Source organism: Gymnoscopelus microlampas (assembly GCF_963454915.1).
Source record: "Gymnoscopelus microlampas genome assembly, chromosome: 1".
Classification (NCBI taxonomy): Eukaryota; Metazoa; Chordata; class Actinopteri; order Myctophiformes; family Myctophidae; genus Gymnoscopelus; species Gymnoscopelus microlampas.
This window is the reverse complement of record NC_139962.1, coordinates 57953620-58229957: the sequence shown is the minus strand read 5'-3', so window position 1 is coordinate 58229957 and position 276338 is coordinate 57953620. Positions and strand designations below refer to the sequence as shown.

The 276338-nt window shown below is 41.0% G+C and overlaps 6 protein-coding genes across 9 annotated transcripts in view; 2 read left to right on the top strand and 4 right to left on the bottom strand.

Annotated features, from left to right (window-relative positions):
• aldh1a2 (aldehyde dehydrogenase 1 family, member A2) overlaps nt 1–26166 on the bottom strand; it is a 52455-nt gene extending 26289 nt beyond the window's left edge. The window contains exons 1-4 of one of the 2 annotated variants that reach the window (XM_084065074.1): nt 25967–26166; nt 4799–4903; nt 2045–2185; nt 445–574 (exon numbers count right to left, since the gene is read on the bottom strand). In XM_084065074.1, the coding sequence (XP_083921200.1) occupies nt 445–574; nt 2045–2185; nt 4799–4903; nt 25967–26083 (493 nt within the window). In that variant the 5' untranslated portion in view covers nt 26084–26166. The remainder of the gene's footprint in view (nt 1–444; nt 575–2044; nt 2186–4798; nt 4904–25966) is intronic. The other variant, XM_084065073.1, reaches the window with a different exon arrangement.
• Nucleotides 26167–52282: 26116 nt separating this feature from the next.
• On the top strand, nt 52283–82211 carry aqp9b (aquaporin 9b). The gene is made up of 6 exons (XM_084053098.1): nt 52283–52388; nt 57126–57252; nt 67570–67707; nt 68093–68205; nt 71935–72152; nt 81756–82211. The coding sequence occupies exons 1-6, from the start codon at nt 52287–52289 to the stop codon at nt 81916–81918; spliced, it is 861 nt and encodes a 286-aa protein (XP_083909224.1). The 5' UTR covers nt 52283–52286; the 3' UTR covers nt 81919–82211.
• Nucleotides 82212–91662: 9451 nt separating this feature from the next.
• Nucleotides 91663–106787, top strand: lipca (lipase, hepatic a; the record flags this gene model as incomplete). Its single annotated transcript, XM_084055733.1, has 10 exons — nt 91663–91750; nt 93169–93338; nt 94255–94434; nt 94857–94974; nt 96992–97225; nt 99603–99851; nt 100861–100975; nt 104791–105009; nt 106516–106620; nt 106661–106787. The coding sequence occupies 10 exons, from the start codon at nt 91663–91665 to the stop codon at nt 106785–106787; spliced, it is 1605 nt and encodes a 534-aa protein (XP_083911859.1).
• A 3055-nt stretch (nt 106788–109842) lies between these two features.
• On the bottom strand, nt 109843–271866 carry LOC311050845 (disintegrin and metalloproteinase domain-containing protein 10-like). Of its 3 annotated transcripts, none has more exons than XM_084065015.1 (16): nt 271736–271866; nt 245494–245644; nt 198373–198491; nt 182466–182624; nt 157369–157484; nt 151809–151976; nt 147660–147752; nt 143938–144121; nt 128768–128931; nt 127738–127921; nt 126804–126954; nt 125529–125712; nt 124216–124327; nt 120987–121207; nt 118593–118719; nt 109843–115175 (listed from the first exon to the last, which is right to left on the bottom strand). In XM_084065015.1, the coding sequence occupies exons 1-16, from the start codon at nt 271803–271805 to the stop codon at nt 115048–115050; spliced, it is 2331 nt and encodes a 776-aa protein (XP_083921141.1). In that variant the 5' UTR covers nt 271806–271866; the 3' UTR covers nt 109843–115047. The 3 variants fall into 3 exon arrangements, with proteins under 3 accessions (XP_083921141.1, XP_083921142.1, XP_083921143.1); XM_084065016.1 differs by having other exon boundaries at nt 151809–151973; XM_084065017.1 differs by having other exon boundaries at nt 151809–151973; nt 157375–157484.
• Nucleotides 177149–177685, bottom strand: LOC311050937 (large ribosomal subunit protein uL5-like; the record flags this gene model as incomplete). The annotated part of the gene is made up of 1 exon (XM_084065212.1): nt 177149–177685. The coding sequence occupies one exon, from the start codon at nt 177683–177685 to the stop codon at nt 177149–177151; it is 537 nt and encodes a 178-aa protein (XP_083921338.1).
• Nucleotides 178723–179670, bottom strand: LOC311050932 (large ribosomal subunit protein uL10-like; the record flags this gene model as incomplete). Its single annotated transcript, XM_084065201.1, has 1 exon — nt 178723–179670. The coding sequence occupies one exon, from the start codon at nt 179668–179670 to the stop codon at nt 178723–178725; it is 948 nt and encodes a 315-aa protein (XP_083921327.1).
• Nucleotides 271867–276338: the final 4472 nt, after the last annotated feature.

The window sequence follows — 276338 nt, the reverse complement described above, 5'->3', positions numbered from 1 at the left end:
GCTGAGCACTGATTTAGCACTGTATATTTTCTTGAAGGCCTACTATTGTCTGTTTTCGTTGTTTACCAGCACTGCAGGGTAGCCTAGTATATCGTCTCTGTCGCGGTGGAAACCTCATATTGTCCAAAACTGTTACATTTCAGGATTCCAAATTCAAAAGCAGAAAAGGTAGCAGGTCTACAAGCTCGAAACATACTTTTGATGCTTTGGTGTGACGCTGTAGAATGAGCAAGTAGGGCATTCATTTACGAAATAACACAAAAAGCAAAAATATGGAGATAAGCGGTTTCTGCCCGATAGCAACGATTTTGTCCATCGTAAATAGTGCATTCTCTAACCGGTTAACGGTTATTTAACCGTCAACCAGTTTCTATCAAACAATCACGAAGGGACAAAATAAAAAAATCCCTCAAAAAGACGTGTGCAGTCAGTGTGTGAGCTTACCCATTGGAATGGACGTGCCGTGGATCTTGTCGGCGTATCCAGCAAAGTATCTGAGAGTCTTTATGGTTCCCTGGAGGTCGACAAACAGGGTGGGCAGGAACGGTTTCCCACTGTCCAATGACTCTATCGTCTGAAGGGAGTGGAGGGGAAAGGGAGACATGGTTGGGAAAACATCGTAACAGAACGAATCCTAATATAATTTCGACTCCCGCGCTCCGAGTGTTTCCCTCGTCTCGAGAGTGAAACACCATCCTAAGATAACATCAACCTACGCACAAGCCCTTAAGTTATGGCACTTGCGTTCCTTTTAACTAACACAATAAAGTGGTTGAGATGATTTAATACCGTCGTAAACACATGAAAAAAAAAAGATCTTAGCCGGGCCCCCACACGAAAAAAAAAGGGGGCAATATTTTCTTTCATAGTCCATTACTTAAGAGTACAGATGTGGTCAGTGTTGCTGCTAGTAGTTAAGGCTGTGTTCAGACTGGCAGCCCCCCGTATCCCAAATGGCTGGCCCTATCCATAGGAATCACACTGGCTTTTATCAAGTCCGAACGGCTAAAAACACACAAACACATTTTTTTGCTGCACAGGTTTGAACCACATTCCTACAGTAGACGTGGTTTGAAATCGTCTCTGTCGGGGCGGGAAACCTCACATGTCCGAAACCGTTACTTTTCAGGATTCCGCGTTTCGAGCTTGTAGATCTGCTACTTTTGTGTAGCCTCGATCTCCAGTCTTTTATTTTTTAGTTTTGCTCAAAAATAAGAGCCTGAACCAGCGTGTTGACTTTCCTGGAATAGGAAGTGTTTCATTTCATGTCTTTATGTCGTTACCGCAGCAGCAACTAGCACGATTTGTCGACAATGTATGAATACACACATCTGATCTGATCACTGCGCAACTAACAGCAGTGTGGACAGCAGTGGTGAAAAGTAACTAAGTATATTTACTCAAGCACTGTATTTAAGTACAGTTTTGAGGTATTTTTTACTTTACTGCAGTATTTCCAATTTCCAATACTTTTTACTTCGGCTCCACTACTTCTCAGAGGAAAATATTGTACATTTACTCCATTACAATTATGTGAATACTTAGTTACTAGTTACTTTGCAGATTTGTATTATTATTACAAAACCTACATTAACCTCTTCAGCCCTATATATATATATACATACGTCGGCTATTTTCCAAGGATTTCTATACGTCCATTGAAATGGTTTATTTCTGCGTAAATGAGTAGGCTACTTTTCTTTTGTACTTTAAGTACATATTGATTGGTGTGTGTGTGTGTGTGTGTGCGTGTGCGTGTGCGTGCGCGTGCGTGTGTGTGTGCGTGCGCGTGTGCGCGCGCGCATGTACTCACTGCTAGATAGACACTGTCTCTTGTGTGTGTGTGCGCGTGTACTCACTGCTAGATAGACACTGTCTCTTGTGTGTGTGTGCGCGTGTACTCACTGCTAGATAGACACTGTCTCTTGTGTGTGTGTGCGCGTGTACTCACTGCTAGATAGACACTGTCTCTTGTGTGTGTGTGCGCGTGTACTCACTGCTAGATAGACACTGTCTCTGTGTGTGTGTGTGCGCGTGTACTCACTGCTAGATAGACACTGTCCCTCTCCACCAGGTCGGCCAGTTTGTGCAGCAGTCTCCCGCGCTCCGAGGCGTCCATCCTCCTCCACACGGACCCCATGGAGAACGCCTGACGGGCCGCCTGCACCGCCTTGTCTACGTCCGCCTATAAGGAGACGTTTTCAATGACATAAGTCGTTGTTATTCACGAACATTTTCATGTCAACGACCCCCCCACGTTGTTATCGTTGCTGTCGGGGGCAGAAACCACTTATCTCCATATTCTAACATCACAAAATAGCAGATCTACAAGCTCATAGCGCGGCACCGAGTGCCGCGCTATGAACATTCGTGCAAATCTTTGAATGTATGTTTTTTTAAAGCGAACGTTTGTAACTCAAATCTTTTGGTATTTTTGGGTAAATTAACGCCCTACTTGATCATACTACAGCGTCACACACAAAAGAAAGTATCCAAAGTAGCAGGTCTACAAGCTCGAAACGTGGTTTTTGAGCTTGTAGATCTGCTACTTTGGCTGTTTTTGAATTTGAATGCTGAAAAGTACAGTTTTGGACATAACGAGGTTTCCACCCGACAAAGACGATATGTATAAGGCCATGCCCCCCCCCCCCCCCCCCCCCCCCCCCATTGAAAAGATTATGTGCCAGGGGACCGTCATAAGAGAAGATTGGTCAGCAATTTTTTCTAACGTTCTTCCAAATTAGCCGATCTACAAGCTCACAACACAATCGGCTATATTTGAATAGCCGGGGGGGGGGGGGGGGGGGGGGGATGGCACTTAGAGAACCAGTGCCATAGACCAATAATCACACAACGGCCATGCTCTTCTTTCACACCTGGGGGCGTCATATACTGGGGTGGGTGGGAACTAGCACCCACCCCCACCCCAAGTGTGGAAAAAACACCAAAATGGCCGCCGTGTGAAGAGGGCTAATAAACAGGTGTTTCTCCGTACCCCTCGGACTAGAATGAACCCCCCACACACACACACACACACACACACACACACACACACACACACTACACTTGTGAAGACGTCAACGTTTTTAGGACGGTGGTTTCGTGAATGCTATTTATGTTTTAAGATGTTGCCATTTCTAACCGTAAAGGTTGTTACACACCGGCGAATATAAGCAAAATTCGGACTCGTTCCGAATAATTAAAAGACGCTTTTTCGCTTCGCTTTTTCGCTCCATGTACGGAGCCATTGACTTTATAAGGTTTTTAAAAAAAACGCATTATTCGCACGAAAAGATCGCCCCGGTGTGTAAGGACCTTAACCCTAAAGCATAGCATAGCAGATCTACAAGCTCGCGCTTGCGACGTGTTGTGTGAGCTTGTAGATCTGCTATTCTCTGCTTATTTTTTGTAGATCCGCTATTTTTCAATGCATGACACCGGCGTACTATGAAAACATTAGATTCATAACCTAGTATGAATCTTTTTTCTTTTCTTTTCTTTTTTTACCATAATAGAACCACAATGTCTATTTCTCATATTCCACAGTGCATGCAATGGGGACACTTGGCTCTCACAAGTACATAGTAATACAAGTACACACACACACACAACGCCCCCCCAACCTCCCCTTTCTGCCTGTTCCCCCCTTTATTCCACCCAGAGGTGCTGATTTAGGGAAAGACCAGAGACACTGCCAGGGTAACCAAACCACATTAGACTAAACTCATCCATTCCCGCCGTTTGCTTTTCTTAACCCATTAAGACCGGGAACGCATCTGTGTGTCATTTTAAGATGTCTTTGGCTATTCAAAAACAGCAGATCTACAAACTCAGAGCGCGGCACCGAGTGCCGCGCTATGAGCGTGTAGATCTGCTATTTTTGGAAAAATCTTTGAATATGTATATATTTTTAAAGTGAATATTTTTAACTCAAATCTTTGCTTCTGGGGGATTCTACAAATGTCTTCTAAATCCTAACAGTTTTTTTGAAGAGACTTGTGTTGCTATATCAGTGGTTCTCAAACTTTTTCACGTCAAGGACCTCCAAAATGTGTATGTATTTGGCCAAGGACCCCCATCTCAAAACGCTTTGTTCCAGGGACCCCCAGAAGCAAAGATTTGAGTTACAAATGTTCGCTATAAAAAAAAATATATATATATATTCAAAGATTTGCACAAATGTTCTCGATTTTTCAAAAATAGCAGATCTACAAGCTCATAGCGCGGCACTCGGTGCCGCGCTATGAGCTTGTAGATCTGCTATTTTTGAATAGCCAAAAGTGTAAAATAATGGTTTAACTGGTTACACAGATGCGTACCCGGCCTTAACGGGTTAATTTCTGGGACACAAACAGTTCACACGTGCAAACGGCGCACCGAATGAAAGGGGGAAAGCGGTGCCAGAGGCCGGGGTACGGCGGATTACTTAGAGAATGTGGAAAACAAGGGAGCGGTTTTTACCTTTTTTAGAGAACGTGATCCGATTCTCATAATGTAATCGTCTCTGTCTGGGTGGAAACCTCGTATGTACACATGTCCAAAACTGTTACTTTTCAAATTAAAAAAAAGCATCCAAAAGTAGCAGATCTACAAGCGTTTCGAGCTTGCGGATCTGCTACTTTTGATGCTTTTGAGTGACGCTGCGATATGATCGACTAGGGCGTTCATTTACGGGAAAAAAATCATGGGAGATAGGAGGTTTCTGCCCGGAGACACCGACGATAGGGAGGGGAAAAATAACTGTGTTTTTCATTTAAATAGTTTATGCTAAAAAAGCGAATGAAAATAAACAGAATACCTTGTCTGCTTCCTGGACTTCACAGATCTGCTCTCCGGTGGCGGGGTTCTGGACGGAGAAGACCTTCCCACTGACGGAGTCGTGCCATTCGTTGTTGATGAACATCTGCAGGGAGAAGAGATAGAGCTCTCTGTAAACATAATGTCCTGGACACGACACGTGGAAGTTAACCCCAGAAAGGTTTTGTACCACGTTATTGCAAAATCCGGACAAATTGCCACCATTTGTTTCAGAAGCTTTATACCGAGCTACACTTGACTACATGTGTAGGAAATTGACAATTTAACCCGTTAAGACCTGAGGCCGATTCTACAAACGCCTTCTAAATCAGTAGTTCTCAAACGTTGGCCGTGGACCAATACAGCTCCATTGAATTGTGATAAAGTCGATTTCTGCTGATTCTACAATATCCAGATCTGTCTCTCTCTCCAGTGGTAAAGGCATGAGCAACCGTTGGGGGGTTTCTGGAACCAAACGGGAAGTATAGCTCATTGAAGACTTCAAAATGACATAACTGCTCTGACGGCAGAGATGAAACGCAGAATCGTCGTCTTTTTTTTCTTTTTCTTTTTTTATCCCACGATTTTGTTACCCACTTTTTCACCCCGTGCCAATTACCTAATGTAATCCTGGGCGCTACTCTCCCTCTGCCAGCCTAGGGAGAGCCTAGAACTGAGCTCAACACAGAATTCCATCTTGATTATTTCATCCGCTCTGGGTGACATAATGACATCACCTAATACGCTGCAAGGAAAAACTATGCACGCAACGCAAATCTTTGAATATATATATGTATTTTTTTTTAAAGTCAAATCTTTGCTTCTGGAGGTCCCTGGCACAACATATTCTTCAGATGGGGGGGGTCCGTGGCCAAATACCTTATCAATTATGAAAACCTTTGAGAACCACTGAAGTAAGGTGATTGCGCTTGGAGGCGATTATAAAATAACCACCAACCAACAGGCTTTGTTTGGGGGCCTCCCTGCCCACAGTACCTCTCTGAGTCTTGTGTAAGAGAGGGATATGAGGAGGGGGAATCTGTGGAAATCTGGACGGAGATTCCTGCCTGTCCAGCATGGCTCTCTGGGGAGTGCTCCACCATCCAGACAAAAAAGGGGGGGGGGGGGGGGGGGGGGGGGCAGATAAATCCCTATCAGACACCAGACACCCCCCGCCACCCCCCCCCCCCCCCTCTCTCTCCTCTCCCCCCCCCCCCTCTCTCTCCTCTCCCCTTCCCCTCAAGCACAGACACACGTTTCACAACATCTCTGCTCGTTTACGAGATCATAAAACACGTGCTGCACTTGGTCTCTGTGATGCGTTAAAGCAAGCCTTCCGTTAAACAACCGCCCAGGATTTTCCCAAAAAAAAACAAGGGAACATATTCAAAAGATCTAATAAAGCAACAAAAGAAAAATAAATGTTTAGACAAATAACACAAGAACCCGCGGGGCGGGAGTTGCGGCGGAGAGGCTGTTTACAGAGAGACGCTTTCCAACAATGAGTCCATCACTAAGGTTTTTTTTTTTCTTTTTTGCTGCAGAAAGGGCCCACGCAGATCAACATGACCACAAGGTGTGGCTTTGGAAATCGAGAGGATAACTTACGTAAGAAGTGAGTAAATTATAAACAGTGCTGGAGAAGGAGTGCTCTGAATTTTCTTTACTTGAGCAAAAGTAGCAATACCTCGACGTATAGCGATACTCTGTTACAAGTTTAAAAAAAGTCCTGTATTCAAAGTTTAACTTGAGGAAAAGTACAATCAAAATACTTTAAAGTACCAACGGTAAAAGTATACTTTTTACTAAAGTTTAAAAAAAAAACGTTCGAAAATAGCCGATCTACAAGCTCGCAACGCATCGCAATGCCACTCCTCATGAGCTTGTATTGGCATAAGGCTTAATTGGGCTTAATTGTTTCATTTCGGTTTCGTAGTAATAATCAAAATCTACAAAGTAACTCGTAACTAAAGTTTTCAAATAACTGTAGTGGTGTAAAACAAAAAGTACAATATTCGCCTCTTAGATCATGTAGTGGAGTAAAAGGACGTATATACTCGAGTAAAGTAAAAGCACCTCAAAATTGTACTGAAGTACACAGTGCTTGAGTAAATGTACTTGGTCACTTTCCAGCGCTGGTTATAAAACATGTTTAGATCCATTAGTGGGGGGGGGGCTACTCACACACTGTTGTTAATGGCTGTCGGTCTGCGTGATACATGGAGTGCAAGGAGAACATCCACTGGCACAAATCCTCTTTGTGTATACATACGCTCTTATGTGCGTCCTTTTCTCCTGGAGAGGAGCTCCCATACGTACCCAGGCACAAACCTTTTGAGAGACAGGGTTCAAGTGCTCCACCGCTCCTAGGCCTCACTAAACTCCGCCAGCATGTTTACCTACATAAACTTACAGGGCTTAAGTACTATTTAATTGGCTGTAAACTGTTAGGAGTGTTTACTTTGAACCACTTGAAACCCAGTGTCTCTGTAGTGGGGAGGGGGGGACGAACATTCTGCGAAAGTTGTCGATCTACGAGGTGGCAAAGCGATCGGCTATTTTCGCAGGAAAGATTCGGTGCAGAGGGGAATACGGACCATGTAGATTGTAGAGACTCTTGGGGGGGGGGGGGGACCGGGCAACTAAGTACATCGTTGCTGTCGGGCAGAAACCTCTTATCTCCGTATTCTAACTTTTTGTGCGTCGCGCGAAAGCAGTAAAAGTAGCAGATCTACAAGCTCGAAACGCGTCGTGAAGCGACGCGTTTTGAGCTTGTAGATCTGCTATTTTTGCTACTTTTGAAAAAAATGTTTTAATTAAGTAACAGTTTTGGACATATATGAGACGATATAGGGTTGAAGTGGTTTTTAATGAAGGCATGAAATAGGAGTGAATCTTCAACTCACAGCACACACACACACACACACACACACACACACCATCTTCGTTCTCATGGCTTTCCGAGGTTTATAAAGAAGAGCGCTGAACAACATGAATAACTCACACGCAAGAAGACATCTCGGGGCGTTTGGTATCTGCACGTACCACTCAAAAAAAAAAAAGAAAAAAGAAGCGCACACACACACACACACACACACACACACACACACACACACACACACACACACACACACACACACACACACACACACACACTTATACTAGACTCATTCCTCTCTCTATTCATCTGCCCTCCCTCCCCCCTCCCCCCCTCCCCTATCTGGCCTGACAAGATAGACACAGAACCACAGTGGGTTCTCCACTTCTCTCACCCGGGGGCCATAGTGTTCTCAGGCGCCAGTTCCTTCCACCAGAGGCCCTATATATACCTTTAATCTGCCTCTCATTAAGGGCCACTTCATAAAATTGTCAGTAACGATAAGGAGCAAAGAGGGCTCCCGCTAACGAAAACAGAAAGCCCTGTAGAGCGCAGAATTAGTTTTTTTTGAATTTATAGAGGGCCACTGTTATAGTTGGACGGCCCTAAATCAAGAGGGGTAGACCTCTGACAGGCTCAAACCAGGGCCCGAGCGAAGAATGCGGGGACCGTGGGTTCTGCTTTATGCACGCCGCATAACCCCTCTTCTCCCTCCACACAACAAGGCCCTCTCTGCTAAAAGGAGCAGTGACGTGAAGTAACTAAGTACATCTACTCAAGTACTGTGCTTAATTACAATTTTGAGGTATTTTTTACTTTACTGGAGTATTTCAATTTTTCCCTCTCTACTCCACTACATCTCAGAGGCAAATATTGCACTTTTACTCCACTACTATTATTAGAAAGCTTTAGTTACTAGTTACTTTGCAATTGTCAATTATTATATTATAAAACATACATTAACCACGTTAGCCCTGTTTTATACATAGGGTATTTGAAAATAGCCGATCTACAAGCTCACAACGCGTCGCATCGCGACGCGTTGTGAGCTGGTAGATCTGCTATTTTCAAACATTTTTGAACTTTTACTTGTGGTACCAATACTTTTGTACTTTTACTCGGGCACATTTTTAATTCCGGACTTTTACTTGTAACGGAGTATTTCTACATTGCAGTATCGATACTTTTACTTGAGTAAAATATCTTGAGTACTGAAAAGAGAGACGGGGCAGAAGAAGAAGCACTAGAGGAGAACACTGGAGGACCCAGGGCCGCCACCTAAATCATGGCCAGAAAAAGGACAACCGTCAGGGCGCTAAAGCCGTTTGTTGCTCCACCCCTCTCATGGTGCTTCGGGGGGGCGCTGTTCGGACTTTTGTCTCGTTCCATTGAGGCAACTTGATTAAGATGACACGGCCGCGTGATAAATCAACACTCTCCAGGTTTCTTAAAATTGCTTTTAGGTTCATTTGGGAGAGAGGTGGGAGGGAGGGGGGACGGACAGGGATGAAAAAACTAAGTGCAAAAGTGCACATTTTCAGATGATAAATGGTGGGGTTTTTTTTTTCCTTCCTTCGCCCGTTCCCACCACCTCACATGTTGGGGTTCATGTTGGTTTGATAAAAATCATTATCGTGTTAACGGTTCTAACGAGAAACGTTGGTGGTACCCCCCCCTCCCCCACTCCCCATGAGTAGACAATAACATCTGATGAATCAACAAGCCGTTTCCTTAGGTTCAAGGCCTTATAAAAATCATTTTTTTTATCCATTATTATTATCAACCACACGTTTAGATTTTCAGAGACACTTAACCAATTCAAACCGGGAACGCATCTCTGTCATTTTTACATTTTTTGGGGCTATTAAAAAATAGCAGATATACAAGCTCATTGCGCGGCTTGTAGCTCTGCTATTTTTTAATCGTGAACATGCGTGCAAATCTTTGAATATATCTTTTTTAAAGCTAACATTTGTAATCTCTAATCTTTGCTTCTGGGGGATTCTACAAATGTCTTTTAAATCCCAACAGTTGTTTTTTTTTAAATACATTTGGCCGTGAAACCCCCCCATCTCAAAATATTTTGTTCCAGGGACCCCCAGAAGTTGTAACAGAGTTAAAAATGTTTGCTTTAGAAAATATATATAGTATAGTGCATATATATAGTATATAGTATATTCAAAGATTTGCTCAAATTGTCACTATTTTTGAATAGCCAAAGAGATCTTAAAATGACACAGATGCGTTCCCGGTCTTGAAGGGTTCAAAACATTATGAACTGTCAACTTGCAACATGTTTTTGAAAGCCATTAAAAAGGGATCCGTGACACAAATTGAGGATGCCTGATGTGAAAATAACAGTGAGCAGATAGCTCAATACGTCATGTATGTGGCACAGAGAGCAGCTGCAAATATTTAGCAACCCCCCCCCATTTTTGTCTGTTAAAGCTTAAAGCTGTCAATCACATCATGGCAGAGAGAGCCTGTTTTGGCAGATGAGACGTGTGTGTGTGTGTGTGTGTGTGTGTGTGTGTGTGTGTGTGTGTGTGTGTGTGTGTGTGTGTGTGTGTGTGTGTGTGTGTGTGTGTGTGTGTGTGTGTGTGTGTGTGTGTGTGTGTGTGTGTGTGTGTGTGTGTGTGTGTGTGTGTGTGTGTGTGTGTGTGTGTGTGGGGACATGATTACAGGTGGTGGAGGTAAACGTGTATACCACTCTTAGACAGTGGTGGAAGAAGTACTCACATTTTTTCCTTGAGTAACCAAAAGGAAAAGTACTCATTATGCAGAATGTCCCATTTCGCAAGTCGCCAAGTGTATAAAATCCTTTGAAAATAGCCGATCTACAAGCTCACAACGCGTCGCAAAACGACGCGTTGTCAACTTGTAGATCGGCTATTTTCAAATAGCCAAAGTATATATATATAGGGCTGAAGTGGTCAATGTATGTTTTGTAATAATAGTCTAAATCTACAAGGTAACTAGTAATTAACATTTCAAATAATTGTAGTGGAGTAAAAGTGCAATATTTGCCTCTGAGATGTAACGGAGTAGAAGTAAAAGTATTGAAAATTGGAAATACTCTAGTAAAGTAAAAATACATCAAAACACTTTCCGCCACTGGTTCTTGGTCCTTTATTATTCAGTTGTTATTTAATTAGGTTGGAGTTGTAGTGAGTTGTGCCCACTGTGTTATGTTTGTTGTTCATTCAGCGGTTTATTGTAACCTTAGATTGCAATTATAACTTGTCTATAATGACAGATAATTAAAAAAAAACATTGACCGTAGCACATTACTATAGTAATACAGGCTGTAGTGAAATGAGCATAGAAATGTGCATTTCCCATCTTAAGCGAATTAGTTGTGACAAGTTTGTTCAGTGATTTTTCACAGCAAAAGGCACATGGAAGTAATGGCTGGTCGGGTATGCCAAAAATACTGCAGCAAAACATCTGTTTGGCTGCTAACATCTTCTCACGGCTCACATGCTAAAGGCTTAAGGAATATATAATGGTACTCAGCTCTTGGCTTCTTTGGAATGGGGTGCATTATACTATACTATGGAAAACTATGCTATTTTCTCTCTCTCTCATATTTTTACAGCGTATTTTCACACAGAAGTAGCAGGTCTACAAGCTCGAAACGGAACTTTAGCTATTTTTGAATTTGAATCCTGAAAATATATATATATATTTTTTTTTACTTTACTAGAATATTTCCAGTTTTCAGTACTTTTACTTCTACTCCACTACATCTCAGAGGCAAATATTGTACTTTTACTCCAATTATTTGAAAACTTTAGTTACTTTGCAGATATAAATGATTATATCATAAAACATACATTAACCACTTCAGCCCTATTTTATACATAGGCTATTAGAAAATAGCCGATCTACAAGCTCACAACGCGTCGCAACGCGTTGTGAGCTGGTAGAGCTGCTATTTTCAAACATCTTAGCACTATTACTTCTGGCACTTTAAGTATATTTTGCTGCCAATATTTTTGTACTTTTACTCGAGTAACATTTTGAACACGGGCCTATTACTTGTAACAGCGTATGTTTATATTATGGTATTGCTACTTCTACTTAAGTAAAACATCCGAGCATACTTCTTCCACCACCTGCATATGAGGTTTCCACCCGAACATAGACGATATACGCACACACATATAGATAGAATGCGTGCATATATAACAGTGTGTGCGTGTGAGAGCGTGCGTATGTGGGATGTTACACAACACAACACAGATTCCACACAAGTCAGACAGAATCCTGAACACAGGGCACCTGCAGCCTTTGACAGCAGTACTGTCTGTCCAGGAAGTTTCATATCCTCCTGTCACAATGGCCATCTATTTCCTCTGTGTGTTTCATTTATATCATTACTACTGTTACTCAGAGAGCATGTGAAACTGGAGACCAGCTGCTGGGGTCTCCCCCCCCCCCATAGACCCCCCCATACCCCCCCCCCCCATGTCTGACACCACAGTGCCTTTATCGCCGCATGTCGGGCGGTAACCTTGTACGTCCAAAACCTGTTACTTTGCCAGGGAAATGGAAAGAGATAAACCTGTGTTCACCAATGGTGTAGTTGTTATATTTAGTCACGCACGCTCTTGTTGATACTTAAATATTTGTAAAAACCTGCACATACTCGTAAAGCTGCACTATGTAACGTTTCCTCTTCTTCCCCCGGATTTGAACCCGGTTTCCTGGTCAAGTGCTGATATTATTATTTTTTTTACCATTGAGTTAATAGAGCCTACCTGCTTGCTGCAGGGGATTAACTTGAATCTTGACCTTCAGGTCAAAAGTTGTGTCAGATCCTCCTGTGTCTAGGTGAGACATGACCTTTGACACCATCTAAATGTCTCAAAAAATGTTATATTGTATTAACATACTCTACCATACAGATTGTATAAGTTATATTGAATTAACATACTCTACCATACAGATTGTATAAGTTATATTGAATTAACATACTCTACCATACAGATTGTATAAGTGATATTGAATTAACATACTCTACCATACAGATTGTATAAGTGATATTGAATTAACATACTCTACCATACAGATTGTATAAGTTATATTGAATTAACATACTCTACCATACAGATTGTATAAGTGATATTGAATTAACATACTCTACCATACAGATTGTATAAGTTATATTGTATTAACATACTCTACCATACAGATTGTATAAGTTATATTGCATTAACATACTCTACCATGCAGATTGGAGTGACATAGTGCTGCTTTAAACCACTTCAAATCTAAATAAACAAATAGCTAAAATATCAGATCTACAAACTCTTGCATGTTATGAGGTTGAACTTGTAGATCGGCTATTTTTGCTACTTTCGTGTGATGCTGTTAGTGTGACAAAGCACAGCATTCATGTATGAAAAAAAGCCTAAAAAGTTTAAATGTGGAGATATGAGGTTTCGTTTCTGGCCCCCGGGACAGGCAGCGGCGTTATGTTTTTCATTCACACACCCAGAGACAATGCCACCCTGCGCTCCTGGCACTTGGCAAGGGGCTGACCTCGGGCTGTCACCCGGTGGAAAACGTCTTTGTCGCGTCCGTGTGTGGGCAAATGGTGAGAGAGTTGTTCCCCCTTGTTCCGGAGTGATGTGGAAACAAAACTTTGATGCAAAAAGGGTGATCAGAAATAACCTCTCTCCACTGTGGATGGAGAAGGCAGGCTGTGCATGTCATTAGAGTGCCAGTCGAGATGCCTTTTTGGAAAAACAGTAGCCCCGTCTTATGTGATGCTAATGTGTCAATGGCGTTTCAGTCAAACAACGTGGTATTACTGCTCTGCGGTGAGTTTTTTTTTCTTTTCTTTCTTTTTTTTCCAGCTGAGCAGCCAGTATTTTATATGCCTAGAAAGAAGTGGGAACTATGTCACTTTTTCTTAATGAATAAAATGTAATTTTGTCCAATCTGTATGGTAGAGTATGTTAATACAATATAACTTATACAATTGGGGTGGTTGTATTTTGTCTCCCTGCTCTTCTATTGAGACATTTAGATCGTGTCAAAGGTCATGTCTCACCGAGACACAGGACCTGACACGGATTTTGATCTAATGGTCAGGATTCAATTCATCCCCTGAGCAAGCAGACCCTAACCCTAACCCTATTATCTCAATGGTAAAAAAAAATGTCAGCACTTGCGCAGGAAACCGGGTTCAAATCCCGGGTAGAAGAGGAAAGTTATCATAGGTGAACATCCTGCGATAGTAATAGGCAAACATTAGGCAGAAATAGTCACCTTTCGATGTGTTGTGAGCTTGTAGATCGGCTGTTTGGTTGTGGAGGGGGAAAAAAGCAGGGGACCAAGTATAGACCCCTATATAACTTATATAGGGTTAAAGTGTTACATTTGACTTAGATCCTCAACTGTTAAGAACGTGAACAATCAGCAAGAAGACACAATTCCGCATAGCACCCTCTCTTCTCACTCCCACCCACATCCCATCTACTCTTATTATTTTGATTTTTTTCCCCCAGTCATTCTGAATCAGATAAACCCGCCCCCATTTTTGCATACTGGGCCCCTGATTGGTCCCTCACAACTTCGGAGGGAGAGAAATCCAATCTCTATTGAGAGGGGCCAGACCTAATCTGCCATGGGCAGTTTTTTTGTTTTGTTGCAATGGCAGATTCGTCTGGAACCAGGCTAAAACTTCGCCACAAGACAAACTACAGTTAAACGTGTCGACATGCATGCAAATAGGTGAAAATGGCGTACGTTTGTGCTGTGTTGGATTTAATGTTTAGGCTGTGGTACTGTTTGCATGTCATTCTGTGCTACAGCAATTTTTCATTTACTTTTTCAACTCAAGGAATGCACTTATTGTGAGTCCTTATTTTGGTGAGTGCAAATCTACACAGCAAAATATTTCATGTATCCATTTGTAACTCTGAGAGTGTGCAGAAGGAACCAAATGGACCCTCACGGGTCCATTTGGTTCCTTTTGCACACTCTCAGAGTTGTACTGTGTATTGCTGTGTGTACGCAGACAAAGAAACAATAAATCCTATAAGACCCAAACACGCACCTCCAAAAAAGAGTTAGGTGCCGATAAGCAAACGCCTAAAAGAGCTTCTGCCTGTGCCTGCTGTGTTTCGGGGGTCTCGCAGGGGGGGACGGGCCCTTTTTTTCAGACGGATTTATGGAGCCAAGTGTTTTTTCATAACGTCACCATAAGGATTTACACGTTTCTCGTCAAAGCGGGGGCCGAGAAAGACCCCGAAGGTATGGAGAGTTAACAGGGGCAACCTCCCCTGTCACCTCCCTGTCACCGCTCCTCCCCGCACAGTGATTAAGAGACAGGGGACAACGATGCGGACACAACGTCTTACAAGGAACGATAATTTACACTTGACCCCGCACCAAACTGCCTTTTCACACCGGCCGACATGTTCATGGCCGGCGCACACTTCTTCTTCTTAGGCCTAAAATTTACACTCCGGCCGTCGTCGCGTACGTGCCGCCGCCGGACCATTATGGCTGTTATTCAAAGCTTTAATGACGTGTCGTTTAAGCTTGAAGATCTGTTGTTGTTTTTTTAAAGGGCAATCGACACCGCCCCGCCGTTGGCGCACGAATGGAGCTCTTTTGCTCTGTCACGATCACAGAGATGTGTGTTTTTTACAGAAGATATGTGAGAGTAGGGAGATTGTGTAAGTGAAGGCAAGCTGAGAGAGGAGAGTGGGGGATTGGAGAGGGAGAGAGAGAGAGAAGGGGGTGGGAGAGAGAGGGATAGAGAGAGAGAGAGGGGGGGGACAGAAGGAGGGAGACAGGAGGAGGAAAATGAAGCGAGGGGAAAGCGGGTGAGAAAAAGAAGAAGGGAACACTAGCTGTGCTTGTTGTGATAAATCATTTGGGGGTAGCGCAGTATCCCCTAACTTTGGCTCCGTTTGATGTTGATCGCAGTAAGATGGTGGGGTTTTGAAGTGAAAAACTCCAGAACTGCAGGTCAATCTCTGGCAAGGCTAGGGCCACTGACCCACACAGCGAGACGGGGCCATAATTTACACCCCGGCGGACAGCAGCCCCACCACCCCCACCCCCCCCAAACCCTCCCCATCTGTACTATCTCAATCAGTGACAGATTGATGGGGCCCCTTATTCATCCAAACTGACTGGGGGCTTCTCTTCATAGATTACTTTACAAAAACGTCTTGTCTTCAATGGACAGGTCTCCACATAGGCGCCTATGGTGCAAAATGCACTATAACGCCAACACGTGCAAACCCCACACAAAGACAATTTACAACTGTTGATTAGATTAAACCACATGAGCCCTATATAGCGCTAGGCCCTATTCAGGGGCCAGTGGTGGAAAAAGTACTCACTTACCCTTTAAGACCTGAGGCCGCTTCTAAACATTTTCAAAATCCTAAAAATGATTCGGAAAAAAATATTTAAAAAATGATTTTCACGATTTTACAAAAATAGCAGATCTACAAGCTCGTAGCGCGGCACTCGGTGCCACGCTACGAGCTTGTAGATCTGCTATTTTTGAATAGCCAAAGAAATCTAAAGTGACACAGAGGCGTTCCAGGTCTTAATGGGTTAAAAGTATCAATACTGCAATATAGAAACACTCTGTTACAGGTAAATGTCCGAAATTTCAAATTTGCTTGAGTAAAATTACAAAAGTATTGCCATCAAAATGTACTTAAAGCACCAAAAGTAAAAGTACTCATTATGCAGAATGTTCCATTTCTCAAGTTTTCAAATGTCTAAAATGCATAAAAAATATTTTGAAAATAGCCGATCTACAAGCTCATAATTGTGAGCTTGTAGATCGGCTATTTTCAAATGGCCGAAATGTATATAGGGCTGAAGTGGTTAATGTATGTTTTGTAATAATAATCAAAGGTAACAAGTAACTCAAGTTTTCAAATAATTGTGGTGGAGTCAAAGTATAGTATTTGCCTCTGAGATGTAGTGGAGTATAAGTGAAAGTACAGAAAATTGGAAATACTCCAGTAAAGTAAGAATACAATTTTTTTTAATACTTAAGTACAGTACTTGAGTACTTAGTTACACTGTCTGGGGCAAACATTCTGCAAAGAGAACAGCATATTTACAAGCAGATCTTACGTCGCAAACGAGGCACCTTGCTTGTAGATCGGATATTTTCGGGTAAGAGATTTGGCGTACAGGAGGGCGGGGGCCTGCTAGATTTTAACTGGTTAAGAAATGTAATGCCCAATCCATTACATAGTTGAATATTATTGAATTACAAACTAAATGCTACACAAGTAAGCAAACACATGCTTATCAGTGAACCAAACTACCGCCATGCCACAGTGAGTGGGTCCAGTTTAACATTAACTTGTAACTTTATAAGAATGTTGCTTCTGTTCTCGTCCTTTAGTGAGTGATTGACAAAAAAAAAATGCTACCGTATTATATAAAATACGCCGGTTACAAACCTATAGTCGACAACTCGGGATAGGCCTGCCTTTGTTTGCACAACACGACATGGGCTTTTATAGACTAGTTTCTTTTTTTTACAGACAGTCTTTCAAAGCTAAAGTAAACGATCCGGAGGTGTGCTTTTCTCCGATTCCTGTGAGATTTATCCCTCTGGGTGTTAGGTTTAACAAGTCCTCATGTAACGGTGTGACAAAACGCCACCAGGGCCATGAGCAGCCATCGTGCCACCAGAGTAAAAAAAGCTTTCCTCTGTTTGCGTTAACGCATTCAATCCGGGAACTTATCTGTGTCATTTTTAGATTTCTTTGGGCTATTCAAAAATAGCAGATCTACAAGCTCATAGCGCGGCACCGAGTGCCGCGATATGAGCTTGTAGATCTGCTATTTTTGAAAAATCGTGAAAATGGGTGCAAATCTTTGAATATATATAATACAAATGTCTTCCAAATTCTAACAGTTTTTTTTTTTTTTAAACGTATGTTGCTATAATCAGTGGTGCTCCAACTTTTCCATGTCAAGGACCACCCAAAATTATATATGTTTGGCCTCGGACCCCCCATGTTGTTCCAGGGACCCCCGGAAGCACAGATCAGAGTTAAAAAAATGTTCGCATATACATTCAAAAGATTTGCACACATTTTCAAGATTTAAAAAAAAATAGCAGATTCACAAGCTCATAGCACTCGGTGCCGCGCTATGAGCTTTGTAGATCTGCTATTTTTGAATAGCCAACAGAAATCTTCAAAATGACACAGATGCGTTCTCGGTCTTAAAGGGTTAATTACCCATAAAGCATAGTTACTCTTTAGCCTTTCTCTACTTCATCACAAGTTGAAAAACATCAATAAATAGCCACCAGGGTTCTCTAATTTATGGCTTCCTTAGTGGTACTATCAGCCCAGCGGACAGATAGCTCACACGGGCCGACTCCTTTCACCTGTAGCCACTCAGGCGCAGTTTAACCACTTACACCCCATATGGTTGAGTGGAGTCCCTCAGGGCCCAATGTTAGTCTTGTCTTCTCTGCTTGTCGATCGGCTTTTTTCAGCGAAAAGCTGGGGTTAGAGCCTGAGTTCTATACTTAGTTGCTGGTGGGTGCTACGCACTTACAGATTGCAGATCCACAAGCTCACAACGCATCACAGCATGACACGTCGTGAGCTTGTAGATCTGCTGTTTTTTTGGTATGCGCGACACCTAACGGCAACTGTAAGTATAAACCAAACTTACGCCTAGCCTAGCTATAATAACAACACACGGATAAGAAGACAGTCTTGGCTACGAGAGCCACGTGATTGTGTGGCTTTTTTTTCCAATTCTAAAGCACCCGGTGATAATGAATGACATTACACAGTCAAATATCATGTGTGTTCATTTCATTTTTTTGTGCAAAAACAATGGACCAATGTACCCAGGTCACGGGTCCATTTCTTACACTAGTGAAATTAGTACTAATTTCACTAGTGTAAATTAGTACCCCCCCCCCCCCCCCCCCCCCCCCCCCCAACCCGCCACAAAAAAAGGCCCACAACCCCATTCTGCACGGCCACGATCGCACCGCAAAAGAAGGTGGCTTTAAACCGACAATCGCACCAAATTGTTTCGATAAGACAAGTTCACAGCCGGGGGAACAGTTCACCGCACGGTGAGAGGGACAAGGGGCATTTTACACTACTGCAATAACACCGCTTTATCTCGCCCTGCATCTGTTACCGAGGGAACGATCGCGGCCCGTATCTATATCTGAGTTGATATTTTCAGGGCCACTCGAGTCGTATAACATTTGTGTGTGCAAAAAAATACAGAAACGGTGACATAGTGACTGAATGCTGCACTTTAGCAAGACTTATACTTGCATAACTGATAGATAATAGATATAGGCATAGATAAAAATGTGTTATAACGTCTTTGTCGGGTGGAAACCTCACATGTCCAAAACTGTTACTTTTCAGGTTTGAAATTCAAAAGTAGCAAAGGTAGCAGATCTACAAGCTCCAAACGCAAGCTTGCAGATCTGCTACTTTTGATGCTTTTGTGTGACGCTGTCAGTGGTGGAAAAAGTACTCCAATTCTTTACTTAAGTAAAAGTACAAATACTGAAATATAAAAATACTTTTGTTACAAGTAAAAGTTCACAATTAAAAGGTTACTTGAGTGAGTACAAAAGTATTGGTATCAAAATGTACTTAAAGTACCAAAAGTAAAAGTACTAAATATTTGAAAATAGCCGATCTACAAGCTCACAACGCGTCGCGATGCGACGCGTTGTGAGCTTGTAGATCTGCTATTTTCAAATAGCCTATGTATAAAACAGGGCTAAAGTGGTTAATGTGTGTTTCATAATATCATAATTTATATCTGAGAAGTAACTAGTAACTTAAGTTTTCAAATAATTGTAGTGGAGTAAAAGTACAATATTTGCCTCTGAGATGTAGTGGAGTAGAAGTAAACGTATTGGAAACTGGAAATACTCAAGTAAAGTACAAATACCTCAAAATTGTACTTAAGTACAGCACTTAAGTAAATGTACTTAAGTTACTTTCCACCACTGGACGCTGTAGTATGATCAAGAAGGGCGTTCATTTACGAAAGAACACAGAGAGAGAGAGAGAGAGAGAGAGAGAGAGAGAGAGAGAGAGAGAGAGAGAGAGAGAGAGAGAGGGGTAAAAAGTGCTCCATGTTTCCCTAAAGCAGGCAGTGGGGTGGAGAGAACAGGAACAGGGTGTGTGAGGAGGGGAGCCCGCGCTAGGGGGTTCCCATAAATCAGGGCCCTCCTGCCCCCTACGTCCACCAAACCTACTGGGACTGCATGATCCAAATTCCTGGGGGTTAATTCACCAAGTCGCACTCTAAAATACCCCCCCCCCCCCCCCCCATACACCTTTTGGGTCTAATCCTTTAAACAACATTTTTTTTTAACATTATGAAAGCAAAGCGGAACTTCTTTGAGAGGTATTAACATACACAACCCTTAAAGGGATAGTTCACCAAAAACAAAAACTTTTTTCCCTATCGATTAGTCACCCCATGGAGACTTGAATTCATGGATTTTTTGTTTTGTTTCTGCCAATACTTTGATGACCAGCGGACCGGTAGGCAGCGGTTCCGGTAGGAGACACAAAGGAGACTCTTCGAACCGCTGCCGGTCATCAAATGATTGGCTTAGGAATGCGACAAAAACAATATCCATGAATTCAAGTCTCCATGGGGCGACTAATCGATAGCAAAAAAAAGTCATTTTGGGGGGTGAACTATCCCTTTAACAAAATCCACTGTATTCCCCGTTACCCTTTACAGCGCTGCAGCAATGTTGCCCTTTGCTCTTTAAAACGCCGCGATTTGTGAATGAAGTTATGCTACGCTAACGCTATCATGATTTAAGTGTCCTCTAAAACTGCCCTTTACTCTTCACAATCATAAAAGCATTTGTTCTGCGGCGAGAGATCAAGTCTCTGTTGGTCCAGGACGCCGTTCTATATCTCCACTGTTTAGGATGATTAGAACCCTTCCCCGGCCAACTTCAACTTTGGTAACTGTAACAACACTGCCAGAATCCAAGCAGTGCAGTCATCTAATAGTGATACACAGTGATGTAAAGTAACTAAGTACATTTACTCAAGTACTGTACATAAGTACAGTTTTGAGGTACTTTTAATGTACTAGAGTATTTCCAATTGTCCATGAAAAACTTTGGTTACTAGTTACTTTGCAGATATAAATTATTACATTATAAAAAAACATACATTAACCCCTTTAGCCCTATTTTATACCTATAGGCTCTTTGAAAAAAATAGCAGATCTACAACCTCACAAGGCTCTATTGAAAAAAATAGCAGATCTACAAACTCACAACGCGTTGCGATGCGACACTTTGTGAGTTTGTAGATCTGCTATTTTCAAACATTGTAGTACTTTTGGTACTTTAAGTACATTTTGATACCAATACTTTTGTACTTTCACTCAAGTAAAATTTGAATTCCGGACTTTTACTTGCAACTAGTACTTCTACATTGCAGTAATGATATTTTACTTAAGTCAAACATTTGAGTACTGTTTTCCACCCCTGCTAATCAGCATGCTCTCAAGTCATAGCCCAAGTGTTCTGTAATTTACAGAGTTGGCTTAACCATACACAAAGGCCCAAAGAGTCTGTTAAAAACGCAAAACAAATCTATCAAGAGATTTCACAGAGATGTTTTTACGGGTGATAAAGGAACTGCAAAATCTAACTTTCAACAAGTCTCCACGTACTGCATATATATGTTTTGGCCGGTTCATAAGTTAGGGGTCATATGAAACACACAAAGGCTCTTTTGGTTCTACAGTAAATTGTTAACGAGATAAGTTCATTAAGCGCTTTAAATTACACTAGAGTACAGTGAGAGGAATTGAATCATTGGGACCGTGTCTCATATATGAGATATGTTGGTCTGCAATATGGAAACGCTATTATTTTCCTGACCCTGTTGTAGAACTCAAAGTGTTGAAACGCGTTGGTCATTCTCGGTGGTGGAAAAAGTACTCAAACGTTTTACTTAAGTAAAAGTACCAATACTGCAATGTAGAAGTACTCTGTTACAAGTAAAAGTCCAGGATTCAAAATTGACTTTAGTAAAAGTACAAAAGGTATTGGTGTCCAAATGTACTTTAAGTACCACTTAGAAGTGCTAAAATGTTTGAAAATAGCAGATCTACAAGCTCGCAACGCGTCGCGATGCGACGCGTTGTGAGCTTGTAGATCGTCTATTTTCAAATAGTATGTATACAATAGGGCTAAAGTGGTTAATGTATGTTTTATAATGTAATAATGTATATCTGCAAAGTAAATAGTAGTGACTAAAGTTTTCAAAGAAATGCAGTGGAGTAAAAGTACAATATTTGCCTCTGAGATGTAGTGGTGTAGAAGTAAAAGTATAGACAATTGGAAATACTCCAGTTAAGTAAAAGTAGCTCACAATTGTAACTAAGTACAGTACTTGATTAAATGTACATAGTTACTTTACCGTGGTAACTGTTATTCTATGTCTGCCTTGCTCAACAATACATTTATTATTTTTTTGTTTTGTTTTACCTGCCTTGCTTTTCTCCCTAACATAGTCTTGCATCACCACAAGCAGAACTATTATTTTGCCTTTTCCACTTTGAAAGAAACATTAGAAAGACGAATTATCTGCGAAGGAGAAAACATATGTACGTGCACACAGTAAAATCATGTGTTCCTTTTGTCCATTTGTAACTCTGAGCGCGTACGAACGTAACGTTTGTGCGCGCTCAGAGTTAAATTAGCACAGAGGCTTTGACAGTGTAATATTTGCTTTACTCAAGCCCTCATCCAGCTGTTTCTGAATCCCCTCTCTCTCTCTCTCTCTCTCTCTCTCTCTCTGTCTGTCTCTCTGACTCCCACCCACACACATCCGAGGAGCTAGAGTAGACTGATCCAAAAATCACTCTGATAGTGGATTTCCTTCAACAACATGAACATTTAAACTTAAAGGGATAGTTCACCCAAAAACATACTTTTTGTCCTTATCGATTAGTCGCCCCATGGAGACTTGAATTGATGACCAGTGGACCGGTAGGCAGCGGTTCCGGTAGGAGACGCGAAGGAGACTCTTTGTGTCCCCTTCCGGAACCGCTGCCGGTCATCAAATTATTGGCTTAGGAATGAGACAAAAACTGAACAATATCCATGAATTCAAGTCTCCATGGGGTGACTATCCATAGAAGAAAAGTCATTTTGGGGGTGAACTACCCCTTTAACATCTGTGATATGGGACCATGTTTCTAATAAGGCTACACCTTGGCTATAATAGATTGCATTTTGTAACATGCTATGATTTGATATTCTGATCTTATAACGACATGGGGGCAACTGGTGAAACCACATGCAGGAGAGTCCATAGATTAGAAAAACATCCTGAATGCAGACACTGTGTTTACGTAATATTATTGTTTCTTTTTAAAAATATATATTTTATTGACATCTAAAAAATATAGCAGTCCAAATGCTGCTGTATACTTTAGAGATGTAAAGAAGACAACGTTTAGTCCACCTTTCCCCATATATAATCCCAATTGTAAATGTAAATGTAAACATTAAGCTTGCACTAAATATTGTACTCTACAGTAAAAGCAAAGTAAGAGCAGTTTCAAGAGTGATGTTCACCGTAATGCTGCAGTGGTTAGACTAACATCACTTTGTTTGTAAAGAATTGTGATTTACAGTCCAAATTCTGGACTACGACAGAACATTTCTCTTTCATTTGCCTCAAACAGTCTATTTTTTATTTTTTTCTAAACTTTAAGTGAATATCTGATTACTGCCCCTGGATCCTCTTATAATCTCTGAGATATGGAGCCAATGTTTTCATTGTCAACAGAGTGGAAAACTTGGTGAAAACGACACTACTCATTATATCACCAAGAAATTGCTTTGTGATTAAAACCATATTTCTCTTAGTCATGACACACAATCAAGCTATGACACACCCTATGAATAGAAAATTAAGCTAAAAATAAATAAATAAAATAGGCCTATGCATAGCCTGGGACAAACAGCTATGTTGTAAGTTAAATCAATGTACAAAGTCTTAAACAGTGAGTCTTAAACACTGTCAACCTGGCGTCCCTATTTTGGGCATGTCATTTATAACTGTTTTTTCTTTTATAGCGAAAAAAGAAGAGCTACAAAGCTTACAAATCTGCTATTTTGACTTTTCTTTTTTGATAGGGCTTTAAGTGGCTAATGGCAATGGACTCTTTTTCAAACCGCCAATAGAGAGAATATTCATTCCAACGGCTTAAAAACGATATAGCCTAATATGTAGGGGGAAAATGTAGTCTTTAGTTGACACTGTAACTTGATAGACTTCCATCTATTTCTAAGTCATATAAGCACAACTTGTGCTTACATGAGGCATTCAAAGACAGATACGCAGATGGAAAATAAATATCTGAGATATAAGTTTCTAGACTAGGCTCATTAAGCTACAGCTGTGGCTGGGTGGCTCCCCAAACTTTTTATCTCGAGACACAAAACAGAAATATATTTGCCCAGGACCTCAAACCAGTGAAAATAGCCAATTAAGCTCACATTGTGAGCTTGTAGATTGGCTATTTTCACTACTTCTTTAACACTTGTTTTCAAATGTATGGAATTTCTTCGATTTTTGGTATTTATTTATGTTTTATTATGTTTTGAATTCATGAAAAGTTTAGATTTATTTTATTTATTTATTTTGGGGGGGGGGGGTATTTTTTCGATTGAAAATCTGTTGAAATAATTAAAATGATTATTAATAATTATTTCAAAAGATTTTCAATGGACAAAATAAAGGGGACATTTACTCGCGACCAATAAAAATGGACCCGCGGCCCCCAAATGGGTACCGACCCACTGATTGGTAAACAGTGTGCTACAGGTAGCCTACGTGCTGCTAAACCAACACATTACTAAAGCTTGATCGCCTGCGCTTAATGGCTTGCTTTACGCACAGTCTCAACATCCACTAACACAGATATGATCACACTGTTTTGTAACGAGTTACAAATCTGTCCATCGACACACATGGAAAGTTGGAAACATGTTTCATGGATTCAAATCAAATATATAAGTGTTGCCAGATTTTGTGAGAGAAATAAGCAACCAGGTCCAGGACAACGAGCCCAAAAGAAGCAACTACAGGGCACTTATAGGCCATTATGAGCACTTTAAACCTATATACTGTATATGTTGAAAATAGCAGTTGTGAGCTTGTAGATCTGCTATTTAAAAAAAACTCTTGAAATAAAATGTGCAATATTTTAAACATTCTAACAACACAAATCTGGTACTGTGCTCCCTGGCACAAAACATTTTCAGATGTGGGTTTAAGGACAATACATATTAATTTGGGGGTCAATCAATGACATGAAAATAGTTGAGAAACACTTTAAAATCAATTACAAATTGTGAAACAAGCCCTAATAAGTACCTACACTTCAGAAACAAGCCCAAATAAGCAACTACACTTAAGAAACAAGACCAAATAAGCAACTACACTTCAGAAACACGCCCAAATAAGCAACCACACTTTAGAAACAAGCCCAAATAAGCAACTACACTTTAGAAACAAGCCCAAATAAACAACTACACTTTGGAAACAAGCCTCAAAAACCGCAACTACCAATATTTACACGCGACTTCTTCACAGAAAATAAGCCCAAAGTCGCTTATAATAAGCGGACATGGCAACACCGAAATAGATCAGTATAGGTTCCCAAAGAAAGTGGGGTCCATCCAGGGACCCTCGGGGTTCACTGAGTGGGACTCCAAATGGATCAGCAGATCTGTAACTCTGAAAGGCTCGTAGGCTAAGGCTACAAATGGAACCAAATGGACTTTGACATTTTTAAATGAACGCATTAAAGACCTGCAAAGCATCATTATAGATGTTAACCACTTTAACCATTATCTTATACTTTGGCCTATTCAAAAAATAGCAGATCTATATGCGGCACCGAGTGGCGCACTATGAGCTCGTAGATCTGCTATTTTTGAAAAATCTAGAAAATGTGTGCAAATCTTTGAATATATAGGCCTATATATTTTTCAAAGTGAACATTTTTAACTCTTATATGTATTTGGCCGCGGACCCCCATCTCAAAGTATGTTGTTCCAGGGACCCCCAGAAGCAAAGATTTGAGTGGGGGGGGGGAATCAAATTTACACACATTTTCACGATTTTTCAAAAAATAGCCAAAAAGTATAAAATAATGGTTAAAGTGCTTATACAAGATGCGATCCCCGGTTTGAACGGGTTAAAAAAAAACAATCCACACACACATTACCTTGGTGTACTTGATCTCGGCGTTGGCCACCGGCTGGGGCATGAGATGGAGCTGAGCCATGAGAGCAGCGGGGTCGCTCTTCACTGCAGAGGGGGTCTCTACCTTACTGGAAGTCATAGTAATGCTGGGGTCTGATCTCTCTAATATCGTCTCTCCGTTTCGTGCGTCTTTTTTTGCAGTGTGTGTGTGCGTCTCTCTTGATGTTTTTTTTCCTCCTTAACAATGTCTGTGATCAGGACTTTGGAACATCTTCATGGAGCTTTATAACCCAGGTGTCAACTGACTGCGGTGCATTTTTATTGGGTAAAGAAAGAAAAGAGGACGGCCCTGATCTGGGAAATTAAATCACCGCATTTACATAAAGTGACTCTTCTCTCTCGCTCTCTTTCTCTGTCTCTCTCTCATTGAGGAGGAGAGATACATACAGCCCACCCCCCTCCAGACAGGAGAATGCTTTCACTTAGAGAGCTACTAAAAGGGACATTTTATAGATAGCAGTGATTGAAAGAAGTATAGGCCTACTCACATGTTTTACTGATAAGTAAAAGTATCAATACTAGGCTACGATATAGAAATGTAAGTAAGTAAAAGTGTAGGCCTACTTAAAAGTACCAAAAGTAAAAGTACTCATTATGCAGAATGTCCCATTTCACAAATGTTCAAATGTATAAAATGTATAAAAAATATTTTTGAAAATAGCAGATCTACAAGCTCACAATGCCTCCCACCGTGACACATTGTGAGCTTGTAGATCGGCTATTTTCAAATGGCCGAAATGAGCTGAAGTGGGTAATGTATTTGTGTAATAATAATCAAAATCTACAAAGTAAAGTTTTCAAATAATTGTAGTGGAGTAAATTTATAATATTTGCCTCTGATATGTAGTGGAGTAGTAAAAGTATAGCCTACTGAAAATTGGAAATACTCCAGTAAAGTAACATATATACCTCAAAATCGTACTTAAGTACAGTACTTGAGTAAATGTACTTAGTTACTTCACATCACTGAGTACCATAGCCCTATTAAATGCTAAATTAATCATGGTAACAGTGATTTATCTATATACTATAGGCCTATCTAAACATATAGTTGCTGACATTAATTTAGCAATCAAAATGTGTTTGTCCTTGAAGATGATGTGATCTATCTAGTTTGCAGAATAGTTTGGGATTAGAATAACCTTGTCAGTGACAGTCTATAAACGTGAAAGTGAGAATTAAACTGTAGACTAATAGTCCTATAAACATCATTAGACTGTTTGGGTGAAATAGCACTTTTTGTGAGTGAAGCAGATGAATTATGATGTATGATCTTCACACTGGTGTAATAATCACACTATAATCGCACTCTCAGGATCTTAAATGAACATTATTGCTGGATGCTTTATTCTTTGAATGACATGATTGTGCTAAACTGCTTTGGTCAGCTTGACACTGCTATGATTTAGCATAATGACACGCCTCACATGTATAGGCTGCCTATGTGTGAGGATTAACAGTGTTGGTAGAAGTACTCACATTTCTTACTTAAGTAAAAGTATCAATTCTGCAATGTAGAAATGCAATGTAAAAAAAGTACAAAAGTATTGGCATCAAAATGTACTTAAAGTACCAAAAGTAGAAAGTACTCATAATGCAGAATGTCCCATTTCAAGTTTTCAAATGCATAGTTTTTTTGTTGAAACTAGCAGATCTACAAGCTCACAATGCATCACATTACGATGCATTGTGAGCTTGTAGATCTGCTAATTTCAAATGGCCAAAATGTATATTGGGCTGAAGTGGTTAATGTATGTTTTGTAATAATAATCAAAAACTGCAAATAATTGTAGTGGAGTAAAAGTATAATATTTGATAGTGGAGTAGAAGTAAAAGTTTTGAAATTTGGAAATACTCCAGTAAAGTAAAAGTACCTCGAGTACAGTACTTGAGTAAATATACTTAGTTTACTTTACACCACTGACAGTCTGATCTCTCCCAGCCAGGTGATAATTCCCACTATAGCACGTCTACCTCTAACTTCTCAATAAACATTCCTCTAATTAACTGCTGAATGGGTGTCTGTGCAAACAAGAGGCCATTAACATAGGCTAACACATGTATTAACACATTGAAAACACGCTCATATCCTCAAACACTTAGCATAAGTGTTTGAGGATAGATACACTTTGATAAAACGGCCAGGTAAATATTTAAACATGTCAAACTGACACGAAAGTGTTGTTTTTTTACGACTATTTCTGTGTGCCCAGTAGCCTATAGCCTATAGTCCATTCAGGCACAGCAAGTCGACACACACACACACACACACACACACACACACACACACACACACACACACACACACACACACACACACACACACACACACACACACACACACACACACACACACACACACACACACACACACACACACACACACACATACTCAAGTACTGTAATTTTGAGGTACTTTTACTTTAATGGAGTATTTCCAATTGTCTGTACTTTTACTTCTACTCCACTATACATCTCAGAGGCAAATATTGTACTTCATTTTTTTACTCCACTACAATTATTTGACAACTTTAGTTAGTTACTTTGTAGATTTTGATTATTATTACAAAACATAACCACTCCAGCTGCAGGCTATATAGCCTATATATTTTGCCCGTTTGAAAATAGCAAAATCTACAACCCACAATGCGTCATGATGCGATGCATTGTGAGCTTGTAGATCTGCTATTTCAAACTATTTAATACATTTTTGAAATGGGACATTCTGCACAGCGAGTAGCCTACTTTTACTTTTGTAAAGTATATTTTGTTTCCAATGTTGTACTTTTAAATCAAGTACATTTTGAATACAGGACTTCTACTTGTAACAGAGTATCACCTGCATCGCAGTATTGATACTTTTACTCAAGTAAAACATGTGATTTACCTCTTCCACCACTGCCTGTTAAGGCCTCATTTGCAAATCCCCAGGGAGGAGGAGGATGATGTCTTTCCTCCATCATCACCCATCTCCCTTTTTTCACAGCATGGGCGACACTCATGGATGTGTCTGCTTCACATCAAAGACTGTGACATGCCTGGAGAGAAAAAGAGAAGTGACATTGATTAATGTTATTCAAAACATGTCATCCTCCTCATGCCTGTCACCTTCACCTCTTCACAAAGCACAGTGATGAACAGGAGGATGAGACACTACAGTGACAAACTGGACCAGCACTTCAAATGTATTCATAGAGCGCCCTCTGTTGGAGGCAGTGGTGGGAAAAAAAAGTATACTCATATGCTTTTTCCAAGTAAAAGTATCAATACCGCAATGCAGAAATACTCTGTTACAAGTAAAAGTCAAGGAATTAAAAAATGTACTTGAGTAAAAGTACAAAAGTATTGGTATCAAAATGTACTTAAAGTACCAAAAGTAAAAGTACTCATTGTGCAGAATGTCCCATTTCACAAGTTCAATGTATTCAAATGATTTGAAAACAGTATAGATCTACAAGCTCACAATGCCTCATGTGTGAGCTTGTAGATCTGCTATTTTCAAATGGGCGAAATCTAGGGCTGAAGTGGTTAACGTATGTTTTTGTAATAATAATCCAAATCTACAAAGTAACTAGTAACTAAAGTCTGTGTATAATTGAAGTGGAGTAAAAGTACAATATTTGTCTCTGAGATGCCTACTTTACGCCACTGAATTTAATGACATGTGTGGCTATATAAAACTATTAACAGGTTCATGATAAATCATATACAAGATTATGTGATGGAGCCATATCTACAACACAGACCCAATTTAGACATTAATTAGGCCTAATGCTGGAACATTCCTTAAAAATATTGCTATATGTGTGGGGGCTTTTATAACTGTAAGAGACTTCGAGTTAAATTGCAGAAGTGCCAAGAAACAAAAAATACAATTCCCAGAGTCGTTGTGTCTTTAACTCACAAGTCAATTTTACAAAATGACTTGCTTTTATTCATGTAAAAAAAAGAAGAAGATAATTCTGTTGTGTTTTTTTGTGTTTCAGTATTGGGTGGTATTGAATGTTAAATGTCACAATGAGGTTCTGTGTGAGCAGAATTGATCTTGATATAAATATAGGCCTAACCTTGTGTACTGTGGCTTAAACCTAATAAACTGAATTAAAAAAAGAAGAAGTTATAGAACATATAATTACATATTAATTCTGTAGCATTAGGCTATATTCGTCGGTGTCCAGCCGGGACCAGCTAACTCCATTTTCAGTTTTTTTTGTTTTTTTTTCCATAAATCAACGCTATTGAACCCCCTTTACGTCTGTGTAAAAGGAAAAGAAAAAAAACAAAAACAAAAAAAAAACAATGAAAAGTATTAAAAAGCGCCTCTGACGAAAACTCCCAACTCCATTGGATCCTCAAACTGTCCGTCAAAAACAAACAACTCCCCCTCCTTTCATGCTCTCCACTGCTGCATGACGCAGCTAGCCAGAGAAGATCAAGCCAATGAAATATAAACATCTCCAAGAGCTCAAGGAGATCATGCCAAAGGACTTTCACAGCTTTTATGACAATCTAAAGCACTAACACCCACACACATTGAAAAGTGTACTATAGTACTATAGTCATAAAACTTCATTCTATTGCAGTAAGTTGTAGCATAAACCCAATTTCCATACATTCCAATTTCTGACTTTTTGCCAATTGTCAGATCAATACCATAGTCTAAAAACTTCAGGGTTTTTGCCAATTGTATAAATACTACAGATTAAAAAAAAAAAACGTAATTCAGACTTTTTTTGGCCAATTGTCAGATATACATTTGGACAGTTTTCACTGTGTACTTTCAGCGTTAAACCAATATGCAGGATGTGACTGAATATCACTCATATCAGACTGCATTCATGCTTTACCCTCCACCTTTAGCAGAGACTTTAAGTGAACAGTCATTTGCTCTCGGCTCTGGTCACCGTTTTGCGGGGTGGCAGAATTGTTTGTTGCATGATCCATGGATGTTTCCAATGCATGTGAAAATAAAAGTTGTTTAAGTACAGCATTCAGCTTGATCTATACTTAGTATATGAGGATGGCGCACACCATAAATAGCTGATCTCCAAGCTCACAATGCGTTGTGATGTGTTGTGAGCTTTGAGATTCATTGTCAGCTGTTCTTATCAATGATGGACAAAACCTCCTAACTCCACTCAATGATGGACAAAACCTCCTAACTCCACTTGAGCTGGATTTGGGTAAAGTGGTGATAATATAATGACACATGCAAGTATCTGATAATATATAAAGTCACAATACCAAGTTTGATGAGGCAGTATTGCTTTGTTTTAAAAATATAAGGTTTTCTTCATTTTCTGAAAATTTTATATTTTGTTTTTAATTTCCTGAACAATTACCATTTTGGAGTTAGCTGGTTCCGGCCGGACAGCAGAGATATACTCTTATCAGTCTAAAATAATGTTATTCATAATATTAGGATGTCAACAAATGAACAAACAGTGGCCTATAGTTAACTTGAAGGACTTATTTTAGGACATAACATTTTTTAAAGCACTATATTTTTTATAGTAATCATTGCTATAGAGTTTGTTCAGTAGCAGGGTCTCCCTGTCTCTCAGCCTTTAATAAACAGAAAATACATGTTCAGGTAGGTGACAACATTTCAGCCAAATGAAGAGAGCTGTATATCAGCTTATTTTTTTTTAATAGTGTTCCAGTTCCAAATTGTGTCATTTCTTTGTGTCATCACTTCCAACTTCACTTGTTCAATCTGTATCCTGTCTGCGTTCTCTACCCTGATTGGATAAAATTGGTATCCTGACCTGAAAATGTATTTTCTGTTTAATAAAGAGCTGGAGAGACATGGAGACTCCTGTTACTGAACAAACACTCTCTATAGCATTGGTTCTCAAGGTGGGGTCCGGGGACCCCCAGGGGTACTTGAGGGGGTTCCAGAGGGTCCCCAGCTAAATGATGGATAGGAACCAAATGGACCCTTATGGGCCTGTAACTCTGAGAGTGTACATTTGTACACTCTCAGAGTTGAATTAACATTGATTTTATTATATAAATTGGGGTCCCAAAGATAAAAATGCCATTAAATGGGGGTCCGTAGCCTAATGCATGTCAAACTGGGGGTCCTTGAAATTAAAATGGTTGAGAATCACTGCTAGAGACGTAAAAGTCTTCTCTTATGGGGGTCCCTGGCTTATCTTTTTAAATGGGGGTTATCAGCAGTGGTGGAAAAGGTACTAAATTCTTTACTTAAGTAAAAGTACCAATACTGCAATATAAAAATACTCTGTTACAAGTAAAAGTCCAAAATTCAAAATTTACTTGAGTAAAAGTACAAAAGTATTGGCATCAAAATGTACTTAAAGTACCAAAAGTAAAAGTACTAAATATTTGAAAATAGCAGATCTACAACTTGTAAATCGGCTATTTTCAAATAGCCTATGTATAAAATAGGGCTAAAGTGGTTAATGTATGTTTCATAATATCATGATTTATATCTGAAAAGTAACTAGTAACTAAAGTTCTCAAATAATTGTAGTGGAATAAAAGTACAATATTTGCCTCTGTGATGTAGTGGAGTAGAAGTAAAAGTATTGGAAATTGGAAATACTCAAGTAAAGTACAAATACCTCAAAATTGTACTTAAGTACAGTACTTAAGTAAATGCACTTAGTTACTTTCCACCACTGCTCTATAGCAACCAAAATATAGACTAGTTAACACTTAGCCTATTTTAGCCAGTGTTAAAGAGTTATAGAGTTAACATGGGAGATTCTGGAATTGCATTCACTTTAGTCCTTTCCATCATTTACTACATTCTATATATGACATTTTGAATCATTACAGTCAGTTCGGTCAGGGGATCTTAGAATAATCTCACATTCTATTCCAATTCACTTTTTAAACAATTATTTTACTGATTTTCCTTTCAGACCCCAAATTAGATATTGCTCAATTTTTCAAATATTCACTTCCAATTTGAAGCTCAGATTATACTAAGATCCCCCGGGCCCTGTGAAGGTATCTTAGTATAATCTGAGATTCAATTCGAATTCACTTCTCAAGTCTATCTTACTGATTTTCGTTTCAGAACCTAAATAAAACATTGCTTGTTTCTGTCTGCTTCTGTGATGTATGTCCTGTAATGTACTTTGTGTAATGTATTTTGTATGTCCTGCCTGTATCTTGAACAGTGACGTCATGGACACAAAGCAAATTTCGGTGAAAGCTGACAATAAAGTTGTATCGTATCGTATCGTATCGTATTGCTTCATTTTTTCAATTTTCCATCCTGTTTTGACCCTAGGGTCATATTATGTATTTTCCTGTGTGTTTTCCCCTCATTGGTGTGTTTGTGAATGATTGGTGAGGAGTGAGTGATTTGTATACAGCTGGAGTGAATGGTGACTGAGTGAGTGGTGGCTGAGTGTCTGGCTGATTAATAGGTGGAGCCTGCTGATGATTGGCTCATGTGACTAGGCTGGGGACTATAAAGATGGCTGTCCCCAGTCACCCAGATGTCTTCCTTCGAACCAGCCTTCAACCACACCAGTCAGGTGTTTGATAGTGATTTTAGCTCTGTTAAGTGTGTTTTAGAGTTGCTAGTTTTAACATGGGTTAGTTTACAGCTTTTAGGTATGGTAGGGGTGGGTGGCCTTTCTTTTGTTTATGTTTGTGTGAATTTAGGTAAGAACTATGTATTTCTGTTTGGTACAGGTAAGCATAGGTTTTTTGATCTGAGTTTGATTTGATGTACAAGGGCCCACCCTGAGGTAATTTATCCATGTTTTAATTGTCATTTAATAAATCACTGTCCTTTGGACATTTAAACTTGTGTTGACTGGTTGTGTTTGGAGACTGGGAAGGAGGGAGTCCATTATGTGTTGCGACCATAGGCTCCCCTAGGCCGGGTCGTAACAATCCCACCAAAAAATCAGGAAAATGCTCCATTTTTCTGATATTCTGCTTAGTATTTTGGCTTCTTTTGATTTGGGACTGACACTGAGAAAAGCTCAAAATATATATATTTTTTTTTCAAATCTTTCATCCCAGAATAAAAATCAAAGAATGTCTTTGCCATTTTTCCAATTTTCTAGCCTACCCAAAAAAATCAGGAAAATGTTTCGTTTCGGTAAAATTTATTTTACCGAAACGAAAGTTAAATCCGAAAAAATCACTAAGTGTGGAGGCCAAAATCGTCCCCCAAAAAACCTGTTAGGAGTACGTTTCAGGCAATTTAGAGTTGATTGGTAATTTTCGTTTCGGTAAAATTTATTTTACCCAAACGAAAGTTAAATCCGAAAAAATCACTAATTGTGGAGGCCAAAATAATTTCGGTAAAAATTATTTTACCGAAACGAAAGTTAAATCCGAAAAAATCACTAAGTGTGGAGGCCAAAATCGTCCCCCCAAAAACTTGTTAGGAGTACGTTTTAGGCAATTTAGAGTTGATTGGTAGTACTTTGTAGTGACTTTTTTTGGTCCCTAACAGTCATCGAGCTCTGGACTTAGTACATTTATTTTTTCACCATTGTGTCTGTAGGGCCAATATGCCTATCTTCGCCAGAATACGTCTAAAACGCGCTCAACACTTTGACTTGGGCTGTCTCTTGTTACTCACTGTTTGATGTTGTTGATTCTTGTGTCTTCATGGATTCGAACAGGTTGATTTCAATGATTTGTGGAATGAGTAGTGTAAAAGTTTCAAATAATATGGGGGGCGGGGTGCAAACAACGAAAACAAGAAACAGGCTCCAGACTTTAACTAAAGGGTTTCAAAACAAACAGGCGCAGCATAAAGGTTCAAAATAAACTCAAAGTGATTCAATTCAAAGTCTTTCTTTCATGATTTGCGCTGTGTGTGTATGGTGCGAGCGAGCGAGCGAGCGGTTGAAAATCTGTTTCTCCTCTGGCGTCCTGCTACACACAGCTGTAGCCTGATTAATAGGGAACCATGGTGCCATTTTACGAGGCGACCAGTGGGGGCGCCATTCAGTCAAAAAATATGAAATCAAATGAAATGGCTCCTACATAACCGGCCCCTATTGTTATGGGCAGGCTCTAAATAACAATACAAAATCGAAACTGGAGCCATACAAAAATGTTCAAAACAAAATCAAATAAATACTTGTGAGGTGGGAAACAGGCATGGTGTATAGGCCTGTCTGAATCTTCAGTTCTTAATTTGAGTTTGGCACCAGCAGGCAAATCTTGCTGATGGGCCTTTCAAGTACGCTGGTTTTTGTCTGAAGACGCACACTTCTCACAAGTCCTCTTGAGTCTGGCATTGTTTCCAGGACTCTAGCCAGCATCCAGGATCCTCTTGGTGCATTCGTGTCAGCTATGATCACGATGTCTTCCTTTTCAAAGTTCCTGCGGATGCGGTTCCATTTTTGACGTACATTCATAAGAGGTAGGTATTCTTTTATCCATCTAGTCCAAAATAGATCTGACAGGTACTGTACTTGTCTCCAACGGCGCTTTGCATATACATCAGTGGCCTGGAACACTCCTGGTGGAAGGATCGACTGTTTCTTAAGCAATAACAGGTGATTCGGTGTTAATGCTTCCAGGTCGTTGGGGTCACTTGAAACTGTAGTGAGTGGGCGGCTGTTGAGCATGGCTTCCACTTCACACATAACTGTATGGAGACTTTCATCATCCAGCGTTTGTTGTTTGGTGACTGATAGCAAGATCTTTTTGAGCAAACGGATTAATCGTTCCCATACTCCACCATGATGGGCACCAGCGGGTGGATTGAATATCCATTTGACTTCTTTCTGCTGTAGAGCTCTTTCTATTTTGTCCAAATTCCATTCCTTCAAAGATTCTTTCAGTTCCCTTTCCGTAGATATGAAGTTAGTCCCATTGTCTGACCGTATTTCCATCACTTGGCCTCTTCGAGCAATAAAACGCCTGAGCGCATTAATGCACGAGTCTGTATCTAACGAATGGGCCACTTCTAGGTGTACTGCTCTACTGATTAAGCAGGTGAAAATGACTCCATATCTTTTGACTGTGGTACGGCCTCTTTTCACCTCAATAGGTCCGAAATAGTCTACTCCTACTTGTGTGAAAGGTGGTAGGTCAGGTGTTATTCTATCTCTTGGCAGGTCTGCCATCTTCTGTTCTCCAACAGATACATTGAGACGTCGACATGTCACACATTCAGAAAGAATCTTTCTTGCCAATGAGTTGGCACATGGAATCCAATACTTTTGTCTCAGTAAGGCGAGCATGTGGTTTCTCCCACTGTGTCCTACTTCCTGATGGATCTTTCTAAGAATGAGCTTTGACACATGATGGTCTTTTGGAAGAATGGCAGGGTGCTTTGCATCTTCCGGCATGGCTGCTCTGCTTAATCTCCCACCCACTCTTAATACCTCGTTTTCAAGTTTGGGATCAAGTTTGTAGATTGAACTGTGTTTCTGCACGTTCAAACTTCCTTTCTGTAATGTTTCAACTTCCTCTTGAAATCCTTGTTTTTGACAGAATTGTACAACGGCTATCTCTGCTATGTCCAGTTCATCTAGAGAGAGGTTGTGCACCTTTACAGTGTCTTTGAATTTTGTCATCTCTACTTCAATTGACTGTTTTTGTTTGTCTGTGTCTGATTGTTGAATTCGCATCAGATCCTTTCTTTTTCTACTCAACTGTAAAAGGTGAGTTCTCAAATACAGCATCCATGCCACAGCTCTTTTCAATCTGTAGAAACTTGAGTAGTGGTGTATGAGTGTGCTAGTAGGATCTTGATCTGTCATCTGGATGGTATTGACTGTAACTTTCTCTTTTTTGACTTCAGGATCGTCGGCTGCTATGGGGGTGAGATCAGCAGGTAAGTTAGGCCATGTCTCTTCCTTTTCCTGTAGGAAGTCCGGTCCCTTCTTCCAGTTTTCACACTTTAAAAATGCATCAGCTGTAAGACCTCGGGACACATGGTCTGCAGGGTTGATCTTGGTGTTCAAGTATCTCCACTGCTCAACAGAAGAGTGTTCTCTGATAGCGCTGACTCTGTTAGCCACGAAAGTCTGAAAGCGCTTGGTGTTGTTTCTGACGTATTTCAAGACTGATGTACTGTCTGTCCAAAACACTGCTTTTCTGAGTGGAAGGTGTAGCTCAGTCTCCAGCATCCGGTTTACTTTCACTGCTAGTACTGCAGCTGTAAGTTCCATTCTAGGTATCGTAACCTGTTTCAAGGGGGCGACTCTTGCTTTTGCCATGATTAAAGATGTGTGAATTTGGTTTTCAGTATTGGTCATTTTAAGGTAAGTCACAGTACCATATCCTGTCTCACTTGCATCACAGAAGTGATGAAGTTGGGCTGACTTGATTTTGCCAAATTCTTTAGATCTAATACATCTTGGAATGTTGAAGTTTTCCATTTGCTGTAGTCCAGTGAGCCATTTATGCCATGATTGACAGAAAGCCTCTGGAATCCTGTCGTCCCATCCATAATTCAGCTGACATAACTGTTGCAAGATGTGCTTTGCAGAGAATATGAACGGAGCTAAGAACCCCAGAGGGTCGTACACTGAACTTACAGTGGATAGGATTCCTCTTCTTGTGTAAGGTTGATTTTTCATGTTTACTTGGATTCTAAATGTATCTTCCTCCACATTCCACTGCACTCCAAGGGCCCGTTCTATCGGTAGGTGCTTCTGATCCAAGTCAATATCTTTTACCTCTGTGGCTCGCTCTTCCTCTGGAATAGAGGCCAGCACTGTGCGGCTGTTGCTTACCCATTTGGTTAGGCGGAAACCTCCTTGAGCACACAGGGTTCTTAATTCTTTAGATAGTGCTATGCAGTCCTTCTCACTTGGCACAGACTTAAGACAATCATCGACATAGAAGTTTTCTTTAACAGTGTTAACTGCCACTGCTGAGAACTTATCCTTATTATCTTCAGCAGTCCTTCTCACGGCATAACTAGCAACACTGGATGAAGATGTTGCTCCAAATAAATGCACTGTCATTCTGTACTCTACTAGGCTGTGACTGATGTCACCATTTGGCCACCATAAGAATCTAAGAAAGTTTTTGTCAGCTGGTGTGACTTTCACTTGATGGAACATGCCTTCTACGTCTGCCATCATTGCTACTGGTTCTTGTCTAAACCGGATCAAGACGCCCAGCAGTGTGTTAGTTAAGTTTGGGCCTTGAATAAGCTCATCATTTAATGAAGTTCCTTGGAATGATGCAGAACAGTCAAAGACTACACGCAGTTTGCGTTTCTTTGGGTGGCGTACTCCATGGTGAGGTAAGTACCAGGTCCTTCCTTCCTCTGGATTTAACTGCTCTCGTGGTACAGCTTCAGCGTGTCCCTTTTGAATGACACTTTCAAGAAAGTCAGTGTACTCTTTGTGAAACTCCGGATCCTTCTTGAATTTCCTTTTTAGTGACATTACACGCTGCTCTGCCAGATGGCGGTTGTTAGGCATCGCTATATCAGTCTGCTTGAATGGAAGGTTTATTTGGTAGTGACCATCTTTAATTTTAGTAGAGTCAGACATGATTTGCATGAATCTCTTATCTTCCATAGACATTTCTGCCTTCTCTTCATAACCCTTTTCTGGGAAATCATAATTGAATTGTTGGATCATGAGGTCATTCAAATTTATTATCGATATGCGATTGCTGAAAATATGGGTTGGCTGCTTATGGCTTATTGTGGGTTCGTGTAGAAGCCCATTAACCACCCATCCAAGTCTTGTCTTTACAGCGTAGGGCCCATTACCCTTGCTATTAATTACTGCCCAAGGTTCCATAAACTTAGCTGCATCATTACCAATCAGGAGTCCAATATCTGCATCAATATATGGCAACCTAACCTCTTTTAGGTAGTTCCATTCTTGCACATCAACCTGAGTGGGAATTTGCTCCTTGGTTACAGGAATTTCTGTTTGAGTATAGAGTGGTGGCAGTTTTAGGAAAACATCTCCTTCAAGACTTGACACTTCCAGCCCATTAATTCTGTTAATACTTATGACCTTTTCTTGTCCAAGAGTACGAAGTAGGATTCGAGTTGGTGTTGCTTTGGCATTCAGTTGCTTCCTTAAAGCTTCAGTACAGAAGGTTCCAGTGCTTCCTGGATCAAGGAAAGCGTACGTTTGAAGTACTTGATTGGAATTTGACAACTTAACTTGCACAGGAACAATTGACAGTTTTTGTTGGTCACCGGCCCCAGTATGGATAGGCCTTTTCATGGTGACTAATGCACTGCCCACTGACATGCTATCGGTGTTTGGACTCGTTTGACTTGCATCTTTTTTAAATTCAATGTGCAACACAGTAGGATGCTTCTTTGTACATATTTTACAAGTCATACGTCTTTTACAGTCCTTACTCATGTGACCCTGAGTCACACAACCGAAACATAAACCATTTACTTTAAAGAATTCAACTTTGTCTTTGTGCATTTTCTTATCCAATTCCTTGCACATATCTGTGCTGTGGTTCTCTTTGCAAAAGGAACATGTTTTCTGCTGCACGGCTGTAGAGCTGCTTGTGCTTGGCTGTGACTTTGGTTCTGAGGATTCTGTTACTGTGGCAAAACTGCTTTTATAGTTGCTTTTAGTGTATGATGAAACTGGTGCTGATTTCAAATTACTATTTCGGGGAGAAGGGAATGTCCTCTTGTCCTTCGGTTTTGCGTCTTGTATTTCTCCAAAGAGGGGATCAACGGCAATGTTTGCTTGCCTTTCAATGAAATTTACAAGTTGTGGGAACTTGGCTCTTCTGTGTGTACGCTCATAGTAATCATAAGATACAGTCCTCCACCTCTCTCTGTGCTTGAAAGGCAGTTTTGATAAGACAGATTTTAAGTGTGTAGGATTGTTCATGTCTTGCAGAATTTCATTATTGCTCATGGCATTGCAGCATGTTCTCAAGAAGAGTGCGTATTTATGTAGGGCTTTGCCATCTTCTGATCGGATTAAATCCCAATTCAGAATTTTTTCCTGATAGGTAGCAGCAATGAGAACCTCATTTCCAAAATGTTTGCGTAGCAGCCGTTTTGCTTTCACATAGCCTTTTTGGGAATCCATGTGAAGGCAGCTTCTCACAAGTGTCTTTGGTTGTCCATCTGTAAACTGTTCTAGAAAGAGCAGTCGATCTCTGCTGTCACTTGTCTTGCTTTCTACACAATGTTCAAATGTACTAATGAAAGAGACATAACTTAATGGATCACCTTTAAAAACAGGAATCTCTCTAGAAGGCAAGAGTGAGAACCTCTGTTCTTGAATTAACATTTCTGTGATTTCATTTTGTTTTCTCAAAATGTCCATCATGGCTCCGCCTGATTGAACATTAACCTGAGCACCATCTTGCAAGCTAAGGTTTGGGTTAGGCTGTTCGGGTTGTTGGTGAGCAACAGGCATCCGTGACCGTGACCTTATTTGTCTATGTGGCTGCCGTGATTGGCCACTAGGGGCATGCTGAGACCTTTGCCTCAGTGGTGGCTGTGAAGCTGCTCCTTCAACTTCATCATCTTCCTCTCCGTCGTCATCATCATCATCCTCATCATCATCCTGTAAATATTCATCATCCTCCTCTTCATCATCCAATCCATAATTATCAACCTGCTGGCTGTCCACTGGTAAGGATTGCATTGAGGCAAAATATTCATTGATGTGGATTAAGGGGTTAATATCAGACTTAGTGTCTACATGTTTAGTGACATCTAATACTTTTAACTTGGCATCAGCAGCTGCAATTTCTACTTCCAATTCAAATGCTTCTTTTTTTGCTTTGAGCTGTGCCTCCTCTAATTCAAATGCTTGCCTTTGCTTAAGAGCAGCAGCACGAGCAAGTAGGGCTGCCCTTTCGGCCTCTGCCTGCCTTAATGCTGAAGTGCTTGTAGTGGTTTTCATTTGCTTTCTACTTATCATTCCAACTGAAACATTGCCAAATGATTTGACACTAAGTGCTTGTGTCACTTGCGTCACTTCTGGTGCCACTTCTGCTGGCTTTTGTGCCATGGCTGCAGGGGCATTATTTATCCATTCTATAACTTTGTCATGAAATTCACATATGCTTTTGAACTTAGGCCTGTACCACTGCTCGTGGTCATCTGAAGCTTCCTCTTCTGACAATAGCTGCTGTACTGATTTGTGAAGTAATTTGAAGTCATTTGTTTTAGAATTAAATTCATTGTATTCTTGTTTAACAATTTCAACATTTCTGTAATCAACCATAAGTGCTTGTAACACATTTCTTTTGCTTGTGAGTTGTCCAAGTTTAGCTTTTCTTGCATTACATTGCTTTGCATAATTAGCTTCAAGTGCCCTTTGAGTGGGCCTCACTTGTCTTTTCCCTTCAACCACAGGCAATTGATCAGTTTTATCAGAAGTGTGAACGGTGGTAACTTCAGGCACTTCAATAACAGTTTCAGGTTGGCCTAATTCCTCCTTATCATGTGCAGTCTCAGACATCGTTAAGCAGCATTTATTTTCCAAATCCAAACTTATAACAATGCACAGGGTTTATTTAATGGCGACATATATTCATCCAAATCCTCCTTAAATGCGCGATTTTTGCGTTCATTTATCCATGTGACGTCGCTCATTCCATTAACTTCAATAGCGTGACACATCCATAAGATCCTTTAGATCCATCCAATTCCATTCATTGTGTCCGTATCAGAGAGATTTTCAACTTGACTGTAGGGCCAATATGCCTATCTTCGCCTGAATACGTCTAAAACGCGCTCAACACTTTGACTTGGGCTGTCTCTTGTTACTCACTGTTTGATGTTGTTGATTCTTGTGTCTTCATGGATTCGAACAGGTTGATTTCAATGATTTGTGGAATGAGTAGTGTAAAAGTTTCAAATAATATGGGGGGCGGGGTGCAAACAACGAAAACAAGAAACAGGCTCCAGACTTTAACTAAAGGGTTTCAAAACAAACAGGCGCAGCATAAAGGTTCAAAATAAACTCAAAGTGATTCAATTCAAAGTCTTTCTTTCATGATTTGCGCTGTGTGTGTATGGTGCGAGCGAGCGAGCGAGCGGTTGAAAATCTGTTTCTCCTCTGGCGTCCTGCTACACACAGCTGTAGCCTGATTAATAGGGAACCATGGTGCCATTTTACGAGGCGACCAGTGGGGGCGCCATTCAGTCAAAAAATATGAAATCAAATGAAATGGCTCCTACAGTGTCACTACCGAAACGAAAGTTTGTCACTACCGAAAAATAAAAATGTATTTTACCGAAACGAAAATTACCAATCAACTCTAAATTGTCTGAAACGTACTCCTAACAGGTTTTTAGGGGGACGATTTTGGCCTCCACACTTAGTGATTTTTTCGGATTTAACTTTCGTTTCGGTAGTGACAAACTTTCGTTTCGGTAGTGACACAATGGTGAAAAAATAAATGTATTTGTCTTGTTTGTTGTTCAAGTCAAAGCACCAGGAAGGCTGTATTTCTTGGCCAACAGTTAGCTCAATGGGTTGAGACGCAGTATTCATGATCCAGAGGCCATGAGTTCAAATCCCACTGGTGTCTTTACTGTGATGCTTCCCTTTGCAGACTAACTTCTAGAAAAACAAGTTAAAACCACCAGGAAACCTGTAACTCTCAGCCAACAGCTTAGCTCAACTGGTAGAGCGTCTGTCCAATGACATGACTTGCGTGGGTTCGATTCCCACTCGAGTCAAGTGTCCCCGGTAACTTGGGGCAACGGATAAATTGACTGATATCTTTAGTGATGCTTCCCTTTGCAGACTAACTTCTAGAAAAACAAGTTAAAACCACCAGGAAACCTGTAACTCAGCCAACAGCATAGCTCAACTGGTAGAGCGTCTGTCCAATAACATGACTTGACTTGGGTTCGATTCCGGGGACACTTGACTCGAGTGGGAATCGAACCCAGTCAAGTCAAGTCAAGTCATGTTATTGGACAGACGCTCTACCAGTTGAGCTATGCTGTTGGCTGAGAGTTACAGGTTTCCTGGTGTTTTTAACTTGTTTTTCTAGAATTAACTTGTTTTTCTAGAAATTAGTCTGCAAAGGGAAGCATCACTAAGGATATCAGTCAATTTATCCGTTGCCCCAAGTTACCGGAGACACTTGACTCGAGTGGGAATCGAACCCAGTCAAGTCAAGTCAAGTCATGTTATTGGACAGACGCTCTACCAGTTGAGCTATGCTGTTGGCTGAGAGTTACAGGTTTCCTGGTGGTTTTAACTTGTTTTTTTTATAATTAACTTGTTTTTCTAGAAGTTAGTCTGCAAAGGGAAGCATCACTAAGGATATCAGTCAATGTATCCGTTGCCCCAAGTTACCGGGGACACTTGACTCGAGTAGGAATTGAACCCACTCAAGTCAAGTCAAGTCATGTTATTGGAGAGACGCTCTACCAGTTGAGCTATGCTGTTGGCTGAGAGTTACAGGTTTCCTGGTGGTTTTAACTTGTTTTTCTAGAAGTTAGTCTGCAAAGGGAAGCATCACTAAGGATATCAGTCAATTTATCCGTTAGCTCAAGTTACCGGGGACACTTGACTCGAGTGGTAATCGAACCCACTCAGGCCAAGTCAAGTCATGTTATTGGACAGACGCTCTACCAGTTGAGCTATGCTGTTGGCTGAGTTACAGGTTTCCTGGTGGTTTTAACTTGTTTTTCTAGAAGTTAGTCTGCAAAGGGAAGCATCACTAAGGATATCAGTCAATTTATCCGTTGCCCCAAGTTACCGGGGACACTTGACTCGAGTGGTAATCGAACCCACTCAGGCCAAGTCAAGTCATGTTATTGGACAGACGCTCTACCAGTTGAGCTATGCTGTTGGCTGAGTTACAGGTTTCCTGGTGGTTTTAACTTGTTTTTCTAGAAGTTAGTCTGCAAAGGGAAGCATCACTAAGGATATCAGTCAATTTATCCGTTGCCCCAAGTTACCGGGGACACTTGACTCGAGTGGTAATCGAACCCACTCAGGCCAAGTCAAGTCATGTTATTGGACAGACGCTCTACCAGTTGAGCTATGCTGTTGGCTGAGTTACAGGTTTCCTGGTGGTTTTAACTTGTTTTTCTAGAAGTTAGTCTGCAAAGGGAAGCATCACTAAGGATATCAGTCAATTTATCCGTTGCCCCAAGTTACCGGGGACACTTGACTCGAGTGGGAATCGAACCCACGCAAGTCAAGTCATGTTATTGGACAGACGCTCTACCAGTTGAGCTAAGCTGTTGGCTGAGAGTTACAGGTTTCCTGGTGGTTTTAACTTGTTTTTCTAGAAGTTAGTCTGCAAAGGGAAGCATCACAGTAAAGACACCAGTGGGATTTGAACTCATGGCCTCTGGATCATGAATACTGCGTCTCAACCCATTGAGCTAACTGTTGGCCAAGAAATACAGCCTTCCTGGTGCTTTGACTTGAACAACAAACAAGACAAATACATTTATTTTTTCACCATTGTGTCACTACCGAAAAGAAAGTTTGTCACTACCGAAACAAAAGTTAAATCCGAAAAAATCACTAAGTGTGGAGGCCAAAATCGTCCCCCTAAAAACCTGTTAGGAGTACGTTTCAGACAATTTAGAGTTGATTGGTAATTTTCGTTTCGGTAAAATACATTTTTATTTTTCGGTAGTGACAAACTTTCGTTTCGGTAGTGACACAATGGTGAAAAAATAAATTTACTAAGTCCAGAGCTCGATGACTGTTAGGGACCAAAAAAAGTCACTACAAAGTACTACCAATCAACTCTAAATTGCCTAAAACGTACTCCTAACAGGTTTTTGGGGGGACGATTTTGGCCTGCACACTTAGTGATTTTTTTCTTATTTAACTTTCGTTTCGGTAAAATAAATTTTACCGAAACGAAAATTACCAATCAACTCTAAATTGCCTGAAACGTACTCCTAACAGGTTTTTGGGGGGACGATTTTGGCCTCCACACTTAGTGATTTTTTCGGATTTAACTTTCGTTTCGGTAGTGACAAACTTTCGTTTCGGTAGTGACACAATGGTGAAAAAATAAATTTACTAAGTCCAGAGCTCGATGAATTTTAGGGACCAAAAAAAGTCACTACAAAGTACTACCAATCAACTCTAAATTGCCTGAAACGTACTCCTAACAGGTTTTTGGGGGGACGATTTTGGCCTCCACACTTAGTGATTTTTTCGGATTTAACTTTCGTTTCGGTAAAATAAATTTTACCGAAACGAAAATTACCAATCAACTCTAAATTGCCTGAAACGTACTCCTAACAGGTTTTTGGGGGGACGATTTTGGCCTCCACACTTTGTGATTTTTTCGCATTTAACTTTCGTTTTGGTAAAATAAATCTTACCGAAACGAAAATTACCAAGCAACTCTAAATTGCCTGAAACGTACTCCTAACAGGTTTTTGGGGGGACGATTTTGGCCTCCACACTTAGTGATTTTTTTGGATTTAACTTTCGTTTCGGTAGTGACACAATGGTGAAAAAATAAATGTACTAAGTCCAGAGCTCGATGAATGTTAGGGACCAAAAAAAGTCACTACAAAGTACTACCAATCAACTCTAAATTGCCTGAAACGTACTCCTAACAGGTTTTTGGGGGGACGATTTTGGCTTCCACACTTAGTGATTTTTTCGGATTTAACTTTCGTTTCGGTAGTGACAAACTTTCGTTTCGGTAGTGACACAATGGTGAAAAAATAAATTTACTAAGTCCAGAGCTCGATGACTGTTAGGGACCAAAAAAAGTCACTACAAAGTACTGCCAATCAACTCTAAATTGCCTAAAACGTACTCCTAACAGGTTTTTGGGGGGACGATTTTGGCCTCCACACTTAGTGATTTTTTCAGATTTAACTTTCGTTTCGGTAAAATAAATTTTACCGAAACGAAAATTACCAATCAACTCTAAATTGCCTGAAACGTACTCCTAACAGGTTTTTGGGGGGACGATTTTGGCCTCCACACTTTGTGATTTTTTCGCATTTAACTTTCGTTTTGGTAAAATAAATCTTACCGAAACGAAAATTACCAAGCAACTCTAAATTGCCTGAAACGTACTCCTAACAGGTTTTTGGGGGGGACGATTTTGGCCTCCACACTTAGTGATTTTTTCGGATTTAACTTTCGTTTCGGTAGTGACACAATGGTGAAAAAATAAATGTACTAAGTCCAGAGCTCGATGAATGTTAGGGACCAAAAAAAGTCACTACAAAGTACTACCAATCAACTCTAAATTGCCTGAAACGTACTCCTAACAGGTTTTTGGGGGGACGATTTTGGCTTCCACACTTAGTGATTTTTTCGGATTTAACTTTCGTTTCGGTAGTGACAAACTTTCGTTTCGGTAGTGACACAATGGTGAAAAAATAAATTTACTAAGTCCAGAGCTCGATGACTGTTAGGGACCAAAAAAAGTCACTACAAAGTACTGCCAATCAACTCTAAATTGCCTAAAACGTACTCCTAACAGGTTTTTGGGGGGACGATTTTGGCCTCCACACTTAGTGATTTTTTCAGATTTAACTTTGGTTTCGGTAAAATAAATTTTACCGAAACGAAAATTACCAATCAACTCTAAATTGCCTGAAAAAAAAAAATGCCTGAAAAAAAAGAAAAGTACATAGGTCCAGAGCTCGATGAATGTTAGGGACCAAAAAAAGTCACTACAAAGTACTTTAGTGTAAAATTTGGAAAAATGTCCTAGTTGGCTTTGAACTGTGAACCTTCTGGTTACAAGCCCTGTATCTAAACCACTGCACCACAGTTGTTCTTACTCGATCTGTTCACTTGCGTGGTCTTCAATGAAAGATTAGATCAAGGTAAAAGCCAAAGTTTTTACTTTACCCCCTTTAAATGTCCATTGCCATTGACAATGCATTGGACGCTTAAAGTTAAATATTTCAAAAACTACAAATCATTTCAAAGTAAAACATCTCAAGGATGCATGCCCACAGTAAGGTGGAATTTTTGAACTGTGAATGGAGTTTCTAGGTGAAAGTATCTTTTTGAGGTCCCAAAATCTTCCATCGACCTCCATTATAAATCTCTGAACTTTTAAAGGGTTACTATTCTAAAACAATGAAACATTTCAAAGATCCCTTTTCAGGCAAACATGTCCATATTCGGATGAACATTTTAACGTTTGAATGGGGTTTCTATTCTATATATGACACTTTGAATCATTACAGTCAGTTCACCTTCTTTTGGGTCTTGAGTCGAACCAATTACTCCCGCGGAGACATCAAATTTTTCTTTTGGGCCTTGAGTCTTGGGACTCAAGGCCCAAAAGAGAAATTTGATGTCTCCGCGGGAGTAATTGGTTCGACTCAAGGCTCTTTTGGGTCATGAGTCTTGGGACTCAAGACTCAAATCCTGGAAATCAAATCCTGGAAATGGCAAATCAGCATGTGTGGGATTTGAAGGTGCAAGAGTCAGGTAAAAGTTGGAAAAATGTCCAAGTTGGATTTGAACTGGGGACCTTCCGGTTGTAAGCCCTATATCTTAACCACTGCACCACAGGGATTCTTACTGACTTTGTTCACTTGCGTGTTGTTCACTGAAAGATTAGATAAAGGTGCAGGAGTCAGGTAAAAAAATGTCCTTGTTGGATTTGAACCAGCAACCTTCTGGTTATAAGCCCTGTATCTCAATCACTGCACCACTGTAATTCATCCTAATTCTGTTCACTTGCATGTTCTTCAGCCACGTAAAAGTTAAAGACGTAAAAGAAACAGCCAAGAAACAGTTGGAAAATATTCCTTTTTTTTTAACTCAGAACCTTCTGTGTGCAAGGCCTGTATCCTATCCACTGCTCCACCATGGTTCATAGTTTCTCTGGTCTCTTGCAGGCTGTTCACTGAAAGATTACATACAGACCACAAGAGTCAGATAAAAGTTGGGAAAATGTCCTAGTTGAATTGAACCGGGAACCTTCTGGTTGCAAGCCCTGTATCTAAATCACTGCATCACAGAGGTTCTTTATTATTCTGTTAACTTGCGTGGTGTTCAATGAAAGATTAGATAAAGGTAAAAGCCAAAGTTTGAAGCATCCCTAATCCGAGGAAAAAGACAGCAGACCAAGTCAAAAAAAAAAATCTGAAACACAATTTTATAAAATATAGAGGGGGTCCCTGCTTCATCGCTCTCTCAGCTGTAAGGGGTCCTGTCATATTGTACGTTTCCTTGAACCCAGGTGCAAACACGGAGACAGACAGGTTGGAGTTGCAGTTATAGAATATAGATTTATTCAGATACTGTTTGAGTGGAGCTGAATGCAGCAATGGTGGATACCAGCAGTATAGGCAGAGGCAGACGTCCAGGTTCAGATACAGGAGTGGAGCCGAGTGGAGCAGTGGGGGATACAGGGTCACAGCAGAGCAGAGCAGAGCAGAGGCAGACTTCCAGGGTTCAGGTGGTCACTACAAGCACAGGAGAGAAAGGTCTAAGTATTCAGGATACACACTGAGAATATTGCTAGCCCAGGTGGAAAGCGGGACTGACTAGGTCGAACAGAGACTGATGATCTGGCAGAGCATGAAGCGTTGAGCCTGGCTTTATAGACTTCCTGATTGGTCGTCCCCGCCTCCTGTCTTGCACCCCTGTCTCCACTCCTATAATCAGATGAGAGCACTAGAAAGAGGGGGAGAAAGGTAGAGTGGGTGTGGCAGTCGTGACAGGTCCTTGGCCTGAAAAACGGTGAAGACCCCTGCTTGGGCTATAGTGTAGCCAGTGGTGGAAAGTAACTAAGTACATTTACTTAAGTACAATTTTGAGGTATTTGTACTTTACTTGAGTATTTCCAATTTCCAATACTTTTACTTCTAGCCTACTCCACTACATCTCAGAGGCAAATATTGTACTTTTAACTCCACTACAATTATTTAGTGACTAGTTACTTTTCAGATATACATTATGATATTATGAAACATACATTAACCACTTTAACCCTATTTTATAACTAGGCTATTTGAAAATAGCCGATCTACAAGCTCACAACGGCGTTGTGAGCTTGTAGATCTGCTATTTTCAAACATTTAGTATACTTTTACTTTTGGTACTTTAAGTACATTTTGATGCCAATACTTTCGTACTTTTGCTTTTTTTAAATTTTGAATTCTGGACTTTTACTTGTAACAGAGTATTTTTATATTGCAGTATTGGTACTTTTACTTAAGTAAAGAATTTGAGTACTTTTTCCACCACTGAGTATAGCCTATATGTCACCATGCAGCGGTCCATACACTTCTTGTCGGGTTAGGCCAAAGCTAGCCTCGGAAACCCATGCTTCTTTTTTTTTGTTACAAAAAGGCCAAAGCAGACTGGACATCTGTTTGAGTGACCCAATAGAGTTATATATGATATATAATATATCAGACCCAACAAAAAACCTGCCTTTATTTGAAAACTCTCTAAACTGCACTCAGCGCCCTCTCCGGGCCGCGCCTCTAGAGGGCGCTGAGACACCCTCACAATAAATGCAGGTGAAGAATACCTGCATTTATAATACTGAAGGATCTTTATCTTTATAACGACCATCACAACAATCATTAACGATTGGTCATGAAATGAAACCCATTAAAGAAAACAAAAGTATATCGATCTATATACACAGACCTGTAACACACAAACTAAATGACAGCCTTAACTGTAAACTACAACAGATGTAGGCTATTTATTTATTTTAACTTTTGAGATAGACACATTCCATTGATATTAGCCCAGGGGTCTTCAACGTTTTCAGGCCAAGGACCCCCTAGCTGAGAGAGCGATGAAGCGGGGACCCCCTCTATATTGTATAAAATTGTGTTTCAGATCAACTTTTGCTGCTCTTTTTTTTTACCTCTACACCTATAACTCTTTGCCAAAAATAGCCGATCTACAAGCTCACAACGTACGCCTCCCGAGGCAATGTGAGCTTGTAGATCTACAAGCTCCAAGATCTATAAGCCAATCTACAAGCTCACAACGCCTCGGGAGGCGTTGTGAGCTTGTAGATTGGCTATTTTTGGCAAAGAGTTATAGGTGTAGAGGGATGCTAGGGTTCAAGTCTCATTGGCCCAGGAGTTACCCAACTCTGTGAACATACAGTATGGGTTATTATAACATGTTCTCATTGGCCCCCCCGCGAGAGCTGGCGAGAACTTCTGGGAACTCAGATTAGGGTTCAAGTGGTTAATGTAAAAAGAAAAAACATATCACACAAAGATTTGGCGGACCCCCTGTAGTAACTCTGAGAACCCCCTAGGGGTCCCGGACCCCCTGTTGAAGACGCGAACAGCGTATTACTCTAATGTCGAAGCAAGGGGGCGGGAGCCTCGCCCCGAAGGGGCGAGGCGCCCCCGCCCTCTTTCTTCTACAATAGAAGAGTTAGGACGTCACATTCTAATACAACCAAAATACCCAATTTCAGCACCGGCCTCAGTGGCGCACCTCGCTAATCACTAGACTCCCAACCCACTACTACTGGTAGGCTGGGTTCGACTCCCGCTTGGGGTGAAACTTTTTCAGTCATCCGCGGACTTCTTTTTTTCGCCGATAAAGTATATTTTTGGACCATGACGGAGGCGCGCCGACTCAGCAGACCTTGAGGCCGAGGAGTTGCGCCCGAGCGCCTCCAGGCGCGAGTGCCCGCAACGACCGGCCGAAGGTCTGCTAGTCGACTCAGCGCCGTCCGAGTTATGTACCGATAGGGACAGAATCGTAAATATTTTTGGTGGGGACTGTGTTTGACCCACTGACTGCGTTTGCCCCAACTGCCACTCAAAGTGACTACTGGCCAATCACAGTGCGTCTCAACTTCCGGGTACACCCGCACCCCCCGCCCCCTTGCTTCGACATTAGAGTAATAGACCGTTCGCGTTGAAGACCCCTGTATTAGCCTATTGCCTAAACGTCTAATATAGGCTGCCTATGAGCAAGACAAACGCATGTCAGTTATGATATTGTGGGGCAATATCATAGAGCGCTTGGAAGCACTCAACCCAGTTTGAGCACAATAATAATTGTGCACAAACTGGGTTGGAGTGCTTCCAAGCCAGTTTCGTTATTTTCACACTGACTTTACATACAAGCTATTATAGCCTTGAGCACTGGTTTTCAACCTTTTTCATAACCCCTAAATTGATATACATTTGGCCGCGGACCCCCATTTGAAAATGTTTTCTGCCAGGGACCCCCCAGAAGCAAAGATATCAGTTAATTTTCACTTTAAAAAAATATAAATATCCAAAGATACGCACACTTTTTTCAAGGTTTTTCAAAAATAGCAGATCTACAAGCTCATAGCGCGGCACCGAGTGCCGCGCTATGAGCTTGTATATCTGCTATTTTTTAATAACCAAAGCTAAGTGGTTAAAAATGATTGTGACGCTATTTTAACTAATTTTGCTGGGGACCCCCTGGTAGGCTACTCCCTCAAGGACCACTGGTGGTCCCCGGACCACTGGTTGAAAACCCCTGGCCTAGAGCTATTGTGGTGTGAGAATGATATTTGTTATCATCATGTTAATAGCCTATAGTAGCCTATAACAGATCTTGGATCGCTCTCATAAAGGAGCGTCTGATCTGCACCGTTATCTCAGCGCTGAGTGGGAGGAGACTATATATCCTACACTGTAAAATACAGAGTACACATGGAACCACCTCCCGGGTCCCGTTTGGTCTCTCACAGTGTTGCCATGTCCGCTTATTATAAGCGACTTTGGGCGTGCTTTTTTTATGTAAAGTTGCTTGTAATAAATATTGGTAGTTGGTGGTTGCGATTCTTTTGGGCTTAATTGTTTCTAAAGTGTAGTTGCTTATTTGGGCTTGTTTCCTTATGCTGTTTAAACCAGTGGGTTCTTAAACATTTTCATGTCAAGGACCCTTGAATTGATATAATTGCCCCCTTAACCCCCATCTGAAAATATTTTGTGCCAGGGACCCCCATACCAGATTTGTGTTGTTAAATCGTTTTACAAATATTTCAATTTCTTTCACTTTTTATCGATATTTATTTTGAAAATAGCCAATTGAAAAGTTTTGGGCTTGTTTGCTTCTTGATGAATTGTAGGCCTACCCAGCACCACAATGGAAACAAGATACAAATAGGAAATAGGGCTTTTTGTGTTATCCTTTTAACAATCAACAATACAAACTGTTAATAAAGTAGGCCTTATTATTCAATCAATCAAAATTGTTTTCATTGGTTGCTTATTTCTCTCGCACAATCTGGCAACACTGGGTCACTCTGCAGTGTTAAATGATCACCCAGGATTTCAGGGTGTTGTAGAGCCTATATTCTGAGCTGCCAGCAGACAGATCTGTGAGACTCAACTCCACTTGCCTCCAACTGTCTGTTGACCTGGAGTATATAGAGATATCAGAGCAATAATCTGCACAATTATGGATCATGACAGCAAGAGAAAATTAAAGGAGAAATGTGCTCTGAGGAAGGATATCATCAAAGAGTTCTTGGCTGAATGTCTGGGGATATTCATCCTAATTGTGAGTATATCTCCCTCCCTCTGCACCTGCCACCCAGCTTTACCTATAGAATGGATGCTTGAATGGTAATAACTTATTACCATCTTATTATTAAGAAGATGTCAAAACCCAAGTCTCAAGGGACACAGAACTGCTTTGGTAAAGACATCTGATAGATAATGGTAATAGATTCAGACAATAATTCAGCATTCTCTTTGATGTGCTCATCTATAATGCCCAGTGGTGGAAAAGGTACTCATATTTTTTACTTTAAGTAAAAGTATCAATACTATTACAAGTAAAAGTCAGGAATTCAAAATTTACAAAAGTATTGGTATCAAAATGTACTTAAAGTACCAGAAGTAGAAAGTATCTCATTATGCAGAATGTACTGTTTCGCAAGTTTTCAAATAAAATGTATAAAAATCTTTCAAAATAGCAGAGCTTGTAGATCTGCTATTTTTAAATAGCCAAAGTCTGAAGTGGTTTTGTAATAATATTTTAAATCTACAAAGTAACTAGCAACTACAGTTTTCAAATAATTGTAGTGGAGTAAAACAACAATATTTGCCTCTGAGATGTAGTGGAGTTCAAGTAAAAGTACTGAAAATTGGAAATACTCCAGTAAAGTAAAAAAAAAATCCTCTAATTTGTACTATAGTACTTGAGTAAATGTACTTAGTTACTTTCCACCACTGATCCAGCCTATACTGGCTGCTTGAATCGTAATAAGATGTCAAAACCCAAGTCTCAAGGGACACAGATCTGCTTTGGTAAAGAGTCTGATAGATAATAGTAATGGAGTCAGACAATATTTCATATTCTCTTTGATGTTGCTCATCTATAATGCCTCTCATTTTAAGACTTGTGGGTTGCACCTTTGACAGGACATTGTGGACATAAGGTTGTTATTAAAGAAAACTGATTGGTATAGCTGCAAGATTTACTTACAATATGGATTTCAAATTCAAGTAGCGTAACATATTGTTTCTGACTAAAATTGGTAACCTTCTATTTATTTAAATACAGTGAAACTATTTGTGTAGAATTCCTTACATCATTATTCTTAAACACTACCATCTCTGTCACGAACAGGTGTTTCCTATTAAGGAAATAGGTGTTTAACTTCTCTTTCTTATTTTTTTACTGAATTCAAATGTCCTGTGAAAACATGTTTAATTTGCTTAATGTAATGTTAAAATAACCACTATCCATTTGTACGTTGGCTATTCAGAAATAGCAGACATACAAGCTCAAGCTTTTAAATCTGCTATTTTTGAAATATTTTGAAAAATGTTAATCTTTTTTGGAAAAGATAATTTTGCATTTTTTTAAAAACACAAATCTGTTCATCTGGGGGTCCCTGGCACAAAACCTTTTCAGATGGGGCGTCCGCGGCCAAAGTTCAATTTGGGGGTCCTTGACACGAAAAAGTTTGTGAACCACTGCTCTTTAAAATCACCACAAAATCCTCTGTTTTCATTTCACTTTAAACCAGCTCTCATCAACGTGTACACATGGGTCCATTTGGTTTTCCTTTGCACACTGTCGAGAGTTGAATAAACCCATTGGAGTGACCTGGATGTTTTTCCGTCATTAAAAGGTTTCTGGTCTAGACTGTCATTTGACCCTACACCTGTCACCCCTGTGCCCCAACCTGCCACCTCCTCAAAGCAGCACTCTTGCTCAGTAGTTAACAAGGAGCTGGCTCTCAGCAGGGCTTAACAGGGCCATGTTTCAGTCGCACCGCCTCAGTGGAGTAATGCAGCCTCCAGGGGTGCATGGAAGAAAGTACTCACATTTGTGTTTGCTTTTAAGTAAAAGTAGCAAAGCGCTGTCATGCAACGTATTCTAACTGTTTGTGTTTGGTAAATTAACGCCCTACTTGATCACACTACAGCCTCACACAAAAGCATCAAAAGATCTACAAGCTCGAAACATGGCATGAAGCGACACGCTTCGAGCTCGTAGATCTGCTACTTTTGCTGTTTTTGAATTTGAATCCTGAAAAGTAACAGTTTAGGAGATATGGGGGTTTCCACCAACAGAGACGAATGCTGCAATAGGCCTAATAGGCTAAAGATACTCTGTTATGCAAGTAAAAAGTCTTGTATTCAAAATTTGACTTGAGTAAAAGTACAAAAGTGTTGGTACTGTATCAAAATATGCTTAAAGTAGCCCACTAAAGAAAAAGCACAAAACATTTATATCTGATCCAAGCTGACAACGCGTCACAATCTTGCAGATCAGCTATTTTTGAACAGCCTAACTAAAATAGGGCTTAATTCGTTGATGTATGTGTTTTGAATTGATAAGCTAAATCTACAAAGTAACTAGTAACTAACGCTGTCAAATATAGTGGGGTAAAAAGTACAGTATTTGCCTGCAAAACTGAAATACTCAAGTAAGTAAACGCACCTCAAAACTGTACCTAAGTGGAGTACATATTTAAATGTACTTAGTTACTTTCCACCACTTCCAGTCCCCACCACAGACAGTTATTTTTGGATGGCTGCCCTTCTCGCAGCTCTATTTTCTTTCAATTACTTCCCCACGTTTTACCAAATAGATGGGAGATTAATTATTGTTCTGTCGGGGGCCACTGGGACAAATGGTGTGTGGCAGCTTGAAGGCTAGTGAAATGGAACAAGGAGGCGGCCCTCCATGGTGGCTATAATTGGAAGGAATTAAACAATGAGTCTCTCTTCTTCGGCAAGCCAATGCTTATTTTCCCCTCCTGTCCTACCTTCTTGTTTCTGTCTGCTTGTGTGTGTGTGTATATATTGTTCACCACCGTTGATATTATAGTCGTGGTGTGTGAACTCTGCCAGCCACTTGACTTTGAGAAAGATTTTTCAAACTATATATTTACAGTTATAGTTACAGTGCTTGGAGTGGGCGGCACCCTTTATAATAACTAACTTTGGGTACAGGTGTAGACTCCGCATCCTCATATTTGGAAGCCTGGGCCAGGTATTTGTGTACATTTTCCACGAGTGCTGTTGAACATTGCAGGCATGACCAAGAACAAAGCCAGACAACAAGCCAAATACTACTCTGTTTCAGCTGGAATAGGCAGCCTGGCTGTGTGGAGGAGAAGGTGCTATGTGTACCCTAAAGCAGTGCTTTTCAACCTTTTTCATGCCACGGACACCTAAATTGATATACATTTGGCCGCGGACCCCCATCTGAAAACGTTTTGTTCCAGGGACCCCCAGAAGCAAAGATTTGAGTTAAAAATGTTCACTAATTTTCAAGATGAAGCTCATAGTGCGGCACAAAGTGAGCTTGTAGATCTGCTATTTTTCGTATAAAAGGTTAAAGTGGTTAAAATGATTGTGACGCTATATTAACTACTTTTCCTGGGGACCGCCTGGTTAGTATGTCTATAGATCAGGCTTCATGTGTTCATGAATTGTCTAACGCCTTTACAGTATAATGGTCTGTCGGGTGGAAACCTCATTATGTCCAAAACTGTTACTTTTCAGGATTCAAATAGATCCCCGAAAAAACACAAAAAGTTTGAATATGGCAATGACATTTGCTTCCCTGTAGGTCTGGTCTCGCGTATAGCCAGACGACTATTCCACAATCTCCGAATGCTATATAGCAGGGGTCTTCAACAGGGGGTCCGGGACCCCTAGGGGGGTCCTCAGAGTTACTACAGGGGGTCCGCCAAATCTTTGTGTGATATATATATATTTTTACCTTAACCACTTGAACCCTAGCATCCCTTTTCTGAGGGGAACTTTAGCCAAAAATAGCAGATCTACAAGCTCACAACGCCTCGCGCTGCGGGTGTAGAGGGAAAGAAGAGCAGACTAAGTAAGAAAAAAAACTTTCATCTGAAACACAATTTTATACAATATAGAGTAGGGGGTCCCTGCTTTATCTCTCTCTCAGCTAGGGGGTCCTTGGCCTGAAAACGTTGAAGACCCCTGCGTATATAGAGTCTGGAACTACAACTCCCAAAATGCAAGAGAGGAAACTGGCACTTCCGTTCGCGAAAATATACTAAAAAATATCTTTACATTTTATTTTTTCATTTCGATTTCTGCTAAGCAGCAAGCTATATATGCTTAGATGATTTAGATTTAGATTAGGATACATTTGCGCAACTGTGAAGACGAAACGGAAGTGGGGAGGAGGCCTCACATCCGGTTTGTATTCTAATCATGATCAGAGCTTCCAGAGTCCCAGACTGTATGACCGGAAACATGTGTGTATTACTATACTTGTGAGGACCAAACGTTCTCACAAGTATAGTAGAATTTGAGGAATAGACGTTGTGAGGACCATTTTCCTGGTCCTCGCAAGAAAAATTGATGTTTTATGGTTGAATTGTTGTTTTTTTAGATAAGTTTACAATTAGAAAAGGTTGGGGTTAGGATTAGACATTTAGAGGTTAGGTTTAGGGGTCGGGTTGTAGATTTTTCTCATTTTATACTTAGTTGTGCGGCGATGGCACACACCGTAAAATGGCCGATCTACAAGCTCACAACGTGTCGCAGCGCGACACGTTGTGAGCTTGTAGATCTGCTATTTTTCGGCTTTAGACTTAGAAATCATAAATCAATCATAAAACCGGCTTCCTAAAATGTTGACGTCCTCACAAGTATAGTAACACAAAAGTGTGTGTGTGTGTGTGTGTGTGTGTGTGTGTGTGTGTGTGTGTGTGTGTGTGTGTGTGTGTGTGTGTGTGTGTGTGTGTGTGTGTGTGTGTGTGTGTGTGTGTGTGTGTGTGTGTGTGTGTTCCAGCTCTTCGGATGTGGCTCTGTGGCCCAGAAGGTTCTGAGCGGGGGTAAAGCGGGGGAGGACCTGACCATCCACATTGGTTTCACTCTGGGGGTCATGATGGCCGTCTACATCGCAGGGGGCGTGTCAGGTAAGAGCCACACACACACACACGCACACACACCATGTGCACCTATATACTGTAGTGACACTTCAGTGGTTCTTTGGGGTGGTTAAGGTGCTGTTGTACAAAGACATATACAGCCCTGGTATGGTTCTTTAGCATAGTTCAGTTTATATCACACCAAAATAGGTTTCCCCGCTATGATTAGGGGCCAAAGAACCGCTTTTAGTGCTATTTGGAATCATCTATTGGTGTGTGTGCCAGCTCACACAAACTCTGTGACTCTTCTCAACTGAATGTCACCACTTTCAAATAGAATATTGTGTTGCAGAGCTTTCTTCTCGGTTAAAAAACCCAGTTGAACGAGTTTCCCCGACGAGGTTTTGGTACCTTGTCTTTTCAACCTGTAAACAACTTTATTTGGGTTCAAAAACGTGAGCGCGTAACCAAAGGTCATCGCTGTTTGTGATCTGGATGTTTTGACTTTATCATGACCTTTGAACAGTCAGTCTAATCTAAACCATAAAATTTCCCTTGGCCCCGATATCCTTTAAAGGGACATGAAACCATGAGCAGTATCAGCTGTAACTAATAAAATGATTAACGGGTGTGTTAGATTTAGATGTGCCAGTGTGCAAGCATTGACAATAGGCTACTGTTGACTGATGTCTACACTTGCACACTGGCTGGCTCCAGGCGCACTTAAATCTAACACACTTATTAGCTGTGGCTGCATTGCTTTCTAGTCTGCCACGTTATTAGTCTTACGTCTGCATTTTATAACCTATAGAAGAAAACAAACTATAGGTAGGTCAGAGAGACTTATTGTCGGTATCAGCCAATAACGCAGGAGTCTATCCCTGTTACAATGAGCTCAATCTGGGAACCCATCGGCAAAAAGAAGAATAAAGAATCCTTTGAATTTGCCTCTGGAGGTATTCCATTCCCTGTGTAGAGACCGTCCGGATGTCGGACCGTTTACTCTACTTCAGCCCTCTTCTTCCTGTGGTGCTCCTTTGTTTTCATTCCTAATAACAACAACTCTACCAGTGGCGTAGCCAGAACGCTAGCGTAGGCTGGGCCTAGGCAGGAGTAGGTGGGCACGCATGCACACGCGGGCGAAAATGTGCAGTTTTCCGCGGGTTTTTGGTACTTTTTTTGCGGGTTTGTGACGGATACACTGTTATCAAAATGGCTGAATATGATATCAAAAAAAGAAAAAAGAAATTATATATATATTTTTAAAAAATACAATTTTGGGGTGGGCAGAAAAAACAAATGGGTGGTCCCAGGCCTACCTATGCCCACCTGTGGCTACGCCCCTGAGCGCTACACGTTGTAATGGGAGTTGCCGACAGATTCATGACCATGACCTTCTATAGTCCAAAGACGAGAGCTCTATCAACCGAGCTAACCAGACCCTATACTAGGGTTTTCATACTCCTTTAACCACTTAAACCAAAGGTCTATACTTAGTGCCCCCCTTTTCCCTCTATACCAAACCTCTGCCGAAAATAGCCAATCTACAAGCTAACAACGCGTCATATTGCGACACGTGAGCATATAGATCAGCTATTTTCACATGGGCAAAAAATGGACGGAAAATTGGTGCGAAATGGGTGAAAAAATGCCCAAAATGTCCTGATCAGTGAGTCCCCGGTTCAATTCCCCACTGGCTGGACCATTTGCTGTCTCTCTCCACTACCACTTTCAAATATAGACTTAAAAATGCCCCAAAAAATAACATAACGGTCATCTTTGTCTCCGTGTGCAGACACCCTGCCTCCTGCCTGTAAATGTTCAGGAAGTTTATGGGTATGAAGCTGCAAACAATAGCACTTCTACATGCCCAGAATAGGGACGGTATGGTTCATGTGGTTAAAGGATCACTGACCCTAAAGCCTAATTTATACCGTATGAGCCAAGCTGTGGCTCATCATGGCTCATAGCTCCGACAGTATCAGGTACAGAGCCTCGATGAGCCATGAGCCACGAGCTTGGCTCACTCAGTATACATCAGGCCTCAAGATCCACAAATGTAACACGACTTAACCCAATAAGGCCGGGAACTCATTCCGTGTCATTTTTAGATTTCTTTGGCTATTCAAAAATAGCAGATCTGCAAGCTCGTAGTGTGGCACCGAGTGCTTGTAGATCTGCTGTTTTTGAAAAATCGTGAAAATGTGTGCAAATCTTTGAATATAGGTATATATATAACCATTTTTTTTACTCAAATCTTTCCTACTCGGGGGTCCCTGGAACAACATTTTGAGATGGGGGTCCGCGGCCAAATACATATCATTTTGACATGAAAAAAGTTTGAGGACCATTGATATTATAGCAACATAATAATAATGTAATTTTATTATTATTATTTTTCATAATAATATATTTTTTCAAAAAACTGTTGAATCCCCCAGAAGCAAAGATGTGAGTTTCAAATGTTCGCTTTAAAAAAAATACATATTCAAAGATTTGAACACATTTTCACGATTTTTCCAAAAATAGCAGATCTACCAATGCTTTCCCGGTCTAAATGGATTAAGGTGCATGCATCACTGAGCCGTCATAGAGATACCACACTGACTTAGCGCTGTGATCACATATGAGTTACCTCCCTCCATTCAGTCACTGTAAACCTGGACCCTGATGCCCGAAAGCAGGTCTTTGTTAGCGGTCTACAATATGGCATGAAACGTCACAGCGTGCTCTGGTAACTGGTGTTCAGTGGTGTAAAGTAGCTAAGTACATTTGCTCAAGTACTGGTGTTAACTCAATCAGTGCCAAACTTATTTCTGGCTTTATCATCCCTATGCCAAGGCCACAAATACATTGTAAAAAACAAAGTGCTCAGGAGCCGAGATACAGCCTTTTTCAGTAAGAAGTTAAACAAGAAGTGAATGGAGCAGCAAATCTTCAAATCATGATATCTTGGGTTCTGAAATTATTTTTTTTTGGCACTCTGGGCTTATGAAAAACGTCACGTCGGCGACGTCAATGGCACTGAATGAGGTACAATTTTGAGGTATTTTTTACTTTACCGGAGTACTTCCAATTTGCAATCATTTTACTTCTACTCCACTACATCTCAAAAGCAAATATTGTACTTTTACTCCACTACAATTTGTAATTATTTATACGTTACTTTGTAGATTTTGATTTATTATTACAACACCACTTCAGACCTATACTTTGGCAATTTGAATAGCAGCTCTACAAGCTCACAACGCGTCACCTTGCGTCGTGAGCTTGTAGATCTGCTATTTTCAAAGGATGTTCAAAATTCTGTGAAATGGGACCTTATGCACAATGAGTACTTTTGGTTCTTTAAGTGCATTTTGATGCCAATACGTTCGTACTTTTACTCAAGTAAATTCTGAACACCCAACTTGTACTTGTAACCGACTATTTCTACAATAGGGTATTGATACTTATACTTGAGTACAAAATGTGAGTACTTCTTCCATCACTGCTGGTTACTGGTGTTAAATATGAGAATGACTGAGGAAACATTAGAGGCCGCGGGCACATAGGGAAGTATACGCTGTTGTTTAACCCATTAAGACTGGGAAAGAATCCGTGTCATTTATAGACTTCTTTGGCAATTCAAAAATAGCAGATCTACAAGCTCGTTGCGTGGCACCGAGTGCCGCGCTACGAGCTTGTAGATCTGCTATTTTTGAAAAATCGTGAAAACGTGTGCAAATCTTTGAATTTAAATATATATTCTTTAAGCAAACATTTGTAACTCAAATCTTTGCTTCTGGGGGATTCTATAAATGTCTTCTAAATCGTTTTTTTTTTTTTTTTTTTTAATGATGTTGCTATAATCAGTGGTTCTCAAACCTTTTCATGTCAAGGACCACCCAAAGTGATATGAATTTTGGCCATGGACCCCCCCATCTCAAAATATGTTGTTCCAGGGACCCCCAGAAGTTGTAACAGAGTTAAAAATGTTTGCTTTAGAAAAATATATATTCAAAGATTTGCACAACATTTTCACGATTTAAAAAAAAAATAGCAGATCTACAAGCTCGTAGCGCGGCACTCGGTGCCGCGCTACGAGCTTGCAGATCTGCTATTTTTCAATAGCCCAAAGAAATCTTAAAATGACACAGATGCGTTCCCGGTCTTAAAAGGTTAATTATGCCGTCCTATAGGACAGGCAGCTTTTTCAAGTGTCAGAGGCTTAAGTGTGGTTTACAAGGCTGGAAGTGTTTTCCTATAGACGTCCCAAAGAGGGGGACTTTATTGGGTGCATTCTTCGGGGATTACTGCAAGAGGACCCCACTGTTCCTTTACCAGCAATGACAGGGATAGGAGGAGGAATCACTTCCTAAATGTCATGGGCGTCGTGAAGGGGACTGCTGAGCCATGGTGCCTGTTTATGAGCAATCAAGGGTTTCATTATGCAAAGGACTTCAGCATATACAGTACGTACAGGAGTTGGGTAGAGCAGTGGGATTGGATTCCAGGCCGGGAATCCAATCCCAGTTCAAATAATCATATTTGAACTGGGGACCCCCCACCCTCACAAGCATGTGGAATTGTTGGAGTTGAGGCATAACATTTAGTTTGACTCGGCTCCCACAGATAAATATTGTGAAAATAGCGGATCTACAAGCTGCGAGGTGTTGTGAGCTTGTAGATCAGCTATTTTCACAATCTTAGCCTCTTTATTATTATTTGACATTTTGGCCAATGTTTGACCCTGAGCAAGACTCTTAACCCCTAATTGCTCACAGGTTCTCATTGGAAACAAGACCGCAAGGACTTTCATGAACGACCTGTTAAAAGGAATTATCCTTATCCTTGACCAGTTTTCATAGTATAGTTTGTTGATTACTTTTGATGCAGTAATGCTCTTTTTTAGGTATTAAAATGTTCTTAAAAGGTCCTTAAATTGTCACTTCACTGTCATTACATTATTACATATTTTATTACATCATTTATTAGTCGTTTAGGGCGGATTCAGACTATGGTCCCGGGTGCGCACCCCGGACCACATGGCAGATGTTGTGGTAGTGTGAACGTAGCGTACCGTTCCCCGTAACGCATCACCGTACCGTACCCGAAACCACCTGGGGAGGTCTTGGGTCCGATTGCTGCGGACTTGGGAACGCAACGTTGCAGTGTGAATCGATCCGTACCAAGAGAAGGAAGTGGACTGCTAATCATATATCCTTTATATATTTTTCATAACTACACATTATTTTAGCTGGGTTATACCTTCTGATAGTTCTACTTGAATGTTGACATGAAATAATAATCCCGCTAGTGTTTGAGTAGCGCGAGCCGTGGAAAAACATAAACAAAAAACAAAAAATGTGTAGTGAACGTGTAGGCTGTATAAGGGTCACGATCATATTGATAATAACAGAGACGCGAGAGACGACGTTACATTTTGAGGTTTCAAAGACCAACGCACACACTGCTTTGGTTGTGTATTGTTTTTCAGTTATTATTATAACTCAAGACAACGTCAGGAACACAGTCAAACTTTATTATTCACTCTAAACTCCGGCAAGTGACTCTTCTTCTGTGAATGACATTCTCTATCTCCCAAAGCCCCATAGTCAACAGCGCCCCCATGAGGCACATATTTACCATTACTGCTAAATTTAATGTACTCGAGTACGGAAGAATTTTGGCCAGTGTGAATGCTGGCAGTGGCGTCGTTGTGGGGGGGGGCTTCGGTGGCTATAGCCACCAATGTTTTACCCAAAGCCACCAATAATTTTAATTTTTTTAATGATATATCTATCACCCTAACCTAACCCTACCCCTAACCCTAAAACCGAAATAAAGTAACAAAAAACGGGGGGGAAAGTACCCAAATCCGCGAAATCTGCGGAAAAAAAACGCTTGTGCGCGCATGTGCCCGTTGCCTGCGGGGCTAAGCCCCCGATCTAGTAGAGACCTAGTGACGCGTCTGAATGCTGGCCAGCTGGGAGAAGCCAATCGTACTCGGGAACGGTTTGAATCAATCGGACCCAGTCTGAATCCACCCTTAGCAGACGCTTTTATCCAAAGCGACTTACAATAAGTTCATTCAACATAGGTAGGGAACGAAACTACTAATCACCAGTCTTTTTTTTCTTTTCTAAATTCACCAGAAGTCTTAAGTGCATTCTCTTCTAAAACAAGCAGTAAGAGTATACTTAGCGCTAAGGTAAAAGTGCAATATATCAGCTACCTACTTTTCATAAACAGATGAGACAAATAGGAAATTCAAATGAGCAAGAGCTAAAACAAACAAGTGTATCAACTAAACAAGATCCTGTCAGCTGTCATCTGGGGACCCCCCCCAAAATCCTGTTGGGACCCCCCTGGGGATCCCGACCCACAGTTTGAGAACCACTGGGGTATAGAGGAGGGGATGAGTCGGTAATCTCCGTCACTGTTGGGAAGTGAAAGAGCATCTCCAGAGGTGAGCTTTTAAACCTGGCCCCCTGGGAGAGAGAGCGTCAACATTGTGCCATACGAGCTAAAAAACGTGAGCCAAATTGAATGTTCCTTCAACCTTTAAATCTACCATGTTGGCAGAGGGTGAGCCCAGACTCTGTGTCTACTAACAAACACACAAGCTTCTCATTCTTTACTGTATGTCGTCGCTGTCCAGCAGAAACCCTGTATCTCCATTTCTCACACATGAATTCCCGCTATTTCATGTGCAAAAAGAAGCAACAAATTGCCCGTTCGACAAGCTCACAATGCATTTTGATGCAATGCTTTGTGAGCTTGCAGATATTTTAGAGCATATTTCTTATAAATATTGAACCAATCAAATGTATTAACAAGAGTGACTAAATAATTGGCTCCACCGGAATAAAGGTTATTATTATTTTTTTCCATTTGCTGAAAAGAAACAGTTTTGGACATACAAGGTTTTCACCCATAACAGCGACGATAACACGTTACATCTCAGAGTCAGGACACATTTACATTTATATTCAAATAATTCCTCAAGAAACATATTTCCCGTATCTATTGTGACTCATGCAGCTTTTGCCACATCCCTGCCTGCCTGTGCTTAGTGATGGAGAGAGAGAGAGAGAGAGAGAGAGAGAGAGAGAGAGAGAGAGAGAGAGAGAGAGAGTTATGTAAAACTAGATCTACGAGGAAGAAGAATGAGGTTAACCTATTAAGACCTGGAACTGTGTCATTTTTAGATTTGAGCTAAAAAGCATTATTTTACACTTTGGGCTATTCAAAAATAGCAGATATACAAGCTCGTAGCGTGGCACCGAGTGCCGCGCTACGAGCTTGTAGATTTGCTATTTTTGAAAAATCGTGAAATTGTGTGCAAATCTTTGAATATATATATTTTTAAAGCGAACATTTTTAACTCAAATCTTTGCTTCTGGGGGGTCCCTGGAACAAAATATTTTGATGGGGATCCGCGGCCAAATACATATCATTTTGGGGGTCCTTGACATGAAAAAGATTGAGCACCACTGATATAGAAACATACGTTTTTCAGAAAACTGTTGAGATTTAGGAGACATTATAGAATCGGCTTCAGGTCTCAATGGGTTAATAGTATATGAACAAGACTTCCTTTGCTGCATGACTGGCTCGTTCAGACCCTGGGGTTTTCCACAGAGAGCAGTGGGGGGACGCCTCTACTATGTTCAGTGACATCTCATGAAGATGATCATCCAGTATTGGAGTAATGAGCGTTACTGGGCCATGATGATGTGGGTCTCTCTGGGGAGAGAAAGAGGGGGGGTCAGGTGTGAGAAGAAGAAGCCCCTCCTCGCGTTCTTAAGGTTTTTGCCTGGCAGGCCCCCCGAACGTTTGTTTTCACCACCGGTGACCTCAAATCTCAAGATTTTAATTGACAGCGTACCGTTAAGTGTGACGCGTCACGGTCACACTAATGACCTGTTATACGCGTGGCTTAACCCTTCAAAACCGGGAACGCATCTCTGTGCCATATTTAAGATGTCTTTGGGCTAGTCAAAAAAAAAATAGCAGATCTACAAGCTCATAGCGCGGCACTTGTGGATCTGCTATTTTTGTAACTCAAATCACAACATTTGTAACTCAAATCTTTGCTTCTGGTTCGTCCCTGGAACAGCATATTTTGAGATGGGGGTCCGCGGCCGTATGCATATCATTTTGGGGGGTCCTTGACATGAAAAAGTTTGTGAACCACTTATATTATAGCAACATACGTTAAAAAACGAAAAAAGAAACTGTTAGGATTTAGAAGCCTTTTTTTTCTCTCAAATTTTCACGGTTTTCCCAAAAATAGCAGCTCTACAAGCTCGTAGCGCGGCACTCGGTGCCGCGCTACGAGCTTGTAGATCTGCTATTTTTGAATAGCCCAAATAAAAATAAAAAAATGACTTTCCCGGTCTTTAATGGGTTAAGCAGATCCAGGCAGATTATGTCAGGTGCAATTCAGACAGGCGGTCCTCACGGCTGGCTGTGGCGTTTTGGGAGAACAGGATGGTGAGATTAGAGAGCCAGAGCCTCCCCACCCACAGTGGTGTCGTTACTGTGTGTGTCAGTCCCGCAACCACCAAACGTTTTGGGGTGGATGATGTGTTCCAGGGTTATATTAGCGCCATGTCATTAATATGAATAACGCACTAGTTCAAAACCTATTTTTATCCGTTTGTGCCAGTGAAGGTAATCACTTGAACGGACCCCAGCGTCCATAATGCTGTCGGGGAACGTTAGCCAAAAAAATATCAGATCTACAAACTCACAACTGTGAGGCTAGAGGGGTAACAAGTTAACAACCTGTATTATTGTACATCGTTGCTGTCGGGCAGAAACCTATCATCTCCATATTGTAACTTTGTGTGTTTTCTTGCCGTAAATTAACGGCCTACTCGATCATACTACAGCGTCACACAAAGGCACCGAAAGATCCACAAGCTCGAAACGAGGTGCAAAGAAGTGGCGCGTTTCGGCTTGTAGATCTGCTACAAGAAAAGCGATTTCAGGATATGTAAAAGTTTTGGACATATGAGGTCTCCACTCGACAGAGACGACATGTATGTGAGCTATTTGAACGAATACCAAAACGCTCGCCCCAAAACACAGTCGCCCCCCAGGGCAAATCCGGTGACTTCGGAGCGGTCCCCACCTGGTATTCCTAAGCGTAACCTCAGTAAACTATGCCTAATCTAACCTTATTCCTAAACGTAACCTCAGTAAAACAGTGCCAAACCCTAACCTTATTCCTTAGCTTAACCTCAGTAAAACAAATACAAGACTCTTACAAGAATGTTTTTTTTTAGCAAAAAAAAAAACAATGGGGGCGAGCGTGTTTCGGGGCGAGTCTTCCTGTTACCGTGTGAACTTGTAAGATGTGTGTCATTGATTGGTTCCCCAAAAAAAGGAACAAAGTGTGTCCCTTATCAGTTCAATAAGGTACACGTCTTTTAGTTTCCAAATAAAAAAATCTGTATTTCAAGGGAACGGTCGGGAACCCTATAGTTCTAACATAGCACTGTGCCATTATGAATAACAAACTATAGTTCAAGACTCAACAACCTATATTTATCAGATTGCCAGTGAACTTATATTAGCATTAAATGGGCCAGATGTCAGGGATCTTGCATGATCCACTGAAACCTAGCTAAGCTTACCACCAACTAGATCTTTCCGGACATGATTTAATTAATGCTCATAGTGACCCATTTGGCTTAAGGCTTCCGGCGTAGTTCTATTTTTATCTCATTTCATTTCATCCCGTCTTGTCTTTTTTTCCCACCCTATGCTACAGAGCATGTTGTCATATTAAACGCACTTTAATCACTTAAGTCGTGAAAATGTGTTCAAACCTTTGAATACATATTCTTATAAAGCCAACATTTGTAACTCAAATCTTTGCTTCTGGGGGTCCCTGGAACAAAATATTTTGAGATGGGGGTCGGCAGCCAAATACATGGCATTTTGGGTGGTCCTTGACATTAAAAAGTTTGAGAACCACTGCAGTAAGAGGTTTCTGGCCAACAGCAGTATTTTTATGTTGATTTTTGAACTGTTTGGTTGCTATATATGTCTATGAAATTAATTCAAGGACCTCAACGGAAACAAGTCCGCAAGGACTTTTTTAGCCGGACCTTTTAGACAAAAGTATTATAAATGTAACTGTGTTGTTTTACATTCTTTTGCCTAATAAAAATTTCAATCAATCAATCAATCAATCAATCAATCAATCAAAGCAACGATATATTGTACTTCAGCTGAAAACAGCCGCTCTACGGGCTCTCAATTATGAAAAAAATCGAATAGAAATGTTTTGACGATTTGAAACATTTTTGCATAATAATGACATTCTGAAAGTGGTTCAAATAAATGAATTTCTCCACTCTGTTCCAGGAGCCCACGTGAACCCTGCGGTCTCGCTGGCCATGGCGGTCTTGGGTAAACTACCTCTGAAGAAGTTTCCTGTTTACGTGGCGGCACAGTTCCTGGGCGCCTTCGCTGGGTCATGTGTCGTCTATGGATTGTATTACGGTGGGTACATATAGCAGCGTTCATTTTGACAGCACATTTTTATTTAGTTTTAGTCATAGTCTTTTCAATAAAATTGTATTTAGTTTTAGTCATATTTTAGTCAACTGAAAAGTTGTTTTAGTCTAGTTTAAGTTGACTAAATATCATAAGATTTTAGTCGAAAAAAAAGTGTCAAATTTAGTGAAAATAGCCAAGCTTGTAGATCTGCAATTTTCACTATTACTCTGTAATTCGTACTTTTGAATACTTGAGTATTTACTTTTGTCCACCGCTGAACATATGCAGATGGTAGGATTACATAAAGACGGTATCGTAAATCATGCTCGCATCGACGTACTGTATAATGTTACATGGCAAATCCTATAATCTGTGTCTTTTCCCACAGATGCTTTGATGGAGTTCACCGGTGGACAGTTTAATGTCACTGGTGGCACAGCCGGCATATTTGCGTCGTATCCTGCCAAACATCTGTCGGTCATAAACGGATTTGTAGATCAGGTAAGGTGGACGTTGTCACATTTGTGGTGCTTTATATTGTCACTCTCGGGTGGAGATCTTGAACGTCCAAAAATGTTCCTTTCCAGCCAAAGGGGAAAAAAAAATTTCTGTGTTCCAATAGATTATATTTAGCCTGAGTTATTGTTAAAACTTTTCATAGGTTCAATATTTATAAAACCCACAGACAGACTAAACCACTTTCAACCTGGTGTTCACGTTTTGGGCATTTTGTCATAGGCATAAAAATATTTTCATAAAAAGCAAAAATAGCACATAATCGTCTCTGTTGGGTGGAAACCTCATGTGTCCGATTCAAATTTATAAATAGCAAAAGTAGCAGATCTACAAGCTCGAAACGCGTCGCTTCGCGCCGCGTTTCGAGCTTGTAGATCTGCTACTTTTGATGCTTTTGTGTGACGCTGTAGTATGATCAAGTAGGGCGTTCATTTACGAAAACGAAAAAAAGACGAAAAAAGATGAAAAATGGAATTACAACTTTCTGCCTGACAGCAACGATATCCTAATAGACACTGCTACTGTGTGTCATGTTCCCCTGAAATGAAACATCAGTATGTGAGTGGACAATATAATCCATTAAAACCGGGAAAGCATCTGTGTCATTTTAGATTTTAGCATTGGCTAAATGCTGCGAGCTTGTAAATCTGGTATTCTTTTTTACATTTTTGAAAAATCTTGAAAGTGAAGTGAACTGATTTAGAAGGATTTTTTTTTAATCAACCTCAGGTCTTAATGGGTTAATCCCAAAACAAGATGCTGCCATGAGTCCATCATGGACTCATGTACATGAAAGTGAAACAAGCCCAGAATCAGACTCAAACTTTATTCATGTCACATGATCACATTACATCACAGTAACATGGGTGACACTCTTAATTGCCGCTGGATATGATTAAAGCAAACTATTACAAAGCAATTCATTATTTTAACCCATTAAGACCTAAGGCCGAATCTAAAAATGTTTTCTAAATCCTTTTTTTTTAAACATAAAAAATATGAAAAATCTTAAAAATATATATTTTTTAAAATATAAAAAACAAAAATATCTCAAAATATGTTGTTCCAGAGATCCCCAGAAGCAAAGATTTGAGTTACAAATGATCGCTTTAAATATATATACATTAAAAGATTTGCCAAAAAAAAAATCATGATTTTTCAAAAATAGCCAAATAGATCTTAAAATGCCACAGTTGCGTTCCCGGTCTAAATGGATTAATAATGAGGAATATGCTTCCAAGAGAGTAATGGTGATTCTCCTGCACCTTTTGTGAAATATTGATCGATGACATTCAGCCATGTGCGTCAGAGATGCGCTTTTGTGTTTGTGTTCATGATGACGCGTGTCGATCAGTGGTTCTCAAAGTGGGGTCCGGGGACCTCCAGGGGGTCCTTGAGGGGATTCCAGGCGGTCCCCGGCAAAACATCAGGAGCAGTTGAACAATATTAACCTTATTTCTTATACAGTACATCAGCTATTCAAAAGCAGCCATTATACAAGCTCATAATGCGCTTGAGCTTGTAGAGCTTTAGAAGTGCTGTTTTTTTTACATACATTTTTAAAAATTATAAAATGTTGAAAAATGTGGAATAATTTTGAAGCATTTTAAGACCTGAAGCCGATTCTACAAAATGTTTGTTTTTAGAATGTCTTCTAAAAACAGTTTTTTGAAAAAACTTATGTTACTATGTCAGTGGTTCTCAAACCTTTTCATGTCAAGAACCCCCAAAATGTATATGTACTTGGCCAAGGACCCCCATCTCAAAATATTTTGTTCCAGGGACCCCCAGAAACAAAGATTTGAGTTACAAATGTTTGCTTTAAAACAATATATATTAAAAGATTGTGCACACATTTTCACGATTTTTCAAAAATAGCAGATCTACAAGTTCATAGCGCGGCACTCGGTGCCGCGCTATGAGCTTGTATATCTGCTATTTTTGAATAGCCAAAGTGTAAAATAATGCTTTTTAGCTCAAATCAAGAAGTGACACAGATGCGTCCCATGGTCTTAAAGGGTTAACAACACAAATCTTCTCTTTTGGGGGGGCCCTGGCATGGAATATTTTCAGATGGGGTTCCGTAGCCAAATACGTTCCCATTTGGGTGTCCTTGTCTGACTGGAACATGTTTGAGAAGCACTGTGGTGTAGATGCATAATAATGTGAGAAAGCAGCTTAAAGCCGTCATGTGTGTGTGAATGTGAGCGTAAATGGAGCATAAAGTGCGTTAGGTGCTGCGGTACGAACGACAACAACAACCATCTGTGATGAATATACCCAGGAGCCACGCATGCACGTGTTAGAGCGCGCGCGTGTGTGTGTGTGTGTGTGTGTGTGTGTGTGTGTGTGTGTGTGTGTGTCTGTATTTGCAGAGGGGAGGAGGGGCACGCAGGGCCAAAGCAGAGCTCACAATGTAATTATTAACCAACAACTTATTGTTTAATCTAGCTGCTTATTTGTAATTGACTTATAGGTGAATTATATGCTTCCATTTCCCGAAATGCATGCTTTTAATGACATGCAATGGTGGAAAAAGCACCACGTTTTTTTTACTTAAGTAAAAGTATACAGTAGCCACAAAAAATAATAATTCTAAAATCTGTTTGTGAGCTTGTAGATCGGCTATTTTCGAATAGCCGAAATATTAAATAGGGGTTAATTGGTTAATATACGTTTTGTAATAATCTAAATCTAGAAAGTAACTGGTTTAGTTTTCAAACAATCATAGTTAGATACGATATTTGCCGTTAGTAGACGTTTAAAGTATCACAGCATTTAAATACTCAAGTAAAGACAATGTACCTCAAAATTGCACTTCGGCACAGTACTTGAGTAAATGTACTTAGTTACTTTGCACATGCAGCTGATGACCGGCCGTGGGGTTTCCATAACAGAGGACCATATGGGAGACGTACCTTAAAGCTGCTATTGTAGCCGTCAGCCAGGGGAAAGGGGAAGCCCCCTTAATAAGCTTAAGCACTAGAGTAGAGGAGAGGTCACCACAACAAAAACATCCTCTCAAAACAACAACAATAACAACATTGACCATGGAAACAGCAGTTCCACCTTCATCATCGTTTTTGTATGGTAAATGTGTGAATTGCATGAACTCAGGACTCCAGCATGCTGGCTTCTTCCCTTGCAATTAAAAAAAATGTATTTATTGGGGATAGGAAGAAGATTTGGGTACACAGACCATCAGAACCTGATTAGGGGGTCCACACATGATTTATTTTTTTTGGGGGGGGGGTCCCCATGATGACTGTGAAGTGACCATTTAAGGACTTTTAAGACCTTTTTAATACCTAAAAGAAAAAGACCACTACTGCATCAAAAGTAATCAACAAACTATACTATAAAAAAGAGGCAAACATTTCGAAAACAGCCGATCTAGAAGAGCTTGTATATCGGCCATTTTCGAAATATTCATCTGTGGAACTGTGGAGTCAAATTAAATGCATGCTAATTTCTCAATTCCTACACAATTCCAAGTGCTTGTCAGGGTGGGGGTCCCCAGTTCAAATGTGATAATTTTGGGGGGTCCGCAGTTGAAATTTGATTGTCTTGGGGGGTCCGCAGTTCAAATATGATTATTTTGGGGGGTCGCGTCCTGAAAAGGTTGAGAACCACTGATCTAACTCATCTGTCAGGAGTGCAGAAGTCCTGCTCTTTTACGCTGAACTCACCAATGCGGTTTTCCCCTATACGCAGGTAATAGGAACCGGTGCCCTGGTCCTGTGCATCCTGGCCATCACCGACGGGAAGAACATAGGAGCTCCGAGGGGCATGGAGCCTCTGTGCATCGGTCTGATCATCATGGCCATCGGAGTGTCCATGGGCCTGAACTGTGGCTACCCCATCAACCCCGCACGAGACCTGGGGCCGAGGCTGTTCACTTTCGTGGCTGGATGGGGAACGGAAGTATTCACGTAATGCCATTTATTTGTCTTTTTTTTTTACCTCCTTTTCTCCCCGTCATTAGTATCAAAAGTATCACTACTGCAATGTAGAAGTACTGTTACAAGTAAAAGTCTGGAATTCAAAATGTGCTTGAGTAAAAGTACGAAAGTATTGGTATCAAAATGTACTTAAAGTACCAAAGAGCCTTCCTGGGCACTGCACTGCAAAAATGTCCCAAAGCTTCTTATATATACTTTTTTTTTTTATATAAACCTTTTATATATATTTTTCACATTTTCATAATCTTCAAAAATCAAGTGGTTAAAATCATGGCATTGTACACATTTTGAATGTATTTTTGCCTTTCGTACTTTGTGACCGTTTCTTTTGAGGCTCCACAGTCACCAACACCCTAAACTAAACTAGCATTAAGGTCTGAATTATTCATGAAATGGCCTGGTATGAGACTCAATTCATACGCCGTGGGCACAACACAGTGTCACACGCCAACAACGAATCGTCTTCAAGCTAGAACGATAAATTAGACATGAGAGCTTGGGATGAAATGTGGAACAAGCATGCTATTCCATGAGCGTGCCAAAGTGCCTGGTAGCTCCATGCAGAGGCACGTTCTGCTCTGCACGTTCCCAGCAAGACGCCTGGGACTTCCAGTTAGACGTGCAAATGTGAGAACCCAGGGACTTGATCACAGTGGCTGCGTGCAGTGTTTTACTTAAGTAAAAGTATCAATACTGCAATATAGAAATACTCTGTTACAAGTAAAAGTCCGGAATTCAAAATGTACTTGAGTAAAAGTACAAAAGTATTGGCATCAAAATGTACTTGAAGTACGAAAAGTAAAAGTACTCATTGTGCAGAATGTCCCATTTCACGTTTTCAAATGTGTAAAAATCATTTGAAATTGCAACGCATTGTGAGCTTGTAGATCGGCTATTTTCAAATGGCCGAAATGTAGGGCTGAAGTGGTTAATGTGTGTTTTGTAATAATAATCTAAATCTACAAAGTAACTAAAGTTTTCAAATAACTGTAGTGGAGTAAAAGTGCAATATTTGCCTCTGAGATGTAATGAAGTAAAAGTAAAAGTACTGAAAATTGGAAATACTCCAGTAAAGTAAAAACAAATAAAAACTCAAAATTGTACTTAAGTACAGTACTTGAGTAAATGTACTTAGTTACTTTACACCACTGGCTGCGTGGCCTCTTTCTAAATGGGGGGGGGGGGGGTATGCTTAGTTGCATGCCAGTGTTGTGCACCGAAAATCTACAAGTTGGTTATCAGCTTGTAGATAGTGATGCATGTAGCATTATTTTTGATGTGTAAAACCGCAGTTCAACTATATAACCCATTAAAACCTGCGGCCGGTTCTACAAAGCCTTCTAAATTAGTAGTTCTCAAACTTTTTGCAAGGATCCCCAAATTGATATATATTTGGTCGCAGACCCCCCATCTGAAAAGGTTTTGTTCCAGGGACCCCCAGAAGAGAAGATTTGTGTTAAACAATTTGAAATTATTCAAATTTCTAAATTATTCAAAGATTATCAAACCCTTTTGATCTTTTTTTTTTCAAATATTTTTCAAAAACGTTCAAAAATAGCAGATGTACAACCTCGCAGCGTGGCACGAAGTGACGCGCTGCGAGCTTGTACATCTGCTATTTTTGAATAGCCAACGCTAAAATCTAAAATGACACAGATTCTTTCCCGGTTTCAATGGGATAAATCAGGCACTATCCCTCCAGGATCGGAGCAGGCTCCATTCTCTGCTGCTCTCCTCACTAGAACTCAATCAATTTTTCAATAACCACGTGTTTCTCTTCTGCATTTTGGGGAGAAGAAAAAGACAAGCTCTGGGGATGCGTGAAAGTGAACGGAGTGGGATTCTATGTACATGGAAATTAAATAATGCAATAGCTTCCAACTGAAATGGCACACGTGTGTGTGTGGATTCCCTCACTCGAGGCGGTCTCTTTTTTTCTCTCTGTCTTCCCGGCCCTCCACTCAACCAGGGTTGCCAGATCTGCTTATTATAATTTCCCCACATGATTTTAGTTGAAAATAGCCGATCTACAAGCTTACAACGCGTCGCGATGCGACGCGTTGTAAGCTTGTAGATCTGCTATTTTCAAATAGCTGATGTTTATGTTAAAGTGCTCATGTGGCCCATAGGCGCTTCTTTTGGGCTGGTTTTCCTAGACCTGGTTGCTTGTTTCTCTCACAGAATCTGGCAACACTGCACTCAACACAGATGCCCCCTGGTCGCCCCTAGACATGTACGAGTCAATTGAGTCAGTTCTGCCATTACGTAGCAATGCAAGTTGCCCTGAAACGATACAAACGGATTATTCACAAATTCTCATACGCCTTTGTGAAAAAGCCAATTGCAAAAAAATCTGATGGTTGACTTGAACTGAGAATATTGTGCTGTGATTTGCAGTGGTGTAAAGTAACGAAGTACATTTACTCAAGTACTGTACTTATTTTGAGGTGTTTTCACTTTACTGGAGTATTTCTAATTTTCAGTACTTTTACTTCTACTCCACTACATCTCAGAGGCAAATATTATACTTTTACTCCACTACAATAATTTGAAAACTTTAGTTACTACAATGTAGATTTTGATTATTACAATACACACATTACCCACTTCAGCCCTATATACATTTCGCCATTTGAAAATAGCCGATCTACAAGCTCACAATGCGTCGCCATGCGACACATTGTGAGCTTGTAGATCTGCTATTTTCAAATGATGTTTATACATTTAAAAACGTGTGAAATGGGACATTGTGCATAATGAGTACTTTTACTTTCGTACTTTAAGTATACAGATACCAATACGTTTGCTCTTTTACTCAAGTAAACTTTGAATTCCGGACTTTTACTTGGAACAGCGTATTTCTGCATTGCAGTATTGATACTTTTACTTAAGTAAAAGATGAGTACTTTTTCCACCACTGGGGATTTGATACATAAAGGAAAATGAATCACAGTGGTTGGCTGAGTAATTAGTGCATGGTACTGTACACGCAATATCGCAGGTTAAGTCCAGCTGCGTTGCACGTCACCTCTCTTTCTGCCTTTTGTTCTCCTGTCTCTCTACACGTTATGAATTATGGGTTTGAACAGGATTATAAAGGTAAACCGAGTAGAATTCTGTCTATATACGGCAGGGGTCTTCAACAGGGGGTCCGAGACCCGTAGCGGGTCCTCAGAGTTATTGCAGGGGGGCCGCCAAATCTTTGTGTGATAGGGACTTTATTATTATTATTTTTTACATTAACCACTTGAACCCTCGCAACCCTATCCTGGGGGAAACATTAGGCGAAAATAGCAGATCTACAAGCTCGTAGATCGGCTATTATTGAGCCGCAGGTTTGGTGTACAGGGAAAAAAGAGAAGACCAAGTACCGAGCCAAAGGTCAAGTTTTCAAAGTATTGAGAAAACACACATTTAACATCCATCATGTAGTGGGGGGGGGGGGGGTGTCCCTGTCCCTGCGTCAGCTCTCTCTCAGTAGGGGTCCTTGGCCTGAAAAACATTGAAGACCCCTGAGATTACACGGTGACCCAGACATCCCGGTTTGACTGGGATCGCCCTGCTTTCAAGTTGGGTGTCCTGAGTGCCGACAAATGTCTCTAAAACACTCAGATATCCTGGTTTTCAATATTCACTATACCAAAGGGTCCCGGTTTTCACCACGATTGAAATGCGCATACATGTGCACGTGCATGAACGTGTGCTTAGATTTGAGTACATTATCATGCGCACGTATGGACAAATTGGACATGCACGTTCATTTAAGGGTCCCGGTTTGGGTGTTTGAATTACGGTCGGCCTAATTGTGCTGCTTGTTGCTCTCAGACACAACTCACAAAGTTGACCTGCTTTCCCAAGAAAACAGCCCAACTCTGCACCATTCCTCATTCCGACCTCTCCTTCAATTCTCGCCAACGGGGGAAAGCCGACCCCAGATTTATTCTCCTTTTGGAGCGAGCCGTGTCTTCTTGGCATTGGGCATCGCTCTACTTTGGTTTTATTGACACCGTGTCCACCATTATCGTTCCTTATACTCTTGGTTGTCACCAAATGATCTGACGCTCTAAAAGCTGCCGTTTCAAATAATCACACCCACACATGTTGCAGGCAGTGGTATTGTTTGCAGGCTAGTGGCTATGTTTTATATACTTTTGAATAATTGGTCCGACATACTGTATAGAGGGGTATAAAATGATATAAATATCAAGAAACAATAATATTAATAAGAAAAAAAATGAAAACACAAATAATAAGTGTGAAATGCATTGACCCTCTCAAGCTTCCATACCATCACCACAAACCTCACCAGATGTCTGCTCTAATGTACATGTAAGCCTTTGCTTCTCTCAGGTTGACATCATACACTATTATGCCACATCAGACATAATCTGAGCTTTTACATTCATGATGAACATGTCACGCCCATACAGTTTAAAAAAACATGACGCTGGGAATGGTGTTGAGAGTGATGCATGCAGTGTTGCTGGGAGTAATGCATGATGCAGTGGTGTATGCGGTGATGCTGGGAGTGGGATGGGGACCCCAAAGCCTCAAAGTCCAAAAGGGAAAGAGCGATGCATTGCATGAAAAGAAAAAAAGATATTCCTCTCACCCACCGGCCGCTTCACTTACATAAAGGGTCTCCCCTTGGTTCTCCCCTCTCCCCTTGTTGGGCAGGCGGTTGCCTGCCCAACAAAGATCTCGCCTCCCCTAGGAAACCCAAATAACCCGAAAAGGTGTCATTGCGTGCTTAATGTCCTCAAAGTCACGCATCCAACAAGCTTTGAACTGAGCAGATTGGACCTTCCGTTCCAGAGACAATGGCCAAAACATCTTGAAAACGGCCACAAAACGGCGGCGCAAGAAAAAATCTCGCCTGCCCTAAATGTAATTCCAGGGGACGCTACTGGAGCAGACACACCCTATTATTACATGGGCACATTTCCTAATAGTGAAACTAAGGCTTTCCGGTACACTTCCCCTTCTCCTCCCTTTAATGTGGAAGTTCTTGACCTCCTACTTGCCAGTAACGGCTGTCACTTGAGTCAACTGTCCTCATGACCATGTCCATCTCTTATTTGCTATAGTGGAGTCTCATGGCTCGAACCTTGCCCTGTACATATTCTTCAGCTATGCCAGCATGAAAATTCTACTGTCACAGAGATACGTAGTTACAGTATAAGAGGTAAAATACATTTAGCTTTTACTGTAAGCTCTGGGAATTCTGCCTGACAACTCATCCAGAACTTCACAAGGGACTGTGAAGTTCTTCACTTTCATACACATTACTGAATGCATGATCAGGGACCACATGCAATACCTCCACGGACCAACAGTGGTCCACGGACCACCATTTGAAAACCCCTGGTCTAAAAGAAGGGGGCTCTAGGGGGTCCCCAGCTAAATGTGTTGATAAACAACAAAATCACTTTTAACCCTACACTGACACTCTGCAATTTGAAAATAGCCGATCTACTCACAACGTGTTGCGATTGTGAGCTTGTATATCTGCTTTTCCCCAAAAAGTATTGAAAAAGAATCCTGAAAAAAAAACAAATGTCAACCCAAATTAATGTATTTTTCCGCAGATCCCCATTTGAATTAGAAATGGTACTTTTTTTCTTTTCAAGATCTTTTTTGAAAACAGCAGATCTACAAGCTCATTGTGAGCTTGTTGCATATAGGTTTTAAAGTGCTCATGTTGGCCTATAGTCGCTTCTTTTGGGCTTGTTTTCATAGACCTGGCTGCTTATTTCTCTCACAAAATCTGGCAACAGCAGTGGATAGGTGGAAACATTTGAGAGTGTGACCTGATCCATCTCAAGCCGTGGCTGCAGATTAACGTGTCTAATCCGCCAGCCCTCCTGTGGTCTACATCCACTTCCTGGATGCTTAAGAAGGAGATAAACATGACCTACTCAGAGCCACTCGCTTTACTTTCCCACGTGCATCAGGCGTGCGTCAGCTCCTGTCCACTCGGGCACCTTTCACCGCCCGTTAAAAGATCATGGCCGACTCGCCACCGTGACCGGCAGGCCTCTCTCTAATCCCTGCCTGCTGTGTGGCATAGACTCCTTCCTAATGACAGGAATATATCCCCATCATTAGCACTATAGTCAAATGGCTCAAATGACTCAGGCAGACCATTCAGTATGAACATGTAAATAGATTGAACGAGAACAATACGTATCACTCAAAAATAAAATATATAAATATGTACAGTATATCATTGCTGGAACATTGTATGTATGTATGTAAAAAAAAATCACACCCTGTGTGAAGAGAGTGGTGCCTTTGATATATACATATTTGATGTATATATATGTATATATATGTGCATATATTCACTTGTGATATTATTATTGAGTATTATATTATTATTATTATTATTATTATTATTATTATTATTACCCTTATTATTATTATTATTATTATTATTATTATTATTACCCTTATTATTATTATTATTATTATATTATTTCTGGACATAATGTACTGCTCTACCCATTTTTTTTCCTGATTTAATCTAGTTCATGTTAAATAGTCATTCTCTTGGTTATTGTCTCCGCCAGGCCGGAAGGCATGGCGAGAGAGTATGTTTTGCACCCCGTCCGTCCGTCCGTCCTTCTGTCTGCGAGCAGCTAATCTCCAGCACCGTTGGCCCGGTTGTTGCGAAACTGTGCACACACACTCCCTGGATGCCAATTCAGAACCTCTGCCCCAAATGTTTCAGATTGGCTTGTTGTAGCGCCACCAGGAGGCCAATTTTTGCAAAACCCATTTTTTGAGTGGTGCCGAAGGCAACCACTCCTATACGTGGCTTTGTCTGTGTGTCCGTATGTCTGTATGTCCGTGTGTCCACCAAGCTAACATTGGTCAAGCATCACGTGACACGTGACAATATGTTGAAAGGGTGTGCTTTGCTTGGCTAGCGAGACGCATGACGAAATGGAGCCCTATAAATAGGTGTGTCACTTTGAAACATTGTTTACATGTTTCAAAGTGACATCAGTGCCATCAGCCAAGCTAACATTGGACATGTTAGCTTGGCTGATTGAACATGTTAGCCAAGCTAAGCAAGGCACCACTCACTTCACACAGGGTGTGATTTTTAGCGGCGCTAGCCGCTCTATACCTTTAGGTATAGAGCGGATCCTGCTCTATACCTGACTTTGTCCGTGTGCGTCAACGTTCTGATTGGTCAAGCTTCACGTGACACGTGGCTATAGACACATTATAAACACATATCGATGACAAAATGTATCAAAGGCGCCGCTACCTTCACACAGGGTGTGATTTTTTATATTACTCCTACAGATTTTCATCACGCAAATCGGTACACAGTATCTATATAGTCATGTGATCAACACGGATCTGTCCGATTTCCCATATTCCATCCTGATTGCCTGCCCTATTGACTTCCAAAGTTTGCAGGATTGGTCCATTTTGAACAAAATGCCTCAAATCATGAATGCAGCGTGCAATTTCCGTGAAATTTTGCACGCACATTCCCACTAGGCCGAGGAAGAAATGCCACCCTTTTCACATTGGCCTATTATAGCGCCACCAGGAGGCCACAACAACCTACCTGACCTGGCGGAGACCTGTGCTCCGAGGAGCACTTTTTCTTTGTTTTATCTATTTTTGTTGGTATTTCATGACTCCGAGTTCCCACCTGATGTTGTGTGGGAGTTCAGACTGTTCCAGATTGTACTGAATAACTGCTAGCTTGCATAATGTCTTCATACTAGGACTAAAGTCTAAGATGTACAGCTCATCAGGTATGTAGCATCCTCCAAATATCATGACACGATCTCCCACCATGCAACAACCCATTCTACACATCCTTGAACAGGGGCCTTTCCCCTTGGGCTCAATCTTCGTCCAGGAGAAGGTTTCTGAATTGAATCTCCACATAGCACTGAAGTCTTGGTTTGTGCCAAAGCCACCAAATATGTACAGCTCTCCCTTGTAGGCAAACGCTGAATGACCCCAGCGTCCTTCTGGAAGTGCAGAAGGTGTGCTCATCCAGCGGTTGGTCTCGGTTTCAAACACTCTGATGTTGTTGTACTCGTGTTGCCCTCCAATGCCCCCAAATACAAACATCTTTGTCCCGATGATGGTGGCAGAGTGACTTGATGAAGCAGGTGGTGAAGTGCCTCTGGTGTTAATTAAAGACCAGACCATTGTGGTGGTGTCCAATTTATAGATGTCATTAGTGTGTCCAGTCAGCTGGGTTTGTCCTCCATAGATAAAAATGACCTTCCCCAAGACACAGGCTGAGTGGCACTCCCTCGCCTCTGGAACAGTTCCAGAAACCTTGGGATTGAACCATCTGTTGGTGTCGACATCAAATGTATAAATAGTGTTGCAGTAAGGACGACCTCCCCAGATATACAACAAATCTTCTATAAGAACAGCTGTGTGGTTGTAGCACATGTTAGGAACCTCAACAGGACGTTCTCCTCTTCCATTTGTCACTACGGGCAACTTCATCCAGCACAAAGACACAGTGTTGAAGACGTGGACTTCAATCTGATCACTGTCGTTTAGGTCACTGTATCCTCCAAATATGTACAGCTTGTGTCCGACTACCACAGCCGCGTGGTAGGAATTCCTATGTCCTCCTTTCAGATGTACTGTCCAGTGAAACATTTCACACGACGTGGATCAGACAAACTAATTTACAGAGGAAGCTTTCCGAAGGCAGGTCAACGTGTTGGTCCAAGTAGCAAGATTATATTTAGTTTAACGGACAATTCATTTTAAAGGGAAATTTGTTGTGATGACAATTTTGTGATGTCATTGCATGACGATGTCATTAGATCATCCATATACAGTATATTTGTTGTGAGCTTGCAGATCTGCTATTTTCAAACATTTTTGTACTTTTACTTTTGGTACTTTAAGTACATTTTGATACCAATACTTTTGTACTTTTACTCAACTAAATTTTTAACACAATGGCTGCCAATGACGTATATATACGTCTTTTAATTATCAGCTGTTGTCCCCCAAAGACGTATATATACGTCATTTTTTTTTTTTTTTTGAATTTTTTTATAATTTCAACCCTTGTCGAATTACGAACAGATTAGGAGCTAAAAATGTTCGAAGATTTGCTGCTCCATTCACTTCAATGTTAAAATTCAAACGGACAAACAATTCACTTTGTTTTTTGGTTTAAAACTACTGGTTTTGAGCTATATTGAAACATCAAACAACACATGTCAACGAGGTCAAAATGACCTCGTTGACATTTGTGAAACCACACCTGAATCTCATCTGTGATTAGAAACCATCTGGGGATCAATCATACTGGAGGAAAAAAATCTGTGGCTACGCGAACAGGTACCAAAATCATGGCAAAACCCTGGCAGACAACAGCAAAAAATCTGAAAAAACTCTGGCAGGCAATGTGTTAATTCCGGACTTTTACTAATAACAGAGTACTTCTACATTGCAGTATTGATACGTTTACTTAAGTAAAACATTTGAGTACGTTTTCCACCACTGATAAGCATTAAGTAACTGAATCAACGTATACGTATGTGTGTGCTCTTGTGTCTCCAGGGCCGGACAGTGCTGGTGGTGGATCCCTGTAGCAGGTCCCATGGTGGGAGGAGTGGTGGGGGCCGCTATCTACTATCTCTTCATTGAGCTGCACCACGCGGAGCCTGAGAAACAGGAGGAGAACAACGTCAAGGATAAATACGAAATGGTTACGATGAGTTAAAGAACAAAGGGCTGCCAGAGCAATAAAGCCTGATTTAAGCCCCTGATTTATGCTCCGTCGCACGACGGTGTCTGTCTGTCGCGCACCCGAGAGCGGCCGAGAACAGCAGACGTAAGCTCACAATCAAGGTCATTAAAAAGAAGGTACAGTCATCTAGGTCATTTTCGCTATCCAGCAATTCCAGCCGGCAGATTCGTTGCCCTGGGAGGCAAACCGCTGCCGTGGAATACATTGAGTCAATGAGGGCCAGGTGGGCCAGCTCACGAACAAACACTATCTCTGAACGACTGAGACCTTTTGTAAAATACTCAGTCCAGGAAAATAAAAGAAGAAATATCACACATTGTTTTCTGCTGTGTTGCTTTTCGATGTGTACACTGTATACTGGACATTTATTGAGCTATCTAAAGAGCACAAAGTATGTTTCTGATCGTGCCAAAATATCGCGAAGCTGTCATCATTGACCAAATCCCGCGATGCTGCCGAGCCAGAAACGATACATGGCGCAGTTTAGATGCTTCGATAAAATTATACACACAAACTGCACATCAAAAAACGAGTGATTGGAAAACAACCTGTGATATGTCTTCTTTTATATTCCTGAACCGATTAACTGACAAAGGTCCCAATCGTTCAGAAATAGCGTTTGTTCACAAGCTGGTCCAACCGGCTCTCATTGACTGTGATGTATTTCACAGAACTTCCGGATCCAGTTTTGCCTCCCAATGCACGTCAATGGCGCCTGGACTGACCCTACCTTCTTCTATCATAGCCTTGCTCACAACGCGGAAGTTGTAAGGTCGGCTATTCCCGTCGCGCGACTAAGTATGAATCAGGCTTAGGTACTTACTTACTTACGTACTTCAACACACAGTGGTGTCGCTCACTGAAAAAAAGACGATTTTCGTTGCACAGCAGCCATATTGGAAATAAATCGGGCCTCTTCTTACTGCCTTAACAGGTGTTACCAATAATACTAATGAAGGCTCTGTTCCATTCTCATGGTTCCTTGAGGGGGTTCCAAATGGCCGCTTACGGGTGTGTAACTCTGAGAGTGTACAAATGGAACCAAATGGACCCGTAAGGTATGTTTGTACACTCCATTTGTACACTCTCAGAGTTATGGGGGTCCTTGAAATTAAAAAGTTTGAGAACCACTGTGCTACACTAAATGGAACAGAGCCTTCATTAGTATCATTGGTAACACCTGTGAAGGAAGTAAGGAAGAGGCCCAATTTCCTTACAATATGGCTGCTGTGCATAGAGCCTATCGTGACACCGTCCTACAACGGAGTATAGATTACGCATAAGAGCATGGCAGCTTTCTCTTTTTTACCTTCGACAGGCACAACATTTCACATAAAAGGTTTCGTAATTTACATTTAATATTAGCTTTATTACAAGATGTATATCACTGAAGGTATTCTAATGGTGAAACGTATTGACGTAAATAGATGTACACTTTAATTTTGTAGTCATTTCTAAAAGCGGCACAAAATGCTTTTGTAACACAATGTCAAAGGTGGTTTTTTTTCAACTTTTCGGTTTTTGGACTTGTACACCAGACACCCTCAAGTATCACACTATAAAGCCTGTTTATAGACTATTTTAACTGTGCAAGAGAACTCAGGCACTTTCTATAATTCCATCAAAGCAAAAACAGAGAGAAGTATTTTTGTAGTATCCTATTTCCTGAGTGGAGTATTTTGCTGTTGTTGCTAGACATACTGTATTTGCCAAGTTTGAATTATTTTTCTTCTTCTTCTGTCTCTGTCAAAATCACTGACATAAAAACAGCTGCTGACAATCTTGAGAATGTAGGAATTTAGCACGAGCATTACGCTTTCATTTACTATCCACAAGTTTCCTAGGGCGCTGTGGGCATCACTTCCTGTCGATTTGATATTGGAATCAGGGATCAAATCGACAGGAAGTGATGCCCACAACGCCCTAGGAAACTTCTGGATAGTATCTTCAGTGCATTTCCTCTTCGGTTTTTAATTTGTTGATTATAACAGTCACAAATGTGTGACGTGCTTCCCCCGCAGAGCAATTCATCAGCATACCTGATGCTCTGAAATGCAAACTTTCTCTTGCTTTTATATTTTAATACAATCAGGCCAAATGTTGGCCTTAAAGGACCCTACAGGTTATTTTATATGCTTATTATTTCAGATCAATCTGCTGTTCAGTACACATACATGGCACTGTGACATGGAAAGTAACTTACTTTATGCAAATTCATCAGGGAAATTAATCATCTAAATAAAGGTGACTTTTCACGCATCAATTTTATAACTGGTAGTAGTAGTTAATACCTATAATAATGGAGGTATATGGAGGCAAAAGGGCTATAATATAAATATCCCAATAAAAGGGACTTTTAGTGACATCATTGGGAAAAAGAATCACGAAATATGGCATTAAATGTCCGCAGGGCCCTATGCTTCTGATTTGATAGAATTCAATTGATAGTTGCACATGTGTGTTTCAATGGGGAGTCAGTCAGTCAGTCAGTCAGTCAGTCAGTCACATTGGTCACCGGTCCACCCTCCGGCTATACGTCCAGGATGTACGGCCATCAGCTGAGTGAAGCTCAGCTGAATATACCCCGGCAGCTGGTTCAATAAAGGTCTACTTTTTTATCGTATTTGATTTGGCTATCGACTTACATCATCATTGAATGACCTAATGGCAGCCTTACCACAGGCACAGCCAATGGAAATGGTGTATGAAAAAAAAAACAATTTAGAGCTATGATTAATGATGGTTTGAGCCTCATGCCATGTGTGCAGTCTGAACATATAGAACTTTAAACAAGTACAGAGATGAAATATCTTCTTTTTTTTTTTTAAGCGTGTGTTTCTGTATTATCATATTTTCACAATGGCATGAGTGTGAAAGTCTGTAACTGTATAACATGTAATTACTCAGCATGGAGTAATGGCTAAAGAGATGTAGTATATATATCTATTGTATACCACTGAGAAAGGCAGTATTTCACCCCACTGTTCAATTTGTTTACTGCTGTTGTCAATTTACATACTAGACACTTATAAATGTATACATTGTGAAATGACACGGTCCTACACTCAATGTATGTTTACAACGCCAGGTCATTGATAAGGCATCCCTCTACCGCCTAATTTATTGTTGCTGTCGGGCAGAAATCTCTTATATCCATATTTCAACTTTCTGTGTTTTTTTTTTGTAAATTCATGCCCGACTTCATCATACGCTAGTGTCACACTAAAGTATCCAAAATAGCAGATCTACAAGCGCAAGCTTGTTGATCTGCTATTTTTGCTATTTTTGAAAAGTAACAGTTTTTCAGATCTACAAGCGCACAGCTCCACTATTTCCGGAGTGTGCCACCGTCATCCAAGTACAAGTATAGATCAGGATTAACAAGATATGAACCAGTGTTTTACTTTGACTATTTTTACCTATGTGCCATTTTCAGGCATAAAGACAGCGATATTCATGTGTTGTGATCTAAAGCCTCATTTACAGTATACTTATACTTGTATTTGGAAATAAATGAAAGTATAAATGGGGCCTAAGTGGTCATTCAGCTGCAGTTTATTCAGCACTAAACAGCAGCATGGGAAATCAATTATGAGAATATCCTGTTGCCAACAGCTTCCACTAGAACAATCTTAATACATTAATCTAGTGCATTCTAAACCCTGTATGTGGCTTATAGTCTGAACCCGCATAAGCATGTATTATTTTATACATTAGAATCTTGTGTTCACCATAAACAATGTTTTGCTACTTATCCAGTGTTTTTATCCTTATATTCCCTGTCCTTTGCTAGAGTTACTATCCTCAGTTTCAACTTGTTATAGGGTACGATTAAAAAAACAAAAAACTAAACAAAAATACAGATTTTTGCTGTTTTATGTTGCTTTTTATTCAACAGTTTTCTGTAAACGTTATTTTTTTCGGTTTTCTTTTTTTATTTAATTTTGTCTTTTTGTGAAGTCCATGCAATTCATTTTTATGTTCACATCTGTTATGTAACCTTTTGCTAAATAAATGTGATGTTCATTCACTTGATGTCTTTTCTGGTGTCGAAACGCACACACACACACACGCACGCACGCACGCACGCGCTTAACTATCACTATAGGCCGTAGCATTTACTAACAAGGATTTTCAAATGAATGCTCGGACAGTCATATCATTGCCCAGAGCAGCGTTGCCAGTCTGTGGATGGAATATAGAACATTTTAAAGGAAGCCAATTGGAAAAAGCTTACATAAGATGATAGAGAATAGATGAGGCATGATTGTTCAGGCACAGTGGTTTGAACGGGCGCGTCCCCCGAGTGCATCTGCCCCTCTTTTCACGTGAATAACTCCACCGTAGAGTCATGTTATAGTTACTGGAACACAGCAGAGGAAAACAAATGAGTTCTTTGCTCAAAATAAAACATAGCTGTCAGAGCTATAGCACTTTTTTGTCATCTCTCATAACAACAAAGGAAAACATTTAATTGAATCCCTATTTCTTTGTTCAGAGTTAACCACAGCAACCTTTAAATGTTTTTTTTTGTCTACAAAAATAGTGAAACTAGCCTATCTACAAGCTCACAACGACTTGTGAGCTTGTAGACTGGCTAGTTTAGCTAATTGTCATACAACAAACGAACAAAGTAGCCTATATAGGGCTTGAATAATTGTGGTTGTTTAAATCATATTATTTCATGTAGTTTCTATACTTAAGGGATATGGGGGACATGTTTGTTCCCTCAGCTTAGGGCTTAATGTTTAGGTCGTTGTATGTCCTTTTTTTGTATTTGTTATATTTGTATTTTATTTTTTTGTGTGTGAGGACCGCAGATGGAAATTAGCTCCAAGCTACATCCGGCATGTTCACATGAGATCATGTTCATAGGTTCATAGCGTGGGTATTTGTAGTGCCCCCCGTCCCCGTCCACTTATTACACTAGCCCTGGGCGCAGTCCTCAGAGAGAGAAAAGAAAGAGACAAGAGAAAAACACGGGACAAGACAAAGAAGACTAGACTAGGACAACAGGAACTCAGTCCCACTGTCAGTCAGTCACAACAGGTTCAGTTGATTGTTTTCACGTTAGAGCAGGGGTCTTCAGCCATTTTTCACGTCAAGGACCCCCTAGCTGTGAGAGAGATGAAGCAGGGACCCCCGCTACATATTGTATAGAATTGTGTTGCATATTAAACTTTTTCATAGATTTCATAGATAGCTTCATAGACTTATTTAACAGCGATGTATGTTTTTTGATTATTTGTTACACATTAGCTTCTCTATTCATTCATGTTAATGTGTATTTTCTGACATTTAACCTACACCAAACCTCTACACCAAACCTCTTAAAAAATAGCAGCGCGAGGCATTGTGAACTTGTAGATCGGCTATGTTTGGCCAATGTTCCCCTCACTCCCCTCAGAATCCTATCACACAAAGACTCGGAGGACCCCCTGTAGTAACTCTGAGGATCCCCTAGGGGGTCCCGGACCACCTGTTGAAGACCCCTGACGTGGAATGTTCATTAGCGTGTATTGTCCGGTCCAAATGAACAAATAAAGCAAAGCGTTGGGGCTGTGGTTTGTTGTTGGGGTTGGGGTTTTAGGGCTGAGGGAACATCCAGCGCATGCGTGTGTGCGTGCGTGTGCGTGTGCATGTGCGTGCGTGCGCACGCGTGTGTGTGTGATCTGTCTGGATACATACGGTAGGGCAGGCCCGGAACAAACAACCACACAGACACTGTTTGGAAAAGCAAAGGTTCACTGTGTTTACTCCACCGAAAGGTTTGACATCATCACACATTAAACAAACTATGAACCTTAACTCTTTTGGTACTGGACTGAATTGGCAGCTATTGAAGTTGTGCACGAGTAACTCACACAATTTTTTTCTACTAAATTAAGGGAGGATCAACTTAATGGACGCACTACTGCCTCTTCATACATGCTTGCATGCGTGCGTGAGTGAGTGCATGCGTGTGTGTGTGTGTGTGTGTGTGTGTGCGCGCGCGCTCTCTCGTGTGTGTGTGTGTGTAGCAAGGAAAGAAGTGTGGGAAGGAACCTATGATAACAAGGAAATCATAAACATGTTATAAATAGTACGGTGCCTACTCTTTAACTGACCATGCAATAATAATTGAAATAATAATTTACTCAAATGTTTCATGACTAATATTCACTCACCAAAGATTATTCTAAATATATATCATCCGTATACTCATATAATAAAACCCTGTGAGTTAATTTAAAATATAGCCCACACTGCGCTTTAAGTCAACACATTTTATTATTGTCTCTGCCAGGTCGATGGCGTGGCCGAGATGTTTTGCACCCTGTCAGTGTGTGTGTGTGTGTGTGTGTGTGTGTGTGTGTGTGTGTGTGTGTGTGTGTCTGTCCGTCTGTGAGCAGCTAATCTTCGGCACCGTTGGCCCGATCGCAACGAAACTGTGCACACACTCTCCCTGGATGCCAGAGCAGAAGCTCTCCCGAAAATGTTTCACATGGGCCTGTTATAGCGCCACCAGGAGGCCAATGTTGGCAAAAAAAATATATATATATTACTCCTACAGATTTTGTCCAAACATCACGCAAATCGGTTTACATGATCTATATAGTCATTAAACCAAGTGTGTCTGTCGGAATTTTCATATTCCATCCTGATCCTAAGATTGGCTTCCAAAGTTTGCAGGGGTTGTCGGTTTTGAACAAAATGCCTCAAATCATGAACACAGCGTGCGATTGGCGTGAAACTTTACACGCACATTGCCACTAGGCCGAGGAAGAAATGGCGCCCTACATTTTTCAGATCGGCCTAATGGTGGCGCTATAAAAGGACGATTCTCGTTTTTACCTATAACTGGACCGATCGGCGATATTTGCAAAACACATTTCTTGATATTACGCCTACAGATTTTGTCCAAACATCACACAAATCTGTAAACATTATCTCCATAGTCATGTGATCAACACGGACCTGGACGATTTTTCAAAATTCCATCCTGATTGGTGAATTGCTGGCCCACAATAACCGACCTGACCTGCAGGCAGTCTAGTTTTGCATTAAAATTGTCTTGTCTGAGCTAGCCATGGAAGTGCCTGAGTCATGTTACATTCATTCATTCAGTCATGTTACACGCATGTACATTTTGGCACTAACTTTAATCCTGTTTGTCCTCTTATACAGTATGTGTGATGTCTTGTACTTACTGTGCACTTGGGAAAGAATTATTGCACAATAGACAATGTACAGTATTTACTTGTAATTTAATGTAATGCTTAATATGTCATTATGTCAAGAATCAAGAAGATGTATTTGTCACTATACTGTACAAGGTACAAGCAACAACATACTAGTGTGGCATTTCTATTTACATGTGAATACAATGTAAAACACCATCTGTGGAATCAGAAGGTCGCCGTTTCGCCCACCTGAGTGGCCATCAGCTGAGTGAAGCTGAATCAGAATTTCCCCCACTGGATCAATAAAGGTCTATACCAGGGGTCTTCAACGTTTATTTAAGGCCAAGGACGCCTTAGCTGAGAGAGAGATGAAGCAGGGACCCCCCACTACATATTGTATTCATGTTAAATGTGTTTTTTCAGACATTTAACCACTTAAACCCTCAATACTTAGTAAACTTGACCTTTGGCTCGGTACTTGGTCTGCTCTTTTTTCCCCTGTACACCAAACCTCTTCACCAGAAATAGCAGATCTACAGGCTCACATTGCGTCTGCGACGCGTTGTGAGCTTGTAGATCTGCTATTTTCGGCTAATGTGGGATGCGAGGGTTCAAGTGGTTAATGTAAAAATAAAAATAAATATAGTCCCTATCACACAAAGATTTGGCGAGACTCCCCTGTAGTATCTCTGAGGAGCCCCTAGGGGTCCCGGACCCCCTGTTGAACACCCCTGGTCTATACTGCATGTACAGTCATGTGTTCTGGCACGGGACAAAAACAAACACAGGGAACACTGGGTACATCAGAGGTCTAGGTCAACAAACATGTTCTCCACATGTTCACTTGAATGTTCTCAATTCTGACCATTTATTTTTTGACAATACTATGGCTTTTAAAACATCATCCTCAATGTTAATGTCATCAAATTCCCGTCATTATTTCCCTTGGTATCTATGAGAAGAAAAAGCCATTATTTAACCCTTTAAGACCTGAAGCAAAATGAATGAAAAGAAATAAAAAAAATAATCAAGATTTTTTTTAAAAATAGCAGATCTACAAGCACATAGCGCGGCACTCGGTGCCGCGCTATGAGCTTGTATATCTGCTATTTTTGAATAGCCAAAGAAATCTAAAGTGACACAGATGCGTTCCAGGACTTAATGGGTTAAAATGTTTACAAACATAAGTCGAACTATTGTTGAGAAATCTCAATTTCTTTATACTTAAACTTTATTCCACATTGCTGCAGTGATACATCACATGACTATATATTATTAACACATATAGTATATAACATTGCATAATTACATTTACTGGCAGGTTTACCAGCGGTTTCAAGGTCAGTGCTTTCTTGTGGGTTTTTATTTTTTTTAAACATCCCCTTCGGTTATCCCCCTGCTCCCAAATACCCCCTCACTAAAACAAAAAAAGAAGAAGAGGGAAAAAGAAAAAGAAAACGTTAAGAAAAGGAAAAAGAGAGAGAGAGAAGAAGAGAGAATAAAAAAGGAGAAAAAAAAGAAAGAAAGATAAGAGAAACAAAAGAAAGAGAAAGAGTGAAAACAGCATGTTGACTCAGCCTCAAATGGTGCATGCACCTCATGAGTTGTGAATGACTCAAAATCCACACCCTCAAATTGTTGAGTAATCTCTGATCTAATTCTCAGTGAAATGATATTTCACCACTAAGGTTCTGGAAGTAAAAAACACTTCCAGTCGTGAGGAGTTCCCAGTGTGCGGACCGGGGACCCCCAGGTGTCCTTGAGGGGGACACTTCTTTAACAGCCCAAATGGGATTGCTTTTAAGCAGTCTGAATAAGCTATAGGAATTCAAATTCAAAGGATTCAAATCTGATTTGCAAAAATGACTTTCCATGTGTTGTTTTTTTGGCTGTTCAGATCTATATAGACCCCTTAACAGACGACGTCACACTGATAAGAACCAGTATGCGTGCAACCAGTACGCTCGCAATGAAACCCATTCTGTCAGGTCTCCCTATAGGACGCGCCTCACTAGCCAACACACAAGAGGGGTGTTGGGGTGTGCTGAAACCAGCGCACCCCGAAACAGCAGGTTGGGAATTGATTGCGTGAAACAATCACCTGTGCGTCCAGTCTCAATGTTAGTAAACACATAATTGGTCTATAGGCCACAAATTTGGGCCAGGATTTGGGCTGGATTTGGACACACAGGAAGGATTGATCACGGTTATTCACGGAATCCTGCTGTGACGCGCCGCGACGACCTGACAGATCACCTCTCTGCCCTTTCACAATCTGTTCAAACTGTACAGAGGAAGACCGCATCAGCCAATCAGGAAGGGATCAAGTGCTCCTTATTAATGTCCAGCGCTGGTCCTCCCCTTTTTTTCCCCCCTTCTGTAAAGTACAGTAGCTTTACAAGCTCGTTCCCTCTCTGAAACCCAACCAGGATCGCCCATGTAAGTGATCGTCAGAAGACATCTAAAAACATTTCTAAATAACGTCCTACAGTACATCTGGCAGACTAGAGAGGTTGTTGTAAAAGGATTAGTGCTGAGAGACTCAAAGCACACCATGGCGCTGCTCCCGACCCTGCTGTGTTGTTGCCTGCTGCTCACTTCTCACCTGAGTGAGGGCAGGAGAATCAAGGAGAATGTAACAGGTGAGCCATTTGTCACATTTAAAAAGAGCACAAAAAATACAAGAGGGGGGGGGGGGGGGAGGTTAAACACGTTCACAGGCTTTGTGAACGTGATTTCGATTTAAATGTGTGGACAATTAAGGCTGACCCATCATAACTTGATATATGTGTATTTAGGCTAATTCTGAATATAAACAAAATGTATACAGCTGCTTGCTTGGAGTTTTAGTTAAATCATTTAGCCTGCATTGTATCACAGAGGAACATAAATGCTGCACTTTGTGGTTTCATCAATATTAGCTAATTGCTATATAGGTACATTTTAACGTGTTTAAGCGCTGATTTAGCCTTAATAAAATAGTAATAGTAATGGGTTTTCCTTAACTCGTCAAAAACACATAAAGGTTTTGGAATGACTAACCACCGTAGATGTGCTTATATCGTATTGGCATAGCATACAGATTGGTTTATTCATTAAAATAAGTTCACGGATTGCACCTTTACAGATGTTGTTGTGACAATCCACGTGCATGTCTGAGGGAAGGGGATGTTATGCAACAAGTTAGAGTAGGAAGAGAATGGCTGAGAGTTCAAATCTATTTCATTTCATTTAGTCTTTACAAAGACTACAAAGAGGTTTACTTAAGAAATACATGTTTTTGCTGAAACAACTGAGCATGCTCTGCAATAAAACCAAGGACTTAATTATGATCTAAATTATGTTTTTGGTGTTAAAGCGGCTCTATGTCACTTTTTTAATGAATACATTTTAATTTCGTCCAATCTGTATGGTAGAGTATGTTAATACAATATAACTTATACAATCTGTATGGTGGAGTATGTTAATGCAATATAACTTATACAATCTGTATGGTAGAGTATGTTAATACAATATAACTTATACAATCTGTATGGTAAAGTATGTTAATACAATATAACTTATACAATCTGTATGGTAGAGTATGTTAATACAATATAACGTATACAATTGGGACACAGGATCCGACACAAATCTTGACCTGAAGGTCATGATTCAATTTATCCCCAAGCAGGCCAGCTCTATAAGCTCAATCGTAAAAATGTCAGCACTTGGGCAGGAAACCGGGTTCAAATACGAGGTAGAAGAGGAACGTTACATAGTGCAGCTTAAACAGAAAAAAACATATTTTAAATATAAATGAACACTATACACCAAACACCAAATACACCGAACCGAAATGAACGAATGGATCAGCAATACAATTTCGAGCTTGTCCATTTTGTGTCGGGTTTGTGAATGGAATTCCTTTACTAGCCTGCGTTTGAAGGACAAATAAAATGAACCCTTGTAAAGCTTTGTAATTATTCACCCGGCTCAAAGCAAATATGCCCTTTCCCCTGAATAATGGCCGAACGGAGGTACTCACTGATATCTCCTCTGTTTGCACACCGACGTATAGCGGACACAGGGCTCATGGAGCATTATGTCACCAACTCCATCTTCAGACTGCATGCAGCAGGAGAGTTGTTGGAGGACACCTGCCTGCTGGAGGCCTTGACGGCCGAAACCCTCGCCTCCTGTGGCTTCAACAGCAGCAACCCCCTGGTCATCATCACCCATGGGTGGTCGGTAAGAAGTCCCACTTCACTTGTCTTCGGTTGATTGTCACGTAGCACTTGTACATGTACGTGGAACATACGTACCCATTGTGCTAGTTTGGGATGGCTCAGGGTAGAAGACAGGGTTAAGCAAATATCACTGGGATTGGTATTTAAGATAGTCAAAGAGTCATTGCCCTCAGTGTCCCCATAGGCTCTATATATGCACACACAGCAGCCATATTGGAAAGACATTGGGCAAGCTGCCATACTTCCTTCCCAGGTGCTACCAATGATACTAATGATGAGCCTATAGAGCTTATATACCAGGGGTGATGCAACTTTGATGATGGAGAGGGCCACTATATTTCCACACTCACTCCAGAGGGCCGCATTGAATATTGTTGCTGTCGGGCAGAAACCTATCTCCATATTTTTTACTTTTTTCGTAAATGAATGCCATTCTATGTCACACAAAAGTAGCAAAAATAGCCGATCTACAAGCTTTTGAGCTTGTAGATCTACTATTACTCTAACTCTGATTACAAATACTTTGTTTTAGAAATCATTCTAACAGTGGCGGACAATATAGTTATAGTGCTTGGTGTAGGATGGGCCTTCACTTGTACATACATGTTCTCAAGGACTGTACTTAAGTACAACCTTTAGGTATTTTTACTTTACTGGAGTGTTTCCAATTGACAGTACTTTAACTTCTGCTCCACCACATCTCAGAGTTAAATATTGTACTTTTACTCCACTACAACTATTTGCAAACTTTGTGAAATGGGGCAAATTCTCAATTGAATTCCGGACTTTTACTTGTAACAGAGTACAGTATTTCTACATTGCAGTATTGATACTTGTACCTATAAGTAAAAACATGTGAGCACTTATTTCCACCACGAGAAAAGAGAATAATCCAGTATCTTTTCTTCTGGTCTAAGTTGGACGGTATGATGGAGAACTGGGTGATGCGACTGGCCACGGCCCTGAAGACGTCTCTGGTGGACGTAAACGTGGTGATAACCGACTGGCTCGCACTGGCCCACCAGCACTACCCCATCGCCGCCAAGAACACCCGCGCTGTGGGCCAGGACATCGCCCACTTCCTGCAAACCATTGAGGTCTGTGAGATCTATTATAGCAGGGGGAAAGAGATGAAAACGTCATAGTCTGGTGGACAGTGGTGTAAAGTAACTAGGTACATTTACTCAAGTACTGTACAATTTTGAGGTACTTCTACTTTACTGGAGTATTTCCAATTGTCTATACTTTTACTTCTACTCCACTACATCTCAGAGGCTAATATTTTACTTTTACTCCACTACAATTATTTGAAAACTTTTAGTTACTTGTTACTTTGCAGATCTAGATTATTACAGTATACAACATACATTAACCACTTCAGCCCTATTTTATAACTATGGTTATTTGAAAATAGTTGATTTACAAGCTCACAATGCGTCGCATCGCGACGCGTTGTGAGCTTTTTCCACACTTTTTCCACCACTGATTAGCCTACTAAACTAAAAGTCTCACCCCACAGAACTTATACCAGATCCCAGCCAAAAAGGTTCATTTAATTGGCTACAGCCTCGGCGCTCACATATCCGGATTTGTTGGAGGTCATCTGGGAGGTTCACGGAAGATCGGACGCATTACTGGTGAGGTTCTTCTCAACCTATGATAAAACATAATAGTTATTTTACCATACTTGGTTAGTGTCGTCAATACCTGGTCAGCATGAAAAATCTATTCCATAGTATATCGAACAAAATCTTTTGAGATGGGGGTCCGCGGCCAAATACATATCATTTTAGGGGTCCTTGACATGAAAACCACTGATATTATAGCAACATACGTTTTTTCAGAAAACTGAATTAGAAGACATTTGTAGAATCCCCCAGAAGCAAATATTTGAGTTAGTTTGCTTTAAAACTATATAAATATATATATATATTCAAAGATTTGCACACATTATCCCATTTGAAAAACAAGTAGCAGATCTACAAGCTCGTCGCGCGGTACTCGGCGCCGCGCTATGAGCTTATATCTGCTATTTTTGAATAGCCCAAAGAAATCCTAAAATGACACAGATTATTTCCCGGTCTCAATGGGTTAAGTGCAAAATCAGAGTGGCCTAAATGGCATGAACCCTAGTCAACAAACCACATGGTAAATAGTCATATACTGTAAACAGAAGCACTACATTGTCCTCTTGTCCACTTTGCACTCTACAAGAAACTGGGATACCAGGTAACATCAAACCAAACTGTACCATCTGTCTAAAAACAACATGCCGTCTCAATGACCAAGTCCAAAAAGTAGGGTATTCTGTAGGAGGGGCGTGGCTACCTTTGATGGACGATTTGATGGACAAGCTACACAACCAATAGCATTAATTCCCCAATCCCCACCCCTGCTCTGGGGCCAACCAATAGCATTAATTTCCGAGTCCATAGGATATAGAAAGATGGAGGATTTGAAATTGCTGAAAAATAGGCTTCCTTTACGGTCTGTCGAGTCTATGGGCATAACGCTGTCCATACTTTTCACTGTCTATGATAATACATGGGCAACTGGCGGCCCGGGGGCCACATGAGGCCCCCACCTTCACTTAATGCGGCCCACAGGTTAATATCGGAATACCGATATGTCATTGATTTCAATTTCAATATTTTATTACAATTCAAGGCGTGCAAACATGACCAGCTTTAATGACTTCAGTCTACATTGTAGCTTAATGACTAGTATTACAATTCTATTGTCTTTTTTATGTCCAATGTATTTGTATTTAAGTTCATAATGTTAACATAAGCATAACTTAATGCATTTGAAATTGAATAAAAATGTTACTTTTCAGGATTCCAATAAAAAAAATAGCAACAAAAACAAAATCAGAATTCCAATTAAAAAATAGCAGATCTACGAGCTTGTACTGTAGATCGGCTACTTTTGCTACTTTTGTGTAATCTCTCAAGAACAGATTCTGCACTGCGTTGGAATCTGTCCTGAAGGTTCGTCAGAACGTGTACACACTGTGTGGGAGTGGGCGTGCCTTCAGATCAGGAAGCAGGCCGCGCTTTACCCAATCAAATGTAGTGGGCGGGATTCACGTGTCCGTCGATCCTTCCCTACTGGAAACTAACCGAAACTAATTTAACAATAGCGTCCGCGGAGCAGACAAAACCACGGTAAGATATTCACATTTGAACTTACTCTTTCATCATAGAAACAAGTGGGCTTATAACCAAAACGATCCATGTTCTCTGGGAGAAGTGGTGTTAGTGTTCCGTGTAGAAATATTGTTAGTGGGAATGAAAACGTAGTCGCACCACCCGGAAGTGGAGCGGTGAAGGCAGACTTTAACCCCGGTTTCCTTGCGCACTGGTGCTACGTCGGCATCGTCCCAGAGCATAACTGAGGAGGAACGAAAAGCAGAGGTCGCTGTTTTTCCTTTTCAGTTGTCTCTGGGTTCCGAGATTGACTTTTGTGTGACATAGAATGACGAAGTGCGGCCTTAATTTACGGGGGGAAAAAGTTAAAATACGGAGACAAGTGTCTGCTCGACAGTATATGCAATGTGGCCCCTCTGGAGTGAGTGTGGAAATATAGCGGCCCTCTCCATCATCCAAGTTGCCCACCTCTAACTACGTTGTCTTTATCTCCACACACACACAGGGTTGGATCCGGCGGGGCCTCTGTTCGAGGGCATGTCCTCCGTGGACAGGCTCTCCCCCGACGACGCCCACTTCGTGGACGCCATCCACACGTTCACCCAGGAGCGCATGGGCCTGAGCGTGGGCATCAAGCAGCCCGTGGGCCACTACGACTTCTACCCCAACGGAGGGGACTTCCAGCCGGGCTGCGACATCCACAACCTGTACGAACACATCAGCGAGTATGGGCTCCTGGGTATGGTCACAAACAAAGGTTAGAATATATATAACTGTGTGTCTCAACGTCTGGGTCTGGGGGGGGCCCCAAAAGGACTAGTTCACCCAAAACGTACTTATTTTCGATCAATTAGGAATGCGACAAAAAGAGAAAAATCTCAAGGCTCTCAAAAATGTCAAGGCTTCATGTGTGATTGATAAAAAATAAGTCATTTTGGGGTGAACTACTCCTTTAAGGGTCTGTAACTCTGAGAGGGTACAAATGGAACCATTTGTTGTATCTTTGGGAACCCCAATCTACACACTGCACAATTCTCAGTGTTAATTTAACTCTGAGAGTGTACAAATGGAACCAAATGGACCCATAAGGGTCCATTTGGTTCCATTTGTACACTCTCAGAGTCACAGCCCTTTAAGGGATTTTTTTTGGACCCCCCCCCCTTCCCCTCTCCCCCGGTGGTCCACGGACCCGACGTTGAGAACCACTGGGTTAGAATATACACTGTAAAAAGCTTCAGTGTTAATTTAACTCAGAAGAGCGTACACAGTGGAACCAAATTGATTTGTACACTCTTCAACCAAATGGACCCATACATGTCCATGTGGTTCCATTTGTACACTCTTCAACCAAATGGACCCATACGTATCCATGTGGTTCCATTTGTACACTCTTCAACCAAATGGACCCATACGTGTCCATGTGGTTCCATTTGTACACTCTTCAACCAAATGGACCCATGGCATACATGTCCATTTGGTTCAATGTGTACACTTTTCAACCAAATGGACCCATACATGTCCATTTGGTTCCATTTGTACACTCTTCAACCAAATGGACCCATGGCATACATGTCCATTTGGTTCAATTTGTACAGTCTTCAACCAAATGGACCCATACATGTCCATTTGGCTCCATGTGTACTCTTCTGAGTTAAATTAACACAAAGGATTTGTTTGTGTGTAGCTTATGAAATTACAGTTCTGATAATATACGCAGCAAAGTCCGGAGTGTCAATTTAACTCAGGGGTGTATGTCTTTGGTTAAAATAAGTGTTACATAGCTCTATATTCTGATAGTAATCATTTCTATAGAGTGTTTGTCCAGGAACAGGCGTCCACCTGGGATACCAATTTGATCCAATCAGGAACAGGATACAAGATAAACAAGTCGAATCGAATTGGTATCCAAAAATGTATTTTCTGTTTACTAAAGAGCTGGAGAGAGTTGGGGAGACCGCTGTTACTGAACACACACTCTCTAGTCTAATAGCAATGATTACTATCAGAATATAGAGCTTTAACTAACAAAAATACACACTTTTCCTTTAACATAATCATATCACTGACCCTTATTTTCACCCTTTAAGAACAGATTCTTATTTACAATAATGGCCCATGGGCAAGAGGCATCATCTACAATTCCCCAAAGTCTTAAGATAGCCTAAGCACCTCGGTCATTTAAAGTGCTGCTCATTTAAAAACAACTGTTCACACTATGCTGTGTGAAGCGGATGAGAGCATCTGTCATCCTCTACGAGTTAATGAAGAGCGTGGCCGTCCATCAAAGCTCTGCCTCCAGGCTCTAAGGATCCCTCCAGACACCTCTAGTCTCCATTATCACTAATAAGATCCTTTCAAGAACACTGTGACTGATCTTCTTTATTAGGGATCATGATGTCAGCAGCATGCTCTACGACACCCCCCAGAGGGGTCCCCACATGATTTTGGGGGGGACCTCAGATTGTTAGCTTAATGTGCACAACATTGTTTTCTCACTCAACAGTAGTCGCAGTGCGAGGCATCGTGAGCTTGTAGTTCTGCTATTTTCACGATATTTATCTGTGGAACCGAGTCAAACTAAATGTAATGCCTACAATTCCAAGTGCTTGTCAGGGTGGGGGGGTTCCCAGATCAAATATGATTATTTTGGGGGGGGGGGGGGGGGGGGTCAGATATAGTAAAAGAAGTAAAAGTAGCAATACCACTATATAAAAATACTCTGTTACAAGTAAAAGGACTGTGTTCCAAATGTTACTTGGGTAAAAATAGAAAAGTATCGGCATCAAAATATACTTACCAAAAGTAAAAGTACTGAAATGTTTGAAAATAGCCGTGACGCGTTGTGAGCTTGTAGATCGGCTATTTTCAAATAGCCTAGGTATAAAATAGGGCTGAAGTGGTTAATGTATGCTTTATAATGTAATCATTTATATCTGCAAAGTAACTAGTAACTAAAGTTTTTAAATAACTGTAGTGCAGTAAAAGTATAAGTGCAAAAATCTGAAAATACTCCAGTGTCTTAAAAGTACCTCAAAATTGTACTTAAGTACAGTACTTGAGTAAATGTACTTAGTTACTTTACACCACTGCTAAAAGCTCTATATGGTGCTGTCTAGGTTTCGAACAGACGGTGAAATGTGCTCACGAGAGGTCGGTGCACCTGTTCATCGACTCCCTGCTGAACAAGGACAAGCAGAGCACGGCCTACAGGTGCAGCAGCAACAACGCCTTCGAGCAAGGCAGCTGTCTGGACTGCCGCAAGAACCGCTGCAACACGCTGGGCTACGACATCAAGAAGGTCCGCGGCCGCACCGGGGCCAGCAAGAGGCTCTACCTCAAGACGCGGTCCCGAATGCCCTACAAATGTACGTGGTCATATTATACATATACTGCACTATACTCTTTGACATGCTTCTTTTACCGATTGAAATGTCTCCCTGCTCTCACACTCCCTGTCCGCCCTCCTTTGAAATATTATGTCTTTTTCATTGATTGAATAATTTATTAGAACCTCTAGTTCCTAGGGGGGCGCGGTGGCGCAGCAGTCGGTAGCGCTGTGTCGCCTCACAGCTAGAAGGTCATGGGTTCGATTCCCGCCGGGGACGCTGTGGGCACTGGGGGCGTGTCCTCTCCTCTTCGTCATCAGTGCCAATACCCTAGGTGGGGTTGGCGAAAGGGCCTTTCTGTGTTGAGTTTGCATGTTCTCCCCGTGTCTCCTAGGGTAGGTAGTAGGTACCTTCACAAAAAAAACATGCGGTAATCCTGGTCTCTATACTGCCTCCCCCTGGTCAGCCGGGGCGCATGATGGAGGGGAAAGGAACTGGTTGGAATAACGTGTTCCTTCCACGCGCTACGTCCTACTGGGGGAAACCCCCCCCCCCCCCCCCCTGTCAGGTGATAAGAAGCGGTCTGCTCACTCCTCATGCGTTGAAGGAAGCATTAGCTGAGTTCGGGGCTCTCCCCAGGCTGGCAGAGGGAGAGTACTAGTGCCCAGGATTACACGCTTAGGCATTGGCTTTGGGTGAAAAATAGGGGTTACAAAATCGTGGGATAAAAATGTATGTTAAAAAAATAACCTCTAGTTCCATATAAAGGTTAAAGCCTCAATCTGTGATGTGTTTCACCTGGTTGGCAGTATGTAGAATTGACTGTTTAGGAGGGGGTCTCCTTTCACACTGTTTCTTGGACCTGGCAATACAAACTTTTTTCAGTCATGAGATTTAATTTTGCTTTAATCCACGAGCACAACATGAATATGAAAGCAGTGATGTCAGATAATACATTCACAAAACTCAGTGAATGAATGATCTCAATATTGGTCAAACAATGTTTTGGCCATAATGGTGCAGCCCTATTGTCTTGTCCCGTGTGCAGTGTACCACTACCAGTTCAGGATCCAGTTTGTAAACCCTATTGATGTGGTGGATCCCTCTCTCACCATCTCTCTCACTGGAACCAAGGAGGAGAGCCAGGACCTGCCCATCACCTTGTGAGTATAGCACATCACACACAGCTATATATTATGATCTTAGCCATTATTCTATCAATTACTTTTTCAATGAATCGAACAATCAAGAAGTGTTTTCTTCGATTAGTTCAATTCAAAGTTGCACTGATACACAGGTATTACATAAACATGCAGCGTTTTTGTTGTTGTTTTTTCCCGAGTGAGTTTAGCACTGAGCCCAATCATACATGCAATATTCACAGCTTTACTTTCAACTCCTGTAGAAGAAAGATAAAGCTTCCGCGTCAGAGGAGAGACGCGCGGAGAGAAACAAACAGCTCCTGCCTCTCTGCTCTAGTGGCTGGTGGTACAAATGGAGAAGAAAGGATCAATAATTGATTTGGACGTGTGCATCATAAAGGGACACTCTTCCCTGCCAGCTGCATTATCCTCTGAATTCTTCATATCCTCTCATATCCTCTCCAAAGAGCCCTAATAGCAGAGCTAACAGCCTCAAAGCAGAAACCTTAAACCTCAAAACGCAACATTCATACGTTTTGTCGTGTGCCGTTTCTACTGTAGTTATTGAATGACACACGAGAGACGGAGAGTTAGAGAGAGAGAGAGAGAGAGAGAGAGAGAGAGAGAGAGAGAGAGAGAGAGAGAGAGTAGAGCACTTGCCAAATTCACAAAAAAGCTCAGGTTTGCGATAGTTGTATTTTAGGCTATACTGTATGCACAGCAGCCATATTGGAAGGAAATTGGGCCTCTTCCTTACTTGCTTCACAGGTATTGCCAATGATACTAATGAAGGCTCTGTTCCACTTTGTCAGGGACGGATTAACCCCCACACGGGCCCCTGGGCCACCAATTTTTTAGGGTCCCCCCTAATTCTTTTTATATATATGATATTTGATTAACCTCTACACTTCATTTAAGTAAATTGTCAATGGCAGCGCGGCCCAGTTCACCCAAAGGGCTCCTGCGAGCCAAGGGCCCCTGGGCCACGGCAGCTCAATGGCTAATACAGCCCTGCATTTCGTGTAGCACAGTGGTTCTCAAACTTTTTTAATTTCAAGGACCCCCATAACTCTGAGAGTGTACAAATTAAACCAAATGGACCCGTAAGGGGACTTTTGGAACCCCCTCAAGGAACCATGAGGGTCCCTGGACCACACTTTGAGACCCGCTGGTGTTTCCAGTGAGCCAACATGCACAATATCAGCCCCCTGACTCTTTTTAACCAGAATGGAACAGAGCCTTCATTAGTATTATTGGTAACACATGTTAAGGAAGTAAGAATTGGCCCAATTTCTTTCCAATATGGCTGCTGTGCATAGAGCCTATAGTCGCACGCCTAAAATAGCCGGCATACAAGCTCACAACGCGTCGAGGAGATGGGGCACGTTGTGAGGTTGAAGGTCGGCATTTTTTTAGGCACGGGACCAAGTATAAATCCGGCTGAAGACTTCAGTTGAGACGACCTGCGACCTCGGCTGAGATGGGGGGGGGGAGGAGCGCTCGTTTTTCTTCACTTGATAAACTATTCCACGGCTTGGCCGACTCGGACCCTGCACACGACGCGCAAGGCCATCGCCTCTACGTGCGAGGGCACTCGCTCGCCGGGCGGCTCGCTCATGCAGGCACGCCTCGCGAGCATCAGGGCCTCGATGTCGGTACGCCCATGCCTTGTTGTCAAGTGATTTAAAAAAGTTGTGCATTTGTTGTAAAACGCTGCACATGCGCAGGGCGTTGAGTGAACAAAAAAAAACGCTCGGATTTTAACTATCCCTGGTCTCCCCTACAAAGAAGTAGGGGAGACCAGGGACAAAAGTAACACTTTTTGCATTTGCCTTCATAATTCACGGAATAAAAAAAGTAGCAGATCTACAAGTTTTGAGCTTGTCGATCTGCTGCTTTTTAATTTGAATCCTGAAAAGTAACAGTTTTGGACAAATGAGGTTTCCACCCGACAGAGACGATATAGAGCTTAACTGCAACACGTTATTGCACGAATAAACCACAGGTTTGACATGTTTTCATGAAAGTAAAGCAGTCAGTCAGAGTTCAGCTGTTTAGAGTAGACCACATTAGATCAGTGGTTCATTTGAGAAATTAACCATTGATAAATTTAACGGCATTCAAACGAGATATGTTTCCAGTACACTTCCTGAATGTGGTGTAATTATGGTTCATGCTCTACAAATCACCTCGTCTACAACATGGTAGGGCGGGAAAATAACCGAAAATATATCGAAACCGATATTTAGAACCAATAACCAACTTAATCTTGTTCATGTATAGAGCAGGTTTTTGTTTTTTAAATCATTAAAAAAATCGTATTCATCAATGATTCAACAAAATAATTCGGATATATTTTTTAATAGCCTGATCAACCGCATAACCCCTACCTTAACAAAAGTAGTGAAAATAGCTGATCTACTTTAACTATTTCTTATATAGGATAATGTTCTGCAGACCCATGTTGTAACAGTACTGGTAATATTAGTGTTGGTCTGAAAGTTGTTGATTAAGTGATTACCTGGAAACCAGTAAACCACAGGATGTTTCAACACTCATCTCTCTGCTGTGTTGCATGTGGTGGGTTTATTTTTTATCAATCCGTACAAGTTAGGCTGTAAACTGTCTTGTACAAGAAGAAGTGAAGGAGTTATATCTTTTGATCTTCACACCTTTAGACGGGTGTTGGCCTACATTCGACATTACTCTGACATAAATGCTTCGTCAGCCCCCCCTGAATTTGGGGTTTTCAAAACGTCCTTCCGTTTTCATGTTCTGCATCATTTTGGTACACTGCATAATGTTGTATAATTGAGACGTACAGCATAATCTTCTCTGTCGGGTGGAAACCTCATATGTCCAACGGTTACTTTTCACGATTCAAATTCAAAAGTAGCAGATCTACAAGGTCAAAATGCGACCCAACACGTTTTGAGCTTGCAGATATGCTACGTTTGATCATACTACGCGCTGTTGTATGATGCATGCTGTAGTATGATCAAGTAGCATTAACTTACGAAAAAATACAAACAGTTAGAATGTAGACATACTGTAAGAGGTTTCTGCCCGACAGCAATGATATGGTACATGTGGTTCATCTACCGCATATGGTTCAACTACTGAAATACAGTTTGATTTCACACTGAGAGGAAAATAAACCATTCAGTATTATGTTCTCCCTCTCACACAGACAGACAGACAGACAGACAGACAGACAGACAGACCTCTATTAAACAGTGTATTTGTTACATCTATGCATATGGCTGAAAATACGGATCCAGGGTCAACATACGTGTATATTGCCTTTCATTGGACACAGGTGTATTTGCCTCTTCTAGCAGTGTCAAATGCTACAGTACTTCTTATTTCCTAATCAAAATGTTTTGATTGATTGATTGAGTCAAACGTTTTAGTGGGTCTTTTATGTGCAACAACAACCACATGGGTGCACACAAAAGCCACACAGAATTGTATACCACTTTACACTATCAGAGTTAAATTAAAGGAGTAGTTCACCCAAAAAAATACTTATTTTCTGTCTATTACACACCCAATTCATGGATTTTTAAATGTTTTTGTCGCATTCCTAAGCCAATAATTTGATGACCGGGTGTATTTCCGGTAGGAGACACAAAGAGTCTACTTTGTGTCTCCTACCGGATACATTAGCATCTTTCCGCCGGTAATACAATTATTGGCTCAGGAATGCGACAAAAACAAAAACAAATCCATGAATTCCAGGCTTCATGGGGTATGCAATTGATAATTTAATATCATTTTTTTGGGTGAACTACTCCTTTAACACTGTGTGCACTCTCTGTGTCTCTTGTCATCAGCATCGAGGAGATTTCGGGCAACAAGACCTACGCCTTCCTGATCACGCTGGACACGGACATCGGGGACCTGATGATGCTCAAGTTCAAGTGGGAAGGCCAGGCCATGTGGAAGAACATGTGGACCAGGGCCAAGTCCATGATCCCCTGGGGAGGCGCCCGGGCCAAGCCACAGCTCACCGTGGGCAAGATCAGCGTCAAGGCGGGCGACACGCAGGAGAGGTGGGTTGGGGTTTACGGCGGGAAACCACAATATGTCCAAAACTGTCAAATTTCAAATTCAAAAAGTATCAAAAATAGCAGATCTACAAGCTCAGAACTGTAAATCTGCTATTTATTTTTGCTACTTTTCAGTGACACTATATGACAAGGTAGGGCATTAATAAACAATAAAAAATAAATCACCTCTGTCGGGTGGAAAGCCCAAAACTGTTACTTTTCAGGATGCAAATTCAAAAACAGCAAAATGAGCAGATCTACAAGCTAAAAACGCCTCGCTTCGTGCTGCGTTTCGAGCTTGTGGATCTGCTACTTTAGATGCTTCTGTGTGACGCTGTAGAATGATCAAGTAGGGCGTTCATTTATAAAGAAACACTAAAAGTTAGAATATGGAGATATAGAGGTTTCTGCCCGACAGCAACACTATGAAGTAGCGTGATGAAGTTGAACGTCATCAACCACTTTAACCACTTTTATTTTGAATATTTCCCCCTACACCAAATCTTTTTGCCAAAAATAGCTGATTTGCACACAGGCCCATATAGCCACCTGGCTATGAGCCCTTACCCCTTGGCTCTCAAGTCAGTGCACACAGTAGAAATCCACCATGTTAATTGGTAGGAAGTACACAATTTTTTTAAACTTAAGTAAAAGTATCAATACTGCAATGTAGAAATACTCTGTTACAAGTAAAAGTCCAGAATTAAGTGATTGGGCCCTTACATTAAATGTAAGGGTCCAATCACTTGGGGACTGGAGAAACAGGCAAGAAAAATAGAGATGCTTTTCCTGTAGCATAGCTATAAAATTGGAAGCTACATCTACAGCAGGCTGTCATGCTGTACTGAAAATTATGCTTGGCAACATAATATAAAAAATATGACATAGCCTATGTAGGATGTTTCCATCTTCTAGATAGATTGGTCCAGTTATTAAAAGGTATTCATATAAATCATGACCAGTGTTTTAATATATCATGACATACAAACTAATAAAAGTATCAAACTCCTCCTTTCAGTCCAAAGCATAAAAGCTTTACACAACAAAGACTTTGATCGCCATCTACTGGACAAAATGGCTCCTGTTCCAACCCCACCGTTTAAAACCATGATACAGGGCCTACAGCTACTGTAGCCTACTGAAAACACACGACAGATAGTACTCAGTACTTATCATACAACTGACCAGTGGTGTAAAGTAACTAAGTACATTTACTCAAGTACCGTACCTAAGTACAATTTTGAGGTACTTTTGCTTTACTGGAGTATTTCCAATTGTCTATACTTTTACTTCTACTCCACTACATCTCAGAGGCAAATATTGTACTTTTACTTCTACAATTATTTGAAAACTTTTATTACCAATACTTTTACTCAAGTAAATTTAGAATTCTGGACTTTTACTTGTAACAGAGTACTTCTACACTGCAGTATTGATGCTTTTACTTGAGTAAAACATTTGAGTATTTTTTACACCACCGCAACTGACATGATGATTCTCCTCTTTCAGAACCAGCTTTTGTGCCATGACAGATGAAGGACAGCACATTGAGGCGTCGCAAGAGAAAGTGTTCGTACGCTGTCAAGAAGACAGCCGAAAAGAGCGCAAGAGACAGCAAAACCCAATGAATCCCCCAACTCGACGGGCAAAACAGGCCCCAACTCAGCGCCCCACACAACCCCCCACTCAACGCCCCACACCGGCCCCCACTCAAGGCCCCACACAGCCCCCAACTCAACGTCCAACAAATCCCCCAACTCAGCCCCCAACACAGGCCCTAAATCATCACCATAATCATCATAATCACCATAATCATCATAATCATCATCATCACCATCACCCAATACAGCCACAAGCCCCCAAAAAGCCATGCCATTAGTCTGGTCAGATGGCCCATTGTTTTCCAAAGTACCATCGTTCTGACGGATTGGTCACTAAAAGATATAACTACATCGTTAATATTATGAATCAAAGATCTGCTGGTAGATGAACCCATTAAGACCGGGAACACATCTGTGCGTCATTATTAGATTTCTTTGGGCTCCCTGGAACAAAATATTTTGAGATGGGGGTCCGCGGCCAAATACATATCATATGGGGGTCCTTGACATGAAAAAAGTTTGAGAATCACTTATTATAGCAATATAAGAGTTAAAAAAAAAACTGTTAAAAAATATACACATTTAAAGATATGCAAAAAAAAATCATGATTTAAAAGAAAATAGCAGATCTACAAGCTCATAGCGCAGCACTCGGCGCCGGGCTATAGACCCCTTAACAGACGACGTCATACTGGCTGCACGCAGCCAGTATGCGCGCAACGAAACCCATTATATCAGGTCTCGTTAGGACGCGTCTCACTAGCCAACACACACAAGAGGGGGTTGGGGTGTGCTGAAACCAGTGCACCCCGAAACAGGTTGGGAATTGATTGCGTGAAACAATCACCTGTGCGTCCAGGCTCAATGTTAGTAAACAAATAATTGGTCTATGAGCTTGTATATGTGCTATTTTTAAATAGCCCAAAGAAATCTAAAAATGACACAGATGCGTTCCCGGTCTTAATGGATTGAGGCAGTGGTTCTCAAATAGTTTTTATGTCAAGGACTGCCCACATTGATACGTACTAGGCAGTGGACCCCCCTTTGAACAGACTTTGAGCCAGGGACCCCCAGAACAGAATATTTCTGTAGTCAGATTAGATTTAGTACATCAATTTATGTGGGTAAGATAACAGTGGAGGGAATGACATGCACCTAACATGTGAACAGTCATTCTTACGCATTCTCTCAATGGGTTAACTTCTACCCGGTGAAATCAACACTTAAGTATTTAGCTGGGGGACCCCTTAAAACTCCCTCAAGGACCCCATGCGTGGCCCTGGACCCCAGGTTGAGAACCACACTGGGGTAAGGAACACACTTGTGAAGTGCAAATCTAACTGAACGTCGCTGAAACTGAATGTACGACAAGAGATTATTACACAGAAACCATCAGAATGCTTGATGCAGTGGTTCTCAAACTTTTTCATGTCAAGGACCCCCAAATTGACACTTTCATTGCCAGGGAGCCCCATAAGAGAAGATTTTATACGGCTCTCTAGCAGTGATTCTCAACCATTTTAGTTTCAAGGACCCCCAGTTTGACATGCATTAGGGCTACGGACCCCCATTTAATGGCATTTCTATCCCTGGGGCCCCAATTTATATTGTAAGATCGATGTTAATTTAACTCTGATAGTGTACGCTCTCTCAGAGTTACAGACCCATAAGGGTCCATTTGGTTCCTATTCATCATTTAGCTGGGGACCCCCTGGAACCCCCTCAAGTACCCCTGGGGGGTCCCCGGACCCCACTTTGAGAACCGATGGCTAGATGTACAGTAAGCATTAGCGACATCTTTTTTTTTCCTCATGGTGGGGATTTGAATAGATTCTCCTTGGGCCTGCTATGTTACTAGGTTACTATGGTAACCTCAGGAGTGAATGTTATATAAAAGAAATAGCATGAGAATGCGAGGTGGCGTGATCCTGATTTGTAAAGCTTGATTCATTCATCGTTGTATGTTGGTGTCGTGCGCAGAAAATAGCTGATATTCTTGGCTTTAGTGGTGTAAAAAAAAAAGAGTAGACCTTGATAAATGGCACTGTTAACTGGGTTCAGAGATATTTCACCGGTCCTCAGTTTAAATTATTGTGATTTATTGTGACATGGATGGAGAATAAACTGAATTTTCATAATTCTATCGTCGTGTATAATATTTAAGCATTCATAAGACATTTTCTTCTCTGCCATCAAATGTGTGCATCTTGTATAGCTGACCAAACTCCGCTCATAAAACCAGACTTTTAACTATTCTGCGCAACCAATGCATAACGGCCAGTTTTGATCAAGTCTATTTTTATTAATGCATTTCAAGTACTTCAAAAGGAAATTACATCTTTGCACAATACTTTTTGCGATTTATTTTTTTAGTAAAAATTTTCAAAGTGAGCAGAATGGGGAAATAGAAACCAAAAGAAAAGAAAAAAAAAAACAATGAACAAAAATAATAAAACACCACTGGAGTGACTGTATAAAACACAGCAGACATTAAAATCAGACAGTAAATATTAAACTTATTCCATTCTGAAGTTCTCTCTCTGTTCACATCTCGCTTGTATTTCAGTGCACATTTTTCTCAATGACTCATCGCAAGAAATGTGAAAGACAGAAAGAAAAATAAACCCCCGTCCCCAAACACCCATCTATAACCCGGAACAGACCATAATAACAAGAAAACAAAAAAGAAAATAGAGAGAAAAAAGGGTAACTGTAGCCAAGGAATTCACACCAAAATAAATCTGAACAGCCTGTCAAAGATAATGTGAAACATTCTTTATATTCCCGTTCAGGAACGACACAAAACAAAACAAAGAAATGTTACCATTAGCACCAGACAGCGCAACAAAACAAAAATATCTCGTAAAACAAAATCCCATTTTTCTCTTTTTATTCAGAAGCTTAAGTTGTCGATGTTTCACATGGAGTATGGGTAGCTATTTTTTGTCATTAAAACGAAAACAGCGTTTTTCCATGTTACCCATTTGGGAAGAAACAATGAAGGCATTTCTCTGTGAGGGTGCTTGTGTGAGACTCTGCATAGAATCTACCTGATGGAGACTGAGGCGTTCGTTCATCCTCATAACTAGCAATGTACAGCAGATAAAATGGCAGCTAATCTGGTTACAGGTCGTTTCCGAGGGTTAGAAAAAATATTGCATTCTTTCTGGCTATGCTCGTTAATTTATATGTACTCTCCGAAACCAGTATGCAACTAAATATATATTTTTTAAAATTCTATTTTGCCAATTATGCAACCAAAAGAGTAAAGAAAAAGTAAAGATTTATTTAGTTGCGTGCCGGTTGTTGCGACAAAAATAGTAGCATATCTACAAGCTCGCAGATCAGCGATTTTTGTCAATACCGGCGCGCAACTATATAAAAACTTGACTTGATGGCTTTTCACATGGGAAGCGAATGACGCGCCTATTAATAGGCTCTATGCACAGCAGCCATATTGTGAAGACATTCACAGGTGTTGCCAATGGTACTAATGAAGGCTCTGTTCCATTCTGCTCAAACAGAGTCAGGGTGCTGATGTTGTGCATGTTGACTCACTGGAAACACTCTGCTACACCAGTGGGTCTAAAGTTGGGGTCCAGGGACCCTCATGGGCTTCCAAATGACCCCTTACTGGTGTGTAACTCTGAGAGTGTGCAAATGGAACCAAATGGACCCTTATTTGTACACTCTCAGAGTTATGGGGGTCGTGGAAACCACTGTGCTACACTAAATGGAACAGAGCCTTCATTAGTATCATTGGTAACACCTGTGAAGGAAGTGATAATATCGCTGCTGTGCATAGAGCCTATTCATCTTCAATGAGAGGTGAGAGTTCAGGTAGTGGGTGGGCCTGTCACTATTCGCCTAATCACAATTAGTTTGTATAATCGTCATAATGGTTTCCATGTTCCATATTAAATATGTCAGTCATTTCTTTGTATGTTTTCAACTTCAAAGCCTAAAAGCCAAACAGAAATGTAATTTTTATTCACATATTCCAGTGTTCAACGACAAAAACACAATGAAATCGTTAATCCCAATTATTTGCGTGACAATTAATCGTAATGTAAAATGTCATAACCGTGACAGCCCTAGTAGGGGGGGGAGGGACGACGACAGGTTGAGCGACAAGCGTGCGCGATCCCATAAAATCGCCGCGTTCGTGCTCGTCTCCCGCACCACTCTGAAGTGAAGAGTTGAAATGTGTCGAACAGTTTTATTTTCCCTACGCAACGGGTCGTAGATATGCATCTATTCACATGAGGAGCGCAGCGTCAAAGCCCACACCACGGATCCAAGTGGGTACACGACTAGTGTCTTTCCCCGTGTGTAAAAAAAAAAAGCCGTTTAAAAGCATCGCGTGTTCTCACTACTTCTCACCAAAATGGCGGCCCAAAGGTAGGTTGACCAAAAAAATCCATTTGGTTGGAGGCAACTGAAAATGGACATCAAGCTGAAGCATTTTCTGTTCATTAAGGTTTCCTCAAACCTAAACCTTCAGCAATCCAGACTGTCAGGTAGCCCAGTGGTTCTCAAAGTGGGGTACGGGGACCCCCAGGGGTACTTGAGGCGGTTCCAGGGGGTCCCCAGCTAAATGATGGATAGGAACCAAATGGACCCTTATGGTTCTGTAACTCTGAGAGTGTACAAATGGAACCGTGTAACGGGTCCATTTGGTTCCATTTGTACACTCTCAGAGTGTAAATTAACATTGATGTTATAATATAAATTCGGGTCCCAGAGGTATAAATACCATTAAATGGGGTTCCGTAGCCTAATACATGTCAAACTGGGGGTCCTTGACATTAAAATGGTTGAGAATCACTGCTAGAAAGCCGTATAAACCTTCTCTTATTGGGGTCCCTGGCTTATCTTTTCAAATGGGGGTCCGCGGGCTAATAAGTGTCAATTTGGGGGTCCTTGACATGAAAAGGTTTGAGAACCACTGAGGTAGCCTATAGTGACACGTGTGGTTGACTTCTGACCCCCGGGTTTGTGACCTTGCAAGTTCGTGTGGGCAAAAAAAAACACCCAACGTAGGTCAGTAATAAACAACTTTGTGAACGCTTGCACACATGGGGGGCGGAGGAGCATTAACGATACCTTACATGTAACCTCATATAGCCTGTCACTAAACGTTGGCATCGTTCCCATGTTTTTGTCTGGTCGCTGGGTCCAGAAAGCGCGGGTTCATTTCATGCAGGTTGCAGGTGTTTACTTTCACCATGTTGGGGGGCGGTTGCGGGTGGCTGAATAGTAAATAGGAGAGGGGAGAGGCGTCAAGTAGTCCACTCGCACACGTCACTACAAGGGTCTTTGAATAGACTGCCCCCGGTGGTCAGCCGAGGTCAGTCCCAATGCCACACTGATGCATGTTCCATAATAGGCACATATTCTTATTTTTAAAACGTATTTACAATAGACTAACGGGCAGTAACTTAGGTCTCTGTTGGGAAGAATATCCCCACATTAGAACCGATTCATGAAAGAAAAGGGGTTAAGATCCTTACTGTACATACCAAGGGAGCGTTTGTTTTTGAATGCTATTATTTTGCGGAATCATACTACAGCGTCACACGAAAGCATCGACGGTAGCAGATCGACACGTTTCGAGCTTGTAGACCTGCTACTTTTGATGCTTTTGGATTTGAATCCTGGAAGGTAACAGTTTTGGACATATGTGGTTTCCACCCGACAGACGCAGGAAATATTACGCGGGCATAAAGCGACCGCAATCTTGATTCTGAACAAGGTCGATTATTCACGCTAAATAAAGGCATCAATCACATTGTACTGTGTATGAGGCATCAACTATAATTGAATAGTTTTGATGCGAAATACTCGCCGGAGATATCCGTATGGTTTATTCGTCCCCCCCCCCCGGTGTACAAAGACCTTTAGGAAGAAACAAAAAGAGAGAAATGACAGGAATGAACGACCGACGCGTGATCGCTGATAGTTCTGCCCGATAACACTTCAGTGAACAGTGAACACCCAGCTCAACTCAGCGCTACACTCACAACAATGAAGCCACGATAAAACATTTTCATTTTTTTATCTCTAGTTTTCATCAGCCGACTCAAATTCCTCCACAAATAGAAAATAATCTGAACTGCAAAGTAAAAATCAATAACAGTAAAATCCACAAATCACATTAAAGCCAGGCCACTGTCTTTGATCATTAGATTGTAATGCACAGCCCGAGCATATTAGAAAGATGACACAGACTGGCTTATACGAGTGGTTTTGTAAGATCATCCGTAAAGTGGTTGTAATTCAACAAAACTGACGATAGATCAAGTAAGATATGTTGTTGATGAAGAACGACACTGTGACTGTCTGTGTGTGAGTAGCCTGTTCTCAAAAGGCGTTGTCCAGCATTTGTCCCCCCCCCGACCCCTAGCCAAGAACAACCTATGACTTTTCGATGTATCTTTTTAATGCAACTCTGGCCCAGTTTGCACACAGCCTCCTCCTAGGCAAAAAAAAGCACAGAAGATTCTCTTGTCTCGTCTCGTCGATCTTTCAACTTGGAATGAACAGACAAAAACTAACATCCGTAGTACTATAGTGGTTGTTTTTTTTTTTTACAAATGTGTCAGAAATCAGTGCCATGAAAGCAAATGAGCCAGGGAAAATAGCCATTACAAAAAAAAAATGTGATACAATCAAGTTGTGGGGGAATAAAAGCTAATCCTTTACCATCGATCCCATCCCCGAACTTTACGGGGAAAAAAGGAGCCGCATGATCACCCTTCCACCACAAAATTAACCACCTAAGCCCTCAAAAATAGCCAATCCACAAACTCACACACACACACACACACACCACGGCACGTTATGAGCTTGTAGATTGGATATTTTTCGAAAACCTTTTGAACATTTTGACCTGTAATGACTTGCTCAAAATAGGTACACCAGGTTAAAGTGGCTAATCTCATCCCTCAGTAATAATACACATATAACCCATCTCCCCGTCACAAGCCTCATCCGTTAATGAGATGAATCCAGTGGACATTCCATCAGTAATTAATGACATACATAACCCCTGCCTCCAATAGCAGCTACTGAATGCCAGTACTGTGAGCCACATATTAATATAGACACAATGCCAGGGATTATTTTTTTTGCCATCCTTGCTCGGAATACCGCGCACACACACATACAGCCATACTGTATTTTCAGCTCCGCCCCGTACACTTGTTGGCTGCTTAATTAATCCTGAGAAAGTGAATTAAAATGGTAAATAGTCTTCAATAATAATCAGACAGCAGAATCAATTCCATATGAAACTGGAAAAACAAAAGAGAAGAAAAACAAACTATATCGCAATACCTGTACAATTGCACACAGAAAGGACATGTATGCTTTAGAAATAAAAGCTTTGTTTTTATATATCTTGTCTTAAAACAATCTAATTACATTGGCAAAAAGAGTCTCTTCCGTTATCTCCTTTCCTGGTGTTTGATTGGCAGGAAAAAGCCATGTGACTTGCAGTCCCGTTAGCGTGCTCATGGTGGCAGCACCTCAGAGAGTGAGAAATAGGAGAGGGGAAACAAAAAAGATATAGCGTTTAAGTCAAAAGTGGAGTGATAAGTGAAGGGTTTTCTACCTCAGTGGAGCTGCTTCCCCGTCTTCCTGCATTCTGGTAAAAAAAAGAAAAGAACAATAGGCTCTATGCACAGCCATATTGGAGAGAAATTGGGCCTCCTCCTTACTTCCTTCACATGTGTTACCAATGATGCTAATGAAGGTTGTGTTCCAAACAGGGTGCTGATATATATATATAAACACTCTGCTACACCAGTGGGTCTCAAAGTGTGGTCCAGGGGACCCTCATGGTTCCTTGAGGGGGTTCCAAATGGACCCCTTACGGGTGTGTAACTCTGAGAGTTATGGGGGTCCTTTAAATTGAAACGTTTGAGAACCACTGTGCTAATTGGAACAGAGCCTTAATTAGTATGATTGATAACACCTGTGCAGGAAGAAAGGCAGCGGCCCCGATTTCTTTCCAAATATGGCTGCTGTGCATAGATTCTTTTAAACAAAGACTACACAATAGAAGTCATTTCCTCCCTCCCGCCCCTCCTTTAAGACTGTTGTTACTGTATGCTTCTTTTTTTTTCTTCCTTTTTCTTTTTAAACGCGTCAAAAAGCTGTGTGAACCTCTTGCTTGAACCTTGGCTCTGGTAGAGGGCAGAGAGAGGTTTGAAAGTGAAAAGGTGCTGTCCAGTGGAGATATCAGTTCTGTTTGCCACAGAGGAGTTTTTTTTGTTGTCATAAGAGTTTTGCAATAGGTTGTGGGTGGTAATAAAGGTAACTCTTTGGAGTGAAGTGCTCCCAATACGTAGGCACTAGGAAGAACCAAGGCAAAGAGAGGGAAACCCATAGGCTGGCCGAGGCGCTCGCGCTCTCTCTCTCTCTCTCTCTCTCTCTCTCAGCGTCTCATCTGACCCATCTGATAGTTCTCTCTGGGCTGACGCTGGTGCTGCTGCTGCTGCTGGCGGTGGCCCTGGGACTGGGCCTGGCTAGCCGCCTGCTGGGCTCTCCTCCGCTTCAGTGTACCTGGAGGAAACAGCAGCTCTCAGCATGACTGACTTTTAAAAAACAAATGGATAAGTTAACGGCCGATAAGAGGCCGAATTTCTACAAAATGCCTTAGTAGTTCTCCAAAAAAAACAAAAAACAAATTTATATATATATATATATAATTGGCCGCGGACCCCCATCTGAAAATGTTTTGTGCCAGAGAAATGTTTTGTGCTAGGATAATTACTACCAAAAAGGAAAAACAACGAGATCGGTGGGTGTTTTAACTGATAAGATTTTTTATATAGAAGCCTGGTATTAATTGACAGTTCACTCGGTATTTAAATCAAATAATAACACTTTCAAAATTCACTTCTTTCCCTGTTAAATAAAATAAACAGCCAAACAAACAAATACAACAAAAACAAACAATAATTACTTCAACTGCCCCTCCCACCCAAACAAATCCCACTGTCCCTTGTAACCCCGCGGGTCGCAATGCAAGATACAAACAAGAAACAAAAACGCACAGCGTTTAAGAGTCCGTCATGCACGCACGCAGCTTAAATAAATAAATAAATAGTCCCGCGACCGTCCTCTTCTTAACGCGCTTCCGCGACGCAAACGGCTCCTTAATCCACACAAAAGAAAAGTCTCTTCCGTGCGCAGCGGCCCAAATAATAGCCAAATACGGGGTACCCCTCTAATTTGTAATCCAAAGAAAAGGTTGCTCGGTTTGGTCTCACCGGCCTCGGCTGTCGGCTCCACTCCCGACCGGCGTCTCGAACCACAACACCATGGCGCTCGGATCCCAACGCACGGTAGGAATGGCAGGTTCCTCTCTCCGCTGGGCTCGAAAGTCCTTTAACCTCGGCTGCAGTTTACTGTTTACACTTTGTTTCAAAACTCTCTAAACTGGCGCTTCGAAAGTCTCTGCTTTCCTCCTCCGTTCAACCCACGCTGGGCAAGACCTGGGATGTTGGTTGTCTAGGAAGTGAAGAACCGGAAACGGTTGAATTTGACGGAAGTACCGCCCAAGGAAATGACGTTGATGCTTTACAAATCTGTTAACATTCTCCGTGAATGAAACGAGTGTTGTGATTGGTCAAAAAAATATCGTTTCCGGGGGAAACGCGTACGACGGAAATCCTACCCACTCAGCACTTCCTAGACACTCGCTGCTTTAGGTCGTGACCAGGCTCTTCTTTTCGCAGATAAGTGAGGCTGGGACCGAGGCTTGTTCAACCTGGCACAAACGGTTTGGTTCGTTCAACCCCCCTGTTGTGTACCACACCCTCTATTAGTAACCTCGGGTGGCATCACTGATTCCATTACCCCCCCAATCAGACCCATTACAGCTCATGTGAATAGGACAAGTTCATATTTTCTCACGGCTTCAAACACGTTACATACAGTATATTTAACAAATATAATAACATGCACAGGTCGAGTGGAATACTAATAATAATAATAATGTGCAATTGTCACAGACTTTCAAGAAAAAATAGCAGATGTACAAGCTCGCAGCGTGGCACGAAGTGACGCGCTGTGAGCTTGTAGATCTGCAATTTTTTGAATAGCCAATGCTAAGATCTAAAATGACACAGACACTTTCTCGGTTTTTACGGGTTAAACAAATAAATAAGTTAACACATTACTACTACATTACTACTTAATTATTATCATATTAAAGCTGCAATCCAGAACTTATTTTAAATGGATAAAACGTTATGTTATCTCATCTCCCTACCAGGATTGGAAAGCCCCATGTTTGTGCATTCACGTTTCCCACAGCACACAAGTTGCCTCTAAACTTGGCACAAATATCGCTCATGGCTCAACGTGCCAATGGCGTGTTTTGGTGTTCTCAGTATTTTTCCACCAGATGGCGCTGTTCGCAAACCAGCGATCACCAGCTGAGTCCTTCAGAGGCACAGAGGCAGCAAAACCACATGATCACAAAAAAAAACACCACGTCGACTTCCTGTAAAAAAATAAAATAAAATAAAAAACACCCTTTTCTCTGCTTTCTGTTGTTGTGGGGGAAAACCACCCCTCATTCAACTGCCCATATCTATGATATGGACGATCGTGGCTGCACAATTCCGCCCCCAACCTACATCTTTTAAAGCGATTGGCAGGTCGATCGATGTGAAGAATAATATTCTATGATTTTTGAAAACACTAAAAAATCGCTGTCACTGGGGTGGCAATAGACAATGTTTTTTTCTGGCACTGAATGAGTTAAAGAGCCCGTAAACAGAAAATACCCTGTTTTGGGCATTTCCTGCTACAAGCAGTTTTTTCTGGGCGGGGCTAAAGACCTCACCTGATGACACTCTCGAGTGAGTTTCAGTGATGTTGTCATCAGATTCACTGATGGCAAAATTCCTAACTACACCAGTCTTCTGCCAAGGTATACCAGTCTTCTGATGCTATACCCTAGAGTGCAAGGCCATCTACTGGCTAAAATAATTAGCAGAACAAAATACAGCTTATTTTTCATGGCATTAAAACCAATTTATATATACAACAATTGTTTTTAAATCATTCTAATTTGGCTGGGTGGTTTATAACATATTATTCTGTGGTCTGACAAAAATGGAATTCATAATACTGCTCATACTGGGTTAGGGGCTCTTTAAGGAGACAATGCCTGACTGCTTGCCATGGAAGATGGTCTGCTCACCGACTGCAGGCCAATGCTCTACAGAGGACGGTTAAAACATCACCACATCACTAGCCTGGGGACCTTTACACCCAGACGGTCGCAGGGTGCAGACTCTGTCATGCTGGCTTTCCTCAATCACCGTCAGTCAACAAAAGGTCATGGCCAAGAGAATGAGAGTTGACATCTAACCTGCCTCACGGCAGCTCTACACTGCCTTCTCTAGGGCAGTGGTTCTCAAAGGGTGGTCCGGGGACCTTGGGGGGGTTCCAGGGGGTCCCCAGCAAAAGTGGTTAATATAGCATTTTATCCATTTATACGTTGGCTATTCAAAAATAACAGATATACAAGCTTGCAGCGCGTCACTTCGCGCTGTGCTGCAATCTGCTATTTTTAACATTATAAAAAAAAAATCTTCTCTTCTGGGGGTCCCTGGCACAATTCTTTTTAACCCATTAAGACCTAAAATGTTTTCTAAATCCTAACAGTTTAAAAAAAAAAAATCGGAAAAATATTTTTTCATGATTTTTCAAAAAATAGCAGATCTACAAGCTCATAGCGCGGCACTCGGTGCCGCGCTATGAGCTTGTATCTGCTATATTTTAATAGCCAAAGAAATCTAAAGTGACACAGATGCGTTCCAGGTCTTAATGGGTTTTAAGATGGGGGTCCGCGGGCAAATACATCAATTTGGGGGTCCTTGACACAAAAGAAGTTGCCCTGGTGTAGACATCTTACATTCTCGGGGGTCGATCCCACTGTTTTCTGTATGCATAGTACAGTACCTGGCAGTGGTTTGGGTGGAGGCAGCTTGGGGTTGGAGCTGGGCGTGTGGACGCTGCAGATCTTAATGAAGCCAGCCATCAACATGATGAGAGCAATGCCCATCAACAGCACCGCCCACCAGTGAGCCTGGACACACACACACACACACACACACACACACACACACACACACACACACACACACACACACACACACACACACACACACACACACACACACACACACACACACACACACACACACACACACACAGCAGAGGGCATCTTAAACCAACCTCTTTTTAACATCTTGAAGAAAAAAAAAACACCCATTGTAGAATTACGGTGTTGTCAACTGCATTGTTGTTGCTGATGTGGGGGGGGGGGTTCGCAACACCTTGTGAGGTTGTAGATCTGTTTTTTTGGCAAATGTATTTGTGTAGCGTGAAATAAGAGCGTACCAATTGCGCTCTTTACAGGTCCGTTTTATCAAGTATAGAGGGTTTAAGTGGCACTGAATTTGCAGTTCAACAAAACCTAATTCATCCTTGAGTATGAGGGAGGACAATTTCACGATAAATGTAAATATCCGCGATATTGATTGATCGAATATTTTATTAGACAGAAATGCAAAACAGTACAGTCAAACACTTGGTCTAATTGGGTGACAACATACGATTATTGTGAGCGTTTTTTTTAAAACACGATGAATGATAATAATGATTATTATTATTTCAGAGCGGTTTGATGTCGGCCAATCAAAAATCGTTTGACATTACAGGCCGTAACATTGAACACATCACTCACTGTTCCACACGCTTGCAGAATGTTATCGGGCTTTATTATTATATAGTTATCATTCTTGGACTGGACGGACCTTTGATTTCAACTTAGTGTCTATTCATGCAAAACAAATACCCTAAAATGTTTAAATATATATTTTGGAAATAGCAGAACTGCAAGCTTAGGTTATTCTTTTTTTAAAGGTAATTATTTATTTTTTACACCTTTTTCTCCCCAATTTAGATGTTATGTCAACTGATTCGTCCCCCATACACATGTCTGTGTGTTGTCACTGCTGTTGTATCCTACTGGCTCACCTGCCAGTGTGGAGCCCTATGAGGCTGTAAGCTCATATGACGTTGACACTGTCGTATGATAAAGCATAAAATCGTCTCTGTCGGTAGACAAGCTCAAAAGTGTCGCTTAGCACAGCGTTTCGAGCTTGCAGATCTGCTACTTTCGATGCTTTTGCGTGACGCTGTAGTATGATCAAGTAGGGCGTTCATTTACGGAAAAAAACCCCCACAAAAAGTTAAAATATAGAGAAAGGGATAGTTCACTAGCCTGGGATCCAGCCTGATTCACTACTTTCGGCTGTTTTTTTTTTCTCACTTCGCTTATCAGTCTGGCCAGTCTCCATTTGAGTCGTATTTAAATGACGTAGGCAAGTCAGGAAGTGACTCAAGTTTTACATTGGACAACACTGGTCCCCCCCCCCCCCCTTACAGATCAATCAGAAGCCGCGAGTCGTTTTCACTTGTTAGTGCAAAGAGACAGGAGGCTTTCCAGGCTGTATTCGCCTGTTTCCTAGGCTGTGTGCTTTCCACTTCCTGTCGATTTGATCCAATGAAATCCAATGAAACTGGTCAGATGACCGATGATATCCAATGAAATCGACAGGAAGTGGAAAACACACAGCCTAGGAAACAGGTGAATAGCGAGTGAGAAACAAAATCCCAGGATCCCAGGCTCCGGTAGGCAACACAAAAAGTCTCCTTTGTGTTGCCTACCGGTCCGCTGGTCATCAAATTATTGCCTTAGGAATGCTACAAAAACAAAAAAATATCCATGAATTCAAGTCTCCATGAGGTGACTATAATCGATAGAAGAAAAAAATGTTTTTGGGTGAACTATCCCTATGTGGCCGATGTGGCTGTGTAGTGCAGTGGTTCTCAAACTTTTTCATGTCAAGGACCCCCTAATTGACACTTATTACCCCGCAGAACCCCATTTGAAAATATAAGCCAGGGACCCCAATAAGAGAAGGTTTTTACGGCTCTCTAGCAGTGATTCTCAACCATTTTAATTTCAAGGACCCCCAGTTTGACATGCATTAAGCTACGGACCCCCATTTAATGGCATTTATACCTCTGGGACCCCAATTCACATTGTAAAACCAATGTTAATTTAACTCTGAGAGTGTACAAATGGAACCAAATGGACCCGTTAGGGTCCATTTGGTTCCATTTGTACCCTCTCAGAGTTACAGACCCATAAGGGTCCATTTGGTTCCTGTCCATCATTTAGCTGGGGACCCCCTGGAACCCCCTCAAGTACCCCTGGGGGTCCCCGGACCCCACTTTGAGAACCAATGGTGTAGTGTGTGTGTGTGTGTGTGTGTGTACACTCACCACTATCCACTCGGCGATGTTCTCGTACAGCTCGGCATTAAAGATGGCCTTCTTTAGCCGGGCCAGAGGCCCGTCGGCGTCCACCAGGCGGCACTTCATGAACACGTCGCAGTAGCCCTTGAAGTCGTTGCAGGGCGAGCCGGGCTGCAGGGTGGTGATCTTCTTCTGGAAGAAACTGGCCCACTTCTCCGAGCCGGTGCTGGCGCAGGTGTTGGGCTTCACTGCAAGGTAGAAGAGGGACATGAATTGATCGATTGATTGAATACTTGGCACAGGTAGACATTAACCTGTTAAGACCGGGAACGCATCTGTGTAACCACTTTAAACCATTATTTTATACTTTGGCTATTTTTGAAAAATCTTGAAAATGTGTGCAAATCTTTGAATATATATATATTATTTTTTTTTAAGCGAACATTTTTAACTGAAATCTTTGCTTCTGGGGGGTCCCCATATCAGATTCTCACATTTTGAGATGGGGGGTCCGCGGCCAAATACATATCATTCTGGGTGGTCCTTGACATGAAAAAGTTTGAGCACCACGGGTATACTGTAGCAACAACAGTTTTTCAGAAAACTGTTAGGATTTAGAAGACATTTGTAGAATTGGCCTCAGGTCTAAATGGGTTAAAGCTAAAAGGATAACACCAAAAAGTCCTGGGGACTTGTTTCCATTGTGGTCCTATGTGTTCAAACATAATAAACACAATAATACATGTCATCAACAAATACAAAACACTATATGTACAAAGGAGGAAAAGGAAAAAAACTTTGGCAGTGAATGACACCTCCTTTTGATGGGAATTTACATTCCCTTGTGGTCTCCTGATACAGTAGATGTTTTTTTCAGGCCAATTCTAAAATAAACCAGTGTTACATCATGGTCACTCCCCCTAGTGGTGTGGCTGTGGGTGTCACTCAGGGCCGTGCAGAGGGCACTAAAGGGGCAGGTGCTCAAAGTTTAGAAAAGGGCACATCTGCGCGCGCTGCCCGATTTTTTGGGGTGGTCTTTTTGTGGGGTCATTTACTAGGTCAATAATAATGGTAGTAGATGTATAATTATTTGTCAAATGTTTGTCTTGATAAGGGCCACGGGTGTTGGGCAGGCCATAAAAAAAATAAAAATAAAAAAAAACACCAAAAGCCCCCCCCTCTGAAGTAGTTAAGACAGGCATGAGGGCATTGAGGGCAGAGCCCCTTTGAGCATCTTAACACATAGAGTGCCAAACACGAGAATCTTTGTGTTTGCAAATACACCCGTCGAGTGCAATAAACGAGAATCTTCGTTTTTTCACAAATTTCTTTTTCCACAAGGGGCGCTCTAACGCAACTTAGGAATGATCCTAGGACCCTTTAAAATGGAATGGACGGATGTGACGAAGGCCCAAAAAACGTCACTTCCGTCCGCTCCAAGAAAAAGGTCCATATCTCCATACTTTTTTACAGTGGTGAAAACAAGCCATTTTTCGACGGGCGATCACTCTGCAAGTCTGCAATGGCGGATCGCGCTAGAAATATTATTGTTCCAGTCGTTAGCCGGGACCCTCGGCCATCGCACAGACACCCTTTGTTTACATCCGGGGTCCTCGTGGAGGCTTCTGCAGCTCTAAAACGATCGGCGTAAAGGGTAAGAAACGCTGGCATTGGATGTACCCTGTTTTAAAAAACCTCTGGCACTCGATGTGTTAACCCTTTAAGACCTGGAACGGCGTCTTTGTCATTTTTAGATTTCTTTGGCTATTCAAAAATAGCAGATCTACAAGCTCATAGCGCGGCACCGAGTGCCGCGCTATGAGCTTGTAGATCTGCTATTTTTGAAAGATCGTGAAAAATATTATTATATTTTACATTTTTTTCCGAAAAACTGTTAGGATTTAGACATTTTTTAGAAGCGGTCTTAACTCATTCACTGCCAGAATTATTCTGGCTGCGTTTGAACATTGCCATATTTTTCATTGAAAAAAAAAAGTACTCAGGAGCCGAGATACAGAATTTTTAAGTTTTAAGTTAACAAGGAAGTGGATGGGAGTCTATATCTTCGAAAAATCATATCTCCTTGGTCTTTGGGTCAAAAAAAAAAAAAAAAATCTAAAAAAAAAAAAATATATATTTTTATTTTTTTTAATTTTTTTAAAAAGTCGTTTTAGTCGTTCTTGGCAGGCATGGCTTATGGACAGAAGTCGTTTTAGTCGTTCTAGGCAGTATATGAGTTAATGTGTGAAATACCAATCCCATTTTGATTTGCTTAACCCCATCTTCTACCCTGAGCCATCCCAGACTGGCAAAGTGTGTTGGAATTATACAGTAAGTGGGTCATGGGCCTCAGGCCGAGACACCTTTTTAGACTGAAGCATTCAAATCAAAAGAGTGCAAAAAAAACAAACAACACCACGTAGCCGCTAGTAGTTTGTTGTCTAATTGCCTGACTTGTTAATACAAAATGAAATGATTTCCTGTTTAGTCTGGAACATTACTGCCATACTGCAATGCGGAAGGGCTTGTGTTGTGGCAACAGTGAGTTAGATCGTGCCCAGCTCAGATACTGATCCAAAGAGCCTGTAGCTCTCTCTCTCTCTCCCGACTGAAGGCTGTTGCGTCCAAAGAGCTTTTTGTTTGTTCGGAGTTAGGCTCTGCAGTATCTGCCACCAGTGGTGTAACGTAACTAAGTACATTTACTAAAGTACTGTACTTAAGTACAATTTTGAGGCATTTTTTGCTTTACTGGAGTACTTCAAACTTTCAATACTTTTACATCTACTCCACTACATCTCGGATGCAAATATTGTACTTTTACTCATTTATTTCGCTATATTTATTTGAAAACTTTAGTTACTAGTTACTTTGTAGATTTTGACCATTATTACAAAACATACAGTAACCACTTCAGCCCTATATACATTTCGGCCATTTGAAAATAGCAGATCTACAAGCTCACAATGCGTCGCATCGCGACGCATTGTGAGCTTGTAGATCTGCTATTTTCAAAAGATTTTTATACAATATAATTTTGAAAACTTTGGACATTGGAAATTGGACATGCCGCATTAATGAGTACTTTTACTTTCGGTACTTTAAGTACATTTTGATGCCAATACTTTTACTCAAGTACATTTTGAATTCCGGACTTTATACTCGTAACCGAGTCTTTCTAAATTGCAGTATTGATCACTTTCACTTAAGTAAAACATGCGAGTATACTTTTCTCCCCCGCTGTCTGACTGCCACTCACTTTTCTCCATGCAGCAGACGTGGCACAGCTCGGCCGCCTCGTCCTTGCCCTCCTCGGGGGCACAGGTGCACACCTCCAGCCCGTACTTCTCACAGATGGAGCCCGAGCATCCCTGTTGAAGCCCCCCCACAGCCAGCGTTAACATCATTCAGACATCCATGACATACGCCAAGTGCACCTACAGTACAGCTGTTCAGACGCATTTTGACTCACACAACACACGCATGCAGTACTTAATCCATTACGACTAGGAATGCATCTCTTGTCATTTTAGATGTCTTTGGCTGTTCAAAAATAGCAGATCTACAAGCTCGTAGGGCGGCACTATGAGCTTGTAGATCTGCCTTTTTTTTTTTTTATCGTGGAAGATTTGTGCAAATCTTTGAATATATACAGTATATGTTTTAAAGCAAACAACTCCGATATGTGCTTCTGAGGGTCCCTGGAACAACATATTTTGAGATGGGGGTCCGCGGCCAAATACAGATCATTTTGGGGATCCTTCATATGGAAAAGTTGGAGCACCACTCATATAGCGATACACTATTAGGATTTAGAAAACACTTTTAGATATGTATTTGGCCACGGACCCCCATCTCAAAATGTTTTGTTCCAGGGACCCCCAGAAGCAAAGATTTGAGTTACGAATGTTCGCTTTAAAAATATATATATTCAGATTTGCACAAAATGTTCAAGATTTTCCAAAAATAGCAGATATACAAGCTCATAGCGCGGCACTCGGTGCCGCGCCATGAGCTTGTAGATCTGCTATTTTTGAATAGCAAAAGAAATCTAAAATGACACTGATACGTACAATACATACTAGGGCATTAACAGAATAATCGAATATTCGAATATTCGACTATCAAACCGACTATTCGACTATCAAACCACTATTCGATTATTCGATAAAATTTTTTTTTTTTTTTTTAATTTTTTTTTTTTTTTTTTTTAGATTTTTTTTTTTTTTGTAGCTTTTCTGCAGCAGACATGCAGCTGTGAGCTCTGGTGTGACGTCAACTCGCATTCCTTGAGTCCAGTCATCAATGTCATTGAAAAAAAAAAAAAAAAAAAAAAAACTTTTTTATTTTTTTATTTTTTATTTTTTTATTATTTTATTTTTTATAATCAAATCGATTAATCGAATATTCGAATACTTATAGGTCGAATAATTCGAATACTAAAAATCACTATTCGTGAATGCCCTAATACATACATATCAATGTGGGGGTCCTTGACTTGGATAAAGTCGGAGAACCACTGGTCTAATAGGATCACAGCAAAGTCATGGAGCCATGGTGAAGGCAGCTTACCCCGTTGAGGCACACTTGTGTCTCCCCGTGGCAGGCGGTGAAGTTGGCCTTGGGTTCAGATGAAGGACACTGGGCGGTGACACCGTTGCACGTGCCTTCATGAGCACACTCCGATTCCAGTCTGCACTTCTCGCTGGTGCCCTTATGAGTACACTCCGGTGTGCAGCAGGGACCCTGGCTGGGACTGTTGGGAGATTGACGAACACACACACAGTAAGCCGAGGGCCAAAGTTAATCAACAAAATAATATGCAAAAAAAACTATGCGTTGATTTAACCACTTTCAGCCTGGTGTGTCGAACACTAGCTGAGCTACAAGCTGGTGAAGCATGTCGACGTGGGGATCACGTCTAACATGCCCATGGGATCACGTTCAATAGGCTCTATGCACAGCAGCCATATTATCACTTCTTTCACAGGTGCTACCAATGATACTAATGAAGGCTCTGTTCCATTTAGTCTAGCACAGTGGTTTCCACGACCCCCATAACTCTGAGTGTACAAATGGAACCAAATGGACCCGTAAGGGTCCATTTGGTTCCATTCGTACACTCTCAGAGTTACACACACGTAAGGGGCCATTTGGAAGCCCATGAGGGTCCCTGGACCCCAACTGTAGACCCACTGGTGTAGCAGAGTGTTTCCAGTGAGCCAACAGGCACAACATCAGCACCCTGACTCTGTTTGACCAGAATGGAACAGAGCCTTCATTAGTATCATTGGTAACACCTGTGAATGTCTTCATAATATGGCTGCTGTGAATAGAGCCTATTGCTTTCGTATAGACATCCTGGCGTCCCTATTCATCCCTAAAATATTCAAATATATATTTTGTTAATAGCAGAACTACAAGCTCACTGTGATTGCCAACTCTACAAATTTTAGAGTAGGTAGTTCTTTTTTTTACCTCTTTTTCTCCCCAATTTAGTCGTTAAGTCAACTGGATGCACCGTAGTCGACTCAAACCCCTGCTCTACCCGAGCACCCAATTTTGGGCACAATAGTCACAATGCATCACGATGCTACAAGCTTGTAGATCAGCTATTTTCGGCTGTCACAATAGGTGAAAACCGACACAAAATAGCAGATTTAAAAGCTCACAACGGGTTGCAAAATCGACGCGTTGTGAGCTTGTACATCATTACGACACCATCGTGCGGCAAAGTATAAAGTACAAAGTATAAAAATATGGCTTAAGTGGTTAAAAGACGTTAAAACGACAAGAACGTCTAAACGATCCTGCGGATGAAGCCGTTTGGCCGCCACGTTCACTGACCTGCAGATCTTGGCGGGTTTTAGCTTGCACTTCCTGCCGTCGGCCTCGTTGGCATCGTAGCAGCAGGGGTCTTTGCATTGATCGCTGTAGCCACAGTCACACTCTTCTCCTGTCTCCACCAGCCCGTTACCACAGATAGGCTGGCCAGACTCTATACACACACACACAGACACACACACACACACACACAGACACACACACACACACACACACACACACACACACACCATTAACAGGGTACAGTGCAAACGTCAAAAAGGCATCAAAATGTACTTAAAGTACCAAAAGTAAAAGTACTCATTATCATCATTAGTACGCATTATGCCACATTACATATACTGTTGGGCAAACACCTCTTATCTCCGTATTTGAACTTTTTTCGTAAATTAATGCCGTACTTCGCCATTCTACTGTATGTCACACAAAAGTAGCAAAAATAGCAGATCTACAAGCTCAAAACGTTTTAAGCTTGTACAGAGCTTGTAGATCGGCTATTTTTGTTATTTTTGAATTTGAATCCTGAAATGTAACATTTTAATGTCATTTCAAATGCATTTAGTTATACTTATGTTAACTTTATGAACTTAAATACAAACGGACATAAAAAAGATTTTGAATACTAGTCATTTAAGCTACTATAATATAGACTGAAGTAATTAAAGCGGGTCATGTTTGCATGTTCGGAATTGTAACAGCTGAAAGAAATAATATATCAGTATTCTGATATTAACCTGCGGGCCGCATTAAGGGAAGGTGGGGGCCGCATGTGGCCCCCGGGCCGCCAGTTGCCAATGTATTTTCAAACGCTATGGACCAGAGCTAAATTTGCGCCAAAACAGTGGCTTCAAAACGGGTCAGTACAGTAGAAACCAATGGGGCAAGTGACGGTTTCCTGCGTCCATATATTTGTTTTTACAGTCTATATGGTATTTACCGACAAAGCAGCTATCCTTCTTCTTCTCCAGGACCTGGCTGACGTTGCGGACGCTGCAGGGTGAGAACTTGTTGTTGTTGAGCTTGTCGCCCGACGTGGCTCTGGCGTACATGATGAAGTTCCCCCGCTCCTTCTTGTCCTGCATCTTAGACTCTCCTGGGGTGCATTCTGTCCCGGAGTCATGCTGCAAAAAACAACATGCATCTAGAAATTCCACAAAAATGTGTGTGTGTGTGTGTGTGTCTGCATTGGTTCTCAAAATATATATATTTTTTTCTTTTTAAGCGAACATTTGTAACTCAAATCTTTGCTTCTGGGGGTCCCGGGAACAAAATATTTGAGATGGAGGTCCGCGGTCAAATACATATCATTTTGGGGGTCCTTGACATGAATAAGTTTGAGAACCACTGATATCATAGCAATATAGGTAAAAAAAAACTAAAAAAAACGTTAGGATTTAGAGGAGACATTTGTAGAATCCCCAGAAGCAAAGATTTGAGTTAAAAATGTTCACTTTAAAAAAACATAAATTCAAAAGATTTCCACAAATTTTCACGATTTTTTTTTTTTTTTTGCAGATCTACAAGCTCATGAGATCTACAAGCTCATAGCGCGGCACTCGGTGCCGCGCTATGAGCTTGTATATCTGCTATTTTTGAATAGCCAAAGTATAAAAGGTTAAAATTATGGTGATGCTATATTAACGCATTTAGCTGGGGACCCCCTGGAACCCCCCCCAATGACCCCTGGGGGTCCCCGGACCCCACTTTGAGAACCAATGCTCTACTCAATGCAGTTACATAGTTCGGAACAGAAAAGCTCTTCACACAGTGGAGAGGCTGGAGAAATACGCTCAATTTATGCTCCATCGAATGAGGGGTGTCCCTCGCCAAAAAGAAAGATCTACAAGCAACACAATCTGTTTTTTTTTTTGTTAAGTGACACCATGGTTTCTATGGAGTATACACAGTAAATTGAAGCTACAGTATAGAGGTTCAGGAGGACAGGTCCAGACCGGAGTTATACTCACAGGAGAGCCAAAGTTGTGTCCGACCTCGTGGGCGAAGGTGATGTGTGAGACCTTAGGGGGGACGTGGGACGCGTAGTTCTGCACGGTGATGATGCCCGTGTTCAGAGACTTCCTCTTCCCATCAGAGTACAGCTTACTCTTCTCACAGATTCCTCCAGAGCTTCCTGAGAAAGCAGATGACAAAAAAACACACACATTTTAACAATTTATTTGTACACATAAAGGAGAGCAGTGGTGGAAAAAAGTACTCGCATGTTTGACTTAACCCTTTAAGACCGGGAACGCATCTGTGTCATTTTAAGATTTCTTTGGCTATTCAAAAATAGCAGATATACAAGCTCATAGCGCGGCACCGAGTGCCGCGCTATGAGCTTGTAGATCTGCTATTTTTTAGAAAAATCGTGAAAATGTGTGCAAATCTTTACTTTGTAAATATATATATACTTTTTTAAAGCGAAAGTTTTTAACTCAAATCTTTGCTTCTGAGGATTTTACAAATGTCTTCTAAATCCTAAAGTATTTTTTTCCGAAAGTTTGAATTTTTTAATTATTTTTTTTACTTACGGTATGTTGCTATATTATCAATGGTTTTCAAACTTGTCAAGGACCCCCAAAATAATATGTCTTTGACCGCGGACCCACTCCCATCTAAAAATATTTTGTTCCAGGGACCCCCAGAAGCAAAGATTTGAGTTTAAAATGTATAAAGATTTGCACAACTTTTCAGGATTTTTCTAAAAATAGCCAAAGAAATCTTAAAATGACACAGATGCGTTCCCTTCCCGGCCTTAAAGGGTTAAGTAAAAGTATCAATACTGCAATATAGAGGGGCGCCCGCTGGCCTAGCGGTCCAGGCGCATACCACATACGGCGGTAATCAAGCTTGACAGCGTGTCATGGGTTTGACCCCCGAATCCGACGACCTTTGCTGTGTGTCACCCCCCCCGCCATCACTCTACCATTTCCTGTCAGCCTACTGTCCTGTCAAATAAAGGCCTAAAAAGTCCCCAAAAATATCTTAAAAAATTAAAAAATAATAATAATGCAATATAGAAATACTCTGTTACAAGTACAAGTCCGGAATTAAGTGTACTTGAGTAAAAGTACAAAAGTATTGGCATCAAAATGTTCTTAACTCACTGCCAAGGACGTAAAAAAAAATAAAAAAATCCCCAATTACCAATTTTGCCACGGACATAAAAAACGTAATTTTAGTTTTTTGGTGGTTTTATATAAGATCGCACTGTTCTCTATCACCGGGAGTGACCACTTTCACTGTAATAAGCCATGTCACTCAGTAGTCTATGGGTATAAGTAGCAGCGTCTCCGCCATATACAGTATGGCGGCTGGCAATTATAGACAGCATAATACTTTGCCAGCGTCTTTGGGCATCCCAAGTTGTTGAAACCTTGTCCTTGGCGCGCGCGCACACACACACACACACACACACGACAAATTACATTTCTTTTCGAGAAAAAAAATTGATCTACAACCTCACAAAGCCTCAAAAAATAGATCTACAACCTCGCAAAGCCTCAAAAAATAGATCTACAACCTCACAAAGCGTCGAACCTCTACGCACTGTGAGCTTGTAGTTGAGCTATTTTCGATATTCGTCGAACAAAGTATATTCGTTTTCTTTAACACCATACTATTTGATTGATTGATGTTTTCATTGACAAAAAATGACTAGCCCATACAGTATACATATATCGTCGGGTGGAAACCTCATATGTCCAAGACTGTTACTGTTCAGGATTCAAATTCAAAGGCATCAAAAGTAGCAGATCTACAAGTTCAAAACGCGGCGTGCAGATCTGCTACTTTAGATGCTTTTATGTGAAACTGCAGTATGATCAAGTAGGGCGTTAATTTACGAAAAAACTCAAAAAGTTAAAACATGGAGATAAGAGGTTTCTTTAACACTAAATATCTGTCAAAAGGTTAAAACACAAAAAAATACCTTATTTCCTGTGTGTGTGTGTGTGTGTGTGTGTGTGTGTGTGTGTGTGTGTGTGTGTGTGTGTGTGTGTGTGTGTGTGTGTGTGTGTGTGTGTGTATGTATGTGTAAACTGTGTGCCATCTGTACACACAGCAGCAAAGTGACCAGGTGGCCCTCAATGTGTCTCTAGAGGAGTGTGACAGCCACAGCTATGGGGGACGTTGGGGGTCACGTCACCACAAGTCACAGAGTAAACCTCTACACTGTGCTCACGTACAGTACACTCAAAATAACCCACTATCAGGGCACGGCGAGTCATTCATAGCATCTTTATAGTATTACAAAAAAAGAACCTAGTTTGTAGCCTTTTATGCCTCTCAAACCAGGAAACAAACAAGGTACTGTATAAGACGAGAAAAGGGCAACACCCAGGGCTGTGTAAGGCATTGGTTCTCAAACCAAGGGGTCCTTGGGCGGGGGGGGGGGGGGGGGGGGGGGGGGGATACCAGGGGGTCCCGAGCTAAATTTGTTAATATAGCGCTACAATCATTTTAACCACTTTAACAAGACTTAGAAAAAATCTACTGTAACACCACCAACCGTTTTAGTTGTTTTGTTTGTGATAATGGCATTGCAAACACCAATTAACTCTTGTATGTTGCATTTGAAGGAGGTTGCCATAGGGCCTAGACAATAGGTCTTTTCCTCCTTGTTTTTCCTGATACAAAATAAAAAAACAAACACTGTAAACAACTAATTATACTACAGTGTACTATTATTGCATCCACACATAGAAAATGAAAGGGAGTTTATCTCACCTGAAAGGCAATTATTTTTTGTAATGACCATTTTGAGCAGTTACCTGACCAGCCATCCAACAGTGATACTGTGTGTATGCGTGTCCATATAAATAGGGGTATGAAACCTCATATGTCCAAAACTGTCACTTTTCAGAATTCAAATGCAAAAGCATCAAAAGTAGCAGATCTACAAGCTTTTTTCAAAATATTTTTGGGGGCTTTTTCTGCCTTTATTTGAGAGGAAAGCAGTCCGACAGGAAATGGGGAGAAAGACGGGGGGGGGGGGGGGGGGACACAGCAAAGGCAGTCGGGATCGGGAGTCGAACTCGTCACTTGCCAAAAAGAAAGATCTACAAGCTACACAATCTGTTCTTTTTGGCAAGTGACACCATGGTTTCTATGGAGTATACACAGTAAATTGAAGCTAGAGGCTCAGGAGGACCGTAGTTACTCACAGGAGAGCCAAAGTTGTGTCCGACCTCGTGGGCGAAGGGGATGTGTGAGACCTTAGGGGGGGACGTGGGAAGCGGAGTTCTGAACGGTGATGACGCCCGTGTTCAGAAACTTCCTCTATAGAGCACCGGCGAAGTCTGACATCACTCACCGCTAGAGGGCGCTATATCCCCCTGGGTCATGGCGTTATTTTTTGTATTGGATATTCCCATAGGGAACATATCACTGTTGGATGGCTGGTCGGGTAACTGCTCAAAATGGTCATTACAAGAAATAATTGCCTTTCAGGTGAGATAAACTCCCTTTCATTTTCTGTGTGTGGATGCAATAATAGTACCCTGTAGTATAATATAATTAGTTGTTTACAGTGTTTTTTTTTTTAATTTTGTATCAGGAAAAACAAGGAGGAAAAGACCTATTGTCTAGGCCCTATGGCAACCTCCTTCAAATGCAAAATACAAGAGTTAATTGGTGTTTGCAATGCCATTATCACAAACTAATAGTTAGGGAATTTTAGCAAGATGTTTGGACCATCTGTGAAAAAATGTACTACCAATAGCTTTCTTCACCAATGTGTTCTTATAGGTGTCTAAAAAAATAAACAAATCAGCCGGGCGATTTTACTCATATGGATATGAAAAAGTAAAAAAAAGTAAAGAAATGTATCCAAAGGGTAAGAAAATATATATTTTTTCTCCAAACACAGATGACGGGCAGCTTGATGTACCTGTACACCCCCTGGACATGACGCTACTAGTATTTCGCAGTGACTTACCCCCAAGCCCCCAGAACCGAGAGGGAGCAGTGAAGCGCATTGCACATGGTGGCCAATCATAGGTACTGCAGCTTATTATGGCTGGATATTATTGGTTTCGACCAATGGGCTCGGCTCACAGGGTTGCGAATGGAGGTGACACTACTGCGCATGCAACAAGTGAATGGGCGGGGATTTTCATTACCTCTCTATTATTTTTAACTCTATGCTTACGCCCTAATCCAACCCTTGATGCTGTGAGTCAAGCAGGGAGGCATGACCCCGGCCGGGGAATCGAACCCTGACCTCCCAATCATCTCAAGGCGGACACTCCAACCACAAGACCACTGAGCTGGTCCTGTTGTGTGTATGCGTGTCCATAAATAGGGGTCTGAACCTCTTCTCTATCAGCTCTCAAATAAGGAATTCTTGTCAAAATCCCTGCTAAACCCAGTCTATTGTGTCCAGGCAGTGATAGCATGGCAGTCAAGTGTTGCCATGTCCGCTTATTATAAGCGACTTTAAGGCTTCTTTTTCTGTAAAGTCGCTTGTGAATATTGGTAGTTGCCCGTTGCGTTTCTTTTTTTTGGGGGGGGGGGGCTTGTTTCTTAAAGTGTATTTGCTTCCTAAATGTTTTAATTATTATCTAAACCAGTGGTTCTAAACATTTTCATGTCACAGAACCCCCAAATTAATGTGTATTTGCCACCAACCCCCCATATGAACATGTTTTGTGCCAGGGAGCCCATCGTACCAGAGTTGAAATGTTTCAAAAATATTCCAAATATTCCACATTCTATCTCAAGACGTGTTTGAAATTAGCAGATCTACAAGCTCACAACGCATCGCGACGCGTTGTGAGCTTGTAGATCGGCTATTTTCAAATAGCCGTCGTATACTAGCCTGGTAAACCCTCCCTCCGGAAATCTCATTTCAATTCGATTTCAGAAAGGAGTCTGGTCTGAAACGCCTTTCTGCAATAATCGCTGTGGGCTGGAGTTGGGCGGGAGTAATACCGTTGACTGACAACCCCTTCAACCAATGATCGTTTTTCCCCTTCAGCCAATGAGCAGTTCAATTTGACGAGCTCCAGACTATGTGACGCAACGGGACTTTTGGGACGGCCATGCCGAAAATAGGTTGCCTTATTGGGATACATGCGTGTCACTCCCCGCCCCTGCCGGTTCTCTAAATTTATATTTTTAAATAGGCTCTGTCATGATTAATTGACCACATATATGAAGTTAAACAACTAAATTCTATCCAAACGATATCTTATAAGTAAATTCCGTGCCTCAAAAAAGAAGTTTGAAAGCGTTATAAAACTGAAAGTAAGAAGTGAAGGCACTCGCACAACAACAATGGCTGCCGTTCGTCTTTTTTCGGCGGCTCTCAGGCTGCACTCGGGTTCATTCGGGCTCACTCGAACTCGCCACCTGATTGGCCAACTGTCGCTGTCAATCACAGAACAATGAGCGACGACGCTGATAGGCTCGTCGGCTCGGCGAGCAGAGCGATTATTGGAGAAAGGCGTTTCAGACCAGACTCCTTTCTGAAATCGAATTGAAATGAGATTTCCGGAGGGAGGGTTTACCAGGCTAGTCGTATACAGCATAGTATATAGGTTTAAAGTGCTCATGTGCCCTATAATAGTTGCTTCTTTTGGGCTCGTTTTCCCAGACCCCCGGTTGCTTATTTCTCCCACAAAAGTCTGGCAACGCTGTGGTTGTTGAGGGCTGTAAGGGAGGGGGAGGGGCAGCTTTTATTTCCCATAAACCTGCAAGTCCAGTCATCCAGGGGCAAGCCCACAGGCAACAGCTTCCAGCTACAAAGATACATGAGCTCAGAGCACTTAAGGCATCAAACAATGTGTGTGCTGTGTGTGCGTGTGTGTGTGTGTGTGTGTGTGTGTGTGTGTGTGTGTGTGTGTGTGTGTGTGTGTGTGCGTGAGTAAGTGTGTGTGTGAGAGTGTGTGTGAGTATGTGTGTGTACGCGTCTGGCCTTTCACTGCAGCTGCTTATGTGCAGGCGGCAATTGGTCCGATTCAATAAGAGGCCCATTAGCGGGTTGGAACGGGTTCATTCTCGGTTCAGTCTACTACAGCATTCAGCACACTCGCTCGGTGCACTCCTCTCTCTCCTCTCTTAACCTCTGAATTGATTCATCCCAGTGTAGAGTATTGCTAATTCACCTGTTATTGATCGTTTTTCCTTTTTTGTTTCATATTGCGGGTGTGGTGGTGTCTGAACTGGACATTGGGGAGCCAAACAAAAAGGAACTGATAAACTCCATACATCAGGTGTGCCGGTTTAGAAAAAAAACACACATTGAACCCAATATATAATAGAACCAAGTTTTTCATTATGGGAAGACTTCTTGAGTTGTACACAATTGTGTTAGTTTCTCTGTCGTTGCTTATTGTGGTGACCAATTGACAGGTTCTCCAAAAAGCGTAAACCTGTGGTTCTCAAAGTGGGGTCCGGGGACCCCCAGGGGGTCCTTGGGGAGGTTCCAGGGGGTCCGCCCAGCAAAAAAACATTAATATAGCGTCACAATCATTTTAACCACTTTATATCCATTTATACAGTATGTTGGCTATTAAAAAATAGCAGATCTACAAGCTCACAGCGCGACACTTCATGCCGCACTGCAAGCTTGTACATCTGCTATTTTTTAACATTTTAGAAAAATATCGAAAATGTTGAATGTTTTTTTTTTAACATAAATCTTCTCTTCTGGGTGTCCGTGGCACAAAGAAAATTCAGATGGGGGTCCGTGGCCAAATATGTATCAATTTGGGGGTCCTTGACACAAAAAAGTGTAGAGAAATACTGGAGTATATGATCGAGCGTTTTTAGCGTCGTATCAGAAACAATCTCATTGACCGGCTTTGAATGCTGTCAATGCATTGAATGGGACATTATCACGTTTTATCAGACCATTGGGTCATTGAATGGGTGAAGTAGGGCGTAATCAGGAGATAGTGACCTACCCGGAGACAGAGCAGCCCCCACAACATGATTTACCATTCTGTGCCTATCGGTACATACAGTGGCGTGCACAGACATTTTGAGGAGCAGGTGCTCAAGTAAAATGATACTAATAAATACCAAAAATAGCCGATCGATCTGCTATTTTTGGCTAAAGTTTTCCTCAGAAAAGGGATGCTAGGTTTCAAGTGATTATGGTAAAAAGAAAAATCATATCACATAAAGATTTGGCGGACCCCCTGTAGTAACTCTGAGGACCCCCTAGGGGTCCCGGACTCCCTGTTGAAGACCCCTGCTGTAAACTTTTATCTTTTTTTCAAAAGGGCACTTCTGGTCAAGAGGGCAAAGAAGGGCAGGTGCTCTAGCACCACCTAGAGTCTATCTGTGCACGTCCCTGGGTACATAACTCGGACGGCGCTGAGTAGGCTCAGGCGAACGTCGCAGCGTTCAGCACGGCAACTCGCTCGCTTTAGCTCGGTCGGTGGTGTCTCGCGTGGCTCCAGTTCGCTTGAGACTGGGTGCCTCCGACATGGTCCGAAACCAAAACTTTACTTTATATAAGTCATCTCCGTCGGTATGTCCTGATAACACCCAATGAATGGTCTGATAAATCGCGTAGGTCAGCATGTCCCTACTTCATCCATAAAATGGTCTGATAAAACGTGATAATGTCCCATTCAATGGAATTGATAGCATCCGAATCAGGTGTCTCATCTCAGATCGAGGTAAAAATCCACCAAAAAAAATGTATAGTGAAGATGTGGTGGAGTGAATGGAGCCTGCCGTGAGAGGACGACACGCAGAGTATACAGAAAGATGAGATTGTGAAGCGAAAAGGTGTCATTTGAAATGTTCGGCCACCAAAGGTGTATTTTAATAACATTTTGTGAGATTTCTATCCCGGTATCCAAAAAAACAGCACGTGACAACAGGCAAGAGCTGCACAATGAGGCTGACAAACTTGAAGAAAGGAATCTAAATATAAAACATCCACCTTGTTTGTGCAGGCAGTCGGGGGACTATTTTCTTGTAGAAATAATTCCTGTAATGAAACTGCTAATTGGGCTATTAGACATTTAGTTATCAATTTATAGAAGCAATAACCCACTCCCATACAGGCGTCATCATTTTTCACAAGTCTCCCAATTTCCGTCCGTCCGGACTAGGCTAAGTTCCAAAAAGTTCTTAATGAATATTGTCCTAATTTAGTTTGTGTGCGTGTGTGTTTGTATGTGTGTGTGTGTGTGTGTGTGCGCGCGTGTGTGTGTGTGTTCGTGCTGCCGTGCGCGTGTGTCAACATGTAAGTGTTTGACAGATTTATTAACCCATTAAGACCTGAGGCCGATCCCCAAAAAAGTCTTCTAAATCCTAACAGTGTTCTGAAAAACGTATGTCGCTACAGTACTATAATCGTTGATGTCGGGCAGAAACCAGCTAACTACACTTTGACGCTTTTGCATTTTTTTCCCATAAATCAGTGCTATTGAACACCCTTTACGTCTGTGTGTTGGTAAAAAAAATATTGAACCAATTAAAAGCATTAAAAAGCGACAAAACCAGCTAACTCCATTGGATCCGCAAACTTTCTGCTAAACCAGCTAACTCCACCAAAGGGGGGTGGAGTTAGCCAGTTAGCCAGGGGTGGAGTTAGCCTCCAATTTTAGTTATTTTTTTTTGCACATATCAGTGTCGCTCAAACTTCATGTCAAGGACCCCCAAAATGATATGTATTTGGCCGTGGACCCCCATCTCAAAACATTTTGTTCCAGTTTTTTCTTTTGATGATATCATCAAAAGAAAAAACGAAATTACCTACCTGGGCTCTATCTTGGAGGCTGACCTCTCTGGTGACAAAAATGCTGAAAAAACGATCAAAACGGTCCACAAAAAAACACGCTATTTGCGGAGTATTGATCGTAAAGTCAGTAAGAAGACTCTGAAGACTCTTGCAGTGGCCCTCATACAAGGTCATTATGATTATGCATGTACTTCGTGGTATGACAACACCTCCAAGGCCTTAAAAACAAGGCTCCAAACATCCCAAAACAAACTTGTAAGGCTACTTCTTGGCCTCAATTACAAAACCCATCTAACCCCTGATCATTTTGATAGGATTGGATGGCTTAGGGTTGCGGACAGAGTACAGCAACTTGCTATGGGCCTGGTCTTCAAGATATACCACAACATTGGGATCCCCCTGTATTTGTCAAAATACTTCCAAATTGTTAATGATGTCCATGATCACAATACCAGAGGCAGCTCCACAAACCTTGTCCAACCCTTTTTTGGCTCAACAAAGGGAAGTAACTCGTTCTCATGCTATTCATCAAAAATGTGGAACGCCCTACCAAAAGGAGTAAAGGAGTGTAAAACCCTACTCTCTTTCAAAACAGCCCTAAAGATACACCTTCAGGAGGCTGCAATTGGAAAATGGCCCCTGTCTAAGTCCTAACCTAACCTACCCCCCTACCCCCCGCCCTCTCTCCTTCTCCTTTTGTACATATTTCTCACTCTTCATACCAGTAACCTGTAAACTGATTGTATGACATTCTATAGTAGTTGTGTATATCTGTCTGTCTCTTATATGTCATCATGATTTGTGTGCGTGGGGAACTCATTTGAAACAAGCTCAGTGCTTTTATGAGTCTTCCAGTTTAGTAGACCTTGTATTGTGAATTTGTACTTCCATGTACTGTTGTTCTCATGTCTTACTAAATAAAGTACATCAATCAATCAATCAATCAGTGACCCCAATTAGCAAAGATTTGAGTTAAAAATGTTCCCCTAAAAAAAAAAAGAGCTCATAGCACGGCACGAAGTGACGCGCTATGAGCTTGTAGATCTGCTATTTTTGAATAGCCAAATAAATCTAAAATGACAGAGATGCTTTCCCGGTTTCAAGGGGTTAAGGTCTGTTTGCTTGGGGAGCTGTCAAATTGATTCCTTTTTATTCCCTCTGGCATCAAAACCTCATTGCCGACAGCCGTCTGAAGCTTCATTTATACGCCATCTTATGACAGGAGTATAAGCCAAAACAACAGCTTGCTTGTCGATCTGTTCCTTTTTTGGGGAAGGGACAGCAGTCAGATCTCGAATGTAATCATTTTAGGGGCAAGGTTATTATTGGCCTTTGGTGTTGGAACATTTTCTGAGGACACAAATGTCCAAATACCAGGCAGGACGGCCATCAAATAAAACAAGGTAGGGTAAGTGATTTTCTTTGGTTCAAATAAGTGTTAAATAGCTCTATATTCTCAGTACTCATTGCAATAGAGTGTTTGTTCAGTAACAGGAGTCTCCATGTCTCTCCATCTCGTTGTTCATAAGCAGAAAATACATTTTCAGGTCGGGATACCAATTTTATCCAATCAGGATAGAGACAACTCAGACAGGATACAAATTAAACAAGTGAAGTTGGAAGTGATATCACAAATAAATGAGCAGACAAAATTAAGCTGATAAATGGGTTGTCTGTCCTGATTGGCTGACATTTTGCCACCAACCTGACATTGTATTTTCTGTTTATTAAAGAGCTGGAGAGACGGTGAGACCCTGTAACACGGTTACTGAACAAACTATAGCAATGATTACTATCACAACATAGTGCTGTAACCTTTTTACAAAACCCTTTTTGTTTAACCAATTAATATCACTTACCCTACCTTTAATTCAACTGAGATTATTATTTTAAGTCAGTATAACTATGAGTGAAATAAATTAATACATAAAAATATGTTTATTTCACAAAATAATGTATTGGTATTCACAATAAAGAATACCTCAGGGCTGAGACCTCAGCCCTGGACTACCCAGAGTCACTGGACTTTGAAGACACGGATACAGAGATGGGGGAGGGAGCTAAGAATTCAAAATCTCAACTAAAGACTGGTGTCTAAAAACAAACAAACGTATCGACGAGGAAAGAGGCAGAGGAGAAAACGGTGGACTCAGCTGGGGCACGGGGGCGGGGCGGGGCACGGTGCCGGGCGGGGCACGGTGCCCCTCAGGGCATATCATTTCTTGAGGTGCCATAAGGCCAAACTTAAGGGGGCGTGGAGTCCATGGCCTTTACGGCCCCCATGAATATCCTGGCCCTGAGTGACATCGTCATCATGCGGTATATGGTCGGCAGAAACCTCTTATCTCCACATTTTAACTTTTTGTGTTTCTGTGTGCTAAATTAACTTTCTCACTGCCAGAGTATATACAACTAAATAAGGCCCTGACTGCCAGTGAGTTTTCGATGTTCTCACCTTTTCAAGTCGTCACAGAATATTTATCTCCAGTATGATCCATCCCCTGGTGGTTGCTAATCACTGAGGGTTTCACTGTGCTTACGCAAAACAAAACAAAAATGTCATCACAACCTCCCGTTCGCTTGTAGATCTGCTATTTTTGGCTAAAGTTCTTCTCAGAATAGGGATGCGAGGGTTCAAGCGGTTAATGGAAGAAGAACAAAAAAAATCCTTTCACACAAAGATTTGGTGGAGCCCCTGTAGTAACTCTGAGGACCCCCTAGGGGTCCCGGAGCCCCCTGTTGAAGACCTCTGCCCTACTCGATCATCCTACAGCATCACACGAAAACATCAAAAGATCCGCAAGCTCGAAAAACGCAGCGGGAAGCGACGCGTTTCGAGCTTATAGATCTGCTACTTTTGATCTTTTTGAATTTTTAATCCTCAAAAGTTTCCAGTTTTGGGACATATGAGGTTCCACCCGACAGAGATGACACTATAGATCAGACCTCCCTCCACTATAGAGCGAGAGACAGAGAGAGAGAGAGAGAGAGAGAGAGAGAGAGGAGATGCATGGAAAACTGGTGGGAATATTTGAATAATTATTCCTTCTCATCTTATCCAGAGTCGTTTGTGAATTTGTGATTAAAAACGAGCAGAATCCCTGACCCACGGTAAAAACAAAAAATACACAATCTATATCTGGCACATGTTCACGCCCTTGAAAAGGATAGAAATGTGTTTAAGCTTTGATCTCCATTGATCCTTTATGAAAGCATAATTTTCTTTTCACGATAAGCACATTTTTGTGCAGAAAGTAAAGACGCTGTTCTTTATCATCCCTTACCAACATTATGCCATTCTGCAAAACGCCCACAGACAGAGAGAGAGAGACAGACACAGAGAGAGTGACACACACACACACACACACACACACACACACACACACACACACACACACACACACACACACACACACACACACACACACACACACACACACACACACACACACACACACACACACACACACACACAGAGAGAGAGAAAGAGTGTGGAGATCAAGAGGAACAATGCTGACAGGACTGAAAGCCCCACAAAGTTCAAGATGCATTCCCTTCCCCTCGTCCTTGAAATGAAAATTACACACATCCACAGAGGGAATGAGCGGGTAATGAAATGGAGGCCGATAGAAGAGCTTATCAGTGTGTGTGTGTGTGTGTGTGTGTGTTCTGATAAACATCACCAGCGAGGGAACCAACAGTACGGTTAGTTATTTCTCTGCACAACGCTGATTCTATTACTGATCTTGTGAACCTGGGGGTCCACATCCACCCAGCAGAAGACCCTGGCCTTCACCAGGCAGAGATGAAGGAATCCACACACCCCGTCAGCAACAAAACAATGCAGTGTATGCGGTAAAATCCTTTTTTTTTTTACACTCTCAGGGTTAACCCATTAACTCATTCACTGCCACTGACGTAAAAAACATATTTTTTTCCAATTACCAAACCTGCCTCTGACGTAAAAAACGTAATTTTGCAAAATATTTTTTTAAAACAAGACCGTCACCGTCTTTCATCTCTCGCAGTGACACATTTCATTGTAGCACACCTGGATACGGAAATACGTCAAATCGAAGATTTTCGGTTCCGTCCGCTTCCTGTTTAGGTCCGCCTCTAAAATGGTATTTTCTCGGCTTTGCATTTCTCCGCCGCGGAATGCTGTTTGGCGACGCTGTTTTGAAACTGCTACTATTGCAAAATGGAATGTCGCCGATTGAAAATGTGTTCTCTGGGCCACTCACACAACTACCCTGTGTGTCTACAAACAGTTGAACACGCGATCATAAGCGATTTAGCGAGGTCTGTGGCGAGGTGAAAAAAGTAAGTGATTCGACCGTTCACATGGCGATACATGGTGTTTTTACACTGGGCTGGAGGAGAGAGACTCCGCCCGATCGGAATGTTTGTTGTTTGAGCGACGTGCACGACTCGCCTTTGTGCTTAGAAACGATTGCACTTGCGATCATAATGGCAAAAAAAAAAAGTGAATTTTATAAAGTTATAAAAAACACTAAATCGCTGGCAGTGGGAAAACACAGCCAGAAATAAGTCTGGCAGGGAATGAGTTAACACATTGAGTGCCAGAGGCCCGGATGTAAACAAAAGGTGTCTGGGCGATGGCCAAGGGTTTCGTCTAACGACTGGAACAATAACATTTCTACCGCGATCCCCCCTTGCAGAGTGATCGCCCGTCGAAAATGGCTTGTTTTGACCACAAAAAAAAAAGATATGGAGATATCCCTATCTCATATTTTGTGACAGTGAACCTTAGAAGCAAACATTTCAGTTACAAATGTTCGCTTAAAATAAATTATATTATATGTTACATTCAAAGGTTTGCAAACATTTTCACGATTTTTCAAAAATCGCAGTCACAGAGTCGTTTTCAGAAAGTTTACTGTACACACAATCGTTTCAAGAAATGTGTGTGTCCACACGAAACCACTGAAAACACCACACATCCAATGAAAACGCTGTAGTATATATGCCCGGCCTGTGGGTGGCGCTGTAAAGCTGTCACAAAGCACCAACAAGAGAGAAGAGTGAGATGTAAACACAAACAGCAGGTTGTATATGCTGTTCTCCATGTCCACTTGTTGCTGACGGTGGTAGTGTAGGGGCAGTACATGTTGCTGTAAAAACCCTATCGCGTTAAGTAGCTTCTGCAGCACGAACGCAACGCTGACGGGGGCCGCCATGTTTGTTGTTGTTGTTGGGTGGGGGGAAGGGGGGGGGGGTCGGCGCATGCGGGTTACGCGAGAGGTGTAGCTATGCCGTCATCGGTTCAGGAAAGATAAGTCTTTAGGTGTACACACGGAGACGCAAGGATGACGTCTTCAGAGTTATTCACTCTGGGACCCGGTTTCAAAAATTAGTGTATTCGCGCACCCAAAACGCCGGCTCCCTGTGGACGAAACGTCTAAATGATTAAAAACTTTTGCGGATACACCTAATACACGTGTGGACATGGCCTAAGTGTGTTCATAATTGTGATCGCCCTCTCAGAGACAATACAGTTACAACTGTTCCCCTGATTACAATGATTGTCTGCAGTCTTATTGTGATCATGAAGAGACATGCGGGTGTTTATATAATAGCTAGATTCTGGTTACATAAAAAATGTGATGTAACTTCAAAAACAAGTTTTCTTTACTGGAACTTTGGATTCATTCGAACCTGATAAAAGTAAACATCCCTACTGACATTGCAGCATGCAGGTGTCAAGGACTTTAACTGTATTCATTATTACATACAGTACACGGTATATAAGTTATATTAACACATAACCGCCCTGCAATATACCTCACTCAGATTCATGAATGGTCGCTGATTCTTGAGTCCTTGCAACATTAACCCATTAAAACCGGGAACGCATCGGTGTCTTTTTTAAGATTTCTTTGGCTATTCAAAAATAGCAGATCTACAAGCTCATAGCGTGGCACTGAGTGCCGTGCTATGAGCTTGTAGATCTGCAATTAAAAAAAAATCTTAAACATTTGTGCATAATCTTTGAATACATATATTTTTTTTAAACAACATTTTTGACTAAAATCTTTGCTTCTGGAGGTCGCTTTAAAAAATATATACATTCAAAAATGTGTACAAACTTTCAAGTTTTTTCAGAAATAGCAGATCTACAAGATCTCATAGGGCGGCACCGAGTGCCGCGCTATGAGCTTGTAGATCTGCTATTTTTGAATAGCCAAAGTATAAAATAATGGTTAAAGTGGTTAAAATCTAAAATGACGTTTTAATGGGTTAACCTCATGTACGCAATTGTCGTTCCCAGTGCAGCAGATTGAATTCATGCACAATAATATTTTTCAGGGGCTGCGGACAGCACACACGCACGATCGTGTTTGTGTCAGTGTGTGTGTGTGTGTGTGTGTGTGTGTGCGTGCTCTGTATTCGTGGGTTGTGTGTACTGACCTGACGGAGCCCCGACCCAAGCCAAGCCGAGCACGCCGTCGTCAAAGTCCCGGTCGGTGAACACGTAGGCCAGGCAGTAGTCGTCGTGGTTCTGCTCAGAGTTGAGCTCCAAAAACTTCTCCACGCCGATGTTGGCGAAGCGGAAAGGATTGGATTTGTCCTTCTCGTCCAGGGTCGTGTTGATCTGAAACGGAAGAGAGTTGGGAGCAGGGGTGAAAACTCAGAGGACTCATGCCATCGTCTCTGTGGGGTGGAACTGTTACTTTTCAGAATTCTTTAAAAAAAAAAAAACTTGTACAGTACGTCTATATTTCATCTTTTTGTATATTTTTGATATAATGATGCCGTTTAATACTTTCAGCCTCATCAGGCTTTTTTTTTTTTTTTAAACAAGATCACATTTGTTATTTATATTTTTGTTAACGCGAGAAAAATGGCGTCTATTACAGCATGCTAACTTTCCAGAAATAGAAAGCCTGCAGTTTAAAATAGCTTGGATTCCCCATCGATGATGTCACTGGTAGGCAGGGTTTCTGAACTGTCCACAGCCCTCCTCTGAGACACAGAGTGAGTTGCCAAAAATGGCGCAATGTTATAATGAGAGTCAGTGAGGACCCTTTATATGAAGATAGGTTGAAAATGGGTGAAGTCGTCCTTTAAGTGACTTTCTTTGCACTCTAGTTTGCACTTACCCTGTTTGTTGATGTCATTTACTCTCAGATTTTAACTGGATAAGAGCGTCTGCTACTGTAAATGCCTCAATTGTAAATTGTACAATGACATACAGTAGTATACTATAGCGTGTGCACAATGATGCCACAGTCTGAAATGTCTGTACTTTTGTTCAAGCTCTCACAAAACTATTGAAAACACCTTTTTGGCTTCCCTTTCGTCATCTTTTTGAGAGCGAACCAACCTGCAAAGTGTTTGGACTGTGAGACTGTGAGTCTTGGTGATTTGGATGTTGGCACCGGATGCCTTGAACGCAGCAACGTTTGAAACTTTTCACAAGACTCTTTCATAGCAGAGAGAAAGAGAGCGGTCTGAAACAGCTGCGTGGCCTGGCAAGGAACAAAGTCCTAACGAATGCTCACAAAGGAAACTGCTTTCTGAATGTCTGTCACCTCTTCAGACTACTGTCACGTACAAAATGCGACTTCCTGTCTGAGCAGCGAGGAAGATGAGTATTGAACAGGGGATGGTGAGAAAGAAAAAAGAAACTTGCTGCCAAGTCTACTGCTGCAGCAAGGTGTTTCCATTGATTTTGGCACGTGGCCACGCGTTGTTCCCAATTAAAAACAGCAGCCGGCAGTCATCTGAGCCTAAAGACTTGTTTCAACTCACTGGATTTCGGTTTTCAACGTGGGGGGGCAAATCGAAATAAATGAATAAAATACATATAAAATGTATTAACCCATTAAGACCTGAGGCCGATTCTACAAAATGTCTGCTAGATCTTAACTGTTTTTTTTAAAACATTTACGTTACTATATCAGTGGTTCTCAAACTTTTTCATGTCAAGGACCCAAACATGTATATGAATTTGGTCGCAGACCCCCATCTCGAAATGTTTTGTTCCAGGGACCCCCAGAAGCAAAGATTTGAGTTGAAGTGTTCACTTTTCGCTTTTTCAAAAATAGCAGATTTACAAGCTCGTAGCGCGGCACTCGGTGCCGCGCTACGAGCTTGTATATCTGCTATGTTTCAATAGCCAAAGTGTAAAATAATGCTTTTTAGCTCAAATCAAAAAATGACAGAGATACGTTCCAGGTCTTAATGGGTTAAAGCAGCACTATGTCACTTTTTTTAAATGAATAAAATGACATTTTGTCCAATCTGTATGGTAGAGTATGTTTATACAATTGGGGTGGTTGTATTTTGTCTCCCTGCTCTTCTATTGAGACATTTAGATGGTGTCAAAGGTCATGTCTCACCTAGACACAGGATCTGACACGACTTTTGACCTGAAGGTCGAGATTCACTTTATCCCCTGAGCAAGCAGGCATCAGGCTCTATTGGCTCAATGGTAAAACATTTCAGCACTTGCGCAGGAAACCGGGTTCAAATCCGGGGTAGAAGAGGAAAGTTACATAGTGCAGTTTGAATTCAAATTCAAGCTCAAATTCCAATTCATAAGATCATTGTGGCGGTTTGACCATTTCCAACCTGACGTTCCCGATTATGGTCACGTCATTATTGTCAAAAAACTTTTTTTTTAAAAACAATTCAAAAACATTTTCTTCATCTTCTTAACCCATTGATACCTGGAACGCATCTGTGTCACTTTAGATTTCTTTGGCTATTCAAAAATAGCAGATATAAAAGCTCATAGCGCGGCACCGAGTGCCGCGCTATGAGCTTGTAGATCTGCTATTTTTGAAAAATCGTGAAAATATTTTTAAAATCTTTTTTTCCGATTTTTTTTTTTAGGATTTAGATTTTTTTTAGACGCGGCCTCAGGTCTTAATGGGTTAAACCATTCAATCCGGGAACGCATCTCTGTCATTTTAGATTTCTTTGGCTATTAAAAAATAGCAGATATACAAGCTCCGAGCGCATCGCTTTGAGGTTGTAGATCTGCTATTTTTGAAAAATCATGAAAATTTGTGCAAATATTTGATTTTTTTTTTTTTTTTTTTTGCAGACATTTGTAACTCAAATCTTTGCTTCTGGGGGTATCTGGAACTAAATATTTTACAAAGGTTCGCTTTAAAAATATATATATTCCAAGATTTGCACAAATTTGCACAATTTTTGAATAGCCATAGACATCTTAATACGACACAGATGATGCTTTCCCGGTCTTAAAAGGTTTAAAATAGCAAAAACAGTAGAAATAGAAGCTCACTATGCTTCACGATGTGATGCGTTGTGAGCTTGTAGAATCATTTTCTTCCATTCTTTTAAAGCCATTGCAATAGGAGGAACTACTATGAATATGGCTATTTGGGTCCTGACTCCTTGGCATGGAAACAAAAGAACTGGTCATTAAAACAACCCACACCGAACTTAACCCACTCCTCATTCATGGTAAAACAGGTTGACACTTTCTCATGTCTGGGACTCACTTTGGACAATAGACTTTGATCAACACATTACGTCTATACGTCTATCCATGCACGTTCTCATCAACGACTAAATGTAATCCGTAAGTTAAGATTGTGGTCTGTTGCCCCTCACCTTCTGCTATTACTGTACAAAAGCATTTTTCAATCTGTTCTGTTGTTCCCCATGTTTCTTTCACTATTGTTGCATATATATATATATATATATATATATATATATATATATATATATATATATATTGCATGTCTAACAAAAAATAACTTTTCAGTATTACCCGGATTGCCTCCAAGATTATCGGACTTCCCACATCCACACTTTCTGATATGAACAATAAGGCCACACGTTTAGCACTCACAATAGCAAATGATAGCAAATGACACTTTGAAATGGTAAAAAGTTCCTTTTAGTAGAAGTTTTGTCCCTTCAGCCATTGCTGCATTAAAACAAACTGCCTCGCTGATGGGATGTGTTTTGTATATACAGGGGAGCTCATGTCTTGTCTTGATGTTATGTTATTATATGCTATGATGTTTTGTGCTATATGGCTATGTGTTTTTCTGTTGGAACAGACTGAAGATGAATATCCCTGAGGGGACAATAAAGACAATTATTATTATTATTATGGAGGGGTTTGTGACCCTGTGTTTTCCACTCACCCTGATCCTTTTCACCATGAAGCTGATGTTACGGATCCCCATGAAGTCTGTTGTCTGATAGATGGAGTCGATCGCCTTCACATGGCTGGAGATCTGCGGAGGAAAATATTGCTGTTATTATGCTCCGTTCACACTGCCCAGCGTGGCACAACAGGATTAGCTCCCAGTTTCTATGTAATGTGTCTACAGTATGTTAGGGGTATTTTTTTGTTTGTTTTACATTAACCACTTGAACGCATCTCTATTCTGAGGAGAACTTTAGCCAAAAATAGCCAATCTACAAGCTCACAACGCCTCGCAGTTACATCCAAGAGGTTTCGATGTCCATCGTGGACTACGGTTTATTTGGTTATGGCCGAGTCATGGTGACATGAGCGTGAGCATGAGGTCCGCCTGCCCACCAGACCGTCCAATTTTAATGTAATGCCCTCAACAAAAATCTCGAATCTCACATTAAATGTTGCTGGTACTGGTACAGTGTCTCACAATAACATTCTGAAACAAAGTAAGTCCATAACTGTCTGTGTGAGGCTGTCCTTATTTCACCCACCGGATGATTTAGTAAGGTAATCTGCTCTCCTAATTGGCCCCTGACACAGCTGCTGTCAGCCCGTTCTATATTGAACTGTTGGCCGTGGCGCTGCATGCAGTCAGCCAGCCAACAGAGTCCTGCAAAAGGCTGCACAACTGGCTGCATGGCTGCAAACCTAGAGAAACCACACTCTCTGACATCATTATGTCTGCTGTTTCTGTCATGTGAGCCTTTTGTTTTCTTTTTCTGCCCTTCGCATGATTCGGTTTGTAGCGAGGCAAACGACGCTAGTCAGAAATAATGCAAGTTGTATGCCTAATCTGTGATTTGTGAAACAGCAAGAAAGGAGCTGCCATACTAGCGCCCTGTTTCAGTTGGCACAATAGTTTAGTTTTTTCTCTTCTTTGTACCTTTTCATTTAATGAATTGCATTTTTTTTTTCATTTACTGGAACTTAAGTGTTTGTGTTTGTCTTGTGCGTTTGTTTGTCTTCTTTCAGACAACTTGAAGGGTTCCTTTATCACTGTTTATCCTTTTCTCTGAGCTGTGACAATCCTTCAATGAAAATTACGTTAAAATAAAACAGTAGGCACAATATGTAAAGTTATTGTTTAGGTATTATGGCTCTAAACCCTATGTTCCTGCTGTTCTACATACAGCCAACCGGTTGAAGAAATTGAACATTGAGACCATTAGGGTTTTATGGAAGACGCTTCTGAACAGGTATTCTGTTGTTAGTTTGACCTAATTTCAAATACTCCCTCTAATCTTATAATAAGTAATCATCGAAAATAGCAGATCTACAAGCTCACAACACGTTGCAGCGCGTCGCGTTGTGAGCTTGTCGATTTGCTATGTTATATATCGTCGGTGTCCAGCCGGGACCAGCTAACTCCATTTTCAGTTTTTTTTTTTTTTTCATAAATCAATGCTATTGAACCCCCTTTACATCTGTGTAAAGTTTTTTTTTATAATAACCTATGAAAAGTATTAAAAAGCGCCTCTGACGAAAACTCCCAACTCCATTGGATCCTCAAACTGTCCGTCAAAAACAAACAACTCCCCCCTCTTCTCATGCTCTCCACTTTAAAAAAACGTAATTCAGACTTTTTTTTTTACCAATTGTTAGATATAAATTTGGACAGTTTTCACTGTGTAATTTCAGCGTTAAACCAATATGCAGGATGTGACTGAATATCACTCATGTCAGACTGCATTCATGCTTTACCCTCCACCTTTAGCAGAGACTTTAAGTGAACAGTCATTTGCTCTCGGCTCTGGTCACCGTTTTGCGGGGTGTTTTCACCACGGTTCTCAAAGACGCATAGCCAGGGGGTCCGCGAAATAATTCACAGGTTTAAAAAAAAAAATAATAATATTTTTTGATAAAAAAATATTTTTTGATTATTTATTTATTTTTATGGGTGTGTGATATGAAATGTGAGTTTAACATAATCACAGTAATCCTTAATCATATTCCATCATATTCAAGGGCTTTTGCAGAGAAATGAGACAGACTCCACTCACTTTCAAATTAGAGCACTGCAGAGGGCAGGTGTGTGTGTCTGTTTCCAGCTGACGCTCGTTGACACTCGTTAATGTTATAGGTATCTGAGGCAATTATGCTTTTGCACTGTCAAATAGGCCGCCATCTAATCTAAGATTAGTGGGACTCATTCAAATGACCACCAGTGAGTCCCAGGACTAATTTAATTGAAAAACCACTGTATACATATTAGATTTATTAGATATTTATTAGATATTACATTGATTTTATAGCTATTTTATCTGATTAAATATGTGATGTTGTTACCTGACAATTAGTTGACTTTTGGTGAAAAGATATGGTACCGCAGGCCTATATCGGTATCGGTTGATATCGGAATCGGAAATTAAGAGTTGGACAATATCGGAATATCGGTTATTGGCAAAAAAGTCAATATCGAATATCCCTAACAATAAGTTTATTATTTTTAAATTGAAGAACTAAACTACTAAAAGTCACCAGACTGGTCATTTTACATGTCTGTTTTTATTAGGACTAAAGAAAGGTTCATTTTCTGAAGTCTGAACCATTAAGATCAGTTACTTGAAAACTGTGCTGTCAGGTTTTGCACAAAAGCAATTTGAATAAAATGACTATTGGCACATGATTTATATAGTAGTAGTGGTTTCTGGTTATGACTATGAAATGGGTCTGAATGATTTCGATTGACACGTTTTTTAATACAAATAGTACACTAAATGTACACATGTGGTTGTAAGTATGTGCTTATCGGTGCCGCGAGGGTGAGGGGGTACCTGGAAAAATGTCTCCCCTCCAAGGGGTACCTGGGCCAAAAAAGTTTGAGAACCCCTTTAGGCAACACACAACACACAACAGTGTAATAATAAAATGTTGATGGATAGGTAAATGCAACTGTGGTTGTTATTGTTAGTGCAGTAGGCTACAGATTTGATAGGCTACAGATTCTATTATTCATGAATGTAGTTTTTTTTTATATGCCATTTAGGGGTGTGCCGATACACTAATTTCACGAAACGATACGATACGATATTTGGCTCACAACTTCGATACGATTTCGATACGATATACGATACGCACTTTTTTTATTATGAAAATAAATGGGGGAGAAAAAAAGGAAATGCAAACAAATAATTCTGTTTTTGCATTATTCATTATTCAGACATGCAAACTTGTAGCTTTTCAGCCGTTTTGAATCCAAATAGGGCAATAGTGTGACACCTGACCCGAAAAAAAACAACATGTTGTCACCCTTTTCACCTCGGGGCTGTTTGCATGCCTGATTATTTTGATTGGTGTAAAAAAAAAAAAAATTTTCAAAACGATATTTTTTTTCCCCAAAACGATACATATCGTCGCGAAAACGTATCGCGATATATCGCGGGACGATATATCGGCACACCCCTAATGCCATTTATTTATTGTTGGTGTGCCATGATTGCTTTTGTTAAATACATTTAGTATTGAGTATTGAGGCAGAATTGTTTGTTGTACTCAACTGTAGAAGAACAACAGTGGTAACAGTTAGATCCATGGATGTTTCCAATGCATGTTAAAATAAAAGTTGTTTAAGTACAGCATTCAGCTTGATTTATAGAATATGAGGATGACGCACACCATAAATAGCTGATCTCCAAGCTCCAAGCGTTGTGATGTGTTGTGAGCTTTGAGATTCATTGTCAGCTGTTCTTATCAATGATGGACAAAACCTCCTAACTCCACCCAATGATGGACAAAACCTCCTAACTCCACTTGAGCTGGATTTGGGTAAAGTGGTGATAATATAATGACACATGCAAGTATCTGATAATATATAAAGTCACAATACCAAGTTTGATGAGGCAGTATTGCTTTGTTTTAAAAATATAAGGTTTTCTTCATTTTCTGAAAAATGTATATTTTGTTTTTCATTTCCTGAACAATTACCATTTTGGAGTTAGCTGGTTCCGGCCGGACAGCAGAGATATACTATGTTCAGCGAAAGCTTTCCCCACATTAACAGACAACAGAAAAGACACTAGAATTGAGCCCTGAGGGACTCCGGGTTACCCATATGGGGGTCTTAAGCGGTTAATATCTAGAGTGTGTTTACCTGAGCGATGACGGCCTCCCTGGTGCCGTAGTACTTGAAGAAGAGGTGGTCGGTCTGGATGAAGAGCTGGCAGGTGTTCTTCTCTGCCCCCGCCGCTCTCCTCTTCCTCCGCAGGACCACTGGGCCGTGGTCTCTCTCCTCCTCCACCAGCACGCTGTTCAGCTCCTGCTAGCGCACGCGCACGCACACGCACACACACACACACACAGAGAAGGAATTGATTGATTGAATAATAATGAATTGCATTTTTTATAATGAATTGCATTTTTAAAGCGCTTTTCCAAGCGCTCAAAGCGCTTTGCAACGGTTCATTCCCTCATACGGGGGGGGGGACATTGGGAGGTGAAGCGGCGAACAGTCGACGCCAAGGCTGTCCTCACTTTTTCCCACATTCACACATTAATAGTGGCATGCTAGCGCCGACCGACTCATTGGAGGCAATGTAGGGTTCAGTGTCTTACCCAAGGACACTTTTGACACTAACTCTGGGGGAGCCCGGGATCGAACCGGGAGCCTCGCAGTTCCCATCCGGCCACTCTACCGCCTCCCTGAACCACTGCCGCCCTAATACTTTATTAGGCAGAAATGCAAACAGCACGAGTACAGTCATACACTTGGTCTGATCGGATAACACAAAAAAAGTCCTGTGGTCCTGTTTCCATTGAGGTCCTATGTATTCAATTCATCAACATCGCATCAAAAAACTCCAAAACACAATATCACAAACATAAAAAAATAGTTTTTTTTTAACACCAGCTTCCACTTGCCCTATTGGCTCTATGCACAGCAGCCATATTGGAAGGAAATTGGGCCTCTTCCTTACTTCCTTCACAGGTGTTACCAATACTACTAATGAAGGCTCTGTTCTATACTGATATCGTGCATGTTGGCTCACTAGAAACACTCCATTTTGGTTCCCAAATGGCCCCTTCTGGTGGGTGTGTAACTCTGAGAGTGTACATAAGTAGGTCGGGAGGTGGCTTATTGTCGGTATCAGCCGAGTAACACGCAGGAGTCTGTCCCTGTTACAATGCGCTAGACCCCTGGGAGATGGATTGCTGAGGTGGAGCGCCACACCTATCCTCAGCTCCCAGTACTTACCGCACGACTTGCCGCACCCAAGCCGTGCTACTCATGCGCTGAGTTGGCGGTGCCCGGGATTCGAACCCATGACCTTTTGGTCTGAAGGCGAGAGCTCTACCGACTGAGCTACCCGGACACAAATGAGAGTGTACAAATGGAACCAAATGGACCCTTACGGGTCCATTTGGTTCCATTTGTACACTCTCAGAGTTATGGGGGTCCTTGAAAATAAGACAACCACTATGCCAGACTAAATGGAACAGAGCCTTAATTAGTATCATTGGTAACACCTGTGAAGGAAGTAAGGAAGGGGCCCAATTCATTCCCCATATGGCTGCTGTGCATAGAGCCTATTGCACGGGCCTTATCCTGAAGGGACAAACGTGGCATCTTTCCATGGGGGCAGTGTTGTTGCTTGGAGCATCAACACAAACTCAACAAAGTTGCAGAACCCACGCTCAGGTGCCAGTGTGTGCTGGCAGGTCGCTCAAAGCGAGAGGGGGGGGCGCTGCCCACGCGTTTAGCTGTGTTGCTCATTCCACGAATGCCCGATCCTTACAATCTGTACCTCGTTGTAAAGGTGACTAATCGACGATACAAATGATATAAAACACAATACCAATTATTAAAGGGGAGAAAAAAATCAACAAACTTAAGTCTCTGAACTTTTTGTAGGCAGTTTATATATTTGACGCTTTTGCATTTTTTCCCATAAATCAGTGCTATTGAACACCCTTTACGTCTGTATGTTGGTAAAAAAAAATGTTGAACCAATGAAAAGTACTAAAAAGTGCTTCTGACAAAAGCAGCTAACTCCATTGGATCCTGAAACCTTCTGCTAAACCAGCTAACACAACCAGAGCGGGGTGGAGTTAGCTGGTTTTGCCGAGTCCAGGCTCCACCCCCTTTTGACCTCCATCCTCATTGTGAGCTTGGAGGTCCATTCAGTTGTTCTTATCAATGATGAACAAAACCCCCTAACTCCACCTTTTGTTTTGTTTTCGTCATTTCCTGAAAAAGCTAGCTGGTTTCTGCCGGACAGCAGAGATACAGTATACCAAAAAAAATACACAAAAAAAACAAACAAAAAAAAACAAATAAAAAGGTGATTGAGAGAGAAGTCGCTGAAGAAATGAATGGATACTCGCTGCCCTAGAGCTGCAGTATATCCCTGGAGCGCGGTCGGTCGCTCATGGAGTTCACGGAGAGGGAATATTCCGGGCAGCCAGGCATGAGCATGACTCACCCTTCCCTGTCAGATTATACACCTCGGAACGGCAAATGATGTCACCTCATCTCCCGCGCTCCTCGTCGTCTGTTCCACAACGAGTCACAGCTTGGCAGGAAAGTGACACAGCAGATAATGTCAAACCCGACTGTCAGCCGGGGGGGTGGGGGGGGGGCAGACATACTGTATATCGTCTCTGTCGGGTGGAAACCTCATATCCACTACTACTTTTCAAAATCAAAAAGACACAAAAGCATCAAAAGTAGCAGATCTGGGCACGGTGGCGAAGTCGGTGGCGCAGTCGGTAGCGCTGTCGCCTCACAGCTATAAGGTCCTGGGTTCGATTCCCGCAGGAGACGCTGTGGGCGCTGGGAGCGTGTCTTCTCCTCCGCGTCATCAGTGCCCATACCCTAGGTGGGGTTGGCGAAAGGGCCTACTCTGTGTGGAGTTTGCATGTTCTCCCCGTGTCTCCTAGGGTAGTTAATACCCTCACAAAAACATGTAGTAATCCTGGTCACTATACTGCCTCCCCCTGGTCACCCGGGGCGCCTGATGGAGGGGAAGGGAACTGGTTGGAATAACGTGTTCCTTCCACGCGCTACGTTCTACCGGGGAAACTCTCCCCTGTCAGGTGCCAAGAAGGTCAGTTGGCTCTCATGCATTGAAGGAGGCATGAGCTCGGCCCTGGCCTCCCTAGGCTGGTGGGGGGAGTGTAGTGCCCAGGATCACTTAGCAAATTGGCCCCGGTTGAAAAAAGGGTTACAAAATCGAGGGATTAAAAAAAAAAAAAAGTAGCAGAACTACAAGCTCGAAACGCGGCGCGAAGCGACGCATTTCAAGCTTGTAGATCTGCTACTTTTGATGCTTTTGTGTGGCGTTAATTTACGAAAAAACACAAAGGTTAGAACATGGGGATGAGGTTTCTGCCCCGATAGCAACTATATTCCACCCTCAACACCTCCATGTCACATCATCATGGCATGGCCCTGGTGTTATTCTAGCTCTAGTGGTTCTCAAAGTGGGGTCCGCGGACCCCCGTGGTCTTGTGTCCTTGAGAGGGTTCCAGGGGGTCCCCCGGCTAAATTGTTGGTAGTTTGGGACCAAATGGAACCCTTACAGGTCTGTAATCTCAGTGAGTGTACAAATGGAACCCGATCGTGTGCGCAATACAATCGAGTATAATCGAGTAATGTAATTTAATCTATACTTGCGAGGGCCAAATGTATAGTAGAATTTCAGAAATAGACATAATGAGGACAATTTAACATTTCTCCAACATCACAAAATCTGCCATTTTCCAACTAAGGAGCATCTCGAAAATCAGGTCATTCATTACATTTTCTGATGCACAAACTCTCATTCATGCCTTCGTCACAAATCACCTGGACTACTGTAACTCCCTTTTTTCCGGTCTCCCTCAAAAAAAAAAAAAACAACCGCCTTCAACTAGTCCAAAATACTGCAGCTAGGGTGCTTACTAGAACCAGAAAATGTGACCATATCACCCCTGTTCTGGCCTCACTACACTGGCTACCTGTGGTTTTAAGAATTGATTTTAAGATATTATTGTTTGTTTTTAAATCACGAAACAGCCTTGCACCTGCCTATATCTCAGACCTTTTGCCCCCTTACATCCCTTCCCGCAACCTTAGATCGTCAGACCAGCTGTTCCTTGATGTAAAAACATCTAATATGGTCACAGAAGGGGGTAGAGCATTTGCTGTTAGGGCTCCACTTTTATGAAATAATCTTCCTCTGGAAGTTAGACAAGCTACCTCACTGGCCATTTTTAAAAATCGTCTAAAGACCCACTTTTTTAGAATGGCGTTTAACTAGAGCACTATACCCATCTGAGGACTCCATCGTATGGCCTCTATTGTTGTTTTCTGCTTTTTTTGCTGTTGTATTTGTTAAATGAACTGTCTGTGTCTTGTTTTTCTGTTTTTTTGTTTTGCTTTCCCCACACTGTCTGTTGTGGGTTGTGTTGTGAAGCACTTTGTAAACTTGTTTTTAAAAAGCGCTATACAAATAAAGATTATTATATTATATTATAATTTTACTGGTCCTCACAAGAGAAATGTCAAGACATCTCGCTCATACAGTAAATAATCAAATAACCAGGCGTATGTTTGTAACCTATAGTTTTACGCAAAAAATATTTTTAGCTATGCTTACAATTAGGAAAAGATTCAGGTTGGGGTTATGGTTAGGATTATGCATTTAGACGTTATGTTTAGAGGTTGGGTATTAATCTGTCTGATTTATACATAGTTGCAACGCCGATGTGAAGCACCGAAAAGTAGGTCCATCTACGAGCTCACAACACGTTACGCTTTGTAGATGGGCTATTTACCGGATATTATCAATGCCATACCAAAATGTTAATGTCCTCAAAAATATGGTAGTGCAAACGTGTGTGTGTGTGTGTGTGTGTGTGTGTGTGTGTGTGTGTGTGTGTGTGTGTGTGTGTGTGTGTGTGTGTGTGTGTGTGTGTGTGTGTGCGTGCATGCGTGTGTGTGTGTGTAGCTATAGAAACAGGTAGACACATTGGTACTCCTGAAGAGGATAGAATTTCTTTATTATGTGACTTGGAAGAAATTGAAAATGAAATATATATAATATATTTTTTTGTTTTACTGTCCATTATGTGAGGAATTAAGTTAACACATTTTTTTGGTTAGATGATTATGAAAGACTTGAATTATGTTTTAGGAAAGGTAAGGTTTCTTTTTTAGCAGATTTTATATAAGGCTTGGGAATAAAGACAGAATTGAATACAAGGACCTCAATGGAAACAAGACCGCAAGGACTTTTTTGGACAGACCTTTTAGGCAAAGTGTTTTAACTGTACTTGTGCTGTTTTTACATGTCTGCCTAATAAAATATTTAATCAATCAATCAATCAATGTTCTATTATGTATGAAACAGAGTTTGAACCTTTTTTTTTCTATATTGGACACCTATGCAATGATTAATATGTTGTGTCCTATAAATCCATGTGGGCTGGGCACCTTTGGGCACCTTTGCTGTGTGTGTGTGTGTGTGTGTGTGTGTGTGTGTGTGTGTGTGTGTGTGTGTGTGTGTGTGTGTGTGTGTGTGTGTGTGTGTGTGTGTGTGTGTGTGTGTGTGCGTGCGTGCGTGCGTGCGTGCGTGCGTGCGTGCGTGCGTGCGTGCGTGCGTGCGTGCGTGCGTGCGTGCGTGCGTGCGTGCGTGCGTGCGTGCGTGTGTTTGTATGATGAACAGACTCACCGTAACTGGGTCCTCCTCCACCTCCTGCACCACAGCGGACGCCTGGTATTTCTTCATCCTCTCGAACACAGAGTGGTCCGCACAGCCCCCCTCTGCGCCGTACTTATGAGGGTAATCTGGTTAAAAGGGAGGGGCGGCGGGGGGGCGATGAGGAGCAACGATTAGGCAGGGCTCACATTCAATTAGGGATCATTCTCACCATTACAGCGGCAGAACCACGGCAAAGGCTCGCCGACTCCGTGACAAATCATAATGCCAGCTCTCATTGGCCTCACAGCCAGAGAGGCAGATGTGAATAAAAGATTCAGCGGTGGAAAAGTAACTAAGTACATTTACTCAAGTAATGTACTTTTGAGGTATTTTTTACTTACTACTTTTTACTACTCCACTACATCTCAGAGGCAAATATTGTGCTTTGACTCCACTACAATTACTTGAACATTTTAGTTACTAGTTACTTCATAGATTTTTATTATTATTACTTAAACTGTAAATATTATTACAACTGTATATAGGGTCTAAATGGTTCAACCTGTTTTTTGGTGCCGCTCTCCCCTTCAGGTTCCTTCACCAGCCCCCACACCCAATTAAAATCTAGATTTCCTTTTCTAAATTTAGAGTAGCCAATCATTTTTTGCCCTTTTCTTCCAATTTAGTAGTTATGCCCGTTGCCGCATTCTCCACACGTTTATGTGTAGCCTCGCTCGTTCAGTGACAGAGAACACCCCCCCCCCCGGCTTATGCAATTTGCCATTTATACACAGAACAGCAGAATCCAGTGCATTTGTCCACAAACTATTGAAAATAGTGGGGTGTTTTGTTTCCCGGCGAGCACTGCTATGACACTGTCAAACTGCTGCGGAGAATGGATAGTATGGATGAGCAATCTTGTGGCTGCTGAATAAGGAACAAAACATTTTATCCATAATGTTGGCTGCATCCAGTTATTTTATATATATATATATATATATATATATATATATATATATATATATATATATATATATATATATATATATATACACACACACACACACACACACACACACACACAGTGGTGGAAAAAGTACTCAAATGTTTCACTTAAGCACAAGTATCAATACTGCATTGTAGAAGTACTCTGTTACAAGTAGCAGTCTGGAATTAAACATTTACTTGAGTAAAAGTACAAAAGTACTGGTGTCAAAATGTACTTAAAAGTATCAGAAGTAAAAGTACGAAAATGTTTGAAATTTTCAACCCTATCTACAAGCTCACAACGCGTCGCGATGCGACGCGTTGTGAGCTTGTAGATCGGCTATTTTCAAATAGCCTATGTATAACATATAACAGGGCTAAAGTGGCTAATGTATGTTTTATAATGTAATAATTTATCTAATCTAACCTCTAACAAGGAAGGATGCTTCTAATGACAGCTGTGGTTCATTGCACAACTTGGTGATGGGAGTTTGAGAGGAGAACGCTCGTCCAAACTACAGTTTTCAGGGACAGCTCAGATTAACGTTAGATACAAGGGTTCCCAAACTTCTCAGGCCGCGACCCCTCAAAGAGAATCATATTTGAACTGGGGACCCCCCACCCTGACAAGCACTAGGAATTGTAGGCATTACATTTAGTTTGACTTGCTTACACAGATAAATATGAACTGAAAAACAAGCTCACAACGCCTCACAGCTTGTAGTTCGGCTATTTTCACAATGTTTGCCTCTTTACTACGTAATATTTGACAATTTTCCCAAGTTGGTATTAAAAAAGGTCTTAAAAGTCATTAAATTGTAACTTTAGAAATGTGCAGATAGCCCATATACACTTATACTGTATGTTGGTTTGCTTACTGTTGAGTAAGAAAACAATGTTGTGCACATTAAGCTAATAATCTGGGGACCCCCAAAAAGAAATTGGGGACAGTTTGGGAACCACTGTGTTAGACCAGTGGTTCTCAGACCAGATCTACAAGCTCACAGCGTGTCACTTTGTACCGCACTAAGAGCTTGTACATTCCCATTTTTTAACAAAATCATCTTTTCATCAAGCACCGAGCACAGAGTGCCACGCTATGAGCTTGTAGATCTGCTATTTTTTTCAAATCGTGAAAATGTGTGCAAATCTTTGAATCTTTGCTTCTGGGGGTCCCCGGAACAAAATATTTTGAGATGGGGGTCGGCAGAAAAATACATATAATTTTGGGGGTCCTTGACATGAAAAAGTTTGAGAACCACTGATATTATAGCAACATAAGTTTTCCCCAAAAACTGTTAGGATTTAGAAGACATTTGTAGAATGACCAGAAGCAAAGATTTGAGTTACAAATGTTCACTTTAAAAATTATATATATATATATATTCAAATATTTATATATATTCAAAAAATATCAAAATCTCGATTTAAAAAAAAAATGCAGATCTACAAGCTCATAGTGCGACACTATGAGCTTGTAGATCTGCTATTTCTCAATAGTCAAAGTATAAAATAATGGTTAAAATCTAAAATGACAGATGCTTTCCCGGTCTTAACCCTTTAAGACCGGGAAAGCAGCATCTGTGTCATTTTTTTATTTCTTTGGCTATTCAAAAATAGCAGATATACAAGCTCATAGCGCGGCACCGAGTGCCACGCTAGGTACTATGTACCTAAAGTACTTTTTTCCGAAAGTTTGATTTTTTTTCTTTTTTAACTTATGTTGCTATATTATCAATGGTTTTCAAACTTGTCAAGGACCCCCCAAAAAATATGTATTTGACCGCAGACCCCCTCCCATCTAAAAATACTTTGTTCCAGGGACCCCCAGAAGCAAAGATTTGAGTTAAAAATGAATAAAGATTTGCACAAAGTTTCAGGATTTTTCTAAAAATAGCCAAAGACATCTTAAAATGACACAGATGCGTTCCCTTGCCGGCCTTAAAGGGTTAATGCGTTAACAGAATTTCTTTGCAGGCCCGGTGGCCGTTCAGAACCCAACACTCTGCTTGGTATTGGCAGCGGAAAAAAAAGAAGAAAAAAACTATTAGCAAGTAGCAACATATTTTAGTCAATAACACGTTTCACACTCATATTTCCCTTTCATTTTTTGGTCAACATAGAAAGTGTTATTTTCCGTATGTTGAGTAAGCCCTGTGGGATGTGCATCTATTTACTGCCAGTAGATTTCAGGAAGAGACTTCCTCTGATACTCTAATTAGAGCATGTGTTTTTACTACCACTCATGTGTTTATCACTCCACTATTTATACTGTAGATCCACCTCCAGTGAGGGAAAGTGCATTTACTCAAATGTACTGTACTTTACTGGAGTATTTACATTTTTTTCTACTTCTACTACTCTACTACATCTCAAAGGCAAATATTGTGCTAAAACTCCACTATAATTATTTGAAAACTTTAGTCACTAGTTACTTTGTAGATTTTTATTATTATTACGAAACCACTTCAGACCCATGTATATACTTTGGCAATTTGAAAACTTGAGAAATGGGACCTGCTGCATAATGAGTACTTTTGGTACTTAACGAAAAGCGCATTTTGATGCCAATACTTGTACTTTTACACGACACAATTTTGAATACTTGTAACAGACTATTTCTACAACGGGGTATTGATACTTTTACTTAAGTAAAACATGCGAGTACTTCTTCCATCACTGTCCACCTCTCCCCCAAGGCCCCCCCCCCCCACACACACACACGTTTGTATTACTATGCTTGTGAGGACATCAACGCTTTAGGAAAGCGATTTTATGAATGTCATTTAAAAATACATATATTTTGGCAGTTTTAACCGTAAGCCTAAAGCCGAAAAACAGCAGATCTACAAGCCCACAACGCGTCGCGCTGCGACGCGTTGTGAGCTTATAGATCAGCTATTTTTCGGTGCATGACACTGGCGCGCAACTAAGTATAAATCATGTTTAACTCTAATTCCAATCCCTAAACCTAGCCTCTAAATGTCTAATCCTAACCTGAATGTTTTTCTGTAAATGTATCTCTAAAAATGATTTTTTTTAACTATAAAACAGCCATTTGTCTTGTGAGGACCAGAAAAACGGTCCTTGCAATGTAGATTTCTTCAAATTCTACTATACTTGGTCCTCGCAAATATAGTAACACACACACACACACACACACACACACACACACACACACACACACACACACACACACACACACACACACACACACACACACACACACACACACACACACACACACACACACACACACACACACACACACACACACACACACACGTTTTGAGCGCAAGGACTGTGACTGTTCACAGGTTTATAACGAGACACAGTGAAATGTTGTGATGGAATGTGGGGGCAGAGGGATGGATGTGGGGGGCAGATGGATGGATGTGGGGGGCAGATGGATGGGTGTGGGGGGCAGATGGATGGATGTGGGGGGCAGAGGGATGGATGTGGGGGGCAGATGGATGGATGTGGGGGGCAGATGGATGGATGTGGGGGGCAGAGGGATGGATGTGGGGGCAGAGGGATGGATGTGGGGGCAGAGGGATGGATGTGGGGGGCAGATGGATGGATGTGGGGGGCAGAGGGATGGATGTGGGGGGCAGAGGGATGGATGTGGGGGGCAGAGGGATGGATGTGGGGGGCAGATGGATGGATGTGGGGGGCAGATGGATGGGTGTGGGGGGCAGATGGATGGGTGTGGAGGGCAGAGGGATGGATGTGGGGGCATAGGGATGGGTGTGGGCCGTTTAACCCATTTAGACCCGGAAAGAATATGTGTCATTGTTAGATTTATTTGGGCTATTCAAAAATAGCAGATATACAAGCTTGTAGATCTGCTTTTTACGGGGCCAGAGCTCTGCTCTGGACACGTATTGTTATTCGCATTATTCTGTCACTTCTTCTTCTTCTTCTTCTTCTTCTTCTTCTTCTGCCACTTTTCGCAGTTCTGGCTGAACCGTGCAGTCGGTTTTTACGAAACTCGGCCATATGGTAGATGGTCATGAAAAACGATCAAAAAATAATTCTCACAATCTTTCGTCCAAAGGTGGCGCTATAGCACTCAATTGAAAATGCCAACTTTGACCAGGTACAACTCATGCCCTGTTTGACCTACAGCCATGAAACTTGGATACACATATGCGTCTCCTCATGCTGAACAACTTTCACACTCTGACTTTTGACCTCTGACCTTTAGATCTCCCACCATTTTGAATTATATGAAAAACAGTCATTGGCTCCTAACTTCTGCATTTTTTCACTTATGGAAAATCCGTTGGAAATTTTTGTAGAAAGTGGTCCAAAGTTCAAGTGTGAAACGTTTCGTGCAGATTGCTCAAAAATCCCAGGAGGAGATAGATTTTAACTATTACAGTTTTATGAAAATTATTCATCTGTGCCTAAAACATACATGCAGACTCACATTTCTTTGAAACTTTGCAGAAATGTAGAGGGTCATTCCAAATATCACTGAAACCAATCTTACTCCAATTGGCCAAAAGGGGGCGCTATAGCAATTTTTTTAAAAGGCAGACTTTAAACAGGCATAAGTCATGCCTCGTTTGGCCGAAAGTCGTGAAACTTGCTTACACATGTGCCTTGACTCATGAGGAACACACGTATCGATTTGACCATTAAGCTCCGCCCTTAGATTTTCCGCAATTTTGAGCAGTTTGAAAAATACTTGTTTTTGCCAGTTCTGGCTTAACCGTGCATACGCTTTTTACGAAACGCGGCCATATGGTAGATGCTCATGAAAAACTACCAAGAAATAATTCTCACACTCATTCGTCAAAGGGTGGCGCTATAGCACTCAATTGAAAGTGCCAACTTTGAACAGGTACAACTCATGCCCTGTTTGACCTACAACCATGAAACTTCGATACACACATGCGTCTCTTCATGCCCGACAACTTTCGTGGTCTGACTTTTGACCTCTGACCTTTAGATCGCCCACCATTTTGAATTATATGAAAAACAGTCATTGGCTCCTAACTTCTGCATTTTTTCACTTATGGAAAATCCGTTGGAAATTTTTGTAGGCAGTGGTCCAAAGTTCATGTGTAAAATGTTTCGTGCAGATTGCTCAAAACTCCCAGGAGGAGATAGATTTTAACTATTACAGTTTTATGAAAATTATTCATCTGTGCCTAAAACATTCATGCAGACTCACATTTCTTTGAAACTTGGCAGAAATGTACAGGGTCATTCCAAATATCACTGAAACCAATCTCACTCCAATTGGCCAAAAGGGGGCGCTATAGCAATTTTTTGAAAAGGCAGACTTTAAACAGGCATAAGTCATGCCTCGTTTGGCCGAAAGTCGTGAAACTTGCTTACACATGTGCCTTGACTCATGAGGAACACACGTATCGATTTGACCATTAAGCTCCGCCCTTAGATTGTCCGCAATTTTGAGCAGTTTGAAAAACACTTAAACCCAGGATTTTTCAGCTATTTGTGTGAAACTGTATCATCTGTCTGATCTCCTTTTTCACAGTTACTGGTCTGTTGGGCCAATGGCGTCTCCCTTAAATGAATGCCTCACAATCTCAAGGTCGCCAGTTCAAGCCTCACTTGATGCAGACTTAATTTAAGTTGAATTGCAAACAACATGACTGTATCAATGAATACATGTGCAAATGGTAAAAATAACCTGAAATGCTTATTTGAGAGTACGTTTTTTCAACGTATGACATACTTCATTCTGAAAATAGCTGATACAATCTCACAACTTTTCATGGTTTGGTACAATTTCTTCATTGGTAAATGGTTTGTGAACGAGTGATCTTAGTGTTAGTGAAACAGGGGCTTGGTTCATGAAATAAGGCAAGAGTTTATGATCTTCAACAGACAATATCAGCCTGGACAAAGCTATAGCACTATAGGTAGTGTTGCAGCCTATTAGTCTGAAGGTTGAGAGTTCGAATCCTGTTAATGGCAATAGGTTGAGATGTCCAATCAAACCATTATGTTTCCATCTCTCTCTCTCATCAATCTATTGTTTCCATGTCACTCTCTCTCTCTTCAATCTATTCCATTTCCATGTCTCTCTCTCTCTATTCACTGGCCCCGTATTATCGCTGCTTGCAGCTATATTTTTTTCTTTGAAATCGTGAAAAAATGTGTGCAAATCTTTGAACGTATGCATTTTTAACTCAAATCTTTTCTTCTGGGGGTCCCTGGAACAAAATATTTTGAGATGGGGGGGGCGTGGACAGATTCATATCATTTTGGGGGGTCCTTGACATGAAACAGTTTGAGAACCACTCATTATAGCAACATAACAGTTTTTTTCAAAAAACTGTTCCCCCAAGAAGCAAAAATTTGAGTTACAAATGTTTGCTTTAAAAAATAATTATATATTCAAAGATTTGCACGAATTTTCAAGATTTTTCAGAAACAGCAGATCTACAAGCTCGTATGAGCTTGTAGATCTGCTATTTTTGAATAGCCAACGAAATCTAAAAATGACACAGAGACGTGTTCCCGGTCTTAATGGGTTATGTATGTCGTGGAGCGAAGCTATATTCTTCCCACGAGCAAATGTACGCAGAAGAGCCGTTCGTTCCGCTGAATTCCCTCTGTTTAACCCATTGAGACCTGGAACTGTGTCATTTTTAGATTTGAGCTAAAAAGCATTATTTTACACTTTGGGCTATTCAAAAATATCAGATCTACAAGCTCGTAGCGCGGCACCGAGTGCCGCGCTACGAGCTTGTAGATCTGCTATTTTTGAAAAATCGTGAAAATGTGTGCAAATCTTTGAATATATATATTTTTTTAAAGCGAACATTTTTAACTCAAATCTTTGCTTCTGGGGGGTCCCTGGAACAAAACATTTTGATGGGGGTCCGTGGCCAAATACATAATTTTGGGGGTCCTTGACATGAAAAAGATTGAGCACCACTGATACAGAAACATACGTTTTTCAGAAAACTGTTGAGATTTAGGAGACATGTAGAATCGGCTTCAGGTCTCAATGGGTTAAAATCCAATTCCGAGGCCAAGGTCTTATGAATCCATATTAACCGTGTTGTTTTGAAGTGTGCAGTTAACCCCAATTTACATATAAAGTCTTCACTTTAAAAGTGTCTACCTCCTCACAGAAAGTAATCAAAGCCTTGGTTTTGGGGGGAAACCGCGCACGCCAATGATGCAATATCTGTCTCTGTCGGGTGTAAACCTCATATGTCCAAAACTGGTAATTTTTCAGGATTCAAATCCAAAAGTAGCACAATTTACAAGCTCGAAATGCACCGCGATCTGCTACTTTTCATACTTTTGTGTGACGATGTAGCAGTGGTGGAAAAAGTATTGAAATGTTTTACTTAAGTAAAAGTATCAATACTGCAATGTAGAAGTACTCTGTTAAAAGTACAATTCCGGAATTAAAAATGTATTTGAGTAAAAGTACAAAAGTATCGGCATCAAAATGTACTTAAAGTACCAACAGTAAAAGTACTAAAATGTTTGAAAATAGCAGATCTACAAGCTCACAACGCCTCGCGATGCGAGGCGTTGTGAGCTTGTAGATCGGCTATTTTCAAATAGCCTAGGTATAAAATAGGGCTAAAGTAGTTCATCTATGTTTTATAATGTAATAATTTGTATCTGCAAATTAACTCGTAACTAAAGTTTTCTAATAATTGTGGTGGAGTAAAAGTACAATATCTGCCTCTGAGATGTATAGTGGAGTAGAAGTAAAAGTATAGACAATTGGAAATACTCCAGTAAAGTAAAAGTACCTGAAAATTAACAACAAACAAATTAGAATATGGAGATAATAGGTTTCTGCCCGACAGCAACGATATACATTTAGCAGAAGGTGGACTGCCTGACACTAGTATTTTTGGATAAGTAGTGCAATTCCCAAGTGGAAATAACAATAATGTTCCACACAGGCAGGTATGCAATTTCAGCAGAACGGCACTTCCTGGTAAATGTGCTTAGTGGAAGAATAAAACGTTGAGCTACCAGGACTTAACACTGAACCCATTAAGACCGGGAACGCATCCGTGTGTCATTTTAAGATTTCTTTGGCTATTAAAAAAAAATTAGCAGATTTACAAGCTCATAGCGCGGCACCGAGTGCCGCGCTATGAGCTTGTAGATCTGCTATTTTTGAAAAATCTTGAACATTTGTGCATATCTTTGAATACATATATTTTTTGAAACTCAAATCTTTGCTTCTGTAGGCCCCTGGAACAGCATGTTTTACAAATGTATATATATATATATATATATATATATATATATATATATATATATATATATATATATATATACTATACTAAGTTTCACGATCTTTCAAAAAGAGCTTGTAGATCTGCTATGTTTTGAAAAATCGTAAGGAAAATTTGTGCAAATCTATGAACATACTGTATATATTTTTAAAGTGAACATTTGTAAAATATTTTGTTCCAGGGACCTCCAGTAGCAAAGATTTGAGTTAAAAATATTCGCTTTAAAAAATATAGTACACATTTTTTTCCACAATTTTTTTTAAATCGGTGCCGCGCTACGAGCTAGTAGATCTGCTATTTTTGAAAAGCCAAAGAATAAAATAATGGTTATGGCTCAAATCGAAAATGACACAGATACGTTCGCGGATGGTGTGGGTTAAAGTTAAGAGTCAAATCCATTCAGACACCATGTGTGTTTCCAGGGCTACACCGGGTCAATAATACAGAGACCTCACTTATGGCAGGAAAACAGACATTTATTCTATAATGGGGAATCATGTAATTGCATGTCAGAATCACTGTATTATGCATTACGTGCAATAGGCTGTATGCCATGGTTGACCTACTCTTATTGTTCCATTGTCATGCAATGTAGGGGCAACACGCACAGGCACACACACACACACACACGCACACGCACACGCGCACACGCACACGCACACGCACACGCGCACACACACACACACACACACACACACACACACACACACACACACAGAAAAGCTTTTAGAAGAAATCCCAGCAGGATTGCATATATGCATATGAATGCATACAGGCTTGTACGGTACGTCTTTAAAAAAAAAGCGTACACGTTACATATTTATCGTTGCCGTCGGGCAGAAACCTGTTATCTCCGCATTATCTCCGCACACACTAACTTTTTTTGTGTTTTTTTTCAGAAAATTAACGCCATACAACATGCGTCACACAAGAGCTAGCCTCGGAAACCCATGCCTTTTTTTTTGTTTCAAAAGAAAAAAAGCCTGGGAGAACCTTGCAGGAATGCTGGTCTTAGGACCTTGTTATCTCCTAACCGATCAGAGTGCTCCAAACCCAGGCGCTGGAATCCAGCGCCTGGGTTTGGCTCCGCCCTTCAAGACCATCGATTGGGCTCGTTCTTTCAGTCTACACAAGAGCATCAAAAGTAGCAGATCTACAAATAGATCTGCTACTTTTGAATTTGAATCCTGAAAAGTAACAGTTTTCACTTTCATATAGGCAATTATTTTCATGTACTGAACGCATCTGGATCATTTTTAGATTCCTTTGGCTATTCGAGTGCCGCGCTACGAGCTTGTAGATCTGCTATTTTTGAAAAATCATGACAATTTGTGAAAATATTTGAATATATATATTCTTAAAGAGAATTTGTTTTACTCAAATCTTTGCTTCTGGGGGTCCCTATTACAACATATTTTCAGATGGGGGTCCGCGGCAAAATACATATTTTGGGGGTCCTTGACATGAAAACGTTTGAGAAACCACTGATATAGAAACATACGTTTTTCAAAAAACTGTAGGATTTAGAAGACATTTGTAGAACCCCCAGAAGCAAAGATTTGAGTTACAAATGTTCACTAACACATCGGGTGCCAAACACGGTCTGAACCGTGTGTTTTTTACATAGTGGCGGTTCTGCCGATTCGGTGCCGAACACGGTCTGAACCGTGAGTTTAGTCTTTTTGTTTTTTTCGTTTTTCTCCGCGCGGGCGGGGCTAGAGCAGCTCTGGGAGCACCCATTGTAATCCTGCAAAGGAAGTGCCAGATCGCTCACCGGAAACAATTTTTTTCCCCCCATCCGCTTCCTGTCTATTTCCTACTTTGAAACGCCTATATCTCCGAATCTGTTTCCTGTGGGGAAAACCGGTCATGCGCGATGCGCGATCCCCCCCCCGTTGTAACTCGCCAGGGTAATGTTATGGTTCCAGGCTGTAGCCAGGCTCATGGGACAACATGAATCGATGCTTTTTTTGCGTGGATTTGCTTGTTACGCACGCGGAAGGTTTAAACAGAAAAGCGCACACAGATGCGTTCCTGGTCTTAAAGAGTTAACCCACAATGTATATATGGAATTTTACCTCCATTTATACTTGCATAATGGGGATATGTTGTCCTGTTATCTGAACATTTCCTTTGCTTCTCCTCCACTCTATATTTTGTAAATGCAAATAATTGTTCCTTCTTCGTTCACAAAGCTCCATTGAACTCGTAAAGTTGTGAATGAGACAGACGCGAAGGTGTGAAAACCTCGGTCATAAGAAATGCTTGCGTAAAAAAAGGACAGAGATATGCTCATGCATTGTTTTCATCGCACTCTGGTTATATAGCTACCTCTCAATCATTGTGGAATGGCCACACCTGCAACACCCTGCAGTGTGGCAGCACGACCATTAGGCATGGTTGTGAATATTTATTTATAGCATCCGTAACCCATTAGTTCATCACATTTACATGCACAACGCTGCAGCGGCTCCTTCGATTGGTCTATCAATGAAAACATGTCTTGACAAAAGCGTTCCTGGCCAGGATGTTTAAGACCAAAGGATACCAAAGTACTTAAGTCTCACAACGCAATCGGCTATTTTTTGGCTAATGCTCCTCCCAGAATATGGATGCTGGGGACGGGTTCAAGTGGTTGAGTGGTTAATTAATAATGTATTTTGTAAGTTTGAGACGCCAAATTTCTCTTTTGGAGCTTAAGGGGTTGAACTACTAACCCCTGTTCTCTTGCATTGGTAACCCCTGTTTTCTTGCCTTGGTAACCCCTGTTCTCTTGCATTTGTAACCCCTGCTGTCTTGCATTGGTAACCCCTGTTCCCTTACATTTATAACCCCTGTTTTCTTGCCTTGGTAACCCCTGTTCTCTTGCATTTATAACCCCTGCTGTCTTGCACTGGTAACCCCTGTTCTCTTGCATTGGTAACCCCTGTTTTCTTGCATTGGTAACCCCTGTTTTCTTGCATTGGTAACCCCTGTTTTCTTGCATTGGTAAGCCCTGTTTTCTTGCATTGGTAACCCCTGTTTTCTTGCATTGGTAACCCCTGTTCTCTTGCATTGATAACCCCTGTTCTCTTGCATTGATAACCCCTGTTCTCTTGCATTGATAACCCCTGTTCTCTTGCATTGGTAACCCCTGTTCTCTTGCATTGATAACCCCTGTTCTCTTGCATTGATAACCCCTGTTCTCTTGCATTGATAACCCCTGTTCTCTTGCATTGGTAACCCCTGTTCTCTTGCATTGGTAACCCCTGTTCTCTTGCATTGATAACCCCTGTTCTCTTGCATTGGTAACCCCTGTTCTCTTGCATTGATAACCCCTGTTCTCTTGCATTGGTAACCCCTGTTCTCTTGCATTGGTAACCCCTGTTCTCTTGCATTGATAACCCCTGTTCTCTTGCATTGGTAACCCCTGTTCTCTTGCATTGATAACCCCTGTTCTCTTGCATTGGTAACCCCTGTTCTCTTGCATTGGTAACCCCTGTTCTCTTGCATTGGTAACCCCTGTTCTCTTGCATTGATAACCCCTGTTCTCTTGCATTGGTAACCCCTGTTCTCTTGCATTGATAACCCCTGTTCTCTTGCATTGATAACCCCTGTTCTCTTGCATTGATAACCCCTGTTCTCTTGCATTGATAACCCCTGTTCTCTTGCATTGGTAACCCCTGTTCTCTTGCATTGATAACCCCTGTTCTCTTGCATTGATAACCCCTGTTCTCTTGCATTTATAACCCCTGTTCTCTTGCCTTGGTAACCCCTGTTCTCTTGCATTGATAACCCCTGCTGTCTTGCACTGGTAACCCCTGTTCTCTTGCACAACTTGATGAGAGGTGGTGTTTTTGCAGTGATGTGTATGTAGTGGTACATTCTACATGTGCCGCACGCATGTGCATTATTGGCTTGTTGACTTCAGCCTGGCAGCTGCTTTGAGAAGGGCAATGCTGGCACAGCAACATTAAGGGTCCACGGCTTTGATGGAAAAGGTCTATATATAGAATTAAAAGGGGGGCAGAGGACCTGCTCCCTTGGCACTTAGCGTGCGGGGTGGTGCTGAGGAGTGCTATGCACTGTCTCCTGCCCTTATTCACGGAGGAACCTCCTGTGTTGAGGATCTATGAGAATGCATCTGTGATCTCCAAGTCCCCTTGGATCAGCTGATTGTGTGTTGTTTTTTTGTTTTTTTGGCAGTGGCCAAATCAATCCTGTCAAGTGACTTGTAGCGTGAAATCTGAACCCGAGTGTGAGTAATCCAAAAACCTGGCCACTGGTGAGGTTTCTATTTTCTGTTGCGACAACGCACGTCAGGCTGTTACTATATCAATGGTTCCCAACCTGAACCTGGGGAGGATCACAGGGGTTGTGTGAGGCCTCGTCTGTTTGGAGCTAGTCCAACATTAACCCATTGAGACCTGAAGCCGATTCTACATGTCTCCTAAATCTCAACAGTATTCTGAAAAACCTATGTTTCTACATCAGTGGTGCTCAATCTTTTTCATGTCAAGGACCCCCAAAATTATATGCATTTGGCCGCAGACCCCCATCAAAATATGTTGTTCCAGGGGACCCCCCAGAAGCAAAGATTTGAGTTAAAAATGTTCGCTATAAAAATACACATATTCAAAGATTTGCACACATTTTCACGTTTTTTCAAAAATAGCATATCTACAAGTTCATAGCGCGGCACTCGGTGCCGCGCTATGAGCTTGTATATCAGCTATTTTTGAATAGCCAAAGTGTAAAATAATGCTTTTTAGCTCAAATCTAAAAATGACACAATTCCAGGTCTTAATGGGTTAAGACCGGGAACGCATCCGTGTGTCATTTTAAGATTTCTTTGGGCTATTCACAAATAGCATATCTACAAGCTCATAGCGCTGCACCGAGTGCTATGAGAAGAGAGTTTACTATGAGCTTGTAGATCTGCTATTTTTGAAAAATTATGAAAATGTGTGCACATCTTTGATATATTTATATATTTTTAAGAAAACATCTTTAACTCAAATCTTTGCTTCTGGGGGGGTCCCTGGAACAAAACATTTTGAAATGGGGGTCTGCGGCCAAATAGTGTACATTTAATTTTGGGTGGTCCTTGACATGAAAAAGGTTTTAAGCACCACCGATATTATAGCAACAGTATTATAGTAACAAAAGTTAAGAGATTTAGGAGATATTTGTAGAATCCCCCAGAAGCAAAGATTTGAGTTACAAATGTTTGCTTTAGAACATATATATATATATATTCAAAGATTTGGGCACATTTTCAAGATTTTTCAAAAATAGCAGATCTACAAGCTCATAGCGCGGCACTCGGTGCCGCGCTATGAGCTTGTAGATCTGCTATTTTTGAACAGCCCAAAGAAATCTTAAAATGACACCATACACATATACACAATCTATTATCCTGTCATTTTAGCATAGCTACCTCCCACATGTAATGCCGCTGCGAAGCACACTAATAACATTGTTAGAACAAACGTTACACCACTTTCAAACTGGCATCCCCGTTGTCGTCAGAAATGGTCACAAATAGTCGACATTCCTTCGAAACCTGTCAAACATGTTCAAAAATAGCCAATCTACAAGCTCACACAATGCACCACACGACTCATCAAACGAGAGCTATGTGGGCTTTAAAGGGATATTTCACTTTCAAACACATTTTGGGTCATTTTATCGTCAACTCAGGCTTTCGTGAGCCCCCCAGACAGTTTTTAAGTTGCTTGATTCAGTATTTAGATGTTTGACATTCATTTTATCAGACACGCCCCCTTCCTATACAAACCCATTATAATTTCAAACTCCATTTTTAACATGTTAGATTCATCAAAAACACTCGTCCTTGGTTCTGGTGACTCATCCTGCCCTCCAAATATGTGAGGGGCCGTGTTTTTTCGATAACTTTTTTCATTTGTGCAAAACTTTATATATATATATATATATATATATATATATATATATTCTACAAATGTCTTCTAAATCCTAACCGTTTTTTTTTTTAAAAACGTATGTTGCTATATCCGTGGTTCTCAGATGTTTTCATGCCAAAAGGATATGTATTCGGCCGCGGACTCCCATCTCAAAACATTTTGTTCCAGGGACCCCCATGAAGCAAAGATTTGAGTTACAAATGTTTGCTTAAAAATATATATATATTCAAAGATTTGCACAAATCTTCATGAAAAAAATAAATACATGGCAGATCTACAACTTGTAGATCTGCTATTTTTGAATAGCCAAATAAATCTAAGATGACAGAGATGCGTCCCTGCATTGAATGGGTTGAACATTGGCCGCATATCCTTAACTCCCTTTCCTACCATTTAGACCCCGATTCTTAACACATTGACTGCCAGAGTTAATTCCAAATTTACCCCCTTGGCTGCCAGCGATTTGCGTGTTTTTTTGTTTTCTCTATTTTCTGCATTTAAATACATTTAAGTTTCTCAGGCCATGGTTTTGAACACATACGACGATCGACCAGCAGAGCGCAGCAAAATGACACCCTCGATGACTCGCTGACTCCCCCCCCCCCTCCCTCCAGGCTCAAACAGTCAAAACAACATGAACCGGATGTGATTGTCTTCGACAATCTCTGATCGGCTTGTGATACGATGTGATACACGACGACGATGCCTGATCGTCACCCGGACCAAAGAAAATAAAAGGGGAGCTTTCCCTTTGTATTTTATAGCGTGTCCAAAAAAGGGGTTTTCTCTATTCTGGACGAAAATGACCGGAGAAAAACGATGTGACCCGGAAACGAAATTTTTTTTTTACATCCGGCTTTGGGTGTAAAAGGCGGAAAACGAAAGTGATCATGAAAAGTAAACAGACCCGCGCGATCACAGATGAAACCAATGAAAATAGCTAATATCGAGTTAATTCGATGTAGGCACGCAAGCGATGGGATTCTAATATCGAGTTAACTCGATCTAGGCAGTCAATGTGTTAAAGGCATTGTAGGGAACATTAAGCCTAAATTTAAGAAATATTTATATATATATTTTTTGCATTTTTTCCCCTCTATCAGCCACTATATAATGATGCTGGGGTGTTTTCCTGCATTGAAACACAGTACTCTTTCTGAAAACCGTATTTTCCCTGCATTGTTTATGTTTGTGCAGTTCGTTTCCCGGCCACCAGGGGGTGATGCCTCCATAGACTTCCTTACGTCCCGGACAAACATAACAACAACAACAACAATAGGGAAAATAGGGTTTTCAGAAAGAGGGCTGTGTTTCAATGCAGGAAAACACCCCAGCATCATTATATAGTGGCTGATAGAGGGGAAAAAATGCAAAAAATATATATATAAATATTTTTTAAATTTAGGCTTAATGTTCCCTACAATGCCTTTAAAAACTGAGCTAGCCTTCTAAATCCTAACAGTTTTCGGAAAAAACTTATGTCGCTATATGCATTTATAGCAAATCCCACAGACGCTGTCCCGGATTGAATGGGTTATTCCAGCCCTCAGATCAGCCCCGTCACGCTTCTAAAATCTTGCATAAATGTGCTCAAATCAAAATAAATCATAATTCATACATGCATTTGGCAGAGTAATCTGCTTTTGGTAAATTCGCATCAATCTGGTCAGTTCCTTGAGTTCTTTGATAAACCCTTACGGTCCATTTGGTTTCATTTGTACACTCTCAGAGTTAAATCACCACTGGGTATTAGTATAGATTGGGGTCCCAGAGATGAAAGGCATCATATCGTGGCCTCATGCATATCATTGCTGTGGGGCAGCAACCTCTTATCTCCGTATTTTAACTTTTTGTGTTTTTTTTGTTTGTTTTTTTGTAAACCCATCGAGACTTGAAGCCGATTCTACATGTCTCCTAAATCTCAACAGTATTCTGAAAAACGTATGTTTCTATATCAGTGGTGCTCAATCTTTTTCATGTCAAAATGATATGTATTTGGCCGCAGACCCCCATCAAAATATTTTGTTCCAGGGACTCCCAGAAGCAAAGATTTGAGTTCAAAATGTTCGCTTTAAAAATATATATATATTCAAAGATTTGCACACATTTTCACGATTTTTCAAAAATAGCAGATCTACAAGCTCGTAGCGCGGCACTCGGTGCCGCGCTATGAGCTTGTAGATCTGCTATTTTTGAATAGCCCAAAGTGTAAAATAATGCTTTTTAGCTCAAATCTAAAAATGACACAGTTCCAGGTCTCAATGGGTTAGCACCCTACTTGATCATACATACATACGTCACACAAAAGCATCAAAAGTAGCAGATCTACAAGCTTGAAATGCCTATATGCCTATATATGAGGCCGACTGACTTGTGGGGGTTGTAGAAAAAAAAGAAAGAGAAAAAAAAAAAAAACCTGCATATTGCGACCCATAGAACCGGTTGGTCTGTGGCCCCAAAATGGGACCGTGGGCCTAAGTTTGGGAAACTCTTGCAAGAAAGTGTTTTTTAAAAAAAAGGGCCTCAGAGAGAGAATGGTCCCGTGATATTGGTCAGGGGACTGAGCGGAGCCATGCTCTGACAATGTGTTTTCAACATGTACACAGAGAGCTCTCATTGTTCCTAAGCGGTGAATGGCCTCTCATTCAAATGCTAATCAAAAAAAGGCCTTTGGGAAATGGGAGAGAGAGGGGAGGGGGGGGGGGGGGAGCCACGAGTCAGAAATGTGTGCTTGTCTTTTTCATTTTGTTCAATAATTCCTTCATCCGTCTGGTTTGCTACCAGCGTCGTCATCAAAGCATAGGATGATGTCATCTGGGATTAGGAATCAGTATCAGCTTGTTCAATTAGAGCAGTGGTTCTCAAACTTTTTCGTGCCAAGGACGCCCAAATTAGTATATATTTGGCCACGGACCCTCATCTGAAAATGTTTTGTGCCAGGGACCCCCTCTGGTCCATGGTGATACACCCACCGAGTTTGGAGTCGACCAGTCGGGCGGTTCTCGAGATACGCGAAAGACACACACATATAGGCACACATGGGAGATTTGTGCATAAATACTGCATTTCTCATCTTTCTCTCTGTAGAGCAGTGGTTCTCAAACTTTTTCATGTCAAGGACCCCCAAAATTATATTGTATTTTAATGGCCGCGGACCCCCATCTCAAAATATTTTTGTTCCAGGGACCCCCAGAAGCAAAGATTTGAGTTGAACAAAAACATACATATTCAACGGTTTGCACAAGTTTTTAACGATTTTTCAAAAAATAGATCTACAAGCTCATAGCACGGCAAGTGCCACGCTCTGAGCTTGTAGATCTGCTATTTTTGAATAGCCAAAGTATAAAACATGGTTAAAACATTAAGACCTGGAACGCATCCGTGTCACTTTAGATATCTTTGGCTATTCAAAAATAGCAGATATACAAGCTCACAGCGCGGCACCGAGTGCTGCGCTGTGAGCTTGTATATCTGCTATTTTTGAAAAATCGTGATTTTTTTTTTCGAGATTCTTTTAAAAAAAAACTGTTTTTTTTTTTTAGAATCGCCTCAGGTCTTAACATAAACCGCTCTAACTACAACATGGCGGCTCCGTTTGACACGTGGTTTTCAAAGCTCGAACCAGGCAGAGTAGTATTAAATAATTTTTCTTTTCTTTCTCTACTACGACGACCCCGTGCGTGTAATGATGAGCCGATCTCCGTGAGGATGGCGGACACGGATAATATTCCATGATTTTTCAAAGGTACAGTAAAATGGCTGTCTTTGCTGGCAGCAGTGCTTCACTATTACACTATTGATGATCTGGCAGTCATAGTTAAGAACATTCATTTTAAGTACAATTTTGAGGTATTTGTACTTGAGTATTTCCTTTTTCCAATACTTTTACTTCTTCTCCACTACATCTCAGAGGCAAATATTGTACTTTTACTCCACTACAATTATTTTTACTAGTTACTTTTCAGATTATGATATTATGAAACATACATTAACCACTTTAGCCCTATTCTATACATCTACAGGCTCACAACGAGTCGCATCGCGACGCGTTGTGAGCCTGTAGATCTGCTATTTTCAAACATTTTAGTAATACTTTTGGTACTTCACACATCGGGTGCCAGAGGTTTATTAAAATATTATACGTTCAGTGCCTGCATATCTTCCATCCACTTACGTTGATACGTTTCATGCTGTAGAAGCCCCGACGCGGAAGTGCATGTAAACAGAGCGTGCGTGCGAGACGGCGGAGGGTCCCGACTAACGCCTGGAACAATAATATTTCTAACGCGATCCTCCATTGCAGAGTGACCGCCTATCGAAAACGGCTCGCTTCCTCCACGTTAAAAAGAAATGGAGATATTAAGCTTTTAGTCAAGGAAGTTAACATTGGAAAGGCCAACCGGAGGGATTTTCGACATGGATCCACATCCGGCCTCTCCTTCTCAAAAACTCCTTGGATGATCCCAAAGTTTCGTTTTAGCGCCCCACGTGGGCCCCACATACAAAAACAAAATTGGGTCAAAAACGGTCCGCACCGTTTTCGGCACACAATGTGTTAAGTACATTTTTTTTTTTTGTTTGGATTCTCAAAAACGGTCCGGACAGTTTTTGGCACACAATGTGTTAAGTACATTTATTTTTTTTTTACTTGCCAGGAAGGATGACGCCATCATATTTCCGCTGGAACCAGCCTATAGACTCCTCCTTGCCGATACGGTGCTCGGAACCTATTCGGCCTCCCTTCTGCTTCTTGTCGACGACGCTGAAACCGGGTCGACCCAGGACCACGTGGAAGTCCAGTCCGTAGATGCCGATGCCGGGGTCGTACTTGATGCCCAGGTCGATGTGCTCCTGGATGCCGAAGCCCAAGTTCCCCGTGTCGGAGAAGTTGTGCTTCCTCAGCTCGTACTCGAGCACCTTGAGTCCTTTCTCCAGGACCTCCTCGGCCTTGGCGCCGCGGACGGTGCAGTGGACGGCGATCTTCTCGTTCCGGCGGATGCCGAAGGAGCGCACGGTGTAGCGGGCCTTGGAGAAGACGGGGATCTGTCCCGTGAGCTGCTCCAGCACCTTGGCGGCGCGGGTCAGCCGGTCGCCGCTCTCCCCCGCGCAGATGTTCAGGCAGAGCTTTTGAACGCGAAGCTCTTTCATGGGGCTCTCCTTCTCGCCCCGGTGGTCCGCCATGTTTGATCACTGAAGGAGGCTTTATTGGTCTGTTTAACAGGGTTTCTGCTGTTTTCCTTTTACAAGGCAACTTTAGTGGTACCTGGATGACTCCAAACAGCTGGGGATTGATTCCCTTCGATAGCTTTTCTACGCATCTAATGGTTTCCTTGACTGTTACAGTATTTATTTATATAAAAAAAAAAAAAAAGCATCATCGGGTGACATCAATACCACACCATCGGCTGTGACGTCACCCTCCGCCTGTCACACATCTTCTGTTCAGGCTCATTTCCCATTATGGCGTCCTCCGATCCTTCGTAAATGCACTGACACCATCCATTATTAAACTTTAATGGATGATTAAATGATGTGTAACACTGGTTTCGTTCAAAAATGACCTGAAAAAAACACTTGTCAGGAAACCTGTTCAGAAATCCAACCAGGCGCAACTACTCATGCGTCTGGTTGACTACGGCCCTCTGACTAGGCCAGGAGTTTGGGAGGATTTAAAAGTAGTTATTGCTCAGATCTGTGCCTTATTGTCTCCGTGGAGAGTATGTTTTCACTTTGTCCGTCCGTGTGTGTGTCCGTCCAGCTCCATACATGGGCACATGGTCTGTGAACACCTAACATTGGTCAAGCTTCACGTGACATCACAATATGTAATATAAATAGGTAAGACTGGCGGAGACCTGTGCTCCGAGGAGCACATTTTCTAGCATGGTTTTTATTTACTTCACAAATACAAACATACAATAACACACCCAGCAGCCAGTCGTGCTGCTAAGCGGCCAGTCAAACCACTACCATAGTTTAACTTCAACCAAAAGGGGAGATAGATGTGATTCTCCCATCTTTCTTGTACATATAGTGTATTTGTTGATGATATGGATTTTTGGGTACATTTTGTTTGCTTTGTTGATTAATTGAATATATAGGACCACGATGGAAACAAGTCCCCATGGACTTTTTTGTGTTATCCTTTTAGCCTTAATGTCTTACTGTACCTTGTGCTGACTAATAAAGTATTCAACCAATCAAAAAAACACATGAAGTTAGTCGAACAGGCCGAACATGCCGTCATCATCATCAGACCCCTCGGAATCGTCCTTCACCTCCTCCTGGGAGGCAACAACAGCAGCAGCAGTTTCAGGCGCTGCATCCGGAGCTGCAGCCGCAAAGACCCGGCTGGTCGGGTCAGCCAGGTATGCTTTAAGCTCATCTGCCAGGGGGTAGGAGTAATCCGTCTCCAGAGCCACAGAGAGGATATTCTTGTAGACGTTTCTGTACGAGAAGCTGCCGGAGGCCAGGGTAGGGTAGTTGATCTCCAGACAAACGGACGCCACGTTCCTCACGCTCTCCAGGTAGCTGTCTAGCAGAGCCTCGTCGGTGATGTCCAGCACCTCGGGGCCGTAGACGGTGCCGTTGTCGCACACCCACTGGATGTCCAGGCCGTACGAGAAGGGCGAGATGTTCAGCATGTTGAGCAGCGTGGCCTCGCTGGCGCCCACCCTGCTCCCGGTCTTGATCAGACCCACGTCGCTCGTGATCTCGATGGTCCCTCGGGAGATCTTGGTGGTGATTCCCAAAGCCTGGAAGAAGTTGGTCTTCTCGGGGCCCAGGCCGGTGTTCTGGGCCGGCACGGTCACGTCGCACGGGGCGACGGCTCCGGCGCGGGCGTTAGCCGGCACTTTGTTCTCCAAGAGCATGTCCCTGACTTCGGTCAGGTCCTCCTTGGTGAAGACGAAGCCCACGTTGCCTCGGATGAGTGGCAGCAGCATTCCCCACGCGGAGTTGTTCCCGTCTTTGATGGCTTTGCGCATGATGGTGTTTTTGCCCATCAGCACCACGGCCTTGTCGCGCAGAGACCTACGGATCGTTTGAATTTGCCTGGAACCCACGTTGTCGCAACCCACGATGAAGCATTTTGGGTGTTCGGTGAGCAGGTCGATGAACTTCTTAAAATAGGTGGCCTTCCACGTGCGTCTGTCTTCCCTGGGCATCTTTGCAGTGCTTCACGGATTGCTTTTAAAGACGGTTTAAAGACAAGGTTGTTCACTCACGGTTGCGATTGCTCTCGACTAAGTGACCCGGTACGTCGGTTCATATATACCCTTTTTGTGCCTATGTCATTGATGACGTAATAGTAGTCGGACTTTCAAATACAGGCTATTCTATATTTGGAAAAGAAAGCCTGGTTTCTGTTCCAAACAATTCGGTGTAGAGCCCGCCTACTATGGTAACATTCACAAACACGCACGCACACACGCACACGCACACACACACACACACACACACGGGAACGCTCCAACCAACACAATTGGCTATGTGCATGCATTGCGCCCTCCAGGTGAAACTCGTCACTGTCAGGTGACTGGAAGCAGCCGCCAATGACCTGTGTATCACAGTCAGCGAGACCAGCGGCTGCTATACAAATAAACTGGCATTGCACCCTCCCTCCCCCCCCCAAGACCAACAGTAGGGGTTGGCAGTGACAGGGACTATATATCGTTGGTGTCGGGCAGAAACCTCCATATTCTCCATATTCTAACTTTTTGTGATTTTTCGTACATTTAACGTCCCTACTTGATCATACTGCAGCGTCACACAAAAGCATCCAAAAGTAGCAGATCTACAAGCTCGAAACGCGGCGCGAAGCGACGCGTTTCGAGCTTGTCGATCTGCTACTTTTAACGCTTCTGACTTTGAATACTGAAAAAGGAACAGTTCTGGATATGAGGTTTCCACCCGACAGAGACGACATATAGTGTACATGGGGGAATTTAATGACTTAAAGGGGCTACACCATGAATTTCATTTTTTTTAGGTTTTTAGTATTTTTTGAGCTCCCCAGTGTCTCTTGTACCCAAAAAAATATATTTTTTTAACATTCAGTCATTCATGCTCATTTCATGGATTTCCTGAATGGGCGTGTCTGAACAGGCCATTTCAGAATGGCTGTGCAAGTGATGTCACTTGCACAGATTTTGCATTGACGATGGCCAGACAGAATTGCTCAGTAGCTCCCCCCTGCTCAATAGGACGTTTTGGTATTGCAGCTGAAAAAGCTTGGAATGACAGACAGTCAGATTGTGAGAAAACATATCTGGATGTTTTTTAGGCTTACAACCTGTTTAAAACGTATTAGGGGGCAATATTTATATATAATATATTTTTTTTAAATTCATGGTGTAGCCCCTTTAAATTGGGGAGAAAATGGAAAAGATCAAAAAGCTATTGATCAATGAAAAAACTAACATTAAAAAGGTATGGGATCCTTGCCATCTCACCCTCGATTATGCATTTCTCAACTATAGCCAAATTGTCACCCTGCCCACACCTAGGAGCGTGTTCTGTTTTATTGACTAGCTGTTGTCCCTGGCTCAGAACTCAAAGCCAGGATCCCCTTAGAAGACCCCGGTCGGTAAAAGCTTGTCAGTCCCCGTTTGTCCTGTCCACTGATTAGCCTTTTAATTCATTGATTTCTCAACGTCGGGTTCCACCAGTGGTGGAAAAAAGTACTCAAATGTTTTACTTAAGTAAAAGTATCAATACTGCAATGAAGAAAGACTCTGTTACAAGTAAAAGTCCGGAATTCAAAATTTACTTGAGTAAAAGTACAAAAGTATTGCCATCAAAATGTACTTAAAGTACCAAAAGTAAAAGCACTCAAATATTTGAAAATAGCAGATCTACAACACACAACGCGTCGCGATGCGACACGTGAGCTTGTCGATCGGCTATTTTCAAATAGCCTATGTATAAAATAGGGCTAAAGGTTGGTTAATTTATGTTTCATAATATAATAATTTATATCTGAAAAGTAACTAGTAACTAAAGTTTTCAAATCATTGTAGTGGAGTAAAAGTACAATATTTGCCTCTGAGATGTAGTGGAGTAGAAGTATTGGAAATTGGAAATACTCAAGTAAAGTACAAATACCTCAAAATTGTACTTAAGTAAATATCTATCACCACCTCTCATCTACATGTATATACTCTATCCCTCCATTAATCTGCCTGATCATCTGCCTTTTTATCCTAAACACTTTTAGTGCAGCATTCTTCTTCAGCGATTAGTGTTGCAACACAGACACATGGGCATGTGTGTGTGTGTGTGTGTGTGTGTGTGTGTGTGTGTGTGTGTGTGTGTGTGTGTGTGTGTGTGCACACACAACATGTGCTCATGTATGTGCATGTGAAAGCGTGCACATATCAGAGAAATGCCGACGTAGCGAGTGTGGATGAGTCACTAATTAACACCCTGAAATGCAGCTGAAAGCAACAGCTAACATGTCCCACCTTTATCTACTAGAAGTCAATTCTTAATTGGTGAAATGTATGATTAATAGCAAAAATGCAACCTTGTGACAGTATTGGAAGAATAACTCAGATTCTTTACTAAAGTAAAAGTATCGATATACTCTGTTTACAAGTAAAAGCCCTGTATTCAAAGTTTTACTTGAGTAAAAGCACAAAAGTATGGGCATCAAAATATACTCACAGTAGCAAAAGTAAAAGTAGTCATTGTGCAGAATGTCCCCACAGTATTTTTTGGTTGTTGTCATTGCAAATGTATTTTCAAATGGCCTTTTATTTTGAGATATTTGTACTTGACTTGAGTCAAGTACAAATATCTCAAAATAAAAGTACAGTACTTAAGTAAATGTACTTAGTTACTTTCCACCACTGCAAAGTGCAAACTACACAGTGCTGCTTCAAGTACAGCACTTAAGTAAATGTACTAAAGTTACTTTCCACACATCTTAATAATTCAAAAGGAGAAGATGGTAACTCACTGATGTCTTCCTCGTGATAGATGACAGAGTGATACGGCACGCTCCTCTCTTTGAAGTAGCGCTCAGACGGCTCGACGTAGTACGTGCCTTGATGAGTCTGGATGAAGCCCTCAAAGCGCCCGTCGAGCACAGACCCGTGGGTGAGGGTGCCCTTTTCACCTGAACAAAACACACATGAAGAGGAGATTAGTTTACCCATTAAGACCTGAGGTCACGTCTAAAAAATTCGGAAAAAAATATATTAAAAATATTTTCACGATTTTTCAAAAATAGCCAAAGAAATCTAAAGTGACACAGATGCGTTCCAGGTATTAATGGGTTAAAATCGTTCACTGCCACTGACGTAAAAAACATATATATTTTTTCCGATTACCAATACTGCCACTGACGTAAAAAACGTAATTTAAAAATACACAGAACCCAAGATATCGTGATCCGAAGATTTGCTGCTCCATTCACTTCTTGGTTAACTTATATCACCTATAAAATCCTGTATCTCGGCTCCTGTGTACATTTTTTTTTACTATGTATTTTTGTCCGAGACATACTATTTTCAAAGGCGTATAAAAGCAAACGGAAGTTTGCAATGACATTTTTTTCTTTTTTGGCGTAAGCACAGTGAAACCCTCTGTGATTAGCAACCATCATAGTCCATGAGCCAGAGCCCCAAAATTGAGCAATGATTATCGAAAGAGTGGGCAAAACCAAACCTATATTAAATTGTTCATAGGGTCAATACGAGTAAATAAATATATGATAACCTTTCCACAGGAGTAGCTTTTTCATGGTTATCACACATTTTGTTATTTTCCCCATACGTACATGACAGGTTAAAAAATTACAACATTTAAAAAAGAGTTATCATAATGAAACTTCCTGAGTTGATTACTTACATGAAGACAATGATTTATCATATTACAAGTTTTCTGAAATCGTATATTTAAATATGCAAATTAGGCATTAGGAAAATATGCCCACATTTGCATAACTTTCCTGAATCAACATTGGAACATTGGACAAAGCCAGAGTCAACATACTTATTTCATTTTGTTAAGATGTCGGAGTCAAAGGTTTTTAACGAGGGAATATTCAATATCTGGCTCAATTTTGGGGCTCTGGCTCATGGACTAAATGCCTAATTTGCATATTTAAATATACAATTTCAGAAAACTTGTAATACGATAAATCATTGTCTTCATGTAAGTAATCAACTCAGGAAGTTTCATTATGATAACTCTTTTTAAAATGTTGTCATTTTTTCACCTGTCATGTACATATGGGGAAAATAACAAAATGTGTGATAACCATGAAAAGCTACTCCTGTGGAGAGGTTATCATATATTTATTTACTCGTATTGAACCTATGAACAATTTAATATAGGTATGGTTTTGCCCACTCTTTCTATAATGAAATCTTGTCTGGCTCAAGGACTATCAGGGGATCGATCATACTGGAGATAAATATTCTGTGACTACTTCAAAAGGTAAGAAAATCGAAACATCGCTGGCAGTGGGTGCACGAAGCCAGAAATAAGTCTGGCAGTGAAAGAGTTAAAAAAAATATTCTTCATAGCAGAAGTTCTCAAACTTTTTCATGTCAAGGAATCCCCAAATGTGTATGTAGTAGGCCGTGGACCCCTTCATCTGAAACGGTTTCATGCCAGGGGACCCCCGGGAAGAGAAGATTTATGTTAGTTTGTGCACATCTTTTGAAAAATATTTAATCATTTTGAATATTTTACATAAATCTTCTCCTCTGAATATTTGTGTTCTTTTTAAATGCTTAAAAAGAACATGCTTTTTAAGCATTTAACATACTGTAGGCTCGACGCACGCACGCACACCCACGTGCACGCACACCCACGTGCACGCACACCCACGTGCGCGCACACACACACACACACACACACACACACACACACACACATAAATAAGGCATTTTATTTCATTTAATTTATGCACATTGTTTGAAAAATATTGAAAATGTTAGGAAAACGTTCTCTTCTGAAGATTTATGTTCTTTTTAAATGCTTAAATTCTCTTTAATCTTTTTAAGAATTTAACAATGCACACACGCACGCAGGCACGCACACAGCATTTTATTTAATTTCAGGGTTTAATATTGCTTATTAATAATGGAGGAGACAGATAACTGATATTTCTGGGAGATATTTGTGGTAAATATTAAATGTCTTTCAGTAAAGATGAATAGTAACACAAACTCTACCACAAAGCTTCCTCTAAATATTAGGTTTGATTCAAAACATTAAACGTATTACATAAAAGTATTACATTAAAACACAATCAAATCATGTGGATCCAGGGACTCAAATGGGAATAACAGAGAACTGCTGTCTATGATATATTCATGAGATAGGCCTATATGACTCCATATTTGGGCAACGTTTCAGCCTGATTGAGCCCCATTGACTTACATTAGAGTTCTCAAATAGGCCCTATGCACAGCAGCCATAATGTAAGACATTCACAGGTGTTATCAATGATACTAATGAAGGCTCTGTTCCATTCTGGTCAGATGGAGTCAGGGTGCTGATATTGTGCATGTTGGCTCACTGGAAACACTCCCAAATGGCCCTTTACGGGTGTGTAACTCTGAGAGTGTACAAATGGAACCAAATACACTCTCAGAGTTATGGGGGTCGTGGAAATCTGGGAACTACTGTGCTACATTAAATGGAACAGAGCCTTCATTAGTATCACTGGTAACACCTGTGAAGGAAGCGATAATATGGCTGCTGTGCATAGAGCCTATTCTACCCGAATGTTTTTTCTTCTTCTTTTTTTTAATAACATATTTTGAAATTCTGTGCTGACGGCGCTGACTGGCTGGCGTTAACTTGCACTGTGCTGCTCAGGGCTCAAGCAGCAGAGCGAGAGAGAGTAAAAAAAAAACGATCCCAAAACACACTCACCCCCATTCATTTAGCGGACAGAGGCCGCCGGATTAGACCTGGGGCGAGTGCGTTTTGGGACGAGCGTTCTGTGATTTCATTCACCGCTTGTTTACAAGTCGAATTTGGGGAAACAAAATAATTAGGAGCTCAAAAACATAATGAGAGAGAGGATACAAGAGATATCTGTGCAACAGCTGCAAAGTGTGCATATTTAAGCAAGTATTTTAAAACAGTGAAACCTACCGAGGAAAAAGAAACAGAAAGTGATCATTTCTGCGACTCCAGTACAAAAACCCACGGCAAATAAAGTCGGTCTACACCAGCCTTCAACAATAGCGGTACATTCAGTGGTCAGGTTCGTTCAGAAATCAATTGAAGAAACCAGGAGCGAGCTTTCCATATAGCCACGCGCGAGAACGTGCATACACGCAGTACACTACACATGTGTCGTTGTTTACGTCGTCAGATGGTTTTAATTTGAAGGTTTAACAGGATGTTCGATGTGTTTTTGTGAGTTAAGATAACTGACCGGCGTGCTCTATGCCGGCGCGCTGTGTTAAGTTACACAAGTGGCGGAAACAGTGCTCTCTGATTTCCACAATAAAATGTTATCCACCCGCGTTTAGTTCAGTATTATAATATTTTTCACCCAACACGTGTAAACTTAAGCTAATAGGTTAACAACAGTCTCGAGTCGGTCTCAGACAGTAAGGGGGGGAGAGGAGACAGACACTCGGTCGAGAGAGGCAGAGAAATGCAGACGATTCATTGCATTGCAGAGAGGTGTGTCCGTGAGCAAGACAAGGATTTAACTTAATTTAAATCAGCACAGTGTAAGTTAACGTCAGTCAGCGCCGTCAGCGCCATCTTCTTAATAGATAAATACACATTCAGAACAGAATAATATTTTTTTTTTTAAATATAAAAAAAATAAAAAATCATATTTATTTGTTTTCCTTTTTTTTTCCCTTGTTTTTTCAGGCTTTTGGGCCTAACATGACGGTAATACTCGGGTTCGGGCCGAGCCTTAATTTTCAGACTCTAACTTACATTAACATGAATTTCCCAGTCTAAATGGGTTAAGACATGATTAGGGTAGGGATGCAGCAGTTAATCTATATTATCTCTGTCGGTTGGAAACCAATATGTCCAAAACTGGTACTTTCAGGATTCATAATTCAAAAATTTAGCAAAAGTAGCAGAGAAACACAAAAAGTTAGAATAAGGAGATAAGAGGTTCATGCCCGACAGCAATGATATACATTTTAATTAAATACATGTAATTGATTATTTAAAAAAAAATGATAATCTATTTTATTTTTGTTTTTGAATAAAAATAAATAAAAAATAAAACTATTTCTCGATTATTTGATTAATCCAAATACTAATCAATAGAATAACCGGTAATTAAATAATGGATAGTTGCAGCCGGACTCATGAACAAGGTACTGTTGTGATCGAGGAATGATTATCATAATCGGATCATTTACACGATTTCTACACGACAATTAAATTTCTGTGGCGTGCAATTCCAGGGAAGCTATAACAAGCTCCAAAACGAGACAGGACCTTGGAAGACACATAAAAGGATAGTCTCCCCACATAAGATTTATCGGTGGCACAGCCAGAAGAATGGAAATCCTGGAACGTCAAAACAATGTGTTTTTAGTAAGCTGCAGGTTTCATTTCTCCCCCAACAAGAGCAAGTGTTTATCCAGGAGAAGGCAATTCAGGGGAAAAACTCACAAAGTAGGGCTATGGGGATAATTTGCATAGATGACAAACTACTCCAAAAAAGAAAAGAAAAAAGGAAGATCAGAGAATGAAGTGACGTATATACGAGGAAAGTGGCTTCCCAGTCCTGGTTAATCCATTCAATCCGGGAACGCATCTGTGTCATTTTAAGATTTCTTGGGGCTATTCAAAAATAGCAGATCTACAAGCTCATAGCGCGGCCGCGCTATGAGCTTGTAGATCTGCTATTTTTGAAAAATCTTGAAAATGTGTTCAAATCTTATATATATATATATATATATATATATTTTAAAGCAAACATTTGTAACTCAAATCTTTGCTTCGTGGGGGGGAGGTCCCTGGAACAAAATATTTTGAGATGGGGGTCCGCGGCCAAATACATTATCTAGAAATGTTTTCTAAATCCAAACAGTATGTCGCGATATCAGCGGTGCTCCCACTTTTCCATGTCAAGGGCACCCAAAATGTTATGTATTTGGCCACGGACCCCCATATCTCATAATATGTTGTTCCAGGGACCCCCAGAAGCACGGATCGGAGTTAAAAATGTTTGCTTTAACCATGCTGGAGACAGTGTGGCCACATGGAAGCGGGTCACGCTCACATATTCTGGAAATGTCCCAAAATTCAAAAATATTGGCGAGATATTCACGCCACCATAGAGACTGTTCTTGGTTTTGAGATACCTCAGACCTGTACCTTGATGTTGTTGGGAAATATTCCTGAAGATTTCTTGACACAGGACAAATATCTAATCAAAATCTTTCTAGCAGCAAGCAAGAAAGCGATCACGCGTCGCTGGTATCAACAGGATCCCCCAACCAAAGACAACTGGATGGACATAATAAGGGAAATATATTCTATGGAAAAACTAACATTCACACTTAGACTACAAGAGGACAAATCACACAAATACTGGGAAAATGGTCTTTACTTTTTCAGCCCATGGACATTGTATAACCAATATGTAACAGAAATAACTAACAATTGTAGAATGCAGCCTTTTTTTTGTGTGTATTTTTTTCTTTTTTCTTTTTAGTGTTATTTTTATTTTATTTGCTTGTGTTTTAGTACTGTTTTTCTGTTTGTTTTTTATTTCAAGTATGTGTATCTGTCTTTTGAAAATGTTTTGTTCCAATAAAAATTGAGTTTAAAAAAAAAATGTTTGCTTTAGAACATATATACTGTATATATATATATTCAAAGATTTGCACGAATTTTCCACGAAAAAAAAAAAAAAAAAAGCTTTAATAGCCAAAGAAATCTCAAAATGACACAGAAGCGTTCCCCGGTCCTAATGGATTAGAAGAAGCCACAGGAAACTGCTTTTATCTCCTCCTCCAGAAGGAAGAAACGCTTCGGTCTCTTGTCTCGTGCATCTTCTCCTGAGGGACCACTATGGCCCGAGTCCAACCAGCCGAGCCTCCAGCCTGCCTGCACTGGCTATCTTAGAGGTTTTTGGGTGGTGTTCTTTTTTTTTCCCAGAGGCAAAACGGCCCAGTTCAGTCTGCTAGGAGGCGTTCTGTTCCATTCCACCACAGAGATAAGCGAGCGAACAACACCAACAGCAGATGCATTCCGTCTCCGTCGGGAGGAAAAACCTCATATCTCCGAAACTGTTACTTTTCGGGAAGTAAAAAAAAACTGCATTAGTAGCAGATATGCAAGCTCGAACTGCTACTTTTCAAGCGTTTGTGTGACGCTGCAGTATGATCAAGTAGGGCGTTAATTTAACCCATTGAGACCTGAAGCCGATTCTACATGTCTCCTAAATCTCAACAGTGTTCTGAAAAACGTATGTTTCTATATCAGTGGTGCTCAATCTTTTTCATGTCAAGGACCCCCAAAATTATATGTATTTGGCCGCGGACCCCCATCAAAATATTTTGTTCCAGGGACCCCCCAGAAGCAAAGATTTGAGTTAAAAATGTTCGCTTTAAAAATATATATATTCAAAGATTTGCACACATTTTCACGAATTTTCAAAAATAGCAGATATACAAGCTCATAGCGCGGCACTCGGTGCCGCGCTATGAGCTTGTATATCTGCTATTTTTGAATAGCCCAAAGTGTAAAATAATGCTTTTTAGCTCAAATCTAAAAATGACACAGTTCCAGGTCTTAATGGGTTAAGAAAAAACACAAAAAGTTTTAAATTTGGAGATAAGAGGTCTCTGCCCGACAGCAACGTGTTTTTTTTTTCCTCCACACAGATCCAAGCAGCTGTTCTTATTCTCCCGGTGGAAAACGACAGCACTTAGCTTCCATATTCCTCTTCTGCAAATATCCCAAGGTTGAAGAGTGCATTAAACAAGGGATAATAAGGGGTAAATACATTGCTGTTGTCAGGCGGAAACCTTGTATCTCCATATTTCAACCTTTTATGTTTTAGGTTTTTTTTGTAAATAAATGCCCTACGTAACGTTGTCATACTACATAGAGTTCTACAATTCTGCCCGAAACCAACCCTACCTAACCCGACGTTTTCGGGCCGGGGGCCCAAAATCTATGCTAATTAGTCGGGCCGGGCCGGGCCGAGCCTCGGGTTCCGTGAAAAAAGGAAAAAATATATATTACCCCCCAAAAAGAAATTTCAAATGCCCCTAGCGGCGTAACGGTAAGGCCGACGGAAATGGCGGTGGATGTGTTGGATGCAGCTTTAAAGTGAACTTTACTCAGGTATCTAGCTTGTCGCCGTCTGACCTTCCTAGCCCGTGTTATTAAAGAAAAATGGGTGACAATGGCCAAACCTCAATCAAAAATGTGGCCATTATCTCTGGAACGGAAGGTCCAATCTGCTCAGTTAAGCACATTATGACACCTTTTCGGGTTTTTGGGCCTAAAATTATGATAATTGTTCGGGCCAGGACTCGGGCCGGCCAGAAAAATTGGGAACAATTGGGAACGCAGGTAAAAGTAATCATTTCAGACATAAAAGGTTTCTGCCCAGCAACCGACATGTCGCTGCCCTCGGCGTCATCCAATGAGGATAAAACGTATAGCAGTGACCATTCGTCTTTTCTTTAGAGTGAAAGGTTATTTGATTCTCTTCAGTGCTAGAAAGCCCCCTTTGCAGCTTGCTTTATTGCTCAATTAATTACACATGACGCACACCTGTGGTTCAGCCAGCCAGATGATTAGTTAATAAATGTCACAGGCGGAGTATTTTGCTAGCGTTGTCATGTTTCAATAAGTCCCTTTTCACAGGCGGGAGCATGAGGTTATCTGTACAGTAGCTGGCACACACTAGTAACACATACTGTATATGAAACTGGGGCCGCAGCTATCCATTATTCTTTTTAAAGTGGTTAAAATCTAAAATGACTGATGCGTTCCCCGTCTTCATGGATTCAATTGTAATAGGACATGTTAAACATTGTAAATGTCCATGCTAAGTAGCACTGTAAGGGGGATGAAGATGTGTCCAAAGGGATCCCAGAGCTTAACACATTGGCTGCCAGAATTATTTATTTATTTTCTACAGTAGACTGCCAGACTTTTTCAATGAAAAAATAAAAGTACTCAGGAGCCGAGATACAGAATTTTTAAGTTTTAAGTAAAAAAGGATGGGAGTCTAAATCTTCGAAAAATCATATCTCCTTGGGGTCAAATCTAAAAAAAAAAAATATATATATATATATATATATATATAGCCAATGTGTTAACACGAGCACACAGGTCACTGCTAATAAACAATGGGCTTATTTCATTTCCTGTTTATCTGACCTCTGTCGGAGACAGGAAGTGATCCAGGAAGGGGGAGGGGCAAGGAGAGGGAGGAGGAAAGGGATGAGAAAGGGAAGGGTGCATGTCAGGGTGACATGTGATAAATACTGCACCCAAACACACCATCTCTCACGCACTCACTCACTCATGTATGCACACACACTTACTCACGAATATACACACACTCACTCACTCATTCACGTATGCACACACACACTTACTCGCTCACGTATGTACACACACTCACTCACTCATGTATGTACACACACACACACTCACTCACTCATGTATGCACACACACTTACTCACTCACGTATGTACACACTCACTCACTCATGTATGTACACACACACACACACACTCACTCCCTCATGTATGCACACACACTTACTCACTCACGTATGTCAACTCACTCACTCACATATGTACACACACACACACACACACACACACACACACACACACACACACACACACACACACACACACACACACACACACACACACACACACACACACACACACACACACACACACACATTCATGTACAGTATGTACACACACTCACACTCACATATGGATGCACGCACACACAAACGCGCGCACACACACACGCACACACAATCTAGAAATGTTTAATTAGTTGAATGGGTATGAAGCCCATTTCAACTCCCTTTACATTAAGACCTGGAACGCATCTGTGTCACTTTAGATTTATTTGGCTATTCAAAAATAGCAGATCTACAAGCTCATAGTGCGTCACCGAGATCTACTCAGGCCTTTGTGAGCCCCCCAGACAGTTTTTAAGTTGCTCGATTCAGTATTTATATATTTGATATTCATTTTATCAGACACGCCCCCTTCCTATACAAACCCATTGTAACTTCAAACTCCATTTTAACCAAGTTAGATTCTTCGAAAACACCTGTCCTTGGTTCTGGTGACTCACCCTGCCCTCCTAATGCGTGAGGGGGCCGTGTTTTTCCGATTATGTTTTTCATTTATTTTATTTTATTTTTTTATTGTATTTTATTTTTTTAAATTTTCCAAAAAAAATATTTAAAATAAATGAAAAAATGTTTTTTTAAAACACGGCCCCCTCGCGTATTAAGGGGGCAGGGTGAGTCACCAGAATCAAGGACGGGTGTTTTTGATGAATCTAACATGGTTAAAATCTGATAAAATGAATATCAAATGTCTTAATACTGAATCGAACAACTTAAAAACTGTCTGGGGGGCTCACAAAGGCCTGAGTAGACGATAAAATGACCAAATGTTTTTTTGAAAGTGAAATATCCCTTTAATGGGTTAAATAAATACGTCCGTTTGGAACAGAACAGACAAGACAGACAGACAGACACCCTCCCCGGGATGCAGTGGAGAGACGAAGGTGATAATTCTTTCACCTTCTGATAAATGTCAACATGAGCCAACTGTCAGTGAGCATGTCACTGTCACTGACAAACACTGCATGTCTTCTTGTCTGTATGAAACCAAGACATATCAGTGTGTGGGGACCTTGACAAGAAAACGTTTGAGAACCCCCTGGTTCAGAGACGAGCCTAATCTAAACTGGCCAATGCCTTGCAATTCCTAAACAGTTCACCTATAAGTTAGGGCTGTCACGATTACAAATTTATGTTGACGATTAATTATCACACAAATAATTGCGATTAACAATTCAATTGCGTTTCTGTCGTTGAAAATTAATGGAACATTATGAATCAAAAATGACATTTCTGTTTGGCTTTTAGCTTTCGTAAACCAAAAGTTGCACAGGGCAGATATGACAAATAACACATATTTAAATACTTTATATTTAAAAATCAACATTAACTCATTGAGTGCACAAATTATTATTATCTATTTCTGGCCATTATGATTTTTATTTTTTCAAAGTAAAAAAAAAAGTGCTTAGGAAGCGAGATACAGCCTTTTTAAGTTATATGTTAACTCATTCAGTGCCACATAAATAAATACAGGGGGAAAACTAGGGAGGACGTTTTCCCAAATCGAATAACAAGGAAGTGCACGGTGACGGAGATTTTGCGATGACGTGATCTCCTGTTTCTCCGTGTCCCTGAGAGTGAAATGGTGGCTCATAGGTTGGCAAACAGCGCCATCTAGCGTAAACACTGAAAACACTGTATGGACGTGTTATTGGCACTCTGGGCTTTGGAAAAAATGGACACGTTTGGCATTGGCACTGAACGAATGAAGTTGCTCACCCAGCTCTACTTCCGCATTTAAATGATACTGAGCCTGTTCTCCCCGTGTCTCCCAGGGTAGTTAATACCCTCACAAAAACATGTAGTAATCCTGGTCGCTATACCGCCTCCCCCATGACAGCCGGGGCGCCTGATGGAGGGGAAGGGAACTGGTTGGAATAACGTGTTCCTTCCACGCGCAGTTGGAGTAACATCATTGGGTAATCTAAGTAATGACATCATCATCACGTAACAAACGTCACAATGTCAACCATGTCCTTTAAAAATAATCGTCAAACAAAACAAAACATCAAAAAAAGGAATTTTAAATAAATTCCAAAAAGGTAGCACATCCAAAAATGTCAATTAAATGGAGGACAAATTACTCACATTTACACTTTTTTATTGGCACACCAATAAAGTGAACGCTTACGCGTTTCGGCTATGAGCCTTCCTCAGAGCATTCATATCACATCAATTCAACTCACTTTATACACAAGGTCAGAGTTCACCAACAGCTGGTCCAATCACCAAGGTCCAATCACTATCTCAACAACTCAAGTTTCCTGAAATTCACTTGTGAACAGAGCATTGACAAGATTAACTATTTGGATCTAACTATATCCAAGGATGAAACTGGAATGATTCATACATCTATTTTCAGAAAAGACATGGAACGCAATACCATTTTGCATGCTACCAGTAACCATCCTGGACACCTAAAGGACAACATCCCAGTAGGTCAATTTTTGAGGCTTAAACGTAACTGTTCAGATCTTGATGACTTTCACTCCAAAGAAACCATTATGAGTACTCGGTTTAAGGACAGGGGCTATTCTTCCAATTCTATTCAGAAAGCCATACAATATGCCAATAACACCTCCCGCTCTGATCTCTAATGCACCAAAAACAAAAAATCCAAGTCGGGCTTGTTTTTGTACTGAATATAACCACTGTGCTTCAGAAATCAAAAAGATACTCAACAGACACTGGCATGTGCTCCAAACAGAGCCAACTGTGAAAGATCTCTGCAAGTCCCCACCCCTTGTTGCATTTAGGAGAGCACCCACAATCAAAGGTACAGTCATGTACAAAAATATGGTTCAAAAGAAGACCACGTGGCTGACAACAATTGGAATGTATAGATGTGGCAACTGTGCCTGTTGCAACAATACAACAGACAAGAAATCATTCAATCATCCCCACACTGGAAGGAAGATTCCTATTCGTGAATTTATCAACTGCAAATCGACACATGTGATTTACATGCCGTTATGTCCCTGTGGTCTAGCATACGTAGGACAAACTAAAAGACCCCTTAAACAAAGAATATCAGAGCACAAAACTGCAATCCGTACAGGAAATATGGATTATGCAATTGCAAAACATTATGCTGAAGCAAATCATGGTTCACCCTCTTCACTAAAATTCTGTGGGATTGAAAAAATTGTGATGCCCATCAGAGGAGGTGATATTCTAAAGAAACTGGCCCAGAGAGAAATGCAGTGGATATACACACTCAACACTATGACACCCAATGGACTTAATGACGATTATAGCTTAAAATGCTTTTTGGGTTAAGACTATCTTTGATACCCATTCACTGTGTATTGGATGTGTTACTTTATGATATATGCCACAAATTACCTGTAATTGCCTGTGTTCTTGCATACTAGTGATTGGACCTTGGTGATTGACTTGAGATTTCAGCTGTTGGTGAACTCTGACCTTGTGTATAAAGTGAGTTGAATTGATGTGATATGAATGCTCTGAGGAAGGCTCATAGCCGAAACGCGTAAGCGTTCACTTTATTGGTGTGCCAATAAAAAAGTGGAAATGTGAGTAATTTGTCCTCCATTTAATTGACATTTTTGGATGTGCTACCTTTTTGGAATTTTTTTAAAATTCCTTTTTTTGATATGTATACTGACTTTGGGTCTAGCACTCCACTGAGAAAACCCATTGTTGATGCGCAACCTCTTTTTCTTATTTAAAACAAAACATCAGTCATTTATAAACTTTTACCAATATATCCAGCCGTAGCGACTTCCCCTGAACATCATTCATCAACACTGATGATGGTCTGCTGCCATTCAATTTGCCATATTAGGAGATCAACAGTCATCTGCTTCCTTGATTGGCCAACACGACTGATTTTCTTTACGGGTTTGTCAGCCTTTGCGTGACATTTGCGCCACTGAAACAATATAAGTGATAAGGCACAGTCGCTCACATTAGGACTACATTGTTTTACAGAGGAAAGGTTTAGAAGTCCAAATTAACTTACAGTGTGAGAAATGTTCTGCTGGACGGTACATCTGAACGGAGGACCAAAAGGGTGCGGTTACGCTGCTGTTGGAGTGGAGCACAAGGTGTACACCTTTGGGTGGCGCCTTTGGAGAGCTCTGTTATGGCAACGCGGTCAGATTGATGTCCATGTTTTCAACACAGTGTCTTTAAGCTGGACGAAGTTGCCCCCAGTGACATTAGGAAGAGGGAAACGTTGCCTTAAGGTTCCATCAACATGTGTGGGCCACACAGCTGTGCTGATAGAAGATACCATCTACATCTGGGGAGGGATTCCTTACCACAACCTTCTTTATGCATTTGATGTCGACACCCACAGAATGTTCAAACCCCATGTTTCTGGGACTGCTCCAGAGGAGAGGTACGGCCACTCAGCCTGTGTCTTGGAGAAGGTCATATTTATCCATGGAGGAAGCACCCAACTGACTAGATACACTAATGACATCTACAAGTTGGACACTACCACAATGGTCTGGTCTTTAATTAACACCAGAGGAACTCCACCACCTGCTACATACCGTCACTCTGCCACCATCATCGGGACAAAGATGTTTGTACTTTCGTGCCAAGGGGACACCATCAGAGTGTTTGACACAGAGACCAACTGCTGGCTGAACACATCTTCTACACAGCCTCTTCCATACGGATACGGACGTATCCGTATGGATCCGTATAGTAGTCATTCATCCTTTACCTATAATGGAGAGCTGTACATATTTGGTGCCAACCGCCTCGATTATCGTTATCTTTGTAAATTCAATTCAGAAACTTTATCCTTTGTTGAGACCAAGGGGAAATGCCCGTGGGCATATATGAATATGAGCTGTTCCATGGGAGGAGATCGTATCATAGTCTTTGGGAGATACCCACGCAATAGCCTGTATATCCTAGACCTCAGTCCTAGTCTCAAGACATTATGCAAGCTAGCAGTTATTCACTATGGTCTGGAGCTGTCAGGACTCCCACACAACATCAGATGGGAACTGGCAGCCATGACTAACAAGCAGTGGTGGGAAAAAGTACTCAAATGTTTTACTTAAGTAAAAGTATCAATACTGCACTGTATAAGTACTCCGTTACAAGTAAAAGTCTGGAATTCAAAATGTACTTGAGTAAAAGTACAAAAGTACTGGCATCAAAATGTACTTAAAGGGTAAGACCACTTTGGTAGAGGTTTGGGTTGTGTAGTTACCTTGCCATGATGTAACTCCAAAGGTGGGCAAGAAATCAAAAATAATTGCTCCATTGATTAGAAATTGATAATTCAAAATATGCTCCTCATTGACTTACATTGTACGGTAAAACAGCTCTCAAAGTCACTCTTTTAGCACATAAATGAACCCAAACATAGCTGATTCAGACAATATGGAGCATCACCAAACCCAGTACTGTTTGTTTTTTTAATAAAAATGTCAACTTCCTGTTGATTTTACTATTTGAAGATCTGGATCCGGATCCGCCGATCCAGTCCGGGTTTTCTACTTATTAAAAATGGCAAAATCAACAGGAAGTTGACATTTTTATTTAAAAAAAAAACAGTACTGGGTTTGGTGATGTTCTATATTGTCTGAATCAACTTTGTTTACGTTTGTTTTTGTCCTAAAATAGTGACTTTGAGAGCAGTTTTACCGTACAATGTAAGTCAATGAGGAGCATATTTTGAATTATCAATTTCTAATCAATGGAGCAATTATTTTTTATTTCTTGCCCACCTTTGGAGTTACATCATGGCAAGGTAACAACCCAAACCTCTACCAAAGTGGTCTTACCCTTTAAACAAGGAGTGGATGGAGCTGCAAATCTTCAGATGATGATATCTTGTTTTGTTTTTTAGTTTTTTAGTTTTTTTTCAAAAACACGTGAAACACGTTAATGGCACTCAATGAGTTAATAGTGTTCATCAATGAGTTCCAAAATATCTGAAAATATATGACATTTTTTAATATGGAATTGATCGTGACGATTATGCAAAAATAATTGTGATTAAATAAAATAATTGTGATCACACGAGTATGTAATAATTGTGACAGGCCTACTTATAAGCTGATTCACAACAACAATGATATCACATCACAGACACGTCAACAGTGTAAACTGAGTCCCTATAGACTGTATTGCTCTGCTTCACTAAGTCACCTGAGCGTTGATAACAACGTTCTAACCCAACCCCCCTGAGGTGATTCCTGCCACACCTATTTGATACACACACACACACACACACACACACACACACACACACACTCTCTAGGGCTGCAGCTATTGATTCTTTTCGTAATCCATTCAATCCGGGAACGCATACTGTGTCATTTTAGATTTTTTTTTAGCTATAACCATTATTTCATACTTTGGGGCTATTCAAAAATAGCAGATCTACAAGCTAGATCTGTGCCGCGCTACATCTTTGAATGTTTGAATGTTGTTTTAAAGCGATCAAATATTTGCTTCTGGGGATTCTACAAATGTCTTCAGACCAATTTTATGTTTATAGCAACCTTATGTTGCTATAATATGGTTCTCAAACTTTTTTCATGTCAAGGACCCCCAAAATTATATATATTTGTCGGCGGACACCCCCCCCCCCCCCCCCCCATCTCAAAATATGTTGTTCCAGGGACCCCCAGAAGGAATGATTTGCACACGTTTTCAAAAAAAAAATCTACAAGTGCTACAAGCTTGTAGATCTGCTATTTTTGAATAGCCAAAGAAATCGGTCCCGGTCTCAATGGGTTAATAATTATTGTATCCGCAAAAGTTGACGGAAATCGGATAGTTGTGATTGGATTAGCAGATTTCAGCGCGAGCGATAAAAAGGGGCTTTTAGTTGAGACTTACCAAAGAGCTCACCTGTATAAATGTGACACTTACCAAAGAGCTCTCCTGTATAAATGTGACACTTACCAAAGAGCTCTCCTGTATAAATGTGAGACTTACCAAAGAGCTCTCCTGTATAAATGTGAGACTTACCAAAGAGCTCTCCTGTATAAATGTGAGACTTACCAAAGAGCTCTCCTGTATAAATGTGAGAGGTGTCGTAGGGCTGCTCCTCTCCTGATACTTCTACGGTGAGATCTGGAGAAAACAGGCCGCTGTCCCTCTTCATCCTCATGTTAAAATACCTAAAGACAAGAACATGAAAATAATAACACATTTATTATAACATTGAGATAGCATTCAGTTTCATGTAAAATAAAATAAAAGAAATACCGTTGCTGACGGGCAGAAAAACCTCTTAATTCCATGTTTAAACTTTTGAGTTTTTTTTTCGTAAATGAACGTCCTACTTGATCATACTACAGTGTCACAAAAAAAGCATCAAAAGCAGCAGATCTACAAGCTCGAAACGCGCCGCCAAGCGACACGTTTTGAGCTTGCAGATCTGCTACTTTTGCTGTTTTTGAATCAGAATCCTGAAAAGTAACAGTTTTAGACATGAGGTTTCCACGACAACTATCTTATCTCATTTTATGTGCTCTAAATGTATCCGTCTAAGACAGGGGTCTTCAACAGGGGGTCCAGACCCCTAGGGGGTCCTCAGAGTTACTACAGGGGGTCCACCAAATCTTTGTGTGATATACAGTATATATTTTTTTTGAGCTTGTAGATCGGCTATTTTTGGCAAAGAGGTGTAGGTGTAGAGGGGAAAAAGAGCGGACCAAGTAAACAAAAAAAGTTGAATCTGAAACACAATTTTATACAATATAGAGGAGGGGGTCCCTGCTTCATCTCTGTCTCAGCTAGGGGGTCCTTGGCCTGAAAACGTTGAAGACCCCTGGTCTAAGATATGATATAACTGTTGATTAAAACAATATTGAACCAATGAAAAGTATTAAAAAGCGCCTCTGACAAAACCAGCTAACTCCATTGGATCCTCAAACTTTCTGCTCCAAAGTGGGGTGGGGGGGGGGGGGGTGGAGTTAGCTGGTTTTGCTGATTCCAGGCTCCACCCCCTTTTGACCTCCAACCTCATTGTGAGTTTGAGAGAGAGAGCGAGAGAGCGAGAGAGAGAGAGAGAGAGAGCGAGAGAGCGAGAGAGAGAGAGAGAACTGTATTGGCACATTTTAAATAAAATGTAGGCTACAGTACAGATGGGATTCTGATATATTCTGGTGTGTGTGTGTGTACGCGCGTGTGTGAGTGTGTGAGTGTGTAATTTCCTACATTGTAGCAATGAAAAGAAAAAACAAACAAAGTGAGCTAAAAAGGGAAGAACGGTTGTTTTCATTACATCAGCAACAAACGTTTCATTTCCTCTTCCTGTTTGTTAATCAGGTAGGCAAATGTTCCCCACTGACTACCAAGGGTGCGTTCGGAAATTTCGCACCGGAGCGCACTCGCCTATTAGTTTGTATTGGCCAGTGTGCTCAGTGCTGTATTTCCGAACGCACCCAAAGTTACATCTGCCTTTGAAGAACACAATGAAAAGAACTAAACAAACTGGTCACAGTATGCAAGGGAGGTCGGTGACTATCCATAATAAAACATTCTGAAAAGGATTTGACTTAACAAACTGACAAACTGACAAACTTGTTCATGTCACGCTACGCTCAATATATTTTTTTTAGCACAAAAAGTAACTCAGGATATCGGTTCCCCAACAGAAAAGCATAAAGTCCGCTGTACCCTCGTAGCTACAGGGATTGTCAACCTTTTTCATTTTAAAAGGTCCCCCAGTTTGATATGCATTAGGCCAAGGGTTCGCCAATTTCTCAGGCCGCGACCGCCCAAAATAGTCATAGTTGAACTGGGGACCCAGTTTGGGGGGTGCATTTAGTTTGACGTGGTTCCAGAGACGAACATTGTGAAAATAGCCGAACGCCTCGCACTGCGAGGCGTTGTGAGCTTGTAGATCGGCTATTTTCACCATGTTTACCTCTTTCTCATGTAATGACGATTTGGGCCAATTTGGTATTAAAAAAAAGGTCTTAAAAGTCATTTAATTGTAACTTTAGAATTGTGCAGATAACATGTACACACTTATACTGTATGTTGGTTTGTTTACTGTTAAAACAATGTTGCACATACAGTAGATAACAATCTGTGGATAATTTGGAGACCCCCAGTTTGGAAACCACTGCATTAGGCCACAGACCCACATTTGATGTGATTTTTTTCTTTTTTCATGCCTCGCGTTGTGAAGTATTGTGAGCTTGTAGATCTGCTATCTTATGGCTATTGGGATGCTAGTGTTCAAGTGGTTAATGTAAAAACATCCTATCACACACAGATTTGGCAGCCCCGCCCCCCCCACCCCCCCCCCCCGCCGCCCCCTGTAGCAAATCTGAGGACCCCCTGTTGAAGACCCCTGCCCTAGAACCTTTCAGATAAATAATTCTGTTCACCTACACTACTACCCCCCCCCCCCCCCCCTTCCCCCTCGCCATGAAAACCATCACCTGGGAGTGAAATTAGGCCGATTTTCATTTCACTTTCATTTTTAAACATAGCTCAGTATTTTTAGAGCTTTGACAACAGGAAGACAGCTGTGTTTTTGGTGAGCCTTTACCTTGACTTCTTCTTTGCAATCAAAAGGCAAAGTTAACGTCTAATAGGAAGTTGCAGAATGGTCGCTCCCCACACAGAGAGACTCATTACCTAGAACAGTGTTCGTTCTCAACCTTTTCAGGATGTGACCCCCCCAAAATAATCACATTTGAACTGGGGACCCCCTCCCCCCAAACACTCTCAGAGTTACACACCTTTTTAAAATGCACAATATCAGCACCCTGACTCTGTTTGACCAGAATGGAACAGAGCCTTCATTAGTATCATTGGTAACACCTGTGAAGGAAGTAAGAAGAGGCCCAAATTCTCTCCAAAATGGCTGCTGTGCATAGACCATAGAGCCTATATAGTACAGTTTGTTGATTACTTTTGATGCCGTAATGGTCTTTTTCTTTTCTTTCTCTCTTTTTTTCCTAGGTATTAAAAAGGTCTTTAAAGTCCTTAAATTGTCACTTCACTGTCACCTGGGGACCCCCCTAAAATCATGTGGGGGCCGCCCTGGGGGTCCCGACCAACAGGTTGAGAACCACTGCCCCTAGAATAGTGTTTCTTCCAACAAACAAGTCAAAACCTCAAGGCACACCTGTATTCATATCCGTGCAAAATAGCCTCTATAATATGTATTATCACTCGCTGTAAACATTTGTTTTTTGTATGTAATAGATGCCAAATTAAGAACCACTTAAGCCCTACTGTATTTCATACTTTTACAAATTAAAAAAAAATAGTGGAAATAGTCAAACTACAAGCTCTCAGTGTGTCGCAATGCAACACGTTGCAAGCTTGTATATCGGCTATTTTTGGCTATATTCAATGCCATAGCTACAGTAGTTGTTTATCAATTCACTGCACTACTTATTGTACACAGCTAAACAAAATAATACAACAGCCATAATTCATGTACAGTAGGCTATGGACTTTATTTATAGCCTGGCATGGCCAGACTAATATCACTGCGTAGATATCAGTCTGGAATCTCTGTGTGGAACCTGCATTTCCGAGGGGCAAATTAAAAAAATGCCTCTGGTGATAAACCTGCCCCCAAATTTGCATACTGGGCCCTGATTGGTCCCGCACAACTTCGGCGGGAGAGAAATCCAATCTTTATTGAGAGGGGCCAGACCTTATCTGCCGAGGTCAATTATTTTTTTGCAATGGCAGATTCGTCTAGAACCAGGCTACTTTATTTAACCCATTAAGACCGGGAACGCATCTGTGTCGTTTTTGAGTGGTGCCAGCCACTCCTACACTTGACCGTGTGTGTGGGTCTGTCCGTCCGTCCGTCCGTTTGAGCACGGCCTCAACAGCTGCAACTGATTGCAACACAAGGATGCAACCAGTTACACTAATTCAAAGGCACCACTCTCTTCACACTGGATGTGATTTTTAGATTTCTTTAGGCTATTCAAAAATGGCAGATATACAAGCTCATAGCGCGGCACCGAGTGCCGCGCTATGAGCTTGTAGATCTGCTATTTTTCCAAAATCGTGAAAAGGTATTTTTTTGATTTTTTTTCAAAAAACTGTTAGGATTTAGAAAACATTTTTAGAATCGCCTCAGGTCTTAACACATATACTGCCAATCCCGAGATATCTCGGGACATTAAATCCACCCGTTACCTGCGTATCCCGAGATATCTCGGGATCGTCTTTTTATGTGGTTTAATAACGAAAAAAAAATGTTTTGGTACCATCCTTGATTTTTTTTTTCCCCCATGACGCTTCCGACCCATCCTATGAGAACATTTCCGACAACCGTTTCCGGTTTGTTTTTTATCTTGAAAAAACAGTTTTTCCCTGGTTTTGGCTAAAGATCATGGTTTTCACACGGTTTAAAAAATGAATGGTAAGCTCCGGTTGTATTTTCTTTTCTTTGATCGACGAACGGTTATCCTCTTTGTGTTTAAAAACGATCTGATAGCCGATCGGATGCTAAGCTAATCTAAGATGGCCGGTGGGGAAACGTCACAGCCACGTCACAGCCAAACGGATATGACGTTTGCAGCCTCTTTTGGCCGCTGAATCCACAGAAGAAGAAAAAGAAAAAAAAAGTGTAAACATTATGAGGGCTCGTACGTCCGTCGTTGCTGTTTATAAACACCATCCGATCGCGGATTTTAATGGATATAATTTTTTTGTGAACGGTTCAAAAGGCTATAAAACTCAAAAACGCTGGCAGTGGGTGAGTACCTTATGAATAAACTCTGGCAGGGAATGTGTTAATGGGTTAAGCTAGAACTAATACAAACTCAGGATTCAGGATTTGGGACAACTGGTCATAATAATCGGGGACAGTCCCGAATGTTTGGGGACATCTGGTCATCATACAGCGTCACCCATGCCAGCTTGTGCCCGCCCCTCGTGCACCCCACCACCACCACCACTTCAGACTAGGCTCTCAGCGCTCCATTAACTAAGCTCCACCCTCCCACTCTGTTCAGCCACTGCATCCTCCATCAGTGCTGGAAGAAGTACTCAGATATTTTACTTAAGTAAAAGTGGCAATACCCCGATATGAAAATACTCTTTTACAGGTCAAAAGTTCAGGTATAGGTTCAAAATGTTACTGGAGTAAAAGTACAAACTTATTGGCATCAAAATATACTTAAAAGTACCAAAAGTGAAAGTAATGAAATGTTTGAAAATAGCAGATCTACAAGCTCACAACGCGTCGCGACGCGTTGTGAGCTTGTAGATCTGCTATTTTCAAATAGCCAAGGTATAAAATAGGGCTGAAGTGGTTAATGTATGTTTTATAATGTAATAATGTATATCTGCAAAGTAACTAGTAACTAAAAGTTTTCAAATAATTGTAGCGGAGTAAAAGTACAATATTTGTCTCTGAGATGTAGTGGAGTAGAAGTAAAAGTACTGAAAATTGGATATACAAGTAAAGTAAAAAAATAACCTCAAAATTGTACTTAAGTACAGTACTTAGTTACTTTCCAGCACTGTCCTCCATTCATACCCAAACTGCTAACAGCCCCTTTGAGAGAAGCCTAGATGTGCCTGGCCTCCGATTCTTCCAAACACCAGCTTAGCTGCGAGTATAAATCATCTGGATTACCTCCATATATCTGGCTAGTTCTCCAGTACTTTCCATGCATCTTTCTTTATTAGGTCCACAAAGGGAGGAGAGGGACGCCTCTCGTGATCGATGCCAGTGTGTGTGTGTTGGCTCACATAGCACACGTTAGCAGGTCCTGGTGTCTGTGGCAATGTGGCATGCTCACTTAAGCCATACAGATGCATGTTGGTGTCATTCTCGTACTGACTGATGTTTAGTGGTACCACACATAATAACAATGCAATACATTTTCCATATTTTCCAACAATGTTCTAAAATAGCAGACGTGCACGCTGTGAGCTTGTATATCTGCTATTTTGGAGAACCACTGTTCTAAACCCATGTTCTACGTAAATCCTAAGAGTTTTCTGAAAAACTTATGTTGATATACACACACACACACACACACACACACACACACACACACACACACACACACACACACACACACACACACACACACACACACACACACACACACACACACACACACACACACACACACACACACACACACACACACACACACACACACACACACACACACACACGTTTGCCTCTACCACCAGGGAGGGGGAAGAAGAAAATATATGAACTAGGGCTGGGACTCGATTAAAAAAAATAATCTAATTAATTAGAGGCTTTGTAATTAATTAATCTAAATTAATCGCATTTTAATCGCACATCAATATTTGACCTGAGATCAATGAAAAAAATTGTTTTCACATGGATTTTGGTAAACGTCTTTAAGTACATGTACTCAAGAACTGTACTTAAGTACAATTTTGAGGTATTTGCACTTGACTCTCGAATACGCCTATTTCCAATTTTTTAATACTTTTACTTCTACTCCAGTAACTCCACTATATCTCAGAGGCAAATATTTTACTTTTAAACTTATTTTAAAACTTTAGTTACAAGTTACTTTGTAGATTTCGATTAATATTATAAAACATACAGTAACCATGTGAAAATAGCAGATCTACAAGCATAAGGCATTGTGAGCTTGTAGATCTGCTATTTTCCACCATTGGAGGCTGGTAGAGTGTGTTGTTGTTAGTTGTTTTATAGTCGTTTAATTAATTATTTAAAAAAATCGCGCGCATGTGACCCGCACCGCATCGTGCAACCCCCCCCCCCCCCCACCGCTGTAGTGGCAGCGGTGGCCTAGTGGTTAGAGGGGCGGCCTTGATACCGGAAGGTCCCTAGTTCGATTCCCCAATTCATCACATCAATCATGAATCACCGCTGAATAGCCCTTGAGCAAGGCTTCCATGCAGGGTCCGGCTGGAAACAAGCTTCGTGCTTAGTCCGACACCCTGGGTAAACAACAAACTTTGCTTTTGCCCCCCCCCCCCCCCCCCCCAAACGGGACAAACGCGCGCGTGGGGGGCGGCATCCATTACAGATTCTGATTTGCCCAGCCAACATTATCAAGCAGGCTATGCGGCACGTCTTCATTCAGTGGCTGCTCTGTTGTGAGAACAACGTCGTTCTCACTTCTCAGACAGCTTCTCAGGCGGACCGATAATACCAGCGCACCAACCTGGTGCGCTGGATAATAGGTCCGTGTGAAACTCGTCCAGTGAGAAACGTTCCGCGGTGAAAAAATAGGCGTGATTAAAATGCGTTAATTTTTTTAACGCGATCATTTTTTTGTAATTAATTGATCGAAATTAACGCGATAAAGTCCCGGCCCTAATATGAACATATATGTTTATCATATATGTGACATATACGAAATTGGACATAGAAGAGACAAATATTTCCTATATATTCACATATATGAACCTGAATATGGCACATATTGCCATATACTTGCCATATATTATATTAAAAATATATATATTATTTTTAAATGCACTTTTCACATCTGTGCAAAAAATGAACTGTAGCAAATCTATATTATTATTTTACTCCCCCACACACACATACAGGTAATTGAATGAAGTGCATTTTGAGTAACTTAACCCGATAGCACTAGAAGCTTCAGCGTTAAGAGTCCCTTCAGAGAGAGCAGGCAACATGGCCAGCATGACAGCAACAGTTGATCCATTAACGCGTTCAATCCGGGAAACGCACCTCTGTCATTTCTTAGACGCCTTTGGGCTATTCAAAAATAGCAGATACACAAGCTCGTAGCGCGGCACTTGCAGATCTGCTATTTTTTGAAAATCGTGAACATTTTGTGCAAATCTTTGAATATATATTCTTTAAAGCGAACATTTGTGCGAACTGTTGAATGTCTCGACAAATGTCTTCATTTTTTCCTGAAAAACTATTGTTGCTATATCAGTGGTGCTCAAACATTTTCTTGTCAAGGACCCCCAAAATGATATGTTTTTGCCCACCGACCAAAGATTTGCGTTACAAATGCTTCCAAAAATATATATATATATTCAAAAGATTTGCACAAACGTTCAAGATTTTTAAAAAAAATAGCAGATTTACATGCTATTTTTTAATAGCCAAAAGTATTAAAAAAATAACGGTTATGGCTGAAAAAAAAATCTAAAAACGACACCACAGACGCGTTCCCGGTCTTAATGGGTTAAAAAGTGTTGTGCCTTGGCAGCAGTCGGCGGGATCACAGCGTGTTTCTCGAGATCAGAGCGAGTTAATCCTTCCGCTCCAGAAGGTACTGTAGGAGGAGGCGGGGAGGAGGTGGGGAGAGGAGGAGGTGGTGAGAGAAGAAACATGCCGCCTCGCTTTCTGTGGGGATTTCACTTCAGCCGTGCTGTTCATAATGTGTGTGGATGGGCTTGAAGACGGGGTGAGATAGAGGTGAGGTAATGTACTCTACTCTTTTTTTGTGGGAGTGATCACACGTCACACTCCTCGTACGCTGGTAAATAACCCATTAAGACCTGGAACGCATCTGTGTCATTTTTTTTATTTGAGCTGAAAACCATTATTTTACACTTTTAGCTATTCAAAAATAGCAGATCTACAAGCTCGTAGCGCGGCACCGAGTGCCGCGCTACGAGCTTGTAGATCTGCTATTTTTTTTTAAGTGTGAAAATGTGTGCACATCTTTGAGTATATATTATTTTAAAGCGAACATTTTTAACTCAAATCTTTGCTTCTGGGGGGGGGGTCGCTGAATAAAATATTTTGAGATTGGGGTCCGTGGCCAAATACATATCATGTTGGGGGTCCTTGACATGAAAAAGTTTGAGCACCACTGATATAGAAAAATACGTTTTTCAGAATACTGTTAGGATTTAGAAGACATTTGTAGAATCGGCCTCAGGTCCTCATGGGTTAAATAAAAAACGATGCTGATGATAGCTGGAGAGGAGCACTGCTTTACTCCTCTCTCTCTCCTACGCATCATTTGGCGTAGGAGAGAGAGGTAGTCCTTATTTTGGTTTTCAACCCCTCATTTTGTTCCATTATATACTACCACACACACACACACACACACACACACACACACACACTCGCTAATGGAGCGCACATGTACATATCGTTCTCAACCTTTTCTGTTGGATGGAAAACTCCTAATTACATCCAAAAACTGCTATTTTTCAGGATTCAAATTCCAAAGTAGCAAAAGGTGGCAGATCTACATGCTCAAAGAGCTTGTAGATCTGCTACTTTTGATACCTTTTGCGTGACTCTGTAGTATGATCAAGTAGTAGGGCGCTGATTTACGAGAAAACACAAAACGTATGAGTTAACTCATCCAGTGCCACAAGACGTCACGTGGCCTGATGCCCCGTGCGCCACATGACGTCAAAGACGTCATGAAAAAAAATATATATATCTTTTTTTTTCTTTGGAAAAACATGTTCAGAACCCAAGATATGATGATTTGAAGATTTGCTGCTCCATTCACTCTTTGTTTAACTTCCAACTTAAAAAGGCTGTATCTCGGCTCCTAAGCACTTTTTTTTTTACAATGAATTTTAGCTGTGGCACTCAAGAGCCAAAATTCCATAAATAAGCTGGGCACTGAATGAGTTAATATAGCGCCACAATCATTGTAACAACTTTAACCATTATTGTATACTGTACTTTGGCAATTAAAATATAGCAGATCTTGCCGCACTATGAGTGCTGTTACTATAAAATACACGCAAATCTTGAATATATATTTATATATTTTTAAAGCCCTGGAACAAAACATTTTGAGATGGGGGATCCGCAGCCAAATGCATATCATTTTTGGGGTCCTTTGGCATGAAACATTTTGAGAACCACTGTGCCATAATCCGACTCTGTGGAGCAGGCACAGGTGCTCTTCTTCTTGACCAGAGTGGAGACTCAGTGTGCCACGGTTGGTCTTGGGCTAAATGCCCAAGAAAACCCAGGCTATTATAACATCCTCCCTGACTATAGCCACCTCTAATAACCACGGGACAACACCTGGTCTCACAGGTGTCAACTCGACACGTCGTCAGAGCTTGTCTTCGAAGTCCTAACCCTTTCAAAACGTATGTTTCTAAATCAGTGGTTCTGAAACGTTTTCAAGTCAAGGACCCCCAAAGTCATTTGTATTTGGCCGCGGACCCCCATCTGAAGCAAAGATTTGAGTTAAAGCTGTTCGCTTTAAAAACAATATATATATATTCAAAGATTTGCAAAAAACATCATGATTTAAAAAAATAATGCAGATCTACAAACTACTTTTGAATAGCCAAAGTATAAAATAATGGTTAAAGTGGTTCAAATCTAAAATGTCACGGATTCTTTCCCGCTTTTATTGGATTAACCCATTGAGACCTGAAGCCGATTCTACACGTCTCCTAATCCCAACAGTATTCTGAAAAACGTACGTTTCTGTATCAGTGGTGCTCAATCCTTTTCATGTCAAGGGCCCCCAAAATGATAAGTATTTGGCCACGGACCCCCATCAAAATATGTTGTTCCAGGGACACCCAGAAACAAAGATTTGAGTTAAAAATATATATATTTAAAAGATTTGCACACATTTTCACGATTTAAAAAAAATAGCAGATCTACAAGCTCGTAGCGCGGCACTCGGTGCCGCGCTACGAGCTTGTAGATCTGCTATTTTTGAATAGCCCAAAGTGTAAAATAATGCTTTTTAGCTCAAATCTAAAAATGACACAGTTCCAGGTCTTAATGGGTTAAAGTGGGAAAAGCCAGTATGCTCAGCTTCTTCTCTGCGACTGTGTAGAATGTGTTCTCCTACATGGCTGTGAATGCTGGACCCTGAAGCCTGCCTTGCAGAGAAGTCCCTGGATGGTCCTCACCAGAGGGTGATGTGTAGTACTACTAAAACATCAGTCAGTACGAGCATGTTACACACAAAGCATCTGTATGGGGGGGGTAAGCAAGAAGATAGCAGCCCAGGAGAATGAGGCTTCCCTGGTCACTTCCACAGACACCAGGAGACTCCTATAATAGCCTGCAAACTCGTGCTATGCGACGGGCATCGATCACGAGGGCGTCGCACCCAGGGACGACCAGGTAGGGGGTTTTAAGTGTCTTGCTCAAGGACACTTTGAGCTGAGGTTCTACCCCACAGACTAGGCCTGGCCTCTTATTAGTCGAATAGTCAACTAATTGGTCGAGGGGTGTCTGAGTCGACTGCCAATCTCTTAGTCGAATTATATTGAAAATATTCTTTTTTTTTAATTATTCGACATAGGATATACATCATGATTTATTGGGAGAAACCAATAGTATATGTTAAATCAGACACTAAGCACCCCTACAGGCAGCCCAAATGGAATGTTCCTCTATTGCATAACATATTTTCTGCATGATTTGACTTTGACTGCTTTGACTGATTTGACTGCCAATCTCAGTCGAATCATGCAACAAAAAAAAAACATTTTTAATTTTTTTTGTGTTGCATTAGTCGACTGCCAGTCGACTATGGGCAATTAGTCGCCAATCAGATTCGACTATACAAATCCTTAGTCGGGGACAGGCCTACCACAGACACACTTTCAAGTTGCCGTCGCTATTTTATAGACAACACGTCGCAACACGTGAGCTGGTACCGTAGATCACTTATGTTTTCCGCAACACTGCCATGCGACATATACAGTATTTCAATGAAAAAACATAACAAGTTTCTGCCGGTATACAGTGCACCATAACTGATATGACAGCTTCAATACAAAAAAATGGTTGTAATAACACGCCCAGAAGTGAGTGAACACGCCTTTATCTCATAAATTAGGATTACACAATGCATAAACATTACTGATATTATGATGAAACAACACACAACCTTTACACCAAAGGTTACCAAGGCACTGGGATATGACCGTTGCATCTTAAAGTGCCGTCTATCGATGGAAACGGCTTTTGGCAAAACAAACAAATGACGTAATCCAAAAGTCAAGTACGATTACAGTTTAGGCATTTAGCAGACGTTCTCATCCAGAGCGACTTACAAGTGCGAGTATGCAGAGTAAGCATGAACACAACTAGTCACACAAGTAGAATTCAGAGAGAACAATGTAGTGCCTTGATGTCGAGGACCCCCAAAATTAAATGCATTTGGCCGCGGACCCCCCATCTTAAAATATTTAGTTCCAGGGACCCCAGGAAACAAAAATTTGAGTTACAAATGTTCGGTTTAAAAAAAAATATATAGTCAAATATTTGCACACATTTTCACGATTAAAAAAAAATAGCAGATCTACAAGCTTGGAGATCTGCTATTTTTGAATAGCCAAAGTGTAAAAGGCTAAAGTGGTTCAAATGATCGTGATGCCATATTAACACATTTTGTTGGGGACCCCCTGGTACCCCCCCCCCCCCCCCCCCCAAGGACCCCAAAGAAGGGTCCCCTGAGAATCAACGATCTCTAGGATACCAGGTAAACAATGAACCTACAGTACATAGCAAACATGGTATTTTAAACAGAGTCGATTAGGTGTAAGTACAACAGCACTGTTACAAACATATCAAATTCAGGTTTTCCGTGCCCGTGGGTTATGCTATAATCAGGCTATTTGAGACACGGTATTGTGACACGCTGTACCTGGAGTGTGGTTTAGTATTGTGCTGTAAAATGTGCTATTGTGACAACCTCTATTCATGTGTGTCTCACTGAATTAAGACTTGGTATGTGTGTGACCACACCCAGCTGTAACAAAAATGCAATTGTGAGCCTTCTAAAGGGCTTGAAGACATACTGAAGTTGCGTGCCGCGTCGCGCAATAGCTGATTTACAAGCTCGTAACATCAGCAATTCCTGGTGTGCGACGCCAGGCAAGTTTAGCCCTTTAAGAGCTGGAACGCATCTGTGTCATTTTTTGATTTCAGCTAAAAAGCATTATTTTACACTTTGGCTATTCAAAAATAGCAGATATATAAGCTCGTAGCGCGGCACTTTTAATATATATTGTTTTATAGCAAACATTTTTAACTCAAATCTTTGCTTCTGGGGGTCCCTGGAACAAAATATTGCCGCGCTATGATCTGCTATTTTTGAAAAATCGTGAAAATTATTTTTTTATATTTTTTTACGAAAAACTGTTCGGATTTAGAAACATTTTAGAAGCGGCCTCAGGTCTTAATGGGTTAAAGGGTTAAGCACTCTTCTTCCTCTCACATCTTCAATAGTTTAATTTCCAGCTGATGTACAAGCGGAAACAGCTGTGACGTACAAGCTCACAACGCGTCGCGCTGCGAGGCGCTGTGAGCTTCTACGTCAGCTGTTTCCGACACCGGCACGCACAACAACAAAAAAAAACTAAACAAAAAATCCGGCTTTAATCCTAAAACTACTCTTTCCAGAGTCTTCTCACATCTTCAATGGCTTCATTTTCCAGGAGGCTGTTTCAGAGTTTTTTTTAGAGAGAGTATCGTTATAAGATATATATAAGTACGGGTTGGGAACAGAGGCAAGGGCTTACACAATGAACTCCACACAATCCAAACAAATCCCACGTTTCCACCCTCTTTGGGTAACACGATATAGAACGCTGCGTCAGGCTACCTAACGCAAGCCGTGGTCCATTGTTGTGTTTTTTTCTGAGGGCCTCATTGAGAGAGAGAGAGAGAGACAAACATACCAACGCTTGTATCTCACTCTCTCTTCTTTTCTTCTTTCTTTTACTCTGAGCATTGCTGAAAGACTCTATTCTAGTCCCAGTAGTCTGCAGCATCAATTGTGGAACCAATCAAAACAAAGAACAGACAACCATTCACCAGGGGTCTTCAACAGGGGGGTCCGGGATCCCTATGGGGTCCTCAGAGTTACTACAGGGGGGCCGCCAAATCTTTGTGTGATATAAATGTATTTTTCTTTTTAAATCATTTTTATTAACCACTTGAACCCAAGTATCCAAAGGGGGACCATCTGCCGAAAATAGCCGATCTACAAGCTCACAACGCCTCGCAGAGCTTGTCGATCGGCTATTTCCGGCAAAGAGGTTTGGTGTGGAGAGAAAAAAAAGAACAGACCAAATACAGAGCCAAAGGTGAAGTTTACTAAGGATTGAAGGTTTAAGTGGTTAAAGGGGCTACACCATGAATTTCATTTTTTTTTAGGTTTTTAGTATTTTTTGGGCTCCCCAGTGTCTCTTGTACCCAAAAAAATATATTTTTTTAACATTCAGTCATTTATGCTCATTTCATGGATTTCCTGAATGGGCATCTGTAAACAGGCCATTTCAGAATGGCTGTGCAAGTGATGTCACTTGCACAGATTTTGCATTGACGATGGCCAGACAGAATTGCTCAGTAGCTCCCCCCTGCCCAATAGGACGTTTTGGTATTGCAGCTGAAAAAGCTTGGAATGACAGACAGTCAGATTGTGAGAAAAAATATCTGGATGTTTTTTAGGCTTACAACCTGTTTAAAACGTATTAGGGGGCAATATTTATATATAATGTATATATTTTTTAATTCATGGTGTAGCCCCTTTAAATGTTTGAAAATACACATGAACATGAATCCAACACTGATAGTCTATGAAGCTATCTATGAAATCTATGAAAAAGTTTACTCTGCAACACAATATGTAGTGGGGGGGGGGTCCCTGCTTCATCTCTCTGTCAGCCAAGGGGTCCTTGGCCTGAAAAACATTGGAGAACCCTGAGCTAAGGAGTAAAGCTGAGGCAGAGCACAGAGCAATTTGAGCTGCGGAAGAAGGCGGCAGCAGTTTTTCCTATTTACACGCCTGTTAGGGGCCAAGAGGGAAAAAAAACACTAATACACATAATCGATTGGTAGAAACTCAAAATCATGACTTTGCTTATATCTCAGTCTACTGGATGTGGGGGTGGGGCATCAAACAATATTATCGTCTCCGTTGGGTGGAAAACCTCATATGTCCAAAACTGTTACTTTCATCAAATTCAAAAGCATCAAAAGTAGCAGATCTACAAGCTCGAAACAAATGTTTTATTTAAGTAAAAGTACCAATACTGCAATATGAAAATACTGTGTTACAAGTAAAAGTCCAGAATTCAAAATTTACTTGAGTAAAAGTACAAAAGTTACTGGCATCAAAATATACTTAAAGTATCAAAAGTAAAAGTACTACAATATTTGAAAATAGCAGATCTACAAGCTCACAACGCGTCGCATCGCGACGCGTTGTGAGCTTGTAGATCGGCTATTTTCAAATAGCCTAGGTATAAAATAGCTAAAGTGGTTAAAGTATGTTTCATAATATCATAATTTATATTTATCATAATTACTCAAGTTTTCAAATAATTGTAGTGGAGTAAAAGTACAATATTTGCCTCTGAGATGTAGTGGAGTAGAGGTAAAAGTATTGGAAATTGGAAATACTCAAGTAAAGTACAAATACCTCAAAATCGTACTTAAGTACAGTACTTAAGTAAATGTACTAAGTTACTTTCCACCACTGCAAATTAACATGGAGATAAGAGTTTTTTTTGCCGGACAGCAACGTTATCTTAAAGCATGCTGGCTGGGTTGGAGCGAGTGCCCAACAGATAAGCTGAAAAAACACCAACTGTACAGCTGCCCTGCAAAACAAACACATCACCCACAGACTGCCCATGAAAAACGCTATAGGGACCTAATCCCTCCTGACACAAAAACACAACCACCCAATGTTTACTATTTATTATCAGTGGTGGAAGAAGTACTCAGTATTTAGTCGGGTGGAAACCTCAGATCTCCAAAGCTGTTACTTTCCAGGATTCAAATTCAAAAATAGCAAAAGTAGCATATCTACAAGCTCAAAACGCACAGAGCTTGTAGATATGCTATTCTTTTTAGGTAGGCAGTAGGATGATCAAATAGTAAAATATGGAGGTGAGAGGTTTCCGCCCTGTTACTTAACCCATTAAGATCTGGAACGCATCTGTGTCACTTTAGATATCTTTGGCCATTCAAAAATAGCAGATCTACATAGCTCATAGCGCGGCACCGAGTGCCGCGCTATGAGCTATGTATATCTGCTATTTATTTTTTTCCAAAAAACTTTCAGGATTTAGAAAACATTTTTAAGAATCGCCTAAGGTCTTAAAGGGTTAAGTACAGTACTTGAGTAAATGCACTTAGTTACTTTCCAGCTCGTCGGGAACGATGCATGTTGGAAATGCATGCCCCGCCCAGTTATGCATACCCGTTGTGCCTGTTGTCAGAGTACCCGTTGTATCCATCTGTCTGTCCCTTTTGTGCCCATACTGCATACCAGTGGTTCTCAACCGTTTCAGGCCGTGACCGCCCAAAATAATCATATATGAACTGGGGACCTCCCCACCCTGATAAGCAGGAAATAGCAATTTTTGAAATTTCGAAAATAGTGAACATTTTGAAAATAGCAGATCACCTATTTTCAAAATGTTTGCCTCCTTCTTACAGTATATTATTTCAAAATGTGGTCAAGGTTTGACCAGTTTTTATAGTACCATTACCAACCATTATCCCCAATGGCAGTTGCAAGAAGTTGCATTGGTGTGACATGGCCTTAAAACAGTTTTGTTGCAAGGAGTTGCGAGGAGTTGCGACTAGTTGCATTGGTGCGCTTTGGCCTTTAGATGCTTGAGACAGAGTTTGGGAATGATTATTGCATTAACCACTTAAACCCTATAAACTTCAGTTGACCGGGGTCCACTTGGTTAGCCCCACCGCCCCCCCCTCTACACCAAATCTCTGTCTCGAACATAGTCGATCTACAAATTCGCAATGCATTGCCTTGCAATGAGCTTGTAGATCTGTTATTTTCACCTAAAGTTTGCCCATTATGACATATACTGTAGGACATAGGAATGCTAGGGTTCGTGTGCTTAAATGCTTGGTGATACAGTAGCTGGCCCATTTACACTGCTGGAAGAGAGGAGAAACACAACATGTTTTCATGGTTCATCAGTATGTAACAAAAAGAAAAAGTGCAATTCAGCTAACTGATCTTTAATTTACTGGGGGAAGGTTTTACAGTCACCATCAAGGACACTGTTAGTTGAGCTCTTTAGATCACAGGTCTTTTCAAGTGCTGCATAACCTACTTTAATAAGGCTGTTGTCGGGCAGAAAAACCTCTTATCTCCGTATTCTCGTTTGTAACTTTGTTCGTAAATGAACGCCCTACTTGATCATACGACAGCGTCACACACAAATGCATCAAAAGTAGCAGATCTACAAGCTCTAAACGCGGCGCGAAGCGACGCGTTTAGAGCTTGTAGATCTGGTACTTTTGAATTTGAATCCTGAACAGTTTTGGACACAGTTTTGGACGCATGAGGTTTCCACCCGACAGAGACGATAAACTGCATTAAAAATACAACTAATGTGCATCAAGTGGAACTGTGGCGGTGCTTAGCCGTCTCAAACATAATAGAAGACGTGTAACGCAGGGTGTCAAACTACCAGCCGAGAAAGGGTCCAATCTGGCATGTGGGATCATTTCAGGGGAGAAAAAGAGTATAGATAAATACATTACTTAGTTAACCACTTGAACCCCAGCTTTCATATTCTGGGGGGGAACTTTAGCCCAAAATAGCCGATCTACAAACTCACGACAAGTCACAACGCTTCGTGAGCTTGTAGATCGGCAATTTTAGGCAAAGATATTTTGATCCTATCTTGCCTTACCCCTTAAGTTTTTCTGTATTTTTGACTATTTTGAAAAACATTTTAAAAATAGTTCAAATAGCCAATCTACAAGCTCACTCACAACATGTCGCTGTAGATCGGCGATTTGAACATTTTTTTTATATTTAAAAAATAAAATGCCAAAAAGGTTTAGGCGTAAGGAGCAAGATAAGGCCCCTGGTGTCTGTTTCTCTAAGAACATTGGGTTTATAAGAGGTTAAAGGTATGACATTCATTTTCACTTTTTTTATTTGTTATGTTTTTTGGGGGGTTTTATGACCTCAATTACACCCAAAAAAAAACTGAACTTTGAACATTCAGTGGATTTTCTGTGGTCTGGGGTTTTCTGAATAATTAGGCTGAAAAGTAATCTGAGATTGGCCCTTGGAGTGTGAAGTCATTGGCCATTAATCCCGCCCACTCTCCTCCTCGCCCCTCCCCTCCCCTATCCTTTCCTTGGGGGGGGGGGGGGGTGGGGGGGGGGGGGGAGGTGATGATTGACAGGCAAAATCCCTCAACAGCGACACCCGCAGGCAAAGATTTATTTTTTCATTGCAGTTGAAAAGGCTTTAGCAATGTGAGAGAAAAACACCTGCCATGGATCACTGGAGTGGAATTTTCAGTTAAAACTTTTTATACACGTTTGAAGGACCATGACAAAGACTTTTTAATGTGTTGTAAAACTGAATGTCATGAAACCTTTAATGAACCCATTTAGAACCGAGGTCGATTCTAAAAACGGCTTCTAAATCCTGACCTAAGGCCTCTGAAAAACTTCAAATATTTATTCAAAAATGACCAAAAATTTATGTTGCTATAGACTGTACATAGCAACAACAACCCCAAAAGGGGTTGCCCGGTTGAAAGGTATAGTTACGTGTCGGGGTTCCCGGTCTAAATGGGTTAATATATAAACAAAATATTCACGTCCAGTAAATCCCTCTGCTTCTATCATCTGCCCTCCCACCCCCTAGCTGCTGCCAGCAAAGCTGCAGTTGTGTGAACATCAAAAACAATGGAGGCAGAAGATTAGCACCTGCTGAGTGCAAACACCTTCCACCAGCTCCCCACTTAACACCAGCACCGCCCTGAATGCTGGGAGGCAGAGAGAGAGGGAAGCAGGGACCATGGAATGAAGCAAAATACAATCTCATGACTGAACCATTTTGTAAGGCCAAGTTCCCATCTGTGACTTGCGCGGAGGAGTAATATCATTGTCAACCTATGTTGCTGCTGTTCCACATACAGCACAGCCAACCAGTTTGCTTTTATGAAATATCGGAGACCATTCATGTTCATGGACAATGCTTCTGAACGTGCGTTCTGTTGCTAGTTTGACCCATAGAGTTATAATATATCTAGAGGGCGGGCGGCCCCTCCCCCACCAATTTATTTCAATGAAAGTTGCTCACCGGCGCTTGAAGCACCCGGATTTTTACTTCCGCATTTTTGGTGCTCAAACGCATGCTCAAATGCGGAAGACTCGAGCACTGAGCAGGCGCACTAGGGTTTCAAACGGTAGACGCACACGCAGTAGCGTTTTTTTTTTGCCTATGTAATCCTGGGCGCTACTCTCCCTCTGCTAGCGTAGGGAGAGCCTAGAACTGAGCTCATGCCTCCTTCAATGCATCAGGAGCTAGCAAACCACTTCTTATCACCCGGCAGGGGGGAGTTTCCCCGGTTAGACGTTGCGCGTGGAAGGAACGCGCCATTCCAACCAGTTCCTTTCCCCTCCATCAGGCGCCCCGGCTGACCAGGGGGAGGCAGTATAGAGACCAGGATTACTGCATGTTTTTTTTGTGAGGGTACCTACCCTAGGGGACACGGGGAGAACGTGCAAACTCCACACAGAAAGGCCATAGCGTTTTAAATACGTTAGTCCTGCAATCCCAGAGTTGACCACCAGGCGACGGCAGCTTCACTGTTATACCGTGGTTCTGGGGGCTTGGTTTGACCACTTGAAATACTATTTTCTCTTACCATACGTAATAACTGAAAATAGCCGCAATAGCGCATCGTGCTGTGAGCTTGTAGATCTGCTATTTTCGGTGCATGACATGCTTCCATAGAAGACATGCTGGCTTCTGTGGAATCCAAATGAAATCAGTTGTGGCGACTGAGAACTTTAATCTATGAGGGAACTTTAATCATTCATTTCCTTCTCGATAAGAAGAACCATCATGAACCCTAATCAGGAATATTTATGTGTGACTGCCACTGAGAAGTTTTGTGGAGCTGGTTTAACCTAACGAGGCATTATCTGGCAAAAAAACCTAGGTATGCATTTTGGGAAGGCCATGTCGAAGTGCTTTCAATGCTACACATGGTTGCCGCCATGACTGCGGAAAAGTATGGACTTCATTTTGCCCCCCATCCACTTCCTGTTTAGCGTTTTTGGGAAAACGACTGTATCTTGAGTTCTTTTTTCCCCCCCTGCATTTTGGCGAGAGATGCTATATTCATCAGCCTGTAACAACGGAAGGCGGTGATTTTCTTTTTCTCTCGCGGCAGCACAGTGAAACCCTCCGTGCTTAGCAGCCTGGGATCGATCATACTGGACATAAATATTCTGTGACCAGTTGAAAAGGTAAGAAAAACGAAAATCGTTGGCAGTGGGCAAACGCAGCCAGAAATAAGTCTGACGGTGGATGAGCAAACCCCCCCCCCCCCCTGGTCTAGGACTCCACAATAGGCCCTATGCACAGCAGCCATGTTGTAAGACATTCACAGGTGTTACCAATGACACTAATGAAGGCTCTGTTCCATTCTGGTCAGACGAAGTCAGGGTGCTGATATTGTGCATGTTGGCTCACTGGAAACACTCCCAAATGGCCCTTTACGGGTGTGCAACTCTGAGAGTGTACAAATGGAACCAAATGGACCCTTACGGGTCCATTTGGTTCCATTTGTACACTCTCAGAGTTATGGGGGTCGTGGAAATTGAAAAGTCTGAGAACCACTGTGCTAAATGGAACAGAGCCTTCATTAGTATCATTGGTAACACCTGTGAAGGAAGTGATAATATGGCTGCTGTGCATAGAGCCTATTGGAGACCATCGGACTCAAAAACCTGGCATCGGGGTCGGGGCTGTAGTATCCTCTACAGATGGACTGTGTCTGGTGACCAGTGTCCCGTAGGTTGATGCATGGCGCGAGGTCTGTCTCGTTATGAGAGGAAATAGATGAAGTCATGAGGTCATATTGATCGCTAGGCGAGCCATTAATAAAGAGAGGAGAGGCCAGTGACTGTAATGGGTTCAACCAGGATGAAAAACAAGCTGGGGGGGGACGTTGTGTTAAAAAGTCTTATATCATGTCTTGTGTTGCAGTGGCCGGTAGGGTTCACAGATTGGGTCACACAGCGCCACGCTTCCTCTGGGCGTTATTACTCACTCCTGACCTGTCCCGTTCTTCACTTTCACTATGACACCATCGCTTTGGTTTCAGCAGCTTTCTGCACTTTTTCTGCCATTTCTCAAACTCCTTAACTTCCTCTTTCTCTTCAACTTCACACCCAGTCTTTATCATACTCCCCCTCCACCTCCTCTTGTCTTCCTTTTCAACCACTTAAGCCCTGTCTCAAAAATAGAAAAGGTTTTAGAGAAGACTTATGTAAAAAAAATAATCTAAAATAGCAGATGTACACGCTTGCAGTGCGGCACAAAGTGTAGCTTGTAGAGCTGCTATTTTTGAATATCCAACATATGAATGGATAAAGTGGTTAAAATGATAGTGATTATGGATGTCCGATATTGATGTCCAGCTGACGCTTGTTGACACTCGTTAATGTTATAGGCATCAAGGCAATTATGCTTCTGCGCTGTCAAATAGGCCAACTAGCATTTCAGACGATAGAAGCATGCACAGTAGCATTGTAAAGTCTTGCAATACCAGATTTGGCCACCATGGCTTCAATAATCTTCTGCGGTCCTGTCCTGGGGACTTGTACTGGTCCCTGCGTAGCTCTATCCCAGGTCCTACCCTGTTTTTTTTCCTCCATGTTTCACGTGAACACAGTAAGTTAAAAAGCACACAATTTAACTGATGAACTGGAAGCAAGTGAGGTGTATTCAAATCCCCTCTCATGTTTAGAGAGAACCAGGCTGTGTGGAACACAGGTAAAATATAACATTTAGCCAAACCAGAGGGTCACAGGAAAAGGGTGTTTGTTCCTGCCAATTCTCTGATCCCCCTGACAGAATGGACCCGTCCCTTGTAACCTTGAGATGGAGCAGAGCTAGTTGAGATGATAGCGCTGGGGGGCACAAGTTAAGTAGGCCACAGATGCCAGACTAATCTGTCCAAAACCATAGCACAACCAACCAGGAAGTTGAGTGACATTATGGTCAAAATACTGTTCTTGCAGAACAGGAGTGGGCAACCATCTATTTTTAAAGGTAGGGTAAGTGATTTCCTTTGGTTAAAATACGTGTTAAATAGCTCTATATTGAGGTTGTACTCATTGCTATAGAGTGTTTGTTCAGGAGTCTCCATGTCTCTCCCGCTCTTTAATATACAGAAAATGCATGTTCAGGGCTGGATACCAATGTTATCAAATCAGGATAGAGAACCCAGAGAGGATACAGATTAAACAAGTGAAATTGGAATGAAACAAAAACAATGTGCAAACACAATTTGAACTGGAACACTAGAAAAATGGGTAACTCGTCTGATTGGCTGACATGTTGTCACCTACCTGAACATGTATGTTCTGTTTATTAAAGATCTGGAGAGACAGGGAGACTCCTGTTACTGAACAAACACTCTATAGCAATGCTTTAACCTTTTAACAATACACTTTTTGTTTTAACCCAAAAATATCACTTACCCTACCTTTAATCTCTCATTATTGTTTGATGTGCATACAACATGTATCTCCAGATAGTCTGAATTTATGCCATTATTTGTGTCAAATTATTGACCTTGTTTGGGTTTATTATCAAAATATAGAAATATAGTCTCATTATTATAATTAGCCACCTATAATAAGACATAAAAAGCTAAAGCATATGATGGATTTCACTGTCTGGCTACTGGGTGATCACGCCAGCCTTAGAAAACGGCTCAGTGATCATGAGCCCTGTTCTAAACAATTTACCATTTCACAGTTTTCACTGCCAGCTACTTCTGTGTAAAACCACGACTCTCTCTCTCTCCATGTAGAGATGAGAGTAATCATTATTAGAACCTCATTCCCTTGTTAGTGACAATGTGCCAGACAGGCTGTGGGCTCCGTTACTCTACTCTCTAGTTAATAAAGTGCAAAAGGACTGGCCAACATGAAAGTACAAAAAGGCTCAAATCAGCCGTTTTGCATGGTTGAAAAGGGTTGAACCTTGATAGAAAATAAACGACGTATTTTAGCTACAGCTGCTCCACTGTACTATGCAGTTATTTAACCCATTAAGAACTGGAACGCATCTGTGTCACTTTTTAGATTTGAGCTGAAAAGCATTATTTTACACTTTGGCTATTCAAAAATAGCAGATATACAAGCTCATAGCGCGGCACCGAGTGCCGCGCTATGAGCTTGTAGATCTGCTATTTTTTTTTTTATCGTGAAAATGCGTGCAAATCTTTGAATATATTGTTTTAAAGCAACATTTTTTAACTCTATTCTTTGCTTCTGGGGGGTCCCTGGAACAAAACATTTTGAGATGGGGGTCGGCGGCCAAATACCTATCATTTTGGGGGTCCGTGACATGAAAAAGTTTGAGCACCACTGATATAGAAACATACGCTTTTTCAGAAAACTGTTGGGATTTAGAAGACATTTGTCGAATCGGCTTCAGGTCTTAATGGGTTAATGTACAATAGCCGAGACAAGTCAGGCAAACACGGCTTTAGATCCATGGGTACGATCAATAGATGGCTGATTACACTGCATGTGAGTAATATCTGTGGAATGTCCTCCCCCCCCTCCCACCTGAGGGCTAATCTGTGCAGAGTATGACTGAACTCCTCTGTTTCCAGAGAAGAGAATGGGTCATATGCACCTCATGTGATGCCCTCTTTTTCTTTGCCTTTTTTACACCATGTTTGAAGAACAAGAGGATAACAATATGGACTCGCGCACATTTCCATGGGGTTTTACTCATGACAGAATCATGCTCAGCTGCTTTGAGCTGGCCTGGGGGGGAAGGTGGTGTGTGTGTGTGTGTGTGTGTGTGTGTGTGTGTGTGTGTGTGTGTGTGTGTGTGTGTGTGTGTGTGTGTGTGTGTGTGTGTGTGTGTGTGTGTGTGTGTGGTCATTAGCCTGCTCACCCTAGTGTTTGTGGTCTGTTATCTTATGCCTACTATACACTAGAAGACTTTGAAGTCTGACATTCTCTCACATCTAAAGACAATGTTTGAGCGACCCCCAGAAGCAAAGATTTTAGTTAAAAATGTTGTTATACGTATTCAAAGATTTGCACAAATGTTCAAGATTTCTTTTTTTTAAATAGCTGATCTACAAGCTCATAGCGCTATGAGCTTGTAGATCTGCTATTTTTGAATAGCCAAAATAATGGTTATACCTCAAATCTAAAATGACACGGATGCGTTCCCGGATTGAATGGGTTAAGTTACAGTTACAGAGTTTTTTTGCATAGAGCAGATGATATAACGTTATCCTGGGAGTACATAACAAATGCAATTATGTCTGGCATTGGTCCTGTGAGAAAGCTGATTGTAAGTGTAAAAGCCCAGGTAAGCAAAATTCATATTAACCAAATACACGGATGGTCACAAAAAGATACTGCTCTCTTACAAAGACTGGGATCCCTGTAGAGCATTTTCACAATCTTAAAATCTTCTAGTATTTATATATGATATAATCTGAAGGGAACAAAAGTGACAACAAACACAAATGTATGTCGTCTCTGTCGGGTGAAAAAATGTTACTTTTCAGGATTCAAATAAATAAAAAGCTTAACCCATTGAGACCTGAATCCGATTCTACATGTCTCCTAAATCCAACAGTTTTCTGAAAAACGTATGTTTCTATATCAGCGGTGCTCAAACTTTTTCATGTCAAGGACCCCCAAAATGATATGTATTTGGCCGCGGACCCCCATCAAAATATTTTGTTCCAGGGACCCCCCAGAAGCAAAGATTTGAGTTAAAAATATTCGCTTCAAAAATCTATATATTAAAATATTTGCACACATTTTCACGATTTTTCAAAAATAGCAGATCTACAAGCTCGTAGCGCGGCACTCGGTGCCGCGCTATGAGCTTGTATATCTGCTATTTTTGAATAGCCCAAAGTGTAAAATAATGCTTTTTAGCTCAAATCTAAAAATGAGACAGTTCCAGGTCTCAATGGGTTAAAGTAGCAGATCTAGAGCTTGAAACGCGTATGGCGTTAATTCACGAAGAAAACACAAAAAGTTAGAATATGGAGATGAGAGGTTCCTGCCTGACAGCAACGCCATAACGATATGAGTAAATGGAATTAAAATAAGGAGCCATTACTAGATGCAATGACTGAGTAGAAAATGGGTTTGTTGGCAGCAATCAGCCATGTGAGGTGTCTTTGTTGCTTTCAGCCAGTGAGTTACGTTGTTGTGGTTGCGACTGCATTTATGAATAAAAATACAGCAGAGGCCTGCACTCTGGAGAGCCCTCCCACCACTTATGAGAACAGACAGAGGACTATTGTAGTGTGAGGTGAAAACACAGTGTAAAAGCACGAACTAGAATCATACAATCATTGAAAGGGCTCCTGTTTTAATATTAGTCTGTGATCTTTAGGAATATACTGTGATTTAGAATTTGTGGTAAAAGGTTTGGAGCACAGGTACAGGGAAGTGATGATCAGAACATTAACCCATTAAGATCGGGAACGCATCTGTGTGTCATTTTTCGATGTCTTTGGCTATTCAAAAATAGCAGATCTACAAGCTCATAGCGTGGCCGCGCTATGAGCTTGTAGAGCTTGTAGATCTGCTATTTTTTGAAAAATCGTGAAAATGTGTGCAAATCTTTGAATATATATATATTATTAAGTGAACATTTGTAACTCAAATCTTTGCTTCTGGGTGTTCTACATAGCCTGGTAAACCCTCCCTCCGGAAATCTCATTTCCATTTGATTTCAGGAGTGAGTCTGGCCTGAACCGCCTTTCTGCAATATTCGCTGTGGGCTGGAGTTGGGCGGGAGTAATACCGTTGACTGACAACCCCTTCAACCAATGATCGTTTTTCCCCTTCAGCCAATCAGCAGTTCATTTTGACGACCTCCAGACTATGTGACGCAACGGGACTTTTGGGACGGCCATGCCCAGAATAGGTTGCCTTATTGGGATACATGCGTGTCACTCCCCGCCCCTGCCGGTTCTCTAAATTTATATTTTTAAATAGGCTGATTAATTGACCACATATATGAAGTTAAACAACTAAATTCTATCCAAACGATATCTTATAAGTAAATTCCGTGCCTCAAAAAAGAAGTTTGAGACCGTTTTAAAACCGAAAATAAGAAGTCACGGCACTCGCAGAAACAACAATGGCTGCCGTTCGTTTTTTGTCGGCCCCAGTCAGGCTGCACTCGGCTTCATTCGGGCTCACTCGAACTCGCCACCTGATTGGCCAACTGTCGCTGTCAATCACAGAACGATGTGCGACGACGCTGATAGGCTCGTCAGTTCGGCGTAGAGAGCGAATATTGCAGAAAGGCGGTTCAGCCCAGACTCACTCCTGAAATCAAATGGAAATGAGATTTCCGGAGGGAGGGTTTACCAGGCTATGTTCTACAAATGTCTTCTAAATCCTAAGACAGTTGTTTTGAAAAGAACTTAAGTTGCTATAATATCAGTGGTTCTCAAACTTTTTTCATGTCAAGGACCCCCGAAATTATATGTAATGTATTTGTCCACGGAATATATAAATATATTCAAAGATTTGCACACATTTTCACGATGTTTCAGAAATAGCCAAAGACATCTTAAAATGACACGGATGCGTTCGCGGTCTTAAGGGGTTAAAATAACACCAGGGAAGGTTCGCCGGCCGGATCTTGGTCACAATGTGACTTTGTACGAGCCAGATTACTTATGTCTGGGCCAATGGATCTGTGAATTCTCCTAGCGATGAAAGGCACAAAGGACGGTGTTTATAGTATTTGGGGGAGTGTACTGTACCCACTGTATGTTAGGCCCTGTGTTCCCTCAAACACATAGGGCTGAGGGAACACAGCCATGTGGGTCACATTAATGATGGGCAACATTCTTATGTTTGTGATTTCAGGTCTAGGCGCGGGTGTATCTGCACATTTCTAAAATGACAATTTAACCCATTGAGACCTGAAGCCGATTCTACATGTCTCCTAAATCCCAACAGTTTTCTGAAAAACGTATGTTTCTATATCAGTGGTGCTCAATCTTTTTCATGTCAAGGACCCCCAAAATTATATGTATTTCGCCGCGGACCCCCATCAAAATATATTGTTCCAGGGACCCCCAGAAGCAAAGATTTGAGTTAAAAATGTTCGCTTTAAAAATATATATATTCAAAGATTTGCACACATTTTCACGATTTTTCAAAAATAGCAGATCTACAAGCTCATAGCGCGGCACTCGGTGCCGCGCTATGAGCTTGTATATCTGCTATTTTTTAATAGCCAACATGTAAAATAATGCTTTTTAGCTCAAATCTAAAAATGAGACAGTTCCAGGTCTCAATGGGTTAAAGGACAACTTTGTTTTTTTACAACCAATGTTTATGTTTTAGATTGTAATTAAAGTAAATAAAAGATGAGTGTTAAAATTTTTTTTTTTACTGCTTTCTATAGTTTTAGCAATTTTCACAATCTTTTTTACAGTGTTTTCACAGTGGGCGGGGGCATTCTGTCCGGTGGCTAAATATGTATTTTTTTAACACAATAACCCGGCGTTTTCTTTATTATTATTTACAGTAGCTCTTCTAGCCCCCAATAACTCACATCTGGCCATCTCAGACAGCCGGACCTTTTTTATTGTGTAAAAAAGGCATATTTAGCCACCGGACAGAATGCCCCCGCCCACTGTAAAAAATATCGCAAAAAATGCTAAAACTATAGAAAGCAGTAAATGAAAAAAGAATTACACTCATCATTGATTTACTTTAATTACAAGCTAAAATATAAACCTTGGTTGTAAAAAAACAAAGTTGTCCTTTAAGGACTTTTAAGAACTTTTTGATACCTCTAAAATGAAAAAAAAAATAATAACTAGAAAAAGTGCTCCTCGGAGCACAACTCTCCGCCAGAAGACTTGTGTTGGTTCGAAGGTCGCGAAGGTCGCTATCCCTCTTGTATATGTAAGTGTCCTATCCATCCTGTCTGGGTAAGTGTCCTCTTCCGTCCTGTCTGTGTAAGTGTCCTATCCCTCCTGTCCTATCCGTCCTGTCTATGTAAGTGTCATATCCCTCCTGTCTATATAAGTGTCCTATCTGTCCTATCTGTCCAATAAGACAGATAGGAACAATTGGACCGCGACTACTTGACTACTTCCGGTTCGAAGGTCTGGGAGTGAGCTAGTGGCCGGATTTTCGGTATTGGAATCTGGCTTATCACAGTGACACATGTATTTATAGGTCGCTATCCCTCTTGTATATGTAAGTGTCCTATCCAACCTGTCTGGGTAAGTGTCCTCTTCCGTTCTGTCTGTGTGAGTGTCCTATCCCTCCTGTCTGTATAAGTGTCCTATGTCATATCCCTCCTGTCTATATAAATGTCCTATCTGTCCTATCTGCCAATTATGTATCAGCCATGCAGCCATTTCATGGTTCCCGTCTTACCTCACTCTGACAGTGGCAGAGACACTGTCAGAGTGATGCCATGTATATATAGGCCCGGTGGCGTCACTAGCCAATCAGATCACAGTATTTCACGTGTCACGTGAGGCTTGACCAATCGGTGTGTCATGTTTAGAAAGTGAAAACGCAGTGATAACAATACTCTCCTGGCGGAGAGTAATAAATACTGGGTTAAAAGTAATCAACAAACTATACTATAGCAAATTGTCAAACATTGGCCAAATTGTCAAATATTACGTAAGAAACGCGAGGCGTTGTGATTATGTAGATCGGCTATTTTAACATTTTTTTCCCCACAAATGTAATGTCTCAACTCCAACAATTCCAAGTGCTTGTCAGGGTGGGGGGGTCCCCAATTCAAATATGATTATTTTGGGGGGTTGCGGTGTCCTACTAGACCACCGATTACTGATGTATTGACCAATACTTTGTCAAAATAAAGTGCAAACATTTTCTAATCAATTTGAAAATTGGTGTTTTCAATTTGAAACCAACAAATTCAAAAAAATCAAAAAATAAAATAATCAAGTAACGTTTTGACAGTAGGACGTTTGGCTGTGGTTCCGTTCCGACAGGCGCGGCCCCACCTATAGGTGAGCAGAGGTCTGGGGAGAGACTTCATCAGCACCACAGACAGTTCCTACCTAGCCTCATGGCCTAGCTGTTGCGTTGTGAGCTTGTAGATCTGCCATTTTTTTATAATGACGTGCCCAAGATATGGTTGAAAGTGGTAAAAAAAAGTATCGAGACATCAGCTGCATATCAAAAAAAAGAAAGTCACGGCCGAGAATACTGTAGTGAAGTGAATGTGACTAAAACATAATAAAATACTAGAATACAATGACTGTAAGACTAGATTAGATGCTTCATTGTACTCCAATGCGGTAGATGAGAAAGTCTCCCATAATAAAACACAACAACACTTAGTTTGGCAGCAATCAACTCCACTTACAGTAGCAGGATAAAAAGCATAAAACAAGTTGTGGTTATATGGGGTAAAATGACCATGTTGCCATAACAAATTTGATCCCAACGGGTGAAAATAAAGAACCTTTGTCATGCTTAATAGGCAAACTAGAAATTCCTGAAAAGCGTACACAGCATAAATCCTAGGTGTTAATTTAACTCTCGCAGAGTTAAATTAACACTGAGGATTTTTACAGAGTAGTGATTTCTGTGAGTGTGTAGATTTAGTTTTGTGTTGGCATGACCTGACCAGCCAGGTTACTGTAATTAAGACACATGTGCAAACTAAAGGTGTGAAGAGCAGAGATGGATGGTTCAGATTTATGCTTTTGAGCATTGGCGAGCATCAAAGCAAGTCTCTGCAGTGACAGATTCATTATATCGTTGTTGTCGGGCAGAAACCTCATCTCTATATTCCAACTTTTTTTTTTCTTCTTAACTTAACACCCTACTTCATCATTCTACAGCGTCACATGAAAGCATTAAACAACGCGTTATACTCTTGCAGATCTGGTCGTTTCGGTGTGCTACGCACCTGCACACTTACTGTAAAGGAGTAGTTCAACCAAAATAATTACCTGTTTTCTATCAATTACACACCCAATTTTGTCAAATTCCTGAGCCAATAATTTGATGACCGGGTCATCGGTCGATAGGAGACTCGGTAGCAGACTCTAGTAATTATTGGCTCAGGAATGCGACAAAACCTAAAACAATCTCCATGAATTCAAGGCTTCATGAGGTGTGTAATTGATAGAAAACGAGTACATTTTGGGGTGAACGACTCCTTTAAGTACAACTCAGGCTTTTAGGAGTCTGTCACTGAGGAAGAGAGAAATATAGACAATCGTGAACGGAGACATTCAAAGTAAAAGGAGAGAGGAGGAGTGGAGGACGCTCTAATAACCTCTTTCCCTGGCAACTCTCTTCTCGTTATCTGGAACTGAAACCGAGTATCAAGAGCAATTCAGTGATAAATGATTCTCATTCTAAGGTCATAGTTCCTCATAGTTAACAATAACTTTCTGACCATAAAGCAAATATAATGGTGTACCACACCCAGTAGGCAAGAGAGGACCGTGTTGTGCTTCACGACACATTGATAGAAGCCTGGCACCCTGTTGCACCAGCTATTGAAGTTCAAACGTAGCTTCGATTGAATCTAAATGCAAGAGCTGATGACCCCGCCCCTCCAAGGGGTCCTTGGCGGGGGTTCCAGCAGGGGTCCCCAGCAAAATTAGTTAATATTATAGCGTCACAATAATTCTAACCACTTCACAAGAAACGCGAGGCATTGTGAGTATGTAGATCGGCTATTTTAACTTTTTTTTCCCACAAATGTAATGTCTCAACTCCAACAATTGCAAGTGCTTGTCAGGGTGGGGGGGTCCCCGGGGGGGTCCCCAATTCAAATATGATTATTTTGGGGGGTTGCGGTGTCCTACTAGACCACCGATTACTGATGTATTGACCAATACTTTGTCAAAAAAAAGTGCAAACATTTTCTAATCAATTTTCTAAAATTGGTGTTTTCAATTTGAAAACAACAAATTCAAAATATTCAAAAAATAAAATAATCAAGTAACGTTTTGACAGTAGGACGTTTGGCTGTGGTTCCGTTCTGACAGGCGCGGTCCCACCTATAGGTGAGCAGAGGTCTGGGGAGAGACTTCAGCACCACAGACAGTTCCTTCCTAGCCTCATGGCCTAGCTGTCGCGTTGTGAGCTTGTAGATCTGCTATTTTTTTTATAATGACGTGCCCAAGATATGGTTGAAAGTGGTAAAAAAAAGTATCGAGACATCAGCTGCATATCAAAAAAAAGAAAGTCATGGCCGAGAATACTGCAGTGAATGTGACTAAAACCTAATAAAATACTAGAATACAATGACTGTAAGACTAGATTAGATGCTTCATTGTACTCCAATGCGGTAGATGAGAAAGTCTCCCATAATAAAACACAACAACACTTAGTTTGGCAGCAATCAACTCCACTTACAGTAGCAGGATAAAAAGCATAAAACAAGTTGTGGTAATAGCTTGTCAGTCATATAATCAAATAAAGTGTTGTAACGGTAAGGTTATATGGGGTAAAATGACCACGTTGCCATAACAAATTTGATCCCAACGGGTGAAAATAAAGAACATTTGTCATGCTTAATAGGCAAACTAGAAATTCCTGAAAAGCGTACACAGTATAAATCCTAGGTGTTAATTTAACTCTCTCAGAGTTAAATTAACACTGAGGATTTTTACGGAGTAGTGATTTCTGTGAGTGTGTAGATTTAGTTTTGTGTTGGCATGACCTGACCAGCCAGGTTACTGTAATTAACCCATTGAGACCTGAAGCCGATTCTACATGTCTCCTAAACCTCAACAATATTGTGAAAAACGTATGTTTCTATATCAGTGGTGCTCAATCTTTTTCATGTCAAGGACCCTCAAAATGATATATATTTGGCCACCGACCCCCATCAAAAAATGTTGTTCCAGGGACCCCCCAGAAGCAAAGATTTGAGTTAAAACTTTAAAAATATATATATTCAAAGATTTGCACACATTTTCACGATTTTTCAAAAATAGCAGATCTACAAGCTCGTAGCGCGGCACTCGGTGCCGCGCTATGAGCTTGTATATCTGCTATTTTTGAATAGCCAAATTGTAAAATAATGCTTTTTAGCTCAAATCTAAAAATAGTTCCAGGTCTTAATGGGTTAAATCGTGAACATTTGTGCAAATCTTTGAATATATATACATGATTTTTTTTTTTTACTCAAATCTTCTCCTGGAGGAGGTGCCTGGCGGTGCTATTTTGGCACAAAATATTTTTTCAGATGGGGGGTCCGCAGCCAAATACATATGAATGTGGGGGTCTCCGACATGAAAAAGTTGGAGAACCACTGCTATAATCAACACAAACTCTACCAGCAGTGCGAGATATCCGCTGGGCCTGTGACATCTGCATTGGCCCCCTCCCTCCAGCCCTGTGCAGTTACATTTTTCTTTCTTTTTTTAATCACCCGTAATTAGTATCATCAGTCATTTTTGGGAGACCGTTCGACGGTGCAAAATGAATACCGGCCCAACCCTGGTCTGTAAAAGCATGTAACATATTTTTGTTATCAACAGTGGAGAAGCTGAGGAATAACTATTGGGTAGCGATAGAAAATGCAATGAATAAATCATTCTCAACAGTCCAAATGAACAGACAGTCGAATATAAGAGAGTGAAATGACTGTATGGCTATCAATTTAATAATTCCAACACGCTCTCATAGGCAGCAGCTAAATGTTTTACTTTATGCATGGAGACCGTGAGTAATGTAATGGAAAATTGGGTAGTTGCATGTTCTTTAGTGTTAATAGTTAATAGCCCGGCTAGTCGTTTCAGCAAGACAGTTTTAACGAGTGTACTTTTTAACTGGGAATACGTAATAATATAGCGACAATTCCTGCGATACTACTGAACAGTGAAATAATAGAGGAAGGTTCTGAAATAAAAAAAACAGAGAAATGGATTCAATTACTGCAAAGTGGTAGAGTGGGTTGGAAACGAGGGGCACATTTTTGACAGGAAAGGAGTTGACGGGGAGATAATAATAATAATTATAAATATTCTGAAAAGCAAACAAAACAAAAAAATAAACCCTTATCTCCATATTTTAACCTTTTGTGTTTTTTCGTAAATGAACGAAAAAGCATCGAAAGTAGCAGATCTACAAGCTCGAAACGCGGCGCGAAGCGACGCGTTTCGAGCTTGTAGATCTGCTACTTTCGATGCTTTTGAATTTGAATCCCGGAAAAGTAACAGTTCTGGACATATGAGGTTTCTACCCGACAGAGACGATATTGGAAAGATTGCGTAAAAGTGATAAAATGCTCTAGCGTAAGCATCACCCATTCCTGGACACACAGACACATACGTAGATAAACAGGCTATAGAATCGTGGGAGGTTGAAAGGGTCTATATAGCGTACGCATCCCGGGTACACAAGCTCAAAACACAAGTAGATTATATTACATAAACAACACATAATACGGGTTCCCCCACACATTTTTAACAATGAGTTTTCAAAACTTTTCCCAAGTATTTCCCCCCGTTTCCAGGCCTATAGCAATCATACGGTGGAATAATGTCGCTAGCTTATAGATCTATTATTTTTTTGTCATGCAACTAGGGATGTTAACAATTAAGCTATAATTGATTAAGTACCGTTAAGAATTTATTCGATTCAACTTATCCTATATATTTTTGGGCTAGTGAAATGGTATAGTGTGTGTGTGTGTGTGTGATATCAAATGTGAGCTTAACATAATCACAGTAATCCTTAATCGTATTCCATCATATTCAAGGGCTTTTGGAGAGAAATGAGACACTAGAGCACTGCTGAGGGGAGGTGTGTGTGTGTGTGTGTGTGTGTGTGTGTGTGTGTGTGTGTGTGTGTGTGTGTGTGTGTGTGTGTGTGTGTGTGTGTGTGTTAGAGATGCGCGGATCGCGGTTTTAGCCGCGGTTGCCGCAGTTCACCGCAGTTTGGGTGGATTTGGGTCGATCAAATATAATATTGAATTAATATTGGATAAACCGCGGGTGAAAAAATGTGGGAATTACATTAATATATCAATCTATAGGCCTATTATAGCTTTTAAAAAGCACGAAATCTCGCCGTGCGTGCGTTTTTACTATTTTAATATTACATAATTTTACATCAGGCAAAAATTAGCCGGCTAGCGCCTACTGCACGTTAAAGGGGTCTTTGTACCGGCTGTAGCCAGTGTTGCCAGATTCTGCGAGAGAAATAAGCAGCAAGGTCTAAAACAAGCACCAAATTACCCCAAAAGTCGCTTATAAAACGCAGACATGACAACAAAGCAAGTTAAAAGCGAAAGTAAAATAAATGAAGCTTCAAGCTCCGTTTGGTTGTTACCATAGATATGGATTGTATACAGTCACTACATCGCGACAGACAGTGGTGAGTAACATTGTTGAAAACTAACGTCAGGAAAATAATAATTTGATGCGGTCGGTGCGGATCTAGAAATAGGATGGTAAAATTAACCGCGGTCGGATCGCGGGTGGATAATGAACATGTATATGCGGATTCGGTTGACGATAAACCCTATCCGCGCATCTCTAGTGTGTGTGTGTCTGTGTCCAACTGATGCTCGTTGGCGCTCGTTAATGTACATCAAACATATACATCAAGGCCATTATGTTTCTGCACTCATTTCCGGTTTCGGACAAGAGTGTTCCTTTTGGTCCTAAGAAACGCAGCTCATCAATTAAACGAATAATCGATCGATAAGGTTATCGAGTATCAATTAACGAATGAATCAATAATTTGCATCCCTACATGTAACGTCCTGTACACATTAGGCCGCACTCACGCAGCTGGTGCAGCACAGCCCTACATTTTAACATGTTACATATTTCACGTAATGTCAGACATGTTTTGGGACATGTTTTTATGAACAAAATCGATAGCCAAAAACTATATACACTAGGCCTATCCATTCCAGACCTGGAAAACTGTTTTTTTTCTCATTTCAAAATACATCCAGGAATTTCTTGACCGTGAAAACCCTGGCATAATGAATGTTCCGTCGTACGATGGTGTCACGCGGCAGAAATTGCCGATCTACAAGCTCAGCTATTACCGGCGAGCGGCGAAACCAGGCATACGGCGGAGAATAAATCGGGCTGAAACGGAACAAAGAAATAGGAGAGGTTTATCACAGAGGCAGCGCTAGCTAGACTAAGGGCCAGCAGCTGACTTGATGAATTATTCAGGCCAAGTCCAGCATGCTGCACACAAGTGATCTAGCATCTGACAGTCATACAGCTCGGCACAGCAAGACAGAAGACAGGCCTCCCAGGCAAAAGGGAGAGTGTTCAAGACAAGTTCCTGTCCACGGGTACAAGCGCTCACAGTCTTTCATACACTTCTCAGCAAAGAATAAAGTCAGCTTCCTTTCTTTAACCCATCTAGACCGGGAAAGAATCTGTGTCATTTTTAGATTTCTTTGGCCATTCAAAAATAGCAGATCTACAAGCTCATGAGCTTGTAGATCTTATAATTGTATCTTATATTATAAACTTATACTTGTTGGCTAGGAGCTTGTAGATCTACTATTTTTGAAAAATTGTGAACATTTGTGCAAATCTTTGAATATACTGTATATATTTTTTAAGCGAACATTTTAACTCAAATCGTTGATTCTGAAGTGTTTTAAAAAAACTATTCGGATTCAGAATCCCCAGAACCAAAGAATTTTTTGCCGCGCTATGAGCTTGTAGATCTGCTATTTTTGAATAGCCAAAGTCAAAGCCAAAGTATAAAAATAATGGTTAAAGTGGTTACACAGATGCGATCCCGGTATTAATGGCTTAACATCGCTCTCAAAGATCTGGCACTATTGCACAAAACAAAACCTCCGGCCAAAACCAGGAAAAACAGACAAAGCACACGCCGTCCAATCTGTCAATACATCTGAACACGGCGTTATTTAACTTGGAGTCTATCGTCTCTGTCGCGGTGGAAACCTCATGTGTACAAAACTGTTACTTTTCAGGATTCAAATTCAAAAGTAGCAAAAGTAGCAGATCTACAAGCTTGAAACGCGGCGCTTGTGGATCATCTACTTTTGATGCTTTTGTGTGACGCTGTAGTATGATCAAGTAGGGCGATAATTTACGAAAAACACAAAAAGTTATAACAAACACTGTAAGCTTTGTTTAAACCCTTTCCAGTGAAAGTGGATAATGTTTATTTTGCAATGCTGACAATGCAACGTTATATATTGGTGTGTGGGTTGTGTGAATCTGCTGGATTCTGACAGTCCAATGTTGGCAGCCGTGGTTATACTTATGAAGAGCCTTCAGTTTTTAGGCTCTGCAGGTAAACTGTAAATAAACAAGTGGCTCATGCAAACTTCATCGCCAACACGACCATCATGACTGCCAAAAGAAACACTCATCCAGATATATACTGCATGTCCAAGAGGCTGTCCATTGATGTGAACTGGAAACTAGCTCTGAGCTTGTGCAGTATAGGATTTTTGTCAGCCACTCCTCTTTCAAAGCTATGCTGTATTCACACAGATAGTGGTATTTCGCTTACTCATTTAAAAACGCATGATGACTGTTGGCTGATCTCTAGAACAGGGGTCTTCAACAGGGGGTCCGGGACCCCTAGGGGGTCCTCAGAGCTACTATAGGGGGTCCGCCAAATCTTTGTGTGATTTTCGTTTTTTTTTATACATTAACTTGAACCCTAGAATTCCTTTCCTGAGGGGAACATTAGCCAAAAATAGCCGATCTACAAGCTCTCAACGCCTCGCGCTGCGAGCTTGTAGATCGGCTATTTTTGGCAAAGAGGCTATAGGTGCAGAGGGAGAAAATAGCAGACTAAGTAAAAAAAAACTTTAATCTGAAACACAATTTTATACAATATAGAGGGGGTCCCTGCTTCATCTCTCTCTCAGCTAGGGGGTCCTTGGCCTGAAAACGTTGAAGACCCCTGCTCTAGAATACAGCGTCACAGTGTCTTACCGTGTCAATCCTGGCCTGAGACAGACATGCAGGGCACTTACCACAAACACACAACACGACCATGTCCCTTTCACAACACAAAAGAAAAGTGAATTGGTGGCCTGGCATGAGAACATCTTGTAACCCTGACTGACTGCTGGAAGGGCCCCAACAAACCACCCCTATAAACAGCGTGTGGTGTAGAGTTGCTGCTGTCAAGTAATACAATCCACTTGCCTGTTACTGTAAATTAGGCAATCCTACTATTACTGAACAAAACTCTCATCAGTTTCCTAATGTCTTCTAAATCCTAACAGTTTTTCTGAAAAACGTATGTTTCTACATCAGTGGTTCTCAAACTTTTTCATGTCAAGGACCCCCAAAATTATATGTATTGGCCGCCGACCCCCATCTCAAAATATTTTGTTCCAGGGACTTTAAAAGGATATAAATATATTAATTTGCACACATTTTCTCGATTTTTCAAAAATAGCAGATATACAAGCTCGTAGCGCGGCACTCGGTGCCGCGCTATGAGCTTGTATATCTGCTATTTTTGAATAGCCAAAGTGTAAAATAATGCCTTTTAGCTCAAATCAAAAAGTGACACAGATGCGTTCCAGGTCTTAATGGGATAATGATGTTGAAAGTGACAAAACAGTCAGATTTCTGTTCAGGGACTGAACTTCCATTGTGTCTGACACATCCCACCATTGTCTGCTATGCCTTGTCTGGTATAGCACCTGAAACATTCCCAAAAGGTTTTTTTCTTCGAGCCTGAGGAAGAACTATACATTATACCATTATTGTCATTATGGTTGTTTATGTCTGACCTTTATATTTTACCATCACTTATAATACTTTTATAATACATTATGATATGACATGATAATTGGTAGCTTCTAGGGGCCGGGATGTCTCCGTTAGGCCTGATGGCTATTGTTTTTGTTACAGCCTATCTGTTATGGTTCAGCTTGTCCTTTTATCAGCTAGTATAACTATGGTCTGAGCCCCGTGCTCGTTGGCAGAACTACCGTACCACTGACATGAGTGTTACTGTACTTCTCCCCATGATATCATGTACAGTAAAGCATAATCGTCACCACCTGGAATATCGTCTCATCAATTACTGATTGATCCAACATTCCACAACAAGCCCCCGTTTATTACATTACCCCATTAAGACCTGAGGCCGATTCTACAATATGTCTTCTAAATCCTAACAGTTTTTTTGAAAAAAACCTATGTTGCTACAGGTTCTCAAACTTTTTCATGTCAAGGACCCCCAAAATGATATGCATTTGGCCACGGACCCCCATCTCAGAATATATTGTTCCAGGGACCCCCAGAAGCACAGATTTGAGTTACAAATGTTAGCTTTAAAAATATATTCAAAGATTTGCAAAAATGTTCACGATTTTTCAAAAATATTATACTGTATCTACAAGTGGTTCTCATAGAGCTTGTATATCTGCTATTTTTGAATGAGCCAAATAAATCTAAAATGAACCAGACGCGATCCCGGTCTTAATGGGTTAATTTTTATGGTTGCGCGTGGGTGTCGCGCACCACAAAAACACAAATCTACAAGTTCACAACATGTTGCAGGACGATGCGTTGTGAGCTAGTAGATCTGCTATGTTGTAGATCGGCTGTTTTTGAAATTTGGTGTAGAGACTAAAAAAAAAAAGGGGGAAAAGGGAGGGGGCGGAGTAGTCTAGGGTTTAAGTGGTTCATGATCATTCTTTATGTGGTTGCAGTCTACTGTGGATTGTATTGTTTTTACTGTGCATTTTATGGTGGGTTTTTTAACGCCTGGAGCACTGGATCAAAACTAATTTCCCTGTGAGGTATCATAAAGTTGATCTGAATCAGAATTTACAATTAGTCTGAAGCCTTCTATACGATACACAACGGTTTCTAATGATTTGCTACTAAGATTCTCATTCCACCATACCAGGTAGGGGGACACTTTAGTATCCTCTAAATCAGTGGTTCTCAAACTGAGGTTTGGGGACCCCCAGGGGTCCTTGGGGGGGGTACCAGGGGGTCCCCAGAAGAAAAAAAAAAGTTAATATAGCGTCAAAATCATATTAACCACTTTAACCCATTAAGACCTGGAACTGTGTCATTTTTAGATTTGAGCTAAAAAGCATTATTTTACAATTTGGCTATTCAAAAATAGCAGATATACAAGCTCATAGCGCGGCACCGAGTGCCGCGCTATGAGCTTGTAGATCTGCTATTTTTGAAAAATCGTGAAAATGTGTGCAAATCTTTGAATATATATATTTTTAAAGCGAACATTTTAACTCAAATCTTTGCTTCTGGGGGTCCCTGGAACAACATATTTTGATGGGGGTCCGCGGCCAAATACATAAAAGTTTGGGGGTCCTTGACATGAAAAAAATTGAGCACCACCATATAGAAACATGCGTTTTTCAGAAAACAGTTGAGATTTAGGAGACAAGAGAACCGGCTTCAGGTCTCAATGGGTTAACAATATTTTATACATTGGCTAGTGGAGATATACAAGCTCATAGCATGTCACTTCGTGACATTTTTAACTCAAAGATTTGCTTCTGGAGGTCCCTGGCACAAAACATTTTTGATATGAGGGTTCGCAGCAAAATATAATCATTTTGGGGGTCCTTGAAAACGATTGAGAACCAGCTCTAAATACCTACAGCAGGGGTACTCAACAGGCGGACCGCGGTCCATGACCGGACCGCGGGACACCTCTCTGCGGACCCTGGGAAAATTATAATAAAAAAAAAATATATATATATATATATATATATATATATATATTGTTATTATTATTTATTTTTTTAAATAACTATAACCCTAACGACGGAAATAAAGTAACCAAAAACGAAAAAGAAATCCGCGAAAAAAAATTGCGCGCGCGGGGGGGGGGGGGTCCGCACATGCTGCGCGCGCGCGTGCATGTGCCTTATTAAAAAACGTATTTGTTCAGTACCCCTGACCTACAGTATAATATAGAGCGGTGGTTTTCAACCTTTTTCATGCCAAGGACCCCTAAATTGATAAACATTTGGCCACGGACCCCCATCTGAAAATGCACAGTGGCAGAGACCCCCAGAAGCAAAGATTAAAATTTTTATTTTTTTTTCAAGATTTTTCAAAAAATAGCAGATCTACAAGCTTGTATATCTGCTATTTTTGAATGGCCAAAGCTAAGTGGCTAAAATGGTTGTGACGATGTTAACTAATTTCGCTGGGGACCCCCTGGTAATAGTAAAATAGCTTTACAAGATGAGATATGAAAGCTGAGCTTTTGCTCTTTTGAGGAAATCCCTCACTAGTGACTTGAAACAAGCTTTCACTATTACAACGAATGCACAGCAGAGCAGCGACACACACATCCTCAGAACAAAGCTGGTCATAATGACCTCTCCTATGCAGTCATCGCCCTGCTTGATCTACTACACCCCTAACCCTGATTCATGCTTTTATATGACACGGCGTGCAACCGAGAAGAAACCAGACAGTATAGTGACACAGAATGGCCTAAAGAGCAGTGGTGGAAAGTAACTAAATACATTTACTCAAGTGCTGTACTTAAGTACAATTTTGAGGTATTTTTTTGCTAGCAAATGTGAGCACGGCAAAAAATGTACCAGTAACAGTAAGAGAGCAGGAAAGAGAGAGGAGCAGAGAAGAGATACCGCCTGCAGTCTCACAGCTTCACACAAACTGCAGGTCTGTCTTGAGAAATGTAAGCGTGCGTGTGCGTGTGTGTGTGTGTGTGTGTGTGTGTGTGTGTGTGTGTGTGTGTGACAGAGTGAGTTGTGTTATTACAGAGAGGATGTGAGAAGTACCAAAACACCATGAGAGGTAGTTGAAAATGTAAGTTTGTGTTTGTTGGAGGTATAAAGTCAGGTCTTGCCGGCAGTAAGAGTGCTTTTCGGTGTCATATCCTAGAGGCTACTATGAAATTATGATGGCTGGTTTTAAAAGGGATAAAAGAGACATTTTGCCTTTTGAGGTATATCAGTGGGAATCGCTGAAAATACAGAACACGGTGTCCACCGGGCATCATTAGTGGAAATGGAAGGTCTTATTACACCTTGTGCCCTGCAGTGTGAGTGTCACTGCAATCGGCTGGCAACTTGCAGCTGTGTCTGTCCCAATGCGTTAATACAAGTTGTTTCAGTTTTATTCAGAGTTGGTTCAAAACTTGGCAGATGAGGTGGAGGCAGTGGGGGTATGGTCAAAGGTCAAAGGTCAATAACAGAAGACGGCATGGATTAAAGGAGTAGTTCACCCAAAAAATTACTCATTTTCTATCAATTGCTTACCCCATGAAGCATTGAATTCATGGAGATTTTTTGGTTTTTGTCACATTCCTGAGCCAATAATTTGATGACAGGCGGAAAGATGCTAATGTATCCGGTAGGAGACTCAAAGGACACCCGGTCATCAAATTATTGGCTCAGGAATGAGTCAAAAACAAAAAAAATCACCCTGAATTCAAGGCTTCCATGGGGTGTGTAATTGATAGAAAATAAGTAATTTTTTGGGTGAATTATTCCTTTAAAGTTCTCAGTCGCCACGACTGATTTCAGTTTCATTTTGGATTCCATAGAAGTCGGCATGTGTCACGCAGCGAAAATAGCAGCGGAAATCTACAAGCTTACAACACATCACAACAACAACAACATTTTTAACTGAATGATGGCCCATTAATGCTGAATGTTCACCTATTACTATGACCCGAATAGGGACGCTAAGGTTCATGTGTAATTTAGATACAGTAGCATGTCATGTAGACAGATGCCAGGTTCATTTGTGTATAGTGTGTATAGTTTCAATATGCAGATTATTTATTTTTAGATATTACACTATTTAGACTGAGGATAGGTTATTGGTTTACCTATGATCCTAGATGACCATTTCTATACATTTTATGTACAGTATTACTTCGTGTTTACTGTGAGTCAGTCACTCAGGATTAAAAGCGTCTGCTAAATGCCTAAATTGTAAATTGTAATAAAAGAGAGAGAGAATCATTCAACACAGCAACAAAACTGGGGCACTTTTCAGTGTCTATGTGGAGCTCTGCTCAGCCTCTCTGCTACAGCCTGTTATCAAGAACACCACAAGCACCACAAATACACATCCTTTTAACGGCGTTGTTAACTGCATGCATTGCAATAATAATCCAATGTTTCCAAAACAGAAATGGCCGCAGCGGTATATTCAGACAAACCCGGTGAGTGGCGAGGGTATAGAGGCAACACCTTGGAAAATGTTGAGGTTAATAAAAGCAATATTGGGGTAGGGGTCCCGGGACCCCCAGGGATCCATTTATACGTTGGCTATTCAAAAATAGCAGATATACAAGCTTGCAGCACGTCACTTTGTGCCACACTGCGAGCTTGTACATCTGCTATTTTTGAACTTCTTTTTTTCGTTTTTGATCTTGAAAGTATGTTTTTTTTTTTTTTATATGAATCTTCTCTTCTGGGGGTCCCTGGCACAAAAAAAAATCAGATGGGGGGGTCCATGGGGTCCAAGATCTACAAGCTCACAACGCCTTGCACCGCGAGGCGTTGTGAGCTTGTAGATCTGCTATTTTTGGCTTAAGTTCTCCTCAGAAAAGGGACGCTAGGGTTCTAGTTAGTGGTTAAAGTAATGCTAGGTACATTTTTCAATAAAACTAAAGTTAAATTGTATATCTTTTGTGAGTGGCAAATGTTTCACAACACCCACTCCATGAATTTCACCCCCGAAAGCCTTTTATTTATATATTTTCTATTGAACGGGGTCGGGGTTGACGTTCCCGCGAAAATTACGTCATCTGGCCGGAAAATGGAAGCGGAAATGTACCGGTTTCCTGTTTGGCCAGGAACTACTGCACCGGTTTCCTGTTTGGCCAGGAACTACCGCGCTAATAACAAAAAGGAAACTCACGCTGATTTTAAGAGATTGTATGATTTGAAGAACGAAAAAAAAACAGAAAAAGAAAACACAGCTCACGGTAACTAAATCTCCACTAGCTAAGAGAAACGGTCCACAGATCGTATAAAACAATTAAAAAAACGCTTTTTGAAACGCTTCCGTCTTCCGGTGAAAACGAATGGAATTCTGGGTAACACAGTAATAAACAAACGGCCTGCAGTGACGGTAATGACCAGCTTTTTATTTGCACTGTACAATTTTAATGTAAAAAAAAATAATCATATCACACAAAGATTTGGCGGACCCCTTGTAGTAACTCTAAGGACCCCTAGGGGTCCCGGACCCCCTGTTGAAGACCCCTGCCATAGACTATATAAAAAGAATGGACAACGTGAAGCCATTGGTTTCTACAGACCGTAATTGAAGCCAATTGCTCAGGAATTTCAAATAACGCGCCATATCCTGCAGAATGACACCAGACCATTATTGGTTGGGTAGCTTGTCAATCAAGAGCGGGGGCGGGGAATGAATGCTATTGGTTGTGTAGCTTGTCAATCAAATCATCCCGCCCCTCCTAGAGCATAACCTACTTGGGAAACGGGACCATAGTTTACCAAAACTCGTATCATAATGATTGAAAGGAGACTTTAAACTAGCGACTGGAAGCATATAGTATTTATGACCATTTTTATTAAGGTAAGAAAATCTAGTCTAAAGTTTGTCAAAAACCCACCCGCTTGCGTTAAGATAAATTCTTTCTGACACCAGCAGGGGTAAAACAGCAAAACTAAAGGCCATTCATTTGAACTGTCTCTTCCGTATTAGCCTCAACGTAAAACTTTCAAGCTGGGCCCTTGATCTGACCAGGAGCACGCGCAGGTACACGCATAGATCTAAAACAACTTTAAATTCACACCTCAACAGAGTTTACAAAGGCTCCCGACTCACACCAGGTGAATTAACTCATCGAGTGCTATTCACGTGTTTTACCGCTATGGTGCAACGTGCCAATCACGTGTTTGTTTGTTTTTTTGGAGAAAAAAAAATTCAGAACGCAAGATATCATTATCTGAAGATTTGCAGCTCCATCCACTCCTTGTTTAACTTATAACTGAAAAAGGCTGTATCTCGCTTCCTAAGCACTTTCTTTTTACTTTGAAAAAATCTCTGGCACTGGGACAACATAGCCAGAAATAATTCTGGCACGCAGTGAGTTAACATAGGAATGAGCCTAGATGCATATCAATTGTCCATTGTGTGACCTGTAGTGTAGGTGTTAAGCGACGTGCGCGTCACGCCATTAAAGTAGAGTGCAACCACGTTCCAATTCAGCAATGAAACACTGGTGGTCGGCCTGGTTCAGTCTAGAGGGCTTTAGATAGCATGCTGCTGGTGGTATAGCTGCTCTCAGGAGCATCTGCCTGAGGGCTCTGGTGTCTGTTACACAAGGGGCCCTCCCTCGCTGCTAGAGAAGCCACAGAATAAGGTCATCAACGCTCCCTTTCTAGTTCTTAAAAAAAATGTTGATTGCGTTGCTTAAAACGCTGACCTGTACCAAGGAAATGGCTGCTGTGGCCTTACACCACTTCCCCTTTTACAGGAAAATGGAGCCAACAACTTCACGCAAAGTCTACTTCAAATCACCGTCATCGCCACCACTGCATGTCGATATCTGCTCTGGTGTAAAAGTTCAGGTAAAAATAAGCCTTCTGATGCACATCTAGTAATTGCAATAAAGTGGAGCGATGTGTTAAGAGTGGGGTATGAAATACAAGCATGGGCTCTCGGTAAGACTTTATATCAAGGTCGGGTCTATAATGCGTTATAACCACATTTATAATGCAATATAATGCACATATAAGGCATTATTGCACTTGTTATACATGTTTATAATTATGCATATAAATATGTAAATATGCATAACAGCATGGTTTATGAAGTATTATATCGTCGGTGTCCAGCCAGGACCAGCTAACTCCATTTTCAGTTTTTTTTTTTTTTTTTCATAAATCAAGGCTATTGAACACCCTTTAGGTCTGTGTAAAATATCAAAACATTTGAACCAATGAAAAGTATTAAAAAGCGCCTCTGACGAAAACTCCCAACTCCATTGGATCCTCAAACTGTCCGTCAAAAACAAACAACTCCCCCCTCTCCTCTACAGCGCTGCTTTTCAAGAGCATGAGTAGAGCGAGTTGCGCAGTGAACGAGGAGGAGGACCACGTAAACAAGCTCCCCGTAGTCTGTTGAACTATGCAGTGTACCTGTTTATCAGACTTAGCACTGACGCTAATGTTATGAAAACAAGTAATTATATTTCTAAAATCTATTAAGTGTTTAATGAGGAGAGCAATGTGACAAGAAGAAAGGCGTTCATAGCATTTCTGTCGCGCTATTCTACTACCTCTTTGCAGAAGTTATTGTAATATTTAAAGTCCTGTTTATTATTGTAGGCCTATATAATAAGTGGCATGAAGCATCAGGGCATTAATTCACACGTTGTTGTGATGCATTGTGAGCTTGGAGATCCATTGTTAGCTTTTGAGAATTTGTACCCTTTTGAAACCTCTCCCTCAGCAGCGAGTGGAGCTATTGTTGTTTGGACACCTAACTCCACTTCAGCTTGATTTCTGCTCGTCTGAAACTGCTAACTCCACTTGTGCTGGGTAAAGTGTTGATTTACCCGCGATTTGGTTAAAGTGTTGATAATATAATGACACATGCAAGTATCTGACAATATATAAAGTCACTATACCAACTTTGATGAGGCAGTGTTGCTTTGTTTTAAAAATATAAGGTTTTCTTCATTTCCTGAAAAACGTATATTTTGTTTTTGCGTTTCCTGAACAATGAGCGTTTTGGAGTTAGCAGTTTCTGGCTGGACAGCAGAGATATATATATATATATATATATATATATAGCTTGCTTATAAGTGCATTGTATGTTTATAATTGCATATATATGCATGTTTATAATTATGCATATAAATATGCCTAACAACATGGTTTATGAAGTACATACATACATACATACATACATACATACATACATACATACATACATACATACATACATACATACATACATACATACATACATACATACATACATACATACATACATACATACATACATAACTTATAAGCACATAAATGTGCTTATAATGCATGTAGACTTAATATAAAGTCTTACCATTTTGTTAAATTACCAGCACAAGGACGCAACACCACGAGTAGAGCAGTGATGTAGTACACATGTTTGCTACAGAGAGGATGGGCTCTCTCTAAAGATGGTTTCATTGATTGGTCCAAAATGGCTTTGAAAACAAGGCAGTGGATTCTCCTCCTTTGGCAGAACGCCAGCTGACGTTCTGTCGACTAGAGGAAGAGACGCACGCGGCTAATTATGTGTCACAAAAAGCAAAGAAACATAAGCCTGGCTATGATATAAATTAGAACGGAGAAAACTGGAAAAAAAAAAAAGGAAAGAGGAACATTGTGTAAATATATTTGCGCGGCTCCTACAGAGTGGAGCATATGACGTATAAGGCGAGTGGGATTTCATATCGACCCATGGGGGTCGATATTATTTGCTCACCGTTTTATGAGGACATTCAACATGCTTATTAGGCCTCAAGGACGCCCGTAATGTCTTTTGTGAATGTAAACAAGAGTGAGACCATGGTCATTTTGTGAAATTGTGTTAAAATAAAACACTAAATTGTTTATGTTCAACGACAACATTTTTAATATCGTCTCTGCCGGAGGAAACCTCATATGTCCAAAACTGTTACTTTTCAGGAATTCAAATTCCCAAGTAGCAAAAGTAGCAGATCTACAAGCTCAAAACGTGGCGCAAAGGGACGCGTTTCGAGCTTGTAGATCTGTTACTTTTGAAGCTTTTGTGTGAAGCTGTAGTACAATCAAGCACGGCAGTTAATAAGAAGCCCTGCTAGCCCTCATGCATTGAAGGAGGCATGAGTTCAGCTCTGGGTTCTCCCTAGGTTGGCAGAGGGAGTGTAGCGCCCAGGATTACTTAAGACAATTGGCACCGGGTGAAAAAAATGGGGTCACAAAATCGCGGGATAAAAATGTAAGATAAAAAAAAAAGCAGGGTGTTAATTTACGAAAAAAAACAAAAAGTTACAAACATAGAGATACAATATATAGGTTTCTGCCCGACAGCAACGATATGATACATGTTGAAATAAGCGTCGCCAAAGTATGAAGTCAAATAAACTTGACGTACAAAGTAGAGGTCATGGTATAAGCTGGAGAGGGAGTAAATGAGAGTGCTAGTAAAGGTATAACAGCAGTGTCAAGTGTAAATATATGGACGGTATCTAACCTCCCATGAGAGTGGAAGTCCAGCTGTAGCACCCTGTCTTCGTGGGACACGGCTCTCTTGGCTCTCTGGTGACTGCTGTGCAGGGCTGCTGTGTCGTAGGACAGGCCCTCGTGGTGACGGATGTATTTGTTGAGAGCTCTCCCGAACTGACCTGAAAGAAACAACACAGTGCAATGTTTTTCATGAACCAACACATTATATTTTATAAGCCAGTTTCAATTATTACATAATCGACGCCTAATCGCAATGATTTGAGACAGTCGCTTTTTTTGTTGTTGCATAAATCGTCATAATCATTTCCATGTTGAAAAGTGTTCATATATATTCAAACGTTTTTAAAAAAATAGTGGAAATAGCAGATCTAAAAGCTCAAAATGTGTCGTTTTCAGCGTGCAGATCATCTCTTTACGCTATTTGTGTTTTTTGTGTTTTTTTTTTGTTTACCCATTAAGACCTGAGGGCCGATTCTACAAATGTCTGTAGAACAGATTTCTGAAAAACCTATGTTGCTATATCAGTGGTGCTCAAACATTTTCATGTCAACGACCCCAAAAATGACATGTATTTGGCCTCGGACCCGCATCTCAAAATATTTTGTTCCAAGGACCCCCAGAAGCAAAGAGTTGAGTTTAAAATGTTCGCTTTAAAAATATATAAATATTCAAAGATTTCTCAAAAATGACACGATTTAAAAAAAAATCTAAAAGCTCATAGAGCGGCACGAAGTGACTCGCTATGAGCTTGTATATCTGTTATTTTTGAATAGCCAACCAGAGTGCTATAAATAGCTGAAATCTAAAATGACACAGATACTTTCCCTGTTTTAATGGGTTAAGTATAAAGTTATTAAATTATGTAACTTATTTTTCATATATGCCCCTATATGCGCCTTCTGTTTACCAAGCCTAAAAGCCAAGCAGAAATGTAATTTCAATTCCAATGTTCCAACGACAGAAAAGCAATTAAATTGTGCACAACACGGATACACAACAACAGATACAGAGTGAACAGCAGCGGCTGGGAAAATGAAAGCCAACTAAGGAACCCTTAAAAACCTTTAAACCCTTCAGTAGTTAAGCTCTTCTTCAGACATGTCTGAAGAAGAGACACGTCTGAAGAAGAGCTTTGGCTTCCGAATGTCACTTTGTTGGGATGCCTCAATAAAAAGAGTTACTTTAATCCCTCAGGCTTTAACCCATTGAGACCTGAAGCCGATTCTACATGTCTCCTAAATCTCAACAGTTTTATGAAAAACGTATGTTTCTATATCAGTGGTGCTCAATCTTTTTCATGTCAAGGACCCCCAAAATTATATGTATTTGACCACGGACCCCCATCAAAATATTTAGTTCCGGGGACCCCCAGAAGCAAAGATTTGAGTAAAAAATGTTCGCTTTAAAAATATATATATTCAGAAGATTTGCACACATTTTCACGATTTTTCAAAAATAGCAGATCTACAAGCTCGTAGCGCGGCACTCGGTGCCGCGCTATGAGCTTGTATATCTGCTATTTTTGAATAGCCCAAAGTGTAAAATAATGCTTTTTAGCTCGAAATGACACAGTTCCAGGTCTTAATGGCTTAACAACAGAAATCAAAGAGAAGAGAAACTGGTTGCTTCATAAGTGCGCGTTTCTCAGAAATAACAAAGTCACCATTTCACAATCCTTCAGGTGAAACTTAAAGAGAGGCATCCTCCTCTGATGTTTGTTTTCGCATATTGATCATATTCGCTTTATTATCAGTGGTGGAAACAGTACTACATTTTTTTACGTAAGTACAAGTATCAATACTGCAATATAGAAATACTCTGTTACGAGCAAAAGTCCAAATGCATATAATGTTGAGGGTCCTTGACATGAAACAGTTTGAGAACCACTAGCTATAGCAACATACAGTACGTTCTTTTCAAAAAACTGTTAGGATTTAGAAGACATTTGTAGAATCCCTAGAAGCAAACATTTGAGTTATAAATGTTTGCTTTAAAAAACTACAGTATATATTCAAAGATTTGCACACATTTTCAAGATTTTTCAAAAATAGATCTACAAGCTCAGCGCGGCACTCGGTAATTCCAAACCTTTTCCAGGCCCGGAAAAAAATGTTTTTCCTAATATAAAAGTATTTCCAGGAATTTCATGACCGTGGGAACCCTGGAGAGAGATACTGTATGTTGCTGGTTTCCATCAAGGTGACTGTGTGCTATAACTCTCACTGTACAAACAATCAATAGTCATGGAGCAAAATAACTCCACTCTGAACTATCAAGTCAACAGAGACGGCAGTCGGGCCACGCCTCGTGCCAGGGTCTTGGCCCTAGCTGGCAGTTTGTAGAACAGTGGTTCCCAAACCTTCCAGGTCGTGACCCCCCAAAAAGAATCATATTTGAACCTAGGACCCCCCACCCTGACAAGCACCTGGAATTGTAGGCATTATATTTAGTTTGACTCGGTTCCACAGATAAACATTGTGAAAATAGCCAAACTATCAGCTATTTTCACAATGTTTGCCTGGCTCTTTCTTACATACTATTTGACAATTTGGTCAATTTGCTATTAAAAAGGTCTTAAAAGTCATTCAATTGTCACTTTACAAATGTGCAGATATACCCTGTATACAAGTATACTGTATGGTTTGTTTAATTACTGTTGAGTGAGAAAACAATGTTGCACATTAAGCTAATCATCTGGGGGACCCCCCAAAAAATAATTTGGGGGCCCCCCTGAGGAGGCTGCAATAGAGCACAGCACACAGCTAGGGGAAGATAAAAGCAACCCATGCCTCAACAGCAACAGGGATTTAAAACACGTTTTTTTGGATGTAATAATTCCCCTGTATACAGCAATTCAACATGAGAGCAAGAAATGACTTATTCAATGCTGACAGAGAACGGTCTAGTAAAACTGTGGTGATGGGTTCATTATGAAACTCTTTGATGCCCAGATGAGCTGTCTTAATACAGAGACACCCCCTCAGGCAATGCTTTGGCTAAACAGGAGATCACGCTGCTGCAGATTGGCTATTTTCGCTCGACAACAGTGTACGGCTAAATATAAAATAGAGCTTAAAGTGGGTAATCAGACGAATTGATTCAGTTATTAAAAAAAAGTGTTATTTGTTGATTACACATTTATAAAAGAGCCAAAAAACACACTTGATTATTCGATTAATCAAAAACGTAATCCTTAGAATAAACGATATGAAGACGATCAATAGTTGCAGCCCCTATAAAGGTTTTAAATCGTTGATGTCGGGCAGAAACCTCTTATCTCCACATTTTTACTTTTTATGTTTTTTTCCTCCGTAAATTAACGCCCTACTTGATCATACTACAGCAGCACAGCGTCACACAAAAGCATCAAGAGTAGCAGATCCACAAGCTCGAAACGCGGCGCGAAACGACGCGCTTCGAGCTTGTAGATCTGCTACTTTTGCTATTCTTTTAATTGAATCCTGAAAAGTAACAGTTTTGGACAGTTTCCACCCGACAGAGACGATATACAGTTATTTTCCTCAAGAAGTGCTTCTAAGTAAGTAGTAAATGATGAAGCCAGTCTCCCTGGTATATCTGTGTAGAGTTCTCCACCAACATGCATGAGACGCGAGCCGGAGTGAGTGAACCAAACCAAACCAAAGCCTGTCAAGCTTTGATGGTGAGAGCGCGTGGGTGGGACCTCGACTTCAAGAGAGGAGAGGAAGTTTGGACGTGAACCATCAATTTATGTAAGGCACTGCTGACACACTTGATGTGGATAGTTCCAAGCACCCTATACTCCCTCTGCCAGCCAGCCGTTCTGCCTTTCTGGCGGTACATACAGTATATATATATATACTGTATATGTGTATCTCTGACTAACAGGGACAGGGATGACAACGCAGGACAACAGCCAGATTGAAATCTGACGATCTGCCACTTAGAAATAGGCCTGTCACAACTCACAATTATTACATAATCACCTGATCATTTGAGCTAATCACAATTATGTCGCATGAAATGGTTACAATCGTTTCCATTCATCGTCTGTATGAAAACAGCTTGATTGAAATCAACCCATTAAGACCTGAGGCCGAACAGTTTTTTTTTTCCTAAAGTTTTTTTTCATATTTTTTTTTACTTATGTTGCTCATTATTATCATCAATGGTTTTCAAACTTTTTGTGTCAAGGGCCCCCAAAATAATATGTATTTGTCCGCGGACCCCCTCCCATCTAAAAATATTTTGTTCCAGGGACACGATTTTTCTAAAAATAGCAGCTCTACAAGCTCATAGCGCGGCACTCGGTGCCGGGCTATGAGCTTGTATATCTGCTATTTTTTAATAGCCAAAGAAACCTTAAAATGACACACATGCGTTTCCTTCCCGGCCTTAAAGGGTTAACAGGCTCACACACACACACACACACACACACACACACGTGTGTGAACACAACACAGAGTTTAATCCAGCGTGCAGTCACTGGTCTGCTCCGTTTAAACCAAGACTTAAGAGAGTTGTCGGATAATATGCGGCACACCTGAGGAGGAGATGACGAGCCATAACAGACGTTTGAGCTTCCGTTTGATTGGGCTGTCATCATGCTAGCTTTAGTATCCAAATCACATCAGAGTGAAACAAACCACTTACTTCAGTAGTACACCATACTGGGCTAACAGTCGGTTTGGAAACTAGGCTGCATTCAAAGCTTATTTCAACCACTTAAGCCCTATTTTATTTATACTTTGCCTCGTGGTGTTGTGCGGAGAACATGAAGTAACAACAGCTCTTCACAGTGAGGACATGTATTATCTCACATGGTAAGAATGTCTACCCCTTATCCCATGAACTATCCCATAATGCAGGCATTGTTGAGAGTGTATAATACAGTTGTGTATTTTGATCATTGCTGATGGTGTTACTTTGTTACTTTGTGTATTTTACAGATACAATTACTCTGTAACTGTATCTTAACAGCATGCTGTTAATCAGAGGTAATATATTTGTCACTTTGGTAAGAATGTGGGAAACTTTCCTTAGATGGAATAAAGCTTCTGCAAAATGTCTTCTAAATGCTAACGGTTTTCTGAAAAACGTATGTTTCTATATCAGTGGTGCTAGAACTTTTTCATGTCAAGGACCCCCAAAATGATATGTATTTGGTCGCGGCCCCCAATTTCAAAATATTTTGTTCCAGGGACCCCCAGAAGCAAAGATTTGAGTTAAAAATGTTCGCTTTAAAATAATATAATAAATATATTAATTTGCACACATTTTATCGATTTTTCATAAATAGCAGATCTACAAGCTCGTAGCGCGGCACTCGGTGCCGCGCTATGAGCTTGTATATCTGCTATTTTTGAATAGCCAACGTGTAAAATAATGCTTTTTTAGCTCAAATCAAAAAGTGACACAGATGCGTCCCAGGTCTAAATGGGTTAAAGCTATCAAAGCAGATGATGGAAATGGCAAAAGTGCATCAGAGCTTGTAGATCTTCTATTTCCGCTATTTTGGGAAAAGCATTGAAAATCGAAAAAAAAAAAATCAACATGGAAAGGATTATGAAGATTATGCAAAATAATAGTGATTATCTCAAATAATTGCGATTAGGCGATTATGTAATAATAGTGACAGGCCTAACTGCCGGTATTGCAAAGTAGTGCAGCTAATAGCGGCCTTGGTTGGCAGTGCTCTGTATTGTTGCATATGGGCTTACTGTTATGCTTGTTAATTTGCTTCACAGGGTGACGTATTTCCAAACAGCACTCACGCTGTTTTCTGGCCAAATTGAACAAAAGGCAAGCCAAATCGCCGTAGGTGTGGAAACATAATATTAATTGACTTTTATCCAGAACGCTGTCTCATATTTTGTCAATTTTGTCAAAGAAAAAACTGTTCACAAGCTGAGAGCAGCACTGTGTGTGTGTGTGTGTGTGTGTGTGTGTGTGTGTGTGTGTGTGTGTGTGTGTGTGTGTGTGTGTGTGTGTGTGTGTTAAAATAAGTACATTTCAAATGTATCTCACTACTATGCAAAGGATATGGGATATATTCATATTATGGGGTGGTGGGTTGTCAAGACCAGTGGTTCTCAAAATGGTGTCCGGGGACCCCCAGGCCAGGGGTCCTTGGGGGGGGTACCAGGGGTTCCCCAGCAAAATGTGTTAATATAGCGTGACAATTTTTTAGCCACTTTAACCATATTCTGTTGTACTTTGGCTATTCAAAAATAGCATATATACAAGCTCATAGCACGTCACTCCGTGCCACGCTATGAGCTTGTAGATCTGCTATTTTTTTGACAAAATCGTGAAAATGTGTGCAAATCTTTGAATGCGTATTTTTTCAAAGTCAACATTTTTAACTCAAATCTTTGCTTCTGGAGGTCCCTGGGAAGAACATATTTTTCAGATGGGGGTCCGCAGCCATATACATATCATTTTGGGGGGTCCATGACACGACAAAGTTTGGGAACCACTGGCCAAGACAATGTCACAGCAATACTGAGAACAACAACCTCTCGAGTCAAAGAATTCTAGCACCAGCAATGCAAGTCAGGAAGTGTTGTTCGTAGACTATAAAAAAAACTAAGGACAAAACTTCCTACATTCGAATCCTGGTACAGAAGGATCATATATATGTATATTTTTTCCCCAAGTAAATAACAAGTTTCTTACAAAACACTGGCATGCATTCTTTTAACCCTTTAAGACCGGGAACGCATCTGTGTCATTTTAAGATTTCTTTGGGCTATTCAAAAATAGCAGATCTGCAAGCTCATAGCGCGGCACCGAGTGCCGCGCTATGAGCTTGTAGATCTGCTATTTTTTTGAAAAATCGTGAAAATGTGTGCAAATATTTTATATTCTTTTATATATTTTTAACTCAAATCTTTGCTTCTGGGGGTCCCTGGACAAAAGATTTTTAGATGGGAGGGGGTCCGCGGACAAATGCATATTATTCTGGGGGTCCTTGACATGAAAAAAGTTTGAAAACCATTGATAATAATATAGCAACATAAGTAAAAAGTAAAAAATAAAAAAACTGTTAGGATTTAGAAGACATTTGTAAAATCCCCAGAAGCAAAGATTTGAGTTAAAAACTTTCACTTGATTTGCACACATTTTCACGATTAAAAAAAAAAAAGTGCAGATCTACAAGCTCGTAGCGCGGCGCTCGGTGCCGCACTACGAGCTTGTATATCTGACTAAGGACCAAGCATTCCTACATTCGAATCCTGGTACAGAAGGATCATATATATGTATATTTTTTCCCCCCAAGTAAATAACAAGTTTCTTACAAAACACTGGCATGCATTCTTTTAATATTGTTCTCGCCAACAGCATGCATTTCAGGTATACAATGCAAATGACTAGCTGCTAGCGTGGGATAAAATAAGATACCCTCTTGCCAATGAATATATGAATACTATGTAGCCTACGGCCACTATCAACAGTGAATATGAGACTGCTATGTGTACAGTGACAGCCAGCCATCATCAGTGGACTATCTAGATAATACGCAGTACAGTCGATCAACAGTAACTATATGGAGAATAGTCTAATGAATCAAAGTGAATAAAAGTGATCCAGTTTTCCTTAACAGGCATCTGTTATGGTTCGGTAGTGCATTGGTTCTCAAAGTGTGGTCCGGGGGCCCCCAGGGGTCCATGAGGGGTCCCCCCAGCAAATGTAGATAATATAGCATCTGGATGCAAATTATCGATGAATTAATTGATAACCTTATCGATCGTTTAATTGATAAACTGCGTTTCTTAGGACCAAAAGGAACATTCTTGTCCGAAACCGAAAATGAGTGCAGAAACATAATGGCCTTGATGTATATAACATTAACGAGCATCAACGAGCATCAGCTGGACACAGACACACACACACCTCCTGCAGTGCTCTATGGAGTCTGTCTCATTTCTCTCCAAAAGCCCTTGAATATGATGGAATATATTTTTTGTATGTATATATTTTTTTGGGGCAGATGGCAGATTCGTCTGGTGACAGGCTATAATAGCATCACAATCATTTTAACCACTTTATCCATTTATATATTGGCTATTCAAAAATCTTGAAAGTGTTTCCACGACCTGCACTGGCTCCCTCTCAGACAAAGAATCCAGTTCAATCCACTACAAAATCCTGTTTACCACCTACAAGGCACTCAATAATCGGGCTCCCTGATCTCTCTGATCTTCTCCAACACTATGGCCCCTCCCGTTCCCTCAGGTCCAGTGAAGCCAACCTCTTTGGAGGTCCCCCAGGACAAGCACAGTACCTGGGGGGGATAGGGCTTTCTCTGTTGCTGCCCCCTCCCTCTGGAAAGCACTCCCCAACCATCTAAAAAATGCCCCCTCCCTCCCCTCCTTCAAAACCTCACTCAAGTCAAAACCCACCTCCAAGCTGAGGTCTAGTTAAGTTAAGTTAAGTCTCCCCAACCCATGCGTAACCTTTTATATCTTTTAATCTAGCACTTATCTTTTATGGTTTTGTTTCATTTTTTCTTAAAGGGGTAGTTCACCCACAAAATGACTTTTTTTCCTATCGATTAGTCACCCCATGGAGACTGGAGAATTTGTGGATATTTGTTTGTTTTTGTCTCATTCCTAAACCAATAATTTGATGACCGGCAGCGGTTCCTGTAGGAGACACAAAGAGTCTCCTTTGTGTCTCCTACCGGAACCGCTGCCTACCGGTCCGCTGGTCATCAAATTATTGGCTTAGGAATGCAACAAAAACAAAACAATATCCATGAATTCAAGTCTCCATGGGCTAATCGATAGGAAAAAAAGCATTTTTTTGGGTGAACTATCCCTTTAACCCAGAGGTCTTCAACAGGGGGTCCGGGACCCCTAGGGAGTCCTCAGAGTTACTACAGGGGGTCCGCCAAATCTTTGTGTGATTTTTTACATTAACCACTTCAACCAAGCATCCCTATTCTAAGGAGAACTTTAGCCAAAAATACTATTTTCTGCTATTTTCGGCAAAGTGGTTTGGTGTAGGGGGAAAAAAGAGCAGACTAAGTACAGAGTGAAAGGTCAGGTTTACTAAGTATTGTTTAAGTGCATGGTTAAATGTCCGAAAATACACATTAACATGAATCCAACATGATAGTGCTGTGAAACAAGTCTATGAAGCTGCCGATGAAATCTATGAAAAAATAAATATTTTACACAATATATAATGGGGGTCCCTGCTTTATCTCGCTCTCAGCTAAGGGGTCCTTGGCCTGAAAACGTTGAAGACCCCTGCTTTAACCCATTAAAACCGGGAAAGCATCGGTGTCATTTTATTTTTGCATTGGCTATTCAGACTTGGCTGTGTGGAGCCTGATGGCTGTTGGCACAAAGGACAGTCCAAGTCACATTGTGGTGTGCCAGGTTAGGATGATGTGTGTGGCTGAATGTGCTCCTTGTCCCCACTAGCACATCGTAGGAGGGGATAAGAGGGGTTGAACAGGGTAGCATCCAGCTTCCTCCTTCTCATCCTCGCCTCAGCAACCACCTCCACACTGTGTGCAGTGTCACTACAACTAACAGAGCTAGCCATCGTTTGGCAGCGGTTTAAGTATTATTACTTTTTAACCCATTAAGACCTGAGGCCGATTCTACATGTCTCCTAAATCAATCAACAGTTTTCTGAAAAACGTATGTTTCTATATCAGTGGTGCTCAATCTTTTTCATGTCAAGGACCCCCCAAAATGATATGTATTTGGCCGCCGACCCCCATCAAAATATTGTGTTCCTGGGACCCCCAGAAGCAACGATTTGAGTTAAAAATGTTCGCTTTAAAAATATATATATTCAGAAGATTTGCACACATTTTCACAATTTTTCAAAAACAGCAGATCTACAAGCTCGTAGCGCGGCACTCAGTGCCGCGCTATGAGCTTGTAGATCTGCTATTTTTGAATAGCCCAAAGTGTAAAATAATGCTTTTTAGCTCAAATTTAAAAATGACACAGTTCCAGGTCTTAATGGGTTAAGACCTGAGGCTACTTCTAAATCAGTAGTTTTCAAACATTTTCGTGCCAAGGACCCCCAAAATGACATGTATTTGGCTGTGGAACCCCCCCATCTGAAAATGTTTTATGCCAGGTACTCCCAGAAGAGAAGATTTGTGTAAAAACAAATCTAAAATCTAAATTATTTAAGACTTTTCAAACACTTTCAAGATTTTTCAAAAATGTTCAGAAATTGCAGATTGTGACGCACTGTGAGCTTGTATATCTGCTATTTTTGAGAACCACTGTTCTAAATCCTAAGAATTTTTTGAAAAACGTATGTTGCTATATGTATATAGCTAAAATATGAAATCGCACAGATGCTTTCCTGGTTTTAATGGGTTAATTAACATTCTGGAAATGATCCCCAAAAGATCGAAAGAAAGCCACTTGGGTTTTAAAAAAGGAGAGACTGGCCAAGCTGCTGTCCCTTTTACTAGCTTATTGCGTCGGGCAAACATTATGGCTGGACCCCGATTACAGAATCAAGGCAGCCAGAACATCTTTTCATGACATTGTTTTTTCATATTGTTATTATTATGTTTTAAAGCTTACCGGCCCCCCCCAAAAGGCACACAGCTGTTTCTTTGTTTTTACAAAAGTTCTCTTAGGCTGTGTTCACATGTAGCATTTTCGGTGTGAAAAAAGTGCTGCCTGGAGTGCATTCTGTGCCGATATGGAAAAAGAAAAAGAAAATAATCATTTAAAAAACAAACACCAAAAACAAACAACAAAAGAACAGCCACAGCTGACCGCGGTCGTCGGTCAGACAACCTCCCGGAGTAACCCTAAGCCGGTAAGTTTTCAAATGTCAGGATTGTACTGCTTGTTGTGGCACGGAATGTACGTTTCATTTAGGCCAGAATACAATCTGTAGTCGCAGCTCATGTTTGGGAGCCATTGGCTCTCTGACTCATGTTTGATTCCATGTGTTCGCTGAACAGGAGGGATATCCATTCTGGGGCGAGCCGTGCTGTCAGTCAACGACTGTATTCATCAGCAAGAGGACTTCATCGAGCGTCGTTCATACCATGTAGTACTTTATGCATTCCTGTACTCTTAGTTTTCCAGAGTTCATAGCTATGAAGAGTTCAAGCTCATATGTAGATCTGCTATTTTTTTTTTTACCGTGAAAATGTGTGCAAATCTTTAGTTTGAATATATATAAAGCGAAAGTTTTAAACTTAAATCTTTGCTTCTAGGGATTTAACAAATGTCTTCTAAATCCTAACCACCTAATTTTTTATTTATTTTTTACTTATTATGTATATTATCAATGGCTTTCAAACTGTTTTCATGTCAAGGACCCCCAAAATAATATGTATTTGTCCACGGACCCCCTCCCATCTAAAAATATTTTGTTCCAGGGACCCCCAGAATCAAAGATTTGAGTTAAAATGTATATAAAAAATGTGCACACATTTTCAAGATTTTTCCAAAAATAGCAGATCTACAAGCTGCTTGTATATCTGCTATTTTTGAATAGCCAAAGAAATCTTAAAATGACACACATGCGTTCCCTTCCGGGCCTTAAAGGGTTAACAATTAAGAGAGAACAAGAGCTTTGGCTTTAGAGACTGACAAAGAGGAAGTCAACGCTCATTTATCAACAGGTGCTTTCACTTTACTTCCACATTTTCTACGTCAGCTGAGCTCATCGAAGACATGTTCAGCTGTTCTCAACATTTCTAACAAATAAGCATCCAAATATACTTCTTTTTTTTATCTGAGAAGAGCTTTAGGTATTCACAAATACAGATTTTTAGTATTCGACTTAGAATACCAAAAAGTATTCGAATAGCCAAACATTCACGGGTGATAGATCATATTTTTTCATCCAATAAAAACGAGTAATTCTCTGTATTTCTCATGAAATTGCCGTGCTGCAAGCCTTGAAAACAACCAGCGAGTAAAGGGTTAACTAATGCAGGCGGGATCTGATTTGACAACAATCAAGAACTACCCAATACCACACAGATGCATATCTGTTGATATATAATATGCCACTGCTTTATGAAAAGAAATATCAATATAATTATTTTTTTTATCAAATATCAGCAAATATTCGACTTTGATGTACAGTACGACTAATAGCGGTTTTGATATTTGAATAGTCCAATATTCGATTATTTTGTGAAACCCCTAACACACACACACACACACACACACACACACACACACACACACACACACACACACACACACACACACACACACACACACACACACACACACACACACACACACACACACACACACACACACACACACACACCCTGAAGGCAGAGCACACTGCTTGGAGCTGTATTGTTTTGCTGTGGTCACACCTCTTCCAAACAGGCCATTCACACAACATGCCCCAGCATGAGTCGCAGGAGAAAATATTCCAGCTCTATCAGCCTGTTAATTCTCCTACCACAGTCACAGTGACAGCAGCAGTCTAAACACTAGACAGAGTCCAGGCTGCCATCTGAATATCACCACTAAATATCCTCGCTGTCGGGCAGAGAGCCAGCAAAATCGTGCATGTCCAAAAACGTTACTTTTCAGGAAACAGGAAAAGAGAGCCTGTGTGGATCCAGTCAGTGTAGTTATTATTTAGTCCCACACTCTTGTTAAAAGGGATATTTCACTTTCAAACATGTTTGGGTAATTTTAACGTCTACTCTGGCTTTTGTGAATACCCCAGACAGTATTTAAGTGGTTTGATTCAGTATTTAGATAGTCGATATTCATTTTATCAGACACGCCCCCTTCCTAAACAAACCCAGTGTAACTTCAAACTCCATTTTAATCATGATAGATTAATTGAAAACACCCGTCCTTGGTTCTGGTGACACATACTGCCCTCCTTATACGTGAGGGGGCCGTGTGTTTTCAATTACCTTTTCATTTATTTATTTTCCATTTTCCCCAAAAGCATTAATAGTAATAGAAAAAACACGGCCGCCTCATGCATTAGAAGGACAATATCAGTCACCAGGCAGAACCAAGGACGGGTGTTTACAATGAATCTAACATGGTTCAAATGGGTTTGTATAGGGGTGTGTCTGATAAAATGAATATCACATATCTTAATACTGAATCAAGCAATTTAAAAACTGTATGGGGTGTTCACAAAAGCCTGAGTAGACCTTAAAATGACCCCAACCATGTTTGAAAGTGAAATATCATTTTAATACTTTTTCATTGGCTAAATATTCATAAAACCCACAGACAGACGTAACCACTTTTCGAGGACATTTTTTTTACAATTTTTTTAAAATAATATTGCCGATCTACAAGCTCGAGCTTGTAGGTCTGCTATTTTTGCAGAATGAAGTAGGGCATTCATTTACTAAAAAACACACATAGTTGAAACATGGAGATGAGAGGTATTAATTTGGGGGGTACTTGACATGAAAATGTTTGAGAACCACTGGTTTAAACAACATTAGGAAACAAGCCCAAATAAGCCCATTTTACAAACAAGCCACAAAAAAAAAAAACACAACCACCAACTACCAATGAAAATTTACAAGCAACTTTATAGAAAAACAAGCCCAAATTTGCTTATAATAAGCAGACATGGCAACACTGATCGCCAAATCAACACTTAGAGGTGACAACTTCATTGACATGCAATGACACGGCAATGTGTACAGCCTAGTTGAGGCACTTCCCGTTTACACACAGGCTAGTTGTATAATAAGTAACAGGTTCTGGTGTCACCGAAAAAACAGCACACACATGCACACAGTCAACTACTACAAATGAATAAAACAAAAACGATAATGACATGATAATAGCCTAACTTCTGTTCTGGTCTGCTCGCTTTTGCTGTTATGGATTTTTTTTGTCTTATCTTCCCATTTGATATATCTTTGTAACAGCCGTACACATAATTAGATCTTCAGGACAGTGTGAAATCTCTGTTGTTTTCAGCGTGGCAGGCTACTAACAGATGGTTGGTTTCAAGTGCATTAATGAACTGTTAAAAGTTTCCTTCCTCACACACAGTCAGAAGCCTCAAACATTTTTTTTCTCACCTTTTTGCAAACAATTGAAACATAAGTCACACTTTTCTTTTCGCAATGCAATGTTTTTCTCACGGCAGGGGAGGTTGGGTTGGTGGTGTGCGTGTGTGCATGTGTGTGCATCACTGACAGCTAAACGAAAGTGGCAAAGAATACACTACGATTTAAACGTTTAGCAGATGCACTTATCCCGAGTGAAGTGCAACGTCACGGCATGAACCCTCGTCTACAAACGACGGGGTAACTAAGCAGTAACGTACGCATACTGCAAAGAGAACAGTAGTGCTTCAAACTAACTAACCGTATGAGGTAAACAAACAAACCTAGCATCTGTCTAGAGTAGACGACATGCTTAATAATAACATTAACGTGTGGTCAAGCAAATCAAACCTAAATAACAAAAACATGTGAACAATTAACCAGACAGATTTGCAAAATATAAATGGCATCTATCACAAAGGGTGACAAGGAGGAGAGACACTGACTTCATTGGCCATGAATACGTAGATGCCAAAGTAGTACGTCTTTGTCCAACCAAACAATGTATATAACACTCTCCATGCTGTTAAGTCTTCATTTCACAGACACAATTATCGTAATACATATGACCTGCTATAACTTCCAATGCAACTTCAGCCTTTACACACTTATTTCTATTTACAGCATGGAAGATGACCTCAAGAGGCAGCTAGGCCTTTCACAATTACTACATAATCGATTATTTGAGATAATCACATTTATGCATTTTTGCATAATCTTCATAGTCGTTTCCATCTACAAGCTCATCTACAAGCCCATCTACAAGCTCACAGTGCGTCGTGATGAGACACATTGTGAGCTTGTGGCTATTTCCACTATTAATGTTCTTTTGAACGTATTAAGTTATCAAATGTCAGTCATTTCTTTGTATATTTAGGTCATTTGTCATATGTGCCCTGTGCAACTTCAAAGCCTAAACAGATATTAAAATGTTAGTCATATGTTCAATGACAAAAGCACAATTCAATTGTTAATCGCAATTATTTGTGTGACAAATAATCGTCATGTAAAACATCATAATCGTGACAGGCCTAAAGGCAGCTGCTGTAAGTGGCTACAGTGGAGTCACAGTACTGCTGTACAGGGCCGAGACATGGACGCTCACAGCACAGCAGGAAAAGGCCCCTGGATGGTGTCTAAACAAGAAGAATGCTACGAATGACACTGAGTGAACCACATCAGGAAACACAGACCTCTAAAGCAGAGGCCTGCCATGGGTCACACTCACAGACAAGGTCAGAAAGAGAAGGATGAGGCTGGCCTGGCAGGGCACCGTGTCAGGCACCTGGAACTGATGGCGAGCAAGCTGACACTGTGGGAGCCGACTCAAGCTCACAGCTAGGAGGGGAAACTGACGCACCACCACCTAAGTGGACACACTTCGGCCCGACAGCGGAGTTAACAACACTGCAGAGAGCTCAAGACCCTGATGCTAGATCAGGGGTCTTCAACCTTTTCAGGCCAAGGACCCCTAGCTGAGAGAGAGATATGAAGCAGGGACCCCCACTGTATGGTATAAAAGTGTGTTTCAGATAAACTTTTGCTGCTCTTTTTTCCCTCTACACCTAGAACTCTATGCCAAAAATAGATCTACAAGCTCACAACGCCTCGCGCTGAGCTTGTAGATCTGCTATTTTTGGCTAAAGTTCCTCTCGGAAAAAGGGATGCTAGGGTTCAAGTTGTTACGGTAAAAAGAAAAATCATATCCCACAAAGATTTGGGGGACCCCCTGTAGTAACTCTGAGGACCCCCTAGGGGTCCCGGACCCCCTGTTGAAGACCCCTGTGCTAGATAAGAGGCAGCGTTTCAGGAGTCCGGAGTTGGTGTCGGCTAGCCCGCCCCCTCTCGTCACTCTTTACAGCTATTTGGTATCATGCCCATGCACTGTGTAATAATACACATTAAGTTTCATGTGTCTCATCTTATACACTCTTTACAGCCATTTGGAGTTATGCCCATGCACTGTGTAATAATACACATTAAGTTTCATGCGTCTCATCTTATTCAGCACAGCTAGTCTATATATCAAGGGTTCCCAAACTTTTCAGGCCGCGGCCCGCGACCCCCAAAAATAATCATATTTCAACTGGGGACCCCCCACCCCGACAAACACTCGGAGTGCTTGGAGAACCGAGTTTGACTCGGTTCCACAAATAAATATTGTGAAACTAGCCGAACTACAAGCTCACAGCGCCTCGTGAGCTTTTAGATCGGCTATTTTCACAATGTTTGCCTCTTTCTTACATAACATTTGACAATTTGGCCAATTTGTCACTTAAATTGTCACTTTAGCTATGTGCAGATACCCCTCTAATACACTTACACTGTATGTTGGTTTGTTTACTGTTGAGTGAGAAAACAATATTGCACATTAAGCTAACCATCTGGGGGGACCCCAAAAAAAGCATTTGGGGGTTCTTTTTTGGGGGTCCTGACCCACAGGTTGAAAGGTTGAAAACCACTGGCCTAAACATCACAGAAAGCTGCTCCCAATGGGTGTGCTACCTCTCTGGAACAGAGTTGAGGGAAATGACTAGACAGTCACCCTCTTTCCTGAACGACTACTGTTGCCACAAGCAAGGCAAGGCAGACGCCCTCCTGCCCGGCCCCACCATACCACCCCCCCCCCCCCTGCTCAGTGTGAAGGCTGTGTTTGTACTGGGCAGCACCGGTCTACTGTCTATCGTATCATCTGTATCTTGGCTCTGTTAAAAAAAAAGTTCTCCCGTTTCTTTGCTTTGTGTACCTTATACCCTTACTGGCCTAACCCATTCAATCCGGGAACGCATCTGTGTCATTTTAGATTTCTTTGGCTATTCAAGAATAGCAGATATACAAGCTCATAGCGCGGCACCGAGTGCCGCGCTATGAGCTTGTACATCTGCTATTTATTTTTTTTAATCGTGAAGATTTGTGCCAATCTTTGAATATATATATATTTTTAAAGCAAACATTTGTAACTCAAATCTTTGTTCCTGGGGGGGTCCCCGGAACAACATATTTTGACATGGGGGTCCGCAGCCAAATACATATAATTTTGGGGGTCCATGACATGATATTGACCAATATTATAGCAACATAATGTTTTTCAAAAAAACTGTAAGGATTTAGAAGACATTTGTAGAATCCCCCAGAAGCAAAGATGAGGTTTTTTTTTAAAATTGCTTAAAATAAAATGGCAGATCTACAAGCTCATAGTGCGGCACTCGGTGCCGCACTATGAGCTTGTAGATCTGCTATTTTTGAATAGCCAAGGATTTCTAAAAAAAAATGACGTTCCCGGTCTTAATGGGCTAAACTGGATCCTAGAAAGGGGGTCTATATGGCACACAAAGTGAAGCTTGCCAACACGGGTCAGTGAATGATTGCAGTCATTATCGGGGAGCACATAAAGAAATGTGACATTTAATGACTCTTCTTGTACAAATAAAGCTTATCTTCTTAGACAGAGTGTGTGTGTACTTGTATATATCTGGCATCTGGCCAATTATCCTCTGGAAGAGGGAGGGAGGGAGGGAGGAAGGAAGGAAGGAAAGGAAGGAAGGACAGAGGGGTTATTTGAGGATTGTGACCCCAGTGAGACTGTTTGTGTGCCCAGGAATAGGGCAGCCACTTTCCTGGCATCATTGCAGAGCATTTAAGTAGTTAGGAGGTTGTTAGGAGCTATACGTTTAGAAACCACATAAAACAAACTCCCTTTAGCTAGAATTCAATGACTTTAGGATGCAAACACACAGATATAGCACATTCATACAGTGAGTCTGAGCACAAAATAACCCAATAGCGGGCTACAGAATGTGTCTTATTAATGACTGGGCCTGGAAACGTTTGGATGGGCCAGATTTTAAGCTTGGCCGGTGGATGATGTCAATATGACAAATGTTTTCGCTGTCTATTTCAGTGTGTGGGGGGGGGGGGGGGGTCCCCCAGGGGGTTCCCAGCTAAATGTATTAATACTGCATCACAATCATTTCAGCACCATATTTCCTACATTAGTGATTAACCAATCAGGTCTCAACCAATTGAGACCTGAAGCTGATTCTACATGTCTCCTAAATCTCAACAGTTTTCTGAAAAACGTATGTTTCTATATCAGTGGTGCTCAATCTTTTTCATGTCAAGGTCCCCCAAAATGATATGTATTTGGCCGCCGACCCCATAGAGGTATAATATAACTAGAGGGCGGATTGCCCCGCCCCCAGCTATCATTTCAATGAATGTGCTCACTGGCGTTTTGAAGCACCCGGAAACCTGCCGGAAGTAGAATTATTGAGTCGTTTTTGGACACACCGTAGATTTATGAGCATGCGCAGTAGTGTCCTTTTTGCGTTCTACGGCAGCCCGTGTGTCAAGGATTGAACGCGAGATATTTATGAAATTCACTGGAGATGCCTATGTATATGTAAATGCATATGTATTTATGTATAATATGTTTACATATTTATATCTATATATATAAATATATATCAGTATGTTTTGCTCGCGCATGTATTTCTCACCGCCTGCAGTTCCAGCTTTGGCCACTGGGGTGGCGGCTTCAAGATTTCTCAGCGGCTCTGGGGGCTTGGCCGACCCCCATCAAAATATTTTGTTCCAGGAACCCCCCAGAAGCAAAGATTTGAGTTAAAAATGTTGTCTTTAAAAAAAAAATCACACCCTGTGTGAAGGAAGCGGTGCCTTTGGGGCGGGCCTTAACTCATTTCAGTTCGTCCCTATTGGTGGTCTGAGGCCACTTACCAAATTTTGAATAGCCCAAAGTGTTAAATAATGCTTTTTAGCTCAAATCTAAAAATGACACAGTTCCAGGTCTTAATGGGTTAAAAGATGTACAAGCTTGTACATCTGCTATTTTTGAAGATTTTTTGAAAAAAATGGCTTATTTAATAATGTTGCATGTTTTAACAAAAATCTTCTTTTCTGGGGGTCCCTGGCACAAAACATTTACAGATGAGAGTCCGCGGCCAAATACATTTTTGGGGGTCCTTCACACGAAAACGTTTGAGAACCACTGGTCTACTTGGCTTATTTCTACGAGCGCCAGGTGGAAAAAGAATTCGACGAGGCACGTAGTTTCAGTGGAGTACAGATTGCACGCCACTTCTGGGATGCATCTTTAACCCATTAAGACCGGGAACGCATCTGTGCCGCGCTATGAGCTTGTAGATCTGCTATTTATTTATTTTTTATCTTGAAAATTTGTGCAAGTCTTTGATTAAATATATTTCTATAAGCGAAAAATGTTTACTCAAATCTTTGCTTCTGGGGGTCCCTACTATAGAACAACATATTTTGAGATGGGGGGTCCGCGGCCAAATACATATCATTTTGGGGTCCTTGACATGAAAGAACCATTAACATTATAGCAACATACGTTTTTTTTAGGATAGGATTTAGAAGACATGTGTAGAATCCCCAGAAGCAAAGATTTGAGTTACAAATGTTCGCTTTAAAAAATATATGTATTCAAAGATTTGCACAAATGTTCACGATTTTTCTAAAATAGCAGATCTACAAGCTCGTAGCGCGGCACTCGGTGCCGCGCTATGAGCTTGTATATCTGCTATTTTTGAATAGCCAAAGTATAAAATAATGGTTACACGGATGCGTCGCGGCCCGGAACACGATGCTACCACGCCAAACCCCGCCGTAATCCTGGCATCAGGGGTTAGTTTTCATAGCTCTCATACAGTATACAGTGGGGGAAAGCCATCAATATGGGTGGGCCTTGGCCCATCCAGGCCCACCCCTCGTAGATCCGCCCCTGAAATAATAACCAACTAAGTCAAGTCATGTGGTTGAATTTCAATCTGTCTGCTTGAATTGGAATGCTGTAAAATCACAGGCTCCCACACCCACACCCACACACACACACAGGCGTCCAAAGTAACCAAGGGTGGCTGGCTGGCAAATGAGTTGATTTGCTGACTCTGATGAAGGCTGAGGAGATGAAGCGCGTCTGTTTGTGTTGGTCCCGGTGAGGCTTTCATTTTTTTAACCACTTAAACCCATAGCGTACGTATTGTGGAGAAAGCTTTCGCTGAAAATAGCTGAGCCGAAACAAAACAAAACAGATAATACACTAGTATAGAGCTCTGAGGGACTCCGCTCAACCATATTGGGATAGTTCTTAATAATTTGATGACCAGCAGCGGTTCCGGTAGGAGACACAAAGAATCTCCTTTGTGTCGCCTACCGGAACCGCTGCCCACCTGAACCGCTGGTCATCAAATGATTGGCTTAGGAATGCGACAAAAACAAAGAAAATATGAATTCACGATGGGGTGACTAATCGATAGAAAAGAAGTAATTGTTTGGGTGAACTATCCCTTTAAGTGGTTAAAGGACACTGTTGCGTGCAGGCACAATTTCCTATTGAAATGAGTTGATTTGACATATTGTTCCATTAGTTCCGATTGGTCCTTCCACCTCCGAAAGCATGGACCCATGTTTCACATATTAAAGATAATTAGGCTATTCATGAACAAGCAATCATTTAATCAGTAATCTAAAAAACATAACTATTTATAGTATACATAAAATAGTACATTTGTACATCCTCGCTATGTGTGTATGTAGCCTACACTGATAATTAATTTTCACACTGGCACAAGGCACACTATGAACACATTCTGTGCGGTAAAGGACTCAATTTACTAGAGTAGTAATTAATCATGTTTTTTTCTTGAGCCGTCTGTGATAAGCAAAGTACTTTCTACAAGTCGGTCATTCTACAGCGTATGTGTTGACATGCTTTCAGCGAGGTCTTTCTCATGTTCTGTCAAACACAATATCGTAGCGAGTTCGCAGCTCTACAACCTCGCAACGCGTCGCGATGACGACGACGCGTCGTGAGCCTGCAGATCTGCAATTTTCACTCCTTTCGCGCGACAATCTTACGCAGCGAACGTAGGGCTTTCATTTCAGGTCAGGAGAAGAAGAAAAACAAAAACAAAAAAACATAAAATGTTGAAATACGGATGTTTCTGCCCTACAGCAAAGGTTGACATGGAAGGAATCATTGACAAGAACAGAGGAAACGGGAGTGCCACAGGACATGACTCATCATCTCAACCTCACATTAACATGCAGTGTGCAATGCATGGCAATGGGCTGGCAGGCTATAGCTTTACTGTACGCGTTAGGCCACTCCTCCATATTGAGCATCATTCACAGACGCAGCATAACACTGGCACCGTTAGCTGAGAGAGCAGCAGGTGCCCGGGCCTGACAGAATATTATCCTCCAAACGAAACTCCCTGCTAACAGCAGTGGTGTGTAAAGTAACTAAGTACACGTACTCAAGTACTGTACTTAAGTACAATTTTGAGGTACTTTTTTACTTTACTGGAGTATTTCCAGTTTTCAGTACTTCTACTCCACTACATCTCAGAGGCAAATATTGTACTTTTACTCCACTACAATTATTTGAAAACTTTTAGTTACTAGTTACTTTGCAGAAATACATTATTACATTATAAAACATACATTAACCACTTTAGCCCTATTTTGTACCTAGGCTATTTGAAAATAGCAGATCTACAAGCTCACAACGCGTCGCGATGCGACGCGTTGTGAGCTTGTAGATCTGCTATTTTCAAACATTTTAGTACTTACTTTTGGTGGTGTAAGTACATTTTGATACCAATACTTTTGTACTTTTACTTAAGTAAATTTTGAATTCTGGACTTTTCCTTGTAACAGAGTACTTCTACATTGCAGTATTGATACTTTTACTTAAGTAAAACATTTTAGTACTTCTTCCACCACTGTTCATGGACGCAGCAAAACACTGGCATCGTTAGCTGTGAGAGCAGCAGGTGCCCAGGCCTGACAGAATATTATCCTCCAAACAAAACTCCCTGCTAACAGCAAGACAACAATGTGATTGATTCAATTGATTCCATGTGCTGTTGTAGTTAGGCTGGGGGCTGGATAGCAGAGGCCGTTGAAGACACACGGGTAAACGTGATGAATCAGTCTACCAAAGACTGGAGACGTGGGCGGAGAAGGTTTGTTTTGCTAATGCTGGAATTGAGTCATTCCTCATTCTAATAAGGAGATGTTTTATCCGCAAGTTGTAAAATGCAATGAAATAATTGCCTATGTTCAATGTTCAATGGTTATAGCAATTGATGTGGATTTAGAACCGACTCTTATGTTATTACTCAAGTCAGATCATATGAGTTGGAAAGCATATGATACCAATATATAATGGAAGAACTGGAAATAACTCCTCCTAGCTCTGCCAAAACGAAATGAACCAACTGAATCAGGAAGGCCTGTTCCATTTTGTGCTGCACAGAAAATAAACGCTGTTCGAGTTAGCTATTATTATTTCTGAGACCTGGCTGGATTTCCGTAATGGGTAAAGGCAAAGACAAACCATTCAAAATGAGTTGGAAGATAGTGACAGTTAGTCCAGAACATACCACTTCAGCAAAACTTCAACAACAAAAAAAACAAATACATAAATTATATATAATATACATATACAGTATATATAATTAATGGCAATCAACAATATATACATAATGAGTAACCTGCATCATCATCTCAGCACCTTTTATGGAACATTTATGAGACTATAATAGCCTAAATCATTTCAGGCTTAGGCCTATATCTCAGAGTTGTCACTTGTCACAGACTTTATGATGCCCATTGGGGGGGGAAAAACCCTAATGCCACCCTAACTGCTTTAACAAACAAATGCACACCACTGCTAAGTCCCACCCCCCCGGGCAGAGAGTCCACAACGTGCAGCCTATAGCAAGTAGCGTCCCCTCAAGACTAAAAGAGGATATTTGTTTACTTGAGTTTCAACGAAATGCAATGCACATGCATGCCATATCACCCACTTCCTGTAATCGCAGACACACAAGTTCTGCCTGCTCAACATATATCACGATGGAAATGTAGGTTAGAGGGGAAAAAGGGCACAGACCATGTGCTCCTTATGAGCGCGAGGACCCGAGTTAGAATCCGACTCTGTCGCTCACTGTGCCCTTGGCCTCGTGTCCACACACTCCGCTATATGAATTAATAAAGCATAAAATGCCTCGTATGAAAAAAGATGGCCCTGTCACTCAGAAGTCATAGAGCGACGCACGTTACCGCAGAAGAGAAATGGCCTAGTGTTGTCAGCCTATCATGACACCATAATGCAATCGCTCTGTGCTGAAGGTTAATTGCAGCTCGCCCGGTGTAGGTTGAACAGGCAATATCAGTTATTTTCGTTTATGAAGAGAAGACACACAAAAGACTACTGTCATGCTGAGGGCAAAAAGGAACACAAATTGGGTAAAACAATCCAATGAAATCCTCTGACATTGAGTTTGCAACAAATTACGTAAGATTGTCATTTCTGTCATAACTAAACAAACTGTAAGAAAAACTAAACATTATCCATCTTCCTGTTACACTCTGTAGACCAAATGCAAACCTGCTGATAGAAATAATAATGTCATCATGTATCCCAAATACTCTGCTACCAAGGCATGCTCTTGTGTGTGCACTCCATTATCAACAGATAGCATATTAGTGCTATTAGTACTCCATTGTCTATACAGGAAGCACAAACAGAGTCAATATTGTCCTGCCGTGTGTCCAGCAGCCATTCAACAACACGGTTTAAGTCCAGTAAACTATGTCAGTGAGCAGGTATAGACTCCTGTGCACCGACCAGTTGAGCTGTAATCCCAACAGTTCAGACTTCAATGTGTTGCTCAAATGAGGTGTTCCTAACTGACCCCTGTCAGCCTACCACGCCCATAACAACTAAGATTCTACCAGTGGTGGGAAAAGTACTACATTTCTTTGCTTGAGTAATAGTATCAATACTGCAATGTAGAAACACTATGTTACAAGTAAAACTCCGGTAAGCAAAATGTACTTGAGTAAAAGTACAAAAGTAATGTCATCATCATGCACTTAAAGTACCAAAAGTAAAAGTACTCATTATTACAAGGTATATGTATAATATGATTTTGAATGCGACGCGTTGTGAGCTTGGCTATTTGAAAATAGCCAAAGTTTAAATAGGGCTGAAGTGGTTAATGTATATGTTTGGTAATAATAGTTCAAATCTACAAAGTAACTAGTAACTAAAGTTTTCAAATAATTGTAGGGGAGTAAAAAGTACAATATTTGCCTCTGAGATGTAGTGGAGTAGAAGTAAAAGTATTAGATTAAATTGGAAATACTCCAGTAAAGTAAAAGTACCTCAAATATTGTACATAAGTTACTTTACGCCACTGTATTCTACACATTTGAGTGCAGTGTATTGCTGGTGGCTTTACTGATCATGTTTTGTCATTCCACACATTATGTGAAGTGTAGAGATTGAAACAAAATACAAAGTGGAATAGAGCAGAAAATAGCATAGCATTTCATCTGAACACTGGCTATGTATTAGTGGTGCCACACAACTGTGACTATATGTATGTAAAGTGTACAGACAAGTTAAGTATGTTAAAAGCAGCTTTGGCATTCGCCTTCTGGCAGGATATATGGCTCCCTCCTTAAACAACACAGTGACGCTAGTATCGGTGGTGTCAATCATATGGTTTCTGCTGTAAACACATACTGTGTCAGTGTAACATACTGTCTGCTCAACTTTTCATTCTGTATAGCTAACTGACTACAGTACCATCATGACAGGCCAATGGTACAATATGAATTCGACTAGTTGTAGGTCTATGAGAAAAAAGCTGACAACTGTCAAAATGTAGCAGCACCACAGCCCGGTAACGGGAAGGCTCGCCCCAAAACACAGTCGTCCCCAGGTTCTTGTATTCGTTTTACTGAGGTTGAGGTTAGGAATACGTTTAGGCATAGTTTTACTGAGGTTACGGTAATTTAGGAATAAAATAAGGTTAGGTTTAGGCACAGTTTTACCGAGGTTAAGGTTAGGAATAAGGTTAGGTTTAGGCGTAGTTCTACTGAGGTTACATTTAGGAATAGGATTAGGTTCAGGTATAGTTTACTGAGGTTACATTTAGGAATAGGGTTAGGTTTAGGCATAGTTTACTGAGGTTATGGTTAGGAATAAGGTTAGGTTTAGGTATAGCTTACTGAGGTTATGTTTAGGAATAAGGTTAGGCTTAGGTATAGCTTACTGAGGTTACGTTTAGGAATAGGGTTAGGTTCAGGTATAGTTTACTACGGTTACATTTAGGAATAGGGTTAGGTTCAGGTATAGTTTACTAAGGTTACATTTAGGAATAGGGTTAGGTTCAGGTATAGTTTACTAAGGTTACATTTAGGAATAGGGTTAGGTTCAGGTATAGTTTACTAAGGTTACATTTAGGAATAGGGTTAGGTTCAGGTATAGTTTACTGAGGTTACATTTAGGAATAGGGTTAGGTTCAGGTAGCTTACTGAGGTTATGTTTAGGAATAGGGTTAGGTATAGCTTACTGAGATTATGTTTAGGAATAGGGTTAGGTATAGCTTACTGAGGTTATGTTTAGGAATAGAGTTAGGTTTGACCCGTTGTTTAATGTTAACTGAAGTTCCATTTTAGGAATACCAGGTGGCAACCGTTCCGATGTGTCGCCGGATTTTGCCCCGGGTGGGCGACTGTGTTTTGGGGCGAGCGTTTAGGTATTCCCACAGCCAGCTAGCCAACTTACTGATATAATAAACCCACCCATACCATGTCGTTCGTTTACAATCTCTGATTTACGTAGGTGATAACGGCGGATGAGACTTAGACATATGTGGACAGCATTCATCCAGGTTTTAGCCACGATCGTTTAAAGACCGATCGCGGATTATATACGTTGTGAACCTATAGGGTTCCGTCTAGTCGGGTAATAGCGTATAGCTAGTCAAACCAGCTTGAAGAGCTGCTTGCCAGATCACCCCCATAGGGCTGGGAAATGACTTGTCTTGTCTGTGTATATTAGCAGATCTGCTCTTTCATAGGATGTTTGTTATGCTGGGATCGGCGGCAGCCGATCCCAGCATAACAAACATCTATGAAAGAGAAGATCGATCGAGCTTTAAAGGAGAAGCCAAGCCAGTGCAGATCGGTTGGCGTTAGCCTATAGCAGTTGATCACCATCATTCACCACCACCACAACACGGTACATATACACACACACACCACTGCTTGGGATCTATACTAGATCCGATTAGCTCAACCCTTTACAATAGACACTTTCCCTTACGATCCCACCTGATCATCAATGAACACAACTTACCTTGACTATTCCGTAGACAGCACATCATCATGAGTAATAGTTGCATACATATCATATTTAATACATTCATTGTGGGCTAAATACAAACTAGCTGTGTGTGTGTGGAGAGAGACTGATGGCTAGAATTTGCTTGTTTCGTTTTGACTTAAAGGTACAGTCGCCCTTTTTCCAGGCAGCGCCACAACACTCCAGTATGACGTCATTACCGCCCGTCAGCGTTGCCAGATTGTTGCGAGATGAATAAGCAACCGGGGTATAGGAAAATAAACAAGCCCAAAATGAGGCGACTGTTGGTTCACCACAAAAAAAAAAAATCACACCCAGTGTGAAGTGGGCGGTGTGGTCACAGTGGTCATCACAGTGATGGAATTTCACTTAAAGAAAGGTAATATTTCTGAAGTATGTGGTGCTATTTAATAACAATAAACAATGGTTGGTCCACAATGGGTGATTCACTTAAAAAAAAAACATAAATGTGTTTTTTTAAGTGCATAGTCCTATTTATAGCAGGTCTATGCACATGTGTCATGTGTTTCACTAGCCAATCACAGTCCTGAATAGGGGTTGGGGGGGTACAATGGTGGCCAATCACGGTGCAGTGATTGGCCACCACACTTTAGGAACAAGCCCAAATAAGCAACCACACTTTAGGAACAAGCCCAAATAAGCAACCACACTTTAGGAACAAGCCCAAATAAGCAACCACACTTTAGGAACAAGCCCAAATAAGCAACTACACTTTAGAAACAAACAAACAACCCCAAACAAAAGTAATCCACAACAACCAATATTTTACAAGGGACTTTACAGAAAAAACAAACCCAAAGTCGCTTACAATAAGCAGACATGGCAACACTGGACACCACCACCTCCCTTCCGGAGTCTTGTCTTGCTGGGGAGTCTAGCACCATCCCATAGTCCAGCAGGTACAGTCGCGCTGTGATTGGCGGGTTGGTTGTCAAGCAACAGCTGGGCGCGAGGAAACAATGACGATCACAAGTTTCTGTTGTTCTTGTAATATTCTTTTAAAATATATATATTTGTATTAGGGAATAACAAGTAATATTCGCCTATTTAAATTATGTTATACATGGGTACTCAGTGGTGGAAAAAGTACTCAAATTCTTTACTTAAGTAAAAGTACCAATACTGCAATATAAAAATACTCTGTTAAGTAAAAGTCCAGAATAAGAAATGTACTCGAGCAAAAGTACAAAAGTATTGGCATCAAAATGTACTTAAAGTACCAAAAGTAAAAGTACTAAATATTTGAAAATAGCCGATCTACAAGCTCACAACGCGTCGCGATGCGACGCGTTGTGAGCTTATAGATCTGCTATTTTCAAATAGCTTAGGTATAAAATAGGGCTAAAGTGGTTAATGTATGTTTCATTATATCATAGTTTATATCTGAAAAGTAACTAAAGTTTTCAAATAATTATAGTGGAGTAAAAGTACAATATTTGCCTCTGAGATAGTGGAGTAGAAGTAAAAGTATTGGAAATTGGAAATACTCAAGTAAAGTACAAATACCTCAAAATTGTACTTAAGTACATTACTTAAGTAAATGTACTTAGTTACTTTCCACCACTGGGGGTACTCACAGGTAAGATGTGTGTGTAAAAATGCTAACACTGCAATGATCCAGTAGAAGTTGGACAACCCATCTTGAGCTGGTAACATAATATAATGAAGACTAGAATTGAGTATGTTCTGCCACCAAGTGGCTGAAAGAGGTTAGTACATGTAGAGCTCTACCCAGTGCCCTCTGCACGGTGCCCAGTACCCAGTGCCCAGTGCCCAGTGCCCACCTCCATGCACACACACACACACACACACACACACACACACACACACACACACAAACACACGTTGTATTTGGGCATCCTCGTAAACTGGCAAACTACCAGAATGAAACTACTTAAATATACTTCACTTTAGTACTGTACTTTATTGTCAAGTCAATGACCCACAAGACAGGAATAATCACGAAATGGCTGAGAAATGGCGGAGCAATTCATTATGTAGACACACTGGTGTCATCACAATACGTAATATAAATAGCTTAGACAGGATTAATCAAGAACAGTACATTCCAGTACAAACTGATATCACAGTTGATGACAGATGATAGCACGGTTCTGCTGGCGGAGACTTGTGCTCCGAGGAGCACATTTTCTAGTTATTATTATTATTATTCCCCCCGTTTTTTGGGTCATTTCGATGGAGAAATGCCATTTAGTGACGTCATAATGCATAATGCCATTCTAGTGATAGTAGTGAATGGTAATGCCATTCTAGTTACGTCATAATACTGATGTCATTGTATTATGACCCTACTATAACACTACTAACACTATCAATACTCAATACCAGCTCAACATTCTTAGCAATCCCACACTGTTTCTTCAGGAACAGTACTTTCTAGTTGTTATTATTACTCTCCGCAGGAGAGTATTGTTTTCACTTTCTAAATATGACACACCGATTGGTCAAGCCTCACGTGACACGTGACAATACGGTGAAATACTGTATAAATACATGGCATCACTTTGACAGTGTCTGTGCCACTGTCAAAGTGAGGTAAGACAGGAACCATCACGAAATGGCTGCATGGCTGATACATAATTGGCAGATAGGACAGATAGGACACTTATATAGACAGGAGGGATATGACACTTACACAGACGGATAGGACACTTACAGTACACACTTATGGACACTTATACAGACAGGACGGATAGGACACTTATACAGACAGGACGGATAGGACACTTATACAGACAGGACGGATAGAACACTTACACAGACAGGACGGATAGGACACTTACATAGACAGGAGGGATATGACACTTACACAGACAGGATAGGACACTTACAGTATACAGACAGGACGGATAGGACACTTACAGTATACAGACAGGACGGATAGGACACTTATACAGACAGGAGGGATAGGACACTTACACAGACAGGAGGGATAGGACACTTACATAGACAGGACGGATAGGACACTTATACAGACAAGACGGATAGGACACGTATACAGACGGATAGGACACTTATACAGACAGGACGGATCGGACACTTATACAGACAGGATGGATAGGACAGTTAGAACATAAGAATTAGAACATTCCCAACATTCCCAACACAAGTCTGGTAAGAGTGAGGTAAGACAGGAACAATCACGAAATGGTTGAGAAATGGCGGATACTGTAACAATTGGATAGGACACTTACACAGACAGGACGGATAGGACACTTACACAGACAGGACGGATAGGACACTTACATAGACAGGACGGATAGGACACTTATACAGACAGGAGGGATAGGACACTTATACAGACAGGACGGATAGGACACTTATACAGATAGAACATTCCCAACATTCCCAACAGCGGAGAGTTGTGCTCCGAGGAGCACTTTTTCTAGTTATTATTGTTATTATTAAAGGTAGGGTTAGTGATATTTTTTGGTTAAAACAAAAAGTATTTTGTTAAAAGGTTAAAATACTATATTCTGATAGTAATCATTGCTATAGAGTGTTTTTTCAGTAACAGATGTCTCCCTGTCTCTCCAGCTCTTTAATAAACAGAAAATACATTTTTCGGTAGGTGTCAAAATCTCAGCCAATCAGGAGAAAGTACCCATTTTTAAGCTTAATTTGTATAGTGTTCCAGATCCAATTATGTCTGCTCATTTCTTAGTGTCATCACTTCCAATTTCACTTGTTTAATCTGTATCCTGATTGAGTTCTCTGTCCTGGTTGGATAAAATTGGAAATTAAACTGAAACTGAAACGAAAATGCATTTTCTGTTTAATAAAGAGCTGGAGAGACAAGGAGGAGACTCCTTTTACTGAACAAACACTCTATAGCAATGAAGTACTATCAGAATATAGAGCTATTTAACACTTATTTTAACAAAAGCAAATCACTTACCCTACCTTTAATGTATTATTATGGTCTGTGTGCTGCTCTGGGTAAAACTTAAGTCATGTGTGTGAAGGGAAAGTGTTTCACCGTTTTCACGTCATGTCATTCTGAATGTCAGGAAAGTTTGAAATGACCCATTTCAAACTTTCAAAACGTTTAAAAAAATCTTTTGAAAATAGCAGTACTCGAGTAAATGTACTTAGTTACTCAACATCACTGGCACATGGTAATTTAAGAATGAACCGGGACCAGCTGAAAATGCGACAGCACTATTATCCTGTTGGCGCTCTGACGCCCTAGCCCTGAAACATGACTGTCATACCAGTCATGGTGCCGAGTCCCCCTGGTTTATAGCGGTGTTCGATTTTTTTTCATTGCCAACTCTCACATGTACATAAACGTTCAGATTTCAAATATAAAGTGCTTACCCCCGAGCCACGGATGTTACAAGGCGACCTGGACCACGATAAGTACCCGTATCTCCCGTATTGTTCAATAAAAAGCATTTTAATCCCGTTGCCAGCCATTTTCTTTTATTTTTTTCCTTTTTTTTGGTAATGTATCAGAGTGCAATACATCTCCCAACCATTAGTGTCGCATGGTTGAAAGTATAGGAGAGAATTTGGAGAAAATGGCCGGCGATCGGATTAAAATACTTTTTAT

What these genes read in the sequence shown, in the direction of transcription:
- LOC311050845 (XM_084065015.1), bottom strand. Translation starts at nt 271,805, where the DNA reads ATGAATGTATTAAATATGATATGTATGCAACTATTACTCATGATGATG. An exon ending in CTGTCTACGGAATAGTCAAG is followed by an intron (nt 245,645 to 271,735) that starts GTAAGTTGTGTT and finishes TGTTTCTTTCAG; the next exon opens with GTCAGTTCGGGAGAGCTCTC. An exon ending in CTATCACGAGGAAGACATCA is followed by an intron (nt 157,485 to 182,465) that starts GTGAGTTACCAT and finishes CCTTTTAACCAG; the next exon opens with ATTACCCTCATAAGTACGGC.
- aqp9b (XM_084053098.1), top strand. Translation starts at nt 52,287, where the DNA reads ATGGATCATGACAGCAAGAGAAAATTAAAGGAGAAATGTGCTCTGAGG. An exon ending in TGGGGATATTCATCCTAATT is followed by an intron (nt 52,389 to 57,125) that starts GTGAGTATATCT and finishes TGTGTGTTCCAG; the next exon opens with CTCTTCGGATGTGGCTCTGT. An exon ending in TAAACGGATTTGTAGATCAG is followed by an intron (nt 68,206 to 71,934) that starts GTAAGGTGGACG and finishes CCCTATACGCAG; the next exon opens with GTAATAGGAACCGGTGCCCT.